This window comes from Sorex fumeus, unplaced genomic scaffold, assembly GCF_029834395.1.
Source record: "Sorex fumeus unplaced genomic scaffold, SorFum_2.1 ptg000063l, whole genome shotgun sequence".
Lineage (NCBI taxonomy): Eukaryota > Metazoa > Chordata > Mammalia > Eulipotyphla > Soricidae > Sorex > Sorex fumeus.
Genome location: NW_026606120.1, coordinates 46,814,069 through 47,098,515, shown reverse-complemented (window position 1 = coordinate 47,098,515; position 284,447 = coordinate 46,814,069). Strand labels below are relative to the sequence as shown.

General features: G+C 52.9%; 3 protein-coding genes across 8 annotated transcripts; 1 reads left to right on the top strand and 2 right to left on the bottom strand.

Annotated features, from left to right (window-relative positions):
• Positions 1-5,896: 5,896 nt before the first annotated feature.
• Positions 5,897-6,586, bottom strand: BHLHA9 (basic helix-loop-helix family member a9). The gene has a single exon (XM_056126505.1). The coding sequence runs from the start codon at positions 6,584-6,586 to the stop codon at positions 5,897-5,899; it is 690 nt and encodes a 229-aa protein (XP_055982480.1).
• A 68,521-nt stretch (positions 6,587-75,107) lies between these two features.
• ABR (ABR activator of RhoGEF and GTPase) lies at positions 75,108-274,617 on the top strand. 6 transcript variants are annotated; one of them, XM_056126884.1, is made up of 23 exons: positions 75,108-76,143; positions 182,085-182,269; positions 204,337-204,435; positions 210,538-210,723; positions 217,112-217,219; positions 220,980-221,040; positions 225,546-225,598; positions 226,110-226,250; positions 228,134-228,255; positions 231,092-231,257; positions 237,633-237,755; positions 237,942-238,017; positions 238,427-238,531; positions 239,264-239,338; positions 242,133-242,230; positions 242,318-242,449; positions 265,498-265,557; positions 265,782-265,891; positions 266,396-266,535; positions 267,946-268,080; positions 268,775-268,880; positions 271,702-271,849; positions 272,454-274,617. In XM_056126884.1, exons 1-23 carry the CDS (start codon positions 75,123-75,125, stop codon positions 272,541-272,543), a joined length of 3,540 nt encoding a protein of 1,179 aa, XP_055982859.1. In that variant the 5' UTR covers positions 75,108-75,122; the 3' UTR covers positions 272,544-274,617. The 6 variants fall into 6 exon arrangements, with proteins under 6 accessions (XP_055982859.1, XP_055982863.1, XP_055982860.1 ...); XM_056126888.1 differs by lacking the exon at positions 75,108-76,143 and adding an exon at positions 126,444-126,825; XM_056126885.1 differs by lacking the exon at positions 75,108-76,143 and adding an exon at positions 131,699-132,019.
• A 2,382-nt stretch (positions 274,618-276,999) lies between these two features.
• TIMM22 (translocase of inner mitochondrial membrane 22) lies at positions 277,000-282,354 on the bottom strand. The gene is made up of 4 exons (XM_056126898.1): positions 282,068-282,354; positions 280,970-281,166; positions 279,581-279,653; positions 277,000-277,413 (listed from the first exon to the last, which is right to left on the bottom strand). The coding sequence occupies exons 1-4, from the start codon at positions 282,297-282,299 to the stop codon at positions 277,337-277,339; spliced, it is 579 nt and encodes a 192-aa protein (XP_055982873.1). The 5' UTR covers positions 282,300-282,354; the 3' UTR covers positions 277,000-277,336.
• Positions 282,355-284,447: the final 2,093 nt, after the last annotated feature.

Sequence of the window (284,447 nt, the reverse complement as noted above, 5' to 3'; positions counted from 1 at the left end):
TAACGTCTCCATTGGAGACTTTGTTGTTACTGTGTTTGGCATATCGAATACTCTCGGTAGCTTGCCAGGCTCTCCGAGAGGGGCGGAGGAATCGAACTCGGGTCAACCATGTTGGCCGCTTGTAAGGCGAATGCCCTACCCGCTGTGCTATCGCTCCAGCGATATCGCTTTATAGTAAAATATGAAAAGTTAAAGGGGAAATACAAAAGTAAGTAATTCACTTCAAATACAAAGTCCAGAGCCACCTAAGAAACCAACCTGACTTGAGAAATTATGAAGCACAAAGGAAAGGTTAAAGATAAATTCGGGGGATTAGGAGTGCTCATAAGAGCACTGTAAGCGACTTAGCAGGGAGAAACAGGAGGAAGAGGGACAATTCATTGATGAAGTGTAAAACACTTAGGGTTAATATCCAACAGTACAGGAGGAAAGACACTCGCCTTATATACTGCTGCTTCTGCCATAACTTTGGATTCAATCACCGGCACCATACATGATCTCCAGAGCACAGAGTCAGGAGTGATCCTTGAACCCAGCTGTATGTGGCCCCCAAACAAAACAAAACTAAGATTTCTGGGACTGGAAAGTTGACTGAAAGAGTGGAGGAGCCCTCACGCTATGTAAATTGAGTCTGACCCATGGCCAAAAGTCCCTCAGGAGTACGTATCACAGCCCTTTTCACTCTCAGAGTCCAACTGGTGTCAGGAAACCCTTCAGGCTCACAGGCAGGAAAAATGAAGGCTCAGGAAACCTTTCTGGGCACGTACAGGTGCACACACACGCACACCTGCAAAGTGAATGGAAAGTAGCATCATCGTACACCATCAGCCAGCACAGCCAGGGAGGCAGCAGGGGAATACTGCTGGGATATTTGGTGAGAACAGACTTGTTGGAAACATTCCCCTACTGCCCTTCAGAAAGTACCCTAAGGAGACAAATCTTTTACCTTTTAAACACAATTACAAGGGGCTGGATAATTAGTACAACGGGTAGGACACTAACCTTTCAGGTAGTCAACCCAAGTTTGATCCTCAATATCCCATATGGTCCCCTGAGTGCTGCAAGGAGTGATCCCTGAGCACCGAGCCAGGAGTAAGCCCTAAGCACTGCTGAGCATGATTCAAGATTAAAATAAAAATTAAAACAATGACAAGGGACCAGGTAGATGACTCAGAGGACTGAGTTCATACTTGCATATTGGGTCCTGGATTTGATCCTTCCAGAAACAGGCCCATTTATCACCTGCTGTGATTCCCCAAAATTATCAGCAAGAGAAGAACAAAATGATAAGGTCTAGGGTAAGATATGGTAGCAAAGGGAACGTGTTTTTAAGAAGAGAGGCATATACTTTGCAAATGAGGGGCCATGAGTTTGAACAGCAGTGCTGCCCATATGCACCAAGTATGATCTCTGTGGTCCTGCTGTCTGGGTCCCCAGCAGGACAGGATGTACAATCTCCATGAGCACCACAACCAAATGGTGTCCAACTTCACAAGCAGGATCAAAAGCCTCAGAAAGCACCATAACCAAGCATGCTCGGCCCTCTGCTCACTGCAACAAGAACAACAGCAAGGGTGGCATAAAGAAACGAATAAGTAAATAAACACAAATCAAAAACAATGATGAAAAACCGAACGGATATTACCCCTGTCCCCATCCCTCCAAATTCTCTCACCTTCTGTTCCAGTATCAACATGTTTTTCCACAGTGCTAGCTCAAGTGCATGGGCCATTGAGGAGCTGCTTTTTATTTATTTATTTATTTATTCATTCATTCATTCATTCATTCATTTACTTATTTATTATTGCTTTTTTTGGTCACACTTGGTGATGCACTGGGGTTACTCCTGGCTCTGCACCTAGGAATTACTCTTTGCGGTGCTCAGGGGACAATATGGGATGCTGCGAATTGAAACTGGGTCAGCCACGAGCAGGGCAAATGCCCTACCCACTGTGCTATCACTCCAGCCCCGAGGAGCTGCTTTTTAAACTGACCATGATTTTCTGTTTGACAACCAGAGTGTGCCTGATGGTGGTGAGTACCTGTGTGGCTCTGAGATTTTCACTACTGTGCATGGTGCCACGGGGATTGCCCTTTTGTACATTTGCTTTTTGCTTTTGGATTACCTCTTGGAGTATTGGGGGGAGGGATCCACAGGACCCCTTCCAGTGACCCTTTGCGAACTGTCCAAGGTGAGGGCCTGAGGGAGCAATGCTGTCGTGGAGATTCTCCACCTTGGAGATTCTCAGTACCCAGGAGCCTCTCCGGTCACAGCCAGTAATATTTGGGGGCCTTTAGAGCTGCACCTTGCAATGCTTAAGGGACCAAACTGGGACTGGCCATTTGCAAGGCATGTTCCTTAGTACCCTGTACTATCTCAGCTCTCCAGGAACATTTTTATTGTGATTTTACAAAATTGCTGTCTACCCAGGACATAACAGCTAGGAATTTGTGACTAGGCCCCTTCTGGCCCAACCCTGATAATGCTGTTACCAGTGGTGTTCAGTTTTGAGGCAGTGTTGCTTTTCGAGATGAAACAAGACACTGCTCACTCTAATGAAAGCATGGAGCATCCTGCCAGATGCATCATTCTGGCCTTTAGAGATTAACTGTCTGTCCTTTCCATACCACTTGAGTATCTGGGTATCAACTGCATAGTATATCATTTCTACTTTTAGGTACAATGATCTTATGATCTTTGGGCCATAACTCTGGAGGTAGTATAGTGGTTATTACATCCTATAAGCCCAGTTCAATCTCTGGCAAGCATCACCAGGAGTATTCCGTGAGCCAGGAGTTGCCCTGAAGACCACCCAGTGTAGACTAGAAACAAAAAGCTCATTTAATGAAGACATACATACACATACAAATACTCCCACATGCACACTCTACATAAGCATTGGTGTGATGTGTCCCCAAAACTCAACGCTAGGCAAATATAAATCAACATACAAATATACAGAAACTACATTAAAATCCATAGCCTTGCTAAACCATTGTAAAAACTTGTTTGTTGTAGACTTTATGAAAGTTCATGAAGCCCCAACTTGGTGAATTGTTTGTCTCAATAGCTCCCACTCACTGAGACCCCCTGTGAACTTGGCATTAAACTAAGTGCTTTAAATGCACTATCTCACTTGTTCTGCCCAGTCACCTATGAGGCAAGCACTTACTTTATCCCATTATCAGGATGGGAAGACCAAGGCTCAGAGCATTGGATTCCAAGGTCACTTAGGCAGAAGGGAGAAGTCCCAGAAATGTTTTCACACCCTCCCACAGAACTCAACATACTGACTGCACACTCAGCCTCCACCTGCAGTGGGCGCCCTCCCCATCCCCCAAGTGAGAGCGCAACAAGGAGGGTGAAGCTCGGTCTCTTGTTTGTCCTGGAATTTAGGAGAGCAGGATCTGAGGCAGAAGGAAGGCAAAAACGTTGTCCTGGTTGGTCCGTCATCTGATTATAATAATGAACAACAGTAACCATCTGGGAGCCACCTTCTAATTGCCAGCAACCGTACATCCTGAAGAAACGTCAGTCCTCAATCACCCACAGGGAAAGCCCTGTGTGCGAGGGGCTCCACAGTCTCAGGGAGGCTGAGAGATGCCACGAGTCGCACGAACAGTGAGCGACAGAGCAGAGATTAGATCTCAGACTTGCCTGGCGCTCTTTTCCTTTTGCTCTTTTGCTGTTGTTGCTGCTGCTGTTGCTGCAATGACCAGGGTGGGCCTCCGGCTGCAGTGCTCACACACGCAGCACAGTGCTCGTGGGGGTGCACATTTTAAGCTCACACCCATCTGTGCACTGAAGATCACACCCTCTGCTGTGGTTAAAGCACAGGGATACTGGGACCACACTCCGTACCAGCTCTGGGGATAGAACTCACAGCCTCACTCTTGCAAGGCAGGTGCTTTTTACCAGTAAGTCAACCTGAAAGTCCTTCCCCCACCCCGGGCCCCGTAATAGCACTCTCTCTCTCGCTCTCTCTCTCTCTCTCTCTCTCTCTCTCTCTCTCTCTCTCTCTCTCGCTCTCGCTCTCGCTCGCTCGCTCTCGCTCTCGCTCTGTTTCACTTTCTTGTAGGGGCACACCCAGGGATGCTCAGTACTTACTCCTAGCAGGCTTGGGGGATCATATGGGGTGCCGGGGATCAACCCAAGTGGACAACGTGCAAGGCAAACACTACCTGCTGTATTATCATTCCCCTGTTAGTTTTTTCTTCCCACCACCAAGAGCATAGCACTATCTCTTCAGCAGAGGAATACTCCAGGAGCAGGCTGAACCCCACGATCCTTTAGAATCAACTGCTTCAGAATCCAAGCAAGTCTCTGGGATCAGTATCAGACACCTGCCCTGGGCAACTAGGAGCCCTCTTGGGCTGGAGGCCGGATAGCAAGGGGCCCAGGCAGCATGTCGCTTGCTGAGAGCAGACCCCGTATTTCCTTCTGCCAATGACCTCACTTTGACTGCTCTCAGGCAGCCCCACTCCCTGCTAAGGGTGTTCCTGGGGGCTGGGGCTCAGCAGTAGAGCACTGGCCTGCCATGAATGAGTTCCTGGTTCGATCCCTGGCATCTCTGATTTCTAGACTCTGCTAGTCTGAGCTAGTGGAAACTGAAATAATGGAAGGCAGTTCCCCACCCCCAGCTGGCAAGAACCCAGTTCCCCAAGGAGACTAGAAAGTCCTCAGCCCACAGAGCAGCAACTGCACCATCAGTGCCATCAGCCTGAGGGCAGCCACACAGAACTGTGCACTCACCTGAGACAGGGCAGCTCTGCAGGCTTAGGGTGGGGTTGGGGTGGGGAACCGCCTTCTACTTCCTCAGCCGCCTTGGCCCCAGGCCTCACTTTCAACTCTTCCCCATAATTTCTCCTGGATGCCAAATCTGGCCCTCATCAGAGGACCGCCCTGCACTTCCCTGAGTGCTCTAGCCACCCATCACTTGGGGCTACAGACAGGACTGACTGCCCCTCCAACCATTGGCCCTGCCCTCGGTTTCCTGGGTAAGACTGGCCCAAACACTGCTAACAGGCCCTATCTGGCTGTGGCTTCCTGGGACAGGCTCACTGCTGGGTTTCAGGAGCCAGAACATCCCTGGGCTGGTAGTCTCCAAACCTCTGCCTCTTCCCCAGTGCCCCTCACAGTGCCAACCACACCAGGGCCTTGCCATGAACCAGTGTCCCCAGCTACCTACCTGTGGACGTTAGGCCCAGAGCCAACATTCCAGAGCAAGCCCCAGACCTTCAGTCCCTGAGGCCTTCCAGCCCCCTTGATCCCCCAGGGGCCCAGTGGAGTCCTGTTAGCAGACAGAGAGGGTGGCTTTTCCTTTTTATTTGCTGCTTCTGAAAGCCTCTCACAGATCACAGACTAGGGAAATCAACACAGGCGGGGGAAGGGATCCCACACTGCACCATCAGATAACAGTGGTGCCACCCACAGATCCACTGACAAGTCCCCCTACCAACGCTTCAATTGTACTTTAAAATAAAAAAAGAAAAAGAAAGAAAAGGCAACATGCCCCAGCAACTGTCCAAGAGTGGAAGGATGAGCTCCGCAGTGTCCTGCGAGGGACTCAGAGCTCGTTTCTTGCCACCGGTAAGGTGTGCCCGGTTCCCCCTCAAGCCTCGGTCCCTGCAGTTTTGCTCCGTCCAACGCTATTGTTTTGTTGACAGTGGTGGAGGGTTGCTTTGTCCTTTTTAAAATTATTATTCTTTGCATACAAAGAAGTCACTAGCACGCAACAGGGACAAATGAAGACGTTACTGGCGCCTGGTCGAGCAAATGGATGAGTAACAGGATGTCAAGTGATCAAGTGAAGTGATTCTTTGCAGACATCCCTTTGCAGGCATCCAGCCACCAGCTCCTCCCAGGTGAACCCCGTCCAGGAGCGCGATGGTGGGATTAGAGGTGCTGATAGCCCAGCCCGGGCCCTGCGCGCAGGTAACCCCGCGGCCAGGGAAACCTCCCGGCAGAAGGAGCTCCGGGACATCGACGCCAGCTTCCCGCGGAGGACTGGCCCGCGCCCTGCCCCTCGGCCACCGCCCAGGGCCCCTCCAGGAGCGACAGCGGAGAGCACGAGGCGCAGCGGGGCGCCCAGAAGCCGGGGCCGACGGGCTGGGGTGGCGGGGCGGACAGCAGCGGCTCGGAGCCCGCGTCCCCAGTGCGCGCCGCCTGGCCGTGGCATTCCAGGTGCTCGCAGGGCCGGCGGGGCGCGGGGCTGGCGCGCAGAACGAGCGAGAGGGCGGTGATGCGGTGGATGGCCCGGCGCAGCGTGGCGATCTTGGAGAGCCTCTTGCCGCCGAGGTCGTGGCGCAACGCGCGGCGGAGCGCGTTGAAAGCCTCGTTGTAGTCCAGGATGCGTTTGCGCTCCCGCACGTTGGCAGCCATCCGCCGCGCCTTGGAGCGCACGGGCCGGGCGCGCTTCCTGCTGCCGGCCACCTCCTCCGGTTCGCCCAAACTGCGGGGGGCACCGTTCTCCCTTAGGACCCCGAAATCCCTCCCGGTCCCCAGGCCAGAGATCCCTAAATCCTGGGCAGAACCCTCGACCCCTTTCCGATCTCTGAGGCCTGGCCCTGGCCCGCCTTGGTGCATGGCCCTGCTGCTTTTGCTGCGGCTCCTCCCGGACTCAGGGTCCACCCTCTGAGCAAGCTGGACACTCCGGGACAGGCTCTCACTAGCTGGGCTTTATGGCACCACGTGGCTCCCCGCCCTCCTCATTCATCCCCCTCCTCCTGCCTATTACCTGCCTCCAGGTAGTTTGGCGAGGGAGGATCGGAGGAAGGAAGCGTGCAGATTCTTGTAGGAGAGGACCAGACAGTGGCAGGCGGCCACGCCTGGGGCAGTGTCCCCCGCCACTCTGGAGAACTTGTTCTGCTTCACTCTAGGGGTCCACATTCTTCTTCCAACCCCAGTGTCAAATTGAGTCTGCGAGCAGGTGAGCTGGTGGACTCAAGCCAGGGCTACCATGGCCACAGAGTGTTTTCAAAACCTTGCAGGTTCTTGTCAAATCCCATGGACATTCCAGAGTTGTCTCTAAAATAGAGGTGACCACCCCAGTGGACCAGAGAGCTGATGTAAGAGAGCCTGCAGGTAAGAGACACAGTGAAGGCTGGCTGGGATTCAGGCTCTTCCTAAGGACAGATGCATTCCAGCAGCTGCCGGGAATATATGTGAAATGAAGAAATTCCTGGAAATGGAATAGTGAGAGGCTGTTTTCTCAGCTGGTTCCCACCATCCCTACCACACATGTGCAGTCGTGAACATTTGCTCGCAAAGGCCTCCAGGCCAAGCAGGAGGCCACGAAGTTTGGCTACAGGTTTCTGAAAGTCTGTGTCCATACAACAAGCTCCAGTAGCAGGAGATCATTTTCACTGGCCTCTGAGTGGAAGGCAGGACTCAGGTCCAACCCACATTGCCTGATTCTGATTCCTAAGGGTCATGTTCCATGGCCCTCTCCGCTGCCAGCTCACCCTCCATCCTATACTCACCGGTCCCTCTAGGAAGAGTTGAGTACCGGCCAATTCACCGAGCTAAAAGTTGGGCAGACCAGGCAGTGCAGAAGGATCTTTCAGTCCCAAAAGGACAAGGGGGTTTGTTGGGCAGGAAACACCCGTGCCAGTGACTCTTCTTGAACCTCCCCATTCCGGGAACATTCAGACACACATATGATTCCAGAGAATTCTACTGGACAGAGATCCAAAGACCTAGTTCTAGTATTCCAGCAACTTGCAATGTAAACTTGAGCCAGTCCTGTTTCCCTCTGAGTTGCAAATTTGGCGAGGGAGGATCGGAAAAGAAAAGAAAATTTCCTTTTCTCTGCAAGGAAGACATCCTCTCTACAAAAGAGAATGGGCAGAACCAGCTCCATAGTTTGCAAGGTCTGTTGCAAAATGACAATGTGGAGTCACTTTCTCAAAATGATTAAGAATTTGGGGCCAGATGGGGGTATGGTGCCACCAGCAGGTCAATCTGTACCTGTGAGGCGAGTGCATTAGCAGCCTGATGGCGCCTTCAGACATCCAGATACCCCAAAATTGCTGCTGTGCCTTTGGCCAAACCCCAAAAACTTGGGGCAAAGTTTACCAAGAAAGTAAACAGCCAAAAGTTAGGTATGTGGGAAACACACCCACAAACCACCTCCAGCTCAGCTATATAATTGGAGGCATGGCCTCTCTGGTTCCTGATTGAACTGCTTAATGGCCATGATCCCAGAGACTCAGAAACAAATCTTGAAACCCAGCGGCTTTTGGCAGAAATGCGTCCAGTCCCTGCAGTAGGTTACCAGTACTGGGCCAACCCAGGTGGGAATAGGTTTCATGTCTTGGCCTGTTCCTCCCAGCGGCCCAGTGGCCACCATCCTCCAGAGGCCACTGGACAGTCAGGTTTGGGACCCCAGTGACGAGACACGCAGGGCCTCACGGGATGGGGGTGGAGCCGGTTCTGTCCTCCCTACTCCAACGAGACCCCAAGTCTTCGCCCACGAACGGCCTCTCTGGCTCCTGATCAAGCTGCTTAATGGCCATGATCCCAGAGACTCAGAAACAAATCTCGAAACTCAGTGGCTTTTGGCAGAAATGCGTCCGGACCCCACAGTATGTTACTGTCACCGGGGCCACCCCAGGGAGGAAAGGGTGTTGTCACTCCGCCTGCTCCCCTTTGGCGCTCGGTGGCCGTCATCCTCCAGAGGCCATTGGACAGTCAGGCTTGGGCCCGCAGTGACGATACTTGTTGGGCCTCACAGGATGGGGGGAGCCGGGCCCATCCTCCCCACCCCAACGAGACCCCAAGTCATCGCCCACGAACGGTCTCTCTGGCTCCTGATAAAGCTGCTTAATGGCCTTGATCCTAGAGACTCAGAAACAAACCTCGAAACCCAGTAGCTTTTGGCAGAAATGCGTCCGGACCACGCAGTAGGTTACTGTCGCTGGGCCACCCCAGGGGGGAAAGGGTGCTGTCGCTCCGCCTGCTTCCCCCTGGCTGCTCGGTGGCCATTATCCTCCAGAGGCCATTGGACAGTCAGGTTTGGGTCCTCAGTGACGAAACTTGTTGGGCCTCACAGGATGGAGGTGGAGCTGGTCCTGGTCTCCCTGTCCCAACGAGATCCTAAGTCATCGCCCACGAATGGCCTCTCTGGCTCCTGATCAAGCTGCTCAACGGCCATGATCTCAGAGACTCAGGAGCAAATCTCGAAACCCAGTGGCTTTTGGCAGAAATCCCTCCAGATTTAAGTGTTAAAATTTCAGAATTTCAAAATCACATGGCCCTACTGCAGCCACACAACATCATATGTTATTCATAACCAGCAATAGAACACAAATTGTCTACTGTTGCTTTTTCAGCAGATCTGAGTGTTAGGGTATCACTGTATCACTGTCCTCCCGTTGTTCATTGATTTGCTCGAGCAGGCCCAGTAACATCTCCATTTTGAGACTTGTTGTTACTGTGTTTGGCATATTGAATACATCATGGGTAGCTTGCCAGGCTTTTGCCGTGGGGGCAAGATACTCTCGGTAGCTTGTGTTGGGGTAAAATCTCAAATAATAATGGTGGGTCTGGTGTCGAAATATTGAATGTGATCAAAGTAGAGAGAGAGTAATGTGGAAATGATCTACCTACAGGTAGGGGGAGGGTGTGGGATGGGGGTATACTGGGGTTTTTGGTGGTGGAGAATGGGCATTGGTGAAGGTACAGGTTTCATTGTATGACCGAGACTTAGATCTGAAAGCTTTGTAACTGCTCTCATGGTGATTCAATAAATAAATTTATAAAAAATGAAAAAAAAGTAAGGTGGAGTTCATGCACAATTCAATCAGTTAATCAGTGGCTGAATAAATAGAAGTACTCCTACATAAAAAAAAAAAAGAATTTGGGGTCAGAGAGCACAGCAGGTAGAGCACTTGCCTGCTCGCGGTCAACCCAGATTCAATTTCTGGCACCACCTATGGTCTGCAGAGCTCCCAAGAGTGATCTTCAAGCACAAAGCCAAGATTAAGTCCTGAGCACTACTGGGTGTGGCAAAAAGAAAAAAAATCACAGTAAAAATTTTGAATGCATTAAGCATTAAACTGAATTTGAAACCCTTCTAAGTGGCTGCCCGCAACCCACACCCATGCAGCTGAGTGTTGAGTGTGGGGTAGAGCAACACAGGATAATGAGCACAAGCTTTAATCATGATGATCTTGGGGAAAGTTTAGGACCTCAGTCTTCTCCCTGAAAAATGGGAGTGACAGCAACCACAGAATACTCACTGAAATGGAATGCAGGCATCCAGAAACACTGCTTCTGGTTAGCTTAATTATAATCTCAGCAGAGCACGACCATTCCCAAACTTCCCCTGCCCTGTGGTGTTCCCAGGACACCCATGTGTGGCTACCAGAAAGTATTAGATGGTCAATCCCACAACACCACCCCCCTTCTTGCCATCTTCACAAAAGGTGGGTGATGACCCACCCAAGGAAGACTTCCTTTTGCAATATATCCCCAGCGTGGCCTCAGAGTCTGCCTGGAGCCCTGTAGGTGCTGAGGTGAGAGGCCAGTCCACTGATAAACAAACCTAAGCTCCTTCCAGTGTTACAGTTTCCTTGAGTGAGAAGTCAAGAGTCCACCGTGGACAGGATATGCTTGAAAACAATTATAATCTTTGCAATGTTGGTAGTGACTTCCATTGAGTGCTTATTATAGGACAGGCACGGGACTAAGTGCTTCATTATCTTGGCCTCAAAACAATCCTCTATGGAAAGCCCTATTATTATAATGCTCATTTTGCAGACTGGAAACTGAGACCTGGAGAGAGTTAAGAAACTTGCCCCAAGAAGGCTGAGCTATGGCTGAGCCAGGATTTCAAATTGGGCAGTGTGGTTCCTATCTAATGTCCAAGCTCGCAACCCTCCTGGCTGGGCCTGAGTTCCTGGCGTAGTGAGCACCCCAGGCAGTGCCAACAGCCTCCACTGATTGCCTGTAGATGACTGTCCTTTAAAACAAAGGTCAGTAAGGTATTCAAATAATTTCAACCAAGTGTGAACAATAAAAAAGAACTTGGATGATAAAAAAAAAAAAAAACCTGGGGCTGGAGCAATAGCACAGCAGGTAGGGCGTTTGCCTTGCACTCGGCCAACCTGAGTTCGATTCCCAGCACCGCCAGGAGAAATTCCTGAGTGCAGAGCCAGGAATAACCCCTGTGCATTGCCGGGTGTGACCCAAAAAAATAAAAAAAAATCTGGCAAGGGGTGCTGATGAGGGAGGCTCCCCCAAATGAAGAGAAAGCTTCAAGCAGGAGAAAATAGGGAAGATGAGTTGGAAGCCAGGAGAAAGTTGAGCAGAATCACTGCTTGCCTCCTGGGACTGGGATTTGCTGCATGAGTTACGCTAGGTTGATTCCAATCCATTCCTGCCTGTGACTGCTGGGACCAACAGAGCAAGAGAGCAGAACGTAAGGGCAAGGCCCTTACCCACTGCTAACCCTTCAGGTCTCTGTAATAGGGGGTTCCAGATTAGCCCTAGATTCCTGCATGCACATGTTAGGAATGCTCAGGCCTCAACCTTCTGCAGAGCTCAGGGGCCAGTCGTGGTCTCTGGGCTTTATGCACAACTTCCCAGCAGCTCAGCTTCCATCTAGGCTGGGGCCTGCTCTCTCCTGAAGATTTCCCCTCTGTGCTGCGTCTCCTATTTTATTTTTAAAGGGACCTCCCCACCAGTGACCCTGGGCCTTCTGGTAATACTCAAGCTGCCATACTAAGAAGGTCCCAGACATTCTGGAAACATCCAGAACCACTCCAGAGGTGTTCAAGGTCCAGCAGGGCTTCACCCTGAATTGTTGGGAGTGGAGGTGTGGGATGCAATGCTGGGGAGATGGCCTCATGGTTTTGCACATGCCAGGCTAGTGCTCCACCCCTGTGAACCATCCCCCTCTGCCACAACTATAAAGAAATTTAGCAAATCAAGGGTGGTGAAATGGCTCAAAGTTCTGGAGAGCATGCTATGCATGCTGGAAGCCTGGGTTTGAACCTCAACATCAATCAATTCCCCAAGCACTGCTGGAAATGGCCCCAAAGCACCATCAAGTGTGGGCCATAATCTTTTTTTAAAAATTTATTATTATTATTATTATTTGCTTTTTGGGTCACACCTGGCGATGCACAGGGGTTACTCCTGGCTCTGCACCCAGGAATTACTCCTGGTGGTGCTCAGAGGACCATATGGGATGCTGGGAATCAAACCCGGGTTGGCCACATGCAAGGCAAACTCCCTACCAGCTGTGCTATCGCTCCAGCCCTGGGCCATAACCTTTTTTAAAGAAAAGAATTTAAGAGATCATATTGTGCGTCTGTACATGCTGGGTCCACCTCAAGGTCACTTCGATATTTCCATTTCTTAGAACAGTGCCTGCTACATGTTTACTGAATATTGAGTAAATGGTACAATACTGGATATAAGATATTCATGAAATTTTGTAGACATAACACCAGTCTAACATAGAGTTTCTCTATTTAAATTCAACAGACATTATTGAGCATCTACTGTGGCTGGGATGTAGGTTGGGGCAGAGTGCATGTTTTGTCCATGTGAGGTCCAGAGTTGGGTCTGCAGCACCAAAAATAGCTACTAAATATCAGGTCCAGTGCTATAGGCTTTTACATATGTTGACAGCCACAAATTAACTCATTATTAAAACATTAGGAAGTAAATCTTGGGCTGGAAAGTTAGAGTAGATCAGGCACTTACCTATATAGCAGCTGACCCAGGCTCCATCCTCAGAACCCAAAATGGTCCCCTGAGTCCTGTCAAGAGTAAGTGCTGGGCACCATTGGGTGTGCAACCTCCCCCCCCCCAAAAAAAAATCTTGCCAACAGAAATATTTAGAATTCTGCACCCACCAATCACCTGGAAGAAATGTGATATGTGATAGCTGTTTTAAAGCCATGATTCTCAAGCAGGATTGTAGTGCATCTTAAAGTTTCCCAGGCCTGGGCCGGAGTGATAGCACAGTGGGTAGGGTATTTATCCTGCACTTGGCAGACCCAGGCTGTATTCCCAGCATCCCATATGGTCCCCCGAGCACTGCCAGGAGCGATTCTTGAGAGCAGAGCTGGTAGTAACTCCTGAGCATCGCTGGGTGTGACTCCCCCTCCCAAAAAAAAATTCTCAGGTCTCCCTCCCCCATATATAGAATTCAAAATTCTGCCTAAGTAAGCAAAGTGATTTAAATATTCAGAAAGATATAATTACTCTTCCAGAGTCTGGATCCCTGGTTATTAAAATTTTAGCTTGTATAAGAATGACTGTTCGGGTTATATACATAGTCTTTGGGCACTGAAGTTTAAGTGTTATTCATGAATAATTTTGTCTACACACAATTTTAATCTTGCACACAAACTTTGGGACACCCATGCATGTGCTGAATGGCAGGAGAATAAATCCAAAGCAACAGCCAAGTGTGAGGCGCAAAAAGAACCAAAAAGCCAAAGAAAATTAGTAAGTAGGGGTCCAGAGAGATAGTACAGCGGATCGGGCTCTTGCATGCAGTTGACCGGAGTTAGATCCCTGAAGCACCGCCAGGAGTGATTCCTGGGTGCAGAGCCAGGAGTAACCCCGTGAGCATAAAGCGAATACAAATTATTAAGGAAAAAATTAAGAGATTGAACCACGGATTAGCCTGCAGGTCCTGAGCACGCAAATCAGCATAAGGACGAGGAAGGCTACTGCAAAGAAAGAGAACGCGCCCGGCCCCCTCCCCCCAGAAGCCGTCCGGGCTTTTCTAGGCGTTTTCTGCCTTCCCAGGCCTGCAGCTGCCAGGACACGGCCCAGAGCGCCCACAGAATCATTCGGGGACCACTCCCGAGGGTGCCCGCGCCCCCACGCCCTTCGGCCCTGGGTGGCGATCGGGGAGCGCGCGCGCCGCGGGACTTCAAAGGCGGGGGGCTGCGCAAGCATTTCCGCGGCACCTGCAGCGGCCGCCCAGCGCGTCCCGGGCAGCCGCAGTGATTTAGGGCCCGGCCGCCCCGCCCGCCGCCGCCAAGGTGCCTATTAGCGCGCGGCGCCGCTGGATGTCACGGATTTCAGGAATTCCTGGGCGGCCCGGGGAGTTCCGGCGACGCACCCCCGGGGGCGCACGGCACGCCCCCCACTTTGCAGAGGACCCCTGGAGGGGGGCGGGGGGCCGGCCCGCGGGGTCCCGGGAATTGGTCTCCTCTCTCGGACTGAGACACCGTTAAAACCGAGGACACTTGAGTACTGGTAGATGGGGAGGCACTTTCAGATCCTGCCCCATCCGTGCGTCTGTCCACGGTTCCCCTTCTGGTGTAGGAAGGGAGTCAACTAGATGGAAACTTGTCCTCATGGAAGTGACGTTCTAGAGAGGAGGGCAATGATAACACGTAATCTTTCTAGTAGCTAAGTGCTATTTGAAGTAGATTAGAAGGGGATTCAGTGCTGCAGGGGTGTGGGGTGGGGGAACAGTAGCACCAGAAAAAAAGAAGAAGGGCAGAGGAGGGTCTGGAGCGATGGGAGAGCGGGGAGGGCGTTTGATTTGCACTCAGTCGAGTCGAGTTCAATCACCACATCCCATATGGTCCCGAGCACTTCCAGAAGTGATTCCTGAGCGCAGAGCCAGGAGTAAGCTCTGAGCACTGCCGGGTATGGCCCCACAAACGAACAGATAAAAAGGCAGTGGAGCAAGTCCGGAGGGGTCCTGAGGATGGAGGGCCAGGGAAATTCCATCTGGTGACAGAGATGGAGTTAAGGACTGGCTTTTTGTTTGCTTCGTTTTGTGGCCACACCCTGTGGTTGGTTGGATGTCTGTGCTCAGGGGTCGCTAGTGTCGGGCTTGGCGGCTGTGCTGGGGGACTGTGTCAGGCACCCAAAGCACTGCACTGAGACCTCACACAAGCAAAACTAGTGCTGAGTTATAGTCTGTCCTGCAAGTGTGGGGTGGATTGTTGTTGGTTTTTTGTTTGTTTTGATAGACCAGCGTATTGAAGTTGTTTTTTATTGGTTGACAAGTGGTATTTAATCTATTCAAGCTACCATTTAATTTTTTTTATGTTGCACTGAACAGAGGGTCACAGACATCCATGGGGTTTGCAGCTCTGGCTGTGGTGCCTGCTTTGTTGTGGCAGTGAGGGTCCCAAATGCAGAGCCACAGCATCTACACTGGGCACAGGTGGGCAGCCCTGGGAATTGAACTCGTGGCCTTCTGCTTCCCAGGTGAGGATCTTTAGCCACTGGGTCGTCCTGGGTCCCTTGAGTAAGGATTCTAACGAGACAGGCTACCTTGGAGATGAGGTTCCAGGCAGCAGAAACAAGTACAAAGACCTGAAGTATACAAAGAATAATGTGCAAGTTCCAGGAACTTGCAACTGGAGCTGGGGATGAGTAGAAATGAGCTTCGGCTGGTGACTCGGTCACAATGGCTACTGCAATATCTTCTGCTTTGACTTGGCATTTGATGGGAACCCATTAAATATTTATCTCCTCCTCTCACTCTAGGGATCTTTAAAAAGGAAAGCAAAGCCATTAGCTCTCTCTTCCTCTGAGTGCTGAATGAGGACTGCCTCCACCCTGGCTCTCTCCACGAACACCCATCATCTCTCTCCAGTGCCCACCTCCCTCCCTGTGCTCTGGGAGTGGGATCCCCATTTCTCTGTCCTTCCCCCCGTCTCCTGGGGGTGGGGTGGGATCAGGGGTCTTGTCTCATCAATCACCCCTCCTTTGTTTATATAGCTTTTTTGCTTTCTCTGAGATAGTCTTTCCTGGACATATTTCCGTATTGCTCTTAAAAGTTTTCTTCTCCTTTCCCTTGCCTCATCAACCAGGTCTGATTCTTTTTGTTTGTTTGTTTGTTTGTTTAGGAAGGAGGGTTTGGGGCCATACCTGATGGTGCTTAAGGGGCTACTGCCAGCTCTGATTGAAGGTTATTCTCCATGACGCTCAGGGACCATGCCGGGAGAGGGATTGAACCACAGTCAGCCACATGCCAGATAAGCCCCTGAGCTTTGTACGACCTCTGCAGCCCCCCAGGTCTGATTACTTCTCAACCACAATGTATCAAAACTCTTTTCTCTCATTTCCCACCTCACACACCGCCTGTAACCTCAGCAAATCTTCGCTGATCAATTAAGTTATACTTTTTTTTTTTGGTTTTTGGGTCACACCCGGCAATGCACGGGGGTTATTCCTGGCTCTGCGCTCAGGAATTACCCCTGGTGGTGCTCAGGGGACCATATGGGATGCTGGGAATCGAACTCAGGTCAGCCGCGTGCAAGGCAAACGCCCTACCAGCTGTGCTATCACTCCAGCCCCTAAGTTATACATTTATTGAGCATCTGCCATCTATCAGGTTGATTTAGGTACTGAAGATAAAGATAAAGATGAATAAAGCAGATATGGACCATCCTCAACTAAATTGCCATTTACAAAATAAGGGCAACTTATGAACTAGTTATTTTAAGAGAAAGAAACAGACAAACAAAACCACGTGATTTTGGGGAGTGGAAAGGATGGAATATCAACTTCTCTGAAGAATCAGGAAAGATTTTGCAAGGGACTGGGACAAGAGAAATAGTACAGCAGGTAGGGTGCTTGCCTTGAGTGCCATCAAACTGGGTTCAATCCCTGGTACCACATATGGTCCCCTGAGCACTGCCAGGAATCACCCTGAGCCAAGTATGACTCAAACACAGCCTGAACACAGCAAAGTATGGCCCTAACCCTGCTGTTCCTCCCAAAAACAGTTTTATAAGGGAGCTGTTGCCTGTACAGAATTTCAAAGGATGAAGAAGATGTTTGCCAAACAGGAAAGGAGTAGAAGAGCATCCAAGACAAAAGAAAAAGCATGTGCAAGCAAGGCCCTGGAAGTATAAGCCATTGCAGTGCAATGAGGAAAATAGAATATGATTCTGCCAAAGAATAAGATGCAAAACCAGGGCATTATGGGAGACGAGGCAGAGATGATTAGTTATAATGTCCAGGGGGTTTTATTTCTGTCCTAGAGATTATTTAGCATCACAAACAGGATAACGAGTTAAGGAGTTACACCGTCCTACTTGCATTGTTGCTACCATCCCTTGGACAATGTGGAGAATAAGTGTCACAAACTCCAGGTAGGGTCCAGGTAAGAGAGGAGGGTCCTGAGTTATGTGGGCGGCTGTGAGCAGGGAATGGGGCCCACACTTGTTTGGAAAGTACAATCAGCATGTTGTGGTGTAGTAGATGCCAAGGGGAGGTGTTACCTTCACCACCTCTTCCTTCAGAGTCCAAGGCCTGAGACTCCCGAGTAGCCTCTAACCGAGGTCTATGGTGGACATGGGATAGGCCAGGGAGAGCAGAGAGCTGCCTGCATACAGGTGCCTGGGATGCCCGGGGCACGGGATGGGAATGTCACTTGTCACTGTTGCTTACCTGCAGTTTTTATTTTGTTTTGGGGTCACGCCCTGTGATGCTCAGCGGTTACTTCTAGCTCTGCACTCAGGAACCACTCCTGGCAGTGCTGGGGGACCATATGAGATGCTGAAGATAGAACCTGGGTCAGCCTCAGGCAAGGCATTATCTTTCCTACTATACTGTTGCTCTGGCCCCTACCCTTCAGCTTTTGAATAGTCTTTTAAATAGTCACTGGGGGCAGGGGCGCCTAGATGGTGGGGCTCTGGGTAGGTGCAATTCCTGGCAACGAGGCCAGAAACCAGTAGGAACCTGATGTCAGGACAGGGGCCCTAAAGGGAAAAGCAGTAGCAGGAAGATGGCTGGGTCTGTCCTGAGCTCCCTTCCTCTGGTCCTGTGGTCTCACCACCCTGTTTCCTGTGGTTCCTAGTTTTCCAAACCTAATTTTCTTCCATTGATCTTGTGAGTTACCCGCCTGAGAAACAAAGTCAGCAGAGGGGAGGTAAGGAGTGGGGGAGAATCCTGACAACACTGGGCAGAAGAGTCTTATTTCCTCCCATGGGAAGTGGATTGAGAACTGCCCTTAAAGGAATAATGAAAATGAAATGGCACCGGGTATAGAGCTTAGCACACCAAAGTACCAAGTCCTTAGTATATCTCCCTGCAGACTACATCAGCACGGCCGGGGTTCTTTCTGCCAAGCTCCTGCAGCCATAAGGCCTTCTCTCACCACTAACCCAGCCCACGGGGCAACATCCCTCAGAGAAAACCCTCCCGAGAGCCTGTTCCTGCTTGGTCTACAACCAGAATATTCCTTGGTTCTTCACTTCCTCTCGCTTCTGCTGTGCCTTTCATGCGGAACAGTGCGCAGGTTGTTCGTCTCTGGAGTAAGACCGTCAGCTGTGAGCTGTGCAGTCTCAAGAAGCCTGCATAAACTCTGAGACTCTGCTCCCAGCGGGCGAGTCTGCCAGCAGCCACGGGGCTCATTCTCCATCTGATTTGTTGTGAAGGCTAAATAAGCAGCAAGTCACACCCAGCTCAGGCCCATGCTCCACACAGGGGCCCTCCACTACAAGCCTTCGCAGGCCCAGCCTGGCCACTGCAGCTGTAAATCATGCCTCTCTCCTACCCACTGCAGCTCCTTGCCACCTCCGCCCACTAATGACCCGGTGATTGGCTTCTCGTTAAAGAAATGACAGAGGCCTCTTCGGTTTGAGCAGGGGGTCAGCTGGGGTAAAGGAGGAATCCGGGATCTTGGGGCCCAGTTGGGTGTGGATGGAGGGCTCAGCTGGCCTTGCTGACTCCAGAGAGAGGCAGGGGCGGGCCCTGCTGTGATGCGAGGAAGGAAAGAAGCTACTGCCTAGTGGCCAGAGGCCATGGATTGTCCCAAGGAGCCATGCCCAGCCTTCTCATCTCCCTACCTAGCAGGGTTGATTGTGAGGGCAGGAAAAGGTCAATGAGATGTAATTTTCTGGAATGTTGTAGATGTCAGTCAAAAGCTATTATCATTAATTATTGCTGTATATTATTATTTGGATTTTAATTTTCATTGTCTTTGGAACCCAGGTGCTGATTTTTTCCCAACTCCATTTGGTTAATAATTTATTGTCTCCAATGATCTGTGATGCCACCTCTGGCTGCCTCTTCAATATCTGTCTGATCTGGCAAAATCTTTGGCCTCCTTGTTCATTTTCGCAGTTGTATTGGGGATTCCGACCTTTAACACTTTCCAAGGGGATCTTAGAATCCTTTTGTTCCATTTACCATGCTTATTTCTCTATGATGCCATCCTATCTTTTCTATATATGTTCCTTTTTTCCTCAAGGATATGTCCCTTAATAGTGGCAAAGGGCTGCAGGAGTTTTAGAAGCCACATGCATATTCCATCATGCACCAAGAACCTTACAAGTAGGCCCCTCCCCAAAACCAGGCCCACTAAAAATGACATAATGGATGTTTATGGTCTCCTTTCTTTCTCTCCCTCCCTCCCTCCTTCCTTGCTTGCTTCCCTCCCTCCCTCCCTCCCTCCATTCCTCCGTCCCTCCCTCCCTCCTTCCTTCCTTCCTTCCTTCCTTCTCTCCCTCCTTCCTTTCTTCATTCCTTCCTTCCTTTCCTCCTTCTGTCTTTCTCTCCCTCCCTCTTTCCTTCCATTTATAGGCCATACCCACTGATGGGTGAAATAGGAATATGTTGGGCCTGACCATGCTTGTGGGGACCATTAAAGGTGGGAATGGAACCCAGGACTCCACATACAAAGCATGCACTCCAGTGAGCTATCTCCCCTGCCCAAATGTCTTAAGTCTTTAAGTTTTGAGGTATTTCAATATACCACAGTAGGAAATAAATGCACCCATTACCCCATTTCCCAGTGTTTTCTGCAGCCTTGCCTGATTTCTCTTGGTAATACAGGAGGTAATGGTCTGCAGTCACTACCTGCTTGCCTCCTATGCAGCCTACTTACTTCTTCCCTTTTTTTCCTGGTTGGAAGATCTCAATCTCAGGCTACTCACAAAGGGAGCCACAAGATGAAAAATGGAAAGACTGGAGAAAGGGCTTTAAGGGATGGAGTGGAAATCCGAGTTTATCTTTGGCCATGTATGGAGCACGTTGCCTGCCAGGCCTGAAGAAGCTCTGCCCAGCAATAGGGCCTGAACAGAACATCCACAGTGAAAGGAGTCAGAAAGAAACTCCACTAATACCAGCCTAATTGATACAGAAAGCGAGTGGAGGATAGGATCACCCAAAACTGTGTCTAATACTGAGCTTTATATAGACTAGACTTTTTCTGATATACACATGCCCTATTAAGAAAATGTTTGATTTGGAGTGTAGCACGGCACAGAGGCCAGAGAGATAGTATAGCAAGTAAGACACTTGCCTTGCATGTGGCCAACCCAGGTTCAAATGCCAGCACAATGTATGGTCCACTCAGCCCCACTAGGTGTGATCCCTGAGCACCACCAGATATTGCTCAAAATAACAAAAAAGAAACAAAGAAAGTAGTACTAGAAGAATAATGCAAAAGAGAAAGAAGAATAACTATGCTTATGTCAATGCACGAATGATAAGTTTTATGAATGCAACCTCTTAAAATATCAGATTCTATGTAATATTTTTGGACAGTGGTTGACCACAGAAAGTAAAATCATGAACCAGAAGAGACCACTGTGTGCTTTCATATAGAGCTTTGAAAGTCTTTTAAAATACTACCAAGTTTAATTAATTTGGCATGTATAGGAGCCAGAGAGATAGTACAATGGGGAAGGTGCTTGCCTTGCATGCAGCTGACCCAGGTTTGATCCCTGGCACCCCAAGCTCTACCAGGAGTGATCCCTGCATGCAGGGCCAGGAGTAAGTCCTGAGTACAGCCGGTGTGGATTCCCCCAAAATTTTGCACATATACTTACTAATTCATTTTCTTTTCCTTATCCCCTAAATCTCAGTCCACCTGAGATCTTTTGTTTTATCCTGGCTGAATAATGTTCTTTAAACTTTCCTTTTGGGAAAGTCTGTTGGTGATAAGTATAACCTTTATTTCTCTTATTCAAGAAACACTTAATTGTTTTGATTTGTGTTTGTTTGGGGGGCCACACCCAGCATGCTCAGGGATTACTCCTGGCTCTGCACTCAGGAACTTCTTCAGACAGTGCTCAGGGAAACATGGGATTTCAGAAATCGAACCTGAGTCGGCTTTACACAAGGCAAATGCACTATCTGCTGTACTATCACTTTGGCTTTGATATTTATATTTTTAATGGGTTTGGAAATATGTGCATTTGGAAATAAATATACTCTCATTGCTATTGATGAGATGCTAGCCTCAGACCAACTATTTCTCCTTTTCAGGCATTTTTTTTCAAATCTATTTTGAAGGCTATAGTTTTTGTTTTAGATATTTCACTATAACACAGTTAAGTGTGTAGGTTTAGGGCCGGAGCAATAGTACAGTGGGGAGGACACTTGCCTTGCACATGGCCATCCAGTTTTGATCTCCAGCATCCCATATGGTTCCCCAAACACCATCAGGAGTAATTCCTGGGTGCAGAGCCAGGAGTAACTCCTGAGCATCACCAGTGTGACCAAAAATGGGGGGGGGAAGTGTGTGGGTTTAAAATTCATTTTCTAGAATTTGCTGGGTATCCTGAATTTGAGGTTTGATATCTCCACAAATTGATAAAAATCCCTCACCTGTATTATTATTTGGGGGAGGGGCATACCCAGTGGTGCTCAGGGCTTACTCCTGCCTCTGCGTTCAAGTATCACTCTTGATGGGGTTGGGGAATCATAAGCAGTGTCAATGATGGAACCTGGACATCAGCTGTATGCAAGGCAAGCACCTTACCTGCTACACTAGTATCTCTCGGACTCCTATTTTAAGTACTTTAATTTATTTTTAAGTTTATTTAATGTTTATTTCATTTTGTGTTTCGTTTCAATTGTTGTTGTTTTATTTTAAATTATTATTGATTATGTTTTATTTATTTTCTATTATTTTATGTTTTCTTGGGTTGGAAGCAGTTGAGTCACACCCAGTAGTGCTCAGGAGTGACCCCTGGCAGTGCCCAAAGGACCATATACAGTGCCAGAAATACAAACTCTCTTGATCTTCTGCAAGGCAAGTGCCTTACCCACTGTATTATCTCTCCAGACTCTGGGCATTATTATTTTTCCTACTATTAACGCTATTATTATTTTGCTTACACCCCTGGTACATCCTCCCTCCATCAGAGTCTCAAGATCCATCCACCATTATTCCAGAGTCTCTTTCCTCCTTAACATTCCAGTTCACAGTTCTTAGCGCCATTCCTTGGGGCTGTTTCCATTAGGTCTTTTCTAATCCCATGCTTTGTTCCTTTATACGCCACACATGAGCAAGATCATCTGGTACTTGTTGTTTTCTTTTTGATTATTTTGGTTTTCATCTTTCCTTTTATTAATGTGGTATATCATGTTAATTGATCTGCATGCTTTGATCCAGCCTCGCATCTCATCCCCAATTGATCATGGTGAATGATGTGCTTAATGTGCTCAGTTCACTAGGATTTCTGAGGACCTTTGATTTCACATTCACCAGTCTGGCATCTTTATTGGTGGGTGAGGTCTTTACTTTTGGCATTGACATACTCTTGATCTCATAGAAACTGTTCAGAAGAAAGCTTATTTCTTCTCCTTTTTGGAAGAACTTTAGAAGTGCACATCGTCTTCTGAGAAGGCCTGGAAGAACTCATTAGTGAACCCATCCTGCTGGAGAGAACACACTTCCATCAGCTTCAGATTTTTGAAAAATGTTTTGGTGTTTGTTTGGTTTGTTGTTTTCTGTTTGTTTTGTTTGGGGGCCACACCTGGCGGTACTCAGGGCTTACTCCTGGAGGCCTATATGTGGTGCCAGGATCCAAGCCTAGTTGGCCTCACAGGAGTCAAATGCCCTCCCCTCTGTACTATCTTGCTTGGGCCCCAGCTTCGGTGTCTGAGCCTCCTAACTCCTACAGGGAAGTAAGCCAGGCACTCCTGGAGCAGTAGGAACTGAGACTCAGGGAGACAAAGGCATTGGAAGGAGACCCCACACTCAGGTGGAGGGGGACGGAGTCAGAGACAGCAAAAAGGGAGATTCAAAAATCTGCAGTTTTAGTTTTAGTCAAAAATGCTGCAGTTCTGGGACGAACAGTCAGGATTTGAGTCACTCCCCATCATCCTAGACCCCTTGGACATGCCGCTTAAATCAATCTCTTTGGCTTGGATGACAGGGTCACTGTCACAGTCAGCTCGTGGAGTTGTTGGGGAGAAACAAGTGGAAAACGTCTGTCACCCAAAAGGAGCTCGAGTATTAGATGAATTCACAGCCTCGATGCTCAGAGTTCATGAATCGACTAGTTTGTGCCTAAGTATACAAGTTTCTAACCATCAGGCTGCTCCAGGCCAGGCTTGTTCCAGGCGGCGAACAGGGACCCCGCGGCAACCGGGCAGGTGCCCCTGGAACTAGCAGGCGCTTGGGGTCCGCGGCACCCCCTCAGGCAATGGCCGGGGTCCCACCACCGTCCCCCGATTTGGTGCACTCCGTGGAATGGGAGGTTTGGGGGCTAAGACTTCAAGTCCATCTGGGGTTGCACGGTGCTGGGGAAGGTTCTGGGGTTCTGGGACCCCAGATCCTGGCACTCCCTCAACCAGTCTGCCAGCACTGGCCTCTAACTGTGGGTATCAGGGTTTCCCGAGGCTTCCTTGTCATCGGTCCATGCCCAGTGACGTCCTGTGGGTGCATTGGTTTGGGGGTCACGTTCACCCCAGCTCAGTGCCCCGGGGTCTGGACTGTGGAGGATCCATTCCGGGGCTCCGTTGAGCTTCTTCCCTGGCCTTTGTGGGTCGATTCTATTCACCGAGTTTGCTCTCATCATTCCTCGCTAAGGGGACCAGCCCAGGCCCAGACTGGACACTGGACACCGGAAACCATCATGGGCTGGGCAGTGAGGGAGAGGGGGGTGCTGGGAGGAGGGGGAGGCCAATGGGAGAACCCGAAGACCCTGGCTTCAGTGAGAAAGGGGGTGTGGCTAAATGGGGTCCTCCAGCCAGGACACCTGGGCAGGTGTCACCAGGTCTCCCTCTCTGGGAAATGCCCCTGACAGCCTCAGGCAACATCCCAGCCACAGCTCATCCTCAAATAGGATGCCCCCTGTGTTGTGGGGTGGCTCCAGTGAGTCTGGATCTCCCCAGCCAGCAGTCCCAGTGTAACCCTCACCTCAGAGTCATCAGAACAAAGAAACCCAGGCAGGGTAGGGACAGCTCAGTGCTCCGAGCAGCTCCTGGGGGTATTCAGGGATCTGTGCTAGGGATGGACTGCATCTGCCCAGGGAGCTCTGCCTGGCTCACTTCAGTGGGTCCTGAAGCAGACAAAGGTTCCTATTCAGACTGCAAGTGTGATCAAGCTGGGCAACCTCAGGTAAGCTACACAACTTCTCTGAGCCTCAGTCTTCTCATTTGAAAAAAAAAAAAACGCAGGATCATTAAATCCCTTACCCTTATTTGGTTGGTTCACATACAATATAAAAGCATTTAAAATCCCTCGTGGTTCCCTGACAAAAAGGAGCTGTCCAGAAAAAACTTACTTCTAAGTACAATGTTTGAATTTTGGTTTTGTGAAAGTGACCAACATCATCTAGGACATAAGCATTCCTTCACTCCTTCATTCCTTGCTTCTGGGTCCCACCCAGCAATCTCAGGACTTCCCCCTGCTCTGTGCTCAGGAAATCACTCCTGGCAAGGTTCAGAGGACCAAATGGGGTGCTGATTAGCTATGCTATGCATTTGCATGTGCTAGTTATGACCATATGCATATGCCTGTGCTAGCTCTCTAGCTCAATCCCCAGAGCCATTGGTCCAATTCTGACCCACCAGAGGGGAAATAACTTTCCCCAAATTGGAGAACTTTGAATCAAAATCCCCCATGGCACCGTGTATCCCAGAGAATAACTGCACCACGGCCCCCAGACTCTTGCGCACCCAGTGGGCCCTGCCTACATCGGAGGCGCCACCTCAGAGCCAGAGCCCCAAAGCTCAGCCCGCACTCCCCCTGGGCAAGGTGCCACCCTCTGTAGCCAGAAAGTCATTTGGGGATGCCGGGTTTGAGGGGGGGCGGGAGGGGGTTCCTAGCTTTAGTTTCCTCCCCGCCCTTTTATACTTCTATGGCCAGACTCCTCTTTGCTGTTTCTGTTGGAGGAAAAAGTTATCTTTCCAGTGCTTCAGCCTCCTGGGTGGATGGAGCACCCCGTCAGTTATTCCTCTCTGTTTGCGTCATTCTTTGGCCTGGCTCCTTCCTTCCCCTCTGCCTGCAGGTCAGTGAGACTTTGAGGCTGCTTGGGATACTGTGCCCCCTGATGGATTAAGATACCAGTTTGCTCTTTCTCATGAATCTGTGGGTCCGTGCAGTGGTTCTTTAGCCTCCTGTGAAGCCAGTAAAAGTCACTCCTGGGGTTTCATTCTTCTGGAAGAAGCAGATGACCCCTCAGCTTCCCCAGGTGTCTTCTTCCGGGTCATCTCTAGGCAATGCTAGACAATTTGTTTTGTATTCCTTGTTATGAATAGCATAAGATGTCTCTTGCGGCATTCTTGTGGGCCTCTTGCAGTGCTCTTGCGGCTGCATGCTCCTGGAATTCCAAAATTTTACATAATTAGGGTCTGGAGAGATCTCTGCATCGAGCTGCTTAGTTCCAAGATTCTTTTGTGTGTCTCAGGATCCTGAACGTTATGGAGCTTAATCCCACTGGGGCAGGGGAAAGGAGAGGGACCAGCTCATGCGCTGTCCCTTGAGGCCTGGCGTTTGCTGTTACTGCTCCTGGGCGTAGCTGGGCTTCTCATTGGGTTCTGGAAGATGGCGGCCGCCAGGGTTCCTCCGGGGCAGGCAGAGGGACATCACCTGCCCCTGTCTGGAGTAGCCTGGCGAAAGTGGCCTGCTGCAAAGTCCAGAAGCATCTCTGCAGCGAGCTGCTCGGTTCCGAGATTCTTTTAGTGTGTCTCTTTTTCTCTTTAAAGTAGTCTGGGAGGAGTGAGGGTCACTGGCTCTGTGTTTAGGGGATTATACTCCGGGTGTCCCGTTTGCAAAGCAAGCGCTCCTACTATTAAGCTGTTCTCATTCTTCAAACTTGGCTCACTCAGAACAATTTATTCCTAGAGTCAACGGCAAGATTGAAGCATGGGGGGGGGGGGATAGAAAAAGCAAAGAAGTGGGTGGTGTTTTGGCGCACTCTGCTGGTTAAATGTGGAAGTGCAGGAAGCCGTCAAACTGGACCCGGGGCTCGTATTTGGTGATGCTCAGTCCTTGGAGATGTTTGGGGCCCCAGGTGGTGTCAGTCCAGCCTGGGCTACCACAGCTCCCACGTGTTCCGGTCCTTTGTGCTACCTCCCGTGCTCTTTTCTGGGACTCGCCAGTGTCCCCTCACTCTCCTCTCAGGGGTTATCCAAATTCTTACCACTATAACCAGGTATCTTTAATCCTTTCTCAGCTCCCTTCCCCCTCAACAGGAAGCAGAACAGGAAGCTCCCTCCGCAGGCCCACGGAGTGTCTGAACCCACCCGCGCCTGCACAACCGACCTCCTGCTGACCCTCCCCGGCAGTCTTCAGACTTTGTTCCACCCCTACACCTGGTTTCTCCGAGGTATTCTTGTATTTTATTTTTCCCAAGGCCACTGGCATTATTGATTTTTTAAAAACGTTTTTATTTTTTTATTTTTTGGTTTTGGGAGTCACACCCAGTGATCCTCAGGGATTCCTGGCTCTGTGTTCAGGCGTGACCCCTAACAGCGCTTATGTGTGCTTTTGGAGGGGGGCGTTGTTGCTTATTTGGGGGGCCACACACAGTAGTGCTCAGAGATGGCTTCTGGTGGGGCTTGTGGGAGCATATGAGGTGCTGGGGAATAGAGCCGGGTTGGCTGTATGCTGGGCAAGTGTCTTCTTACCCACTCACTATCTTTCTGGCCCTTGTATGTGTTTTTAATTTTTTTGATTTATTTATTTTGATTTGGGAGCCGCACCCAGAGATGGTGGGGGCTTACTCGGGGAAATCTGTGCTCAGACATCTCTCCTGGCTGTGCTTGAGGGAGCATTTGGGATGCCAGAGATCGAACCCCTGTTGGTCCCATGAAGGCAAGCACTTTAGCCGCTGTGCTGTCTCTCAAGTCCCTCTACATGGTTTTTAAATTTTTGAAAGAACAGTAAACTGCTCCAAAAGGAAGCAAATGTCACCAGACTAAAGGTGACAGAAAGTGCTGGACTCATTTAGAAAATCTGGTAATTGGGCTAGGGCAATAGTAGAGACATATCGCACAACAAAAAAGAAACAAAAAAACAAGCAAAGCTGGTAATTGTCTATATGGAACAGACAAGGTAAAGGGCAAGAGCAAGACCCTCCAAAGGAAGTGCAGGAGAGAATGCCCCACCCCACAGACCCTGGAGCACATCCAAGGACAACTGGTAGAGGGTGTGGGGAGGAGTCTGGAGACAGCGGGAGCTGGGACCACCCAGAGCATCACAAGGTGTCAGCTGCCAGGGCCTTCTGGGCCACTAGGTTCTTGGGGTCTGCTCTCATCTTCAGCCGGAAGCTCAGAAGGCTCAGCAGAGCCCCCTCTCCAGCTTCTCGGCCAGGACCCCTCACCCATCCGGCCAGGCACCCTCTGGCTCCCCTCCAGCTCAGCGAGCTCCAAGAGTTTGTCACCATAATCAGGCTTAACGACTATTCCCGGGGGGTGAATTTCTCACTAGTAGAGTTTACTGGTCTTTGTAGAGTTAAAAATTATTTAGATTTAGGACTGGAGCAATAGCACAGCGGGTAGGGCCTTGCACACAGCCAACCCGGGTTCAATTTCCAGCATCCCATATGGTCCCCTGAGCACCACCAGGGGTAATTCCTGAGTGCAGAGCCAGGAGTAACCCCTGTGCATCGCCAGGTGTGACCCCCCAAAAAATTATTTAGATTTACAGAAAATCGAGAGGCTAGTAGTAAGCATCCCATCTCATCCAAACCTAGTTTTCTTTATTATTCCTGGATAACTAACTAGTGAACCAATATTGATACATTATTTATTTATTTATTTATTATTATTATTATTAACTACATGCATCCTTTATTCAGATTTTCTTCACTTTTACCTAATGATCATTCTCTGTTCCAGGATCACATCTTAGTTATCACATCATATTATTTTTTGACATTTCTAACTATTTAAAATTCTTCTACATGGAGATTCTGTTTCTTCTTGAATCCCATTCATTTGTCCATTTAATGATTTATATCATTATGGATCTTGAATATTTATCTAATATCATGGGAGAGCACCCCCAGCAGAGTTCAGGGATTACTCCTGGTTCTGTGCTCAGGCATCACTCCTGGTAGTACTCCTTAGCCCCTATATATTTCTCCAGCCCCTAATAAACAGTTTATATGAGTTTAAGTTATGACCTAGTACTACTAATCTTATTGCTCAAAATGTTCTCTGTTCACTATTTTCAAATCCTTGCTTTTCTGCTTTGTCAGAGACAGAACCACATTGTCAAGGCTTGGTCAGTTACGTTTGATGCAGAGCTTTTTAAATAGCAAATATAGGAAATAGCCAAATGTCCATCATTTTATGGATAATATTGTATGGAAGAGGTAGTCTGTCCCTCCTCCAACACCCCCACACCCTGTGCTGTTTCCTTTCAGTGAAATGGATTATCATATAGTCACGTGGAAAAATTTATTGATTCAAGCCACAGACTCTAGAGACAGCTGAAGTTAAATTTTAAATGTTTCTTTTTCTTGGCAGTGTCAGGAATCGAACCCAGGACCTCACACAGTTAAGATAAGTGCTCTGCTGCTGAGTCACATCCCGGACTCTGAGATCAAATTTGGTATTGTGATCTCTAGCAAACCACTTAAACTTCTGAGTTTGTTTCCATAACATAAAATGTGAGTACAAGAGACTCCATTTCGGATAGTCCTGGAGAGTATCGTGCTGAGGAAAATGAGTCAGAAGGAGAGGGACAGAAAATATGAGACTGATATCCGCGACCAGGAAAAACAGGAGCTAGGATGACTGGTCCATGGTTGGAAGCTTGCCACAGATATGTGGGAGCGAAGGGCAGTGAGGACAGAGAAGGGAACAGTATGACAATAATAGAAATTATCGCTCTAGACTAGAACCGAGTGTAGAAAATAGGTAAAGGGAAATAAATGATAACCCTTCAGTATCTGTACTGGAAACCATAGTGCCCAAAAGGAGGAGAGAGAGAGAGAGAGAGAGAGAGAGAGAGAGAGAGAGAGAGAGAGAGAGAGAGAGAGAGAGAGAGAGAAGAAAAGCGTCTGCCATAGAGGCAGACAGAACTGGGTGGGTGGTCAGGAGGGACACTAGGGACACTGGTGTTGGGAAATGTGCATGTACACTGGTGAAGGGACTTATTGGAACATTGTATGACTGAAACCCAATCATGAACAACTTCGTAACGTATCTCACTGTGATTCAGTTACAAAAAGAGGAGAGATGCCCTTTCATTTGGAATGGTTGGGAGAATGAAACAATACACAGAAAGGGCCCAGTGCTTTCCCACCTGGTCCAGTCTGGGATGAGATCCTGTGTTCAGTTAAGATCACCTTCATTCAGAGGCCCCACCCTTGACCCATGTCTGCAAGGAGAAGCTTCCAGAGTGGGGATGGTGCCTTTGCCACTGAAGGTGCATCTTCAGAGCACTCACGATTTCCCTCCTGCCCCCAGAGGAGCCCAGGTCTGCAAGAGTCAGGCTGACTCTTGAACAGCATGAGGTGTGTGTGGGGGGGGGGGGGGGTGCTGGGGAGCTGGGGAGACGGCTGGGGTGAAGCACATGGTGTGCATGCAGGGACACGGGGTTCTATCCTATACTCTGCGTGTTCCCCCACCACCTCCAGGAGAGACCCCCCACCGCGGGCTCCAGTGAGCTGATGTAGTCCAAAAACAGAAACACTTAAACAGAAATAGAAAAATGTCCCTCAGATGTGATGTTGAGGCAAAGACATCTTGCCTGGGGAGTGAAACTGGAAAGTCCTGGGGGGTTCCTGCGAGCTGGATTGCTCAGGGTATGGCCACTGCCCACTCGCTCACCTGAGGCTAAGTGGAACCCAGTAGAGTGGGAAGAGGACAACACCCCCAAAGAGACCTTGGTCCAGCTGCCCTCCTCCTGCGCGAGGAAGGGATTGGTTAGCATCCTGTCTCAGTATCTCCTTGCTATCTGTTCCCCCTCCCTCTTGCCACGTTGATCTTAATTTTTTTTCTGTTTTGGGGCCACACCTGGAAGTGCTTGGGCATAACTCCTGGCTCTGCACTCAGGAATTACTCCTGGCAATGTTCGAGGAACCATATAGGATGCCAGGGATCAAACCCAGGTCAGCCATGTGCAAGGGAAGCGCCCTACCCGCTGTACTATCCCCCAACCCCTGATCTAAATTTCTGCCCTTCATCCTGGACATTCATTGATCCCAGTGCTCGGTGCCCTGGGCTGGAGCAGCACCCCCACCCCTTGTCCACGGCTCCCACCTGGCCAGTCAGAGTCCCCCATTGCCCATCTAAGCCAGGAAGATACCCAAACGTGTTTGCTTCTGGGACCAGAAAACCGCCCTCATCCTGCGTGGACAAGGCCTGCCTGGCTGATGAGCAGGCCAGAGAAGGACTCTTGCTTTCTCCAGCCCTCAGTCAGGAACAAGAGCAGGCCTGAGATCCCAGCCCCTAGGGAAAGCCAGGAGGACAGCGAGTCCCACTGCTAGGGACCAGAGCACATCCCGGCCACTGCAAGGTCCCCCAGCACAGAGATCCCCAGCACCCAAAGGTGTGTCTTTAAAACAAAAACAAGCAAAAAGATTTCTATATCTTCTTTCTATTATTTAAGCAGTGTAACGAGTTATGATTGTGGTCTGCAAAATAGAGTCCTAAAGAAAGCATTATAGGAGCGAGAGCATTAGTCTAGTGGGGAGGGCATTTGCCTTGCACGCGGCTGACCCAGGTTTAATCCCCAGCATCCCATAAGATCCCCAAGTACCACTAGGAGTAATTCCTGAGTACAGAGCCAAGAGTAACCCCTGAGCACTGCTGGGTGTGACCCCAAACCCAACGCGCCCCCCCCCATAAAAAAAAGAAAACACTATTCTTCACATACGACTATTCTTCACATACTCTTCTTCACATACACTATTCTTCACATACGACTATTCTTCACATACATACTCTTCTTTTTTTGTCTGTTTTTGTTTGGGGACCACACCCAGTGGTGCTCAGGACTTATTTTTACAACCCTTTACTTCCCTTGGCCTTTCCTTTCTGTTTTTTAATTTTATTTCAATTGGCTTTTGGGCCACACCCAGCAGTGCTCAGGGCTTACTCTTGGAGGGCTCAGGGGACTATGTGGGGTGCCAGGGATCAAACCTAGATTGGCTACATGCAAGGCAAGCTCCTTACCCACTGCACTATCTCTCTGGCCCTCATACCAGCTATTGTCTCTGGAATAATGAACTTTTGTGCCGTGCCTAACTAAGCCTGGGATTCGTAGTAGCACTTAGGTTGCAAAATCTGCTGTTATTACCGAGTAACACACTTGGTCTTTTCATTATTCATTATTCACGTATTTAGTTTTGTTCTTTGCCTCCTTCCTTCCCCTTCACTATTGCTGAGATGAGTGGGGGTCGGCATGGGCCTGGCTACAGATCACTTGCAGGGTTACGGTATGTAACAGCAGTGCTGGCCGAGGGCTAGACTCCTGCCCATGCTGCTGTAGCCCTGTGCCCCGGGGGTCTCACTCCAGTTGTGGTACCCACCAGGGCTCACACTTCCTGCTGTGGTGGTCCCACATCTTTTGTTTCTTTAAAAAAAAGTTGGGGGGCTGGAGTAATAGCACAGCAGGTAGGGCTTTTTCCTGGCACACGACCGACCCGGGTTCCATTTCCAGCATCCCATGTGGTCCCCTAAGCACCGCCAGGGGTAATTCCTGAGTGCAGAGCCAGGAGTAACCCCTGTGCATTGCCGGGTGTGACCCAAAAAGCAAAAAAAAAAAATTTCTGGACCAGAGCAATAATATAGCGTGTAGGGTGTGTGCTTTGCAGCGTGGCCGACCTGCCTGCCTTCGATCCCCAGCATCCCATCGACCCTGGGCCGACCTGGGGTCAACCCCAGGCATCCCATTGACACCCCCCACTCCCCCTCCCCCCCCACCCCCCCGCAGCAACCCCAGGAGTAATTCCTGAGCACAAAGCCAGTAGTAGTTTGTTTGGGGGCCACACCCAGCAGTGCTCAGGGCTTACTCCTGGCTCTGCACTCAGAGATCATACCTGGCGGTGTTCAGGGGACCATATGGGATGCAGGAGATCAAACTCAGTGAGCTGTGTGCAAAGCAAATGCCCTACCCACTGTGTTATTGCTCCGGCCACACAAACACTTCTTTATGGCAGCGTAAAGAGGAAAGGACAGACCAGGGGCCATCAAGAAGCTCAGCCTGGCCCTGGGTGTGAACTGCGGCTGCACGAGGCCGCCGTGCTCTGGGCACACTTAGCGCACACACCTGTGAGCAACTGTGTTCATTAGTGTGGCTGGGATCAAGTCAGCCCGTGTATCAAATACATTTTTTTTTTTTTTGCTTTTTGGGTCACACCTGGCAATGCACAGGGGTTACTCCTGGCTCTGCACTCAGGAATCACTCCTGGCGGTGCTCGGGGAACCATATGGGATGCTGGGAATCGAACCTGGGTCGGCCACGTGCAAGGCAAACGCCCTACCTGCTGTGCCATCTCTCCAGCCCTCAAATACATTTTAAGAGTGGACATGATTTATCAGAAATATATAAACAGCCAGGGCCGAAGCTCCAAGGTAGAGCACTTGGTTTGCATGTGTGAAGCCTTGGGTTTGACCCCCAACTTTGCATGGTCCCCCAAGCACTACAGCTGTGGTCCTGAAAAAAATAACACCCAACTGTATTCAGGGGTTACTCCTGACTCTGTGCTCAGGGATTGCTCCTAGCAGGCTTGAGGGACCAGATGTTGGTCGCGTGCAAGGCAAGTGCCCTACCTACTATAGCCCCACACCAGTCCCCAGAAGTGAGACATTTGGATGAAAAATGCCTCCATGCTTAACCTGCGGCATTAGCTCACTGACAGAGGACATAGGGATCTACCCCTGGCAACCAAAAAAAAAAAACCTTTTTTTTAGACTTAACTAAAACGTTGTTTTTCATAGTGTTATGTGTTAAATGTAGCCCCTCCTCCAAAGTTATGCCGGCGTTCTGACTCTGGTTGGTACCTCAGGTGGGAAGGGGTTTGGAAACAGCTCGCACCATAGGAAGTCAAGTCAAAACAAAGCCACCACGATGACCTGGAATTCGGTGTCCTTGTAAACAGGGACTCTGGACACAGTTTCTTTGGCTCCAGTGCCTCAGTTTGAACATCTATGTGGCTGGGACACTGGCAAGTTCACTCACTCACTCTTATGTCTTTTCTCTCCCTTGTGAGGTGACTGGCAGCCTGAGGAAGCCTGTGAACGATTCAGCACACAGCCAGGTGAGGCGGGCGTGGGGTTCTTGTCTGCCATCTTGTCATCTCTGTGGAAGGTTCCTGTCCTCAGTTGACAGTTCATGGGAGGACCCCATCGGTGGCTTGGGCACCCTACAACGCAGACGTCTTCCAAGGCACAGACCCACAGATGGTTCTGGACAAGGCAGAGTCATGGTGGACCGCGGCCCTCAGCCCTGAAGGGGGGGTCAGTGGGGGCCACTGACCCCAGGAAAATCATCCAGTCACATGGCACAGGTGTCCTAGACACTCCTCAGCCCCCAGCCACCCCACCAACACACACATTCTAGAATAAAAATCAGCCTCTGCTCAGAGCAGAACTTGGAGCCGAGATGCTCAGAACTTTACTCAGGGCCATTGATTCAGAAAGGAAAAGAGGCTGGAGATGGAACAGGGCTTGGGGTACCTGCCTCCCCAGCACCACTGCACATGAGTGGGGAGCAGCCCCAGAGCAGCCCCAGGTGTGGTCCCCCAAACCCCTTCTTCCCGCCCCGCCCCCCCCCCCCCCCCCACACACACACTCACTGGGAAAAGAATCCAGGAAAAGTCTGGAGGAAAATGTTGCCAGGGGTAGAGAGAGGCAGCTGCTCTGGACAAGCCCTAGCGGTCTAACCCTTTCCCTCTACCCAACTTGGGTAAATCTTGGACCGCTGAGAGTCTACCATCAGATCAGCATCTCCTTTGCCTGGATTCCAGTTGTTTAGCCCGGTGTGAGAAATGAGCCCCGTCACCAGAAACCTCCACAGGCAGCCAATGGAACTTAGGCTGGAGCAAAGAATTGCTCTTTGCAGAAAAGGAAAGTCAGTCTTAAATCTTACCTAGACTTTCCAACAGAATTTGGAAAGTCGCTTTTCCTCACAGAATTTCAGGAAAAGATGAAAAGTGAAGTAAACCAAATTGGGAAAATGTATTGGGGGAGATAAAAGTATTTCAGGAAATGGGCTGGAGCGATAGCACAGCGGTAGGGCATTTGTCTTGCCCGTGGCCGACCCAACCGACCCGGGTTCAATTCATCTGCCCCTCTCAGAGAGGCTGGCAGCTACCGAAAGTATCTCCCCACACGGCAAAGCCAGTCTCCAGGAATCCCTTTACAGCCGAGCTATCACCCCGGGGGGACAAAGGCTAAGAGAAGCTTCCTGGGGGCTTCCCTCAGCAGGGAGATTTGCAGTGGGCATGAGGCTGGAGGTCAGGTGGAAGTTATTGACTACAGCATCCAGGGAAGCAGGTAGGAGCAGGAGGGGGCTTTCATATCAGGAAGGAACATTCCTCACTGGACGGAAGGAAGTTTTACCAGATGGAGCGTCTGCTTAAAGAGAGTCTTGCCTGGCAAGCTACCCGTGACATATGATATGCCAACCACAGTAACAACAAGTCTCACAATGAAGACGTTACTGGGCCCGCTCGAGCAAATTGATGAACAACGGGAGGATAGTAACAGTGACAGGAAAAGGTGAATTTTAGTGATGTAAAATTTATTGGGGAAATAAAGGGAGAGAGAGAAAGAGTGCTCAAGAGAGAACCCTGGCTTCTCCAGAAGGGAAAAAGCAAGTACACAGATCTTCATGGGATGAGGGCCTTTGGCCCTTGGGGAAATGCACCTTAAAGTAAGAAAGTCAAATTTCAGGGAGCCATAAGAAAAAGAAGGGAAATAAACATATCAGGCAGAGATGTCCGCTAATATGATGTGCCTGCCCTCTTTCCTCTACCTAGTTTTTGTTTTGTTTCTTTTTTTTTTTTTTTGCTTTTTAGGTCACACCCAGAGATGCACAGGGGTTACTCCTGGCTCTGCACTCAGAAATTACCCCTGATGGTGCTCAGGGGGACCATATGGGATGCTGGGAATAGAACTCGGGTCGGCCGCGTGCAAGGCAAACACCCTACACACTGTGCTATCACTCCAGCCCCTACCTAGTTAGTTTATATGTCTTTTTCCCAAACTGCCCCCTCCAAAGTCTGTTGCTAGGGTGGTTACCAAGGGGGTGAGTATGGAGTTGTTGGTGGTCTTTTGATATTCTTAGCATGGACTTTGTTCCAGGGAGGACCATCTCTCCCCAGGTGGTCCAGCTCTGAGCTCTGAGCCCGGAATTCTGCATCTCAATGGTAATCCTGGCTGGGCTCCTCAGATGAGGAGTGTCTTAAAGGCCTTCTGTTTAGGGACTGTTTTAGGTTCTAGACAATGTTTTTCCTAATCTACATCACCAGAATCACCAGAATTCTCCAATCTCTCTGCTTATCTCTGCTTACAGCAAAAATTGAGGTGATAGGGCTGGAGCAATAGTACAGAAGGTAGGGCACTTACCTTGCATGAGGCCGACCCGGGTTGGATCCCTGACATCCCATATGATCCCCCAAGCCCAACAAGAGTAATTCCTGAGTGCAGAGGCAGGAGTAACCACTGAGCATAACTGGGTGATGCTCAAAATAAACAAAAACAAAAAAAAAACCCCAATAATAACAACAAAACTGTTGCTATTACTTTGGAGTTCTTGAGAAGATCAATGAATCCAATCCACATATACGGCATTAGCGAAGTACTAGACACACTTTGAGCACTCTGCATTTGGTGGCATTGAGGACAATAAGAGAGGCTGGAGCGATAGCACAGCGGGTAGGGCGTTTGCTTTGCACATGGCCTACCCGGGTTCGATTCCCGGCATCCACGTGGTCCCCTGAGCACCATCAGGAGTAATTCTTGAGTGCAGAGCAAGGAGTAACCCCTGATCATGGCGGGGTATGACCCAAAATGAGAGAGAGAGAAAAAAGAGGACGATGAGAATGACGGTGCTTGATACCAGGCTGTGTTATATGAGACTAAAACACAAGAGCAGGAAGAACAAGGGGCGAGGGAGACCAAGCACAGGAGCTGTGCTCCCAAGACGTTTTGGGTTCTGAAAGAAGAGCCACCCGCGGTAGGCAGCAGCCTGGGGTTGAACCCCAAAGCGGGTGCCACAGAAACCCAGCCAGCAGCACCTACCGCTGAGCCCACACACAGGGTCACAGTGTCCAAAGCTTTCATTCTCCCGGGGCTTTGCACAGCGCCCGTTTGTCCTGCCTCGGCAACATGAGGTGCCCTCTACCACTGTCAACTCTCTTTCAGAAGCGCCCACTGCTCCCCTCATCCCCGATGTCCAAGCAGAGATCAGCCAGCGTGCAGGGGGCCTCCTGCCAGGGGAGAAAGAGCGCTTCCGCGGAGTAGAGCAGCCGGGTGGCACACTTGGGCAACTAGTGCGAGCTCGGGCTGCGGGGGAGGTTCCAGAACACGGGGCTATTTTTAGTCTGGCACAGATGCCCAATTCTCCCCCGAGGAGAGGGGGCGTGGTAGGTGGGAAGCAATCTTGCCTCCATCGTCTATTATTCTATTAACCGCTTAGGATGCTGTGTGCAGTGAGCATCACCTGAATGCAGGTCCAGTTTTCCTTTCGCACCATTCCTTCCGGTGTGTGACTGCAGAAATGACATTCCTCCCTCGAGGCCAACGAGAGACGAGGGAGAAAATGAAATTGACCAAGTGACAATGAATGAGGGCAAGGAAGGGATAAATATTCCTCCTGTTCCATCAGCAGTGGGAGTGGGTCCAAAAAAACACTTAGCCTCACAAATTGCTCACTTATCCTCCCTGTCGTGAATTTGCTCCAAATGGTTTGGAAAACTATCGCTGCTAATCAAAGCCGTCAGCCCCCTGGCTGGAGGGGGGCCAACGTGTGCCCAGCAGGAGACTGAATGTCCCTGGCTTCATTATCTCCATCAAAGCCCACATTTCCGTGATCGGGTTGTGTTTGATTCTGAGTGAGATGGTTTAGGTCATTATTTGTTTAAATTATAGCTTTTAATTAGTGGATCTATTGAGACGAAAAACCCTGAAAGAGGCTCACAGGCTTCTGAGTTTTTGTTTGAAATTTGTAATTATCGCTGTTTGGTAAAGATTAGTTGGGGGTGTTAAAGTCTTTTCTTTTTCTTTTTTCCTTTTTTTTAAAGAAAACCCTTAAATTGCATGCAGTTGGCTGATAAGAGGAAGGGAGGAGCCAGTAAATCAGATAGAGACTTCACCAGTCCTGTCATTTGCATTATTATCTATGCACGGTATCCTTATATTTGCAGGAAAAGAAGGGAACTAATGTTTCATAAGAATTCGTATGCCTTTTTTCGCCAGGAGAAGCCGGAGCAGAAGCCCAGAGTGGGTAGTGCGTTGGTCAGACAAAAAGTGTATCCAAAGATCACGTGGAAAAATGAGGTTTTGTTTCTCACTTACCCATTTATCCCCCCAGAAGGCAGGGGGTGTGTTTCGGGGGGGGCATCCTAGGGGAGAGGGAAACTTATGGGTACTTGTTTACACCTTTGGGAAGAGAAAAAGGCTGATGTTTGTTGTCTGCTTAAATTGCCTTCCCGGCACTGGTTTCGCCACAGCTCTGCTCCTTGCAGAACGGTTCTGATTCCAGCAGGGGGCGCGCCACCGCCGAGTATACCGCCCTGGCCTCGGTCTCCTGAGGCGTGCGACCGTCCCGGGGCGCAGGTTCTGCACTGCAGACAGCACCACAGAGATGCTCCACACCCCTGGACACTATATTGAACCGCTGCCTGAATGGTTGAGCAGGAGTGATCCTGAGCACTACTTGGAAGTCATCCCCCCGCCTCAACCCCACATAAAATGGATTAGGTTGTTGATGAAATTTTCATCCTAAACCAGCAAAAATACCAAGCAGCACCCTCTGAGAAATGGGAGTGTGGTTTATTACGCTTGCGGGCCCAGCAGAGCCCGTGCTCTGCAAGAACTGGGTTCAGAACAAAGCCCAGAGTTCAGTTATACACAGCGGTAGGGCATTTGCCTTGTGCGCAGCCAGCCCGGCCGAGCCTGGTTCGATTCCTCCGCCCCTCTTGGAGAGCCCAGCAAGCTACTGAGAGTATCTTGCCCGCTCGGCAAAGCCTGGCAAGCCACCTGTGACGTATTCAATATGCCAAACATAGTAACAACAAGTCTCATGATGGAGACGTTACTGGGCCTGCTGGAGCAAATCGATGAACAACGGGAGGACAGTGTTTGACAGACGGGGTTGGGTCATCTGCAGGCAGCTGGCAGGAGAGTACAGAAGCAAGAACTCCAAAGCACTTTATTTTACAAAGCAGGGTCTGGACCACCTCAAGGACATGGGTACATTTGGCAAATGCTCCCAGGCTACTATGGTTATAAAGCGAGATTCTGGCCATCCATCACAAGGACATTCTGAAGGCATTCCGTGGTGTGTTCTGTCTCCCAGACTCAGCTCCCCTTGGCAGGTCACACTCTCCATGTTAGTGTCGCTGCAGTGGGCCTATTTGAAATGTGGGCAGGGGGTTCTTTTCCTCACGATGACATGGCTCTATGGCTCCTGGGTAGAGTGCCTGCCTATGAACCTGGATTCAAGTACTAGCACAACACTAATAAGTAATCAAAAATCATGGGGGGAGGGGGGATTTCATTCTTATCTTCAAAGAGTTTGCAAGCTGGTGATGGAGAAAGACCAGAATCTATCTTAACACTGTCAACCACTGAGGAAACCAGACCACCTGGGAGAATTCACTTCAGAGCAAGGCCTCGGGGTGGGGATCAGGGGCTCTAGAATAATTTATCCTTCCAAAGGTGAGATGACAGGGCCATTAATAAATAGCACTTCGGGATAGAGAGATAATCCAGGGAAGTAAGTCACTTGCCTTGCACAAGGAAGACCTAGTTTTGGTCCCTGTTTCCCCATTCCTGCCAGGAGTGATTCCCTCAGCCTAGAGCCAGAAATAAGTCCTGAGCACAGCAAGTTGTGGCTCAAAAATAAACCACACACACACACACACACACACTCACACACAAAATGCCTTTGTCCCAAGGAAGTTTGGGCTCTAGCTGTAATCAGGGTTTTTGTTTGTTTGTTTTGATTTTGCTTTAGGATGCGGATTTGCCCCTCCACCCCTTCTTGCTTTCATCATCATTCTTAATGATTACACTGACTTCCCATATGGGAGTAATCAAAGAGATGAAACCCTTCCCCGTGGGGGAGAGCCGCACATATAAGGAAGCCCAGACATAGGAATTATTTTCTGATGAGCAAATGTCAGATTTTATAGGAGATTAGCTTTGGGGATTGCAGGGCACATTCTCATTATGGCCTGAAGCAACTAGATGCATCTTTAGGTCTTGGCTGTCTGAAGTAGGTGGAATAAACGTTTGGGAAGTAGTTCAATGCCTCACAGACGTGTTTTGCTCTTTATAAAAGGTCAGAGGATAATAAAAGATTTTATAGCTGCTTGGTTCTCCCAACAATAAAACACCCAAAATTTTATCTTTGTAATTTCATGGTATTGAAAATGTATTAGAATTTTTTTTTTTAAATCACACCATTGCTCCAGTTCCAGCTGTGTGCATTGGTGTGAATCAAATACTGTCTGTCATTAGATTACTCTGCCTCCTCCTTGGCCCCCCAGCAAGAGTCCCAATGACTATAATTAAAACCACTGTACTGCATGGTTTCACAGGGGAATTCAACCAAACCTCCAAAGAGAAGATAATCCCATCACCATTTAAATTGTTACATAGAAAAAAGAAAGAAAATATCCATAATTGTTTTCAAGTATAAGTACAAATCAGTAAATCCTTCACCAATCATATAAACATTCATTACTATTAATACAAAAAATCCAAGACTGTTCTACATTAATCTAGAAAATGCAGCATATTAGAATGAATATTTTATGCCCATTATTTCAGGAACTTCAGAATAAATTTTCAGCTGGAAGTCTACTTCCATAATCCAGTAGTTATAGACTATATTATTTAGAACAACCCTCTCCATGAAGAAAAATTTAAAAGTCAGACAAGTATGACAAAACTTTTATAGATAATCAAAGAGTTAATCAGAGGAGAAGGATCAATTACTGAATGAAATCTGGGAGAAGCTGGGAAAGTCTATTGGGAAAAAAACACCTGGTGTTACTTCTTTTCTTTTTTAATTTTTTGGGGAAATTTGAGTCACTCGGGCAATGCTTATGAATTTTTTTTTTGCTTTTTGGGTCACACCCGGCGATGCACAGGGGTTCCTCCTGGTTCTGCACTCAGGAGTTACTCCTGGCAGTGCTCAGGGGACCATTTGGGATGCTGGGAATCAAACCCGGGTCAGCCGCGTGCAAGGCAAATTCCCTATCCACTGTGCTATCTCTCTAGCCCCCTCATGAATTTTATTTTTGTTTTCTATTGTTTATTTTAGGTCCAGACATTATATGTCTATTTTAAAATTAATAAGTCAAGAAGATTTAACAATTATTAACAGATATATACCTAATAAGGGACATCAAAATTTACGAAACAACTAAGAGAGCTGAAGACAGATATCTACAGCAACACAATTGTTGCAGCAACCTTAGTTCACTTTCATCAGGGATTACTTTTGGCTCTGCGCTAAAAAATCACTCCTGACAGTGTTTGGGAGGACCATATGGGTTGGCAATATGCAAGGTGAAAGTTCTAACCACAGTACTATTAGCCTACTCACTACACTATCAGCCTATCAACTGTACTATGACCCTATCCACCATGCTATCACCCTACCTACTATACTATAGTCCTACTGACTATACCATATCACTTTACCCATTGTACTATCGCCCTATTAACTGTACTGTATCACCCTACCCACTGTACTATTAGTCTATCCACTGTACTATCACCCTACCTACTATATTATCCTACTGACTGTACTATATCACCCTACTCACTAGACTATCGCCTACCCATTGTACCATCAGCCTACCCACTAAACTATCACCCTACCTACTGTACTATCAGCCTATCTACTGTACTATCACCTCCTCCATTGAACTATCACCCTATCCACTGTACTGTCGCTCTAATTAACAGTACTTTATCACCCTACTCACTGTACTATCAGCCTATTCATTGTACTATTGCCCTACCCACTATACTACTGCCCTACCCACTATACTATCGCCTAACTGACTGTACTATCACCCTACCTATTGTACAATCATCCTATTGAATGTACTATCGGCCTACCCAGTGTGGCCTCAAACAAGCAAAATAATAATAATAAAGAAACACGCATGCACCATAGCCAGGCATGTGTGTGATCCCAGTCCTCGCAACCACCATGGACGGAGGCTTGGGCCAGAGGCACAGTATAGCGGCTAGGATACTTGCCTTGCATGGGGACAGCCCAGATTCCATCCCCGACATCCCATATGATCCCAGAGCCCACCAGGAGTAATTCCTGGATGCAGAGCCAGGAGTAACCCCTGAGCATTGCAGGTGTGGCCCCACAAACAAACAAAAACAAACAACTGCCCTGGGGGAAGGGAAGGAGAGAAGACAGTGTGGCTGAAATGCAGTGCAGAGAGATAGTACATGGGCTTAGTGCTCGCCTTGGCACCGAGTCAGCCTCAGTTAGGTCCTCACACCTAGCACCATCAGGAGTGATCCCTGAGTGCAGAGCCAGGAGTAAGCCCAGAGCATGCCAGGCGTGGCCCCCCACAGGCAATTCAGAGTACTGTCTCCAGCCTCAGCCGGCGTCAACTCCTTGACCTCAAGTCTGTAGCAAGTCTGTAGACCCGCCTAGAAATCCACAGGAGCTCCCTGGCCAGCGGGCAGAAGGCACGTTCTCAGATGGTCTTCCTTAGGGCGCCCTTGTTTTTTCCCTGATTTCATTTTCCCTTTCAGTGGGTGTCGTGATCAGATATAGTATAATTTATTTATTTAGCTTGTTTGGTTTTTATTTTCTGTTTGGTTTGGTTGCTTTTTGGGTCACACCTGGTGATGCTCAGGGGTTACTCCTGGCTTTGAACTCAGGAATTACTCCTGGTGGTGCTTGTGGGACCATATGGGATGCCAGGGATTGAACCTGTGTCCACTACATGCAAGTCAAATGCCCTACCCACTGTACTGTCGTTCCAGTCCCTTTATTTAACGTTCTCCCCACCACATCCCATGTCCTTCCCCAGAATCTAAGGTCCACAAAGTTTGAGATTTTTCTTCTTTTTTCCTCTCACTACTCAATCCTCAGTGCCTAGAATAGTACCTGCCAGAAAAAACTACCATAAATAATTCCTGAGACATTGAGATTACATACATAAACAGATTGACCAATGGAAAAATTTAAAAATAAATAATGAAAGTATTTGATACAGATGGGATAAATGAGTAGAAACAAAAGAGGATAGATTTGACTGTCTCAAACATTTTGTAAGGCAAATGATAACATAAGCAAAGTCAAAAGACAAATGACAACTTGGAAAAATATTTTCAGCTCATATCAAAAAATGATAATTCCCTAATTTTCAAAGGACTCCTACAAAACAATAAGTAAAAATTAATAGCCCAAAATAAAAAAATAGGCAAAAGATTCCAACAGATGGTCCACAAAAGTGGAAAGGGAGAAAAAAGACTTACAGGAAAAATGCTCAACTTCAGTCATAAGATAAATGCAGATTTAACACACTGTGATGTAATTCTTCACCCGTTATACTGGTAACCCTTTCCCCAAATTTTATCTTAGACTGCATGGGTCAGCTACTCATCTATTGCTGGCAAAAAGGTACACTGGCTGCTCAGAGGGCAACTTTTTTTTTTTTTTTTTTTTTTTTTGCTTTTTGGGTCACATATGGTGTTGCACTCAGGAATTACTCCTGGAGGTGTTCAGGGGGACCATATGGGGTGTTAGAAATCAAACCCGGGTCGGCCGCATGCAAGGCAAATGCCCTACCCGCTGTGCTATCACTCCAGCCCCACAGAGGGCATCTTTTTGATGATTATTAAAACAGCAAATGCATATAATGTCTGATTTAGTAATAGCACTCCCAGAATTTTTCTACAGATATCTTGACATGTACAAAATAATATTTAGATAAGGTTGTCAGTTATAATCACACAATGACAAAAGATTAAGAGTAGCTATATGTTCAACAATGAAGGACTGTTTGAAAAAATTATGGTGCCTCCTTGTGTTGGAATATTTTATAGCCTTAAAAAAGAGTACAAGGAAGTTGTGTATGTGTTTATGAACACAAGACAAGGGAAAGAAGAGGAGGAGGAGGAGGAGGACTAGAGTTGTAGCTCAAAGGAGGGCTTTCGTATCTTCCATTAAAGACGCCCCAAGTTTGACCCTAGGCACTGCAAAGCCCAGGACACTGCTGGGAATTGAACCACCTGGTGGTCTGGTTGGTCAAGTTCTGGAGTGGCCCACAGAACACTGAGCACTAGTTGAAAGGCCCTGTTCCCAAAAATATAAAGGAGAGAAGGTGAACCACGTGTCGTGGTTGGGGACAAAATGAAAAGAGGAAAAATAACACCCATCATAACAACTTGCATGTGTATGTACTTAAACAGTTTGCTATTTTTCAGAAAGATAAACAGGAAGCTAGGGCTGGAGCGATAGCACAGCGGGGAGGGCGTTTGCCTTGTGCGCGGCCGACCCAGGTTCGATTCCCACCATCCCATATGGTCCCCCAAGCACTGCCAGGAGTGATTCCTGAGTGCAAAGCCAGGAGTAACCCCTGAGCATTGCTGGGTGTGACCCAAAAAGCAAAAAAAAATAAAAATAAAAATAAATTTATAAAAAAGATAGGAAGCTAAAAGCAAGAATCAGCCAATGAAGGAAGGTAGAAGCTGAGCAGATGGGGAAAGTGGTCGGAGGGACACTTTTTAATTAAATTTCTATGATGTTTTATTTATTTATTATTTATTTATTCCGGGGCCACGCCCAGTAGTGCTCAGGGATCACTCCTGTGAGAGGTCGAGGGACAGTATGGGGTGGCGGGGATAAAACCTGGGTCAGCCATGTGCAAGGCCAGTGCCTTAACCACTGTTCCACCGCAGGTGCATTTTTTTCTTGATATTTAAACAATATAGATCTCCCCTCTCAGGTATAACCTTCAGTGGTATGGTCAAGTCTCCTAGCTAAGCAGTAGATGACCCTTCTGAGTGGCCAGCGGGCAGCTTCTATCGGTGCACAGATAAAAAGAAAACAAAAAACAAAGCTGTGCCTCAACCTGTCGCAGGGATTTGAGAGGGACTCCGCGAAGCTGGCCTGTGGCAATGCTCAGGCAAGGCTTGCTAATGAGAACTCCAACAGAGGCTGCAAGCTGAGTACTTTTTTAATTGCCTCTGACCTCCATGGAGATGGCTGCCGGGCAGAAACACCTGAGGAGCAATGGAACTACGGAATCAGTTCTCTGCAGGGCCCACTTCTCCAGCATCTGTCTTGTCCTCACCCTGGTCAGTGTGTGAGTGACTGCAAGGACAGCTTCTGGCACCAAAACACACCTTAAGTCCCTGCAGAGAGCTCAGGGTGCCCAGCCCCGTGACCCTGCTTTCGCCAGGTGCTGTTAACTCATATTAACAACAGAGTTAATGTGAGCACTGGCCTGGGGCTCAGCCTATTTCAGTGAAGATAGCCCGGAAGTCCAGATGATACAGATACAGGCAAGAATCAGAAATGGGAAAAGCTCATTTCCTTCCAGAATAGACAGCTTGGTGAGCCAGCCCCTATCCTCCTGGGCTCAGCCCAGAGGTTTGACTTCATCCTCCTCCTGGGCTCTAGCTGAAGACACAGAGCCTCCAGCCCTGGATGCAATGAAGGTCCTAGAAGTGGATAGTTAACCTAACCCAGTGAGATGTGAGGAAATTTTTTTTTTTTTGCTTTTTGGGTCACACCCAGCTGATGCTCGGGGGTTACTCCTGGCTCTGCACTCAGGAACCACTGCTTGGGGGACCATATGGGATGCTGGGAATTGAACCCGGGTCGGCCGTGTGCAAGAAAAATGTCCTACCCGCTGTGCTATTGCTCCAGCCCCATTGCGAGTTGCGAGGAAATGTTTGCTGGGGTTTCTGGGAGAGGTACTGCTTTGGAGTGGGGTAAAGGGGGGTGAGCGGGGGCACTGAAAATCAGGAAGGAAGTCACCTGTGGAGTTTCTGAAGTTTCTGTTCAATTCTGAGCAAGGCAGAGATCCAAACCCATGCTGAGGAAGGTGAGATGCAGCAGAGAGAACTGAGGTCCTGGGAACATTGTTTGAGCCCAAAGACAAGCCCCGCCTGAATATGCCTCCCCTCAGAACTATTCGGTTATGTGAGCCAGTGAATGGCCTTGACGGATTGATTTTTATTTGAGGGGCACACTCAGCAGTGCTGGGAAGCTACTCCCAGCTCAGTACTCAGGAGTACTCCAGGCAGTGCTATGGGGGTCGGGGTGCATGGAGGGAACCATGTGGTGCCGAGGATCAAACCCAAGGCTCCTGAATGCAGAGCGCGTGTGCCAGCCCTCTGTGCTAGCTCACAGTTCCAGCCGGCTCTCAAAAGACAATGGTTTAATTTTTAAAGCCAATTGAAGTTGGATATCTGTTATTTGCAGCAATGCTTTCCAATTGATTCCAGCCTCTGATGCCACAATATCCAGATCTAGCAGTTAAGGGGCTGGTGGCCATTCCTGTGACATTTTTCTAGCTGTTCAGCTGGGGAAGCAAGTAAGGAGGGAGTAAGGGATCTGGAGGGAGAGAGATGCCTGCAGGCCACTTGCTCACGAGAGGAGCAGTTGCGTGCTGCGGGCTGCGTTAGGGCCATCCCTGCATGTGTCTCCATGTCATCTCTTCCCCACCAGTATCACTTCCTTTCCAGAAAGAGGATGTTGGGCTTGTTGGGTTCTGCGACTCCTCTAACGCTAGCACGCTGAATGTCTTGGTTTCAGAGGGAAGGGCACCAAGCTCTGACATGTCACAGATTTGAGCAGGAGTTTGTCAGCAATTGCTGAAAAACATTAATCAGATTGCTTCACCTCTCTGAGCCTCTGTTGTCTGCACTCTGAAATGGAGGTATTGATCGTACACTCTGCACAGTGATTTTGGTGAAGACTAAATGAATGACCGTGGATGGAGGTGCTAGCACAGTGTCCCGCAGGGGGGATGAGCTCTATAAATAGATCAGCTCACTCAACCTCCATCCTTCACCCTTCTCAGTAAATGCCCAAGAAGTGGTCAACAGCTTCCCTCCAGAAGCCCAAGTCTGATGCCAACTTTTGTACCGGAAACTTTGCTGGAACACAATCATGTTCTTTCATGCGTAACTTTATCTGTGAATACTTTTATTTTTCTTTTTGGGTCACACCCAGAGATGCACAGGGGTTACTCCTGGCTCTGCACTCAGGAATTACCCCTGGCGGTGCTCAGGGGACCATATGGGATGCTGGGAATCAAACCCGGTCGGCCACAGGCAAGGCAAACCCTACCCGCTCTGCTATTGCTCCAGCCCCTGTGACTACTTTCTAACTACAAAAGGAGAGCTGACTAGTGGGAACAGAGATTATATGGTCCACAAGGCTTTAATTATTTCCTGTCTGGGGTCAGAGCTACAGTACAGCAATTAAGACGCTTGTCTTGCATGCACCCGACCCAGTCCTGACCTCCGGCATCTCATAGGGTCCCCCGAGCCCTGCCAGGAGTGATGCCTGAGTGCAGAGCCAGGAATAAGCCTTGAGCATAGCTGGGTGTAGCCCCAAAACTAAGAGTAAATCAATAAATTTTTAAAAATTAAAAAATAAAATATTTCCTGTCTGGCTCTTTATAGAGCAAGCTTGCTGACTCTTAATGTAGGTTGGAAGGCCTGGGATGAATGAGAGACTTTTCCATCATTAGTCAGCAGGTTAGAGAAATGCTGGGGAGCACCTTCTAAGCCACACCCGGCAGTGTTCAGGGATTACTCTGGGTGGGGTTCAGGGGATCCTATATGGTGCTGGGGATTGAACCCAGGTAGGCGGCATGGAAGACAAGTGCCCTGCCTGCTGTACTATTCTCCAGTGTGAGTCTTTCATGCCAACTCTCAGGGAGAACGAGCTTTCATTCTGAGGGAGGCAGCGCCTTTATGCCACTGCAGGAAAATTCCCTGTGAAGCAGCAGAAGACAGGAGAGCACTGAAGCCTTCCCCAGCATGTCTGAAAAGGCGCTGAAAGGAAGACAGTCTCCAGATGTCACACGCATGCACACAGGCACACCTTCACAAAGTCATCAGACTCCTTCTTTGTTTTGTTTGTTTTTGGTTTTGTTTTTGCTTTTTGGGTCACACTCAGCGATGCTCAGCGGTTACTCCTGTACTCCTGGCTCTGTGCTAAAGAATTACTCCTGGTGGTGCTTGGGGGACCATATGGGATGCCGGAGATTGAACACGGGTCAGCTGCATGCAGACAAACGCCCTACCCACTGTACTATTGCTCAAGCCCAGAACTTCTTCTTTGAAGCGCAGAAGCAAAATAAGCCCAGGAAATGTGGGGAAGGAGCCTGGTCTGTTCTGCTGCCAGGACTTCCCTTGCTTGGGGTCAGTATTTTCAGTGGGTGTGGCATCCAGAAAGATGATGGAGGTGGGGGAAGGGTGCTAGCAAGCATTGGTTGATCCTGAGACTTGGGAGACCCCAACACACTTCATTGACACCTGAGCTCACCCCTCGCTTCTGCAGGTTCCCTGACCCACCACCCAACGCAATTCTTACTTTTTTCTGCACATGTCATGAAAGTAACTGAGCCAAAGCACAGAGTGGTACTTTGCTTTTTCTAGGTGGCTCAACCCAGGGAACTTGCTATGTGGTGCCTGAGCACAGGACCACAGTTGGCATCTCCCTGAACTGCCTGTTGGTCTATGTAGAAGACACCAGCCCTGGCGCTGAAGGAGACAGTACAGCAGGTAGGGTGCTTGCCTTGCACGTAGAGGATCTGGGCAATGCTAGTGGACCCCTGGGTAACTTATGTGAAGTGGAGAGGAGAGAGTCACTTTCTTCCCACCCAACTCCATCACCCCTGGTGTGACTGAAAAGGCTAGGACTGATAAAGTCTAAGATGAGCCCCTGCATGGTATGGACCTTGAGTCATGCCATCCCTACTAGGTCGCTGTCAAGTCACATCTGAATTCACTGGTTCTGCTTGACACAGGAGATCCTCACCACCCAATTTCTTGTGGAGCCGTGAACTCAGGCTGAATTGCTCTTTGCAGGAAAGCAAAGTGAGTCAGTTCCAGGCCTCCTTACCCAGGTTTGTTGGGTTTTTGTCCTTGTTACAAAGAAGAATTTCAGGAGATGAGCAGTGAAGCAAAAGCAGATTTTATTTGCGGGGGGCGGGGGAGGGTTGAGGAAAGGGAAGAAGGGAGAGAGAGAGAGAAAGAGAGAGAGAGAGAGAGAGAGAGAGAGAGAGAGAGAGAGAGAGAGAGAACATGGGTTTCTCCAAAGATGGAAGAAAGCCCCTGCCCACATCCCAGCTTTACATATGAAAGTATATCAAGAGGGGAGATGCGGGTGACACATGTGCTGAGACACTTGGCCACGACACATGGACACAAGAAGTACATGTGCTTGGGCAGTATATGCACACGCTTTCTTTGTTCAAGTTGGCTAGAGTCCTCCTTATCACCTGTCTGCCTCACAGGTTTGATCATCAGTACCCACATGGATGGTCTTCTGAGCCTCATCAGTAGTGATGCCTGAGAGCAGAGTCAGGAATAAGCCCTGAGCAGAGCTGGGTGGGTGCACCTCCCACCCCACACCCCCCAAAAAGGAGAAGATGCTAATGCTAGAGAGTGCTCAAAAAGGCAATATGAGGGACCCAGGCTCCTAAACACCAGGCCGGCATTTTGGCCAAATGCATCATGTGGTAGTCTGAGCTCTCCTCCTGGGCCCTGTCTGAGACAAAACCACCGGAGGTGACCTTTCCCCAGTGCGGTCCATCTGCTTTTAGCCTTTGCTCTGTGAGAGCTCGCGTCTGCATCTGCTTTCTTCCCAGAATCCAGGGCCGGACACACTGCCCGTCCCCCCACTGAGAGCAGCCTGGAAATTCATCTCTCCACAGTCCTTCCTCTCTCCCTCTCCAGCTCCTGTCAGTTGCTGCTTCAGGCCTCTCTGTTCTTCCTGGGGTCAGCTTTCAATCCTTACCACTATCTTAAGAGGCTGATAATATGATGATGCTTATATTTTTTAATGAAAAAATTGCTGGTTTGTTTTGGGGGGAGGGGGACATAGCAGGTGGTGCTCAGGGCTTACTGCTTGCTCTGTGCTCAGGGGTCACTCCTGGTGGAGTTCAGGGGACTAAGTGTGACGCCAAGGATGACTTGGCTGCATGCAAGGCAAGAGGCCTACCTGCTGTATTATCGCTCTGGTCCCTAATGAAGTTTGTTTTACAGATTTCTTCTTTGTTTTTTTGTTTTTGGGCCTAGGGGACCATGCAGTGCTGGGGCACCCACTGCAGAGCATGTGCTCCAGTCTGAGCTCTCTCCCCATCCCTTGCTCCTTGAAGGAGTTAGGAAACTGAGGCACAAATCACAAGTGACCCATACGAAGTCAGGTAACTCAGAGCTAGTAAGTGGCAAGGGTGCTAGTCAATTCCAGGCTCTCTGGCTTCCTGCTTCTATACACACACAGCACACTACCATACACACATACACCACACACAAGCACACACATAACTACACACAACCACACCACACACACCACACACATACTACACACATAGCACACAACCACATATCATATGCAAATGCACACCACACACAAACACACACCACACACTAGCACAACACACATAGCACACTACCATACACACATGCACCACACACACCGTACACCACATATACATCCCACATGCTATAACACTATACACACAACATACATATACCACACACCTTACACATACACCCCACCTACTACACACACCAAACATCATACATAGCACAGAACCACACATATACCACACACACACCATATACAAACACACATACCACACATACGCACACCACACAAACACACACACCACACAAATACACCCTCTCACACACACACCACACAAATACACCCCCTCACACACACACATTGCACACACCCCTCCACATTACCACCACCACCACCACTCCCCCACACACATACCACACCGTACTCAACAATCTGAACTAGAGCATCACTGGGATTCTGGGGTTGCTGAATTGCCCCTCTGAATGTCACTGTGTTCTTTCCTGCAACCCTTGTTCATTTGTTCCCTCCCCTTTAGCACTGGCCTCACTGGCCTTGCAGGCTCTGGTCCCCAGAACCACATCCCTAGCCAGCCTAGCCTGTCAGATCACACACTTGGCCCCCAAGCTTGCTCGCCTCCTCTCCTAGCTACTGGCTTTAGGAGCTGAAAAGTCCCTGGGTATGACAACGAATAGCCCCTCTGTAGGTGACACCAGAGCAGGCTTGCTGGTAGACCTGGGACCACCCCCACCACTGGGAGAACGGGGGTGGTAGAAGGACTTAAATGCTTGGCCAGCACACCTGGTGGGACCACCAATTTTGTACTCCAACTTCCCCATTTTGATTAAGGAAGGTTACACCTGATAGCGCTCAGGGCTTGTTCCTGGCTTTGTGCTCAGAGATCGTTCCTGCTGGGCTCATTGGACCATGTGGGATGCTGGGATCAAACCCAGGTTGACTACGTACAAACCCAGGTTGACTACGTACAAGGCAAACACCCTACCTGCTGTTCTACTGATCCAGCCCCAACTTCCCCATTTTCTAGATGCAGAAGCTGTGGCCAGAGAGGTGAGGGGGTTTCCTAGAGACTTCCAGCTGGCTCACAGCAGCATTACAAATCCTGTCCCAGGTCCTTTGCATGCCACATGGTAAAGCTCATCCTCATCCTCATGCAGCTGCCCAGCTGGCATCCTCAGAACAATATTTCTTTTCTCTCTTGCAGTGGTACACAGGGCTTCTCCCAGCTCTCTATTTGGGGATTGCTCCCAGCATCGCTGGGGAGCCATGCAGTGCCAGGAACACACAACCAGGAACACAGCCTCCTGCATATACTCAGCTGATATGTCTCCCTCCTGCCCCAGGACATTGTTCCATGAAAGTGATGTTGACACCGGGCAAAATCTGACAGCTCTCATCTATTTTCAGCCACAGAATACAAGGCCTGCGGGCAGGGGTGCAGATGGAGGTGGGGGGCTCACAACCACAGGTGGGGCATACCTACGTGAGATGGTTTTAGGTGGTTTCCACTTTTAAGGAGCTATTTAGGGTTACACAAGAAGTGTTCGGGGCTTACTCCTGACTTTGTGTTCAGGGGTCACTCCTAGGGGAGCCAGGGATGGGGTACTGAGAATTGAACCCAGGTTGGCTGCACGCGAGGAAAATGCTTTACCCACTATAATTTCTCTTAAGCCCTAACTTTTTAAAATAATTTATAGATTTGTTTTATAAATTTCATTTATAGAAGTATCCTGTACTCTCTCTCGTTAGGCCAGAGAGATAGTACAGGAGGTAAGGCACATGCCTTGCATGAGGCCAACCCCGGTTCAAATTCCAGCACCACTTATGGTTCCCCTGAGCACTTCCAGGATTCAATCCTGAGCACAGAGCCAGAAATAGTCCAGATCATCAGTGGGTGTGGCTTCTAAAATAAATAAACAAACATAAAGAGCTGTCAGAATGATAACCACTAGGGAAATAAGTAATTAGACATCAACTCTGTTAAAAAAATTTCTTACTTCTATGATTCACTGATTACAAACATCATGGAATTAAAAAGTTAGAATTTTCTATAGGTAATACTTTTCTAAAGATCATCTTGAGTTGACCTTATGTACCTAGTGTTCAAGTTATTATATAAATTCACTTAGTAACAGAATTTTAAAATATTTTTAGCTTTTGTGCTATAAGATCACCTTGTTTGGAACTTCTTGCTCACCAAGACTGACATCAAATCTTCTGTTTTGTTTTGGTTTTGTTTTGGGCCACATCCGGTGGGACTCAGAGGTCACTTCTGGCTCTGCACTCAAGAATTATGCCTGGCAGTGCTTGTGGGACCATATGGGATGCCAGGGATAAAACCCGGGCCAGCAGCATGCAAGGAAAATGCCCTACCTGCAGTACTATCCCTCTGGCCCCTGACATCAAATCAATTAATGATTGCATGTATCTGGCTGCTTGGGAGAGATCTCAGTAACTGAAAATATATTCAGTAAATAATAGCAAGACGGAAGTGTGGGTGATGCTGTGATGGAGAGTACCAACCACTCGGGAGAGAAGCTTAATCGAGAAACGTGCCTACGATGAGAAGACACAGCCTCTGCATCATCAGTTACCAGCAACATGCTGAAGGGAACTAGAATGAGATACAATTCACACTTTTCAGAGGAGGGAAGACTATAATGTTTGTTCTCACTTCCAAAGCATGCGCCCTAAATTTAGAACAGCCCAGAACTTATTGGCACTGGTCCCTGGCCACAGATGACACGCAGATTAATGATAGATTTTGTGAGGCTGCTGTGTGAGTTATCATATTGAGAACTGGGGCTGTGAGTGTGTGTGTGTGTGTGTACATGTGCACACACATGTGTCAAGTGTCGGGGATCAAGCCCATGGCCTCATGTGTGCAGCGCATGTGCTATTTCTACTTAGCTACTCTCTTGCACTGGAGAGGAAGGAAATGAGGGTTTTTTTTTTTTGAAGAGGTATTTAGCTATACATAGCAGTGCTTGGGGACCATCACACTTAGGGCACCTGCATGCAAAACATGTACCTGCATGCCTTTTGAGTCATCAATCCAGCCCAGAAATTGAGATCTTTAACGGTAAAAAAAATCAGTCATCTTGAATATTCATTGAAAAATTTAGTACAAACTCATGAAGTAGTTTAAATATGTATCTCTGTATGTGTACACTATCTGTCTGTATTATCAGAGTATTATGTATATACACAACTATTTCCTAGCTTTTTCAGCTAACAAGACCTATAATTGTCATCCAGTATAAAAAACATGTCTAATATCCTGACTGAGGTCTCCAAATACTATTTCCCACTAAAAGGAACCAAAACTCTTTAGAGAAATGACAGATTTTCTGTGTGGGACAGAAAGGTCTCAAATGCCAACTTGAAGAGTTTCCGGCTAGTCAAAGTTGAAACAATCTGGACATTGGTAAAATAATTTAAAAAAAAAAGTGCAACAAAATACATTGGTAGCTTTAAATCCCTGGCTTAATAGCCTTTATGCTAAAAACTGTTTTAAACCAAATAAAATCTTATTAGCTATCTCTAAAGAACATCAGTAAACAACTCATTATTATTAGATTTTTATTGGAAGTAAAGAAACTATAAAACCAAGCTCCTGGAAGAGAACAACACAGAGTGTCCTGCCCCCGCGCCTGGCTGTCCTCACTGGGGCCCCTTGGAGAAGGGCGGGCTGAGTTTCCCTCTCCGCCCTGAGCAGAGTCCCAGCAGCTGAAGACCTCTGGGACTCAGCCGCAGCCATGCGGAGACCACTCCCAGCCATGCGGAGACCACTCTCCACACGCTTAGACAATCCTCATGCATGAAGGAACCAGCAGAGGAACCCAGGTGTGCGGGACCCGGGACTGAGGTCTCCAAGCCTCCTCGGTTCAGGACTGGGCCTCCTCCACCCAGATCCCCCATCTACCAGTAGCTAGACAGTTACACCCACCAACTGCCATGTAACCCCATCAACAGCCAGGATCCAGAGACTATAAAACCAAGCTCCCGGAAGCACGCGGCCACAAATGCAGCCGTGCAACCTCTTATTCTCTAGTTCTCACTCTCAGAGAACCCAGCAGGCTACTGAGAGTATTCTGCCTGCATATATGCCTGACTGGGAACACCTGTAAAGGTGATTAGAGGCAGCCCCAAAAGCCTCCATCCCTCTCGGAGAGCCCGGTAAGCTACCAAGAGTATCCCGCCCGCACGGCAGAGCCTGGCAAGCTACCGTGGCATACTTGATATGCCAAAAACAGTAACAATGATGGTCCTCATTCCCCTGACCCTGAAAGAGTCCCCAATATGCCATCGGGCTACACTAGCATGTGACAGGAACGAATGGAGACATTACTGGTGCCCACGTGAGCAAATCGATGAACAACGGGTGATAGTGATAGTGGAAGTAAAGGTAAGGAACCAAGTACTCTTCATGGGTTTCCTACATCAACTGCCTCACATTGTTGGGGTGGGGAAGTTCCTCCTGACACACATTCCCAGGTACTAACTGAAGACGCCACTTCGTCAGGGTGACACCCTTGACACAGTTCACAATCACCAGTGAAGCTGATCTTGCAGGAAAAGGCATGATAACCTGACTTCAGAGGAAAGGAGATAATTGTTCTAGAGTCGAAGTCATTTTTGGCGCTGTGGAGGTGGGTGGATCACATCCAGTGAGGCTCAAGGCTTATTCTGGTTCCGAACTCAGGTATCCCTCCTGGCAGGCTCAAGGGACCACATGTGGTGCCAGGAATTCAACTGGGGGGGGCGGGGTGTTGATTGCATCTTAGGCAAATGCCTTAACCCCTGGATTATCTCTCTGGCCCCCTGGGCACCAATTTTGACTCATCCTCCAGAGATCCTCAAGCCATTAGATAAAAGTGTGAATTCACAGTACCATGGAACTGCAATCAATGGAATCCAAAAGTGTGGGGAAACTCCAGGACAAACTCATTCCTTCAACAAATATATTTCAAAGGCACATGGAGGTGGGGCTGAGGTGGAGGGAAGGAGACATGGGAAGAGAACCTATAAAATAGGTCAGAAAGACACTCTACTTTGTACAGTTTTACTCACAAAATTATTTAAGACAAATGGGGGATTCAAGATAGAGTAGGCAACAGTAAGGATATTTTTTAAAAAATTGTTTTTAATTAAACAATTAAAAAGGCATGGTTTGGCGCATGCCTCAGGCAACCGCAAGCGAACATCCGAGCTCGCAAAGCAGTGCAGAGATGCAATCAAGGAAGACCTCAAAGAGAGAAGAGCAGAAGTGCTGGTAGATGCGGCAGAAGCCGGGAAAAGTATTCGTAACGCCTGCCTGTCCTTCGCCAACTACAAGACCAAGATGACTGCCCTCCGACGTCCTGATGGATCCATCACATCCTCCAGAATGGCAATGGAGAGGATTATCCATGACTTCTACTCAAATCTCTTCGATAGCCATGTCCATCTGCCGACATACCAAATTCCACAGGATGGATATGTCATTCCCAATGTTCTCCCTTCCGAAATTCGACACGCCATTTTGTCAGTAAAGAAACGAACAGCAGAAGCCTTAAGCATAAGAGAAAGAACACATGGAGGGTGCGGGATCCCGGAGGAAAAAAAAAAAAGAAAAAACAGGTTCCAAAAAGAGCCGAGTTCACCCGCAAGTTCCAGATGGAGTAGGTGCCGCATCCCGCCTCCCCCAGATGGAACCCCGGTGACCAGAAGCCTCTACAAACACAGCTCGAGTATGCGGGAACGAGGACTTTTTCTCAAAACCGCGCGGCCGCGAGCGGCCGCGCGACATCTCTCTATATACAAAGTGATCAATGAGAAGTAAACCACCCAATCTTTCTCCCTGAAAGTCAGAGTTAAGTTTGGAGCACGGCCACAGCCCCAGAAACACAAGGACTTAATGCAGAACCCAGCAGCTTAGAGCAGAAAAGTGAAAGGACTATGCGTTAATCCAGGCCATCAAGTCTGCCGGAGGGGAAAGGGTGTTGCCCCATTCGCCCTCTCTTCTCTGGAAAGAAGGATGGCGGCCACATGGGAGCCTTGTGGACGGCAGGTATGAGCCGGGGGTGTGGGGGCGACTAAAACCTCATGGGAAGGGGGGCATTCCGGTCCGTCCTTCACGCCCTACCGAGGTCACCAGTTGCCCCCCATGAGCGGCTCTCCAGCACGGCCACAGCCCCAGAAGCACAAGGGCTTAATGCAGAACCCAGCAGCTTGGAGCAGAAAAGTGAAAGGACTATGCGTTAATCCAGGCAATCACTTCTGCCCAGAGGGGAAAGGGTGTTGCTCCCTTCCGCCCTCCTCCCTCTGGAAAGAAAGATGGCGGCCACATGGGAGCCTTGTGGACAGCAGGTATGAGCCGGGGGTGTGGGGGCGACTAAAACCTCATGGGAAGGGGGGCGTTCCGGTCCGTCCTTCACGCCCTACCGAGGTCACCAGTCACCCCCCACGAGTGGCTCCCCAGCACAGCCACGGCCCCAGAAGCACAAGGACTTAATGCAGAACCCAGCAGCTTGGAGCAGAAAAGTGAACGGACTATGCATTGATCCAGGCCATCAAGTCTGCCGGAGGGGAAAGGGTGTTGCCCCATTTGCCCTCTCCTCTCTGGAAGGAAAGATGGCGGCCACATGGGAGCCTTGTGGACAGCAGGTATGAGCCGGGGGAGTGGGGGCGGCTAAAACCTCATGGGTCGGGGGGCGTTCCGGTCCGTCCTTCACGCCCTACCGAGGTCACAAGTCGCCCCCCGCGAGCGGCTCTCCAGCACGGCCATGGCCCCAGAAGCACAAGGACTTAATGCAGAACCCAGCAGCTTGGAGCAGAAAAGTGAACGGACTATGCGTTGATCCAGCCCATCAAGTCTGCCGGAGGGGAAAGGGTGTTGCCCCATTCGCCCTCTCCTCTCTGGAAAGAAAGATGGCGGCCACATGGGAGCCTTGTGGACAGCAGGTATGAGCTGGGAGTGTGGAGGCGGCTAAAACCTCATGGGAAGGGGGGCGTTTCGCTCCGCCCTTCACGCCCTACCGAGGCCACCAGTTGCCCCCCACGAGCGGCTCTCCAGCACGGCCACAACTCCAGAACACAGAAACCAATTTCTTAACTATCTGACTTTCAGTAGAAATACTTCCAGGGTCAATAGGTAAAATAGCAGAAATCCAAAACCAACATTTAATTCTTGAACCCAGCTGTAGAAAGCAAATCACTTCACAATGCTTTTTCAGCATGTCTGATTTGGGGGGGGGGGTAAACTCTAAATAATAGTGGTGAATCTTTTATTGAAACAATCTAATCAAAGCGGATAGAGTGTTAGCTGGAGTTCATCTGCCTCACAGGGACGGGGAGGGGTGGGGGGTGGGGGGTGGGGTTTTGTTGGGGTTCTTCGTGGGAAAAAATAAGTATTGGTAAGGGGAAATGTGTTTGATATTTGCATGACTGAGACATAAACCTGAAAGCTTTGTAACCTTTCCCACAGTGATTCAATAAATAAATAAAAAAAAAAAAAAAGAAAAAAAGAAACGAACAGCACCCGGCCCAGACAAGGTCAGACCTGAACACCTGAAGAACCTGCCGTCAGTACTCATCAATACACTGGCTCGGCTCTTCACATGTTACCTGTCTGAATGCAAGGTTCCGTCCCAATGGAAAACCAGCAGGACTGTACTACTGTACAAGAAGGGAGACATCCAAAAAAAAAATTAAAAATAAATAAATAAATAAATAAATAAAAAAGGGAGACATCCACGACATTGGCAACTATCACCCGATCTGCCTATTGTCTGTCATCTACAAGTTGTTCACTCGAGTCATCCTGAATAGGATCAGCAGAACACTAGATGAAGGACAACCATGCAAGCAATCCAAGTTCTGCAAAGGATTCAGCACCATCGACCATATCCACACAATAACCAAGCTCATCGAGGTTTCTCGGGAGTTCAAGATGCCGCTCTGTCTAACGTTCATTGATTTAAAGAAGGCCTTTGATTCTGTTGAGACGGAAGTGGTCATTGAAGCCCTAGCCAATCAGGGCATTCAAACTCAATACATCAGGATCCTCCATGAGCTGTATTACGGATTCACTACCAGGATCTCACCATTCTACAAAGAAGTAATCATTGATGTCAAGAGAGGGGTTCTGCAGGGTGATACCATTTCACCAAAACTCTTTAGTGCCACCCTCGAGAACATCGTGTAACGACTGGAATGGGAAGGAATGGGAGTGAAGATAGATCGTCGGCAACTAAACCATCTCCGCTTTGCTGATGACATTGTTTTAATAACACCAAACATTAGCCATGCGGCACAAATGCTGGCCGACTTCGACCATGAGTGAGGAAAGGTAGGACTACAGCTGAATCTTACGAAGACAATGTTTATGAGAAACAGCCTCATTCCTGATGCTCCATTCGCTCTCAATGGAACGACCATCTCCGAATGCAACAGTTATGTGTACCTAAGTCGAGAAGTCAACATGACAAATGACCTGGCACCTGAACTGCGCAGGAGGAAAAGAGCGACTTGGAGCACCTTCAAGAGCTTCGAAGAAATAGCTAAGAGGACAAAGAACCTCCGGCTCCGGGCACATCTCTTTGATTCCACTGTTCTTCCTGCATTAACATACACCTCAGAGACCTGGGTCCTACGAAAACAGGATGAGAATGCTATTCAGGTCTCCCAAAGAGGAATTGAAAGAGCTATGCTTGGAATATCACGTTTCACTCAAATAAGAGAAAGAATCCGGAGTTCTGACATCCGTCGACGATCAAGAATCAGGGATGCTGTCTTATTTGCCAAGGCGTCAAAAATCAGATGGGCTGGTCACGTAATGAGATTTAGAGACAACCGCTGGACTAGAGCTGTTACCGACTGGATTCCACGGGATGTCAAAAGACCACGTGGCCGCCCACCTACCAGATGGTCAGACTTCTTCATCAAGACCATGAACGATCGGTTTGAGGCTCTTCGTGTTCCTAGAACAAACAGACGCCATTGGTCTACACTAGCAGGTGACAGGGACAAATGGAGACATTACTGGTGCCCGCTCGAGCAAATCAACAATTAACGGGAAATCAAGTGATCAAGTGATCAAAAAAATTTTTTTTAATTAAAAGAGGCCTGAAACCAGCCACACATGCTCGGGGAAAAGGGAGCTCAGGTAGAGAAGGGAGCATCAAATAAAGGGTGTTAGGAGGATCCTCCCAGGATGGGAGAAGCATGCTAAAAGTAGACTATAGGCCAAACATGATTGCCACTCAATGCCTCTTTTGCAAACCACAACACCCAAAAGGAGAGAGAGAACAAAAGGGAATGCCCTGCCACAGAGGCAGGGTGGGATTGGGGGAATGGGGGATGGGAGGGATACTGGGACCCGTGATGGTGGAAAATGGGCACTGGTGGAGGGATGAGTATTTGATTATTGTATAATTGAAATCCAAGCACAAAAATTTGTAAGTCTACAATTGTACCTTATGGTGTTTCACTAATAAAAATTTTTTAAAAAAAAGAGAGAGAGGCCTGAAAGATGGTTCATGCTTCAAGCTCCTACTCTGCCAGTGTGAAGTCACAAGCTCAAATCCTGGTGATTTTTTTTTTTTTTTTTTTGCTTTTTGGGTCACACCCGGCAATACACAGGGGTTACTCCTGGTTCATGCATTCAGGAACCACCCCGGGCAGTGTTCAGGGGACCATATGGGATGCTGGGAATCGAACCCTGGTCGGGCTGCGTGCAAGGCAAACGCCCTACCTGTTGTGTTATCACTCCAGCCCCCAAAATCCTGGTGATTTTGCCTGCACTGACATGATCCTCATAACGAGGAACATGTCTTTGTTAGAAATACATACTGATGGGGCCAGAGAGGGAGTACAGCAGGCTAGGCGCTTGCCTTGCATGCCGCTGATCCTGGTCCGATATCCAGCACCCCATTTGGTCCCCCTAGCACCACTAGAGTGATCCTTGAGCTCAGATCCATGAGTAAGCTTTTGGAGTATGGTCCCAAAACCCAAAAAAGTGGGGGGGGGGGTTTCTGAAAATGAAAAAAAGAAAAAAGAAATACATATTGAGGGGACAGAGAGTTATACAGGAGTTAAGGTTCTTGCCTTGCATGTGGCTGATCCTGATTCCGATCCCCAGCACCCCTTATGGTTCCCTGAGCAGCAAAAGGGGTCACCCCTATATACCAAGACGGGCACAGCCTCAGAGCAATACTAGGTGTGGCACCCTCTCAATCCTCGCCCACCCGCAGAAATAAAAAAGAAAAAAAAACATACACTGAGATAGTTGCAGAGGTCTTTTATCTGGGGTTTGCTTCAACATACTCTTGTGGGAAACAGGAGATAAATAGAGAGTTTAATGGGTAAGATGCTTGCCCTGCATTCCACACAGTTCAATCCCCAGCACCACATATGGTCTCTTGAGCACTGCCAGGGGTCTCTCCTGAGCACAGAGCCAGGAATAGTTTATGAGCACTTCCAAGTGTAGCCCTAAGTGAAAAATAACCACCACAACAAAAACAAAAACAAAAAGCCCAAACCCAAATACTTCATGGAAGGAGGGGAGGTTGGGAATACAGATAAAGTACTGAATACTGATCATTTTCACTTCAGCATATGAAATTGAGCACATGCCCTTCCCTTTGCTCTTGCTTGCTGATGGCATCACAGACATTGGCTGTCATGTTGGCACATACCTGGTTGTGTGCAGGGACGAGACTCTCCCACCGCTCCAACAAGGGGGGATGCTCTGTCGTGAGCTATCCCTGTCCCTTCAGCAATACTTCACTTTTACCGTTTGCCGGTGGCATACTCAGTAGTGCTTAGGGATTATGAAACACCCATTTTTATAAAGGGTCTGAAGAAAAGGCCTTGTTCATAAACTACAGCTATGACATCATATGACAACAACAAAAATAAACTCTTTTTGTTTTGTTCTGTTTTGTTTTGTTTTGTTTTGGGAGACAATGAAGCAGAACCTAGCCTAATGTCAAGGGTATGTATGCTTTGGCCCAGGAACTCCAGTTTGGAAACTAGAACCTAGAGAAATGTGGTACCAGGGATTGAACGGGAGTCGGAGGCTTACAGAAATTCTTACAGGATCAGGGAGATAGATCCAAGAGCTGGAGCACATCTCTGCATGGCAGAAACCTGGACAGATCTCTGGCAGCCCACAAAGCAGTACAGCACTGACCTCTGAGCAGTGAATCAGGAGTAGCCACCCAGAACCCCCACCAGAAAGAGGTGGGGGGAATGCGTCCAGGATGTTTCCTGCTGCATTGTTAGTGATAAGCTCAATGTCTGGCAATAGAGAGTGTTTCAGTAAATCACTGAGTGACAGTGGTTACTATTAGGACAGATAAACTTCTAGAGTCTGTCAGTAGGGCATGTTTGACTAAGTCGTGGCACGTGACTTACTAAGGGACTGCCTGTCGAGCAATGAAATGCACCTATACCCCTAGTAAAATGAAAAATCAATAATGAGTTTGTGTCCTTGTTCCTTGGCACTAGCTCCTAAAACCCCTGGAATTTACAATCTATTGTATAAGAAGATTCACATGGGCCTCGAGAATTTCAGGATAGGAACTAGTGACCAGAAAAAGCAACTCCAAGAATGAAAGGTCAGAACTTTCCGTCTCCAACCCCAAATCCGGGAAGGAGAGAGGGCTGGAGGTTGAATTTATTTAGTTAGTTTGTGGGCCACACTTGGTGGTGCTCAGGGCTATCTCCTGGTCTCTGCATTCAAGAATCACTCCTGGAGGTTCTCTGGGGAACATATGGGGTGCCGGGGATTAAACCTGGGTCAGCCTCACTGCAAGGTAAACATCTTGCAGTGCTGGTAACCACTGTCCCTCAGTGATTTACTGAAACACACTCTATTGACAGACATTGAGCTAATCACTAACAATCAGCAGGAAACATCCTGTATTATCCTCTCTCTGGTCCCCGGATATTGACTTTAATCACTAGTGACCAGTGATCGAATTAGTTGAGTGTACTTTATGTACCTTTCCTAGAACCCCTTAAATGGAAATTCTAAGAGTTTCTGAGTGGTAAACACATCCATTAGCTAAGGAAGGGGGTCATACACCTCAAATCTACAGGAACAGAGACTGCTATGCTTCGAACTCTTCTGAGTCTATGGCCCTCTCCATCTGCCTAGTCATCTGTATTTTGTTGTTGTTGCTTTTGTTTTTAAGCCACACCCAGCCGTGCTCAGGGGACCATATATGATGCCATAATTTACTACATATGGTCAAATTCAGTTTGGCCACGTGCAAGGCAAGAGCCCTACTCACTTTACTGTTGCTCCAGTCCATCATTTGTATTCTTGATAATAAACTATGTCTTGTGAGTTTTATGGGTCATTCTATATCTTGCCTAATCCTCAAATTTAGGCAGACGCACAGGTAAACTTTGTACCTGCGTGTGGTTTAGTGTCTGAAGTGGGGACTCTTCATGGGACTGAGCCTTTTATGGTGTTGAGAATTTTATGAATGAGTTGAGAGAACTGAAGAAGTCATCACTATTAGGAAAAACCCCATACCATGTGCCTTGTCATAGAAATATCTGGGACTCAATCTAAAAAAAAAAAAATTTATTTATTCTTTTTTATATATAGAGGCCACAGCCAGGTACCCAGGATCTGGGGCCACTGTAAATGTGGACCTGACGATTCAGTTTAGGTTCTAATTCTCTGCTGCTTGGTGGACAGTGGTGCTGGGGGCCAGCAGGGCCATCTCTGGAAGCGCTGGAGGAATGGGCACATGCGGTCATGGGGATCAAACTCAGGACCTCATTCACGCCAGGCATGTGCTCCACTGCTTTGTGTCGCATCTCGGGCCCTTTTTTTTTTTTTTAAGAGAGACAAGTTCAGCTTGCCCTTCAAGCCCGAGTTCTCCCTTGCACATGGATTTCGCTTGCTAGTCTCTGTGTTTCTTTGCTGGCCTATTTCCACTCTGGAGTGGCCTGTGCTCTCCTGTGAATACCCACTTTTTCCTTTCTCTCCCCTCACCTTTTTTTTCTACTTTGGGGCCACACCCAGTGGTGCTCAGGGATAACTCCTGGCTGCACTCAGAGCATGGGAGTGCTACAGAGACCATATGGGATGCTGGTTTGATCCTTGGCATCCTATATGGTCCTCCTAGTACCACCAGGACTAATTCCTGAATGAAGAGCCAGGAGTCACCCCTGAACACTGCCAAAACTTAAAAAACTTAATTCCAAAACTTAAAAAAACAAAAAGGTAGCAGAGTCTTTACAGTTTCAAGATGAAGTGGTCAGCATTTGCAATTTATCTTCAAGGACCTAGGAGGGGCTGGACAGTAGGAGGGACGAACACCAATCCTGTTCTGAGGGATGGTAGGGCTATGGATATTGGGGGCTCTATTTGTCCTCCTTCCTTTCGAGATCCTTCTGTTCCACATGTTGACATGCACAGAGTTCAGGCTCTGAAATCACATGCTGGGAAAGATGCTTGGGCCCAAAACCATAGCAGCAAGGAAGGAACTGCTTTAGCCTCATCCAGAAGTAGCAGGAGAAAAGCTTCAGATCCACACTCCTCTTGGGGAAATTTCCAGGGTTGAAATCATCTCATCCACCTTGCCTCACCGTGTTTCCTGGAAGTTTCCAGGAAGGGTTGAAGAACTGGTAACACAGGAAAAAGACAATTAATTGACTGCACAGTTTGGTCACAGAGCTTAGCAAAATGTCTAGAGAAAGCTTATAATGCCCTGATAAATGCCAAGATATTTGATAAATTGAATCAAATATGGGAATTAAAAGATAATAAGTTGGAGTTGGAGAGATAGTACAGTGGATAAGGTGCTTGCCTTGCATGTGACCAATCTAGGTTTGATCTCAAGCATTCCATGTAGTTCCCCAAATCCTGCCAGGAATAATCCCTGAGCACAGAGCCAGAAGAGAGTTCTGAAAACAGCCTGGTTTAGCCCAAAAACCAAAAAAAGAAAGGGGGTGGAGTCAGGCTGGGAGCATAGCACATAGAACTGAGTTCATGTGTGGCATGTGGGAGGCTTGGGTTTAATCCCCAGAACCACATGGAACCCTTAGCACCACTGGACAACTCCTGAGCACCAAGTGGAAAATACTACTTGAGCACCACCAGATGTAATCCCAAACACTCACATACAGAGAGGAGAAACAGGGTTTTTGTTGTTTGGAAGGGTCATACCTAGAAATGTTTGGGGGATCTTGTGGTGTCAGGTTTTGAACCCAACTGCCTCACACATACAAGGAAAATGCTTTACCACTGAACCATAGAGCAGTCTGGATTATTGTTTTTGTTTATTATATTTTTCCGTGTGGGGGGGCACTGGAGTCATTGCACAGCGGGAAGGGCGTTTGCCTTGCACACGTCTGACCTAAGTTCGATTCCTCCACCCCTCTCGAAGAGCCCAGTAAGCTACTGAGAGTATCTTGCCCACACTGCAAAGCCTGGCAAGCTCCCCGTGACATGTTCAATATGCCAAAAACAGTAACAAGTCTCACAATTTGTTTTTGAGCCATTACTGGTGCCCGCTCGAGCAAATCGATTAACAATGGGAGGACAGTGCTACATTGCTACAGTGCTACTGTGTGTGTGTGTGTGTGTGTGTGTGTGTGTGTGTGTGATAGGATCAATATCTAGGTAATGTGGTGTTGAGGATCAAACTTGGGGTGTCACATTCTAGGCAACCTTGAGCTTGCCAATGATTTCTTGAATAGAACACCAAAAGTACAGACAACAGAAGTAAAAATAGACAAAGAGAAATACATTAAACTTAAAAACATGTGGGGCTAGAACAATAGCACAGCGGTAGGGCGTTTGCCTTGCACGCAGCTGACCCAGGTTTGATTCCCAGCATCCCATATGGTCCCCCGAGCACCGCCAGGAGTAATTCCTGAGTGCATGAACTAGAAGTAACTCCTGTGCATCGCCGGGTGTGACCCAAAAAGCAAAAACAAAACAAAACAAAAAAAATATGTGCATCAGATCCAGAGAGATTATTCAATGAGCAGGGTGCTTGCCTTGCACATGGCCAACCCGAGTTCGATCTCCAGCATCCTGTATGGTCCCTGAAACCCATCAGGAGTGATTCCTGAGCACAGAGTCAGGAATTAGCCGTGAGTACTACCAGGTGTGGCCTAAAACCAAAACAAAACACATCATCAAGCATATAAAAAATTGTTCAGCATTGCTAATCATCAATAAAATGCAAATTAAATCATACTAAGGACTAGAGAGAGAGAGAAAGAGAGTTCAAAGATCCTGCTTTGCATGCAGAGGCCCAGATTTGACTCCTGGCTCCTCATGGTATCCTGAGCACCACAGGGAGGGTCCCTGAACACCTTTGGGTGTGGCCAATAAGCAAAAAAAAAAAACAAAACAAAACCCATATTTACATATTACTTCACTTCCCTTAGGATAGCCACTATCAGAATCAGAAAACATCAAGGGTTGCTATGGATGCACAGAATAAAAGACTGTGTTCATGCTGGTTGAAAGGTCAAATGGTACCACCACTATGGAAACTATTAAGGGAGGTTCCACCACTAAAAATCTAAAAATAGATACTGAAGCTCCTGTTTTGCATGCTGGAGCCCTTGGTTCAATACTCAGCACCACATGGTTCTTTGATAATCACTGGGTGTAGCCAAAACAGAAAGCAATCAAATAAAAAGAAAGGGTATGTTTTAAAAGCCCAAAACTTGGGGCTGACAAGATAGTATAGTGGGTAGGGCGTCTGCCTTACACACGGCCCTTGTTCTATCCCCGGCATCCCACATGGTCCTTTGGGCACTGCTAGGAGTAATTCCTGAGAACAGAGTCATTTCAGAGTGTGATCCAAAAAACAAACAAACAAAAACATTTTTATAAAAATAGAGAAATTAAAATCCCAAAATTGAAAATAGAAGTAACAAATAACCCAGCAACCCCCTTCTGGATAATTCAAAATCATGATCACGATCATGACCATCCTGTTATTCGTCGATTGCCTCGAGCAGGCCCCAGTAATGTCTCCTTCGTTCTAGCCCTGAGATTTTTTAAAAAGTGCCATATTCAAGGCTCTTTCAGAGTTAGGAGAATGAGACCCATCATTGTTACTGGTATTTGGCATATTGGGTATGCCACGGGGAGTTTGCCAGACTCTGCCGTGTGGGCAGGTTACATTCGGTTGCCTGCCAGTTTGTCCAAAGCAAGAATGAGATAATAAGAATGTGGCCGCGCGCTTCCGGGAGCTGTGTTTTATAGTCTCTGAGTCTTGGCCGTTGATGGGATTACACGGCGCCAGGGGGCCAGTTGGTGGGTGTGACCCCCGCCTACTGGAATTTGGAGGATCTGGGTGAAGGATGCTCAGTCCTGATCCTAGTAGGCTGGGAGATCTCAGTCCCAGGACCCTCATGCTCGGGTCGGGGCTGAGCATCCTCCACCCAGATCCTCCAAATTCCAGTAGGCGGGGGTCACACCCACCAACTGGCCCCCTGGCGCCGTGTAGTTCAAAATAACCCCCCAAAATTAAGACTAGAATCTCAAAGGGGCATTTGTACATCCATGTTCATTGCCACCTTATTCACAAAGTGAATGAATGTGTCAGATACATACAAAATGACATAAACTACAGTGCACTGTTATTAAGCATTGCAAAAGCTAGGAAATCCTGAGGCAGGAAGATGGAAAAAACTTGGAGCTCATACTTTGAATGTGGTTTTGATCCCCAGCAACACACAGTTCCCGGAGCACTGCCAGGTGTGGTCCCCACAGCAAAGAAAAAAACCTATTCCAGTCGACAACGTGGCTGAACCTTGAAGACATTATCCTGAATGAAAAACCACTGGCAGCAAGGGGCCAAGGAGAGAGCTCAAGTGGTAGAGCACATGCCTAGCACATCAGAGGACTGAATTCCATCCCCAGTACCATGATCCCAGAGCACCACCTCGGTAGCCCCAACCCCAGGCACCACTGGGACACCAGGGACTGAACTCAGGATTATCAACTATTTAAAAAAAATCAGATGGGGCCAGAGTGACAGCGCATTTGCTTTGCACATGGCTGACCCGGTTTTGATCCCTGGCATCCCATATGGTCTCCCGAGAGTGACTCCTAAGCACAAAGCCAGGAGTAACCCCTCAGCATCACTGGGCGTAACCCAAAAGAACCAAAAAAAAAACCCCAAAAAACATTAGGGTTGAAGAGATAGTGCAGCAGGTAGGACACTTGCCTCATATGCTGCCAGTCGAAGTTCAGCCCTCGGCACCACATACTGTCCTCTGAGCCCCACCAGGAATAATCCCTAAGCACAGAGCCAGGAGTAAGCCCTGAGCACAGCCAAGTGTGGCTACTCCTTGCCCCCTCCACACCACCCCCCCCCCCACACACACACAAAATTTAAACAAAAAGGCTGATCACAAAACAACAGTCACTGTGTGATTTCACTCTGTGAACTATCGAGCAGTCACAGCAGTAGAGACAGAAAGTCCCATGGCAGCTGCACAGGCTGTGGAAGGGGAACCCAGAGCTGTGCTGTTGGGTTGAGTTAAAGAATATCAGTTCTGTAAGAGGAAGTGCTGCCAAGCGAGACACTTAAAATGGCAAACAAGAGGAGACTATTGTTTATTATGCAATTATATGTAGCACTGTCCTCTCCTTGTTCATCGATTTGCTCAAGTGGGCAGCAGAAACATCTCCATTGTGAGACTTGTTGTTACTGTTTTTTGGCATATTGAATACTCCACAGGGAGCTTGCCAGGCTCTGCCGTGCGGGCGGGATACTCTTGGTAGCTTGCTGGGCTCTCCGAGAAGAACAGTGGAATTGAACCTGGGTTGGCCGCGTGCAAGGCAAATGCCCTACCCACTGTGCTATCACTCCAGCCAAATTTTATGTATCCTATGTTTATTACATAGTTTCCCCCGCCCCTGGCATTTCAGAGCTGTTGCTGTGGTGGCCTGGGGTGAGCATAACTGGGATCACACACTTTGTTGTGGCTTGGGCAATCCCACATGGCAGTGTTGTCAAAATCTCACTTGGCACATGGAGTTGAATTGGGGATCAAATTGGCCACCCAAAATCTGCACGGTAAGTGCTCTAACACTGAGTCATGCCCCCAAGTCCTGTAGCACAGCTTAAAAAAAAAGAATAAAATACTGAATCTACACTTCAGGCTCAATTTTCCTGACCTTGGACTAGGCAATGAGTGCCAAGACAGGACACCAAAAAATGGAAGCCAAAGTAAAATTCAGTAGACTGGGCTTCATACATGGAGCATTTCAGTGTATCCAAGATTATTGAGAAAGTGGAAAGTCCTAGGGTTGGCTCTGTGGCTTAAAGTGCCTAACTGCAAGTGTGATGCCATGAGTTGCATCCCCAGTGCTGCCCACGTGTTTTAAGCACAGACTCCTGGGACCATAACACAGTATACAAATCTCTGTCCTCAGCAAAGTGTGTGTGGACACTGGAACTCAAAGTGCAAGACCCACAGAAAGATATGTGAGCACTGTGGTCAAGAGTGTGAACTCCACAGAGACCCCAGCCAAGCATGTCAGTGATGCCTGAGCAAGGGTGATGCCTTGTCATTGCAATAGCAGCCATAAAAGATGAGATTCCTATAAGACACAACAAAATATTTACAAATCTCAACTTTGATAAGGGCCTAATATCCAGAATATACAAAGAAATCAACAATAAAATGACACTGCCCTGCACTGTAGCACTGTCCTCCTGTTGTTCATCAATTTGCTCCAGCGGGGCACCAGTAACATCTCCATTGTGAGACCTGTTGTTACTGTTTTTGGCATATTGAGTACACCACAGGGAGCTTGCCAGGCTCTATTGTGTGGGCGGGATACTCTTGGTAGCTTGCTGGGCTCTCTGAGAGGGATGGAAGAATCGAACCCGGGTCGGCCACATGCAAGGCAAATGCCCTACCCGCTATGCTGCTACTCCAGTCCATAAAATAACAATCCAATTAAAATGTGAAGTAAAGATTTAAGTAGATTTTTTTTTCAGGGTGGTCAACAAGCGCATGAAAGTCTCAACATCAAAGTCATAGGGGAACACAATAAACCAAAGCCATTTCGAGTTGCCACTTCATAGTAGTAGCATGCCATATTGCACTAGATTAATAGAAAAAAACCTGTTTGAGGAAACGGAGCCACACCTGGCAGTACTCTGGGGCTACTCTCAGCTCTGTGTTCCAAGAATTGGGGCACCATATGACATGTGAAGAATAAAACCAGGGTCCTCATATGCAGGGCAAGTGCCCTAACTCTGTACTATTTCTCTGGTCCCAATGATTATTTTTGAGATAATAAAGGGAGAATGTGGTGAGATTTGGAGCCCTCCTACATTGCTGGAGGAAATGTAAAAAAGCAGTCACTTTGGGGAACTGGCATTTCCTCAACCAGTGAAGCAGAGAGCAACCATATGATCCCCACCCCAAGAAGTATTAGCGAACGGAAAACATATGTCCACACAAAAACTTGTGCTTGAATGTTCATTATAGCATTATTCATAACAGCCAAAAAGCGGAAATAGCTCAAATGACTATCAACTGATGAACAAAATGAGTGGATAAGCACAATATCTTCCTTTCCATTCTCTGTCTCAGCCCAGACTCCCAGCGCTTTCTTACCAGCCAAAAGAAAAGAAAGTGAGGCACAAGCAGCTCTTAGCGGTGTGCGCGACAGAGCACTAAAGGTCACTAGGTAGTCCCAAGGAAGTTTTGGAAAAGCAGAGCTCCAAGCAGCATGGCCTTCCGAGGTGCCTTCTGCTCTTCCTTTGGCTAAGGGCGGTTCTGCTTCAAGTCAAAGGGTCCATGTGATCAACCACTCACTTGTCATTTGTCCACTCAGCAGACGTGGGGCAGGCACGAACTTAGGCTCCATATTGGGTGTTGTGGCGCTGAGAGGAGGGCCAGGGTTTCTCAGTGAGTGGGGCGGGGTTGATTACACTGTGGTGAAACCAGTACTCAAATCAAGGCAAATTCCTCTGCGGTGAATGTGCCTAACTGGACCTAGAGATGAAAAGGCATTAGAAAGAAAGGTACAGGTGGGAAAAGGGCCTACCAGAAAAGGAGGAAGTAACATGGGAGAGGAAGACATAAGAAATCAAAGAATAAGGGTGCTGGGGAAGATAATAGAGCAGGTTGGGTGCTTACCTTCCATGCGACCAACCTGGGTTTGATCCCCAGTACTTTAGATGATTTCCCAAAGCCCTGCCAGGAGAGAAAACTGAGTGAAAAACCATGAGTAAACCCTGAGCACTGCCAGCTGTCACTGTCACTGTCCTCCTGTTGTTCATCGATTTGCTTGAGTGGGCCCAGTAACATTGTGAGATTTGTTACTGTGTTTGGCATATCGAATACGTTACATGTAGCTTGCCAGGCTTTGCCGTGCAGGCGAGATACTCTCGGTCACTTGCTGGGCTCTCCGAGAGGTGCAGAGGAATTGAACTCGGGTCAGCCATGTTGGCTGCATGCAAGGCAAACGCCCTACCCACTGTGCTATCGCTCCAGCCCAAGCACTGCCAAATGTGGCCCAAATACCAAAAATATTAGAGGGAATGTTGAAGCATATTTGGATAGCGGCATCAGCAACGGTATGCAGTACCTGGAGGGCAACCTAGTGGGAGGGGGCAGAAAGGAAAGTGGGTTATGAGTTATGATGGTACAAACATATTAGTAGAGACAGGAGTTAGTGGGGAAGAGAGAGATGGGAAGGGAACACCAGGGTCAGAGTGATAGCACAGCAGGCAAGGCACTTGCCTTGAACACAGCGTACCCAGATTCAATCCCTGGCATCCTGTTTGGTTCCCCGAGCACTACCGGAGCAGGAGTAGTTACTGAGTGTAGAGCTAGGAGTGACCCCTGAGTATCAGCAGGTGTGACCACCAGAAAATTAAAAAGAAGGGACTGCCAATTAAGAATTCATTATGGATTGATTGCCGAGCCATGATTGACACCCCTGGGAACAACCAGGGCTCATTGCTGCTGAAACCACTAAGTAGCCATGCATGGTGCCCAGAAATACCCTCCAAAGACAGGCATCTGAGGCGTTATTGACTGGCTTCCGTTCCCTGGGATGCTCCTACCAATGTTCACATCTCCAGAACCACATGGTCCCCTGAGTACCACTGGACAACTCCTGAGCACCAAGTGGGAAATAATCCTTGAGCACCACCAGATGTGTGGTGGAAGCTCCCTGGACAGGCTTGCTTTTCATGAGAAAAGCCCTAGGGCAGAATAGTGGAGCATAGTCTGGGTGGGCACTCGGATAGACACGTAGGAATAGGAACTGTCCACTGTAGCGGCCACAGTAAGCAGAGATTTGCTTCCAAAGGGAAAGGGTGTGCAACACAGAAGACATCTGCTCAGAGGGTGGCTTAGATTGGGTGGGGGTGGGGGAGGGTGCTGAGTGGATGCAGGAAGCACAGAGAATTTAGGAATGGAGTTGATAAGAAGGCTAGGTTGGAGGATCCATTGTGAGGGGTCTGATATACCATATTACAATGTTTATTTTGTTTTTGTTTGTTTGTTTTGTCATTGATATTTAGGCCACACTTGTGATGCTAGGTGGCATTATGCTTGGGGTCATTTGTCCAGGTGCTTGGGGCATCAAACCCTGGTCTCTTACATGCACAGAATGTGCCCCAGTCCACTGAGAATTCTCTAGCCCAAAAGTTTACACTTTAGGGATTGGAGCAATAGTATAGCAGGTAAGGCACTTGCCTTGCATGAAGCCAATCTGGGTTTGATCCCATATGGTCCCCCAAGTGCCACCAGGAGTAATTCCTGAGTGCAGAGCCGGAAGTAAGCTTTGAGCATTTGTAGGTGTGACCCCAAAACGAAACAAAACCCTAAAGTTTACACTGTGTGTGTGTGTATGTGTGTGTGTGACAGCTGGTGGGATTCAGACATCACTCCTGGCTTGGCACTCAGGGATTACTCCTGCCTGTGCTCACTATACCTACTATACTACCTCTCTAGCCCCCTATATTCGCCATTCTTGACACCTAATAGGTGCATAATGACATCTAATAGGTGCATAAAAATATTTATCAAATGAATAAGTGAATTAATGCTAAAAGACACACCCAAGCCAGACCTGTGCAAAGCTTATTGGACTTTAGAATCTAGCAATTCGTGACCTCTAACCTCTTTAATTTCTCTCTCTCTCACACATACACATACACACACACACACACACACACACACACACACTAACTTTTAACCCTGCCCTCTTTTTTTTTTTCCTGGGCCACACTGGCTGTGCTCAGGACTAACTCCTGGCTCTGTGCTTAAGGGTCATGCCTGGTGGGGCTTAGGGGGACCATGTGAGTGACAGAGATGGAACCAGGGTCAGCTTGTTAAGGGAAGCACCTTACCCCTGTACTATTTCTCCAGCCCAATAATACCTTCTTTACAGGGTTGTTGTAATGAATCAGATGAGATCAAAGATATATGGCAACTAACATAGCAAACTCAGTAAATGTCAGTCACTCTATCCCTGCCCCCATCATGACCCAAAGCCAAGTAATAAAGCTAAATTCCCCACCAGCTAAGGACAAGGAAGCTTGCCCCTGGGATCTGTTTACAGAAGATGTATACTGGCATTTCTGGCTATATTGGTCCTAGTGGAAAAAATTAGTGTTATTGGTAACAACTTCTCTGGACCTAAAGGGAACCATATTGCTACTTTAATTAAAGGACAGAGTTGAAATTATCCTCTCAGGGAATGTACATATGCAGGCAAGAATGCTTTTCTCTGTACATTAAAATATACATATTGAAACATCTTCCAATCAATATGCTGCTGACTGGGGTCATATATCCCTGCTGTGTGCATTTCTCTCTCTCTTCTGAAGTCTTAATGGAGGCCACGATGCTGTGGACCCCACTTGATGGAATACCCCCACAGAGACTTGCGCTGGCGCTGGGCTTCTCAGTCTCCCCGCCCCCAGGAGGAAAAGGAGATTGTGGCAAGCCCCCAACTGGGAGGCAGAACAGTCAATTCCAGACACAATGCTCCTGTGGGAGAAAAATCATGCAAAGTGGGAATACTCAATGAATTTTAACACAGACCCATTCCCCCAGAGCAGTCAGGCACAAAGACAAACACTGAAATGATTCATTCCTGTGGCACACCAAATCAGAAGAAGGAAAGAGAAAGAGAAAAAAAGGAGGAGGAAGAGGAAAGAGGAAGGAATGGGGATACAGGGAAAGTGAGTAAATACAGACTTTGTCAAGAAAGGAAATTCCTGAGTTGAGAAGCCACTGTGGGAAGCACATGGGCCCCCATCTGGAGTGATACACAACTGAATTCACTGATTTGTTCAGAGCCTCTAGGTGGGGACCACCTCTCTGTGGAGTTGGTTCACTCATTTGCTAATTTTTTTCCTTCAGCAATGCCCAGTGATCCCTCTACCAAACTCTGCAAGAAATAGCAGAAACGCAAACATGGAAAAGACATAGTCCTGCCAATGAAGGGTCTGGCAGATAAAGAAAACACCAACACTGATAATCTGAATACAGAGAAACTGGACACAGATAAGGATGCTTGCAAGATGGAGAGATGAGGGGGGAGGGGGCTGGGGTGGAAGGGGCTTTTGAGAGATGAGGATGCTTGGGCTGCCTTTGAACTCCAGCCGTTCCCCAGCCTGCGGGGACTGGTGCTCCAAGAAAGAGGAAGCAGCACTCACAAAGACCAACGCATCTTCCTTTCTGGTGTGGAGTCCATAAAGCATAGGGTGGGGAGGCAGAGATGTAGGATGACACGGAATGAGGAAGAACCCCTAGTCAAGGGATACCCCTAGACCCCTGCCCTCCAACCTGGAACGACTTAAGACTTGAGCCCAAAGCACAGTCCCACCTGGTTTGTGAGCAAGGAGCATCTTCCTGCCACCCATTCACAAGTGGATTGAGAGGGACTGAAAGGGAACTGAAGGTCTGGTCAAGTGACTGGCAGGGGGCAGGGACAAAGGAAAGCAGTTTGGTTCCCCCACCCCCACCCCCACCCCAAAGGCATGCGGTGTGTGTACGGTGTGTGTACGTGTGTGGTGGGGGAAGTGGGTATTCCCAGAATCTGCCCCTCAGTAAGGGATTATCAGTGTCCTCATCCTTAACACAAAGGCTTGTGAGCCACCAGAAAGGTTTCCCACTTGTGGCAAGTACCAGACTGTGTGGCAGAACTCGGGACCTGTCCCAGGACTCTGGAAATGCGGGGAGCCCCGTGACCACGATGCAAGTACCAGCCAGCCTCCCTGGCTTCTCCTCTCTTGACGTCCCGGAGCGGAGATGCGCGGGGGTCCTCTTAGCCGTCCAGGTCTGATTCAGCCTCTGACACCACGAGCCCTTAGCGCTATCGCCCTTTTAATCTAAGCCCGGCAAAAAAACAAAACCAAAACCAAAAATAAAAATAAAAACTCTCATGAGCCGTGGAGAGAAAGGGGAGAGAAAAGACCCTCACCCCCATCTCAAACTCCCAATTTTAGGATTAAGCCGCTCTATGGTCTTGGAACGGGGTAGAGAAGAGTCCTCGGCAGCAGCCGGCTTCCCAGCCACCTTGCCGTGCCCCCACCCCCGCGTTTGCATCTTGGCCGGGGCCGCGCCGCCCGAACCCAGCGCGCGTGGCCGCCGCGAACCGCCTGCAGAGCGCTGGCTGGAGGCCGGCGGAGCCCCCGCGCGCGCCCTCCCCGCGCCCGCCGCCTCCCGGGCCGCGCGGCCCCGCGCCCACTGCAGGGAGCTCGCACGATCGCGCGCGGCGCCGGGAGCTGCGCAGCCACTGGCCGCCCAGGTGCGAGCCGGCGGCGCGGGCACCTCGCGCTGCGCGGCCCCGCGACCGTCCGCCGCTGCTCTCCTCCCCCAGCCTTTCGGCTGCGAACGCAGCTGCGGGGCCGCCAGCCCGGCCAGGCCCGCAGCCCCCCGGCCGCTCCGCGCCGCCCCAGCGGGCGAGCGCCGGGCCCGGCCACCCGGCTGCAGAGTGCGGCGCGTCCTGCCCGGGGCGGGCCCTGGTCCCCGGGCGCCCGCCTCCGCCGCGGGTGACCGCTTACGTCAGGGAGGCGAAACCCTGAAGAAAGGGGGGAAAGGCACGAGGGCGGAAGGGGAAAACTTTTATTATTATCGTTTTTTTTTTCTCTCGTGTTCTCCTCCGGGGCTGCCGCGAAGGATCCCCCGTCGGGCCGCGCGCGAAGGAGCTGGGCCTCCCCAGGGGCGCCCGGCATGTGGGACCCGCAGGAGTTCGAGCGCCACTGGCAGGCCGAGTTCCCCGGGGCCGAGGCGCCCGTGATGAAGCTGGACTCGGTGCTGGACATGGAGCGGGAGCTGGAGCGCTGCAAACTCAACCTGAAGCGGCTGCAACAGGTGCTGGCGGAGGAGAAGTTCAAAGTCGTCCACCTGCAGGCGGCCCTGGCCGGGGAGCCGCGACAGTCGGGCTGCGCGCGCCTCCGGGGCGGAGACGACGGCCACCCCCTAGCCTCGGCCGAGCAGCCCGAAACGCAGCAGCCCCCGCGCGGGGAGGAGGGCACCACGGTCAGCGGCGGGGAGCCCCCAGCGGCCGAGGTGGCGGCCCGGGCCGAGACGCCCCCCTGGGGGGCCCTGGACCTTCTCCCGCCCTGGCCCGTGACGCCGGGGGCCGGGGGCGCGGTGCGCAGCCTGACCGCCGCCATCCACCAGCAGCTGGTGCAGCCGCGCCTCCTCTTCAGAGCCCGGCAGGACGGCGGGCCCCCGGGTCCCCAGGGCACCGCGCCCCGAGCCCCAGGAGACCAGCCGCCCGCCGGGACCCGCGCGGGGCGGGGCTCCGACGACTGCGAGCCCGACGCCTCGGGCGCCGACGATGGGGGCGACGGCAGTGACCAGGACTTCGAGATGGTGGATCTGAACGAGAAATGCGTCCTCGGCCACTTGCTCGTGGGCCCCTGCCGGCTGGGGCCCCGCGATGAGGCGGAAAAGCCCGCCCGGGCGTGCAGCCCCCATCGCCTACTGCACCTGATCCCGCGGGGTCGGCGGCAGCGGCGCCGGAGCCGTGACCCGGAGCCGCCGGAGGCGGAGGCCAAGGACGGGCGGGCCTCGCCCCGGGGGATGGAGGAGCCTCCCCGGCGCGGGGCGCGCGAGCACCTCCGGGAGTGGCGCCGCAAGCGGTTCCTGCGCGTGCCGGAGCGGGACTCGCCTGGCCACAGCTCTCCGGAGAGGGGTAGCGACTGCAGCCGCAACAGCTCGGACCACGAGGACGGCTTCTCTACAGGTAGGGACCCTCACCCCACCCCTCAGCCCTGCCTCGCCCCTTGGCGGGAGCTGCTGCTCTTCCTGGAGCATCTTGCTTCTCTCTATGAACCTCGGGGGCACCTTGGAAGAAGGGAAATGATTTCATGATTTACCTGTTTCGTTCGTTTGAAGTCACTTGTGGAACACACACACACACACACACACACACACACATATATATATATATATATATATATATATATATATATATATATATCGTGGTGTGTGTGGGGGGGAGTGGGGAGATGGACCCGGCTAAGTGACTTAGACTTTGGCGACTTTAGGAAAATAAGCATGACTGGGAGAAGGTGATGGAACGATGCTGGTGATGGAGGAGATGTATGGGCAGACCGAGGCAAGAATACTTCATGCTGGCCTTAGCCTCTCTGCTCCGTTGATTTCAACACAGCAGCCTTCTGCCCTCCTCCTTCTTCTCCTTCCCAGGTCAGTCAGATGCCAGTGCACCACACTGACACTTAAGTTTATCCTCTGGGCACAGACTCCCTGAGGCTCTTCATTACCTCCCAGATTTTGTGATTCCAAAGTCTCAATCTTCCACTTAATTTCCAGAACTTCTCTCCCTACTTCAACCTGTATCTGTATTTGGAGAGATGGGAAGAGCTTTGCACCCCCCGGGGAAAGTGCATAATCTCAGACACTACCACACCCTACACTCTCACCTCCACCCTGCCTCCCCAGCTTCCTAGAAGGCTGTACCTGAGCTGCAAGCTCCTCAGGAGTCTGCTGGGAAGGGGACGGCTTAGGGTGATAGTTTGCAGGCTGGCTGGGTGCCCAGAGATCCTGTCACACAGGCAGTATATATATTGGATGGAGGAGGAAATTGAAGATTAAGTGCTTGCTGATGTGAGCCAAGCCCCCTGCCCTGTTGGTTCCCCTGCTGTCTGCCTTCTCTTCTGAGGATCAGCCTTGGTCTTAGTCATCTTTGAGTGCCCTGGTGGTCATCAGCACCGTGCCTTGATCATTGGACATGCTCTGCACATACTTCTTGAATAAATGGATGATTGCATTGAACTGAATGTCACCCTGTCACATGGCTCCGCGGAGATTGGGGAATGGGAGTGGGGCTGAGGAGGAAAGGACAGATGGGCAGTGGAGTGGCCTGTGGGTGCTTCTTTGCTGCATGCAAGCCCTGTCAGTGTCTCTACAGTTCTGGTGTTTGACTGGGTCAAACGGGTGACCAGAAGCTTCAAATGTCTTGGTGCTCAGAGAAGAAGGAGAAGAAGAAATCATGGTGCTGGGATGGTTCCAAGGTCTCCATTATTTGATCTTATCTGGGTGAGCTTGCATTTGAATGAAAAACTGTCCACTTTGCTAAAAGCACATTTGGAAGGTCCACCAAGTCATCTGTTGTGATCAATTACACTTATTCATTAGCTGAGATTGGCTGCTTTTCCCATAGGTAATGCTTTTGCTGTCCATATTGGTATCATTTTTTTTGTGCTCCTATAATTTAAACGATGATTCTGAAGATTTTGTTCATGTGCCAAGTTCCAAATGTCCTCAGTAGAAGCTGCCCAAGTGACTCCAGTTGCTTCAGAATTGGCTCTTATTCCAGTTCCTCCAAGGCTCACACCAGTCCAAAGTGTAACCAGTGCTCTGGATTTTCCCCAGGAAGTGACTTTTATTTCTGTACACCATCTCCTTTCTTCTAACACCTCTAACACCTTGTTGAGGATCAGGAATCTGCATTTCCTCTGGTCTGATGAATGAACAAAGATGCCACCTGGGCAGGACCATGATAAAAAGATTCTTCTTCCTCAGGATTGAAGACGCGAGCCATGGCACATGTCAGGCTCTCATAGCTTTGGGAAAGCATCTCCTGGGCTGTATTTCAGATTCAGTTCCTGGTCCCTTCAGTAGGACAAACATGCACCTCATTAGTAGGAACCCGTCTACCCCATCTCTAAGGAGACTGCTATCTCTAAAACCTCCCCAGTGATGGGGCTTTAGAGATAGTAGAGTGGGTGGGGTATTCACCTTGCTCAAAACTGAACCAGGAATGATTCCCAGTGCTCCTTAAGGTCCCCTGAGAACTACCAGGAGAGATCTCTGATTGCAGAGCCAGGATCATAGGGGGTTCAATAACCCTCTCCCCAAATGAGGTTAACATTATTGAAATAAAACAAATGAGATATTGTTTTGAAAGGATTTGGGGCAGATCTAGGCATATAACAAGTGATCTGACTTAAGATCTTTAGGGAGACCAAGGGGCACAACCAGCAGTGCTCAGGGCTTACTCCTAGCTCTGCACTCAGGGATCACTCCTGGTGGGACTTGGGGAAACATATGGGGTGATTAGGATCGAACCCAGGTCATGCTATCTCTCCAGCTCCACCATTTTTTGGGGGGGGGCGGGGCTTTGGTCTAAGCTGGTGGTGCTCCCAGTGTTATTCAGCAAACTATACAGTGCCAGGGAACAAACATGCGGCACCCACATGTGAAGCATGCACTCCAGACCTTGGAGACATGAACCCAGCCCCTGAAGTATGTGCTTTTACTACCTCAAGGCTCTTTTTAGAAACTTTTAGGCAGCAGGGCAGGACCGGGTAGAATGGTTATCTTGGTAATTAGGCTCAAGAGGTTCTTTTGCTGAATTGGCCCTGATATTGTTTCTCCCTCTCTACCTGCAATCTCATCAGTTAATTGTGGTTCAAAATCCTGAGCTGGGTCTGGAGGGAGAGCTCAAGCTTAGAATGTCTGCCTTGCAAGCATCCTCTCTTGAGTTCAATCTCCTGGTACTGCTATATGAGCCAAAGACAATGCGGGCAGCACAGCTGTCTTTGATGCCCAACACCAAGAGTCATTTCTGGCCACACTAAGCCAGGTGTATATGAGCATCACAACAAAGGGGTGTGGCCCCCTACACAACTAACCTACAGGTAAACACCAGGGCCAACCAGTTTATGTGTCAGCACAGCAACTAAAGAAACACAAGCCTTAGCCAGTCCCAAAGCTGAGTGTGCAGCAACGCAACCCAGCATAACCTCCCCGTGTGTGTGCAGTTGTGTGTGTAGCCTCATGACATCACACACGGGACTGGAGAGATACCACAGTGGGTCAAGCGCTTGTGTTGCATGCAGTCGATCCTGCTTCAATTCCTGCTACTGCATATGGTGCTGGGGCATCACCAGCCGTGATCCCTGAGTGTAGAGCTAGGAGTAAACCCTGAGCACAGCCAAAATCACCAATAAAGGAAAGGGCAAGAGATGGAGTGGGAGGGGACTTTTAAAAGAAAGACAAAAGAAAATCCTCAACTGGAGAATGGATTTTGTTGAACAATCTAGACTTTACCCTGTCTCCAGATTTCATGGAAAGAGAGCTCAGAGACCTCATATAAATACCCAGGAACTGGGAAGACAGCTCAGCTGTCAGGGGATTGCCAGAATGTGAATTTGAGTCCTAGCACCTTCATGGACCCCCGAACTCTGCTGGAGTTGCCTGGTAGACACCAGCACCACAGAGTCGAGCACTGAACCCTGCACCCAGTTGGCCCAGGTGGCCCCCAAGTTCTCCGAGTACTGCTCCAGAAACCCCCCACCAAAAGATGCCCAGAGGAGACAGTGATCTCCTTTTAGAAAAGGAATCTTCTCTCTTAGCCGACGGACAGGTATGCCCATACCGACATCCATTAGATTTTATCTTATTGATGTTTTATTATTTATTTCGTTTGTTATTTTTATTTTAATTTTATTTATTTTTATTGTTTTTATTTTTTTTTTCTACACATGATAGCCAGATCAAGCTCAAGTAAGTTTCAAAGTTTAGTGTTTTTAGGATCCTGGACTGGTATGAGAAAAGCTGGCCATCTCAACAGGATTCAGAGTCGAGGCTAGGGCTGGAAGCTGCACACTGGGATGGGACGGGCATCATCGTGACGGGTCCTGTGTGGTATGCAGATGACCTGGTTATATCCTGGCTCTGACCCTCATGGGCGTGAGGCATTGGTCCAGCCACCGTCCATCCCAGTGGGGTGAGAAGATAAGAACAGCAAACATATACTGTGGGATGATGTGATAGTTTTGGTTTGGGGCCACATTCAGTAGTACTTGGGGCTACTCCTAACCCTGAGCTTAGGTGATCATGTAGTGTTGGGGAAGGAACCCAGGTCCCCTGCATGCAAAGCCTGGGTTCAGCCCATTGAGCTCTCTCCTGCCTGGAAGGCTTCTTCTTTGATAAATCCTGTCTAATCCATTCCTACAGCGTAAGTCACTTGCATGTCACAACAGGTCCATTAGATAGCACTCATACTATTTTTCCACTTTACATCTGAGACTCTCCAGATCAAAGAGCTTAAATGATCCTGTCCAAGGCCACCCAGCTGATAAACAATACTTAGAATGTGAACTCAGGCCGACTGACTCCTGGGTCTCTGGATTCAAATACCAAACTAAATTGCCTCAAATAATAGCGCCTCCCTCTCAACATAGTTAAGTTTAAAGATGACATAAAAGTATTTAAAGAATTTAGCAAAGTATCTAGTTCCCGGTGCAGTAAGTGCACACGTGTGGATGACTATATGTGTGTGTCATTTTCTTTATCATATCACGTTATCACTTTCTTTGCTTGTTTTGGGGCCACACCCAGTGATGCTCGGGTTACTCCTGGCTCTGAACTCAGGAATTACTCCTAGAGGTGCTTGGGGGACCATGTAGGATGCCAGGAATCAAACCCAGGTAGGCCTCATGCAAGGTGAGCACCCTACCTGCTAATTTTATCTCACTTGCCCCCTTTTGTCCCCTGCCACCCAATCCAGCTGCTACCACTTGGGAACTCCTGAGTAACTGAGCCTCAAGCAAGTAGAGCGTCAACAGCTGATATTGGTCACCCACCCTCAAACTTTTCTTTGACTCTTAGAAGAGACTGTATTTTGGGGTAGGGAGTGTTATTTTGAGGAAGCCAAATTTTGAGGGGACATCTCAAGGTGATGGAGACCTCTGGTCCCAGAGTCTCTTCAGCCATCTCCCCAGCCTGGGACCTTTAAGTTTTAGATGAAGAAATAACTTTCCTGTGGGTTATCTGATTTTTTTTTCTATTTTGTTTTTTTTGTTTTGTTTTGTTTTGTTTGGGGGCCACACTGGAGGTTCATGGGTTACTCCTGACTCTGCACTTAGGGATCACTCCTGGAAGAGCTTGGGAAACCATATGAGATGCTGGGGAATCAAACCTGAATCGGCTGCCTGCAAGGCAAGCGCCCTACCTGCTGAACTATCTCTTCCATCCTTCCTGTAGGTTATTGTTGAATCCTAAAATGTATGAGTGGGGACTCTTAGTGGAACCTCATCAACACTCAAGAGCCTGGACTAGGAAGAGCTCCTAGGATAAAGTGCTCCTGCCTCTCTCCAGATAAGTGCCTTTGGAATTCAGACAGTCACCTCAGGGTCAGCCACTCCTGATATTCTTGGAGGTCTTCAAACCAAATCTCAGCTTTTCCCACTGTGTGCTGTGCCCCTTACTTGCCTGGAATTTGAAAGGACCTGAGAAAGATGTGGCCTGCCAGAGTCTCATTTAGTCCTCAGCCTTTCCAAGGGGAAGGAATTCCACCTTCTGGGTGAAGGAACTGAGGCCAGGAGAGGTCAAGAAAAATGTCCAGGGTCAGACAGATGGCCCCACTGGCTTGTTCTCTGCAGGTAGGAGGCCCAGGGCCCATCTCTGCACCACAAGGCCCATCCTCCAGCACCACCGGGAGTGACCGAGATGAGGAGTGGAAGGGAAAGCAGGGAGGAGAGCACAGAGTCACACTGCTTGCACTTAGTCCCAGTTACCCAGTGGCCGCACTAACTTGCAGCCAGATTTCTCCCCTCCATGAGGTGCTGCCCTAAACTGCCACTGAGACCTTTAATTATCAGTCTGCATGCAAAATGCATTTCCTACCAGCTACTTGTGCCACTTGTGATAGCTTTCTGTCCCTTCCTATTAGTGATTAATGAGTTTTTTTTTTGGGGGGGGGGGCAGAGAGGGGTTGGCTCTAAGAATTCCTTCTAGTTAGTGGATGTGCCTGAATAACTCAATTCAAAATATTAAAGTTTCAGCCTCAGCTGTGATGGAGACACTTCCTGGTTCCCTGTTACAGAGAGATATTAAAAAACCATTTGGGACACATGAGCTGGCATTTGGCTGTGATTAATTTATAATGAGCTGGCATTACATCCCAAGTCACTGTGTTTGGTTCTTCAATGCTTGCCTTCTCCAACCACTTGCCACCCCACCCCCACCCCCGCCTTGCCCCACCACACTTTTTCTATACCTTATAAACCCTTTACCTGAGGGCCAGAAATGGTTGGGCTTCTTTAATAAGTCCTTCCTCCACTACCAGGATAAGCACAACCATGCCTGAAAGTTTTTCCATTCTTTTTTTTTTTCACTTCTGTTAAGAGACTATTCACAAAGCAATTGACTTTGTGTATTTTTCAAGTGAGAGTCTTCCCACATTTTCTTGAGTCTAAAATAAAATTGCAAACACTTCCTGTGTCTGGAAAAATAAACCGGTGTTACCCAACTGGTAGAGTTGGGAAGCTTCAGTGCAGGTTTCTTGTCTGCCCAGTGGGGGTTGTTGATGATGGGGTGATGCCATAGACTTGTGATGCTTCAGCAAGGTAATATGTCTCTGTGCCTGGCAGAGCACTGGGCCCTGCATATCAGAGTTAAATCAATCGTTCATGGTGTCATTGTTACTAGTCACAGGCCAAGAATTTCCTGTCTCTTCAGGTCATGAAATTCCCAAGCCTCTTAATCTCTTTCTTCCTCTCCTTACTCACCTGTTCTCCAGGGCCAGAAGTATTGTGCTCATTTGGAGGGAGACAAGATTTCTTGGTCCTCTTTGGCCCCTGGAAGCTCCGGGTCAAGCCTTGTCTCATCATTTGACATCAGTTGACATCATCTGACTGTTCTTGCCCCCCACTTTCTAACCACTTGCTTTCAGCCAGTGCTCATTCCTGCAACTGTACTCTGTGTGTGTGTGTGTGTGTGTGTGTGTGTGTGTGTAGTAAGTCGGGCTGGGAAGAGGGGTGTCAGCTTCTCAGCCAAGGTAGTGGGGCATGCAGTGTTGGGGATCAAAGTGGGGTGGTCTCAAGTAAAAGATGCTTGGAGGGCTCATTTGGGATGGGAGATGCGTGCTGAAAGTAGACTATAGACCGAACATGATGGCCACTTAATACCTGCATTGCAAACCACAACACCATAAAGGAGAGAGAGAGAGTAAATGGGAATGTGCCTGCCACAGAGGTGGGGGGGGCAGGGAATGGGAGGGATACTGGGAACGTTGGTGGTAGAGAATGGGCACTGATGGAGGGATGGGTACTCAATCATTGTATGACTGAAACGTGAGAATGAAAGTTTGTAAGTCTGTAACTGTACCTCACAGTGATTTATTTAAAAAAAAATTAAAAACACAAAGTGGGGTGGTCTCATGAATGCAAGTAGGTGTTTCACCCCTTTGCTTATCTTCCTGATCCCTGCCAGGGTTTTTCCTATGTTCTTTGTCGCATATAAGAAGTCTTGCCATCTTCTTAAAACCCAATTGCAGAGCTGACCTTTCCTATAGACGTGGCTTTTTCACTTAGATATTAATTAAGATATGAATTGGCTGCATCTGACAAAACCAGCAATTACATGGCATAAACAATATATGTGATTATTTGTCTCTCATCTAAAATCATTTTATGCGTCCGGACCCCACAGTAGGTTACTGTCGCCGGGCCACCCCAGGGGGGAAAGGGTGCTGTCCCTCTGCCTGATCGCCCTTGGCGGTTCTGTGGCCGCCATCCTCCAGAGGCCATTGGGCAGTCAGATTTGGGCCCTCAGTGATGAGACACGAGGGGTCTAGTGGGATGGGGGTGTAGCTGGCCCTTTCCTCCCCGCCCCAATGAGACCCCGAGTTGCCGCCACGAACGGCTTCTCTGGCTCCTGATCAAGCTGTTTAACGGCCATGATCCCAGAAACTCAGAAATCTCAGAACCCAGCGGCTTTTGGCAGAAATGCATTCGGTCCCTGCAGTAGGTTCCCAGCACCGGGCCACCTCAGGTGGGAATAGGTTTTGTGCCTTGGCCTGCTCCCCCTGGCAGCTCAGTGGCCGCCATCCTCCAGAGGCTACTGGACGGTCAGGTTTGGGCCAACAGTGACAAGATATGCAGGGCGTTGCGGGTGGGGATAGAGCTGGCCCTTTCTTCCCCGCCCCAACGAGACACAGAGTTGCTGCCCACGAACGGCCTCTCTGACTCCTGATCAAGCTGCTTACTAGCCATGATCCAAGAGAATCAGGAACAAATCTCAGAACCCAGCAGGTTTTGGCAGACATCCCTCCAGATTTAATTGTTAAAATTTCAGAATTCCAAAATTGCATGGCCACTACTGCAGCCGCACGACCTCATATGTTATTCATAACCAGCAATAGAAAGAAATTGTCTACTGTTGCCTTTTCGGCAGATCTGAGTGTTGGGGTAAGATCCCAAATAATAATGGTGGGTCTGGTATCGAAATATTAAATGTAATCAAAGTCGAGAGAGAGTAACGTGAAAATCATCTGCCCCACAGGTAGGGGGAGGGTGTGGGATGGGGGGGCATACTGGGGTTTTTGGTGGTGGAAAATGAGCACTGGTGAAGGTACAGGTGTTTCATTGTATGACCGAGACTTAAACCTGAAAGCTTTGTAACTGCTCTCAAAGTGATTCAATAAATAAAATTATAAAAAAGGAAAAAAGAAACAAAAAAATCATTTTAGATGGGCTGGGAATATGGTTTAAAGATAAAGCGCATGCTTGTATGTTCATTGCAGCACTGTTCACAATAGCCAGATAAAGGTAAAGGCCCTCCCGTTGATCGTCGATTTGCTCGAGCGGGCCCAGTAACGTCTCCATTGGAGACTTTGTTGTTACTGTGTCTGGCATATCGAATACTCTCGGTAGCTTGCCGGGCTCTCCGAGAGGGGCGGAGGAATCGAACTCGGGTCGGCCATGTTGGCCGCTTGTAAGGCGAACGCCCTACCCGCTGTGCTATCGCTGCAGCCCAGTAACAATAGCCAGAATCTGGAAAAAACCCCGAGTGCCTGAGAACAGATGACTGGTTAAAGAAATGCTGGTACATCTACACAATGGAATACTATGCAGCTGTTAGAAGAGATGAAGTCATGAAATTTGCATATAAGTGGGTGGACATGGAGAGTATTTTGCTAAGTGAAATTAGTCAGAAAGAGAGGGACAGATGTAGAATAACTGCACTCTTTTATGGAATATAAAGTAGCATAATATAAGATTAATACCTAAGGACAGTAGAGATAAGGGCCAGGAGGATCACACCATGGTTTGGAAGCTGGCCCCACATGCTGGGGGAAAAGGCGGTTGGAATGGAGAAGGAACCACTAAGTAAATGATGATTGGAGGGATCACCCGGAATGGGAGATGTGTGCTGAAAGCAGACCAAGGACCAAAGACGATGACCTCTTAGTATCTGTATTTCAAATCATCACGATCACGATCACAACCATCCTGTTGTTCGTCAATTGCCTCGAGCAGGCCCCAGTAACGTCTCCTTCGTCCTAGCCCTGAATTTTTTTTTTTTAAGTGCCATATTCAAAGCTCTTTCAGGGTTAGGAGAATGAGACTCATCATTGTTACTGGTATTTGGCATATTGGGTACACCACGGGGAGTCTGCCAGACTCTGCCGTGTGGGCAGGCTACATTCGGTAGCCTGCCAGTTTATCCAAAGTAAGAATGAGATAATAAGGTGTCGCGCGGCCGCGGATGCGGCAGCACATATACTAAAAAATTGCAAATCATAATGCCCCCAAATTAGAGAGAGAGTAAGAAGAATTGTACCTGCCACAGAGGCAGGGAGTGGGGTGGGGTGGGGGTGGCGGACGGGACACTGGGAACAATGGTGGTGAAAAATGTGTACTGGTGGAGGGATGGGTACTCGAGCATGAAACGTAATCATGCAAGTTTGTACCTGTATCTCACGGTGATCCAATAAAACTTCTTAAAAAAAATAAAGATAAAGTGCATGTTTTGCATGTATAAGACCTGGGTTTAGTCCCTCCATACAGCAAAAATTATAAGAGGATTCCAGAGAAAATCAGTCCAAGGAGAATATGGTGAATCCAGAATCATCAGGAGTTCCAGCTCCTTTTCTGTTTGCATTAGTCTCTCAAAGTTGCCTCATGGTCCAAACTAGCTGCTGGAAATCCAGCCCTCACATTCAATTTTCGAGCAACAATTAAACGTAAATGAAGAAGGACATAAAGTGAGTGGGCAGTTCGTGGTCTGCCTTTTAAGGTACTTTCCTGGAAGCCTCTCTTGACACTGTCTGTCTAGATCTCATTAGCTATCTCTAAGCTCCAGGGGAGGCTGGGAAATATAGTATTTTCTCTGGGCATATGGCCACCTCAAATAAAATAGGGGCTCTGTTACAAGGGAAAATGGAAGAATTGATATTGAGCAGGCCACGAGCAGCCTCTGGCACAAGCCGTGTCCAACTACGACAGCCCATCTTGTGGTTCTGAGAGCAAGCCCCATACTCACACAATCGGCTTCTTGTTGTGCCTTTTATTAATTCATTGACCAGATGAACAAATAATGGCTGAACCACTGCTCTGTGCAAGGCACGATGCCTTTCAGATGCTGGCTGTCAAGTGCTGCTCTCCAGCCGAGAGCTTAGCTGACTCCTCAGCCTGGCTCATGACTGACGCCACGTTTCTCCCTAGCAACACTGCTTTCCCCAGGCCTCACAAATTTGGTCTGTTTGTTTGTTTGTGGACCACACCCAGCTGTGCTCAGGGTTCACTTCTGGCTCTGCGCTCAGGAATCACTCCTGACGGTGCTCAGAGGATCAGGTGGGTTGCCAGAGATTGTACCCAGTCTGCTGCATGCAAGGCAAGTTCCCGCTATATTATCATTCTGGTCCCCTGGTTGATATTTGGAATCACTACCAAGATAACAGCTGAAAACACTGTATTCCAGATCTGGAGCTATAGCACAGCGGGTAGGGCGTTTGCCTTGCACGCGGCCAATCCGGGTTCGTATTCCCAGCATCCCATATGGTCCACTGAGCACCGCCAGGAGTAATTCTTGAGTGCATGAGCCAGGAGTAACCCCTGAGCATCACCGGGTATGACCCAAAAAGGAGAAAAAAAACACTATACTTCCTGTGCTAGAAAAGTTCTAATTGTAGAATACTGGGTCTGGGCATCGTCTGATTTGGGGGAACCAAAGCAAGGAGAATGGGGTACGAGTATCTCTAAACATCAAAGGCTGCCTTTGTCTAGGTGTTGGGGGTGGAACTGACTGTTTTGGAAATGGGACTGTTTGCACATCAAACTAGAAGCGGGTGTGCACCTGACTTCCCACTGCTGTCTGCGGAGCATGTTTGCACCACGTGACTCTCCTGCTGTTTCTGCGGGGCACCGGGGCTGTTCTCTCTGCAGTGCGCATCAGCCTCGCTTCAGGATTCTGGCTTCCTGTTTGATCCGGGCTGGAGTCTGCCGGAGACAAGCCTGTCTGAAGGGGGGTTGCCTAGAGCTTATGTCACATCTGCTGAGAAAATGATTGTTTTAAAAATTCTTATTGACACTTAGGAGGAAAGGAGCTGGAGTATACTTAGCATCTACCACCTGCAAGGCGCTGTGTTAAGCGCTTAACTTACATTACCATCGTTTAATGCTGGGAGTAGCCTCCGGTTCTGTTCTCACAGTAAAGTGCTGCCTGCTCTTACGGTGTGGCTGAGAAAACCGAGGTTCTGAATAGTTAACAACCCCAGTTTCTCTTAAGACAAAGTACAGGCATTTTTTCTTCATGTGATTGTTAAACCATTTATGCCCTATTAAAGTCATCCCTTTAATGTGAACGGGGTGTTGGTGGGGGGGGTCACACCTGGCAGTGCTCAGGGGATCATACATGGTACCTCCGGAGATATGAACCATTGCTGTGGCCGCAGCTGCATACAAGGCAAATGCGTTTACCTCTCTGCCGTCTCTCGAGTCCTATGGAAATGGGTGTTTCTTAATCACAAAGTTGTGTGACAGTCCCCAATCTCTAATCAGATCGTTTTCACTGAGGTGGTGGTGGGGGTGGGGGGGGGCTCTATTTTTTTTTATTCTAGGCTTCTCCTATGACCACACAATTTCCTTTTCTGATTTGCCACATGCCGAGGTTTAAGATAACTAGAGCAGATTATGGTGACTGTCAGGGCTGGCTTGGGTGAAGTATGTACATGAGAGGGCCACCTGCTTCTGTGCTGGGCCCAGGGACCCTTTGAGCCAGGGCTCTCCTTCAGTTCTTCAGACTCAACTCCCAACCCACCCTGCTTGTTTCTTAGACCTGGGGTGGAGGCAGAATATCTCAAACTCAAGATTCCTGCCCTGGGTTGGGGGTTGGCATGGTGAGAAGGCCCCTTGTTCTGACCTGTGTCTTTTTGTATTTGGTGCCTAACATGAAGAAGGTGCTCAATATTTGTTCATGAAGACCTAGGTAATCATCAGCCCTGATCTAAAACCATTATAGCAATTTCTGCGGTAACTACAGTAAATTCTCCACTTCTTCCTGGAACCCTGTTCTTCTATACCCTGGTTCTCTTCCTCAGTAAAGCCCAAGCGATTGCTTCTAGCCCCTAAATCTAATTATTCACACCCCCAGCCTACATTCTTGAGTGAGTCTCTGCCACCTGCAAAACCAAATTTGATCCTGAAATGCAAATATACCTAGCCCTCCACCATCTCTCCCCATCTCCTCCTTGCCATACCCCATAAATACAAGCTCTTTGTGCTCTGGCAACTCTGAGCTACTGGTGGTTTTCAGATGTACCCTGAGCACTTACTCTTTGTACACATGACTCTCATCCCCTGCAATGCCCTTTCCACACCTGTCTATATGAGAAATCTTGGCTGTCTGTAAAGTTTCCTTCCCTTTCCTAGGTAAACGCTGGTTTCAGGAGTGCATTTGACAGCAAAACCACAAAACAAACAAACAAAACAAATAAAACCCAGAAAACTCTGCCAAGAGGGCAGTGGTATGCAGAGTAATGGCCCCTGAAGGTGTCCGTGTCTTAGTCACTGGAACCTATGAGTGTGTTATCTTACAGGGCAAAAGGCACTTCGCAGAAGTGATTAAATTAAGAGCCTTGACCTTGGGGAGATTTCCCTGGAGCATCTGGTTGGGACTAAGACTAACCTAATTATTAAGGTCTAAAAGTGGAAGTAGGGCGGGAAAGAGAACTTAACAGGCTGAGCATATGCTTTGCATGCAGGAATGATGGGTTTGATCCCTGTGTCACATGACCCCCCAAGTAATTCCAGGAAGAACCCCCAAGTATTTGGGGGTTTCCCCTCCAAAAAATAGTAGGAAGAGTTAAAAAAGAAAGAGAATGTGAGAAAAACTCACTTCAAATACAAATGAAGGGGCTTCGAATAAGAAGGAGGCGCTGGACCAGGGAAGAGGGCTGTTTGCTCCTGATCTTCAGGGAGGACCTGAGTCCTCTCAGCTTGGTTTTTCAACTGACTACCAGATTATTCAGTAAGAAACTGGGCATTTGGTTTCTTTGTTTCCCTCTTTCCCTCTTGCTGTGATGCCTAGAGTCACTCATGATTGGCTGTGGTGCTTGAACAGCCTCTGGGCCCGCAGCATTGCACACTGTTGATCGCAGTGACTGTACTCGCTCACGTACCCATGCTCGGACACATGCTTGCACATATGCTCACACATACTCACACACACACTGCACGTATATATGCTTGGACACAGATTCTTGCACACACACTCTTACATACTTGTATACACACACGCACATACTCAGGTACATGCTCGCACACAGGCACAAACACACACACACAAATACACACAACTTGCACATAGTCTCGCGCACATGCTTGCCAGGGCCGTGCTCCTTTGTTGTGCTGCTCATGTATATTCCCTTGTCACTGCACTCCCTGGGGGGTGTGATGGTCACATACCTGCCATAGGACTTGAACTACAACACTTTTAATTTATTCCCTTTCATTTTTTTTTTTTTTCAGTAGAAATGTTATTTGGAAAAAAAAAGGAAGGGTAAGGCAGCTGGGGAGTGGGGTACCCTGAAGGAGGAAGCCCTTTGACAACATGTTTTAGATGTGGCGCTTGCACACGACTGGCTGTGGCGGTCCACAAATCACACCCTTGACTCTGGTGCCAGAGGCTGCAAACCGCAGCTGCCAGGACCATCCCTCCACTGTGAGATGTATCAGGGATCAAACTCTTGGCCTCGTGCTTGCAAGGTAGATGAATTTTGCTGCTGGACCATAACCCCCTCCTCCTAGGGTTTTTTTGGTTTACTTTTGAAGGGGGTACCGGTATTGAACCAGGGCCTCAGATGTGTGAAGTACGAGCTTTGCCATTGAGCACTACCGCTGAGCTGCATCTCTAACCAGACTGGAGCTCATTTTCCTCCTATACCAGGAAGTGCAGAGGAAGGCTTTCTGGGGTGACTCAGTTGTGGCTTTAGGAACTCAGAGTCCCCTTTATTCCCTATCATTTCTCCTCCCCCGCCCCACTTTCTTGTGGTGGGCCACACGACTCCATGTGATACCAGGAATTGAACCTATGGATCCCTCATTCTAAGTAGGCACTCCAGCCCTTTGAGCCATTGCCCCAGTTCTGTTCCTTCCATTGTTTAGCAAAAAAGATGTTTGTCCTCTATCTAAATTTGTGCTTAACACAATAAATCTGCCATATCATCACATGTTTTCTGGTGTTTCAAGGAGAAGGGATAGAAAGGACTGAAATTATTTTACTGGGTGGCTGTCCCTTTAAAAGGCTTTCCGGAAAAGCCCAGCCTAGCAACTGCTGCTTTCACATTATTGGCCAGCACCTTAGGGTCACGTGGCTCACTTTGGCTGCAAATTGCTGGGGACTCAAGACCTTTAGCACAACTGCTTGTCCATCAAGACTATTCAAGGAGAGGGGGACTAGGAATAGCTTTGAGAAAACCAGCCTAGTGTTAACTCTGCTTCCCTTCCCTGAACTTTGTGTATTCGTTCGCTTGAACAGATATGAAAATATTTAAGGTGGTTTTTACCTCTATGTTCACTCCCCACCCCAACTTGGCTTCTAAGCCCTTCAGGTATATGAGTCAGAAAAAAACAACAACATTTCTTTCATTTCTAATATTCTGCTCTAGGATGATGCTGGCATGTTGTATTTATTGAACAAATCAAAGAATATGCCTTTCAAGTAAAACTTTTGTGGGACTTGGAATCAATTTGTGGACAGACTATTTGGGATTAGTAAGTATTTTCTTTCTTCTTTTCTTTTTGGCCTTCATCTTCATCTATTCCCTCCCTCCCTCCCTCCCTCCCTCCCTTCCTTCCTTCCTTCCTTCCTTCTTCCTTCCTTGCTTCCATCCTCCCTCCTTCTCTCCCTTCCTTCCTCTGTCCCTTCCTCCCTCCCTCCCTTCCTTCCTTCCTTCCTTCCTTCCTTCCTTCCTTCCTTCCTTCCTTTTCTCCCTCCCTCCCTTCTTTCCTTCTTTCCCTCCCTCCCTCCCTTCCTCTCTCCCTTCTTTCCATTTTTTCTTTCTTTATTCCCACCACCTTTTTCCAGAACTATTGGTACTAATGAGCAAGCTGTTAGGATAGTAAGATACATATTCCCATTCTTTCTCGCTTTCCAGGGACTTGGAAGGTAGGATTCATTTCTGGTCCCCTTGGAATTGGGTAGGGCCATTTGCTTAGTTCTGATCAGTGGGTTTTTTTTTTTCGCTTTTTGGGTCACACCTGGTGATGTACAGGGGTTACTCCTGGCTCTGCACTCAGGAGTTACTCCTCGCGGTGCTCAGGGGACCATATGGGATTCTGGGAATCGAACCCGGGTTGGCCACGTGCAAGGCAAACACCCTATCCGCTGTGCTATCTCTCCAGCCTCTGATCAGTGGGTTTTAATGGAAGTCATGGGAGCAACTTTTGGACCTGAGCCTTTATTTATTTTTATTTTTTTAGTTTTGGGGCCACACCTTGTGGTACTGAGGAATTATTTCTGACTCTGCACTCAGGAATTTCTCTTGGCAGTGCTTAGAGGTGTGTGGAATCTAACTGTTGTTGACCATGTACAAGGCAAGCTCATTAAACCCTGTACTATCTCTCCACTCAGTTATTAACCTTATTTATGAAGGTGGAAAACCTGAATGTCTCATTGCTCAGAGCTCTAATAAAATGTGATTTCCTTGGAAATGTTGCATGTTTGGAATAAGTGTGATGCTCAGAGATGTTCCAGAAGTACAAGTACAGAAGTACCCTTTTCCAAAGGTCTCTGGGTTCCAGGATCTCCCTTTCATCCTACTCAACCTTGACAGCACATACAGCAAATCAAGAACAAAAGCTTCTAAACTGTCCATCTGTAATTTACAGATACCTCACGATGACGTGGTTTTGCTATGCCGAAGGCTTAGTGAAGAAGATACTAAACCATACATTAATCAATGTAGTCTCTTGAGACTAATCCTATTATTTCCGTCCTATGCTCATCAACCAAGAGATATGGAGTCACTGCCCCAGTCAAGAAGCTAATGAAGGATGGAGCTAGGACTAACCCCAGATCTCTTTGTTCTCATCACCACTAACTGTTAATTTTTTTCCTGCCCCCTCCTCTTCTCTCTAAGGATTTGGGTTGGGGTGGTGGGGGGCTCACACACACTTGGTTTTAGTGCTCACTGGATGTTCACGCACACATGCTCTCCAGGGCCCCATACTCCCTGCTGTGGTACTCACACAGCTTTGCAGTTGCCATCCTCACCCTCACCTGCCTGTCGTGAGGCTGGAAACTGCTTGTGGCACTGAAGATCCCAGACAGCAGAGCAGCCAGATGCAAACAGCAAATCTGCCAGGATCATGTCTCACACGTGTGCAGTCCCTGGGTTCAAACTCAGGGCCTCATGTTTGGTAGGCAGAAGCTTTAGCCACTAAGTCATCACCCCTCTTGCTCACCACTTTTGTTTCTTTCCACTGAGACACACTAATTTACAGAAACATTAATATTAGCGTTTGAGAATATAATGTCGCTGTTCTACATCACATCCATCACCAGAGCACCAGCATCCACCACAGTCCCTAGGACCCCCTCTAACTCTTAAGCTCTACAGACCCTATATCCTTACCTCTATTTTAGTTTTGGTTTTGGAACCATACCCTGTGTTTGGGGCTTACTCCTAGCTCTGTACTCAGGGATCAGTCCTGGTAAGGCTCCTGGGGACTATATGGGTTGCTAGGGATCAAACCTAGGTCTACATATAGGGCCAGGAATATTGCCTGATAGTTGGAAGCCTTTTTCATGAGCTGGGGGAGATGGCAGCTGGAATAGAGAGGGATCACTAAGACAACAATGGTTGGAGGAATCATTCAGGATGGGAGATGTATGCTGGAAGTAGAAAAAGGACCAAACATGATAACCGCTCAGTATCTATATTGCAAACCATAATGCCCCAAAGTAGACAGAGAGTATGGGGGAAATTGTCTGCTCTGAAGGCAAGGGAGGGTGGGAAAATGGGGGCATACTGGGGACATCGATGGTGGGGAATGTGCACTGGTGGAGGGATGGGTGTATGATCATCGTATGACTGTAACTCAAACATGAAAGCTTGTAATTGTATCTAACAATGATTCAATTAAAATAAACAATGATGGATCTCATTTTCCTAACCCTGAAAGAACCTTGAATATGGCACTTTTTAAAATCTCAGGGCTAGGACAAAGGAGACATTGCTGGTGCCTGCTCAAGGCAATCGACGAACAACAGGATGATCGTGACTGTGATCATGAAATAAACTAGGTCTACTGCATACAAGGCAAGTGGCACACCTGCTATATATCATTCCGGTCCCTAGACCTTCACCTTTAAAATAAAATGAGAGGGTTAGATAGATAACATGGGGGTTAAGATGATGTCTTGAAGGTGGCTGACCCCAATTCGATCCCCAGCACTACTTATGGTCGCCTGAGCACTGTCAGACATGATCCCTGAGCACAGAGTCAGGAGTAAGCCTTAAGTATAGCAGGGTATGACCCAAGCCCTCTGCCCCCCCAGATAAAATGAAAGAAGGTGAGAGCTGGGGAGACAGCTCAGGAGTCAAAGATGCATGCTCTAAAAGGGCAAGGACGTGGGTGCGATCCGTGGTACTTTATGCCTCGCCCAAGCACCGCCTCGTGTAAACCTGGAGACCTCCAAGCACCACTGGACCCAGACAGACCTTTGCAAATAACCACTGAGCCTCATGGGCTAAGTATCATTGGCCAAGTGTCACCTGGAATGGAGCCCAGAACCCTGAGAACTGCTTGGGGAGTAGAGTCAGAAAAAAAAAAAAAGATGATTGGGCTAGAAGGCTTTCTAGACCCTGAGTTTTGTGAATACCAGTGTGTTTGATCAGCAGGGAAAGAAATGGTTAAAAATCTGGCTTTGAATCAGAGGCGCTTGGGGTTGAATCCTGGCTGTCAGCCACGGGTTAGTTTTGTGCCCTTAACCAAGTCTCTTTATTGTTTCCTATTTCCCTTTTTTGCTCAGTGGACAAGATTAGATCTCGCCTAGGCTGTACTAATTACCAGCTAATGCACAGAAAAGCACAGCACAAGCCCGGCACAGAGTAAGCTCTGTGTACATGGGCAGCGGTTGGCATGAGGATCCAAGGACTTGCTGGCGGGGTCCATATGGCCCCTATTTACAGCCTAGCTCTTCCCCTTAACTGCCCTGTGAACCTGAATATTTTACTTACGCTTGTGCCTCCGTTTCCATCTTGATAGACTGAGGGTGACCACACTAGAGCATCAATAACTCAGGAAGTGGATATGAAGATGAAAGAAATCAATAGGTGCCTTTGTACTCTGAGCAGCCCTGGCACATAGGAAATGGCATGTTGGTTAATTTTATTATTAATATTAACCACACTCATTCCTAGTTGGGTCATGCATCTTGCTGAAATAAACTATGAGGAAAAAAATGGTATCAGGCTCATCTTGTTCCCTGGTTCTATTCTTCCTTGAAACCGGAGGCTTCTGGGAATCCTGCAGTTTGAATAATCCAAGAGCCCAAGCAGTGTCGCATCCAATTACGTAGGCCTCAGCGTGGCACCTGGGGAGGAAGGTGAGGCCCCGGCTGGCCTGGGGCTGGTCTGGCTGAGGCTGGAATCCTATTATGGAGAAAGTCCTCCTTTTTATGCAGCCGCCTCCTTTGGGGGGTTGGCTGCATAATTGTGCCTTTTTGTTTCACTTAAAAGCTGTTTGAGAAATTCAGAGTTCTCTCCCGCTGACAGCAGCGGAAAGTCCTGGTGTCACATCTCTCTAAGTGTGCAGATGTTCTGAGGGCCCGTCAAGGCACCAGCCAGGGAGCGAGCACATAGGCCTACTCTGCCACCAAGCCAGACTTCATTAGGGAGCGCCCGAGCACCCCAGCACCCCCCCACGGCTGTCTTTGTTGTCTCTGAGAGCATGAGTTGTTTCCTGAATGCCTGACTTGTTGGTAACCTTTGAAGACTGGCAGTGAGAACAGAATTAATTATTCATATCAGCCAGCCTAAAGACACTGCTGTTTGCCAGACGGCTCCCCTCCACCCAGCCCCAGAATTCCCCAGCGTCTTTGGATAAGCTGGAGACTGCATGATCCTCAGAGATAGCTGCTGGAAATCAGGGGTGTCCCACACCACCCCGACCACCGCTCCCAACCCTTCCTGTTACATATAGTCTGTGGATACTCTTGATTTGGGCTACAGAGAGTTAAGACAAATGGAAAGAGTTTAAAATCAAAAGATTTTCTTTTCCTATACTAGGGACAAAACCCTCAGACATTCAAGGCACGTGAACTGTGTTCCCAACCCTTTACAAGCAGGAGATTTTTACATAAACATCTGGATTTCTGGCTTTTCCTGAAAGTCAGAAAGCGCCCTAACATCTGTAGACAAGATCCCGTAAAGCTGACTAGACTGGATATGATTTTCCTGTTTGCTTCGCCTCTGGCCCTCGCCTGCACATCTGTGAGACTTTGGACAGCCCCCGACAGCCTCGGGCAGCCAGACACAGGCTGGGCCCCACCTCTGCAGCGGACTTGGGACCGTAGGCAGATTGCTTGACCTTTGTGGGCTCCAATGTTCTCATTTGGAAAATGGGGTTAGAATAGTTTACCTCACCAAGCTGTGAGAGTGAAATAATGTAAGTGCTTCGAAGAGAGCTTACCACAAAGTAAATGCCAGTTAAAGGCTGCTAGTATTGCAGCAGTCATTGAGTCTAAGGCATGGGAGGCCACAATTCTTGTGTTTTCCAGGGAGGAAAATTATATACTTTATATATTTTTGGTATATATGTGTATATATGTGTGTGTATATGGGTGACATGGCTACAATAGTGTCAACGTTTGTTGTACCATGTTACTGGACCCCACCACCACCACAGTGCCTAAGACTATATCCCTATGTCACTTCTAGTTCACTTCTTTCTTCCCTCCCCCAACCCCTCTCCCCATTGTTTGGTACGCCAGGCTTGTAATCCCAGGCCAGCAGCTGACCATTCTTCCATGCTGTCTTTCCCCTGCTTTGTTTCTCTATAGATTACATTGAATGAAATTACACACTATTTGTCCTTTTTTTCCTCTTGCTTAACATGATGCCCTCCAGTTCCATTCAATCTGCAATTTTAAAAAATGTACTTTGGGGGCTGGAGTGATAGTGGGTAAGGCCCTGCATGTGGCCAATCCAGGGTCGACCAACCCCCAGCATCACGTACGGTCCCCACAAGCCCTACCAGGAGTGATTCCTGAGCACAGAGCCAAAAGAAAGCCCTGAGCATCGCTTACTCAGTTGTTGCCTCCAAACAAAAATAAAATTTTAAATGTACTCCCCCCCACTACTGTGCTATGAGACAACATAGCTCTCCAATATAGGTTGTCTCACTCTTCCCACCCCAAGTCTCAGGGTTCTGGGGTGCAGCAGTGCCAGCCTCTGTCACCAGCCAACGCCAATGACGACATAACAGCTGACATATCCTCTGGTTCATCTCGCAGGGAATGTCCATGTTCCTGCTGAGGGAATTTGCTTCCCCAGCCACTGAGAAGCTGTCCCCTGCTCCCTTGTGACTCTGTTTCTCTTCAGGCACTGCATGTGCTCCATCCCTCAGCCTTTAAAGAGGCTGGGGGAAGAAAAGAGCAAAGACACTTTCTTCTGAATTCTTCAAACCTAAATTTAGGTACCTGTTTTTTTTCCTGCCCTACTTCAGTGGCAAAGACTAGGCAAGGCATATGTTTGGTTTCTCTTAAACCAGGGGATCCTGGCAGATGTAGCCCCTGCCCAGACACCACAAAATGTGTTTTTAGAAACTGAAAGTAGAAGCTCAGGGGATAGCTTAGCAGCAAAACTCCTGCCTTGTAAGCCAGACACTAAGAGTTTGATCCCCAGTACTGCCCACATGCGCTGAGCATGATCCTGTGACTCTACCGTCTGGTATCCTGGGTGGCCACAGCCAGGTATGTACAAGCTCTGTAACTAATAGATGTGTACCCGCCCGGGTTGGGAGTGGGCCCAGTCAAGCACATGTGTGACCTCTGTTCATTGCAACAAGGGCTAAGGGAAATGAAGGGGAATGGAAAAGCTATTGAAACTGAAAAGTGAAAGCAGCCAGTTCCGTTTCTCCATCCTTGGGTGGCAACTTGTTTGGTGCCACGTCTTTTGTCTAGTGTGTGAAGACAAAATCTATGAATCTCTATTTGTGATCAGAAAGGTTGATGTTTGCTGATTCCTGACAGCCACGTGCAAAGATTGACTGGGGGCATTCCACAACTCTTTAGCTGTGTGGCAAAGGGTGAAAAAACTCTGGAGCCCCGAGCTAGAGAGAGAGATTAAAGACTGGACCCCAAGCTGGCATTTGGTAGACCAGAGTTTGATCCTTAGCAGCATATGGTCCATGAGCATCATCTGGAATAGTCCCTGAGCACTGGGTTTGTATCACCCCAAATAAACAAACAAACAAAATCTCTAGAACCCAAACCCTCACCCAGATATGGTTCCTCCACAAGTGTTTGGCATCCAATTTTTTTTTCTTTTTGGGTCACACCCGGCAATGCTCAGGGGTTACTCCTGGCTTTGCACTCAGGAATCACTCCTGGTGGTGCTTGAGGGACCATATAGGATGCTGGGAATCGAATCTGGGTCGGCCGTGTGCAAGGCAAACGCCCTACCCGCTGTGCTATTGCTCCAGCCCCTTTGGCATCCAAATTTAAGCCTAGTTTTGTTCAGCCTCTTAAGGTAATGTTGACAGTTGCCCCTTTCAAGTCTTACTGAGGCAGAAACTGGATTATGGTAAAAAAGGGTGTAGGCTCAAGAGCCAGTATGACCAGCTATGAGGACTTTTAAAAGTAATTTCAGGGGCCAGAAACATAATACAGTGGGTAGAGTGTTTGCATTGCATGCAGTCAACCTGGGTTCAATCCCTGGCATCCTGTATGGTCCCCCGAGCACCACCAGGAGTAATTCCTTAGTGCAGAGCCAGGAGTAATTCCTGAGCATCACTGGGTGTGACCCAAAAAGCAAAAAAATAATAATAATAATTTTAGCTGAGGCAAGTAAAATTGATACAAGCCTGACCTTTGTAGTTACTCAATAAGAACATGGTGTGATGGGAAGAGGGACAGAATGGCCTTAAATGCCAGTTCCTCAGGCATCCGCAGATAGACCTCTGATGTTCCCATTTCTGGAGACTTCTGAGAATTTAAGAATTCTACACACACATTACAAAAACAAGAGTTGAGAACCTTATTTCCCACACATGATGCAAAAAATTTTTCTTTGTGTATGGGGGCTTGGGGACTCGGGGTGGGAAGGGCTCGGCATACGCAGCTATGCTCAAGGCTTACTCCTGGTTCTGGGCTCAGAGATCACTTCTGGGGATCAAGGGACCACATAAGATGCCGGGAATTGAACCCAGGCTGACTGCATGCAAGGTAAGCAATCTATTCACTGTGCTATTGCTCTAGCCCCCAGAAAATTCTTTTTGTTAAATCAGGCATGGTACTAAAATGGTCTCTGTCTGCTACATAAATTACTGGACACTTAATCAGGATTTCTTTAATTCAATCCCCGAGACCATGCAATGCCTCCTCGAGAAGATATTTTTATTGTACCATTTTATTCATTGTTCTCAAGATAAAAAAAAATGGAAAAGTAAATAACAATGTCATTTTACAGAAAAAAAAAAGTTAGTTTCCTTCTCTGTGCCCTTTCTCATCTGTAAAGTGGATGGTGTAATAGAATTAATTCACCTCCAGGAATACAGCACAGAGCAAGCGAGACCAACTCTTGGTAAACACTCAGCCCAGGGCCTGCACACAGTGAATGCCCATCAAATGAGAGTTATTCCTATTGTTGTTATTGTTATTATTGTTATTAGCTGGGGGGGGGGGGCGCACACCCAGCAGTGCTCAGGGCCATACCCAGCTCTCTGCTTGGAGTCCCTCCTTGTTGTGCTCGGACCATGCTGCACTGGGGTTGGCCATATGCAGGACAAGTGCTTTAACCCCTGTACCGTCCCTGTGGCCTTCACTACTATTCTTGCGAATCCTCAGAGTTTTGTGAGTCGTCATTTTTCTTGTTGAAAAAGAAATTTCATTACAATTGCCATTGAATATGGAATCATGTACATTATATCTCATTATAAATAAGACCACGTACATTATATTCCATGTTTCTAAATAGGGGTAGTACTCAGAACCAGCAACACTCAGAATCTAATAAGACTTTATCTGATGATACTTTGAGGACTATATGGTGATGGGGATCAAAACCAAGGCCTTGCATATGCTTTGCCTCCCCAGAATCCCATAGGGTCTCCTGAGCCCCACCAAGAGTGATCCTTGAGCACAGAGCACAGGAGTCTGTCCTGAGCATTGCCAGGTGTGGCCCCCAAACCAAAAAACCAAAACAAACTAACAAACAAAACAAACAAATACATGCATACATAAAGCCCAGTTTACTTTAGGTTGGGCCATTTGAAACACATGGTGTGTGTGCAGTGGGGGGGGGGGGGGGGGGGGGTGCGGGAATTCGCTTTGAGTTTGCTGTGGGTTGATAAAGCTTGGCCAGAGATGATTAAGCATAAAGCAATCCTTCTATATTCCCAGCCAGCAGCAGTACTGGGAGGAGTCAGGCCAAGGTGACCTTTGGCCCTAGAGTAAATACACTGCCAAAGGCTGAGTGACACTTGGCTTGATTAGAGAGGAGGCCACTGCACTTTGCTATTGTGTAATGCTTGATTGGTTTGTGGTTTAAATCTGATGGGTGCAAGACCACCACCCCCTTCCGGCACCCCAGAGTGTGATCACAGTTTTGGATGTACATGCTCACCCCCATCCGTCTCCCCTGCTGAACACTGGGGAAGGCTGGCCTTGGGGATAGGATGACAACTTTTCACCCAGGTGGCAAGGGACAGCCCAGCCTTCAAGTCCAACAGCATGAAACCCAGCTTCCACCTCTCGGACTCCCATTACCTTCACTTTCTCCCTCTCTTGGAGAGCTCACCCTCACTAACTTTGTTTCAGTGCCTGGACGCTGGTGTGTGTGCTGGGAACAGAAATCACTGTGCAGGGCAACAGCTCCGCTGCCACCTGCACACTGGCAGTGTGGAAATGGTTAGGCAACCCTGCTAGACTTTGATCAACAGAACTTTCCCCCAATCTGTTTTAAAAAGCACCTCTGGAGCGTGTGGAACCCCCAAATCCATCTATGAAAATAAGATCGATGCCTTTCCTGTAATTCTCAGTGTCTATGGAGTGTGAGAGGGTTGAGAGAGGGAGACTTAGATAGTAAAACATGTGTTTGATCATTGTGTGATTGTAACCCAAACATGAAAGCTTGTATCTATCTCACAGTGATTCAATAAAATTTAAAAAAAAAAGCATCACCCACTTTGTTTTGTTTGGGAGACCACACCCATTAGAGCTGGGGCTGGTGGGTTGCTCCCCATGTGGGGTTTAAACCTGGGGCAAGAGTCAGAGCTCAAGCCCTTTGGGCAGTCTCCTTGCTCTCAGACATCACCCGCTTCAGAGCAAGTTTGGGATAGTAAAATAAAACATTGTCTAATTTTAGGGCTATAGAAATCAATTTTGGGCTGCCCATAAATTTCTCCTATCTTAGGAATAAATGGTGTGTAGACACCATTAAAACAGCCTTTATTGACACCAGAATTAAACCAAGCAGAGTTCTTGGTCTAATTCTGGAGAAATTGAAAAAATACAGGAGAAAGGGTTCAAACCTCCATTTCCAGTGTGGTCAGTCTCACTGTGGGAGCAGGTTTTGACTGTGTGAAGGTGTTTGTACAAGAGTCCCATGCTCGGGACTTGTCATCTTTAACTGGCTCTCAAAACCCAAACTCTGAGGCCATGGAGATAGTACAGTGGGTAAGGTGCTTGACTTTCAGCTGACCCAGGTTTGATCCTTGTCACCATATATGATCCTTTGAGCCCTCCCAGGAGTGATCCCTGAGCACAGAGCCAGGAGTGATCACTGAACACAGCTGGGTGCTCTCATCTACGCTTAGCATGGAGGAATGGGGTTGGCCTCACTCCAAGGTAAAGGGGCAAGGCTGGGGATCAAACCAGGGTCAGTCACAGGCAATGCAAGCACCTCAACCCTACACTCTGTCTATTCCCACCTTTTTTATTTGTTTGTTTGGAGGTCAGTGCTTTTGGATTGGCTCTCAGGGGTCATACCTGCAGGGCTCGGGGGGTCATGTGGTGCTGAAACAACCCAGAACTCCTGAGGGCAAAGTCTGTGCTCAGCCCTCTGAGCTACCCCTGGACCTCTTAATGCTGCCCCTTCACTCCCCATCATGATGTTGGCATCAACCCTGTCCTGGCTAGATCGTGACCTGCCGTGTCCTCACTCAATCTGACACTTTCTCCCCTTCTTTCAGGGATTGTTTGGCATTCCTGGTCCTGGAGAGTATCTTGGGTTATTTTTCTGAACTCTCACACATTTTGTTTAATACCTGATTTATATCATGACTAAAGATTTGGATTAAGAGGAAGAGGCATATGCTAAATTGATTGTAACAGCATAAAACCCACATAAGGCGGCCTTTAATCAACTGCTCCAAAGGAACATCGATGTATTTTCATTATCAAAGATGCAAACAGCCCTGAAGTTTTCGCAATAAAACATCCAGGTTTCTATTCCATTTCTCCCCCTGGCCACTATCATTCCTCTCTTCTGATCCAAACTGCAGTTCACACTCTGGTGTTGCTTATCTACCTCTTCAGTCTTTTAATATTACACAAGTATTTGCATTTGATTTGTGCCTTGTTCCCTTTTTTTTTTTCTCACAAAATCCATAAGCATGTAGCAGTATCATTTTCATTTCATAGATGAGGCCTGGAGTGATAGCACAGTGGTAGGGCATTTGCCTTGCATGGAGCCGGCCCAGCTGAGTCAGGTTCGATTCCTCTGCCCCTCTCTGAGAGCTCGGCAAGCTACCAAGAGTAACTCGCCCGCACGGCAAAGCCTGGCAAGCTACCCATGATGTATTCAATATGCCAAACACAGTAACAAAAAGTCTCAGGATGGAGACGTTACTGGATCCACTGGAGCAAATCAACAACGGGAGGACAGTGCTACAATGCTACAGATGAGGCCTAAGAAAGTTGGTCAGTGTATTGGGCCCACAGCAAACTAGTTTGAACCCAAGTTTCTCGTTTTGAAAAGTCTATGCTTGTTTTTCAAGGGATCTAGGTACCATTCTTGACAAATATAATTGAATGACCATTGCTGGATGGTCTTTGTCATCAATATCATCATCATCATCATCATCATCATCATCATCATCATCATTATTAGGGGTGAGAAGGGGCCAGAGCAATAATACAGCAGATTGGGCACTTGCCTTCACGCAGCCAACCTAGGTTCAGGTCCCGGTATCCAGTTTGGTCCCCTGAGCCTGCCAAGAATGATTCTGAGCACAGAGGCAAAAGTAACCCCTCATCATCGCTGGGTGTGACCCCTCCAAAATAAAACAAAAACTAAGGGGTGGGGGAAGAGACTCCCGAATGATGTAGAAAGTGCTAAGGCCACTCCCCAAAATTTTGAGGTGCAAGGCTGAGGGGAGGGGTGATTGAACCAGGTGAGCTGCATCCTATACACCTGAGGTCCAAAAAATTCAGTGGATTGACGGTGATTCTGAAATCTCTCAGCTCAGCGCCCCTCTTCACAGCCATTCTTTTAAATACCTGGATTTCAAATCTCCCTGTTCCTTGAACCTCTTATTTGACTTTTTAATTTTTAGGGTTTGGGGGCACACCTGGCAGTGCTCAGGGCTTACTCTTGGCTCTGTGCTCAGGGATCATTCCTGGAAGTTCCCTAAGGACCATATTCAGTACCAGGGATCAAATCGGGGCTCACCCTATGCACAGCAGTTGCCTTTTAAAACTCTCTGGCCCATTCCTAGGATCTTTTAATCCCTGTGAAAAAGTCCTCCTTGACATGACTTCCAGAAACTCTTTTAGGTGCTAGGGACCCTAACAGTTCCCTGAAATCTGGCATCAACTTCAGTGAGGGCCAACTGGGAAAGAACCAGGAGAAAGTGGGCTGGTTGGTGCCTGGTGGACAGGGCTCATTCTCCTCCCACTGCAGGGTTTCCCCATCGACCCAGCACTAAGGTGTAGAAGCAGAAACTATTTGATTCATTTATTTAATTTAAAGCCAGGATGAAAGGGCCTAAGTCAACTAGCTTCTTCCTGCTAGCTGATCTCTACATCTTGACTGATGCACACAAATAAGCCACACTCAGTTCTGGTCCTTCCTTTGGGCATTAGGGAGAGCCAGATCCCCCAAAGGGTTACTTACTTCACGTGGCTATTTGCAAGTAGAATCTGAGGTGCCAGGCCCCAGGCTTTGAATGTATTTGCATGCCACAACGGGCTGCGTAAACCTCAGAACCCGAGGTCCCCCACTCTGCACAGCTACTGGTGCATCAGGCCACATGGGGCTTCGGGTTTGATGTTGGATTAGTCATGCGTACATGCATGCAAGCAGAGACAGCTTGGGCAGCCTGTGCGGTTTCACATTTAAATGTAACCCCCACCGTGTCCTGGCCAAGAACCCCACCCCACTCCACCAGCCCCCCAGAGTGGTTTGGAGCCTGGAGCAGAGCCCAGAGCTGGGGGGGGGATGGGAGGTGGAGGGGGGCCAGCGGTGTGGAGGTAGGGGGGTTGTGCCCCTGACCCCCATCGGATCACATAGACCTAGAATCACACAGATGAGAATCTAGTGGGGATCAAGGAGAGTTGATAGTTTTGGCAACTGGGGCCAAATTGAGAGATTAGGTAGGTTTCTCCGGGTTTGCTCATGAGAAATAAACTAGGAATCACCTTGCCTTCCTGAACAGGACCTGCAATTTCAGGCAATGTTACCAAGGGAGAATTTGTGAAAAGGACACTCACTATCCTCAGTAGCAGGAGAGGGTGGCAGCCTCCTTGTCTGCAACTGAACTTTCCTGAAACAATGACTTCATCAAGTGTGTGTGTGTGTGTGTGTGTGTGTGTGTGTGTGTGTGGTGGGTGGGTGGAATGGAGCCCTTTGCCACACTGCCCTTTATGATAAGCTGTATCCCTGGATCAAAGTTAGCAATTTTGACACAAAATTACCCACATAGCACTTTTTTAGGGTGGAGTGTGGGAAGAGGGGCTGGCGACTCCAGTAATACTTAGGGGTTACTCCTGGCTCTGCACTCAGGAATCACTCCCAGCAGTGCTCTGGGGAACATATGGGATGCTGGGGATGGAACCAGGGTGAGCCACGTGCAAGGCAAACTCGTATCCACTGTGCTGTGTCTATCTCTCTGCCCTTTCTTCTTTGAACGCATTTAGACACCTCAGTTTCCCTTTTGCTCAGGAGTGTCTCTACCCTAGAAAAAATCCAGTGTTAGAATACTTAGTTTTTCAGCTTCCGTGGTCCTTGAAATCTTTCTTTCTTTCTTTCTTTTTTTCCCCTTTTGGGTCTGGGAAACCCGGTGTTGCACAGGGGTTACTCCGGGCTCACACACTCAGGAATTACTCCTGGCAGTGCTTGGGGGACCATAAGGGATGCTGGGAATCGAACCCCGGGTCGGCTGTGTGCAAGGCACCTTACCCACCGTGCTATTGCTCCAGCCCCCTTAAAATCTTTCAAGGGTGGTGAGCAATCTAGACTCTCCTGCCTGGGGTCTGTGAGGTAGTGCAGTGGGGAAGGTGCCTACTTGCACCCCCCAAACTGAGTTCAGTTCCCACAAAATATGGTTCCAGAAGCCCTACCAGGAGTGATCTCTGAGAGCAGAGAGAGGAGAAAGCCCTGAGCACCACTGGGTGTGTCCCCAAACAAAAATAAAACAAGAAATATCTCTCAGGCATGAGAATGTGTTCTTTCTTCTTTCACTTCCTCCAGCTGCTTTTCAATTGCAAAGGAAGGAGTCTGCACACTAGGAGGAAGAAGACTGCTTTGCCTCTTAAAATGCTTATGAGGTTTTTTGTTATTTGGTGGTTGCTCAGGGGTTACTCATGACTCTGAACTCAGAAATCACTCCTGGTGGTGCTTGGGGGACCGCCAAGTATGGTATGGTATGCGGGGTATTGAACTTGAGTCAACTGCATGCGAGACAAGTGCCTTACCCACTGTACCTTGGTGGTGGAAAATGTACACTGGTGAAGGGACTGGTGTTGGAACATTGTATGACTGAAACCTAATTATGACAACTTAGTAACTGTGTATCTCACAGTGATTTAATTGAAAAATTTAAAAAGTGCTTATGAAGGCCAAAGGATAGTACAGTGAGTAGGGCACTTGCCTTGCACACGGCCTACCTGGGTTCAATCCCCAGCATCCTATAGGATCTTCGAGCACCACCAGAAGTAATTCCTGAGTGCAGACCCAGGAGTAACCCCTGAGCATCGCTGGGTGTGGAGTAAAATTCAAACACACAAACAAAAAACTTATGAACACATGGGCCAGAGAGATCGCCAAATGCACTGATACATACTTTGCACATAGGAGGCCCTCTCGAGTGCCACATGGTCCCCTGAGCACCAATGGTCGACTCCCATCCCTGTCCCCCAAGAATAGAACCTGGGCTAGTCCCTGAATGTTGCCAGGTGTATCCCCAAACAAACATAATTATAAGTAAATTCCTCAGTGGTGATGAGACCCCTACAGAAAACAAAAGGCAGCTTGGCTCTGGTGACTCAGAAACAGAATCTCCTGACTAGACTTAAGATCTTATGGGGGTGGGGCTGTTTCATTTTGGAGTTGGGGGCTTTTTTGCTTTTGGTTTTTGGGTCAGACCCAGTGGTGCTCAGGGCAAGCCTCTGGCCCACTGTACTAACTTTCCAACCCCCCTGTTTCACTTCTGATATCAGTTTTCACCACCAGGAAAGAAGTAGGGGGCTGTATGTGTGTGTTTGTGTGTTTAAGTGACAGTGTGTATGAGTATGCGTGAGGGTAAGTAAAGTTCAGCCAACACAGTGACAATGGCTAACATTCCTTGGGTGCCTGTGATGAAGCTGGCTCCTGTCTTCCATCCCTTCAGTGTCTCATTCAATCCCTTTGACAGCTCAGCGGAGCCAGTGTTCATCTCAACTTCTTATACAGCTAAAAAAATGGAGCAATAGAGTAACTGAAGTACTTAAGCACCCAGGTCTGTTCTGTCACCAGGACTCACACCCTGCTCTGGGCCACTCAGCTCTTCCCCAGAGCCACAGCAGCCCAGCCCCAGACTTCCAGCTCTTAGGGGCTGCTGCTGCTGGGTGTAGCTCTGGAGCTGTGCCGAGGTCCCTTCCAGAAGATGGAGCAGGCGTTCCTTCCCAGAGGCGGGCACAGACCCAGGGCTGTGGGCTGGAGAAGTGCTACCATGGGAGTGGGCAGTTCAGCTTTGGTCGACATCAAGAGCTTCCTCATGACTTGGCCATCAGGCCCCTGAGCTGGGAGCTGGGAGTGTGTTACAAGCCTGACCAAGGCCCAGCAAGAGCCTCAACATCTCCTGCAGGCCTGGGTGTGAGACCTCAGCCCACTGAGTGTGCAGTGAAGTTGCCTGGACACTGTCTCCTTTTCTTTGCTCTGAGGGGAAGCGGATGCTTCCTCAAGTGGTGCAGCGGGTTGGGGTCTGGTGCTTTTGTCTTGGCAGTGTGGGGGTTCTTCTGAAAATCAGTGACACTCCTGCAGCCCGCGCATGCTTGGCAGAGTTTGGGGGAGCAGGACTCCGGCTGTCCCCACTCTCCTCCTGGAGTTTGCCCGTCAGTGTGCAGAGAGCTTTAGCAGTGGGGCCAGATGCTGATGTCTCAGCCTGAGGGAGGCCGTGTAAGTCGAGGGGCAGTGGGATGGTCCCCCACCCTGCCTCGCCCTGCCCTGACCACATACAGCTCACCCCACTCTGCTATGCAGACATGGTGGTTTCCTGTGTGGGCCATGCCGTGCTGGAGCTTGGACGCACCTTTCTCTCCTCTCCTGAGATGGGGACCACAAACCTGCCACCCACACTGTCCCTGTCAGGGGCACAGAGACACACGTAACTTTCTCTTTACAATTTTCCCAGTGCCTCTTCTGGATCAAGGCTGGGGGTGGGGTGGGGGTGGGGGACTAATAAACTCCACTCCCTCCCAGGGCAGGTGGGTAGACCCAGCTGGGGAACCCTGAGACTTCCTTCTTGTTGTAACACCTGCCATCAAACAGCCCCAAGGAAGGGTGAGGTGCAGTTCACAGCGTCCTACTAAAGCTGCCCCCAAAGAAATGACTGATAGTTCCTGTGGTGAGGCCCTGAGTTCTCTTCCTGGCACTGCATGCCCTTTACCCTCCACTCCACTCCCCCCCCCCACACACACATACAACATGGAGTGTAGCCCTGGGGGACCCTGAGTACTTCAGGGTGTGGCTCTGGTGTCTGGGAGTGAGCCTTCACAAAACAAAACAAAAGTCAAAACTGGCAAACTCCTCTAGCTGTTGAGAATGTAAAGAATGTTCCATCTTCCCTTATCTTCCCTTTCTCTGAAAGTCTTTACGAGGAAGACAGCACGTAAGCAGAGTCCTCAGTAAGGACTAACAGTTGAGGGAGAGAGAGAGAGAGAGAGAGAGAGAGAGAGAGAGAGAGAGAGAGAGAGAGAGAGATTGAAGTAAGCATCAGAGGACCAGGAAGCAACCAAATTGATGGTGTCCTTGGCACCCACTCGTCCACATCATGTCTCACCTGAACATACAACTCCCAGGAATCCTGGAGACATTTCAGAGGGCATGGAGCACGCAGTTTGCATGCTTTGCATGTAGGTTCAATCTCCAACACTGTGTGGTCCTCCAAATAGAGCTGGCCAGTATCCCCTGAGCACTGCCAGGGGTAGCCCCAAACCCAGCAAAAAAAAAAAAAAGAATCCGAGAATTCTTCTGGCACAGAGAGCCAACCTGGTTGGTGAGCTATTTCTATATAGGGCTCATTTTATATATGGAGTCAAGGAGGCCGTGAGCAAGATGAAACCATAGTTCCTCTGGTTAGAATTTGCCTTGCAATTGAACAGGACTGAGGCTGGACAACAGGAACAGAAGCTGGACAAACCAAGCATCTGTGACTGAGAACTAGCTGAGCACAGGCTGAAGAGCTGCTTTGATTATGGATAAATAAAGATGTACATTGTAGGCATATCAAAAAGGACTGGGAAACTCTCGGTTTAATTTTTATTTTATTTTATTTTGGGAAGGAGGGCTAGGCTTGGGGCTAGGGTGCTCAGGGCTTGCTCCCAGCTCTGAACTCAGGAATCACTCCTGGTGGGCTTAAGGGACCATATAGGGTACCAGGAATCAAACCTGGGTCAGCCCTGTGCAAGGTAAGCGCCTTGCCTATTAAACTATCTTTCCCAAGCCCACATCTTATTTTTAAGGGACTACTCATGAATCATCAGATTTTGCTTTTTCATTGTCTGTGTTATATATCTATATATATTTTTTGTCTTTCTTCATTTTGGCAGCCTAGTTCGGCCTTGAGATTTTATTAGCCTCTCCTTCCTCATCCTTCTTAACGCTGCCGTATTGGTGGCTCTTTCAGGGTCAGGGGAATGAGACCCATTGTATTTACTGGTTTGGGCATATCAAATATGCCATGGATAGCTTGCCAGGCTCTGCCGTGTGGGCGGGATATTCTCGGGAGCTTGCCAGGCTCTCCGAGAGGTATAGAGGCTTTGAGGGCAGCCTCTAATCCCCCTTGCAGGTGTTCCCATGGTTCAAACCATATTTGAACCCTATCATGCATGGTGCAGCAATCCAGGAAGATGGGTATTAAGTGTCTTATGATGTGTCGAGCGGCCGCAAAGTGTCCTGGAGCATGGTGGTACCTGTAGGGTGGGTCTTCTGTGTGTAATCCCTGGGTCGCCGGGCGGGCGGTTGATGGAAGCAGACAGAGCAGGGTAGAGTACGGCTCCTGGTTTTACTCCCTTGGTCACCAGAAATTGGTGGGAGCAGGCAGAGGATCTCTGTTCCCGGGTCCATTGAGCCTGGAGTACAAGTTCACAGAGTTCCACTTACCTGGTTCTGTGGGGCTTCACTCATACATGAGTCTCAGCCCGAGCGTCCGGAAAGCGTCCTGAAGCATGGTGGCAGCTGAGTAGTGGAGGTAGTATCTGTACTTTCAATACACATACGCTGGCATCAGATGCATCCATTGAGGACCTGATGGTACAAGTGCGAAAAATCAAGTACGATATCATTGGTCTGACCGAGACGAGAAGGCATCAATCACATCACGACATTTTCAACACTGGAGAAGAACTGTTCCTCAGAACATGAGACAAAAGAGGCATCAGTGGTGTCGGCGTCCTTGTCAATACGAACTTGGCCATAAGCATTGATTCATTCTAGTGCCTAACAACCCGAATTGGATGATTATACTTGAATAGATGTCACTCACTGCCGGCAGTTTCTATCTTCGTTGTCTATGCACCAACATCCAATTATGATGAAGGAGAAATTGAGAAGTTCTGCATGGAACTGGAGAAGTTCTATAAAGAAGACCACACCTTTCACAAGATCATTGTCAGTGATTTTAATGCCAAGATAGGACCAAGAAGATCAGCCGAAGAACTCCACATCGGGACCCATGGCCTAGAATGAAACGAACAGGGTGAGAAACTGTCTGAGTTCATCATGTCGACCAAGACCATTCATGGTCACTCACAGTTCCAGAAGGCAGAATCTAAACGCTGGACATGGGAGTCTCCCAGTGGACGGTTCCACAACAAAACTGACCACATCATATTCAATCAATGGTTTTGCCTGACCAATGTCGCTGTTGTCCCAAAATTCCAAATGGAATTTGGACCACCATCTCCTTCGTGCAAAATTCTACTTCACAGAGCGGAGAGAAAGGGCTGCAAAGTTTAAGAAGAGAACTCCCAGAACAACCACCAACTATTTGGCACTACTGCGGCAACATGGGATGATGCCATCGTTGACAACATTGATAAGGAATACAATCGACTGGTTGAGCACCTCCATAATTGTGCGAGGAACACCAAGAGAGAGATAGCCACAAAAAAATGCCTGTCTTCGAAAACTCTTGAGCTTATTCGCCAACGTGGCTTGGCGCAAGCCTCAGGCAACCACAAGCAAACGTTCGAGCTCGAAAAGCAGTGCAGAGAAGCAATAAAGGAAGACCTCAAAGAGAGAAGAGCAGCAATGCTGGCAGATGTGGCAGTTGCCAGGAAAAGCATTCAAAATGCCCGCCTGTCCTTCGCCAACTACGAGATCAAGATGACTGCCCTCCGATGTCCTGATGGATCTATCACATCTTCCAGAAGGGCAATGGAGAAGATTATCTATGACTTCTACTCAGATCTCTTTGATAGCCATGTCAACCTGCTCACATACCAATTTCCACAGGATGGATATGTCGTTCCCAACATTCTCCCTCCCAAAGTCTGACACACCATTTCATTGGTAAAGACGCGAACAGCACCTGGCCCAGACAAGGTCAGACCTGAACACCTGAAGAACCTGCTGTCAGTACTCATCAATACACTGGCTGGACTGTTCACATGCTACCTGTCTGAATGCAAGGTTCCATCCCAATGGAAAACCAGCAGGACCATACTACTGTACAAGAAGGGAGACATCCACGACATTGGCAACTATCGCCCAGTCTGTCTGTCTTCTACAAGCTGTTCACTCGAGTCATCCTGAATAGGTTTGGCAGAACACTAGATGAAGGACAACCATGTGAGCAAGCCGGGTTCCACAAAGGATTCAGCACAATCGACCATATCCACACAATAACCAAGCTCATTGAGGTTTCTCGGGAGGTCAAGATGCTGCTCTGTCTAATGTTCATTGATTTAAAGAAGGCGTTTGATTCTGTTGAGACTGGAGTGGTCATTGAAGCCCTAGCCAAACAGGGCTCAAACTCAATACATCAGGATCCTCCATGAGCTGTATTATGGATTCACTACCAGGATCTCACCATTCTACAAAGAAGTGATCATCCATGTCAAGAGAGGGGTTTGGCAGGGGGATACCATTTCACCGAAACTCTTCAGTGCCATCGTCGAGAACGTCATGCAATGACTGGAATGGGAAGGAATGGGAGTGAAGATAGATGGTCGGCAACTATACCACCTTCGCTTTGCTAATGACATTGTTCTAATAACACCAAACATTAGCCAAGCAGCACAAATGCTGGCCGACTTTGACCATGAGTGTGGAAAGGTTGGACTACAGGTGAATCTCACAAAGACAATGCTTATGAGAAACGGTCTCGTTCCTGGCGCTCCATTCGCTCTCAATGGAACAAACATCTCTGAATGCAACAGGGATGTGTACCTAGGTCAAGAAGTCAACATGAGGGGCTGGAGAGATAGCACAGCAGGTAGGGCATTTGCCTTGTATGCGGCTGACCAGGGTTCGATTCCCAGCATCCCATATGGTCCCCTGAGCCAACCGCCAGAAGTGATTCCTGAGTAAAAAGCCAGGAGTAACCCCCGAGCATTGCTGGATGTGACTCAAAAAGCAAAAAAAAAAAAAAAAAAAAGAAGAAGAAGTCAACATGATGATGATCTGGCACCTGAGTTGCGCAGGAGGAAGAGAGTGGTTTGGAACGCCTTCAAGAGCATCAAAGAAATAGTTAAGAGGATGAAGAACCTCTGGCTCCAGGTACATCTCTTTGATTCCACTGTTCTTCCTGCATTAACATACGCCTCAGAGACCTGGGACCTAAGAAAACAGAATGAGAGCGGTATTTGGGTCTCCCAAAGAGGAATCGAAAGAGCTATGCTTGGAGTATCATGCTTCATTCAAATGAGAGAAAGAATCTGGAGTTCCAACCTCCATCAACGGTCAAGAATCAGGGATGCTGTCTTGTTTGCCAAGGCGTTGAAAATCAGATGGGCTGGACACATAATGAGATTTGGAGATGACTGCTGGACTAGAGCTGTTACTGACTGGATTCCACAGGACATCAAAAGATTGTGTGGCTGCCCACCTACAAGATGGCCAGACTTCTTCGTCAAGACCCTGAATGATCAGTTTGAGGCTTTCTGTGTTCCTAGAATGAGCAGAGGCCATTGGGCTACACTAGCACACAACAGGGATGAATGGAGATATTACTGGTGCCCACTCGAGCAAATCGATGAGTAATGGGATGTCAAGTGATCAAGTGATATATCTGTATTTTATATAAACATATATTTGGATTTGGGGCCACCTTTGGCGATGCTCAGTGGTTATTCCTGTGGTTCAGGGGTTCTGTGCTCAGGAATTACTCCTGGTGGGCTGAGGGATAATATGGGGTTTGGGGACTTGAACCTGGGTCAAGGCAAGTGCCCTACCTGCCATACTATCTCTCCAGCCTCCTATCTAAAAAAAATTATTTATGTGACTCTATTACTTCTACCACATAAAGCAATAAGCTTATAGTGAAAAAACAAAACCAAACCAAAAGACCCAACATGACAACCCACAGTCTGTATGCTTCCCACCTTTGGTGCAGGGCCTTTTGATGATATACATGTAAAATGCACAAATGAGCAGGAGACAGGGTGTTACTTGCAATGTGGTTTCTGAACCAGCACCTTGAGCACTCATGGCAGGACCTTGGCATAGTTCCGCTCTCAGCTGCAGAGCTAGAGAGAGCGTTTGCTGTCCAGAGCCAGGTGTCTGTGGCCCTGCCCACTCCTGAGCCAACTCGCTGCTGCTGTCCCCCACTGGGTAACCTGCTGGCATTCCCCCTCGGAGGGAAGTGAGTCTGCATGGGAGTGGGTGTTCTATCCTCAGAACCGGTACCTTTGTAGAATCAGGCGGCTGGCTGGGAGGTCAGCTTCTGCGGCTGCCTCAAGCCGTGCTCTCTTCGGAAGATACAACCTCTTCCTTCTGAGCTGTGAAAACCACATGAGAGCCGGGCGGAAGTGCTGTCATGGGTAGGTGTACCCATGTGAGCTGGTGCTGGGCTTCATGATCTTTATAGGAAATCAAGGTTCCCTGTGAGCCTGGAAGAACATTGGCCTGTGGCCACGTACAGCAACAAATGAGGCTCCGAGAGTGTGTCAGGGCCCAGGAACCCTGGGTGTGAGTTCACAAAGCAGCATGCAGGTGCTGAGATGATTTGCATGTGTGTCGGTGGCTGAGAGCCGCTTCACATCCTCCCCAGGCCTCCCTAGCAGAGAGACAGAGAAACGGGGACCACTGCCTGATGGTGAAAATGGCCCGTTTAGTGCAGAACTGCTAGCATACTTAAAGAACATCTCAAGGGGTCAGAGGTATAGGACTGCATGTCCCAGTGATTTACAGAGGTAAAAATATGCCAGCAGAGGCAATTCTCTGGGAGGAGATAAACTCAAGGAGACGCTCTGTCTCCCAGAGATATCTATATTGCTATATTGCTTTTCTCTTTTTTTCTAATCGTATATATCAAACAATTAAGTCAAACAGTTAGTCAAACAATTAATTCTACTTCTTACCAATACTTGCAGTCATTTGGATAAACACAGTAAGAGATAAAGATCCCAAAACTTAGTTCTCTGGGCTCTGAGAGCAAGTCTTTTGCCATAAATCCCAGACTAAATCCTCAGGCCAGTTCAGTTTGTCCTTCCCTATGGGGGGGTCCTGTCTCTTAAGTCATAAAAGCTTGCATCAAGACCATGCATTTCTTTCTTTCTTTCTTTCTTTCTTTATTTCTTTTTTTCTTTTTGGGTCACACCCAGTGATGCACAGGGATTACTCCTGGCTCATGCACTCAGGAATTAGTCCTGGCGGTGCTCAGGGATTATGTCCCATTTTAATGCTTGGGTCGCTTTGTCACTTCGCCCAGGGTCCATCCCAGTACCACAGTGGGACCTCCCTTCTTGGGGTGTTAGGAACTATAGCAACTGAAATCTGAGTCAAGTAATTATGACAAAGTAATTATGCCCAAGAGTAGATATATTTTAGAGTCAATCATCTCTCAAATATTAGGAGCATAGCATTAAGGTCTTTCTGTGTTTAAGCAAAGAATATTGCTCTATAGTAAAATATGTTTCTCATAAACATTGTCTTCGTAAGATTCAGCTCTAGTCCGACCTTTCCACATTCACGGTCAAAGTCGTTCAGCATTTGTGCCGCTTGGCTGATGTTTGGTGTTATTAGAACGATGTCATCAGCAAAGCGGAGGTGGTGTAGTTGCCGACCATCTATCTTCACTCCCATTCCTTCCCATTCCAGTCATCGCATGATGTTCTCGAGGGTGGCACTGAAGAGTTTTGGTGAAATGGTATCACCCTGCCGCACCCCTCTCTTGACATCAACAATCACTTCTTTGTAGAATGGTGAGATCTTGGTAGTGAATCCGCAATAGAGCTCACGAAGGATCCTGATGGATTTGGATTCCACGGGACATCAAAAGATCACGTGGACGCCCACCTACAAGATGGACAGACTTCTTCGTCAAGACCCTGAATGATCGGTTTGAGGCTCTGCATGTTCCTAGAATGAACAGATACCATTGGGCTACGCTAGCACGCAACCAGGATGAATGGAGACGTTACTGGCACCTGCTCGAGTAAATCGATGAATAACGGGGATTAAGTGATTAAGTGATAAGTGAAGTGAAGTAAAATATGAAAAGGCTATAGGGGAAATAGAACTGCAAGTAATTCACTACAAATGCAAAATCCGGAATTATCAGAAAGTTTTGGCTTATAAGTAACCAAGATTGACTTGGGAAACTGTGACAATGACATGTAAAACACAAAGGAAAGGTTAAAGATAAACTCGGGAAATTAGGGATGCTCACAAGAGCATGTGAGCTTCTCTGAGAGGAGGAAAGGGGACAGTTCACTGATGAAACCTAAAACAATTAGGGTTACTATCCAACCCAGAGACCAAAGGTTCTCTGCACTGCTTCCTCCTCTGTGGTTAGAGGTGGTAGGAGGCATAAGGGGTCTCTTACAAATGCAGTTCTTTAGGGCTGGAGTGATAGCACAGATGGTAAGATGATTGCCTTGTGTGCAGCTGACCCAGGATCGATCCCTGGCATCTCATATGGTTCCCTGAGCACCACCAGGTGTAATTTCTGAGCACAGAGCCAGGAGTAACCTTGAGCATTGTCAGGTGGGTGACCCCCAATTTTTTTTTTGGAAAAAAAATTTCACCTCCAGAAAAAAAAAAACCGTTCAGCTCCCAAAGAGACTACTAATAACTAAGGGGAGACTGAGAAGCTAGCAGGACAGGTGCCTCAGTGGCGAAGGTTCTGGTCTCAGTGTCCTCGGCATCACTTGTATGAATGGGCTTGCCTCAAGATCAGGGATCTGAGGGCAGAGTAGGTGAGTACCAGGTCCAGCTGGGCCCCCAACGATGCCCCCAGTTCTTTTAAGCTGATGTGGATCAGTCCCCACTATCTTCTGCTCCCAGATGCCTAGCCTTGAGCCCACAGAACTCTGTAGTCTGGGAAAGTGAAAGTTGAGTCATAATCTCATTTGGGTATGCACTACCCTCTTCAGCCCCTGCGGGAGCCTCAACCAAGTCTGAGTTCCAGACAGAGCAACTTCCCGGTATTCTCCTCCTTCAGTGACCTGTGACTACCCTGGTGTGATATGCACATGGTATGCCAAGGCGAGAAACTTGCAAAACCAGATAGAAATAGAAACCTGGAGAGGGGCTCCTATTCGTGCAAGGGATTGGGCAATGAGTTGTCCAGAAGACGCTGGGCCACGAGAGGGGGTGAGGGCCAGGATCCAGTTTCATCTGACTCATGGCTAAACTTTAAGGAAGTCTTGGGCTTAAAACTTCGAGGTCAGGACCAATGATAATAGTACAGAGGTTAAAATGCTTGCCTTGCACGTGGTTGACCCTGATTTGATCCCCAGCATCCCATAGGGTCCCCTGAGCACCATCAGAAATGATCCCAGAGCACAGGGCCAAGAGTAAGTCCTGAGCACAGCCCATGTGTGGCCCCAAAACTGTCACTGTCACTGTCACCATCTTCCCGTTGTTCATCGATTTGCTTGAGCGGGCCCAGTAATGTCTCCATTGTGACAATTATTACTGTGTTTGTCATATCAAATACGTCATGGGTAAATTGCCAGGCTTTGCCATGTGGGCAAGATACTCTCGGTAGCTTGCCAGGCTCTCCGAGAGGGGTGGAGGAATCAAACTCAGGTTGGTCATGTTGGCCGCTTGCAAGGCAAATGCCCTACCCACTGTGCTATCGCTCCAGCCCCAAAACTATAAAAGCAAAAACCAAAACAAAATAAAAGAACAACTCTGAAGTAAAGGAGGCAGAGAGACAGAGACTTCCTGTCTCGATTCTGTCTGCTAGAAGCCAGGCAGGGGTTATCCTGGTAGACTGGGGCAGAAGTTTGAGTTGATTCAGCAAGAAGCTCAGGTATCTGCAGCTCTGAGCTCCGAGCCCCAACTCTTCTCCAACCTACGAGAAGGTCAAACTGTTTCCTGGTCGCTCCAGCAGAGGAATTTGTTTGTTTCTGGGCTGGAGCAATAGCACAGCGGGTAAGCACACGGCCGACCCGGGTTCAATTCCACTGTCCCTCTCGGAGAGCCCAGCAAGCTACGGATAATGTCCCACCCACATGGCAGAGCCTGACAAGCTCTGCATGGTGTATTCGATATGCCAAAAACAGTAACAACAAGTCTCATAATGGAGACGTTACTAGTGCCCATTCAAGCAAATCGATGAACAACGGGAGGACAGTGCTACAGTTTCTGGGACTCTCTGGGACTCCCGCACACAAAACATGACCTTCAGCTCGTTGGGCAGCCTCTCTGGCTCAGGAGTGATTCTCTTTAAAACGTTCTTGAAGGGGCCTGAGAGATAGTGCAGTGGAAAAGGGGCACTAACTTTGCATCTGGCCAACCCGGGTTCAATCCCTGGCATCCTATATGGTCCCTGGAGCCTGCCAGGAGTAATTTCCAAGTTCAGAACAGGAGTAACCACAGAACATCGCCAGGCATGGCCCAAAAACCTAAATTTTAAATAAATTAAATTAAATGCTCTTAATAACACTTAGCTGATTCAGGGCCAGGGGAACTGGGGTATGGGAAACTGAAGTGGGAGCTGCCTTTGTGGAAGACATTAGCCTACACACATATACATGTACACACACATACATGCACGTACACACATGCATATGCATGTGCACACACACGCACACACATGCATGCACACACAGCCTTTGAAAATGCTCTGTTCAGGTGGCACTGCAGAGGGTCTGGGGGAAGGGTTCTCAGAAGTTCAGAAGTATAGGCTTTCCTGGTTGGAGCTATAGCACAGTGGGTAGGGCGTTTGCCTTGCACACGGCTGATGTGGGTTCGATTTCCAGCATCCCATGTGGTTCCCCCAAGCACCACCAGGAGTAATTCCTGAGTGCAGAGCCAGGAGTAATCCCTGTGCATTGCCAGTGTGACCCAAAAAGAAAAAAAAAAGTACAGACTTTCCTTAGGAAAGTGAAACTTTTCCTCTGGGACTTCTAGCTCTGTTTGGAGCACAGAGAATTTTCAAGAACATTCTGCCTGTGCTGAGCCTCTTCTTTAGGACCAGGAAACCAATGATGGGAACATTTGGAGGAGGCCCGATATACAGCGGATGCCCCAGTTTTCTCGGCCTTCCCCTGAGAGCTTAGTTCAGCATTGCTTCTCCTTACGTTGCTCTTTCCAGTACTCAGCTAAATCTGGACCAGGCAGGCCTTGGGTCACTTCTGTGCGTGACATCTCTCTGAGACTACGTAACTCCTGCCACAGTGAGGAGCTCTCTACATCAGGTCTCTGCCCAGGGAGCAGAGGAAAGACCCAAACACTTCCAGATGAGGAGAAAGAGGGTGGAGATGAATCCTTCTGTCCTCTTTGCCCTGATGTCCCCTAGAAAGCAGCTTTAAGAACTTCCCCTCTGGGCTGGAGAGATCGCACCGAAGGTAAAACATTTGCCTTACATGCAGCCACTTCGAGCTGCCAGATGTTCGAACCTGGATACCACCGATGGTCCCCGGAGCATACCCAGGAGTCACTCCTGAGCACAGAACCAGGAATAACTCCTGAGAACTGCTGAGTATGGTTCTAAAACTCCAAAAATAATTCTGCTACTGCATTCATATTCTGTCACATGCCAGAGTGGCCTGGTGTGACTGGAAACTCACTCCCCAGCACCTAATGATAAGGACCTGATGGTATTGAAGATGTGTTGGCTTTAGCATGGAAAACAGTAGATGGGCAGTCCCTTTCAGGGGGCTCAGGCCACTCCAGAGCCAGAATGACAAGCCATGGACTGGGTGACTCAAAGGACAATGCCTATTGTCACAAGTTTGGAGGGTGTGGATTCCAAGATCCAGGTGCTAGCCTGGCTGGGCTCCTGGTCTGTGATTGGCTGCCTCTGCCCAAATGCTCAGCTGGGTGAGAATGAGAGAGAGGGAGGGAGCTGTATGTGCTTTGTCCCTTCCTCTGCTTTTAAGGAGTCCAATCTTGGAGGGGGGTGGACATTCTCATCACCTCAGTGAAACCTAACTTTTTTCCCCAAGGTTTCATCTCCTGAAACCAACACATTGAAGATTAAAGCTTCAACCTCTGACTTGGCAAGGGGGACACAAACATTCTGCCCATAAAAGTAGTTGGGGGGCTGGAGTGATAGCACAGCCGGTAGGGCGTTTGCCTTGCATGCGGCCGACCCGGGTTCGATTCCCAGCATCCCATATGGTCCCCCGAGCACTGCCAGGAGTGATTCCTGAGTGCATGAGCCAAGAGTAAACCCTGTGCATCGCTGGGTGTGACCCAAAAAGAAAAAACAAAAGTGGTTGGACGCTTGGACCTAGTTCCATCTCAGTGTGAATTTGGTTCTAACACTTTCTGGAGCTTCTTCTCTCAGGAAGAATGTCTGTATGTCTGTCCTCCATATTGAGGTATTGTCAGAGTGGCAGGGCTAGGGAGACACTGCAGAACACAAACCTGAATTCATGTTCCCCTTCACTAAGTGGCCCTAGTCCCCCACCTCAGGCCTCCTGGAATGGCCCTGATAGAAGAAGTTAGGGGGAGGGAGGGGGAGGGGAATGGCTCAGTGCAGGCTCTGTGTGCAGGGGGTCTGGGCTTGGTTCCCAGGATCCCACATGGGCCCCTGAGCACTGCCAGGAGTAAGTGCGTGGGCCCCTGAGCACCACTGAGAGTGACCACCTGCCTGCGCAGGAGTAGCCCCGCAGCACTGCTGGGTATATCTCCCAAACAAAACAAACAAAGGGTAGCTTTGAGGTCATGGATGTGTTACCTGACTTTACTGTGGTAATCATCCCCATACATACTGATACCAGATCAGCACATTGTACACTTTAAACTTGCACAGCGCTATTGATTGAGTCTAATTCAACTGAACTACAAAGAGCAAAGTTAGCGTGAAAGTAATGTGTATTACTGTGATCAGACTGTGCACAGGATTGACAACTGGAAAAGCAAGGCCTGTGCAAGTCTGCGGGTGAATATTGCAACTAGAAAACTGTGCAACTGGGAGATAGCCCAGTGGTTAGGGCACTTGCCTTGTATGCGGCTGACCCCCGTTTAAACCTAGACACCGCACATGGTCCTCTGAGTACAGCCTGGAGTGATCCTGAGCGCAGAGCCAGAACTAAGCCCAGAGCACCATTAGGTGATAGCTCCCCCAATAAAGAAACAAAAATGCACAGCCAGGGGCGGGAAGATAGCTCAGGGGGCAGTGCTCATGCCTGCTAGCATGAAGCTCGAGTTCAGTGCTGCATCTGTGGTTCCCCACCCCTAGCACCACCGGCCCAGCAGCTGCTCATGGCTAGACCTCGTGATTGAGCCATTTGGATGCACAGGCTGCACAGTTGGACTCAAATCGCACCAGGAGTGGCCCCCAGATCCTCTGAGCACCGCTGGGGAGGCCAGATTAAAAAGTGTGACCCTGAGGCCAGAGCAATAGTACAGTGAGTAGGGTGCTTTCCTGGCACACGGCTGACCTGGGTTCAACTCCCAGCACCTTGGATGGTCCCCTGCACCCACCAGGAATGACTCCTGAAAGCAGAGCTAGGAGTTACCCCTGAGCATCGCCAGGTGTGGTCCAAAAACAAAGAAAGAAACAAACAAACAAAAAGGGAGACCCTGACATGTACCACCCCAGCCAGCGTTTGTGACCCTGGTCATCACAGTGACGGCAAAAAGGGGAAAGGAATGGGGAGAGAATCCTGTGTTTCACACAGAGTCTAAAGCATCCTAAAAAGAGGGATACACTGCCTCAAGGCTACAGAATCTAGGCAGCTCTGCCCACATACTCCTTGGGAAGGAGTGAGCGCTGTGGGGGCGGAGGCATCCTCACAAGGCCTCCGGATAAAGACAGGACTGAGGAAAGCTGAAATCAAGCTGAACCAAAACCCTAAGTCACAATATGTGACCGAACCCTATGTGACCATACCTTACTAACAGCCCCTTCTCCTCCAGGTCCCCAAAGAAGCTTCTCTACCCATCACCCCTTCAGACCTATTTTCCAGCCCCATTTTTCTGGTTCTTATTTTGTTGTTGTTGTTGTTGTTGTTGTTTTTCCTTTTGGGTCACACCCAGTGATTCTGCTCAGGGATTACTCCTGGCTCTGCACTCAGAAATTACTCCTCACGGTGCTGGGGGGACCTTATGGGATGCTGGGGATCGAACCCCGGTCGGCCACGTGCAAGGCTAACGCCCTACCCACTGTACTATCGCTCTGGCCCCCTTATTTTTGTTTTATTTTTAAATGTCTTATAGTTTAGGTATCATGACTAGAAGAATGTTAACTTTTTAAAAAAACATGTTTGGGTTTCGGTCATACAATGTTCAGGATCGCCAACTCTCCACCCGTGTACATTTCCCACCACCAATGTCCCCAGTTTCCCTCTGGCCACGCCTACCCCTTCACCCCAGCCTACCTCTATGTCAGACACTTTTCTTTTTTCTCTCTCCCCTTTTTGTCAGCCTCATTTTTGTCTCCTGAAAATTGCTGGCCCTTCTTATCCCCTCTTATCTACACACACACACACACACACACACACACACACACACACACAGTGCCCTGACTCTCACCCACCATTTTTGCTAGTGAAACATCATGTTTTTCCATGTATTTTCTCTAAAAGGCACTTTATCATCAAATCAACTTGAAACAGGTGATGCATCCCGCTTCCACGTGCAGACTCCCCTATAACAACCCCCCTCCTGCCTCTCCCCAGGTCTTGCCCTGCCTTTTTCAGTGACTGTCACTTCTGGGCTTGTCTGATGAATCTACCATCATCAGCATTCAGAAGAAAGGACCTCTGTTTTTTTTCAATCCCATTAGGGCTCAAGAACAGTGAATGAGGGACTGGAGCACAGAGCACAGTGGGTAGGACTTTTCCCTTGCATGCGGCCGACCCTGGTTCAATTCCCAGCATCCCATATGGTCCCCTGAGCACCGCCAGGGGTAATTATTGGGTGCAAAGCCAAGAGTAACCCCTGTGCCTGGCCGGGTGTGACCCAAAAAGCAACAACAACAAAAAAAGATTAAATCCTGAGCCTGTACAGCTGGGCTGATAGAGGAGTTGCTCTCGCTTTCATCACTATGCTTTTACTCTCGACTCTCCCCTTCTGCCAGCCCCCTCCATTATGGTGAGAGAGGAGCCATGAGAGTTGTAATGATTCCAGAACATTCTTTTTCTAGTTTACATTTGGGGGAGGGTTTGAGCCACCCCTGTTGGTGTTCAGGATTTGCTTCTGGCTCTTTGCTTAAGGATCACTCTTGGTGGGGTTCAGGGAACATTATGGGGTCCCAGGGATTAAACCCGTATCAACCACACGCTGAACTATCTCTCCAGTTCCAATAGCAGAATCTTCTAGTAGGAAGCAGGTGGGCAGTTGGCAGGGATCTAAAGAACTGTCTGGGTTACAGACAATAACCCAGTAACAGTGACCACCCAAAGATCTAAGGTGATTTTTTTCTAGCTCAAGCTCCAACAAACTTGACTATAAATTGGGTGTGTTTGTCCCTTTGCTTCAGTGAAGAGAAACTAAGAAGAAGCCTTCTTCCCGTTTTTGCAGGTGCCTGGCTGTCTGGGTGAGTCTGATGCAGCATAGTCAGAGCTCACGGGCCTGCCCCGTGGTTACATGACTCAGTGCAACCAGCGGCCATGAGGGTTCCCATGGTCTGCAGCCAAACAAGCTGAAGACTTTCCACATAGAACTTGGGGGAGACAAGGACCCAGAATCTGTATCCATCCTGTTTCTCTGTCACCAAGCTGAGGGGCCATCAAAGCAACAGCTCCAGGGCAGAGACAGTGCAGGAGAGGCACTTCCTTGCCTTGGATGCCACTGAGCCGGATGTAACCCTGGCTCCAATCCTTGGCACCACATATGGTCCCCTGAATACAGCCAGGTGTCAGTCCTGAGCGCAGAGCCAGGAATTGCCCCTGATGACTGCTAGGTATGGCCCCAATCCACAACACTCACCCCCACCCTTGTCACTGTCACTGTCACTGTCCTCCCGTTGTTCATCGATTTGCTCGAGCGGACCCAGTAACGTCTCCATTGGAGACTTTGTTGTTACTGTTTGGCATATTGAATACGTCACGGGTAGCTTGCCCGGCTTTGCCATGCGGGCGAGATACTCTCGGTAGCTTGCCCGGCTCTCCGAGAGGGGCGGAGGAATCAAACTCGGGACCCCCACCCCAACACACAAAAAAGCCACAAGAGTGACCTATAGGCAGTGAGGTGGGGATGGGGTGAAGTGGGGGAGCAAGGTGGGAACAACATTGCTTCAGAGCAGGAGAACCTTTTCCTGCGACATCCACCCATTCCCCTGGGGTGCCTCAGTGGGGGCAGACCTAGGAGAAGGAATCTGGGAATTGAGACCAAAGTTCTCTTAGCAGCTGGACCATTTCTGGGTCTCTGTTCCATTTCCTGCTGGCGTTTGATTGGGCCGAGCAGAGCGCAGCATCCAATGCCAGCTGCCTAAGAAGGGAGCTATGCACGGGGGAGCTTTTAGTTACAATTTCATGAGAGCATTGAGAGGATTAATTGGAGCAGCAACTCTGCTGCCCTGAATCGGGTTCTAGGATCCGGGTGTCTTTTTCCTGTCTTTTCAGAGCTGGACTATTCTGGACTCATCGCAACCAGGCCAGACTGTTCTTTTCCAGCGGCTGGGGCGGGACTGACTAAGGGCATCTGTCCTCCCTCCCTCACTCCCTCTAGTTTCTTTGTCACTCTGAACATATTTAGTCATTCATTCATTTTTTGAAAACATTTTTTCTAGGGTCTGAAGCACAGTGCAAGGGGCTTCAGGGTACCGTGGTTGTCACTATCTTGATGTCTCACTCTAGCCAAAGAGACAGCCATCACGTGATATCCAAGAGCAGGAGAATTCTGAACACAGAATTGTCCTTGGTCTGTGGTTGGGAAAAACTTCCTGGAAGTCTTATGTTGGTTAAGAACAGAGGCATGAGGGGCTGGCACAATAGCACAGTGGGCATGGGACTTGCCTTGTACACAGCAACTTGGATTTGACCACCAGTACCCCTAAGCACTGTCAGGAGTGATCCCTGAGCTCAGAGAGCCAGGAGTAAGCCCTGAGTATCTCCAGGTGTGGCTCCAACACCCCTCTGCCAAAGTAAGACCAGTGGGATGAGAGATTGAAGCATTATCGGTAACAATCTAGGCAAAAATCCTGAAAGAGATTTCCAAAGAGCAAAGAAGTAGAAATGTGCCAGATCAAGATAAAAAAAAAAAAGACGGCAAGCGCAGCAGCCAGGCTTTGTAGGTGCAGAAGGGTGAGGGTCTTTATTCTACCTGCGAGGGGAAGCCTTCCGTGAAGAAGTGGTCAGCCAGATGAGTTCTAGAAAACACTCCTTCCCCATTTGACTGCGGTAGCTCTGCCTTGGGAGCTAGGGCTACTCCAACCAACTGTCCCGCCCTGAGGTGCCACGGAGCAGCTGCCACAGTCACTGCGGCTAGTGTCATGCCCGCCCCCTTCCCCACTTCCTGAGAGCAAGCATCCCTGTGTCGGTTGCTCATGACAGTCCCTGACACCGGGCTGCTTCTAAAGCTGAACAGGGGGCCCCAACTTAGGAAGGAGAATGGGGAAGTTAAAAGTCACAAGTTTTCAGGCAGGTCCTGGGACAGTGGTGGGTCAAGATAGAGTAGAGTCATCCTGGTGGGAAGCAGGCAGGAATGTTCCCTGAGGAGCAGGGGGGAGGGGAAGCGGGTAGCTGGTTTTCTATGATTGTTACTCCATGGAGACCACCCACTGCCTTCTCTCCGATGCTTGTCCTTCTCCTCTGCCCAGTCCTCCTAGACCAGTGAGACAAGTATCCCTAGGAAGGAAGCTGGAGCCAGGCCAAACCCTCTCTCCACATCTAAGACGATCAAAGTGAGACTTATGGAAGATATTAAAGGTGGAATGATGGAGTAAAGAGAACAAGGGTAGAGTGTGTCCAAAACAAGTTGCATTTGTCTCACATTTGGACATTTTTTTATGTAAAGTAAAAAGTAAAGGCCCTCCCGTTGATCATCGATTTGCTCAAGCGGGCCCAGTGACGTCTCCATTGGAGACTTTGTTGTTACTGTGTTTGGCATATCGAATACGTCACAGGGAGCTTGCCAGGCTCTGCCGTGCGGGCGAGGGGGTATTATTTTTTTTGCCCCATCCAGTGATGCTCAGGACTTACTCCTGACTCTGTGCTCAGGGAGCATTTCTGGTAGTGCTTGGGGCGATTGAACTGAGGTCTGCCACCTGCAAGGCAAGTGCCCTACCTGCTGTACTATCACTCCAGCCCCTGGTTGTGACATTTTATGCACTCTCTAGATTTAAAATGCTTCTGATGGACAGATAAATAACTTTAGGTATGCTTTTTGCATATATAAGATCATGGGTTGATCACTAAGCACATGCAAAATAAGAATAAAACCATAAACTCAGATGCATTTTGCACATTTGGTTACTCCTGGCTCTGCACTCAGGAATTACTCCTGGAGGTGCTTGGGGGACCATATGGGATACCAGGGATTAAACCCGGGTCGGCCGTGTGCAAGGCAAATGCCCTAAGCACTGTACTATCACTTTGCCCCCCCCCCCAAATATTTCCTAGTGGTGCAATGCTAACAACTTCCCTCCGCCAGTTGAGAACCACTTGTTCCTGTGTTTTCAGGGCCAGGATATGTACAGGTATGCCTCAGGTCCCAAAAGTTGCAAGTGGGATGACTGGGGAAATATTACACCCTTATTTTTAGGGTTGGGGACACACTCCATCGTGCACAGGGTTTATTCCTGGCTCTGCACTCAGAGTTCACTCCTGTTGGGACGTGGGGAACCATATGTGGCTCCAGGGATCAAATCTAGGTTGGCTGCATGCGAGGCAAGTGTCTTTACTCCTGGACTATCTTTCTGGTCTCCACACCCCATTTTGAGACCATACTGGGGAAGCTTTCGTCCAATTGCGGTTTTCCTTCCCAGGTGACTCATAGGGGTTCCTGCTATCTCCTGACCCCAAATGGAGTTCCTCCTGACTTCCTTTACCTTAGAGCCCTGGAGAGAACCTGGTGGGAGGGCTGCGGGTTAGCACTGGCATTTATTCCCAAGGCTCTGGGCTGGAGCCAAGCTAGGACGGCCAGGCAATGCATCTGATGGCCAAGGTGGTGCTCTGTTAGGCCACCAGATGGCGATCGAGAGCCCCTCGTTGTCTGCGGCAGTCTAGGTGGCTGGAGGGACTGCAGAGGGAAGTTGCCTTAAGGAGAGGCCTGATCCTTAAAGAGACATAGCCCCACACCTGCAAACTTGCCCGGTAACCCCAACGCCAGACTCCACTGATGATAAGTGGTAGCTGAGCTCTGAAGCTCCTTTGTCCTTGCACAGTGCATCTCCGCCTCTCTGAGTGTCTCCTTGAGGGCTGGTCCTCAGCTTCTGCGACCACTTCTAGGCCTGACTGAGGACAGGGATCTCTGGGCTGGTGGCATCACGGCTGCTGGCAGAGCAATGCGGAGCTGGGCTGCATCTGTAGAAATCTGACTGAGAGAGCCTGGAGGACACACAGCTGGGGTGCCGAAAGGAAGGCAAGGGACAGCCTGTGATCTGATCCCAGCTGGACATGACCCCACTGTCCACTTACAGCTGATAAGATTGGAGCCAGTGAACTTTGGGGCTTGGGGATTTAGACTCCTTCCATCGCTTCTGCTGACCTCTTTCCGGATCCTGATGGGGACACGGCGGTAAGTGAATTAGGGAGGGGACTCCAGTCACCCTCACCCCTCCGCCTGATGGCCCCTGGGAAGAGAAGGGTGCAGGCACCCATACGGGTGCAGGCTACGGCGACTGTGCTCACTAAAATGGTCCTTTATTTGCTTCATACTATCTACTCTGCCAGGGACCCTGGACTTAATTATGGCTCGGGGAGTGGGGCTTCAGCGGAAGGTGGGGTGCTGGGAGGTGTCTGAGCATGTGTGGAGTTCTTCAGCACCTGGAGGTGACCCTGCTTTCTCCTGGATAGAGCTTGCTTTGGGGATGTTTCTGGATCCATGCTCAGGAGTCATTCCTGGTGGTGCTCAGGGACCATGCGGTGCCAGGAATCGAACCCGGGCTTCGTGCACACAGAGCATCTACTTTGGCCCTGAAAGCAGTTCTTGGGCAACCTCTTGCCAGGGCTACAGCTCTTTCTCGTGACTGTCACTGACACAAAGCTCTGGCAGGGAAATGACTGAGAGGGAAGCTTGGAGGTCAGCTCCAGGGGCTGCCTGCAGCATCCCTGCTGGGAAGGAAGGAGGTGAGGAGGAGGCAGGAAGAAGGGCAGGACGGATTATCAGGCGAGGCTACTGTGGCAAGAGGTAACGCAGTGGAGGTTTGAGGGATTTTCTTCCTTCCAGGTCTGAAGGTGGAGGATTGCTCCTCACTGAGGAAATAGATATGGAGCTGAGAGGAAGGAAGCGCCACCTCAGGGTGTCCTAAGAAGCTAATCTCACGGTGCATGAGGGCTGCTCTGAAGTCTAGAATAGTGTTTTCAACTACTGGGCCACAGACCACTGCTGGTACACAGGAGTAGAAAGGTGGAAAACCACTAGACTAGAGGTCATCTCCCTGATTCCCCACACACACCTGTGGAAACTTGGTGAGATTGGAGTCTGGCTCCAGCCTCCAAAGCACAGAAGAGAAGGCTTGGCAGGGGCCACCACTGAGGGGCTATGGCTGTGGTGTCCAGCTTGTCTCTGGGACTCTCTGCCCTGTAAGTCAAGGCCATTTTCCTCGGGGAACACTTCTGTTTCTGCTTCATCGGTGGCAGCCCTGGCGGGTTCTGGAATCGCACCGCCTCACATTCCTCCCGGGATCCTGATTTCTTCCTCCCAGAATTTGGCTTCATTCTGGGTGTTTGTTCATTCACTGCAGTCCAACACCCAGATGACACGTGTGGACTCTGGATGCGGAATCTCAGTTCCTTGCCAAGTGTCACACCCTGTGGAGCTGGCCAGCGGCTTCAGCTCTCGGCTCTATGGAACAGACAGTGTGCGCAAGTCCCAATAGCTTCTTACTGGGAGGGTGAGCGGGATCATCTATGCAGAGCCCACCACTGACGAGGCACTCATGAATGTTAGCTGGCATCCACTACCTTCTTTTACCTGTGTTTACTATTATTATTTTGGTCGGGAGCCACACCCGGCAGTGTTCAGTCAGGGCTTATGTCTGGCTCTTGTGCTCAGGGAACTTCATGACTGTACTTAGAGGGAAGCAAATAGGGTGCCGGGATTGAACCCAGATCGGCTGTTTGCAGGGCAAGTCCCCTACCCGTGGCACTATCTCTCCAACCCTTCTCCCACATTGGGCTTTGGGTGGAAAGCTGGCCTCGGGGCACAGTGTGGTCACTTTTCTGCAGGTCAAGCTGAGCCTTATCCATCCTGTGGGCTGAGCGCCAGTGAAAAAAGTGGCAGTTCCAGTTCCAGCATTTACAGAGCATTTATGTGCCAGGGAGGGTGTGGACTCAGTGTTTTGAGAATTGATGGCTGTTTATTCATTTGTAGAGGGCTACCTTTATCCCACGCCCCACCCCAGCTCCCTGTTTCTCTCTGCTTGGTCCCCACTTGCAGAGGGGAGAGAGATGACTCCAGCAGTGAAGGTGGGGGGTTGAAGAAGCAGGAATCCCAGCGCCTTCCTGCTTCCTGCTGTGGGCAGAAAAGCAGGGAAGGAGAGTCCTGATTTTGGTTCTGAACACAGTTCCCCTTTGCCCATTCTGGCCAAGCCGCTGGTAGAAAGATTCGACTATCAGGGAGTAACAGAAGACAGAGGGGAGGAGGGCAGAGCCACAGCTTTCACACCTGGCTACGTGTCCTTCCCCACAGCCCCTCATCAGCCGCCCACAATCCAGGCCATGTGACAAGGCAGGCTGGCCACCATGGCCGCTGGTGGGGACAGGCAGAACAGGTCAGGAGCAGGGCTGGGGGAGGCGAAGGGTATTGCCAGAGAATTGCAGGGTGAGCTGTTACTGCTGATGCAGTGCCTGGGGCTGCAGGTCCTACAGAGCTGAATCAGGGCAGTTTGTCCCTGTCCCTGTTCCTGTCCCTGTCACAGGAACACCCCGCTGCTGCTGCTTGGGGGTTGCTGAGGAGCACTCACCTTTGGCCAACTGCAGATGCAAAGGACTCTTTAACTCCTTCCTTCCCGGGATGTGGTATTGGATCTCCCTGGCCTCAGTGCCAGGAGTCTGGAGGTTTTCGGTCAGTTCTGTCTCCTACTGGCCTCTGTGGCCAAGGTGAGCGTGAGACTGTGCAGAGCTAACATTGCTGGGAATCATCTAATAAAGACGCCGAGGGAGTCTGGAATGACTGCCCTTTCCCTGGACACCGATACCCAAGCCCAGTGCATGGAGCTGGAGGAGGCTGGCCATGGTGAAGTCTCTGATCCGTGGCCAGCAGCTCCCAGGGACCTTTGCTGAGCATGAGTAGACGGTGAAGGTTCGAGTACCAGCACCTTATTTTCTGTCTGTACAGAGAACTTAGCTGCTCAGTGCCTGGGTTTTCTTATCGGGAAAACAGGGATAATTGAGAATGAAGTGGGGTACTTGGGGAGCCAGTCCTTGTAAACAACTCACAGAGAGCCACATCTGAAGCTCTCTATCCCTGTTCCCTGTTCCACTAGTTATTAAAAGGATCATTCTCAGCGCATCCTCTCTCTCTCTCTCTATCCTGTAAGTGCCTGGGAGGGGGAGGGCCAAGACAGGATTGGCTAGAAAGTTAGAAAAAGCACACTGTGGCAGGCTTAGAAGAGCAACTGCAACATTTCAGCTTGGAAAACACTGAAAATAGCTGCTTCAGCCTTTGCAGACAAAAATGTAAAAATGTATGCAAATGTATGTGACTCATGCAAAACATGCATCCATGGCCTCCTGGCAGGCAGTGCCCGGATGTGGAATCAGGAAAATTCCCATGGGTGCAGAGGGTCCGGCTGCCTTGGTGGTCCCGGATGCTGGGGAGAGGACAGCCATGTTGCTGGCTTGGAGGGTGCCCCTTTCTCCCTCGCTTCCCAGTGCTGTGTCTTCTGTGTGGAAAGAGGAGGGCCCCTGGGCCCCCTCAGCTCCTTCCTTCTCCCTGGCCTCATCCTCCCTCAGGTTCCTCTGAGAGCCCAACTGCTCCCTCTCCCATCCTGTCTCTATTTCTGGAGCCTCTCAGTGGCGATGCACCCGCCCTCCCTGCCAAGCTGCAGGTGCCACTTGGCCGTCTCAGTGTGCCTGGGAGTGGGGCTCTGGGGGAGGGTGGCAGCTGAAGGGGGGTGTCAGAGCCCAAGCCTGGCAGGAGCCTAGGGGGCTGGAGTGGGGGTGCCCCGCCAACCCAGAAGGGGTGCCTGTCACCACTGCAGCCACTTGGGGCAGTTACCCATACCCCCAAATCTTCCCCTGCACCTCCCATTACTCTCGGCTGTTGGCCAGAGCTCTCCTGGGGCAGCCCTGGACGCCACTCCCCAAAGAATGGTAGGTGCTCCCCTGGCACGGGCCTGGCCCCTCTCTGCACCTGGTGGGGGTGTTCTCTCCCCCTTCAGGGGAGTCATAAGCAGTGTCCCACAGTGTGCCAGAGACAGGAATAGGGACGTCTCACTTGTCTTCAGAGCCTCGAGGGGAGGGGCAGGGTACAGCTCCAGCCTCAGGAAAGCGGCTCCCCCAGATAAAGCCCTAGGGACCCTGGTGGGCCCAGCTGTCTCCCTGCCCTTGGGTCCACCCCCTCTGCCCTGGAACACCCAGTCCAGCTTCTCTCCCTCCCACCCCAGCTCTATGGCCAAATCCCAAGCCAACTTGGATGGCGTGGAACCAGCCACCATGAAGCCTCCCTGAACCTTCTCCCGGCTCTTTGGGGGCTTACAAGAGATTGTGTTTCTAAAGTGTCTGTTCCTGGAGGTCATCTGGACCCCAACTTCTTCCAATTGTGCGGACGCGGTTTGCTTCCTGGGCTGAGCTGCGGTGCCCCTTCGAAAGTCCCTGGAGGGGACCCCGTGGAGACGCTGGAGCATCTCCCGCACTCTGCACGAAAGGGCAGGTATAGAATTTTCCTGCCCTCACAGACCGACCCCCACAACTGACGTGCAGTTTCCCCCACCCCGACAGGGCAGGGCAGGACCTGCGCCCCTCGAGGTGGGCGTGTGGAACACGACGGCTCCCGCAGGGCTGGGAAGTAGCGGCCTGTGGCCACCCGGGCTTCGCGCGGGCGCCAGGACTTTAACCCCGTCGGCGCCGCCCCCGCCGAGGGAGGGGCCTGGTCCCCGAAACTGCGCTTGGAGATCCTGGGTGGCAGGTGATGTCACCCCTGCGGTCCCGTAGGTCTCCCCGAAGCACCTCGTCTGCGGGTGGCCCGGGTTTTGCGGAGCCCGGGGACAGGGCGGCAGAGGAGCCCGGGCCTGCGTGCATCTCCCGCAGAGCCCCCCAGGACCCCCTTCTCCGCGCCGCCTGGGAGCCCGCCTCGCCCAGGCGTCGGTGGGGTCCGGGGCTGCTCCCCACAGCCCTCGCCCGGGGAGGAGGCGTGCTGCGGCGGGGGGTGGGGGGACGCAGGAGCCCGGCGCCGATTGGTCGCGGTCCCGCGCCCCCCCGCCCCGCCCGCCCCGGGCACCGCGCAGCCCCCGGGAAGTTGCTAGTTGGCGGGCGGGCTGCGGGGCCGCCGCTCGGAGATCCGCAGCGGCCCGAGGGGCTGCGGGGGGGCGCTCGCCCGCCGGCCCGGGTCCCCGGCGGCGACCCGTGCTCGCTCCGCCCTGCTACCTGTTTCCCCGCCGCCCGCGCCCGGCCAGTCGGAGCCCCCGGCCGGCCGCCCCCGCCGCCCGCAACCTGCCTCCTTTGTTGTGCGATGAGGCTGGGCTTTCCGAGCTGAGCCAGCGCGGGCATGGAGCCGCTCAGCCACCGCGGCCTGCCGCGCCTCTCCTGGATCGACACGCTCTACAGCAGTACGTGCGGGCCGGCCGGGGCGCGGGGGCCGCGGGGCGAGGGGCGCGGGGCGCGGGTGCACGGCCGGGGCGCGGGACCGGGGCGCGGGGCGCGGGAGCGCGGGCGCGCGGCCGGGACGCGGGCGCGGGGCGCGGGGGACGTGGGGGACGTGGGGGACGCGGGGCCGGGGCGCGGGGCGCGGGGATCGCGGGAGATGGACCCTCCATCGCCGCGCCGGGGGTCCCCGGGATGGGCCGGGCCGCGCGGCGCTGTGTCACCCCTCGCCCACCTGTTGTGTCCCCGAGCACTCCCCGGCCCTCGCCGAGAGGGGCGGCCGGGAGCGTGCTGCCCGCCTGGGCGCGCGGGCGGCCCGGCGCTTCGGTCCACGCCGAGGCGGAAAGGCCATTTTGGGAAGGTCCTTGGCGCCCGAGTGGCTCCCTCAGGGACGCGCCGGGGCCGTCGTGTGTTCGGGGTGGCGGTGGTGTCGCTGGGGAGGGGGACTGCAGGTGCAAGTCTCCGCGGGGGGCAACCTGAGCGAGGTGCGGCTGGGGGGGGTCGCCCCGCCCCGCAGCGTCCTTTCCTGCAGCCTCATCGCCGCCTCCACCGGCACATCCCCCCCCCCCCAACCCCGGAGGGAGGGGGCGGACGACAAACCTCCGGGGCTCTCCACCCCCTCGCTCCCAAATCTGCTGGATCACGTGACTGTTCTAGCGCTGCCTCTGAGAATGTGTAGGGATCACGGGTCTATTCTGGGGGCCTGCCCACGGCTGGGAGGACCCCACCCCCAGACCCTCCCCGCCCTTCTCTGCACCCCGCCTGGGTACACCTGCCCTTAGAGGGGTCCTGGTGGCCTCCAGAGAAGTGTGGATTCGCCCTCCTGTGTCACCTGGGGTGACCCTCCCACTCTTTTGCGCTGCGTGTGTGTGTGTGTGTGTGTGTGTGTGTGTGTGTGTGTTGGGGGAAGAGGGGGCGGCTGAGGTGGGTCTGGTTCTGGTTCCCGACTTGAATTATATTGTCATCTTGGGGAGCGGTGGAAAAGGAGGAGGCCTGCACCTCAGAATCTTACCCTGAGGCTCCTGAATGCTGACCTCTTCATCCCCTAGAGTCCCTAAACCCTCTCTGCCTCTTCTCCAGCCCCCACCCCACCCCCTTGCTCTTTCCCCTCTCTTCCCAGGGAGCTGGTCTGCTCCGCTTCATTCTCTTAGGCTTCTCAGCATCAAAGGGCAAGGCAGGCTCCAGCACCAGCCCTGCCGCCACATCTGCTCCTTTCCTGGCAGGGCCAGCACGGTGGGGTGAAGGTCAGGGCGCGTGCCCATGTGGGGAGGGCTGCGGGAACGGGGACCCACATCTGTTCTGAGGTGAGCTGGCTGCAGATGGGGGCCCCGGGAGGATTAGTGACCTCTCCCCAGCTCCGCTTTTGTTGAGAGTAGATGCCTCAGATTCACATGCCACTGCTGTCCCTGAAGATTTCCGACTCTGTGGGACTCAGTACCAGTTCCCCTTTTTCTTATCTCAGCACAGAATCTTCTGGAAACCTTTCGCTCCATTTCCCTGAAAGAGTTACCCCAAGCTGGTCATCTGTCCTCCCCACCTCCTCTTGGGCACCAGGATGCAAAACTGCCCAAGGCAATACTGGACAGTTTCTGACCTTGAGAGACAGGCTTGGAGATGGGAATTTGGCCCAGGGCCTCTTTCGTGGGTGGGGAAGGGGTGCCTGTGACAGTTTGGCTGTGAGCTGCTGGCCCTGCCACTGTGACTCTAGCCTCTAGGCCCGCTGGTCAGCCTGGGTGGGTGCTGACGTGGAGTCCCGCCGCTGCTCTGGGAACCCAGCCGAGGCTTTCTGGGGAGGCGCCTGCAGTCAGGTTTGGGCTGCTCACCATGAAGTTTCCTCCTGACAAGAGCCTAAATTAAAACAAATACCCAGGCTGTCATTTGCCTGTCAGCAGGGTTTGTGGCTCCCCCGCCTCTCGGGAAGCATACAAGACTCGCCACCCTCCGAGGTGGAAAGTCCTCAGCAAGCCACACTAGCCAGGAATTGCAAGGCAGCCAGGACACAGGGTGAGACACGGGGGGGACCCTCATGCACCCTGAAACTGTGACCATGGCATCCTGGAGAACTGGCTGTTGGCCAGGCACTGAGCAGGCACCCACCCTCCTCCCCTCCGGGCCCACTGCCCTGCTTGACAGGGACCTTCACTCCATCCCGCAGAGACGTGGTAAGCTGGAATCCTTACCCAAGGCCACACCCCTGAGAAGCATCAGCTCCTTCTCCCCTCTGTCTTCAGCCTCTGTGCCAGTGTGCCCGCTTCCCTCATGGAGAAAGGGCCGTCTGGGAGGGAGGCAGCACCCCCCCACACACACTACATCTACATATGGGAGATCCCGTGGGATGATAGAGATGATGACAAGGAGGTGACAAGGGGGCTAGAGAGGTATTTTAGCAGGCAGGGCACTTGCCTTGCTCAAATTTGGTCCCCTGCATCCCATATGGTCTCCTGAGCACTGTGAGGAGTGAGCCCTGAGTGCAGAGCCAGGAGTAATTCCTGAGCACAGCTGGGCGTGGCCCCAAAAAAACAACGCAAAAATAGGAGATGGCTTGGCTCCCAGCAGCTGTTGAGATGGGATCTGAGAGGAGAGGGGTCCTTTGTCCTGGTGCCCCGGAGTGGCCAGCGAGGGTGCCCCTCACCCCACTGCCCCGTGCTTTCCGATAGGAATGGACTCCACTTGGCTTCGCCCTCTCGTCCTGCTGCACTCGCTCCTGGAAGCTGGCGAGAGTCCCTCTGGAGCAGGATCTTCATTTTCTTTTCCTTGCTTTCCTCTCCCCTTCCTCCCCACCAAGCACATCACTTTCTCGTGGGTTTCTTCTCTGCCAAGGGATTTGGTTGGATTCAATTCAGTTTTGTGGAAAACCCCCAAATGGCGGGTGGGTGGTGCTCTGAAACTTTCTGTGTTCCTATGAGCGAAGACTGTTCTCCAAATAGATCTGAATGGTGGCCCCCAAATACAGGCTGGCCAGTCACTTGACACCTCATCAAATGAGAAGTCTTCAAACTTCATTTGCAAGAGAGCCCGGCAAGCTACCGAGAGTATTCAATATGCCAACCACAGTAACAACAAAGTCTCCAATGGAGACGTTACTGGGCCCACTCGAGCAAATCGATGATCAACGGGAGGGCCTTTACCTTTACCTTTGTGTCAGCTTGCAGACTGCTCCTGACTTGGGGGGTGGGGAGGGCGAGGTCACTCCCAACAGTGCTCTGGGGACGAGTTGATGCTGGGTATCAAACCCAGGGAGGGCCTCATACAGGCTAGGCAAGTGTTCTGCCACTGAACCACACCCCAGACCCTCTTCAAAATTTCTTTATAAGAGAGCTGAGAACTACTTGAAAGCCTCTTCTCTTCTTTTGTCTCAAGTAATGCAGCTCTGGCCCCAAATGTACCTGCTTTATTGGAGAAGCTTGTTGGTCGCATGTGGGAGCCCTGGATTCAATCTCTGGCACCACATGGTTCTCCTTACCACCAACACTGCTGGGTGTGGCCCCCAAATAAAACAAGTTTTAAAAGTCTACTATTACTTGGACTTTGTGGAAGGTTGCCGTGAGCACTAGCTGTAACCAGAACCTGCCGTGACACCACGTCTTTCACCCCAAACTGCATTTCCAAGGAACATTTTGGTCTCTTGTGATAGGTTTATGCCCCTTGTAGACTCGGTGTCCTAGCAGCGGGCCAGGGAAGCATTCAGGGCCTGGGGATATAACCCATCTCCACCTGGTCGTGGGTTTACCTGCTTCCCGTCTGATTCCTCTGAGCTGTACCAGGTCGAAGCCACCAAGACACTGTCCCAGGTCAAGCGCAGGAGTCCATGACCTACCCTAGGATGTTTCTTGTCTAGGCCCCGGTCATTTGGTCCTTCTCATTGGTCCTGCCATCTGCAGGAGCCTGGTGGGATGAAGTCTTCTGTTCAGAGAAATGTCATTTGTGGTTGTGAGTGTGAAAGCGGTGGTTCTTCAGAAAAAGGAAGAAGTGACAGGGGTGTGAACTCAGAGAAACTGTCAGCAGGGCAGAAAGGTGTGGGGCAGGGGGGCAGCATCGATTATTCTGGGCCCAGGCTTGTGGTCGGAGAACCCGTACTGGCTGTTCATTGAGACATAATTTGCTTCTTGGGGTGTGATTCTGGTACCTTCCTTGTGAGTGCCTCTAAGAAGCGAAGCCCTGATGTCTCTCAGGGGTGTCATGTGGGTTAATTAGACAATGTTTATAGAGTGCTTTAAAGATGAGTGATGAGATGGAACCCGCCCCTTCCCCATCCAGCTCACTGGGGTCCTCGCCCTTGAATAGCCCCTCGTGGAAGGTCTTCAGAGGAATCTGGAAGGATCTGGGTTGAAGATGCAAAGGGAGGGTGGGCATAAAGGGTCGGGCTAGGCTCTCTGACAGTACCGAGCTCAGTGCGCCTCAGACATGTTTATAGTCGGTTATAGTCATTTCTGGTTGCATGAATAAGCCCTGGAGGAAAAAGGAAAGTTGTTTGTACTTGGCTCATTGCTATCCTAACCCCACCAGCAATCCCAGAATCCCTCTTGCTGGCCCATTCACAAGTTTCCAGCTGTGTGAATTTGGTAATTGGAGTAGCTTGTAGTGAAACTGAGACCCCCAGGGGAGCCCCGTCCCACACCGAGCGCTGGTGCGTGTGTGAAGACTGGATGGAGAACTTCACTGCAGCCTGGGCGCTGCAGCATCTGTTTGACTTGGCGTGGGCCTTTGGTGGGGAGGCCAGGCAGGAACCAGGCGGCTTTAGGAAGACAAGAGCACTCCACCTCTGGCCACGGAGTCAGAGGCATTCCCATGGAGAATATGGTGGAGCGTGGAGCACCCACCATATTCCTTTTTACCGGGTCTTGGTCCTCGGTTGGCACAGGAACTTCTTGTCAGCACACCTGTCTTTGAGACTAGATATGGGGCAGATTTTTTTTTTTTTTTTTTTGCTTTTTGCGTCACACCTGGTGATGCACAAGGGTTACTCCTGGCTTTGCACTCAGGAATTTCTCCTGGAGGTGCTCAGGGGACCATATAGGATGCTGGGAATTGAACCCAGGTCGGCCGCGTGCAAGGCAAATGCCCTACCCACTGTGCTATCGCTCTGGCTCCAAGAGGCAGATTTTTGACCTGCGGCCTTGGTCTGCTTAGCTTGCATATTTTTCGGGCAAGATATGTCAATTTGGAGGCCTGAGCGTCCTTGAATAGCCATGGGAATTTCCCCTTGGTCCCTGAAACTTGGGGAGAGCTTGTCTAGACCCTGAGAATGGTCAGAAGAAAGAAATGAGGGCCACAGGCAGACTACAAGGGTGCACCCCTATGAGGCCAGAGATCGATGCTCTTCTGCCCCCAGGAGTTTGGCAAACGGACCAGAGAGATAGTTCAGCAGGGAGGGCACTTGCCTTACATGTGGCCAACCCAAGTTTGATCCTGGCATTCCATGTGGCACCCTGAGACTCACCAGGAGTGATCCCTGAGCACCGAATCAAGAGTGAGCCCTGAGCACAGTTTGGTGCGCCCCCTCCTCAAGAATAAAAGGAATTTGGCCAAGGGCATGTGATGTGGAGCCAGCTGGCCACCTGCCCAACTTTGCATGGGGCAGCCAGTTCTCTGTTCCCAGATTCAGGGACTCTGGCTCAGTTTTCTGCTCCCCAAGCTTTGTGCCTGTCTTCCTCCCCCCTCCCCCAAACCCCATAAAAGGCGAAGATGAGTTTACTGTCCAACTAGAAACTGACCAAGGCAGTTTGGTCTCCAGGAGGTGGGTCCAGAGAGGGTAGCCTAAGTGATAGGTGTCAGACCTGCCCCTCTCTTCCCCACCCTCCCCTCTTGGGTGTCCCTGGGCCTCTAGACCAGGGATGGACATGACAGTGAGCGAGTCTCCAAAAGGGCTGGTGATGGCAGTACCTGGGTGCACCAGTGCCAGGGGAGCTCTTGGGCCCTGCCTGTGTCTGTGTCTTGGGCCCCTGAGTGCCTGGGATGTCAGTGGAGCTGGCGCTGCCCTGTGCCAACTTGGTATCTGCTGGTTAGTGTGGGGCTATTGGGGGAAGATGTGTGGCCATAATTACCTTCATGGGATTGGAGGGTTCATCCTATTAGTGTGCTGGGCTTCCTCCTGGGCATTTCCTCCTGGCCAGCAGCAAGGATTTAATGGATCAAGATTACAGCGACCAAAGATGTGTAATTAAACCCAGTTATTTCCCTAGTTGAAGGGGGCGGGGGGGGGGGGTGGTGGTGGTGGTGTGTGTGGGGGGAGGATCATCTGCCCCAGAGCAGTTATTGATTTCCTCATTTGTGGTCACCCTTTAAGCTGCATGCTGCCCTGGATTGTTTGTTTTGTTTTATTTGAGGACCACACTCAGTGGTGCCCAGGACTTACTCCTGAACCTGCACTCCGGAATCACTCCTGGCGGTGCTCGGGGGCACATATGAAATGCCAGGAATCAAACTCAGGTCGATCAAGTGCAAGGCAAATGCCCGACCTGCTGTACTATCACTCAGGCCTCTTCTGTGGATTTAGTCTTTAGGTACTTTTTTTTTAATGTGCACTTTTCCTTTATAATTTTCATGAGAAAAATCCCTTTCTGAAAGGTTTGGGGTCCAAGTGACCTTGAGTGGTGTGGGGCGGCGCCCCCTGGAGGTGTGCAATGCCATTGCCTTTGAGAAGTATGTCTGTGAAGTACAGAGACCTCATCCTTGGGTCTCTCAAAACCACTGGGCTTGATGGAAAGTAAGCTCATCAATCCTGCTGGGCTCATAGAAATTAGATTTTTTTCATTTGCCCTTAGAAGAAAAACATAACATTAGCCAGTGCCAGATGCTGTGCTAAGTAATTTTCGTACACGATCTTTATTTACTTATTTATTTATTTATTTTTACAGTGCTCGGATCAAACCTAGAGCCTTACACATGCAAGAGAGTTATATACAAGTTGCTCTGCCACTAAGTTACCTCCCCAGCTGCTTCCACTTTCTTAATCACTACTATCTTTTAAGGCTATTGTGGGTGCTTGGGATCATCCCCCTGTTTATAGGCGAGGAAATGGAGGCCCTGGGAGGTTCAGGTACTGCTGAAGGCCCCCACTTTGAGCTGGATTCAAATCTTAGCTCCCACTGGATCCCATTCGGCTTTTACCAGCAGCAATGTCAGCCAGTGCTGATGGGCACCTCCTGTGTATCCAGCCCTCTGCAATGCTAGTCTCTGAGGCAGGAGTTATGTCTGTTTTCTAGGGAGGACACCCGGGTTCCCATGCTAGAAAATAAGCCAGAAATTGAACTCAAGGGGCTAGAGCGATAGCACAGTGAGTAGGGCGTTTGCCTTGCATGCAGCCAACCCGGGTTCAATTCCCAGCATCCCAAGCATGCCCGAGCACCGCCAGGGGTAATTCCTGAGTGCAGAGCCAGGAGTAACCCCTGTGCGTGGCCGGGTGTCACCCAAAAAGCAAAAAGGAAAAAAAGAAATTGAACTCAATAGCGGCCGGCCTGTAACTGTGATTTCTCCCACACTCCTTCACCTTCCCAGTGGTGCCAGGGCCGGCCCGTCCTCAGTGGGCCTTTCAAGGCCAGCGCTTTCTCTGGTTCATCCCTTTAGCTATGAAGACTGTCCTGGCGCCTCCAGGGCATTCAGGCAGCTTTGTGCCCACCACTTGGGCTGCCTCTTTCTACTGGAGGATCGTCAGAGACACCCGCTGTCTCGGGAACTTGTTGCCCGCTTTGCTAAGATTCCCTGTCCCTGGAAACATAGACAAGAGGTGCTGATTGTTGAGCCGAGGAAAGGAGGAAGGAGGAGATAGACATGGAGGGGCCAGGATGGGGTACACGTGATGCCTCATTTCCAGAGCGGGGCAGGGCCCGGGCAAAGAAGCAGGGGGTGGAGGAAGAGAGAACTTGGCAGAGCCCCTGCCAGCCCGCCCTGCTCTCAGGCCTTTTGATATTCACCTCCACAGTTTCCACAGGAAAGTAAAGGGAGCCTCGGCCGGCCGTAAATCAGGCCACTGAGCCCCAGGGTCCTGGGCCGAGGCCCAGGGCCGGTTGGACGGCAGATCCGGCCCCTGTGTTGAAGGCCCCGTGCATGGCATGCTAATGATGGGGTGCTGGGTGCAGGCCCTCTAGTCCCACTGTCCAATCTTCGTCCTCCACACATTCAAAGGGGCAAGACCAGAGAGTTCCCTGCAGAGGGGCCTGTTTCCTGAAGGAGGACTATGCCTCAGGGGGCGGGGGGTGGGCTTCTGCTCAGAAGACCCCAACCCCCCCTTACACGCTGCTCATCTTTGTGTGGCAAGGAGAGTGGAATTCAGTTGCCTCTGGGGCCTTGACCTTCCTCCCCTTCCACCAGCTGCCTTCTCCCTGCCCAGGGGGCTCAGGAGACAGCCAGACCTGGCCCTGACTGCCCACCCCTCCAGAAGGACAGATCTTCAATCTGCTTCCCCCCCATGACCTGTCTAACCTTGAGCTGCTTAAACCCCCAGCCCCCGGAAAGGCGGGGGAGACCCCCCTATTTAATAACAAGCAGCAGTAGCCACTGTTATCCTGTTCCGAGTCAGAGGCTGGAGTAGGGACCTCCAGGGCGTCACATGCAGATTTGTGCATCATTGATTATTTGGGGATCAAAGGGACATTTGCTTGTGGGTGTCTGAGACAAGGTGCCCGTGGCCAGCAGTGACAGGTGGGCAGTCTGGGACACTCCCACAGGGGATGGGAACAGGCTAGTGACTTACCGACACTTTGGATGCCCATAGGTTACATGTATGTTTTACACACACACACACACACACACACACACGCACGCACACAACCTGAAATAGAAGTCGCAAGGCACAGGATGTGGACTGTCTACCACATTTGCACTCATAATTCTATGCCTGTGTATTCTATTCCACTCCATTTAAAAAAAAAAAAAAGGACCGGGCATGGTGGCCCAGAGGTAGAGCCCATGCCTAGCATGTGTGAGGCCCTGAGTCCAGTCCCCAGAGGCAGTAGGTGCCCTTCCCAGCACTTAAGGATGAGACTGCCTGGTACGCCCTTGTGGAGGTAGAGGGGGCTGGGAAGAGAAATTCTGCTAAGAAGGGGCTACAGTAAAATAGACACAAGCTTTAAAAAAATGCTGGCCACGGTCTACTACATTTACTTCATCACTCACTATGTGAAAGTAGAGGAGGAACCAAATGAAATAATCATTTGCCGACCAGCAGCCACTTATCTGGGCCCCCTGCTGTGATATTTGCCAGACTCATACATTTCTATGATTGTGGACTTACTGTTTTTCTTCAGTTTGATTCATGATTTGAGGTGGGACGTATCTGGAACGGAAAGGCCTGGGAAATCTGTTCTCTTGCAGTGACTCTTCAGTTATCTTACACTGGGAGGAAGCAGTGTCATTAATCTAGCACCACATTGTTGCTGTGGGAGGGATATAGGTGTGGGCCTTCTGTTTCTTTGTTTCAAGGGAGGGTACAGGAGAAGGGCTGGGAGGAAGCGCTAATCCCAGTCTCTCTTCTTCAGTAACAGGAGAGATGAGAAGGAATTGAGAGGGGAGTAATTTTCTTAACACGAGTCCAAGTGTGCTTTAATGCAATGTGTGGAGGACTCGGAGGCACGAATCGAAGGGTCCTTGTGCAGCGGAAACCTCAGTTTCTATGTAGGAGTCTTGGGCTCAGATTTTCAGGGATGAGGTGGGGCGGCTCAGATGCTTGTCTCCCAGAGCTAACTGGAGGCTAGCAGGCCTCTAACCCGAGTGCGCTTTTGAACTGTCTAAGGGATCTTATTACGGTGCAGATTTTCCTTTCCTGGTTTTGGCAGGAGATTTGAGGTTCTGCATTCTAGCAAGTTCCTGAGTGCAGCCAGGGCTGTGGCGGACAATCTAGAGCCTGCGTGCGATTTGGATCACATAGCTCCAGATTCCTTTGTCCTCCGTGGCAAAGGGGGTAGGGGGGGTGGAGGGGGAGAAGGGGGGGAAGGGACTGCCGGCGTGGGCTGGGTCAGACCCTTCTCTGACTTGGATTCTGGCCAGATGAAGAGCAGCCTATAAGCCGTCTCTCTTTTGATTGGAGTTTCCCAATCAAAATTAAAATAGCAAAGCCGTTGATGAGATGCATCCCGGGGACCCTGCTGGAGGTTGTGTTCTCAAGCACATTCATGAGCTCCTTTAATCCTTAGTGTACATGAAAAGCGCTGGTCCTCTCAACTTCAGAGAAGAGAAGGAGGCCAGGGAGTGGCCACTGGGATTGCCTAGGGGCAGGGGGCACACATCACTTCTCCTCTGCCCACCCCCCTTCCTGAGGTGCCAGGAGCCAGGCATCTGGGCTTGAAGTGTGCATCTGTCTAGACAAAACCCTGCTCCCTGCCCCCACCCCCCAAGGGCCAAAGACTGTGTTAATGGAGCAGAACTGGTTGGCTGTTAACTTTCTAATGCATCATTGCAAGGGCTAATGAGAGACCAGCTGGTGTGCGTGCTGCCGCGGGGAAGGGTCGTTTCCCCTTGATTTAAGCTGGCACTTTGCAAACCCCAGCGTAGATCCTGACCAGTGTCTTAGCCCCTCTGAAAGCCTGGACATTGCTAATCCGGATAGATCAGTGGGTACCATGTGCATCTCCGGGCACAGAACTTTTAGAGAAACCCCTCCAAAAAGAAAGCAGGACTGGTTCTATCTCCTGCTCTGGGGGAAAGAAGGACGAGGCTCATGTTTGATGGCAGGGAGAGAGTTCTGGCCTGGGGATTTGGTGGCGACTATTTAACTGTCACTGGAGCGAGGCCCCAGTGGTCAATGTCCCTCTGACTTGAGTCACTCCACTGCTCCATTTCCTGGGGCTGCCATTGCCTCCCCAGTGCCCAGAAATCTTCAGTGGGAGTTTTCTTTCCCACCGTTCAGTATCCAGACTGCCTTCCACCTTACCCATCGCACTTCCCAGCACGCCCGCACACTGCCCCTGCTCTGACCACAACCAGCCTCTGCCCTGGGGAGCTCCCAGTCAGCTTCAAGTCTCAGCTTGACTGCCACCCTCTCCAGGAAGTCCCCTGGGCCTGGGACCCAGCAAGGAACCCTTTCTTCTCTGCTGTACATGTTTTACCTGTCTAGTGTTTTGGGCCTGTGGTCATTTCTTCTCTGCAGGCTCTCAGCTCCTGAGAGGCATAAAGAGGCACAAGGCTCCGTTCTAGGGTGCCCGACACTGTCCTTAAGCACCTACAATGCCCCATTTAATCTGCAGTCTCCCCGCCCTGTCTCCTCCGTCCTGTTTATTTTTATCCTGTTCTATGGGTGTAGAGACACCACCCCCAAGATTCTTAAAGGTTTAAGCAGCTTTCTTAAGGTCGCACAGCCCAAAGGGAGGCGGGCTGGGCACGGAGCACAGATCTGTGGGTGTCTGGGCCCCCGTGCCTTCCCAGAGGTGCTGTGTGCCAGGGCCTCTGAAGGAAAACTGGGAGGGGGGGCGGGTATCGCTTAGAAAAGCTGCAATTTGAGGCCTGACTCTTTGTAGGGAAGTAGGTCTCCCCAGCAGTCCTGGGGGGCCAGAGGACCTCTCCCAATTCTTGGCCCGGCGGGGCTGGCCTGACAGTTCTATGCAGGGACCTGGCCATATGTTAGTGTCTGGGCCATCCCTGCGGTGCCACAGGGCCACAATTGTGCTGAGCCCTCCGAGCTGACTCTTCACCATCCACACTCCCTTCTACCTCAGTGGGCATTGGCTGAGATGGTGCTTTGTGACTGGCAGGGGTTGAAGAACGGGAAGGTTCTCTGAGGCTGACGGGTGCCACATATCAGCCCCAAGGTTCCTTCCCAGATTCCGGGAACTTGCTAGCCCCCTACTTTCTACAGCCGGGCATCCTTTTCAGGCACCCCCAGCCTCCTGTACCCCTCCTCACCCTCCTGCAACCACCCTGGATTCTCCCCAGGCCCCAGACTCACCTGGGGGCACCCTCTGAACCTCTCACACACATGCCTTTGCTCAGGAACCCCCTTTGGTTTTCTGGACAGGCTGCAGGGCACCTCCTTGGGAACACCGCTCCTGGAGGGGACTCCAGATGACACTGTTGGCCTTGGAGAAGGAAAAAACCACTATAAATCTTAGGAAGCCCCCCCATCCTTGCCCCGCCCTCCCCCCCACCCCGTCCCCACTCCCGTCAACATCAACTGTGGTCCTTGGCCAAATGAGGATGGGGTGGGAGGGGGAATCAAGTGACTTCGTTGTCCTGCTTTGACCCTTTGTGTTTCTTGCCACCTTGGAGTAAAAATAGAGTTGAGAATGACTGAAGTGAAACCCCACATTGGTGTCAGGGAGAGCAGAGCTGTGGGCCCTGCACGCTGAGGCCTGATGAGCTCAGCTTCAGGGTAGACAGGGGCCGATGCTAGACTCTTGCGCGCCCCCCTTCCCCTTCCCCCCCCACCCCGCCTTCCTGCCGGAGTTTCTTCTCGGGCTGTGGAGGGATTTCAGTGCTTCTGGGGGCCTCTGAGGTGCTCTCCTGGGCTGTGGGCCTCTGATTGCTGCCCTCTGTCCACTCCCACCGGCTCTTTCCCACAGCGGCTCCCCAGTGTGGGCTCCCCAGGGCTTCTGGGAGTGGGGGGGCTGTTGTGACTTCCTCTCACTCTGGGTGGGGGCGGGGCATGGCTCTTCCTGTGCACAGGCTCCCAGGCAGGGCCTTAGGTGCTCAGCTTCTCCTCATTTCTCCAGCTGTAGGGTTGGACCTCTCCTGAGAGGGGAGGGCAGCTGGTGGCGTAGCGAGCGGCCCCCCGCAAGCTTTGACTACTTGCTCCCTCAGACAGCTGACTTTACGCACTGACATTGGCAGACATGTACCACTGGTGGTTCACACTTGGAAGAAGCCTGATTATCACAAATTTCAGCACTTTGATTTTTTTCTTTTAAACCTCAAGTTTCTTATTTACTTATTTATTGGTTTGGGGGCCACATCCGGCGATACTCACAACTTATTCCCGGCTCTGTGCTCAGGGGCCACTCCTAGCAGGGCGTAGAACCATATTCAGTGCTGGGGATTAAACTCGGGTCAGCCGCTTGCAAGGCAGGCACCCTGTCCACTGTAACTATCTCTCCAGGGCTGCTAAGTATTTTAGTAAATGAAAGTGCAGAAAAGTGGGAATAAACTATAATACTGTTTGAGGGCTGGAGAGAGATACAGCGGATCAGGCACTTGCCTGTGTGACTGACCTGGGTTCAATTCCTGGCGTTCCATATACAAATCCTCCCCCCCCCCCCCCAGACACACACACACACCCAGCGCTACAAGGAGTAATTCCTGACACAGATCCAGGAGTACGACTTTTTAAAAAAATTGCTTTAATTGAATATCCATGAGATAGACCATTACAAAGCTGTTCATAATTGGGTTTCAGTCATACAAAGATCCAGCACCCGTCCCTCCACCAGTGTACATTTCCCACCACCAGTGTCCCCTGTTTCCCTCCACTATCCCCAAACACCCCACCCCCCTCAGCCTTCCTCTGTGGGATACACTTTCCTTCTTGCTCTCTCACTCCTTTTCCTTTTGTGCATTATGGTTTGCAGTACAGGTGCTAAGAGGTCATGGTGTTTGTTCAGGGCATTCAGTGTTTTTATTGGGATGGTAAGGCAGGAGTAGCTTTTTAACCGGGTGGCAGCTTTGGGTTGTGAATGTGTGTGCCGAGGCTTCTGGAGTACAGGGAGGTGTGGGGAGGCAGCCAATCCTGATCCCGAGGAAGCTTGGAGATTTCAGTCACAAAACCTGCACACCAGAATTTTCAGCAGATTATGTCTCAGTGAGATCTGTCCTGAGACAGTGGAGTCAGGCCGAGGGTATGGTGGTGGTTTTTGATTGTGGGAACAAGTGGCTCACAGGGGCTCTGCTTGAGCAGGCACTAGGCTAATCCCTCCCATTCTCCGATTTACCCCGATCTGTTCAGCCATGCTCGAGTCTGAGATTAACTGCGACATTTGATCTCTTTTTAGATTTATTTATGGGTCTCTGAAGCAAGGCTGATGGTTGCGCTTACAAGGTGGCACTGGAGTTAGTTCATGGGGGTGACTGCCAGTGCTTCCAGCAGTATTGGGAAGTGGGGAGAGGTAGCCCATCCCAACTCCAAGAAAGCCTAGAGATTTCAGTCACAAAACCCACATACCCGAGTTATCAGCAGATTATATTTCTCTGTAAGCTTCCTCCTGAGATGGTAGAGTCAGGCAGAGGGCATGGCAACAATTTGGGATTATGGAAGCAAGCAGCTGCGGGGGCGTCTCCTTGGGTGGGTTCCAGGCTGACCCACCCCCCTTCAGTTTACCCCAGTCTGTTCAGCCATACGTAGGTCCACGATTAACTGTGGCTTTTGATCTCTTTCGAGATTTATCTATGGGTTTCTGAAATAAGGCTGATAAATGAACTTGTATAGCTGAGCTGGAGGTGGTTTGTGGGCGTGGCTCCCCCATACATAACTTTTGGCCATTTAGTTTTTTGGTTAAGTTGGTCCCAAGTTGTTGGGGTCTGGCCAAAGGCACAGCAATTTTGGAATTTTGGAAGCCTGAAGGCACCATCAAGCTGCTGATGCACTTGCCCCATAGGTACCGGTTGACCAGCTGGTGGCACCACACCCCTGCAGGGGTCAGTCTTGAGCACCTGTGAGTGTGGTCCCAAAACAAACCAGAAACCCCCATTAAGTATAATTTCCAAAGAATTATTTTTTAGCATAAATATATCCCATGTAATATTTGGGGCATCCACATACAAAAAGTCTTTACAATGCTTATTTCAAATTCACATTTCTGGGTATCTGGTGTTCTGTCTCGTATCCCTAATCCCAGGTGAAAGGTTCTGCATGTGACACTTTGCAAGGGACCCAACTCAGTGCCTGTGGCCTGTTTGTGTCGTTGCTTCTCTGCTCCTACTGCCACCAGCCCCGTGCTGAGCTTTCTCTGATGGCTTTAGAGCAGACAGCAAAAATAAGGACCTGGTGACTGGACTCTGGTTCTGCATGCTGCTCTGTCCTGGTGTCTCTGTGTCCTGTTCCCTTATTATTCAAACTATCCACAGAGACAACGCCCCACTTTACAGCTGAGAACACAGAGGCACAGGTTTGGCAAGAAGCTCGTACAAGAACACATGGCGTAGGGATCCAAGAAATCTTGCGCCTGTGGTCTTGCTCTAAAGCAGGCCACTCGGCTAGGTCATGCCTGTGATGGTCAGTGGAACATTTCACTAAGGCCACAGACTTGGAACCTTACAGGGGTGGTTTTGGGGTACACAAGTTGTATTGCCCGTTCCTGAGGGAGGAAGCACTTCCTGGGCTCCCTGAGATTCATGCTTGAAGAGAGGCATGAGGAACTCACACAGTGGGGGGTGGGGGCATCTTCTCTTCTGCCTCTGTCTCCCAGACCCTGGCTGAGGTCCCCGCCTGCAAACCCAATTCAGGCCCTCTTCTGATAGATGCATTCACCATTCTGCCCCCCTATGATGGCTTCCTTCTCTGAGAAACTTCTTGCTTCTTTAGGAAAGAGGGTTTCCCTTCATCAAGAAAATGCCTGTGTTGGGGGCTGGAGATATCTTGGTACAGCAGGTAAAAGCCTTGCACATGGCCGACCCAGGTTCGATCCCCCACATTCCATGTGGTCCCTCAAGCACCACCAGGAGTAATTCCTGAGTGCAGAGCCAGGAGGAACCCTTGAGCATCACCGGATGTGGCCCAAAACCAAAATTTAAAAACAAAGCAAAACAAAACAAAACAAAAAGCATGTGGTCAAGGAGCAGAGTCCCTCCACATGAAGGGACACGCACACAGGCCCAGGGTTGGCTTGAGAACTGAAGTTCAAGTGCCTTGGGTTCAACCCCCAGCACTGCCTGCATCCCCCCCCCCCCACACACACACCTCTTTGGAGATGGCCCGCACAATACTTAATAAAGCACTGAGGGCCTGGAGAGATCATAGAGTAGGTAAGCAGCTTGCTTTATAGGTGGCTGACCCAGGTTCAATTGCTGTACCGCAAGGGTGACCCCTGAGTGCTGAGCCAGAAGTGAGCCCTGAGCACTGCTGCGTGTGTCCTCCCAAACCAAAAATAAATAAATAAAGCAACCAAATCATACCACAGACCCTGAGAAGAGCCTTCTTCGCCCTTGTCTGTCTCTGGAGGCCAGGCCAGAGACCAGAGCATGAGGGTGTACTTGCTTGTACTAAGGAGGGATGGGGGGGGATTGGCAAAGAGGATCTGGAAGCTGCTACAGCCCGCCTCTTCCTTGGAGTCTCAGCTCTTTATGATGGTGTGTGTGTGTTGGGCAGCGGGGGGTCAGGTAGCTCCCCTTGTCCTCACCCCAGAGCAGCAGGATGAATTGTCCACTGTGATGGGGGTGCCCCGGCTCCAGCCCAGCTTGTGACCGGAGATTAGCTTCTAGGAGGTGCTTGTGGGTTATGCTAATGGCTCTGCTGGGCCTGAAGCCCAGACTTCAAGTGTCCCCCCCCCCTGCCCCCCGTCTCTTCCCACCACCCGCCTCCCCCAGCCCGCAGCACTGTGGTCTTTCCCTGTTTGTTGAAGGTGAACTCGAGGCCAGGCCAAGAGATGGCTGCTGAGAGCCAGGGTTCTCTCTGCCTGTCGTCTCTGCCCTCTGCTCTGTCCTCTGCCCTCTTCCTTTCTCCCCATGCCCCCCGCCCACTTCCTACGGGTCACTCAGTAGCTGCTTGTTGCGGCTCAGAGAGACCCTGGTTCCTCCCTCAGGAGACCAGAGCGCCGGACCCATGACTTACTGCAGCATCCTCAGCCTCCAGCTGGCACAGAGATTGGGGGCATAGGGAGTGCATGTAGAAGGAGTGTGCCCAGGGCTGGGCGCTATGGGGAGGGTCTGGCTCAGGACCTGGGGTGATCTGGCAGCCACCTCTGCTTTCCGTGGAACACATGGTCTGGGTGGCCCTGGGAGCCCTTAGGGGTAGTGGGAAGGTCGGGTGGGGGCAGGAAATACCCCAGCCTCATGAGCCCCCCCTGCTCTCCATCTCCCCCTGCCCAGATAGCAGAGAGGAGGAATCCGGAGCGACACACGGAGAAAGCCGGCCCATCCTCCCTGCATCTGCAGAGGGAGTGTGGTAAACACCTGGCCTGTGTCTGCCCTGCGGTGGTTGTAAAAATCAGCAAAGATGATAAAGATGATGAATGACAAGGAGTGCCCCCTCACACTGTTTTATGCCAGAATAAAGGCTAATTGTTATTATTGATATGTGCTAGCAGGATACTCAGCATAGAATGAGTCTCCTAGGCCCTCATTTCTGCTGGGAAGTCTTCAGTCTCCAAATGATATGTGGGTAGGGGGAAAAAAATGCAAAAGCCTGGATTTGAATTCCAGAACCCCCACTTAATATTCATGTGGCTTTGGGTGGGGGAGGGGCACTAGGGAATTTAAGAGGTAAATACAGCCCAATTCTCTCTCTCTCTTTCTTTCTTTCTTTCTTTCTTTCTTTCTTTCTTTCTTTTTCTCTTTCTTTCTTTCATTCTTTCTTTTTCTCTTTCTTTCTTCTTTCTTTCCTTTTTTAGGGGGTGGGGGTCACACCTGGCAGTGCTCAGGGCTTACTCCTGGTTCTGTTTTCAGGAATCACTCCTGGCAGGGCTTATGGAATGCCAGGGATTGAATCAGTGTTAGTGGCCTGCAAGGCAAGCCCCCTACCTGCTGTACTATTGTCTGCCCCTACTAGCTCAGCTCTAAGTCATAGCATGGCCCTGGCTTTCTGAAGAGCTCAGCATCAGTACTGTGGAGGAGGTGAGAGGTGAGGGCCCCCAGGCTCTGTGCCTGAGGAGGGGAGGTGTATTGAACTGGGGATGACACTCAGGGGACCAGTCAATCTGACCCTTTCTCAGCCAAGGCACTTCTCACCAGCGCCCCCTGGAGGCGGAGTGATAATGAGCTCCTCTATCAAGGATCAGTGTCTCCCCAAAGTGTTCCTCTGGGGACAAGACCTTATAACGGAAGATTTGTTGAATGAGTTAATTAATGTTTTTCAGTCTAAATTAAATGTTCTTTGAATCAGAAATATTTGTAATGTGAATGTTGATTCTTTCAGCCATTACATTTTGAGCCTTGATATATTAATTTGTAAAGTCGGTATAATTTGTATGTATAGGGTTGAGAGTTCAATGGGCTAAGATTAGCATACTTTTTGGGGGGTGGGGGGTTTGGGTGATGCTCAGGGGTTACTCCTGGCTCTGCACTCAGGAATTACTCCTGGCTTTACTCAAGGGACTCTATGTGATTGTGGGGATCAAACCATGGTTAGCTGCATGCAAGGCAAGTGCCCAATCCACTGTACTATTTCGCCAGCCCCTGAGAAAGTGCTTTGCATGTGGGAGGTCCAGGTTCAATCCCCAGAACTGTGCAGTGCTCTGCGGGAGCAACACCAGAGCACAATTGCCCACAAGCTCTGCTGACTGTGGCTGCAAAGCAAAATAGTAATAATAGTAGTAGTAGTATAGTAGTAGTAGTAGTAGTAGTAGTAGTAGTGGTGGTGGTGTAGTAATAATAATAATAATTCCATTGTGGCTGGAAAGCCAATGTTTGACTTGGTTCAGTTGGATAATGGGGATGAGTGCTCGGCCCTTAGAGGCACACCCAGCCCTGTTGCAGTGCACCTGGGCAGGAGATCAGCAGATGCAGTGCCCCCCAGGGCTGCCTTTCTGCCTCTGGGTCCGCCTCTTCTCAGGCAAGGCCAGCGGTGGGGCTCTCTCTTGGTCTGGGGGGGATTTTCTCTGGCAGCGCCCCCTTCTGGGCGGTACCCCTTGCAGGGACCCCAAAGGGCAGTTGGCCTTCCTCGGCCCATAGCTGAGCAGACACTGCAGCGGCGCCCAGGATGAGGATGTGTGTCTAGCTGAGCAGGCCTGATCCTGGCCCTCAGAACTGGCGCCTCCTGGTACTGGCACAGCTCAAGGAATTCTCTGGAATGGCCCTGAGCCCCCAGAGAACATTTCAGTCAGGACTTCCTTTGTAATCCTCTCCATTGACTTTCTGTGCGTTTCAGAACATTCTTCAGACAAGGAGCCAGGGGCCTCCCTAGGCAGACTGCCCGGGTCTGTGTGTGGCGCAGAGAGAAGGGCCCTGCTTGTCCTCAAAGGATGAGCTGCAGGCTGCAGGCGGCAGCCCCCCCCCCCCCCCCAGCCCCCCGTGGCTTTGCTGGGTGAGGATGCACAACCCCTGGGTTCTTCTAGCCTGTCGCCTTCCTGTCACCAGCAGTCCTTGACCTTTCAACTGTCAGGTGCAAGGTCTGGGTTACCATAGGTGGCTTTAGTTTCTATTTGACATACGGAGTTTGGTACAAAAGAACGTAATGTCCGGCTTTGGTGTAATGCAGGCATATGAGACAGACACCCATTCACTCTGCACTAGCCACAGTGCTTCTCAGTGAACGGTCTGCTGACACGGTTCCGCAGCACTGCCTTAGCCAGCAGCTCTGACGCCACCGTCTCCGCAGCTGGAGGCCAGCAGCCAGGGTCAGGCTGTCAGCTGTGTTGCTTCCTCCTGAGGCTGGGGGTAAATCTGCTCGCTGTCTCTCTCCTGGTTTCTGAGGTGTACGGGCAGCTGGAGAGCGGTGCCTCCCACATGTGAGGCCCTGAGTTCAATTCCTGACAGCACTATATATATATATATATATATATATATATATATATTCAAATAAGGTCATATTTAAAGCTATGAGGGTTTCCTTTGATGTTTTGTTGGGGGTTGTGACCAGACACTGGGGCTTACCCTGGCTCTGTGCTCAGGGATTACTCCTGGTAGGGCTCCTGGGACCATATGGGGTACCAGCAATCCAACCTGGATTGGCTATGTGCACGGCAAGCACTTTATCCCCTGTGCTTTTTCTCTGACCCGCCAGCATTTTTTATTGGGGAGGGCCACTCTTAGGGGTGTTTGAGGGACCCTTGGTCACTCCTTGCAGTGCTCTATAGGAAATACAGTGCCAGGGGTCAAACTCAGGACCTTGCAGTTGCTCAGCACATACTCAACTACCTGAATTATCTCCCTAGTCCCCTGAAATTTCTCCTTGGGGCGGGACACAGTTGAACCCAGCACACTCCCATTCACTGCCTGGCATCGTGGATTGCGTGTTAATACACTTCTCCTCTTTAGGGCTTTATTACATGGGTTCCCAGGTGGCATAGCCATGTAGTTTGCAAATTGTATAAATCGCATCATAGGAGAAATGGCTTTCTGTGACTTGCCCTTTTCTCCTTTAATTATGTTTTGAGTTTTCTCTTTGTTCTTGCCTAGATTATTCATTGTCAAAGCGGCATAGAATTCCTTGATGGGAATAAGCTACAATTTATTTAGTCATGATTTTATTCTCCTATGTTTTGGACAGATTCTAAGTAAGAAAATTACTTCATACTGTAGCATAGCACATATACTCAGGTTAAATATATATACTTAATATATATTTAGTACTTGGATATTTAAATACATTAGCACAGCAGGTAGGGCGTTTGTCTTGCACGCGGCCAACATGGCCGACCCGAGTTCGATTCCTCCGCCCCTCTCGGAGAGCCCGGCAAGCTACCGAGAGTATTCGATATGCCAGACACAGTAACAACAAAGTCTCCAATGGAGACGTTACTGGGCCCGCTCGAGCAAATCGATGATCAACGGGAGCGCCTTTACCTTTACCTTTTAAATTAAATATGAGAGAGAGAGAGAGAGAGAGAGAGAGAGAGAGAGAGAGAGAGAGAGAAACTTAAAAAATGACCCCTGTGAGGCTGGAGCCATAGCACAGTGGGGAGGGCATTTGGCTTGCATGCGGCCAACCTGGATTCAATTCCCAGCATCCCATATGGTCCCCCGAGCACCACCAAGACTGATTCCTGAGTGCAGAGTCAGGAGCAACCCCTGAGCATCCCCGGGTGTGACCCCCCAAAATTTTAAAAAAGCCCACAAAAACAAAAAAACCAAAAATGACCCCGGGGCCAGGTAGATAATGCATGATTAGGGCATTTACCTCGAATGTACTGATCCTAGCACCCCATATGGTCCCCTGAGCAGTGCCAAGAATCATCTCTGAGCACAGAGCCAGAAATAAGCCCTGAGAACACCACTGGGTGTGGCCCCAAACAAAACAAAAAAGCCAAACCAAAAATTCGAAAGTGATACCTGTACATTTAGTAGGTTAGATACTCTTTTGGGGGGCTGGGGGTCACACAGCCTGACTCTGCCTATGGACCATTCCTGGCGGGGTTTATGGAATCACAAATGGTTCCAGAAATGGAACATGGGTCAAGCACCTTTACGCTATACTCTCTCTGACCTGGGAAGCTCCTTCCAATCCAGGCTAGGGGCCGAGTTCATCAGCCTCTGGTGAGTGGGTCCTCCTGCAGTTGGAGATAATGGAGCACCAATGCACTCCATCATGTACCCAGCCCAGTGTCCAGCAGTGGGCTGGGACATGGCTCTGCTCCTCTCTCTCGAGAGCTACTCCCATCACTTATGGCCCGAGGTCAACATGCCCTGTGGACTCATCCTTCCAGCTTCTCCTGGCCAGGGTCTGGCTTTGCTCTTCTCCTGATGAATCCCCTGGAGTATAACCTTCAAGGCCAGACTCCTGGGGGTGTTAAAATCATGGTAACTGGGTTGGAGCAGTAGCACAGTGGGTAGGGCGTTTGCCTTGCACGCGGCCGATCCAGGTTTGATTCCCAGCATCCCATATGGTCCCCCGAGCACCACCAGGAGTAATTCCTGAGTGCAGAGCCAGGATTAACTCCTATGCACCGCCGGGTGTGACCCAAAAAAAGCAAAAAAAAAAAAAAAAATCATGGCCACTCTTTCTTTATGAACTTAAGCAATGAGAGAGGACAGTAACTTCGACACCCAACCTGGCCACTCAGCAGCTGTGACCCGGGGCAGGACACGTGACCTCTCTCTGCCTCATTTTCCTCTTCTATGAAACGTGGATACAAGCATTCCCACTTCCTGGGAGGTCTGCGTGTGCAGTGAATTAATTTCTTATTGCAGTGTGGGCTGTTGTGACCACGCCCTGGGGTCCCTGCCTGGAATCCTTCTGTTCTCTGCTAGTTTCTCAGCACTGCAAGTAAAGGCAGCCTGGAAGGTCCAGTCACCGCCATGAAGAGGGAGGTGGAGGCAGGTGAGCTGGTCTGGACTCAGCTGCCTGTGTTCAGATCCCAGCTTCTCCTCAGCCAGTCAGCAAATTGATTTATCTTTTTTTTTTTTTAACCTGGGTCTCTTCACCTATGAAGTGAGGACAGTTGTGATGCTCATGATGTAAATTCAGGAAATGCCCCTCTGTGTGTGTGTGTGTGTGTGATGTGTGTGTCTATCTGTCTGTGTGTGTCTTTGTGTTTGCAGCGCAAGAAATCAAACCTAGGACCTCATCCATGCTAAGCATGTTTTCAGGATGGGTCTCTGCCCCCCCTTTATTTATTTTTTTTATTGAGTCACATGGGGGGCTGGAGCGATAGCACAGTGGGTAAGGCATTTGCCTTGCAAGCGGCCAGTATTGCCGATCCGAGTTTGATTCCTCCGCCCCTCTCGGAGAGCCCGGCAAGCTATTGAGAGTATCTCGCCCGCACGGCAGGGCCTGGCAAGCTCCCTGTGATGTATTCGATATGCCAAACGCAGTAACAAGTCTCACGATGGAGATGTTACTGGGCCCGCTCGAGCAAATCGATGAATAACGGGAGGACCGTGACCGTGAGTCACATGGGGGGCTGGAGCAATAGCACAGCGGTAGGGCGTTTGCCTTGCATGCGGCCCGCCAGGCCGAACTGGGTTTGATTCCTCCGATCCTCTCGGAGAGCCCGGTGAGCTACCGAGAGTATCTTGCCCACATGGCAAAGCCTGGCAAGCTCTCTGTGATGTATTTGATGTGCCAAACACAGTAAAAACAAGTCTCATGATGGAGATGTTACGGGGCCAGCAAGCAAATTGATGAACCACAGGAGGACAGTGTTACAGTGCTACTGTTGCATTACTGTTGATGCTGTTGATTGAGTCACATATATAGTTACAAAGTTGTTCATGATTGGGTTTCAGTCATACATTGTTCCAACACCAATCCCTTTACCAGTGTACGTTTCCCACCATCAATGTCCCCAGTTTCCTCCCGCTGCCATCCTCCCCCCAGCCAATTACTCCTTCTCTCTCTCTCTCTCTCTCTCTCTCTCTCTCTCTCTCTCTCTCTCTCTCTCTCTCCTCTCTTCTCTCTTTCTTCTTGGGCACTATGGTTTCCAATACAGGTACTGAAAGGTTATCTTGTTTGTCCCTTTACTTCAAAAAATGGGGAGAAGAAATGAACAGAAATTTCCTCAGAGAAAAAATAAAATGGCCAAAAGGCACATAAAAAAATTGCTCTACATTGCTTATCATCAGGGAAATGCAAATCAAAACAACAAGATATCATCTCACACCACAGAGACTGGCACATATCAAAAAGAACAAGAACAACCAGTGCTGGCTTGGATGCCGGGAGAAAGGGACTCTCATTCATTATTGGTGGGAATACCGACTGATCCACCCTTTTTTGGGAAACAATATGGACATTCTGCAGAAAACTAGAGCCTCTCTATGACCCAACAATACCACTTCTGGGAGTGTACTCCTGGGGCCCAAAAACACATTGCAGAAAAAACACCTTCGTGTCTGTGTTCATTGCAGGACTATTCACAATAGCTGGATTCTGTGTTCATTGCAGCTCTATTCACAGAACCTGGAAACAACACGAGTGCCTGAGAACAAACAACGGGGTGAAGAAACTGTGATACATCTACACAGTGGAATATCCCCTCCCCCACACACACACTTTTTTTTTTAAATGTAAAGAGATTTCTTTCCTCACAATGCACAGTGACCTCTGTGATGAGGAGGTTCCTGGCTCCGGTGTTCCTGCTCGAAGAGGCTCAATCCTCAGAGCTGACCCCCAGGGGACACCTTCCCTCTGGTTCCTCCTCCCAGCCCCATGGGACTCTCTGTGTCACCAGCTGCCTGGGCTCTGCATGCGGGGTACCACCACGGGCACCTTTGTGTCTGGCCCTTGGTGGACAGTCGCCCACGCTGCCCACCCTGTGCTTGTTCAGAGTGTTTTCATGAAGAAGGTGTGAGCTATGCCTCAGCATCCTGCTCTCCCTTTCACTCCTCCCACCCCACCCTGGCTGGCAGGCAGATCCTGCTCTCTTCCTCTGGCACCCCCACCCGCCCATGATGAGGCCTCCCCTTTGCCCTCCGGAAATGTCCAGCATGGCACCAGAGCAGCACCCCGAGTGCGTCGAAGCCCTGCTGCTTTGCTTTCTAACTTTGTGCTCTGTGGCCCGTTTTCTCACCTCTCTGTGCCTCAGTTTCCTTGTCTGTGAGATGGAGGCTCTCTTCCCATGAGGACTCAGGAGTTTGGCCGTTGGTGTGACTGTCCTGAGGCAGAGGCTGTGTCTGCTCTGCCCCAGTACTCCAGTCCCACACTGCACAGTGTGCGCATGAGGTGGGGGGGGCGAGGGCATATTGGAGCGTTGTCAGCAGATAACTCTTTCCTTCCATGGAGAAATCCTTTTCCTAGTTTTCAGCTGAGTCATGGATCTTTATTTTTTTTTTGGGGGGGGGAGGTCACACCCAGCGATGCTTAGGGGTTACTCTTGGCTTTGCACTCAGGACTTAGTCCTGGCGGTGCTCAGGGAACCATATGGGATGCCGAGGATCGAACCCAGGTTGGCTGCGTGCAAGGCAAACATCCTCTCCACTGTGCTATCTCTCCGGCCCTGTGTCATGGATCTTTTGATTTAAAGTTTTACTTTTTATTGTAACACTATGATTTACCAAGTTGTTCATAATACAGTCATTCCAGGCACTGGTAATCCAACACCAATGTTCCAACAGTGTTCCAACACCAATTCAATGTTCCAACACCAATCCCACCACCAGTGTGACCTTCCCTCCACCAGGGTCACCAGTTTCCCACCTACCACCCCAGCCTTCCCCCTTGTAGGCATAAACAAATTTACTTCATATTGTTTGTTATAACACAAAGGCAACTGGAATTATTCTTAAAAAATAGATCAATAAGAGTCAATTTGTGCTATTGTTACATCTCACAATGGTTTACTGAAGTCATTGTCTGAGGATTTACTGTGCTGGTTAATGCTAGTTGAGTCTTCTGTGTTGTGGTTTAGGTTCATGGAGTGTGGTGGGCTTCTAGAAACTTTCCCATCAGATTTGCTGTGGTCCTACAGGACTGACAGTACTATAAAATTCACAGGTGCTGTGCACAGCCAGGTGGTCCAGTGACAATTCGGTGACTTGGCAACTGCTCAGTTGTGGAGCTGGGCAGTTTCTTGTGTCTGGGTCGGAGGGTGTGAAGGGGGGTCTGCTGTCCCTTTAGATAGAAAGGAGAATCTGCTCATCCCCATTTTGAGAAGGCCCCAGAGTTTTCGGCACTTACACTGGTCCCTCCTGGGAAGATTTGGGGCATCATGTTCTTTTTGAGATTAGTTGTGTTTGTTTGTTTTACTTTGTTTCCGGGTCACACCTGGTGGTTCTCGAGGCTTGCTCCTGGCTCTGCACTCAGGAATCACTGGTGGCGGTGCTCGTGGGACCATATGTGATGCTGGGAATCGAACCTGGGTTGTCTGCATGCAAGATAAGTGCCCTACCCGATGCACTATCTCTCCAGCTCCTTCGAGATTAGTTGTGATGGCGTGTGAACATAAACTGTATGTTCTTTGTACAGTTTAGTGACAACTCTCTAATCATCTGTGTTGTTTGCAAATATTTTCTCCCATTGTGAGTTTCCTTTCACTTTCTTTTTAAAATTAAAACAAAATTTTGTTGTGGTGGTGGTGCTGGGGATCAAACCCCGGGCCCTCTCACAAGGAAGGTCAGTGCTCTGCTGCCGAGCCACATCCCAGTCCTACTTTTCTTTCCCTTTCTTGTTTTTCGCACCCTACCCAGCAGAGCTCAGGAGTCACTCCTGATAGTGCTGAGGGAACCATCTGGGGTCCCAGGGCTCGAACTTGTGTCACTGCACGCAAGGCTTGACCTGCGAAACCTACATTTCACTTTCTTGATGGTGATTAAAGTTTTATTTTTTTTTTTAAATAGCACCCAATTAACCTTTATTGTCTTTTGTGCCTTTGGTGTCTTTTTTTGGGGGGGGGTCACACATGATGATGCACAGGGGTTACTCCTGGCTCTGCACTCAGGAATTACCCCTAGTGGTGCTCAGGGGACCATATGGGATGCTGGGACTCGAACTCGGGTTGGCCACAAGCAAGGCAAACACCCTACCCACTGTGCTATTGCTCCAGCCCCGTTTGGTGTCATTTTCTGAGAATTCTTTGCGAAACCCAAAATCATGAGCTTCACCTGCATGATTTTAGGTTTCTCTTGAAGAATTTAATAGTTATGTAGAACTTTTTTGGCCTTGTAGTTGAATAGGCTTGCACTGAATCCTCTGACCCATTGTGGGTTGAATGTTGGGGGATGATGTGAAGGGCAGTGCAGCTTTGTCCTTGTGTTTGTCCTTACCCAGTTCTTTCACACCCTTGGCTGGAAACACCATTGAGTGATCTTGGCAGTGCTGTGGAAAATCAGTTGGGAGGGCTGCAGAGATAGCACTGTGAGTAGGGCGCCTAACTCATATGTGGTGGACCTGGGTTCAATCCCCAGCACCCCATAGGGTCCCCTAAGGCCTACCAGGAGTGACCCCTGAGCACAGAGCTAGGAGTAAGCCCTGAGCAGAGCTGAGTGTGGCCCAATCTCCCCCCCCACCAAAAAAAAAAAAAACTAAACTAAAACAAAAAAAAAAAAAAGAAAGAAAAGGAAAAAGAAAAGAAAAAAAATCATTTGGGGGCCAGAGTAGTAGTATAGCGGGTAGGGTGCTTGTCTTGTATGCGGCTGACCTGGGTTGTTTTTTTTTTTTGTGTGTGTGTGTGTGTGTGTGTGTGTGTGTGTGTGTGTGACATGCGTCACACCCGGCGATGCTCAGGGGTTACTTCTAGCTCATGCACTCAGGAATTACTCCTGGCGGTGCTTGGGGGACCATATGGGATGCTGGGAATCGAACCCGGGTCGGCCGCGTGCAAGGCAAACACCCTACCCGATGTGCTATCGCTCCAGCCCCCTGACCTGGGTTCAATCCCTGGCATCCCATATGGTCCTCCAAGCACTGCCAGGAGTGATTCCTGAGTGCAGAGCCAGAAGTAACCCCTGAGCATCGCCAGATGTGAAAGAAGGAAAGAAAAAAAAAAGAAAAGAAAGAATGAAGGAAAGAGAGAGAAAGAAGGAGGAAAGGAAGGAAGGAAAGAAGGGAGGGAGGGAGGGAGGGAGGGAGGAAGGAAGGAAGGAAGGAAGGAAGGAAGGAAGGAAGGAAGGAAGGAAGGAAATCTGTTGAGCATTGATAGATTGGGTATTGATGAACTCTGCAGTCTTCCCCTTGACTGTGGCTCTGAACACCCAGTGCCCACGCTTCCTCTCTGCCCAGCTGCCCATCCTGGAGGCCTCCATGGGAGAGGTTCCCAGGACATTCCACAGCCCGGCACCTTCTTGACAGGTGCCCTGGGGTCATCACTGCAATCTGGCCTGGTGACCTAGGCTTCCCTCCCGGGCCCTGGGGCCCAGAGTGGGGTGTTTGTGCACAGCTCAGCTCCTGATTGGGCACTGGTCCCCGCGGGACAAGGAGGCGGGATCCCAGGGCGCAGGTGGCAGTGGGGATGGAGAAGGCTGGGCCTGCAGGAAGGAGGCATTCCTGGCACTGGAGGCATCTCCGCCAGCACCGCCGCTCGGGGAGGGAGAGCCTGCAACCATGGGTAGGCACAGGGAAGCGCGGGCACTGTCCGGCTCTCACCTAGCCCCAGCTTCCTTCCCGGTGTCCTGCCTGGGGCGTGGGGGTTGTGAGCGGGTCGCCTGAGCCCCCTGCTTCTGAGTGCATGCGGTGGAGACCTGGATGCTCTAAGGAGAGGCTGCAGGTGGCTCTTGGCGGGTGCGTCTCCAGGGCAGACCTGCTGTCTTGCCCCACAGCTGAGCAAGACTCCACCAGGGCAGCCCCAGCTAAGGACAGGGCCGGGTCCTGTCAGGGGACATTTGGTCTTGCAGGAGTTCCAGGACACGTGGGCGCATTCATGCACCGCTGAGCAGACAGCTGGCAGGGCCACCTGTGGAATCCTGAAGGGCAGGGTGCCTGGGAAGCAGGATGCAGAGCTGCCGGGGCGCTGGCCCCACAGCAGGGAAGGGCCCATGTGGGAATGGAGTGGCCCCTTGTGCAGTCTCTCTCCCCTCCTCCCCAGGGTGTCCAAGGTCTTGTGGATGAATCTTCGAAAGTGGCTGCAGCCACTGTGGGCTTGTTAGGGACACAGAGGGGACACCCCCGGCTCACTCCAAGGCCCACAGCCCTCAGATCCAGCCCCCGGAGGAGAAGAAATGTGTGTGTGTGTGTTGAGGGGAGGGATGTGAGGTGGGGGGGGGGACACAGATTTCTGTAGGGTGCATGCCTATCCCCTTCATTTGTTCTCTCGCCCACTACCCGGGAGCAGAGCTGAGCGGGAGCGGCTCCTGCCTGTGGTGGCATCGGCCCCGCCCTTGCAGGCTGGAGCGGGAGCCTGTTGCTATGGTGACCACCAGGCTGAGTTCCTGTTGCAGGGTGTGGCTCCTCACACCCCGTGATGCTGTCATGTGAGAGACACAGGGGCTGTATGCCCGGCCCTGCGGACATGCCATCTGCTCTGGTGGGTTGCTCTTGAGGCTGTGTGGGCACTGCCCAGGGTGGTGTGTGCAGCTGGGGGGCTTGAACCCCTCTCTTGGCCCTTCTGCCTAGTTCTAGGGGAAGGGGGAGATTTGTAAACCAGATTCTGGGGAAGCCAGGGTTCAGGGATGCAACCGTTACCCACCCTCTTACCCACCCTCTTACACACACACACACACACACACACACACACACACACAGAAGACTGCTCTGAATCCCTGCCCATTCCACCTGGCAGGCGTGCTGTGTGGAGTTTATTCTAAACCAACCACCTGACAGAGCTCTTCATCCTACTGCTCACACAGCACATCACCTGCTCTGTTCTGTGCTCTGGTCCTCATATCTCCTCTCATATTTTGCAGGGTGGAGGGACAAGGTAAACGGTGTGTGTCTAGGGGATGCCTGCTCTGTGCAGGCCACAGCATGCTGCTCACTGCCACCTTATTAAAAAAAAATTGGTTTTTGGTACCACACCTGGTGGCGCTCAGATCATGCAGGTGGAATCCAGGTTCCAGGAATGGAACCCGAGCCTCCCTCGTACAAAACTTGTGAATCCCTTTGGATCCTCCTTTTCTTGTCTCCTCCTGCTCCCTGGGGAGTAGACCATGCTGCGTTTGTGCAGAGGTGGGGCTCAGGGGCTCCAAGAGTTTCAGTGACAGAGTTAAAGCACAAGTTTTTGGCTTTGTGTTGTCACATCCTTTTTTGGGGGGTGAGGGGGTACACCCAGTGATGCTTAGGGCTCACTCCTGGGTCTGCGCTCAAGAATTACTTCTGGCAGTGCTCAGAGGACCTTACAGGATGCTGGGGCTCCAGCCCTACCTGCTGGACAATCGTTCTGGCCCTGTCACATCTTCTTTTGGACCCCATGTGCTCCTAGGGTTCGGGAGTCTTGGGATGTTCACTAAAGAAATGCACTATCTGTCTTATGACGGGGGAAAAAAAAAAAGAACCTGGGCCGGCTCCACTCAGAGAACCATGCAGGGGCTCTGCAGCACAGCTGTCAGGAGCTGCTTCCGAGGAAGAGGCCAGTCATTGAGCAGGGAGCCCCAGACAGGCCCAGGGCATGCCAAGGAGGGCAGGGCAGGGTGTTGGCAGAGCTCAGACTCCATCTGTAGATGGAACTTTCGGTTCCTGCTCAGGCCCCCTAGGGATTAAAAGTCATTATTTTTTTGGGGGGGTGAGGGGTGGCTTTTGGGTCACACCTAGAGTTGCACAGGGGTTACTCCTGGCTTATGCATCATATGGGATGCTGGGAATCAAATCCGTGATGGCCACGTGCAAGGCCCTACCCTCTGTGCTATCGCTCCAGCCCCTGGATTAAAAGTCAATGTTGGAGACTGTCCCGCAGGGGCGGGTCTGATCCTACCCAGCAGGAGCTATAGGAGCAGAGGAGTACTAAGGTCTTCTTGCAGGCTCAAGCGCCAACATGCCAAGCTTGTCATTTGCCTTGGTGGTTAGTATTTAGGTGGTGCTTGTACTTCTCTAAAGGCGTCCCAGCGGCACTTACTCATCCTCGTAGTTCCCGGGCCTTTGGGGACTGTTTTCTATTTCCAGATGAAATGAGGCCCAGAGAGGTTAAATAACTGTCCAAGGGCACACAGCTGGTAAACAGGGCAACGGGGGCTCAAGCCCAGTCTGACCCCAGAGCCAGTTTCCCCCACCCCCGCCCTATTCTGCTGTCTCTACTCTTCCCTCCCAGTGACCTGTGCCTTAACTCTCGACGTCCCCCTGCAGTGGGCTGTCCGTGGGAGCTGCCTGGAGCGCACTGAGAGCCCCATGCCTGCATGTGCCTTCCTGGAGAGGAGGCCCATGCTCTGCCGCTTCTGGTGTGGAGACGCCAAGGCTAATGACTGAGCCAGTCCTGGGCCCCCAGGGATGAGCTCAGGGGTGAGCTCAGGTCTCCATCTGAGCATGCGCAGGGGCCTCAGGAGGGGCAGGGCCAGAGACAGAGCAGGTTGTCAGGTGCGTCATGGGCCGTTGTCTTGTGCCCAGAGAAGTCCCCAAGGAGATCCCACACACCGGGCATCCTCTTGGTGTCTGTCTCAGAGTGGGGACCGCCGGGAGAGAGAATAATGATCGAGCATGAACCCGAACTACCACTAATATCTCTTACTTCCAGCCAGGCACTCTTCTCTATACTTTACTTGCAACAAGCTGTTTAACTGGCACAGGACCTATAGAAGACAAGACCACTTTTATGTTTATTTTATAAACGAGGAAACTGAGGCACAGAGGAGTTAAGTAAGTCACTCAAGCTCACACAGCCAAAATTCTGCGTTGGATTCGCCTGCTTGGCTACAGAGTCTGTGCTCCCAACGCACGATCAACTGGGGGCAGAGAGCTAGCACAGCGGTTAGGGAGTTTGCCTTACACATGGCCAAGTTGGGTTTGGTCCCCAGCATCCCCATATGCCCTCCCCACCCCCCGAAGCACTGGCAGTAGTGATTCCTGAGTGCAGAGCCAGGAGTAACCCCTGAGCTCTGCCAGGTGTGGCCCCACAACAAAAACAGGAAATAAATAATCTCACTGTCAACTGCTCTGTCTCTTCGTGGCCCTGAGAGGAAGCCCGGCTCTTGGCTGCCATTCAGAATCTTGCCTTCATTTTCCTGGGAGATTGGGATATGCCATTCACGTGCCCAAACACCCTCTCCCCCAGGAGGGCTGGCCCCTGGCGTCAGCTCCGCCCTGGTTTTCCTGGTAGATGAAGGCCCCGTTTCTTCCCCTCCTGTCTGCCCCTGGGCTGTGTCGAGTCCTGAGCTTGATTCTGAGCTGAGGTTGCCTGGTGTGGAGGCTGGCGTCCCCCACTGAAGGGGCTTGAGCAGAGGACTTGGGGGGTGGCTGAGGGGTAGGAGCAGAGTCAGGGACAGAGGCCACCCCAAGGGAGCCCCATTTCCATCCTTGACCCCTGGACGGTTCCACGTGCTTCCCCACAAGGTTGTAAGTTGAACTCTGGTGCGGCCTGATGGAAGAGGCGGTGCTAGAATGGGAGCTGATAGATGCTTGGCTGTCCCTGCCCAGGGCAGAGCCAGGCTTGTCTTGTGCCAGGAAATTGGGAGCCAGACTAAGGGGGTGGAGCCTGTCTTTGGAGCCCAGAAGGTGACTCTCGAGCTCTCTCTGCGCGATGAGCTGGTCCTCGACCTGGGCCTGTCCCCTCGCCCCCTGCCCAGCCCCCATGAAAGAGTTTCTGTCTCTGAGGCCACACCTCCCCTCTCTGCTTTTTGTCGTTGTTGTATCTTAGTTTATTTTTCAAATTGTGTTTCAGTGTGTGACTGTAAAACCTACTCTTGTGAGCGTGCACTTCGATGGCATTTGGGGACATTCGTGGGCACACAAGGACTCTTGTTGCCTTGCAGGTCAGAAACTGCACCCCTGTAACACCTGCCCTCCCCCAGCCCCGCAGCCATCCTTCTGCTTCCTGTCTGTGGACGGGACTCTCAGAGGAGTGCGTCACCCTACTTGTCACCTTGTGGCCGGCGGGTTTCACTTAGCCCACGCGGGTCCAGGTCTCCTTCCCCCCCATCGATGCAATCGCCCTACCTTGAACACGGGGGTGCCGCTGTCTTTTGCTGTCCTGCACGAAGCTGCAACCAACATGGGACTTTCCCTTGTCTACCTCCGGGCTCACATCACACATTACCTCTGGGGCTTAGTTACGTATGGATGGCTCACTGCCCCACCCTGGTAGGGTGTGTGGGTGGGTCCCCCAGTCTGGCAGGGAAGGCCCCGCCCCCTGGTGCCCGCTCCTATCAAACCCTGAGCTCGGGAATTTGAGGGTCCCTTCCCCTCTCCCGCCAGAAGAGGGCGCTCGGCATTCCTGGCTCTGCTGAACCAGGAGGCTGGGGGGGGCGGGGGGGTGGGGGCGCGGAGAGCAGAGGATTGCAGAGCACTGAGGAGCCGACCGGGAGCTTCTCAGAGGCTGGGACGGGCAGGCGGGCCGCACCTGGACGCAGTGGGGTTGATGCCAAGGAGCCACCCCGTCCTGAGACAGCCTTGACTCACACGAACTGGCCTGTTGCTTGCTCCTGCCCCTCTGTGTCGGTCGGGACCGGACACTGCTGGACGTGGCTGCTTATAGACTCAGCCCGCCCGCCCATGGCTGCCCCCAGCGAGACTTAGAGCCCCCAGAAGCAGAGGGAGCACAGAGAGGGAGCACGGAGGATCATGCATGGGTAGTGCCAGCCTCTGCTAGGAAATGACCCTTCACATTCATTCTCACTGGGGGGGGGGGGGCGGGGGGGGGGGGCTGCAGTGATAGCAAGAGGCTAGAGCACATTCTTTCTCGCTGTGCTAGCCAGCAGACTCAGGGCCCTGCCCACCCCACGTGAAGGTGAAGAAAGTGGATCCTCAGAAGCTGCCCTGGAACCAAGGGACTGGAAATGGGGAGGTGGGAAGGGCAAGTGACTGGTGGTATCCTGGGGTGGGAGTGGGGGGCGGCAGAAGGGATTTGTGTGTTACTGCCTTCTAGGACAAGTAGCAGTCATTATTAGACTCAGGTGCAAGGCACTGGACTTCTTGGGGTATGTTGGCCACTCCTGGAGGTGCTCAGGGATCACTCCTCGCAGGACTTGGGAGGCCATCTGTGGTTCTGGGAATCCAGCCCTGATCGGCCACATGCAAGGCAAGCCTCTGGGCAGAGCCTGTGATCCGGCTGGTCTCCTGATGCCTCAGTTCACTGTTTCCATCCCACGTTCCTCTGAAGTCATCCCAGGGCTTCAGGTATGTGTACAAGACCGGGCTCCCTGGAGTGAAGGGAGAGGAGTGCCCGGCTGGAGGTGGGTCTGTGTGTGTGCGTGTACCCGCAGGCCTGTGGCAAGGTGTGCGGGCAGGTAAGGAGCAGAAATGAGCAGCTCAGCATCACCTGGCTTTTCACGACCCAAAGAAAGGTGAGGTTGGCGTTTCAGAAAGAGGTAGTGAGTTGTGTGTGTGTGTGGCAGGAATTCTTTTATCTCCTTGGTGAGTGACAAAAGGAACTGGAACAGCAAAACAATTGATCACAGGGGAATAGGGACAGGGGAGATGATAAATTAGTGGTGCGGGGAGGGGGGGCACCCTGTGATGCTCAGGGTTACTCCTGGTAGGCTCAGGGGACCATTTGGGATGCGGGGCAGAGGGTGGAATCTGGGTTGGCTGCATGCAATGCAAACACCCTAACCACTGTACTATGAGATGATGAATTTCGAGCCACCTTTTCGTGGCCCCATTGAATATTAGGACCATTTTTGGGGGTGGGAGGGTCTCCTAATGACTCTTGGCCAACTGGGTCAGTGCATCAGCAGAGGAAGCCATGGTTGCTACTTGGGCCCAGCAGTGCTTGGGGGTCTTGTGGCATAGGATTGAGCTAGGTTAGGTGCATGCGAGGCGAGTGCCCTGAGCCCCACCTCACTCTCTCTAGCCCAGCAGAATCATTGGTTTGGTTTCTTTTGGGGTGAGGGGTGAGCAGGGGAGGAAGTATTTTTTTTTGTTTTTTTTTTTTCGGACACACCTGGTGATGCTCAGGGGTTACTCCTAGCTCTGCATTCAGGAATTACTCTCAGTAATGCTCGGGGGACCCTATGGGATTCAAGGATTGAACCTGGGCCGTCGTGTGCAAGGCTAGCACCATACCCACTATGCTATCTCTCTGGCTCTCCAGCAGAATCACTGTAAGGCCCAGGGAGACCCTGGGTGCCGCTTGAGCTGAAAACCTATAGTGATGGACTCCGGACAGCCTGAGCAGGACTGTGGGGTGTTCTGGGGGGTGGGATGAGAGGCTGTGCATGTTGGAAACAACATGGCTGATCTCTGCAGAGGCTGGACTATGGGGCTCTGACGTGAAAGGGCACCGTGGCCATGAAGGTAGGGCGCATAGACTCTGATACTCGCTGCAGCTCCTGGGCAAGGCTTTCTGGACCTTACTATATGCATCTGTTCTCTGCAGAGGCCCTGCCCACCTCTCGGCACTAGATTGAGAGTCATTTAATTTTTCATAAATCCCCTAAGGACTCATAAAACCTTATATGGGAGAGGGGCCGGGAGGAGGCCAGGCCAGGCAGGTGATAAGGGGGCTTGGCGTCCAAGGTCAGCACCACAGTGGCCCTTTGATTCTTTCTCCCTTCTGCCTCCTGGGGGCCCAGCGACACGCCCCAGGAGGGCAGAGCCCAGCCTCCATTCACCTCAGGCCAGTGTCAGTGCTGGATATTTCTCCACATCTCAAGAGGGGGAGCAGAAGGCGAGTTAGAGTTGCTCACTCGAAGGACTGGAAGTCCTGCAGGGTTTGTCAGCGGGACCACCAGACCCCAGACCCTAAATGATAAAATTATTTGTTATTGTTGTTTTGGTTTTGTTTTGGAGTCACATCCGGAGCTGTCAGGGCTTATTTCCTGGCTCTGTGCTCAGGGATCGATCCCACCTGGTGGGATTTAGGAAACCATAGGGAGTGGCCAGGGATCAAACCTGGGTTAGCTCCCTGCAAAGCAAGTGCTGGACCTACTGGACTTTCTCTCTGCCCCCTTGAAATGGTTGTTAAGGGAAGAGACGGGGAGTTGTCTTCAGGATGGGATCGGCCAGTGGGCAGTTTATCAGGCATCTGTTCATGTGAGTATGGCCTGAGTGCCCCGGGGATATGTAAAGAAGGCCGTCCTGGGCCCGGGAAGATTGCTCAAAGAGGGGCCAGGAAGAGAACTGCCTTGCACGTGGCCAAGCCCTGTTTGAACCCCATCACCACGAGTGATCCCTGAGCACTGAGCCAGAAGTAACCTCTGAGCACTACTGGGTGGCCCAATCTTCCCCAAAAAGTGCAGCTGGCTGGTCTGGAGCTTGGTACCGCATTGTTCCCTGAGTACAGCAGAGCACTGATTTGGGAGTAACCGCAGGCACCAGCAGGCGTCTGAACATGCTCACCCTGCAGAAGGACCGCCTTGACTCGTCCTACTCCTGCCACCTAGTGGGGGAATTGGAATATGCCGGTGCGAGTGCATTCCTGCTGAGGAATGCTTTATTTTGGTCTTGTTTTGGTGGGATTTGGGCTGCTGTTGTTTTGGTTCAGTTTTGGTTTTGGTCTGCTTAATCCAAGGCTGGCTTTGGGAAACAGCCTCTCTGCGCGACGTCTGCCTGCCCGTCAGAGCACTCCCGTGGGCTCAGCGAGCAGCCGTGTCTGTGTATTCCCGAGACCTGCAGGCTAGAGCATGAGTGCCTGGCTGGGGTGGTGGCAGGAGCAGGGATGGATGGGGCAGAGGTGCTGTGTCCCCGGCTGGTCACAGGCTGCCGGCTGCAGAGCCTGTTTGGAAGGTCTGATCTGCGGCTGGGTCTGTCAGTGTTTATGCTGGACTGTTGCTTGGCGGGGGGGGGGTGGGGGGGGTGGGGGGGACATAGTGAAGTGGACTTTGCTCCGTGCTGGCAGGCTGTTAGCCCATTCTCTCTGTCTCTGTCTCTCTGTCTCTCTGTCTCTGTCTCTCTAGTGTGTGTCTCTGTCTCTGTCTGTGTGTCTATATCTGTCTCTCTCTGTCTCTCTGTTTGTCTCTCTCTGTGTCTGTCTGTGTGTCTATCTGCCTGTCTCTCTCTTTCTCTCCCTGTCTCTCTATCTCTGTCTCTCCGTCTCTCTCTCTGTGTGTCTCTGTCTGTCTCTCTGTCTCCCTCTGTCTTCTCTGTCTCTCTCTCTGTCTCTCTCTGTCTCTCTCTCTGTGTCTCTGTCAGTTTCCCTCTCTCTCTCTCTCTCTCTCTCTCTCTCTCTCTCGCACCCGTCGCATGTAGGAGCAGGGCCAGAAGGTCCTCTTTCTGGGTGGACAAAGATGTGGGAAGACAGAAAAGCAGTAAGTGGAGACCGGAGAATGAGCTTGCTGCTGTGGACAGGAACCTCTCTCAGCCTCAGTTTCCCTCTGTGTGGAAGAGGGGGTGGTACTTAGGTACTTACCAGCAGTCTTCCTCTCCTCGGGCTTGTGAGGTCGAAGCAGGCCCTGGCTGCGGGCTTGCTGTGGACACTGGCCAGTAGTGGCTAGCTTCTCTCTGAGCAGGGCCACTGATGTGGCCTTCTCTGCTCTGCCCAGCTCGTGGGCTGACCCCCACCACTCACCTGGTCCTCTGCCCAGACCCAAGGAGCCCTTTGTCTCTGACATTGGAGCCCTGGGCTTCTCCAGTAGGCCACAGGCACTGCTGGCCTCCCAGAGGGAGGCTGGAGGAGGAGGATCAGATCTGGTCTCCATGGCAACCAGAGGGGCTGCGCTGCACCCTACCAGGGGCCTGGAGTCTGTTCCCGGGCACGGGGGTGGAGCCGCTGCCGGGAGCCCCCAGCACACGCTGCCCGGTCCTCAGCAGCCTCCCTCCTTTCCCTTCCCCTCCTTTCTTTTCTTGTTGCAGTGCCCAGGATGTAACCCGGGGCCTCACACATGCAAGGCAACTGCTGTGCTGCAGAGTCACACCCCCTAAGGCTTCCCTAGCTCTGGGCGGGCTGAGTGTCCCTGCTCTGTCCTCCCCAAGGGCCTCCTGTGTGGGGTCCAGGGCCCTCTGTGAATGGGACAGGGCTGCCCTGCCTGCCAGCTCTGCCCTTTCTTCACAGCTAACAGCCCCATCCTTCTAGCCGCCATCACGCCTGCCCTGTGCAGGAAGGTTCCGTCCTTCCCCTCCCACCTGGCCGATGACCACTGAGGGCAGTGTCCCAGCCTCGGGCCTGGCCTGAAGGGCCATATGGGACCTTGGGGGGTCTTCCGTGGATGGTTCTCAGCCTCTCGGGACTCACCGGGAAGCCATGTCCACCCCACCCCCAGTCCTGAGCCCCTGCTTGTGGGCATCTTCAGAGTGGGAGTCAGCAGGCGCTTGTTTGCCAGACAGCCCCCACCTGGGGGTGCCAGTGTACAGTGAAGTGGGGAGCAGGCCTCTCAGGGTGAAGTTTCCCACAGTGTCACAGACCCGTGGTGTCAGCTGGGCGCTGAGCACACATTCAGAATGGCAGATAAACTGCTCGGTCAGGGGACCAAGGATACCTGCATGTGTTAGGCCAGTGGTAACTTGCCAAAGTCCAGTTTGGGTTCTGGCTGCTTTTTCAGGTCCAGTAGATGGACTCTCGAGGGCACAGGGTGCCCAGGAAGGAGACTGAGGTGTATTGGTCACGGCTTTGTTCACCACGTGGCCTCGGGCAGCATTGCCACCCCACAGAATCTTCCTGAAAAATGGCCATTTTCTTTGCTTGTTTGTTTGTTTTGTTTGGGGGCCCGACCCAGCATTGCTCAGAGCTTACTCCTGGCTTTGTGCACGGGGTCACTCCTAGCAGAGCTCAGGGGACCCTAAGGGGTGCCAAGAATAGAGGGGTGGCCGTGTGCAAGGCATGTGCCCTACCTGTTGTACTATCTCTCCAGTTCTGAACTTTCCATCCTTAGCCCTACGGAACAGAAGAGGAAACTGGGGCTGAGGAAGGTGAAGGGTCTTGGCCGGGTCACAGGCTCTTTACTGTGATACTGAGACCAGAACCTGGTCCACTTACCACAGCCTATGCCTTAACCTACCTCTCCCCCACCCCCCACCAATCACAGAGAAGGGAGTGCTGAGAGGAAGACTAATCCCATGGGAGAGACGCTGGTCCCAGAAAGCCCTCTATGGAGGGGCTCCTGGCGTTAATGGGGGTCATGGAACCCTGAGGGTGTCTAGCCGACTCTCCTGAGCCTTTATCCAGCCTCTTTTTCTTCTTTGGAAGGAGGGAGGCTGGGGACAGAAAGTTTGGACTCAGGGATCACTCCTGGCGGGCTTGCGGCACCATATGGGATGCTGGGAATTGAACCCGGGTCGGCCACATGCAAGGCAAATGCCCTACCTGCTGTGCTATCACTCCAGCCCCTCTCCTGAGCCTTTAGCCAGCCTCTTTTTCTTTTTGGGGGGAAGAGGGGCTGTGGACAGGGGTTTTGAACTCAGGGATCACTCCTGACAGGCTCTGTAGACCATATGGGAGGCTGGGGATTGAACCTGGGTCGGCCGCGTGCAAGGCAAGTGCCCTCCCTGCTAGCCTCACTTGAGACCTGTCCTCTCACATCCTGTCCAGGCCCTTCAACCATGGAATTATTGCCATGGTCACCAGCCCCCTGTGACCTGGTCATCTCACTCACTGATGGTGAAGTGACACTCCAAGAGACCCAGCTGGCTGGTATCCCCAGAGCCCCAGCTCGGTCGGGCCCGGACGCAGAGTCCCTGGCTGCTGAGTCTGGGTGGGGTCCTGGTTTCCAGTGGGTCATGGGGAGACCCAGCTCCACAGCCTCTGTGCCCTTAGCTGGAGGAGGTGACAGTCCCTGCAGTCATCACCTCCAAACTGGCCCCAGCAGTTTTTTTGTTTTTGTTTTGGGGCCACACCCTGCAGTGCTCAGGACTTCTGGCTCTGCACTCAGGAATTACTCCTGGCTTGCTTGGGGGACCATATGAGATGCCGAGGATCAAATCCAGATCTTGCTGCGTACAAGGGAAACGCCCTACCTGCTGTAATGTCGTCCCAGCTTCCTGGTCCCAAATGTTTAATGTAACAAACCTTTGGGGTGCGGGGGAAGCTCGGTTTAGTGGCGGAGTAATTTGGGGGGAATGGCAGAGAAGGAGGGGTGATGTGGGAAGTGATGCATACAGGTCCTCAGCAGTCCGGGGACGGGCCTGGCCTCTAGGTGACCTGAGCAGGAGCTGCCCCAGCCGGGCCCAGCAGGCAGCCCCCGCAGGTAGCAAGTGGACGAGCCCCTGATCCTGGGGCGAGGGCTGTGGGGGTCTGGCTTCAGCTTTCCTGTCCTTCCTGGGCCCTGAGCCCTAGGAGCACCCCTTGCTAGCCCGGCTAGCCCTGCAGACCCGGCCCTGTTTCTCCTCACACTGCATGAAAGCAGCCGCCTCGTGGGTTTTCTGTTTGAGGGGCTCAGGTAGGGTCCAGACTTCCTTGCTTGGTGTCCACTTAACCGAGAGCTTAGGCAAGTGGCCTGACCCCAGCTGCCTGTGAGAACCGGGACGGCACTACTGATCTGGACATGTTTGCAGCTTTTCTTTGACGGGGACCACCCTCCGGGAGCTGGGGCCGCCGCTCCAGAGAGGCTCTGCCTGGTCATGCAGGTCTGACGCCTGGTGGTGCTTGGGAGGGATCAACTCAGCACCTGAGGTGTTACCTCAGGGTCAGAGGTAATACAGCTGGCCTACGGCCCCGCAAGTCTCAGCAGAAGTACCTTCCTGAGCATAGAGCCAGGAGTAAGCCCTGAGCACCGCTGGGTAGGACCAGAATAAATCCCAAAGGAGCCCCAGTGAATGCAAGCACTAATATACACTAGATGAGCTGCCACTCCTGAGCTATTTCCTCACCCCTTGAGCTTTTGAGATGAGGGAGGCCTCCCAGGCAGTGCTTGGGGGTTGCTCAGGAGGCCTGTGATGCTGGGGTTGAAAACATTAGTCCACGCCCACTCCCTGGTCTGCCTTGAAGCTTTCCTTTTGTTGTTGTTCCTTTTGGGGGGGGCGGCAGGGGCACACTGGGCAGTGCCCAGGACTTACTCCTGGCTCTGTACTCGGGTCACTCCTGGTGATGCTTGAGGGGAGCATATGAGGTGCAGGGGATCGAACCCAGGTCAGCTGTGTACAAGGCAAGGGCCTTCCCCGCTGGACTATCGCTCTGGCCCCCACCGCCTTGAAATTTCCAAAGAGCAGGAAGGTCTGGCACTGGGCAGAACAAAGACCTCCTGGTTCTGCGTGTTTGCCGGCACCCCAGCAGAGCGGGGACCATTTCTCCCAGCCTGGAAAGTTCCCTCTTGACCCTGTGGGAAACGTCTGTCACCTTGCCCACGACTGCCTGTTCTTAAACTTCCTGTGAAGGGACTCGAACTGCCTGTGCTTCTCCGTGTCTACTTTTGCCAAATACGGTGATCGCCAGATCTCTCCGGCATGGGGTTGCTCTGTGGTGGGCATCCGGTTCCCAGCCCTCTCAGTCACACAGGGCAGTGAGCTGGAACAGCCCTGGGGGCAGGGGGCTCCTTTGTCCGTCCTCACCTGTGGCACACAGAGCCTGTGACACTGAAGACTTTTGATGCCTCTATTTTGTTGGGTTTGTTTTGTTTTAGAATCACATCTCGGGGCTCAGGGGACTGTGTGCAGTGATGAGGATGAAATCCCTATTTGGGGCTCCCAGGGGCTCAGTCTGTGTTTCAGCCCCCCACCCCTTTTTTATTGAATCACCATGAGCTACACTTACAAAGCTTTCATGTTTGAGTTTCAGTCATACAATGATCAAACACCCATCCCTCCACCAGTGCACATTCTCCACCACCTATGTCCCCAGTATACCTCCACTCATCCGCTCCTCCATCTCTAAGGCAGGCAATTTCCTTCTTACTCATTCTCTACTTTGGGGCATTACAGTTTGCAGTACAGATACTGCAAAGCCATCATGTTTGGTCCTTTCCCCACTTTCAGCACACATCTCCCATCCCAAGCTTTCCCTCCAACCATTATTGACTCAGTGATCCCTTCTCTGTCCCAGCTGCCTTGTGCTCCAGCCCTCTGAGCATCTCCCTGGTTCGACTTTTGATGCACTTGAGAGGAATGGTGTCCACGCCTGGGCTGGGCTCCCCAAGGTCCTCCACCCCATCACTGACGTTAGAGCAGGAAATGTATTCTCACCTGCTACCAGCCTCAACACCGGGAGGGCAGGACCACACCTGGCATCTCGCGTTTTCTGTTTTTTGTCTTGGTTGTTGGGCTGCAGCGACCGGGTCATACACATGCCTGGCCATGGTGCTGACATATTTGGTTGTGGTGCTCGCCAAGGGTCCCCATCAGGGCTGTGGAGCTTTTAGGTTCCACCATGCACACATGAGGCTCACTCTCTCCTTTAGCTCGGTGCTTGCTTCTGTGTTGGCCCAGGTTCACACTCTTTTTCCTTCACGTACGTGTTCTGGTTGTGAGTTTGGGGCAGGGGGGAAGGGGTCTCTGTGTCCACCAGGGGTTATGCTGCCTGATCATGGTGTGCAATGCTCTTTCATTGCAGGGGTCCCCAGGGATTGCATCCTGCAGTTGGGGTGTCCCCACACACCTGGCTGGACCTCACAGGCAGCAGAGCTATTGGGGCTACGCCCAGGACATGCAGGGGCTCCAGGGATCAAACTCATGACCTCATGCTTGCAAGGTGTCCTGTTGTTTTTTGTTTTTGTTCATTTGGGTTTGTGTGTGTGTGTGTGTGTGTGTGTGTGTGTGTGTGTGTGTGCCACACCTGATGATGCTCAGGGGTCACTCCTGGCTCTTCACTCGGGATCACTCCTGGTGGTGCTAGGGGACCATATGGGATGCTGGGGATCAAACTCAGGTCAGCCGCTTGCAAGGCTGAACTGTTGCTCCAGCCCCTGCAAGGCAGGTGTTCTTACCCCCCCAAACCAGCACCTGGCCTCTAGAACTTTCCTTTATCTTGCACCCACAGATTCTTTGAGGGACCAAAAGTGTCTGGAGCTCCCCCACTGCCTTAACAATCTTTGACATCTTTGGGGGTTTTGGGCTCCAAGGACATTCCTAACCGTGTCCATCAGTCACTGATGCCAGCCTCAGGGGAGGGGTGTGACTGCTTCAGCCTCTGGCGGTTTGGGCTCCTCGTCCTGCCCCTGTAGGACAGCAGAAGGGGTGACTGATCACCTGGCCTGCCTTTCGCAGGCAAACCCTCTCTCTAGTGTCTGAGGTCCAACTGGTCTCTCCAGGCTTGGCTCAGAACCCAGTACTGGACTCCATGCCAGGACTGGACCCAGTGTCCCTCATCACATGTGGTCATTGTTCCGGTAACACCTGGAGTCTGGAGATCTTGGGACTCTGCCTGCAGTGCAGCTCCACTGAGGGCCACAGGCCAGGGGGTTCTCAAGACTGAGTGGAATTTGGCCTCTGGGGGCTGGCAAGAACCCCACGGTGGGTGACGGCCAGGGTCATTGGTCTCCCTGAGTCCTGCTCCATACTTCACTTGGTGCCCAGCCCCTGGGTGCTGTGTGCGCCCACTGCTCCCTCACGCTCTCTTCCTCACCCTCCTGCACGCTCCGTGTTCCAGCCAGACCCGGCTATTTATAGCTCCCTTCAGGGACCCTGCTGTTTCACACTTTGTGCTTTTGCCAAGCCTCTTCTCTTTGCCTAGAACTCTGCTCCCGTCCCCCATCTGCCTGGCAGGCTCCCACACATCTTTCAAAAGTCAATTAATATTATTAATAATAGCGGCTGAGATTTATTGGGTGCTTACTATGTACTAAGTGCTGCGCGTGCTGATCTAGCTTAGTCCTTGCCACAAGCCCTCTGCAAGCAGCCCCCTCTCCTCTCTCACACCTATCCCTCCAACTAATCCCTGTTTCTAAGGGACTGCCTTGAGCAGGGAGGTGGGGCAGGGAGAGAGCCAGGATTGGATATGAGTCATGTGACCCCAGGCCTTTGCTCTTAGCCACGCTGATAAACCTTCCTTCCTGCCATTCATTTACCCCCACTATTGCCTGCTTCCTTGTTTCTTCTCTTACTTGTTATACCTGGAGATGCACCTGTCATAACATCTAGAGTTTGTGGTAGGTTGCTTTTGTGGTGCCGGGGATGGAATCCAGGGGCTCACACATGCAAGGCATGGGCTTTATGGCTGAACTACCTTCCCAGACTCCAGAATGTTTCGCTGCTGATTGGATTACCTCCCTCTAAGGATATCACTGAGGAATGTGGCAGGGAATTCAAAATATCACCTAACGAGAAATGGGGGGGAGAGGGGGCTATTTTTAGCATGATTCAACAACTCCACAGCATCAGGGAAAAACCTCTCTTCTTCTTGATCATTTCCTCAAGGCAGTAGTGTGGCTACTGGCACTCTGGCCATCACATCTAAGTTCAAGGAAACATCCCCCTTTTTTGGGGGGGGTCACACCCGGTGTTGCACAGGGGTCACTCCTGGTTCATGCACTCAGGAATTACCCCTGGTGGTGCTCAGGGGACCATATGGGGTGCTAGGAATTGAACCCGGGTCGCCGCGTGCAAGGCAAACGCCCTACCTGCTGTGCTATCGCTCCAGCCCAACATTCCCCTTTTCGTGTGTGGAATTGATTTCACCTCTTGCAGGCATGTGCTGTACCACTGAGCCTCATCTCCAGCTGCCAAGGCATCTCATTGACCAGAACAATGTCCAGGCCAGAGGGTCAATGTGAGTGGGAGGGGAGGCAGAGAAAGTCAGTATCTTGCCCAGACAAGGTCCATTGGCACTTCATACAAAATCAGGAATGGGGAAAGGAACAGGAAAGCAGGGGGAGAGAGCAGCTAGGAGACAGGAGCATCTGCGGGTCCCCTGGGTGTGAGACTGTATCCATTTCTCCAAGATTCCTGGGTGCCGGATGCTGGAGAACTCTCTGTGTTCTGCCTTGCACGCTTTCTTCTCTGTACATGCGAACATCTGGATTTTATCATAGTTGCATACGGTTCAAGTTATTAGTAATTTCCCTTAATAAAATGATGCATCTATATAATGTTCGTAACTATGTCGTCATCCATCTTAGAGAAATACTGTAGTTGGCTTGGCCGATCCCCTATAGTTAATTATGCAGATTGTTTTTAATATTTCACAATCATAAATAGTCCTGGGATTGATCACATGTAACTTTATTTATGTACACTTGTAATTGTTTTCTTAAGAAACAGTGTTGGATAATCCTTGGCTGAAAGCTGTACCAACTGGGGCTGGAGAGTTAGCATAGGGAGTAAGGTACTTGTCTGACCCATGGCTGACCTGTGGCTGACCTGGGTTTGATCCGTGGCACCACATATGGTCACCAGAGTCCCTCACCCCTCATGTATCCCTGAATATAGAGCATGGAGTAAGTTCTGAGCATGGCTGGAAACTCACCCCAACAGAAAAATGAATAAAACACATACATACACAGAAATGTATTGAATCTTTCAATACTAGCTGACAAACCAAGAAAAGTGTCAGTTACCTATTTTGTCCAAGAATTTTTTTATTATGCTTATCCTCTGACCATTTTGGCTCTTTCATTTAAAAAAAGTCTCACTGATTTGACAGGAAAATTGAAAAAAATTTTAAAAAGTAGAACATGCAGGTGAATTTAACATTTACATCTAACAGATGAGGTTAACACCTACGATCTACATTGTCTAGGTGTGAGGTTAACATCTCCTTAATGAGCATACCAAGACATTTGTTGTTATTTGGAATTTTCTGTTCTCTTAGAAACTGAGGCGTTCATCCTTGCTATCATTTTGGGGGCACACCTATTGGTGCTCAGGGCTTACTTCTAGCTCCGCACTCAGGAATTACTCCTGGCAGGTACAGGGGACCATGTGGGATGCCGGGGATCAACCTGGGTCAGCAGCATGAAAGGCAAAGGCCCCACCTGCTATACTTTCCCTCTGGCCTGAGGCATTCATTTTTTTCTCATTGGTTTGCAGAAATGTTTTATAAATCCAGGAAAGGATGAGGCCGTGCTAGATTTCAATGCTAAGTAGAATTTAACTCGAGGGATCGAGCGAGGAAGGAGCTTAGGTGTGAGAATAGCGTGTGCAAGGCGCAGAGGTGGAAAACAGCGATGTGTGTTTGTGGAACATACTCATTTCCATAAGACTGTCACGGAAGAAAATTTATCACGAATTTGGTGATTGGAAAAATTTAGGGCCCAAGCTGTGGCTCAGCAGTAGAGCACTTGATTTGCATGTGTGAGGCCCCAGGTTTGATCCCTGACATTGGGAGAAAGGGTGTGGGGGGGGGAGACTTTATTCAGAACTGTATTTACTCATCAAAAAATTAGAGTTTTAAACCAAAACATTGGTGGGGCACATCTGTTCCAAGGCTCGAAGAGGGGAAGAATTGTTTGTTTTGTTTTGCTTGGGGGCCACATCCGGCCTGCATTGGGGTCACTCCTAGCGTGGAGGGCCACGCAGTGCTGCGGCTCTTACAGGAGCTGCGGAGCGGCAGGAGACTTACTCGCCTTTTGCCGTTTGTAGGGTTCAAACTCTCCTTGGCTCGGGCTGCATGAACACAGTCTGGCGCTCATCCTCATGTGGTCTGACTCAGTGTTTCCTCCCCTTTGTTTCCTGTAATGACACAGCATCGGTGGCGTTAGGACCTCAAGGGTTAATCTAAGATGATCTCACTTCAAAATCCTTCGCTAAACGACATCCGGAAGACTGTTTTCCCAAATACAGTCACATTTAGATGCCACGGTTTTAGGATCTGGACATCTCTTTTGCGGGAGACAGAAGCCGCTCTTTCACCCTTTGGGGGACCTAAAAAAAATCTCTGGTGCTCTAGGGCAGAAGACTGTGGCCCTGTGAAAAGGCCTTGAGCAGAAGGGTTGGGACTGTGCCTCAAAGGACATGAAGAACGATTGAACCCAGGTCCGGGCCCCTGTGGAGAGGAAGTGGTAGGACTGATGGGCAGGAGCTGGTGAGGGTGGAGGTGGAGCCCGGGGTGAGCGGGAGGAGCAGAGAGAGTCCAGACAGGCTGGAGTGGAGATTTCTGAGCCAGGACATCCAGGAAGTCATCAGAGAGCTACGTCCACAGCCCCGACCTCTCCCGAGTATGAAAGAAAGTGGGGAGAGCAAGCAAAGAAGGGGTGGCAGAAGCCTGAGGAACCCCAGTTTCCCTCCCCATGAGGAAGGAATCCAGACAGACATCCAAGTGTCAGAACCCCGTGTCCCCACAGGGGCGTCTCCCCTCACTCACCCCTGCTTCCTGCCTGCCTAGACCCCACCTGTTGAACTTGGCCTCTGTCCCAGAATGAGCTGTAGACACCAGGGCATCTCGTGTCACCAAGCCAGCACGTGGGTCACTCAAAAGAGGAGTTTTAATGTATTTCCTTATTTTATTTTTGGTTTTGGGGCCACACCCGGCAACACTGAGGGCTTATTCCTGGCTCTGGGCTCAGGGATCGCTCCTGCAGGGGGTCAGGGGACCATGTATGGTGCTGAAGTTTGAACCTGGGTTGGCTGAGAGCAAAACTAAACACCCTGCCCTGCTTACTATACTCTCCAGCCCGAGAGGAAGGGGTTTTCGGTCCCAAACAGAAACCCCTGTTTGTGATGACGCATCCTCCTGGGTACCTCAGTGTCTGTCAAGGCACAGAACATTCCCCTTCCCCTCCCCAGAGTGTGCTCTGAGTCCCTTCTGGTCAACTCCTGCCCCCCACCCCCAAGGCAGCCGCTCATTTTTGCTGACCAGGGAGAAACGTCGTCTGTTCTAGAACTCCTTGTGAGTGCGTCCCCGGGATGCGCCGCGTGGCTGGCTTCTCCCACTTACGTAACGCCTGTGAGCCGTGTTCCTGTTGTACATATCAGCAGTTCGTCCCTTTGATTTCCTGAGCAGTGTTCTGTTGACAGGATGGATAAGGAATACTAATGTTTGAAGGGGTAGGCGAAGAGAAAGGAATCCACTGAAGGGATTTAGAAGGAACAGTTACAGCAGGAGGAAAAGTACCGGGACAGAATGTCAACGAAAGCCATCTGGATCCGTCACATTTAGGTTTGACTTCATATAACATAAGAATCAAATGACAGTGATTTAAATGAACAAGCTCTTTTCTTGGGGGGAGGGGGGTGCAGTTGTCTCACTGTGTGCTATGTGGTTCGGCAGTGCTTGGGACCACCAGGGCTACCTCAGCTGTGTTCAGGGGAGCCAGGCGTTGCCAGAGATCAAACTCGGGGCCTGACATGTGCTAGGTATGTGCTCTCCCCCTTAAGTCATTCACCGGCCAACCTGTTTCTCTCTTTTCTTATTTGAAAGCGGCAGAGGTAGGCACTTCTGGGGTGGGATGAGGTGTGGTAGCTTGTTGTGCGGACCCAGCCTTGCTTACTGTTCAGAACGTCTCTAAGGTCACCTCATGATTCAGTAGAGCTGCAGGAGCTCCAGCCCTCTCACTGCTGTCCGCATGGACAGTGGAGGGAGGAACCTGGAGAACTCCTAACACATTGACTGTCCTCCCAAAATAAACCTTCCAGCCAAAGCAATCTCTCCGAGCGGCCTTCCTCGAAAGTTCCACACTTACCCACCTAACATCTCATTAGCCAGAACTTCATCCTATGGACCATGCCTCTCCGAGAAGCTGTCTTTCAGCTGGCCGCTGGACACATGTCGTTCCGCACAGAGAACACTGCCTGTTCCCAGCAGGAAAATGCCTGCAAAAATGCTGAGGAAAGCTATGCAGAGAAGTAGCTTTCAACTTCAAAGCCGTCTCCCATTGATATTTTGGTTTTTTTTTTATTTTTCCTAGTGCTGGTTCTAGTTCATGGTGCTTGCCTGAGTGAGGCTCTAGCCCAGCTCCCATGGCATAACCCGGCTTCCTGGGCCCTTGCAGCATAGCCAAAGTGTCAAGGTGCAGGCCAAGCTCAGGGGCTTTAAAACCACAGCAGTCATGGCCAAGAAGCCGGCCTTCATGGGCAAAGTCACATTTAACCTGAAACAGTGTGTGCGTGTGTGTGTGTGTGTGTGTGTGTGTGTGTGTGTTTATTTTGGGGTGGGGAGTGGGAGAAGGCCAAGCAGCAAGAGGAAATACTGGGAGAAAAGTCTCTGGCATGTTTGCATTGCAGCCCAGCTTCTGTGTTCTCTCTCTCTCTCTCTCTCTCTCTCTCTCTCTTTCTCTCTCCCTCTCCCTCTCCCTCTTCCTCTCTGTCCTGTCTCTCTCTTTCTCTCTCTCTCTTTCCCTCTCCCTCTCTCTCCCTCTCTCTCTCTTTCTCTCTCTCATCATCATCATCATCATCATCATCATCTTTCCATCCTCCCGCCCAGCCAGGCTGCTTCCTGCAGGGGACTTTTCTCCAGTGTTCTCTGCTTCCTCGTCTCAGGAGAATCGCCTGGTCTCTGACTGACTTCTCGAGCTGCCCGGCTATCTGGGGACCAGGAAAGGGAATGTGCCTAGGAATGCATGGAGCAAACTCGAGGGGGCCCTTTTCTGCACTTCTGGCCCTCTAGGGGTAACATCTCACCCCCCATGCCACCCCCCCCCACTCTTCTCCAGCCCACCCTTCGGGAGCACCATCCTGGTTTCTCCCAGAGCTGATGAGATCCAGAGAGGGAGAAATGCCATTTGGCTGGGGCTGGGTTCCGATCCTTCCTGTGCTAAGCTCTCTGAAGGGGGGTGACAGAGAAGCAGGTGGTAGAGGACCTGGCGAACCCCTCCCCGCCACCTGCCACCTCCATGGGCAGTGCCCTGGTGCCCTGGGTGCTGGCTACCCCTGCTGCTCAGGGGCTGGCGCCCTGGGTCCAGGGGGATCTCCACATGCACATGTCCACGTCCCCCGACATCGCCAAGGACCGTCTGCACAGGGCCGGGAGAGGAAGGCAGCGGGAGCAGGTGCAGGGAGCCGGGACACTCCGGCTGCCAAAGGCCAGGCGGCCTGGTGACCGGGTGACCGCATTCCCCGGCTGCCGCAGGGCCGGTGTGTGTGACAGCTGAGGAGGAGGAGCCCGGGCTCTGTGGAGAGCTTGGCAGAGGCCCTTGGACCTGCATAGGGCAGGGCCTTCCTCGGCTCCCGCAAACTCTCTGGCCACCACCCCTGGCCCCAACGTCCCTGCAGCCGGTGCTCAGGGACCGAGCGGCACAAAGCGGTGGACCCTGAGTTGGGCACATGTGATGGGAACCCTGAGCTGGAGGGGCTCTGGGAGATCCCCTGGCTGCGAGGGTGACCCGGGCCTGAACAGGTGCTGTCCTGAGCTCCCACCAGCTGGCCAGCCAGGCCCGAGGACGGGTGTCTGTGCCTGGGCTCTGGCAGCAGCGCCGAGGGGGTTAACTCCAACTTCCTTGCGGCCTTTTCTCCCCTCCTTCTCCCAAGGAAGCCTCCATGGGAATGATTAGAAATCAGGGCCGCCTTCTGCCCACCCGCCCCCGGCCCCCTCAGGGGCCTTGTGTGAGGAGTGAGAGCTCCTTCGGGGCCAGCCCCTCAACCCCCACCCCGAAACCTCCTTTGCTCCCCGCCCCTGTTTCCCAGGGCTGGGGCTCAGTGTTCAAATGGTACCCAGGAGGAGGGGCTCAGGAAGTGACATCGCCCGGGCCCGCCCCCCCTCCCTACTCCCTATAAAAAGCAAAATGGTGACTCAGAGAGGAGAGTTGGAAGAGCCCTGCCTCCTGCTCCCCCGTTAATTTTCAGGCTGGGAACTGGGCAGGAGGCAGAGACGCTGCAGCTCCAGCCAGGACGCGGCTGACGTGCGATTAAACGGGTGGCAGCCGCGGTGTGGCTCCCCCCCCGCCCCCCAGCTCCCAGCAGCCTCTGACGCGCAGAGACCCATCAGCGCCTGCTGCTCTGACCGGGCCCCCTCGAGGCTTGGGGCCCCCACCCAGCCCCTGGCCGGTGGGCACCCCTGGATGGTGCGGCTGGGGTCATGGCAGCTGGGGGCCGACGCCGGCGCCCTCTGCGCTACCAGTCGCTGGCAGCCCTGGTGGAGGACTCTCAGTGGCCCTTCTTGTTCCTTGTCTCAGACTTCAGCTACGCGACCGACGACTACGACGGCGAGGGCCATGAGGAGCAGAAGGGGCCCCCGGAGGGCTCGGAGACCATGCCCTACATCGACGAGTCGCCTACCATGTCGCCCCAGCTCAGCGCCCGCAACCAGGGCAGTGGGGAGAGCGTCTCCCCCACCCCACCGGAGGGACTGGCACCTGGGGTAGGTCCCCCCGCTTTTCCTTCTGGGTTTGTAAGGGTAGGGGGCCTGGGAGTGAGGGAGGGATACTGACGGAGGAGAGGGTGGGTCCCGGCTCGATGGGGGCCCGACTCCGGGAGCTGGTGGTTCTCGGTTCCTCCAGCCCTGGTCCTGCACAGACAGCCCCCACCTGCGGCTCTGTCCCCTGCTCCTGCCTGCCTGCCTCCCCCCCCCCACCCCGCACACTCTCCTCTCTGCTCCTCTGCTACAGTTGAGGGCTTGGGTTTGGGGGGGATGGTCAGGCTCACAACCCCAGGGGCTGTGAAGACACCAGGCTGGCCTCCCTCTGGGCTCACTGGAGGTGGGGACAGCTGCCTGTAACATTCCCCGAGGGTCCCAGACCCTATATCCTCTCTCCTCTGTGGAGTCTGCAGGGAACTCAGCTGACGGTGCCCCCGAGCCCCGTTCCAGGGAGAAGCATTTTCCACAGACTCGGGAACCTGCTCGATTGCAGTTCTGCTCCCCAAGAGCAGTTCCCGACCCCAGGGCGCTCACTGCCTGTACTAGTGTGCACCCCAGACAAAAATCCCTCGGGCCTTTCTTAGAAAGGGGCATGCGCGGGTGGGGGGGGGGGGAATGAAGCTGCCCCTGCCCTATCCCAGGGGTGGGGGTATGCAAATACCTGGTCCTGCTTGGCAGAGGGCCCATCCAGCTGTGTTCCGGGGCCTCCCCCCTTTCTTTCTACTGATCCCCGCTGAGGAGCAACAGAAAAGCTGAGCGATGCTTATTTTTCCTCCAACAGGGGCTGGGGGAAGTGGGGGGACGAGGGGGGGGGCCACAGAAAGGTGACTGTGGGACTCTACCATTTGCTGAGAACCCCTGCCCCCTTCCCTCCCCACCCAATACCCCATTCTCAGAGCTCACCCCCCTCTTCACAGGCCCGGTGGCTGTTATAGCCTTTGGCAACAGGGGCCTTGACAACAGCTTCCCACTTGGGGGAAGCCACACTGTTGCCATAGCAACAGAGATGGAGGCAGAGCTCCGGATCGCCAGGCAGCGAGCTGAGTTTGGGAGAGGACAGTGGGGGCAGGTGGGAGGTGGAGGGCACGGATGAGGGTGTGGGTCAGACTCAGTGCCCCCACAGCCAGGGTTCTTGTCCTAAGAAAGGGGGGCTCAAAGGCAAGCTGGTCCCCCTTGGAAGGCAGGAGTCTTGCTTCAGAGAGGGGAGCGTGCATTCTGGAACCTGAATTGAGGGCCAGCAGGGGACAGGAGAGGAAGTCAGGGATGAGTTCCTGCGGGTCTCTGGTCACGCTGGGCTCAGGGAAGCCCTGGAGGACTCACCTGCTATTCCGCAGTGCTCAGGCTCCGGAAGGTCCTCCGTGGCACCGCACAGCCCAGACCGGCTGGGCACTGAGAGTGCTGCCTGCCCGAGCGGCCTGCTGCAGGAAAGGGCGCCTGCCTTCTCTCTGCCTCACGGCGTGCGAGCTCCCTGTCCCTGACCCGTTCACATGACTCCCTGGCTGGTCTGCTCATCCATCGATGCTGGGGTTCCCGGTAATAGATGTTGCCTGTGTTTTTTCCAGTGAAGTAGGTGACGAGCATAAAGGAGAGAGACCCCCCTCCCCCCCTGGAGTCCTGAGGCTCCAGGCACTAACAGGTCCCTTAGCAGAGCTGCAGCCCAAGCCGGGAACCACTAGGAAATAACTTGATCTGAGATCTGGGGCTTGGAAAAGCGCAGCATTGATGCCTTTGGCTAGAGGTCATGCAAAATAAGGGCGGGGAGTGTTTGTTCAGCTCCCGTCCCAGCAATTCGGCACCTGCATCCATCCCCTGTCGGCCTGGCCTTCCCCTGCTCCAGTGGCAAGGCTGCCTGCCCTTCTGCGGTGGCACACGGGCCCCACCTAGCGCCCAGTGCCGGCATTGCTGTGTACTCTGGGGCGCCTCGCAGGGCGTGGACCCACCTTTTCCTGAGTGTGTCAGGGCTGTTTCGGTTCCAGAGGAAAGAAAAGAAAGCCAAGAGTTCTGATTCTGGGTTCTGCTCCTTTGAACCGGCAGGTCCCCTCCCTGCCAGGTTTCCGGTGTGGTGACTGAGAAGATTTTGGGACCAATTCAGATGATTGTTTTCGATATTCCGGGCTCCTAGCCTTGGGCTTTCCACTCCAAATATGCAGCCAACTTGTACCTAGAAGCTGAAGGGTGGGTCTTTGTATTATTCAGTGTTCCCCAGGGAAAGGAGAGAGAGAGAGAGAGAGAGAGAGAGAGAGAGAGAGAGAGAGAGAGAGAGGAGAGAGAGAGGAGAGAAAGGGAGAGAGGGAAAGGGAGGGAAGGAGGGGAGGAGAGAGAGAGAGAGGGAGGGAGAGAGAGGGCGAGAGAGGGAAGGAGGGAGGGAGGGAGAGGGAGAGAGAGGGAGAGAGGGAGAGGAGAGAAGGGGTAGAGGGAGGGGGAAGAGGGGAGGGAGGGAGAAAAGTGACTAGCTCAGTATTGGAGGCTGAGAAACTGCAGCAGACACCCAGGCAGCAGATGTATGTATGGTTCCAGCCTGGGTTCTGGGGGGGTCTAAGAACCAGGAGAGTCACTGGGATACAGGTTCCAGGCTGAACGCCAGCAGGCTTGACGCCCAAGAAAGGGGGCCATTCCAGCTCAGGTGTGAGGCCACAGAGGCTGCCTGGGTCAGGCCTGGCGCCGTTTCCTCTGCCTCTCTGCCCCGTCCTGAAGTGCAGAGGGAGGGGTGGCTCACTGTCTGCCTTACTCAGCGCCGAGGACAGTGTCAGTCTCACCCAGACACGTCTTCAATGACACACCCAGACTAATGCCTGGCCAGAGACCTGGGCATCCCGTGGCCCAGTCAGGTGGACTCATGAAAGTGACCGGCACATCGCGCTCTCCCAGCCACACAGAGAAGGGGCATGTGAGCACTGGGCAGTGAGCATTTACTGCTCCGTAGCTGGGACACGGCAGGCGAGTGGCATTACCCCTCTGACCCCGGTGAGGTGGGGGGCTGCCACCCTGGCCTGGCTCACTGCTGGGGCTCAGGTCGTGCTGCCTGAGGCCCAGGGCCTGCAAGGAGCCAGTCATGAATACCTGCTGGGCAGTTGCTGAGTTGGCTTTTGTGCACTGCACCCCACCCCCGTCTGTGCTGGCCTCAGTCCTGGACGGACACCCTCTGGGTGGTGTTAGCAGCTTACCCACCCCGTGCCGCCTTGCTTTGTGCCTGCCCCAAGAAAGGTTTCTTGTAGGCGGGCAGCCCTGCCCTGCCAACACCCCCTCCCCCAGCTCAGGCGGCCCCAGGGCCGTCCTCTGTGCTGCCGGCGGCTGAGTGTACCACAGCACAGGACAAGGGTCCCACACACCTGCCACAAGGCTCCCAGGAACGTGGGTGCACCGTGGCCCGTGTGTGTCGGTGCCGACCGCACAATCCCGACCTCCTGCCTCCAGGAGCGCCTCATTTCAGGTCTTCCCCAGCAGGGATCCCCTCATCACGCCTCCAGCCGCTGCATCACCCCACTGGGCTGATGACATGGAGGCTCAGCGGGTTCCTGGCTTAAATGGGGAGCAAACTGAGCTCAGAGAGGGGGAGCCACTTGCCCGAGACCATGCGATTAGGGCCAGCAGGACAGAGATGCGTGCCTGTGGAAAGGGGGCTTTGTTTCTATTTATGTATGTATTTATTTATTTTTCTTTTTGGGTCACACCCAGCGATGCTCAGGGGTTACTCTTGGCTCTGTACTCAAGAATCACTCCTGGCGGTGCTTGGGGGGACCATACGGGATGCTGGGGATCGAACCCGGGTCAGCCGCATGCAAGGCAAACGCCCTACCCGCTGTACTATCGCTCCAGCCCCTGTTTCTCTTTATGTATTGAATTACAAAGTTACAGAGATGTTTATGATTGATTTTCAGGCGTATGTTGCTCCAACACCTGTCCCCCTCCCCAGAGCCCCCGAAGCTCCCTCACTGCCCTAGTGTTCCCTAACACCCCCTCACCCCTAGAACTGCCAAGCTTCCTGCTGAAGGAGGAGTTCTCCTCCTCCTTGTTTCTGTCGGGCTGGGGGGTGAGGGGCTTCCGACCCAGGCTTTCGGGCCAGGTGTGTGCCTGCACCACCTCCCTCGAGTGTTGTTTGTGGGCAGCTGCTGTGTGAGCCCTTTGTTGTTCGGGAAGATTACAGTTACTTGTGGGGTCCATCAGCCCTGGGGGTCAGGGAGCCTTGATCCCTGCTATTTATTCATCTTTAGCCCCCGTCCCGCAGCTCCCTGACACCTAAGGATGCTCACTGGGTGTTTGTAAAATCAAACCAAGTAGCGTTGGATGACCGGGGGGAGGACTGGCGGGGGCACAACCTCAGGTGACTGACCCCTCCACTCTGTGCTCCGCTTCTCTGGGGGCCTGGGTCTGGGATTGGAGGCTGAAAAACTCAGGGGTTGGAGAGATGGTGCAGGGGGTAAGGCACTCACCTTGCACATGGCTGACCTGGGTTCGATCCCTGGCACCCCATAGGGTCCATCGAACCCTGCCACCCGTGATCCCTGGGACTGGAGAGAGTACAGCAGATAAGGCAAGGCTTGGCTAGTGTTTGGTCCCCGACATGCAGACGGTCCCCTAAATCTGCCAGGAACGCAGAGTCGAGTGGGCCCTGAGCAGCCTGGGGTGTGGCCCCCAAACCAACAAAGCAAACCCCAGAGTGGCTTCTAGGTGAAGGAAGTGCTGGCATGGAGTCCCACTGGCCCCTTCTGGAGGGGTACTTCTGTGCCCGCGGTCTGTCTGTCTCTGGGACGGCCTTGGCAGTGGCAAAGGGTCCTGAGCCTAGGACCCTCCACAGCTCCAGCCCCATCTGCCTTTGTTCTGGGACTTAGGTCTCACAGCAAAGAGGAAGAAATAAAATGGGCTCACACCCTCCACACACCTCCAGCCGCTGCATCACCCCACTGGGCTGATGACATGGAGGCTCAGTGGGTTCCTGGCTGAAATGAGGAGACGGACCAGATGCAGTGGGCACCATGTTCCAATTGGGCCCCCGTCCACGGTTGACCATCCCTGACCACTCTGTGTCCCCCCTTCCACATGTCTGGGCTCTGTTGTCCCTGACCAGTGGGGCCTCCTGTCTGCTCAGACCCTGCCCGGGGTGCTGACGCCCCGTACCATGGGGCTTCCCCCAGATTCCACGGCTCAGTGCCGGCACGGGCGCCCAGACAGGTGAGCCCTCCCGCACCTTCCTCGCCCTCGAGTTCTCCAAGCCTCAGGAGGAACAGGGGAGGGAGTGCATGGAGTCGCCCCCATAATCATACCAGCAGGGGGAGAATTGCCCCCCACCAGCGTCAAGAAAGCTCCTCACTACCCAGTGCTCCCATTGCCTTGAGGGCTGGGGCCACAGATTCGAACCCCAGGGGCAGAGGCTGACTCTCCCTGTGCTCCTTCATAGATTCACATTCACACCCCCCAGTGAGGGAACAGCGAGGTTCTTGTCACTCTGCCCAGAAACGTGTGCCTTTGTCTCCTGGAGAGTCTGTCCCTCAGCTAGAAAGGACCATATGTGCGGACTGGAACGATAGCACAGCAGGTAGGGCATTTGCTTTGCACATGGCAGACCCGGATTCGATTCCCAACATCCCATATGGTCCTCTGAGCACCACCAGGAGTGATTCTTGAGTGCAGAGTCAGGAGTAACCCCTGTGCATTGCCAGGTGTGACCCGAAAAGACAAAAAAAAAAAAAAGAAGAAAGAAAGAAAGAGAAAGAAAGAAAGAAAGAAAGAAAGAAAGAGAAATAAAGAAAGAAAGGAGCAAACGTGTCCTGAAGGGATGCGGTGTCCTGAACCACAGCAAAAAGGCGCCCTTCTCTGGCACCCACCCGGGGGAAGGCTGACTTCCTGTCTCCCGGCATTTCCAGTTCCTGCTGGTGAAGCCCCTGCTTGTCAGGTCACCGTGGGAAGCTTAGGGGGAAGGGGAGGGCAAAGAGGAGTGCCCGCTTGGTGGGACAGATCAGGTGGCTCCCTTCTGCCCTGCTTTTTCCTCAGGCCCCTGCAGCTGGTGCCCCTTCCTACTCAAAGCCCACCTTGTTGGATACCAACTATTGGTGGGTTTCATGGGCTGAGCGGGAGGGGGATGGCTAACCACAGTGAATACTGGGGAGTGGTCTCACACACACACACCCGAACAGACACCCCACACCCATCTCACACCACATACCTCACACCATATGCAACTCCCCCCCACACACCCATCACACCACACATACAACCACAGCCTGAACACACATCCCACACACCTCACACCATATACAACACACAACACACATACACCACACCCTGAACACATCCCCCACACACCTTACACCATACACACACTTTAGCTCACACCATATACAACCACACACACACACATACACACGCGCACACACACACACACACACACAAACCTCAACCACAGACACAATACACCTCAGTGATGTGTGGAAGAACCTGGGGTGGAACTCGTGGCCTGGAGCCTGCACGGCGAGCACTCTGTCTCTGAGTTCTCAGAGAGATGCACAGAGTCATATCCATAGGCCCTGAGAAGAATGGGTCAAGTGTTTGAATTGTTCACTGGGGATCAGAAAGACAGTGCAGGGGTTTAGTTGTCTGCTTTGCACCCCACTAACCCCACGTGATCCCCGGCACTGCATATGGTCCCCTGAGCACTACCGGGGTGCCTCCTGGGAACAGAGCCAGAATAGCCCCTAAGTACTGCTGGGGGTGGCCCCAATCTTCCTTCCCAAAATAAAAGAACAAAATATATATAAACGTTCACTAGTAAGATAGATAATGATCTTCCTGTCCTTGGCAGGACATGAGCAGAGGGTGGTGAGGAAGGAGACAGAAAAATTGTTCATTAGACACAGTAACAATAAAGTCTCCAATGGAGACGTTACTGGGCCCGCTCGAGCAAATCGACGATCAACGGGAGGGCCTTTACTTTTACCTTTTAGTAGAACTGAGTTCCCAAAGCCCTCAAGTAGCCAACATCTTATGACTAGTTTTCTTTTTTCTTTTTCCCTGTGGTTTTTAGGCCATATCCTGCGATGCTCAGGGGTCACTCCTGACTCAGAAATTAGTTCTGGTGGTGCTTGGGGGACCATACAGAATACTGGGGGGTTGGATTTGGGTCAGTCAGGTCCAAATCAAGTGCCCTACCTGCTATACTATCGCTGTAGCCCCATTATGGCCAGTTTTCATAGGAACCATTCACTGAGCCTGATCCTTTATCTTGGGAAATGTCTTGTAAACTTTCAGGAGTCATTTTCATTCCCCGGGTATTTTCTGTATACCCACTTTTCCACCTTTTACTACATACTGTTTGGGTGGTGTGAGGAATTAGCATGAGTTACTTCTTCCACATACCCTACACTCTATTTTGAGGTTACTTATGACTTGTGTGATGTCCAGTACACCAAGAGTGTGTATGTTCTGTGAGAGAGAGAGGGAGGGGGGAGGGAGGGCGAGAGAGAGAGGGAGGGAGGGAGGAACGGAGGGTAGGAGGGAGGGAGGGAGGTAGAGAGAGGAGAGCACTAAAGTGGAGAACTCAAGAAGATCATGGACAGGGTAAGTCTCAGAAAGTAAGGAGTATTCTGCCTGAGTAGCAACCAGAGAATATTCTAGAACAGGGTAATTCTGCCCCCCGGGGGATTGTGCTGAAAAGTTCAGGGAGTGTAGTAACCTCAGGTGCATCTGGGGAACACTTTCTGTTGTTTTGTTTAAAGAAACTGCTTTCTTTATATAGAAGTGGGTACACTGAGTGATTTTTTACTTTTTTCTAAAAAACGGGAAGTAGGTCAAAGAAGTTTGGGAATTGCTGCTCTAGATAAAGGGGGCAGTATAAGTTTGACAATGGGGGGAAAATATCTGGAGGTTTGAGAAAAGAATGGTCTGGGATGGCTGGGGCATTGGGCTACTTGGAAGAGGTTGGCGGGGGGGGGGGGTGGCGGGATGCAGGCTGGGCTCTGCCATATCTATTCCCAGTGTCCACTGCCACCACCAACGAGAAAGTGTCTGCCAAGGGCTTAACATATGGCAGACACTGCGCACTATACTGACTGCCAGAGACCCAGGACTGGTGTTCTAATTCTTCCCATTTTACAGATGAGCAAACTGAGACTCAGGGACTCTAAATCCCTTGCCTAAGGTCACACAGCCTGCAAGAAGCAGAGCTGAGTTCACACCTAGAATTCAGGGAACTTTTGTTTTTAATCTCTTTCACTGTATAGATAAATGCCATGTGCTGGCTTATAGATTTGCTTTGCATAATTAAACCTTGTGGAGAGTTTCTACTGTGACTTCTGCTCTAGAAAAAGGAAAGGCAGTGATGGAGAGGGACGGCCATTAGGAAAATGATGAACCTGATTCTATCTGCATCTGGAATGACCTGCCCTCCACACTGGCTTTTTAGGGTCAGTTCTCACTGGCCACAGTCCGCTGAGCTCCAGAAAAATCTGGAAGTGGGGTAAAATTTTCTACCAATCAGGGCCTGAGAAATAGCACAGCAATTAGGGTGTTTGCCTTTGACCAGCCATTAGGTCTTTTTAAAAGTAATATCAGTGGCCAGAACCATAATATACTGGGTAGGGTGTTTGCCTTGCATGTGGCCAACCTAGGTTCGACCCTCAGTATCCCATATGGTCCCCAGTGCACCACCTGGAGTAATTCCTGAGTGCAGAGCCAGGGGTAATCCCTGAGCATCGCGGGGTGTGGCCCACAAACAACAATCACAGAAGTTTTGCCAATCAATCTGGGGGACCAGGGATAGGCAGCAAAGAGGGAGAGGAGGCTTTAAACTGAGGACAAAGCCTGGAGGTGAGTGCGTGCCTGGCCTTTTTGTGAGGGGATGATGAGCAGCAGAGACGGCTCTGGACTGTCTGATCTGGTTGTGTCATCTGCAAGGACGCCACTCTCAGAGTTTGGGCCAACTGGTGACTTCCTGGTGGGCACCAGTGAGCATATTTTTGGGGAATCTGGAGTCAGAGAGAGTGATGAGCTGTGGAATGATCCAGTGTATCACTGCAAGTTCTTCCCTTTGTCCTGACAGTAAAGCTGCCCTGGGCACCCCCATCCCTCCAGCCTGATCTTCCCACCCCCCCTCCTCCTAATCTTCCCACTTCACCCCTGCCCACCTCATTGGCATTCGCATGGCCAGCCCTTCCCCCAAGGAGAGTGTCAGCTCCAGCAGGGGGCGTTGGTCGGGTTCATTGGCCAGTTTGTAACATTGTTTTCCCATGGCAAACTCTGATGCCTCTCTCAGTGCTGGCACCAAAGAGGTGCTGGTTAGGGCCGGTTGAATGAATAAACAGCCACCACCCAGGTTTATGTACTTTGTTACGCCTCACATAGACCTGTCTGTTCCCCAGCGCCCAGGGGCATGTTCTTAGCTAGGAGTTAGATTCTCACCTCTTCCAGGATCCCCTCCCCCCACCCCCAGTCTCCAAGGCGTCTCCCAGTGCTGCAGAGCTGGCAGGACTTTCCCAATCTCTGCACTGACCACACTTCTTCCTTCAACTTCTTTGTTTTTGCTGATTGCATCACCAGAAACATTTAACATCACAGAAATACATAACCTCCAACGAGAACTTCTGTTCAGAACTGGCATATGTTTCACCTTCTCTTTCCATGTGATTACATTTAAGTGAGCCTACTCTTGGTACTGTTAGTACCAAGAGTGTCGGTATACTCTTGTGCCGGGTGTGCTGGTACTGTGACTGTTGGTATGTTGGTGTTGGTACTCTGTTGGCACGGTTAGGCTCTTTGTTCCTGTTATTTTACTTTAGTAAGTCTTGGACACCATCCATATCAGTGATTGAAGAGCACTCTCACTCTTCTTCATGACTGTATGTGGCGGTGGGTGGCTAATGACCAATCATCTTCTCTTCTTTGTTTGTTTTTTGGGGCCACACCCAAGGGTGCTCAGGAATCACTCCTGCTGGGGCTCAAGGGACAATATAGGATGCCTTAACCCTTGTCTATTTCTCTGGCCCTCAACATCCCACTTTTTCTCTCTGGTTTTTGGACTATACCTTATAATGCTCAGATGCTACTACTCTTGGCTTGTAAATCTTATGTGTTGCCAGGGTTTTTTTGTTGTTGTTGTTGTTAATTGATACATTTGGTACACAGTTACAAAGTTGCTTATGATTGGGTTTCAGTTATACAATGTCCCAACAAGATGCCAGGGATTTGAACCTGGGTCAGGTGCATGCAAGGCAAGCATCTCCTGCCCACCCCTCCCCCCTCCTGCCTATCCCTTCTTAAATATATTTTGGGGCTGGGGCTATAGCCAAGACTTGCATGCCTGAGACCCTGGCTTCAATCCCAGGGGGGCAGCGGCGGGGGACCTTCAGGCTGGTTCTAGAGTTGCTGAGACAGGATGTGGACATTTAAGTTCACAATTGATGTTTCTGTGTTGTCCTTTCCGAAAGAATTGTACCTCTGCCCGGTGACCCTGCCCTTGTGCGCAGCCCCACCACTGTTTGGGCTCACAATGGACCCGAGGCTGAAACGGTTGGTGGCTGCGTTCTGGGTGTGCCCGTTCTGGCAAGAGTAAGGACTTGTTGATTGAGTAGGCAAAGGAAGGAGGTGAGTATGAGGCAGCCAGTGGAGAGAGCCAAGCCTGGTTAAGCCACAGGACCCAGCCACTGCGGGGAGGTAGCCCTGCTGCTGTCTTGGAGAGCGTGGGTGTGATGATGAGTGTCAGAAATCTCAGTTCACACCTCTTGCCGGTGGGGGAGTCTGTTCCCCTCCACAGGGGCAGCTCCAGCCCACGTCTCCAAACCCACCCCCTGCCTCCTTTCCCTTCTGCCCTCCAACTGGGCTCCCCGGGCTCCTTACAGACCGTTCCCTTTCTGCCCTTCCTCTCCTACCTGGAAAGTCTTTCCCTTTTCAATAAGCTGCTGAGAGACCTCTCTCTCCCATGACAGGTTTCCTTTCATGCCAGTGAGGGCCTTTATCCTGTGTTGATCTCTGTGTTGATCTAGGGGCCTGAGTCCCCTGTAGGTGGAGAATGCTCTAGGTTTCCTGGGTTTCCATCTCAGGGTATGAATGAACCAAGTGCCCAACAGTCCAGTGGGCAGGCCCAGGCAGGAGTCAATGGAATTTTACCCCACAGGGGCGTTCCCCAGGTGCCGCAAAGCTTGGTGAGGGTGGTGGGTTCGGAAGAAGAAAGGAAGGAAGAAGTTGGTAAAGGGATGTGGGGCCTGAGGTACAAGTCACAGGCCTGCCAAGAGAAGTGGAGGCACCCGAAGGGGAAACTGGGCTGGGGGAGAGTGAGGGACCACTGGGGCCTGAGTGTGCAGAGCTCAGGGGCTGTGCGTGAGACTTCCCCGCAGGTGGTCTTACGGCGAGGGAGATAGTGCAGAGGGTTGGAGTGCTTGCATGGCCTGTGTGCCCAAAGCCATTCCTGCTACCACATGACCTCCTGAGAAACCACTGGGTATAGTGGTGGCCCCTAGCATTGCTGGGGAGCCCACTCCCCCCAAAAATAGGTTAAAAAAGAGAAGAGGCCTAGCTGGCAGCACCACTTGGAGCTCAGCAAAGATGCTGGCATCGCCTTTGGTGATGAGATTCCGTGGCCTAGGAGTGAGACAGGAAGAGTTCTCTGAGGATCCTGGGTGGGGGCCTGCATGTGGAGGAGGAAGAAGGGTGGTCAGCGTGGTCAGTGGCCACATTGGTATGGTCCTGGGAGCCAGTGGATGGGAGGAAGCCCAGCTCTTGAAGGCCAAGGAGGAGAGGGAGGCCTCTTGCCTGGGTGACGGGCTGCTGCTCTGGTGAGGAGGCGGAGAAGAGGGGCTGGTTTAGGGCGGGTGCAGGCCACAGGGAGGAAGCTCAGGACCAGCTCTGACTGGGGGCGTTGGGAGGGGGAAGGGGATGAGCACTGTGGGATGTGTGAATCACTTCCCCTCCAGGGGGAAGAGCCAGAGCCTCTGAGTGGCGACTCTGTGTCTGGTGGCGATAGAAGGGCATTCTGGTTACTCACTGGGATTTCCAGCCAGCAGTGCTGGCTGGGGCTAGGGTAGGCAGGCCTTGGAGCCTCAGAGAGCAGTTTTGTGATAGGGTTCAGGGTTTGTGGGAAAAGTGGCACCTCAGGAGACTTTGGGTGGGGGGGGGGAAGGGGCATCCTTCGGTGTCCATGCTGCCAGCTTATCTGACCGGGTGCAGGTGGTCCATGCCATGCTGCAGAGCAAGAGATGGAAACTGGTGGCACTGAGCCCTGGGCTGGCAAACTTATACCCTGGGGAATGCCAGGCCTGGTTGTTCCCAAGCCCTGGAAACAGCCTCTCCCACCCAAACCAAATGAGGAATTGTGGCTGAAAGGGCCCTTCAGATGTGCCAGCCTATTTATAGCTCAGCCAGGGCGGGAGAGGGGAAAAACCGGGAGCCCAGGGAGAGGGTGGGTATGGCATGGGGAGGGACTCTGGGATCTGGTCGGGGAAGTCCCTGATCATGGCCCATTTGCCCTGGGACCCCAGATGACTCACTGCAGTGGTGACAGGTCACTGATAGCTGCACTGACAGGAAAGCCAGGGACCCCATTACAAGCTCAGAGCCTCCACAGACTTAGGGTGGGGGACAGGCAGGTTGGGATCAGAAGGTTGGGATCCGTTCTCCTTTAACTTACTGCCTCATCCTCAACACTCCTCACACCTGACGGGAAGTGACACATGGCTGGCACCAGCCAGGCCACTCCAAGTTGTGTCTTCAAGAGACACAACGGTTGACCCCAGGGAGAGAGAGAAGAGAGAGAATAGATACTAGAGAGAATAGAGAGAGAGAGAGAGAATAGAGAGAATATAAAGAGAAAATAGGAAGCTTCTGGAATATTGGGGGGCTGGAAGAGATGATTCCTGGCCAGGGGTTGGGGTGTGTTCATGGGGATTTGCTTGAGGGGGACTCAGGCTTTGGGACTCACCCGGCAGATTCTCATTTTCACTTGATCTGCCTGGTTGCTGCACCGAGTACCATCTGAGTGGTGAGTTGGGGGGGAGGATGTGAATCTGATATTGACTCCAAGGTGTCCCCATGAAGCAGTAGGATAAAGGGGGCACTCAAGGACAATGCCCCTCTAACTCCCCAAGTTCCCAGAGGCAGAGTCCGGCAACAGCTCATCTGGGCTTCTGGGCCCAGCTCATCACTGTGAGGACTCACTTGCCGTGTTTGTTTTGCTTGTTAATGGAAGGCCTTTGCCGGCCCTTTCACACCGAGAGATTTCGCTGAAGAATCGAATCCCGGCTTCTCCTTGAGATGGGGCTACTGGAAGTCCTCCGGGAGCCGGGAGGCGTTTCTTCAGTTCATCCAGCCCTATGGGGTTTACTTCACCGATGTCACCTGCAGTGGCCACTTTACCCCTGGTGTTGTATGGCCGCTGTTGTGGGGCGCTGCCCCTAACTCCCTTCCCGGGAGTACATTTCCATCTACGCACATCTCGGGGGTCAGGACTGGGGTGGGGGCCGTCAGGTGAGGCTGGGGTGAATTAGTCTCAGGCACCTTGAAGAAATCCAGAACGAGCCGGAGGGGACTGGGCAGGGTCAACGTGGCCCCGGCTCTGGGAAAGGCTGGGCCGCATGGGGCCCAGGTCCCCTTGTTAGGAGAAGGCGGCCTGGCGGCACCCGGAGAGTGCGAGGGGGCTTTTGGGGGCCCTGGCCGTCCCCCGGGGCTGGTGCTGGCCGCGGCCGCCAATGCACCCGGCGCCGTGGGGCCGAGAGGCGGTTTCTCCCCAGTCCCCCCGGGGCACCCCGGTGCCCAGGTGTCAGCGCCCGCGGGCCGGGCCGAGCAGGGGCGCGGGCGGCGGCGGCGGCTCCGCCCCCTGCGGCGGGCGCGCGGGGTCTCGGGCTGTAAATAAGGCGGCGTGGCGGGGGCCGACCCCCCTGCGCCCGGCCGCCTGGCCCCTCCCCGCGCCGCACGCGCCGCCGCCGGCCGGTGACCGCACGGCACAGGGCTCGGCTCCACCTCGCCCGTCCTGGCGCGCATTTCCTGCCTGCGCGGCCGACGCGAGCGGCCGAGGGGCGCGCGGGTGCGGCGGCGCGCTCGGCCGGGCCGGGCATGGGGCGCTCCCCCGCGCGCGCGGGGCCCGGGGAGGCCGGCGTGCGGGTGTAGGCCTGCCCGGCGCGCCCTCCCCGCCGCCCGCCGCCCGGCTTCCTGTTTGCCCTGCGCCGCCCGCTGCCATGGAGGAGGAAGAGGAGGCCATAGGCTTTCTGGACAAGGTGCTGGAGGATGAAGATGTGTTTCTCCTGGAGGAGTGCGAGCTGGGAACCCCGACCAGCCCCGGCTCAGGGTCCCCCTTCTTGGTGGCCGTGAAGGTGGGACGGTGACACGCCCTGGGTGCCGGGCGGGGGCGGGGGCCGTGCGCGTGCGCGCGCGCGCGCGCGGGCGGACCCCCAGCGCAGGGGCGCCGCGGGAGGGGGCCGGGTGGGGAGAGGTGCGGGCGGGCAGCGGGCCGCCTGCCCCGGCACCAGCTGGCCGTGGGGGGAGTGGCTGCCGCCTCGTCCCCGGCCAGCTGTGCCCGCCCGGGGCTCGCTCGCTCTCTCGGGCAGGGACATGAGTCACCCGGTGGGCACGGAGTGGTGGGAGCCTGCGGCCCCCGGGGGGAAGCTGGCTGACTCGAACCGGGAGGCAATAATTCATTGTTTCCATGGCAACGGCCGGGCTAAGTGCTCTCCTGAAGTTGGGGCCCAGGGGGCCGCCTCCCTAGCCGGAGAGTGAGGAAGGACTGCATGAATCTGGGCTGGGAGGGGGCGGGGAGCCCGGGGCCACTGAGGCTCCCGGCAGGAGAAATGAACCAGCCCCTCCCCCCACCAGGGTCCCGTAACCGTTTGGAGGTTGCACCCTGTGATGAGGGGCTTGTCCCAAAGTGGGCACAGGCAGGATGTGGCTGCTGACAACACCCTCCCCCCCCACCAGCTCTTGGCCTCAGTGTCCCCCCTCCTCCTGCCCCAGAACTTGCCTTGAAAGTAGAGCAGGAGGAGAATGGGGACACGGAGCCCCTTTCCCAGGGCAGGGCTCCCCCTTACACTGTTCCTCCCCACCCCCCCTGAGCTGCCTGGCACAGCACCCTGCTTCTTGCTTTCCCCGCAGCCCTCTGACCTCCGCTTTTTGCCGGCCTCATCCCTGGTGTACAGGTGGAGGGCGAGCCGGAGGGGGAGCAGAGCCCACAGCCCACTGCATCCCAGGAGAGGGGTCCCGAGCAGGCTGTAGTCAGGGCCTGTCCCCAAGCTGCTAAGAGCCCCTCGGCTCCTCCCATGAGGTGCATCACAGCCCTGCCCCCTCACTACACCGGTCCTGAGGAGGCGCTAATGGAGTAAAAATAGACTGCAGACCCACGGAGCTGACTGGCGCTGGCGATGTGTGTGGAGTCTGGGTGGAGCAGTAGCTGGAGGCCTGGGGTGGAGCTGCAGAGGGAGGCTGGTGCAGCTGGCATGACCCCCTGGCGCTCTCTTTTGATGCGACTTGGAGCCCAGGGCCCAAGTCATGTGTCTCACTGGGCCCGTGAGGCGCTTTTACCAGGTCTCCTTCCCAGCCTAGCGCCCCAGTTGTGAGCTGTGCGGGGTGTTGGGTGGAGTGCGTGGATCTTTGAGAAGTCTCCCCATAGTGCGTTCAATGGCTCTGCCCTGAGTCTGGAAACTTCCTCGTGGGTCTTAGCCCGCGCTGTATTCTGCTCAGAACTCCAGATCTACCCCTCCTCTGGTGTGTCCTGAGGGCAGGGCCCGTGTGGTCCCCATGCTGTTCACAGCTCCATGTTTGGTGCATGGCAGGTGTTCGGTGAATTCAGGGGTGAGGGCCGTTCTGTGGGATCTACGATGGGGCTACCAGGCCCCGGCCAGGCCCCTTCTCAGAGGTGTTCTAAGAACGCCCAGACTTAAGTCGCTTCTGAAAAGTCAGCTTGTCCCGGCTCTTTCTGAGTTTCTCCCTTTCTCTCTGCCTTGTCACCTTGGTGTTCTGGGTTGTCCTGAGCTTGGGGCAAGAGGGCCTTTCCCAGAATGTTGCTGAATTCCTCAACCCTGTTTTCGCCTCAGCACCGGGAGACTGCCTCCCTCGAGGGGGCAGGCTTAAGGTCTGGAGGGGAGGAAGAGAAGCAGGTGTCTGCAGAGAGGGGACATGAGAGCATTTATTGATTCAGCAAACGCCGTGTGCGTGTTCGCATTCTTCAGCACGTTCTGCCCAGCACTGGGGAGGAGTGGTCCTTTCACAAAGTTTCAAGTTCTGGACAAGAGTGCGAGTGCACAGGAGTCGGAATATCCAGAGAAAGTCTTCGGGGCCATGAGAAGCATTCTCATAAGAGGCACCAAATTTGAAGGAAAAGCCATTACTCACCGAGGCAGGGCTAGACTGGGTGTGTGGCCACACATGTGGTCCAGGGGCCTTTCTGGAGGCTGAGCTGTCCGGGACTGTCCGCTGTCTTGGCACCCTCCCATGTGCTAAGACCGTTCCTGGCAGCTGGTCGGAATCCAAGGCAGTTCTCTCTGTGCTATTACTTTACTTCAGGAGTACTTACCTTAAACGGCAGTTGTGTTTCCTGCGCGTGTGTCCAAATGCCTGTTCTATAAATCAATCCAGTTTTCAGGGTAATTTCCAAGCTGCTTCATCTTCCTAGGAGGCAGCTGTGAAGATGGTCGTGGTGCTCTCGAGAGCTAGTACGGGAGCATCTTCCCACCCAGACTCTCTTTTGAGGAGTCAGTGATGTATAAGCGAGTGATGCTGCAGAGAACTCATAGCAACATCACCTCCCATCTGCGAAGTATTGTACACTTTCCAAAAATCTTTCACGCAGTTCTATTTAAAGGTAGGTAGGGCTGATAAGGGCTCTGCTATATAAAAGCGTCTATTTAAAGGAACTCAATGTCAGAAATAAAGATCCTTTTGTAATGCAGATGAACCCTTCAGGTGTGACTCTGTGCCAGGTTTTAATGGTTTGTCTGGAGCGCCTTTGTTTCTGCTTCACCTGCCCAGGTCTCTGCTCCTTCACTAGCTTATGACACTGCCATCTGGGACCCTTGGTGTTTCCTGAAGTATGGGCCGCAAATGTGATGATCTGAGAGACAGTTTAAGTGGCACCTGGAGAGGGCTTTTGAACTTTAGTAGATTAACATGTATCAGAAAAAAATAGAACTTGCACACATCTCGCCTCTGTGATTTCAGACATGCTTGGGGTAAGACTTAGAAAACCTACTTGTAGAAACTGGAGAGATAATACAGTGGGTAGGATGCTTGCCTGGCACGTGGCCAACCTGGGCTCGATCCCCAATACCCCATATGGCCCCCTGCACCCCGTCAGGTGTGATCCCTGAATTTAGAGCAGGAGTAAACCCAAAGCACCACCGGGTATGGCTCAAAAACAAAAAAGGAAAACCTAATTGTAGAGCCAGGGAGATGCTCAATGAGCTGGAGCACATATTTTGCTGTTAGAGGCCTGGGTTTGATCCCTGATACTGCACAGTCCTGTCACTACCCTCAGAGAATGACCCCTGAGTACCACCAGGTGTGACCTCCAAAAAAAATGGAAAAAAAAAAAGGCTTGTTGTCAATCACAGTGCTCAGGAGATAATCGCGCAGGTGGTATGTATGAGAAAGCCACAGAGGTGGGGCATGGACCCCTGGAGTCAGCACTGTCTGCTGGTCCCTGGGGATCTGTGTAGAGCCTCGGTGTGTGCAGGGAGCCTGGGCCATCCCTCCCTGTGTGCCCTGGACAGGAGAGCATGGTGCATGTCCCTGCCCTGTCTGCACTCAGACAGCAGCTGGTTGTCGTGGAGTTGGCATGGGCAAGCCGCCACCCCAGTGGAGCTTCTCCGAGCAGATCCTGCTGGAGCTTTTTTTGCCCGTCAGCTGAATCCTGCTGTCTGCGGAGTCCCTTGGCTCGGGCTTGGCGTTGCAGCTGGCCCTGCCTGTTCTGTCCCTGCTGCTGTCTCGGAGGAGGTGGAGATTCATAGAGATTGAGTCTTGGCTTGACCTCAGCTCAAACCTTTGGCGGCTTTATTTAGCTCTGGACTCCACAGCATACCCGACCAGAGCTGGTCAAGCCTTGCTTGGAGATACCGGTTCCTGTCAGAGTGATTTGACCCCTGTGGATTTGGGGGCCACTTCGTGCTGCTCCTGTGAGCCCAGCAGCTCCTGTGAGATGCTGGAGCTGAAGGAGCCCCACAGCTGTGTTTCATAAGCCCCACTCAGAGAGGAAGTGGGGATAGCGTCTTTCAGAAAACTGCTTTCCTGCTGGGGGGCCTGCCAGGAGCACGGTGCTGGCAGTGGGCACCCTTGAACTCTTTGGAGATCTTGTTCTGGAGATGTGGGGCATCTGGACACCCGGCTGAGATGTTCTTCCCCATCTTCGAATCCCAGTGCCAGGTTTCCCAGCGTGGGAAACGATGAGTCAGTGAATGTGGAGACCTGGCTTTAAAGCGATAAGGGCCTTGAGAGGAGGGAACAAGCCACTGCAAATTTCCAGATAATTCTAAAGCAGGAGCACGTGGGGTCAGAGGGAAGCAGAGAAAAGGTGGAAGAGGGCATTGGTGGTAACTGAGCAACAGGCCTCCCTCCCCTTACTGAAATCCACGGAATTTGTCTTCCTACCTCCTCCCCCGCTGCCACTGTCCAGACAGTGGCAGTGAATGTGTCCACAGTTGGGACTCTTTGGGGGCACATTTGAGTACCTTTTGGAGAGCACTTTCAAGATTGGACTGTGAGGGATGGGCATGCAGCTGAGTGAGACAGTGTGTGCTTTGCACATATGCCCCCCCCAAAGGAAAAAAAGATTGGGTTCTTTGAGGTAGGGGGCATTTCTTGGAGTTAGGATCTTGCTGAAATGGGGGGTCAAGGAGACTCTGAGGGTGCTGTGAAACCCCAAATCTCCCCCCAGGCCTCGTTCAACCAGCTCTGCAGTAGTTTCACAGGTGTGAGCCAAGCCACTTCCTTTAATAGATATTTGCCAAGTCCTCAGGCAAATCCATGACTGGCCATAGGCTGGAGGGGAGCAGGGCCTAGTCGGAAGGGCGGCACTAGCCTGATGGAGAGTTCCCATTTGTCCCACTTGGAGGCAGCTGTTTTATGTGATGTGCAGGGACGCCAGCAGGGCCCTGGTCCTGAGCCAAGGCTGGGGTCACGGCTCCAGCTGGGATCTGGTTCCGGGGAGGGAGCCGCCTGCCGGCAGTGCCCCAGCTCCAGGCAGCCCCAGCCTCTAGAGGGAGGGCGGCAGGAACACCTTCCAGATCATGGGATTCCAGTGAGTTAATCTGTGGAAAGAGCTTAGAACAGTGCCTGGTACCCGTGACGCCATCAATAAATAGTTTCCTCCCTCCTTCCCCAAAGCTCAGCACTCGTGCTGGCTTGCTAACATTGCTAAAACAAATCACACCAGGTTTATTATCCTAACACAACATGAAATTATTCTCTGAAGTTGGAAAGGAGCAGCAGGGCTGTGTTCCTTTTAGACATTCTAAAGGAAAGAATCCCTTCCTTGTCGTTTCTGGCAGTCCTGTATTCCTTGGCTCGTGGCCCCGGCCTCGGCCCGCAGAGCTGGTCGTGTAGCATCTTGCGACATTGCAGTTAGTCTCTGTCCCCTGTCCCCTATCCCCATGGGTGGTCGTGTTGATCATCACTGTGGCCCATTGGCTTCCTTCTATGGGCCCTCCTGCTGCCTTGTGATCCAGGTTCTCCTGAATCAGCCAGGAAAATCTCCTGTCTGAGACTCCTAACTCTGTCCATTCTGAAGTTTCTTTTACCATGTAAGGTAGCATGTCCTACATTTCACTGGTGGACATGGACATCTTTTGCTGGAGGTTGTGCTTCTGCCTCGGCATCAGATAACATTTCTGAGGCCTCCAGCACAAATCTGCTAAATGGGTCACTGATAAAAGGCCAATGATTCAGTCCCTCCCTGGGGGAAAGGGTGGGAACTCCCTCCTGAACTTGCCAGGCAGGCAGGTATACAGCTGCGGAGAGCAGTTAAGCTCTGGACTTTCAGATTGTGAGATGGCAGAGTGTGTGTGTATGTGTGTGTGTGTGGGGGGGATGTTCCCCTGGTGTGTGAATGACCTGGGTTCTATCCCTGTACCCCGTATGGTCCTTCGAGGCCTAGCAAGGAGCAGTTCCCGAGTACAGAGTCAGGAGTAACCCCTGATCACTGCTGGGTGTGGCCCCTAACCGAACAAAAAGGAATCAAAGTTCAGAGACCATAATACTCCTGACTGTTGGAAAGGAGCCCCGGTGCATGGGGGATTGAAAGGGTCAGGAAGGGCACTGGGGACTTACTGAAGTGAAGAAAAAGCTAGGCTCCATATCAAAGTTTGTCCTCAGATGTTTATATTGACATGTTTGTTATTGGGGGTGGGAGTCTCTATCTGGTGTTGCCAAGGACAGAAGCCTGGACCTTGTGCGTGCTCTGCATGTGCCCTGGTGTTTGACAATACCTGGCAGTGCTCAGGGGAGCATATGTGGTACTGGGGATCAAACCTAGGTCTGCTCTTGCTAGTGCCCTCCCTGCTGTACTCTCTCTGGCCGAAGCCGGTTTTACTTTATTTTCCTGCTCTCCAGTGTCTTTCTGCCCCGCTCGAAGAGCCACAGGAGAGCTGGGGCTGTGGTGTGCTTGTTTCCCGTTGTACCTATGGGAATTCTGTGTATGTTTGTAGGACACATAAGTAAGGGGTCAATGACGTGGTTGAATTCCTACAGGATCCCATGTGGTGGTAGGGGTAGTCAGTCCTTCAGTGGCGCTGGGCCTTAAGTGGCGTTCTCGGAGGGTTACCCTGATGCGGATGTGGACAGGAGGGAGGTGAGGGGAAGAGATGAGCCAGAGGAATCGGACAGCTGCAGAGGATGCTGTGAGCCTCAGCCACACCAGAAGGAAGAGAGAGACCAGCAAGAACGCTGCCACAGCTGTGAAAGGCTTGGGGGCCGAGTGTGGGACGGGCATGGGGGGGGAGGGAAAGAGAGGGGCCAGGGGGCCACTAGTGACCTTAGGGGATGCTGAGTGACAAGAGGACATGTGCGTTTGGGCAGTTAGAAGACGTGCTCCTTTCTGGCTCTTGCTCTGCATCAGGCACGAATGAGTGGGCATTGTAGGTCCACTGAGGCAGGACTCTGCAGAGAGGCAGGGATTCTGCAGCAGCTGTAGGAGCTAGCCGTGCCTTACATATGGATGTGGCTGTCAGGAGCAGCTGCACAGGCAGGCCTGTCTGTGGTGGGCCTGAGCCCCGGACACAGCAGGATTCCACTTGAGACACAGCCAGAGGCCACAAGATGGGTGCTCCCGTGGCTCTTCCATCCAACTCCCCTGCTCCTCCAAGCTGCTAGGAGGCTTCTTCTGGCCATGTGCTGGCCCTGCAGTGTCCTCCTGGTTGGTAGGCCCGGCCTCAACATGACTGATTTCTCTTCTGGACTGCCAACAGTTGCCTCCAGCCATTGGGCTGAGTCTTCTTTGTTTTTTGCTGTGTCTTTGATGCCCCACGAATGAGGCCAGAGCCTGTGATCTCTTGTCCTCTATTAAAGGCCTGAATAAGAGTCAAGAGAGGTCATACAGCAGGTCAGGTGTGCTTGCCATGCATGCTTACCTTGTATGCAGCCAACCCAGGTTCATTCCCTGGCACCATATATGGTGCCCGGAGCACTACCATTATGGCCCCCAAACAAAGAAGAGACAATCTATTTCCAGTCTGGGGGTTGGAGAGAGTACAGCAGTAAGGTGCATGGCAGATCTGGCGTTGATCCCTGGCATCACATACGGTTGGTCTCCGAGCACCCCCAGCAGTGATCCCTCAGTAGAGAGTTAAGAGTAAGCCCTGAGCGCAGCCAGGTGTCACCCCCAAGTGCATAACAAGAAAGCAAAGACTGAACAGGTAGGAGGACGAGTGGAAAGATACCAAATCTTACCGGGCAAAGGTGGGCAAGAAAAAGAACAAAAAGTTGGCAGTAGGAATATGCCTGGCTGCTTTTCCTTTGACATTTCTGGGTTGTCCAAAATTTCGGGGGTCAGCTTATCTGGCTTTCATCCTCTAGGAAAGTATTTGTTGAAGTAGATGGAATTGGCTGGTTAACGGCCCCGATCCCAAGATTTGGCCTCCTCTCATGAGCTCTGGCTTTTGTTTGCTTTTGCACAGGTGGAAGCTGGGAAGGGCCTGGAGATGAGGAAGCTGGTCCTCTCGGGGTTTCTGGCCAGTGAAGAGATCTATATCAACCAGTTGGAGGCCTTGTTGCTGGTGAGTACGCCATCTGGGGCCTTCTGGGCTCCTGTGGGACAGTGTCACTCTCCGGGGTGGTGTTTGGAGCTAGAGAGGCAGAGGACCATTCCTTTGCCTCGGGATGAGCCTGTAATTTTTCTGTGCTCGCAGCACTGGGCAGCTGTGGTCATTGGCAGAGTGACCCTGCGTCTCTGAGTCCGGCTCTCCCTTTCCTGCTCTGGGACGGGCAGGGACCACAGCACAGCCAGCCTCCCACCTGGGCAACCTCCCATGGCTCAGTGGGCTGGGCATTCCTCATTGGCTTCAGTGCTCTGTCCAGGTAGGGGACACACTGTCCCCCAAGCCTTGTCTCCTGGCATTAGGTGAGACCTCTGTGTCATGGTTGGACCATGTTTGTTTTCCCAGAGGGGTGGGGGTGGTGGGAATCAACTCCCGAGGCTCTAGGCCAGGGCCCGTGGGTAGAAGCTCTTCGTGTTGTTTTGAGAGGTGCCATAACTCCACAGCAGGAGACCCACCCGCAAAGGTGCCTCAGTTTCCTTTCCCAGATAAAGGCTTCACTCGGGGATCTGGCCCAGGAGGGGCGTGTTCAGATGTTTTCCAAACATAAAAAGGACTATACCAATGCAAGATATTTTTGCCTTTGAAGAAAGTGCTTATTAAATGTGTCTGGATATTATGCAGAGTGATTCTGGCATGTGAAACTCCTCTCCCTTGGGTGTCGCATAGTCTGACATAAGATTGTATCAGAAAAATGAGGAATTGGGCGTGTAGATCAGTAGAAAGCCATTCTTACCAGAATCATGAGATGCATATATATTCTCGCTGTGATCTGAGGAGCTTGTCACTTACTGCCCCAGGAGTGATTATCTGAGCACACAGATAGGTCGCCACGTGTGGGCAGCTTGTGATGCAGCTCATCAGAAGCTGATGGTACACCCTGTCTTGTTTTTCAAGCGAGGGACAATATGGCAGGTAGACCAGGATTCTGGTCTGGGATCAGAACTAGAACAAGACTTTGACTGCCATTCCTAGTCTATTTATGACTCTGTTTTTAGACCATGAGCAGGTTGTGAAATCAGCACAGTCGGTTGAACGAGAACTTGGAAATGAGGAGAAAGAAAATACGGTTAAAATAAGCCCTGTATCTTGAAATGATATATTTCATTTTGGGGGGTTTGGCTGGTTTGTTTTGGGGCCACACCTGGTGGTACTCAGGGCTTACTCCTGGCTCTGCACTCAGGGGTCACTACTGGCAGTGCTCGGGGGACCATATAGGGTGCCGGGATCAAACCCAGGTTGACTGTGTGCAAGGCAAACCCCTTACCAGCTGTACTATTGCTGTGGCCCCTTGAAATGATTTTTGTTGATTAACTCTGGCTGTGTGCTTCTGGATCTCTCGTCGTAGAGGAGCTTGGGGAAATCATATGGTTACTAGGGAACAAACCTGGGTTGCCACGTGCAAGGCAACTGCTCTACCTGATGTACTTGAATTATTTTTTGTTTTGTTTTGGGCCACTCTCAGCCTGGGGACTACTCCCCGCGGAGGGACCAGGTGGTGTCAGGGATGGAGCGTAGGATTCTCACGTGCAAAGCATCTGCTCCAGCCCTTTGAACTATCTTCCTGGCTCCTGTTTCTTAAAAGCTTTGAATGGTGTGCATCTGGGTATGGATGGATGTGTATTCTTGTCCAGGCTATTTCTTATGTGTAATGTGGATTTAAAACTCTGGCTTTGGGCAAGCTCACATAAAGTCATGAGTTCTAGTTTGTTTATCTGAAGATGAGAGATTGTGCCAGGACCTTTCCTCCCTTGGGTTGGAACACCCGGAGATCCCTTTGGGGACCAAATACCAGTGCCAGGTGCCCGGGCACTTAAATATTCGCTGACAGAAGGAGGCCAGTCAAGCAAATGGTTAGTCAGATTCACGTGAAATAGAAACTGTGAGTTGCTGGCCCCATTCCAGGGCGTAGATGAAATGACTGCCGAGATGCAGAGTGACATGCAGAGTGACGGTAGTTCAGACAGAGGAAGCAAGCTTTGCGACATCACTTGGTGGCTCTCGACCAGACCCGCAGACTCGCCACTTTTTCTACATCTGCAAGCCTTCCTTCCGGGGTCCGGGGACGGCCATGAGGGTTGCGTGCGTGAATCAGGCCCAGAGCTCTCCTGGAGCGTTGCTGAGCGGGAATTGGTACCGTGCTGGGTGGAGGTGCAGGTTCAGGCCTGCTCCCGGATGTCGCTACTCCCTTTCCCTGAAGGCAGGAGAGGCTCTTGGACTCTCAGATGTTGCGCTAGATTCCAGCTAGATTTCTCGTCTGCCATTGGACCAAACGTGCGTTTCCGTTTGTCCTGGCATAGATAACTGATCTGTAGGGCAAAGACTCCTCTCTGACGTCCTTTGGCAGCTCCTGCCACAGAGGCATGAACTGTGAGATGGGGGATCCAGTCCTAAAGTGACCCAGGGCAGGCCCGGCCTCCCTGCACCCCTCGAAGGCCTGGTCTATGGCTGGAAGGTCTCAGGACAGCGCTCCCCCCCCCCCTTCAGATGATAAGCCTTGGTGATAAGGAATCTAGCCCTCACCCTCCTCTCCACACTGGCTGACAGAGAGGGGCGTGCCTTCCTGCCACCCTCAGGCTCAGTTTCTTCTCCGGGCTGTGATCTGACAAGGGGCTGTAGAGGAAAACAAAATCTCTCCTGTCCTGCTCATCCCTCCTCCCACACGCCCAGCTTCTCACACCCCACCCCCATTCCCACAGCTCTGTGGTGCCTTACTGCTCCCTCTTCTCAGCTTAACACTTCCTGATACACAGCCGCCTGGGGTGTGTGTGCCCAAGATTGTGTACACATGCCGGTTCAGACTGGGACTGCAAGTGGCCTGGTCCTGCCCCCGGCAGAGTTTAGTTTTCTGGAATGGGCTCAGATTACAAGTGGAGGGCCTGGGAGCCTGGGGTTGAGGTGGGGGCAGGAGCAAGAGAGGCCAGTCCCAGGGCTTGTGATGTGGCCTCACTCCAAGTGCCCGTGGTTCTTTCTCTCCTTGCCTGGGCCCTGTCCGACCTTCTGCCATACTCCTCTGGCAGTTTGCTCTGAGTTCTTCATCCCAGCCTTTTTATCTGGAACATCTGAGACGGGTTCTTCCTCTGGGGTTCCCCAGAGGACTCTTTGGGCTGGGAGAAAGCTCCAGCCTCCTGGAATGGGAGGTGGAGGAAGTGGGTGGATTTCTTTCCCTTGTTTCCAAAGGCAAGTTGCTGGAGGACCAGGCAGACAAATGCTCAGAATCGCCCAGGCTCTTCTTCCTGAGAACCGGGAGTGACCTTGAGTTCACTTAAGGAGCCTCTGTAAAAATCTGTCCCTCTGATTTCAGGGAGCACCAAGGTATCCCCTGGGCCCTCTGCAGCAGGATTCTGTGGGGAGATGGGGCAGCCAGCACCCAGCACTGGGACAGAGGAGTAGGTTGGGGGGAGGGGGGTTCAGACCCAGATCAAAGCTGGTGTTGTCAGTCCCCACCATACGCCTGTACTCTGACCTCCCAGGTCCAAGCAACAGGGTCTGTGACCGGTCAGGGACACTCACCCAGCACTGGCCTTCCCCCAACTGAAACCAGGGGTGAACCAGAGGTCCCGGCCTTGTCGTGAGAACTTTCTGACGCCAAGCACAGGCCCTGCCCCCCTGACCTTCTGCGGGTGTGCGTGCTTGCCTTCCTCTTTTGGGGACTGAGTGGGAAGTTGAGAAGGAGAGAGCTGTGTGTCTGTCCCTGCGTGGGCAGTGGACCGGGGCCGCCCTTCACTGTCCCCTCCCTACTGGCTTTTTTCCCACCTCAGTGCCCATCACAAAGGCAGAGATAGGGATGAGTTGGTTCTGGGGTTCTGGACAGCTTGGACCCCCCCCCGATCTTGGCCATATCTGAAGCATCAGCTCTGACAGTGGTCCCCGGGCAGCTCTGTCCCCTCCCCGGAGAACCAGGAACCCCATGAGTGTGGCTGCTCACTCAGCATCCATGTCCCGAGGGAGACCAGGTTCCTTCCTGCCCTGTCCTGGCTTCCCTGCCCGACTCTCCCGGCCCCAGGTCTCCCCCTTCCACACCCTACCCCCGCCCCCCCTTCTGAAGCCCTTCGCGCCGTGGGGTCCTGTCCTTCCCATCTCTCCTCATCTGCTAGTTGCCTTTGTCTCGTCCATTTTAGCCAAGTAGCTTATGTCCCAGAGCAGTGATGATCATGAGTCATGAAAATAATCTTCCAAAAAGAAAATTGGAAAAATCGCTCTCCTGCTTAAACCCCTCCCGGGAATGCTGTGCCCTGGCACGGAATTCAAAGCCTCATTCCCGGCCTGCCTGCCCACCCCCCATCTCTCTCTCTCCTGTTCCCTCTTTCCTCCCGAGCCCTGCCAGCGGGCATGCTGCTTTCTCCCAGCTCCTCCTGTACCAAGCCTGTTCCCGCCCAGGGCTGGCACTGAGGAAGCTGCCTGGAATAGTGTCCCAGCTCCTGTTTCCGGCAGCTCCCTTCCTAGGAAACTGGCCCCCCCATACCCCCCACCACCCACCAGCTCCCTCCAGTTCAGGCCTCCCTTTGGCCTTGCAGGGAGGGGATGGGTTTTGTGGATCAGTTAATGCCAGCTTCTGGCCACACCTTAGGTCCTTGAAACATTCTTTGTGAATAGTGATAACGGTTCCTTCAAAGCTCTATTGATTCCCTTCTATGTGCCAGACACATACTAGACACTTGACATAAATGATGACTGTTCTTCTCAGTGTTTTTGAGAAGGGAATATGATCCCGGTTTTACAAAGAAGGATGCTGAGTAGCCTGCCTGCTCTTCTGTGTGGGGAGGTAGGACTCCCCAGAGGTGCTCAGCAGCACGCTACCAGGGCCACGTTGTGCCAGGGAAACAACTTGGCACCCCCTGCTCCAGCCCTGTGAACCATCTCCGCAGCAGCTAGCCTGCAGCTATTCAGTGGCAGAATTGGGGGCTAGACCCATATGCACTCAGGCTGTGCAAGTCGGGTGGACAGACCCTACTTCCCCTGTCTCCTCTGTGGTAGGTTCTACACCCTCTGTGGGTAGCCTTGAGGACTGTAGGTGGACCACCAGGAGACCCAGGGAAGGTCTCAGCCAAAGGGACGCCCTTTCTCCTTCAGTCTTTCTTTCTTTACACTTGGAGATATGGTGGTTATTATTGTTGTTTGTTTATGGGCCACTCCTGGCAGTGCTCAGGACTTACTCCTGGCTCTGTACTCAGGAATCACTCCTGGGGGACTCAGAGGACCATATGGGGTGCTGGGGATTGAACCTGGGTCACTCGCATGCAAGGCAAACGCCCTGCCTGCTGTGAATTGTGAATGGCATCTCTCTTCTGGATTCTGAAATCCACACTACGTTCAGGTGATTTGAAGAGCGGCAGTCCCACTACAGGAAGAGATCCCAAGCCCTGTCACCCCCTGTCCTCTGTGGGGTTCCTGGGGATGGTGTCAGCTCCCAGCCAGTGTTGGGGCCTGTCCCCTCTTCTCCCACTCAGGGCCCCAGTGTCCTGATGTAGACCAACAGAGAGATAGGTCCGTTTTATCTCTCATGCCAGCCCTAGCATTGAGAGACACTCAGATTGCCCAGGCTTGGTGCAGATGGTTCTGATCGTGGGGCCGGCTGCTGCCTGCTTGTGCGCCCACTCTCAGGCTGGAAATTGACCATCATCAGGACAGGAGAGGTCAGTCTGGATCTCTGAGATGCCCTCTGCAGGTGCTAGCCTCCTGTTCTCTGTCTCAGAAGAAGTAGCTTAGGGCTGGAGTAGCCAGATCAGGCTTCCATCCACAGCCCAGCGTCTAGGGCACCCGGCTTAGAGCACGAGCTCTTGTGAAGAGAGATCTTGCATCCTCTTGTGTCCACATGCAGCCTGGCATCAGGGTACTGTGGGCCCTTGGGAAGGGGGGAGTCAGGGAAGAGTGTCGAGGAGCTTCCACTCAGGTCAGGCTGTTTGGGGAGGGTAGTGCTTGGGTCCCAAGCACAGCCCAGGCGCCCTGTGCTTGGAGCACTGTCTGGGCAGGACTCAGGGGCGGCTGGATGGGCTCTGGTGCCCGGCTCACTGATGCTGGTTATTGGCTCTCACGTCTGCCCTCGCTTCCTCCCTCTCCCAGCCTATGAAGCCCCTGAAGGCCACGGCCACCACCTCCCAGCCCGTGCTCACCATCCAGCAGATCGAGACCATCTTCTACAAGATCCAGGACATTTATGAGATCCACAAGGAGTTCTATGACAACCTCTGCCCCAAGGTGCAGCAGTGGGACAGCCAGGTCACCATGGGCCACCTCTTCCAGAAGCTGGTAAGTCTTGGTTTGGGGCTGGAGCGAGAGGACCTGGCCTGGCTGCAGTGCGGCTCCTCCGCTGCGCCCCTCTCTACCTCCCCAGACACCTCGAGCGCCCTGAGGAGGCCTGAGGAGGGCCTAGTGGGGGCAGGTCCAAGACTGGAGCGGAGGTCCCTGATCTCAGCTGAGGAGGGTGGATACCCGGCAGACTGGCATTCCCCACCCTGTGCTGCCTCTTCACGCACGCAGTTGGGGGAGACCATGCCAGTGACCCCAAATCTGTGGGGTCCCTGGGGTGCAGCCTCCTGCTACGGGAGGGACAGCGAGGAGGTGGGATCCGGGAGCCGACTGAAGCTGGGGAAGCCGCCCAGGGGCTGCTGCTTCCAAGGACTTCCCTGCCATCTTGCCCCCTCACTCGGTGTCTGTCCCCTAAAACTTCTGCCAGTGCAGCTTGCAAGAAGGACACCGGAAGCCAGAACCACTGTGCTTAGGCTGCAAAGGACTACTTTAATGCCTACCCTGGAGCCCACTTCTTTTTTCTTTTTCTTTTTTTTTTAACTTTATTGAATTACCATGAGATAGTTACAAGCTTTCATGTTTGGGTTACAATCACACAATGATCAAACACCCATCCCTCCACCGATGCACATTCCCACCACCAATGTCCCCGATATACCCCGCCTTTCCCACCCTCCCCCTGCCTCCATGGCAGACAATATTCCCCATTCTCTCTCTCCTCTCTCTCTCTCTCTCTCTCTCTCTCTCTCTCTCTCTCTCTCTCTACGTTTGGGCATTATGGTCTGCAATACAGACATGGACAGGCCATCATGTTTGGTCCTTTATCTACTTTCAGCACACCTCTCCCATCCCGACCAATTCTTCCAGCCATCATTTTCTTAGTGATTCCTTCTCTATTCCAGCTGCCTTCTCCCCTTCGTTCCAGAGGCAGGCTTCCAGCTATGGAGCAATCTTCCTGTCCCGTGTATCTACCATCCTTAGGGAGCCCACTTCTTTAATGCTCACTTCCACCCCCAGCACCCTGTTGGCACCCATGACCTCAGCCTCCTCTGCCCATCACCTGGACCCTTGCCACAGAGCATGAGTGGCTCCTCCCGCTGGACATACCTGCCCCTGCCCAGCAGCAGGAGAGAGGTCTCCTAACTCCTAATGCATTTGCTTCTCCTCTGCTTCTGTCTCTCCAGAGGCCTCCCTGCCCGTGGAGTAAGAGCCAAACCCTGGGGAATGGTGTAGGCAGCTCTTCACAGGTGCTGCTTTGGCTGCTGCCACCTTACCTAACAAGCGGCTTTCATTCTCAGTTCATACTGCAGCCCTCTTGGCCTCTCTGAATTTGTTGAAACGTCCTTCCCCATCTTACCTGGTTTCTACTGGTCAATTCCCAGCTTAGAATTGATGTCCCTAGGAAGTCTTTCACAGTTCTTTGCTTATCCCTTCCATGAATACTTACAACTGCCTAAGACATACAACACTGGAGCGATAGCACAGCGGTAGGGTGTTTGCCTTGCACGCAGCCAACATGTCCGACGTGAGTTCGATTCCTCCGCCCCTCTCAGAGAGCCCGGCAAGCTACCGAGAGTATCTCGCCCACATGGCAGAGCCTGGCAAGCTCCCCGTGATGTATTCGATATGCCAGACACAGTAACAACAAAGTCTCCAATGGAGACGTTACTGGGCCCGCTCGAGCAAATCCATGAACAACGGGAGGGCCTTTAGCTTTAGCCTTAGCCTAAGACATAGGAGGACAGCCTGCATTTTCTTCATTAGACCTCTGAAAGTTCAGATCTCATTGCTCAGACACATGGGTGGATGGATGGATGGGTGGATTAATGGATGGAGGGAGGGATGGATGGATGGACGGATGGATGGATGTGTGGGTCAATGGCTGAGTGAGTGGAGGTGAATGGATGGGTGGATATGGGGGTGGATGGGTGAGTGGATAGGTAGGTGGATGGATGAATGGTCAGATGGATGGATGAATGAATAGATGTGTGGACCATTGTGGATCGGTTGGTGGGTGAGTGGCTGTATGCATGCATATGTGAATGTGTGGATGGATGGGTGTTGAGTGGAGAGATGGATAGGTGAGTAGGTATATGGTTTATACACCATGATGTTGACCTTGGGGACAAAGAAAAACTTGGAAAGGGCACTGAGGGGGACATCACAGAGTCTGAAGCCTGTGCCCCAAGATATCAGTATTGTAAGAATAAATGCAGCTTCCAGAGCCATGTCACTGCTGTTAGAATCTCAGTTTTGCCAGAGATTAAACCTGTGATTTTGGGTGACTTACCCAGTCTCTTTGTGACTCTGAAAAGTGATAACAGTGACATTTACCTCATTGGATTGGTGTGAATTGGCTTGCTGTGAAGACTGAGTTAAGACCTATGAATCAGATTGCTCTAAAGACCGAGTTAAGACCTGAACAATGTGCATTAGAGGAGGTGCTCCAGAAGGCAATATGACAAGGAAAGGCCATACTTAGGTCCTGGTAGAGCCAGAAAGCTGGCCCCCAAGTTCAGGGCATTGAACTCCCCCCATACACACACACACTAGCCATCACCCTCGCTTGGTCCCAGGAGCCTGAGCTAATTGGGTAGGGGAGGGAACCCCTCTTAGCCCTCAGGACAGCTGAAGAGAGCAGATGGGGGAGGGGGTGTTGGGGGGGTCCAGACCATAGTCAAAGAGGTTCCTCCCTCCTTTATACTGTGGACCCTGAAGTCAGTCCCCAGGGTTCCCTATTCTGATCCCAGCTCTGAGAGGACCTCGTCAGGAACTGGCCCCCCCCCCCCCCGCGCCCCAGCAAGGCCCCATGGCTTGCAGGCTCGGGCCGGGGTGGAGTAGGGCGGGCCGGGCATCTGGAGGCAGTTTCCTTTCAGCTGGTCTCTGGGTATTTGATTATCCATTACCCAGAGAAGGGAATTAGCATCTCTGTTGTTTGTTTTATGAGATCACCCCAGTGCCAAGCTGCTGTTTCCAAGCAACCTCTACTTCCTAGTTAATAACCCTGGCAGGCCAGCCCCGACAAGGGCACACATTGGGGAGGCCGGGCTGGCCCTGCCAGGTGGCTCACACCCTGATCCTGCTCAGAGAGCCAGACCGCCCATGGCGGGCTCTCCTGGAAAGGGACCCTAGCTCTCTCCTCCAAGGCTGATCATTCAGATGGTCTCTCGCTGACCTGGGCTTCTCCATGGTCATCCCGGTTCTCATTTCCTTTCTGGTTCTCCTGCCCTCATCCCCACCTCACCGCCTTCCTCGGAGGTCCGTCTCTGCCCTGGGGGAGTTCAGATCCTCACCCTCACCTCAGAAGAGTTTCCCAAGAATCCTCAGTATTTTGCAGAGAGCGGAATGGTCTGAGATACTCACTCCCCGCGTTGAGCACGTGTGACACCCTACATGCAGGTAGCCAGAAAGTCTAGAAGAGAAATCGTGTCAGATGGAGAGAAGAATCTCCTTTCCACCTTCCTCTCACCCCTCCGCTCAGCCAAGAAGCAGCTCCTGGCCTCAGCAGGCTGCATTTTGAATTTCAGTACATGTCTGTGTGTTTTGTGGCACTGCACGTTCCGTTACTCTGTACTCATGGCTTCCAAGTGTTCAACCATTCGCAGATGTAGTTAGGCCTATGATGGCAACATCTGTCCAGAACATGCTAGGCTTTTATTCCTTCTTCTTATTCCCAACACAGTACAGTCAAACGGCTATTTACATGGCATTTCCATTCTATCAGGCATTGTAAGTAAATCTAGAGGAGATTTAAAGCATTGGGAAGGTTACCTAGGTTATATGCAAATACTCTTGACATTTGATAAAAGGAACATTTTACTCTGCTGGGTCCTGGGATAAATAAAACTATGAAATGACTATTTAAGCATTTTATATCATCTGTGTAATAGGGGCTGGAGCAATAGCACAGCAGGTAGGGCATTTACATTGCACATGGCCGACCCGGGTTCGATTCCTCTGTCCTTCTCAGAGAGCCCGGCAAGCTACCGAGAGTATCCCGCCCACACGGCAGAGCCTAGCAAGCTCCCTGTGGCGTATTCGATATGCCAAAAACAGTGACAAACAAGTCTCACAATGGAGATGTTACTGGAACCACTGGAACAACAGAAGGACAGTGCTATAGGACAGTGCTACCGTGCTATGTATAATAGATGTGTATATATATGTATGTATGTATGTATACATGTATATATAATACATATACACATATATGTTTGCATACATACATATATATACAGAGATACATAGATATATGGTTTTGACCTACACCTGGCTCTGTGCTCAAGGATCACTCCTGTGCTTGGAGGAGCATATGGATATGGGATATGGGATGCTGGGCATTGAACCCAGGATAGCCGTATGCAAGGCAAGTGCCCTACTGTACTATCTCTCCAGCCCTCATGTGTATTTTGTAATTAACCATGAGTTCATAATTTACTCATTTTGAAATGTTGTGTCATTGGATCTACTCATAGAACCCGTTTGCTTTTTTTGGGGGGGAGGGGTGTCATACCCAGTGATGCACAGGGTTGACTCCTAGCTCATGCACTCAGGAATTGCTTCCGGTGGTGCTCGGGGGACTATATGGGATGCTAGGAATCGAACCTGGTTTGGCCCCATGCAAGGCAAACGCTGTACCCTCTGTACTATCACTCCAGTCCCTATATTTTAATTTTTATTGTTTTATATCCAGTGGTGCTTGAGGACCCAGGATGACTCCTAAAGGTCTCAGGGGCCCATGCAGTACCAGAGATTAAACCAGAGCACTGCATATGCCAGGCACTTGACTCAACCACTTGAGTCAATCTCTGGGCCCAGTGAAATACATTCTTAACATTAATTTTTTGCACATCACTGGGTGTGACCCAAAAAGCAGGAAAAAAAAGAAATTAAAATATGTTTTATTTAACCTATAACATCATTTAACATAATCATTATTTTAAAATCAAGCTCATTACATTTTTTTTTCTTTTTGACTTTTTGGGTCATATCTAGGGTTACTCCTGGCTCTGAACTTAGGAATTATTCCTAGCAGTGTTCAGGGGACCATATGGGGTGCCAAGGATCGGACCCAGGTTGGCTACATGCAATGCAGATGTCCTACCTGCTGTACTGTTACTCTGGTCCTTTAATTCCTTTTTTACATCTTTGGCCTTTAAGATAGGGGTGGAATTTATACAGTTCAGGAACCATAGGCAGTTAGTGGCCTCTGCACTGGCCAGCTAAGTGCTGGGCTTTGAATGTAGAAGGGGTTTGATGATTTGTTATCAACTCAACAACTTACTCTCCAAACAATTATACTCTTGTACACTTCACCCCACCACCCCTAGAAGAGTGGAAAAGTTGCCACTTCCTCATGTTTCTTTTTATTTTATTGATTGATTAGCTGATTTGGGGTTTTAAGTCACAACCAGTGATGCTCAGGGGACCATGTGGTAGTGGACATTGGACCCAGACCTCCTGCATGCAGGGCACGTGCTCAGCCCCTGCTGTCTTCCCCAGTCCCCTCCTCCCCCACATTCTTGCAAGTGCTTAATATCATTAGACTTTTAAATTTTAGTCAGATTGATGGGTATGAAACAGTATCTCATGGTTTTAATTAGAATTTCCACCCTTTGCTCCCTTAAGAGGAAATGCATATGCAGGGCCCGGAGAAAGCGTTTGTGAATATTTGAGGGACTGAATTAACAAGTCTCAGTTTCTCCCTTTGGAAAAAGGGATGTGGCATCTGTTGCCTCCCAGAGGAGGTGAGGCTTATGTCGCCATAAAATCATGGAAGATTCTGCCATGTTCAGACGGACATGCAAATGCGTAGTGAGACAGGTCCCTCGAGTCCCCCTCTCCTGGCCCCCGGCACTCGGCACTCGTGGGAGGCTGGGGAAGGGGGAACATCCCTGCCCCTTTAAATGCTGCCCACACACTCAGCCTGGGGAGCCCTGGGGAGCGGGGCGGGCGCTGAGCACCTTCCCTTGCTCCAACTATGTCCAGCCTGTGGAGGAGGTGTGAGGCATTACCCGAGGCATTACCCTGCTGTAAACCCTGTGAGACCTTGCTGGTGCTAAATATAGCTCAGTGCTGTGATGAGTTGAATTTCTGGCGTGCCAACAAAGGCCCTGCCCTGTTCCCCATCCCCCAGCACCTCCTCTAGTAACCACCTAGATTGGCTGAACTGGTTTCCATGGAAACTGCCCAGTTCAAAGGGATGCGGTAGTAAGGCGCATCCTGCCTCCTCCCAGCCAGCCCTTTGGAGCCGTGTCAGAGGTTGCAAGTGCCAAGGGTTTAGGGCAGGTGCGGGGGGGAGGGGGCAATAGGGGGGGTTACCGTGCATCCATTCATTAATCCTCTCTCCCCATCCCGCGCCTGCCCTCCACCCCTCTCTCCCCTGCAGGCCAGCCAGCTCGGTGTGTACAAAGCGTTTGTGGATAACTACAAGGTCGCTCTGGAGACAGCCGAGAAGTGCAGTCAATCCAACAACCAGTTCCAGAAGATCTCAGAGGTGGGCGCCCCCCGACACTTCTCCCCGGGTGCCGGGCCTTGGGAGCTGCTCCCTGACCTCTCTCCCCGGGTGCTAGGCCCTGGGGGCTGCTCCCAGACATCTCTCCCTGGGTGCTGGGCCTTGGGGGCTGCCCCTGGATACTTCTCCCCTGGCACTGGGCCTTGGGGGGCCACTCCGAGCCCTCGCGCCTTTGGCCTCTCCTGCCCTGCTTCTCAGTTCAGGAACTGCTTTTCCTGATGGTGAACAGCACTTCGCCTGACATTTGCTTACTTGGACTTGACATTTTTCTCTCAACATAAGAATATCAATTTGTTTGCTTTTGTTATTGTTTTAGGTTAGAGAAAGGAATAAGGGAGACCAAAAAAAAAAAAAGAGAAAAAGGCAGTCTGCTCCCACTATGGGCACTCCCTTCGCCTTTGTCGAATCTTTGGTGGGTGGGGCCACACTCTGCAGTGCTCGGGGCTCATGGCCGTCTCTGTGCTCAGGGTGTGCTCCCGGCCCAGGGGACCACCTGAGGTGCCGGGGATCAAACCTGACCCACTGTACTGTGCTCCCTTTGCCTCTGTTTCTTTTTCTGTGGAACGAGGTCTGGATTCCTTCAGATCTTCACAAATTTGTCCATAAAACTACCGGGGGGGGGGGGGGGAGAGCAATAGTACAGCGGATAGTACAGCTTGCATGCAGCTGACCCAGGTTCAATCCCCGGCATCCCATATCATCCCCCAAGTACTGCAGGGAGTAACCCCTGAACATCGCTGGGTGTGACCCCCCAAGAAGCAAAAAGAACTACCTGGGGAAGGGACCAGAGTGATAGTACAGTGGGTGGGGTGCTGGCTGACACTCAGCCCGCTTGGGTTCAATCAATCCCCGGCTTCCCATATGGCCCTTTGAGCCCCACCAGAAGAGAATAAACCCTAACCATTGCCGACTGTGGCCCATAAACAAAAAGAACCAAACCGTTTAAAAATTCAGAGAGGCAATACAGAGTACAGGGTCCTTGCCTTGCACATGGCAAACCTATGTTCAATCCCCAGCGCCCCATAGGATTCCCTGAGCCCCATCAGAAGTGAGTCCTGAGTGCAGAGCAAGAATAAGCCCTAAGTACACCCAGGTGTGGCTCGGGGGTGCCTCCCCCATTTTCCCTCCTCCCTCCGCCAGTTCTCAGGTGTTGCGCCAAGATGTTCCTCTCGTGGGCAAGCACAGTCCTTCCTCACCCGAGCCCCCACACGGCTGCCTGTTGCCCTTAGGAGAAATATTTAAAATTAAATGCTTAGGATTGGAGCGATAGTACATAGGGCATTTACTTTGCACTCAGCCGACCCAGGTTCGATTTCCAGCATCCCAGATGGTCCCCTGAGCACTGCCAGGAGTGACTCCTGAGTGCAGAGCCAGGAGTAACCCTTGTGCATTGCCAGGTGTGACCTAGAAAGCCAAAAAAAAAAAAATTTTAAATGCTGATCTGTAGGGACCTTTCCTGGAATTTCAGGAGGTTTGGGATAGAGGTGCCCCAACATCTTAATTCTTTCATTTAACTTTATTTGGGCTGGAGCGATAGCACAATGGGTAGGGCATTTGCCTTGCACACAGCTGACCCAAGTTCAATTCCTCCGCCCCTCTTGCGCGCCCGGCAAGCTACCGAGAGTATCTTGCCCGCATGGCAAAGCCTGGCAAGCTACCCATATTCAATATGCCAAGCACAGTAATAAGTCTCACAATGTTACTGGGCCCGCTCAAGCAAATCGATGAACAACAGGAGGACAGTGCTGCAGTGCTAACTTTATTTAAGCTCTCATGCTGCCAGAACTTCCGAAGGGCAGCCCCGGAGAGTTTGTGTGCTTAAGTTCGGTCCCCGGTAAAGTCTTTGTTGTTTGTCTTTGTTTGGGGTGGTGCTGGGAGGATACCCGCCCCGAGCTGGAGGACCATGTGATGCCGGGGATAGAACCAGGGGCTCCTGGATGCTGAGCCCACGCCCTGGCTTTCGGTGCCTCCATGGCCTTGCGCAGGCAACTGTCTGCTCAGGAGTCTTGAGGGAGCCTGGGCAGGTGACCATTTAGGGGTCTCGCAGTCGCAGCCCCTCTGGCTGACAGATGCCTGTCCCTGCTGCCACCATCCCTCCAGACTCCCCCGCAGAGCAGAAATGGCCTTGCTATCTGTGGACGGTTCTGTACCACAGCCCAGTGGTCACGTCTTTAGCCAAAAACATCTGTCTCACCCCACGCTGCTGGCCTGGCCGTAGCTGAGGGGCCGGGAGCCCCTGTTTGGGGGTGGGGGTTCCTCCTGAGCTTTCTGAGGTCCCTCTTCTCAGCCCTGCCACGACCCTTGGCTTTCCCTTAGCTCTGATGCTCACAGGGTCATTTTTGTGAAACGTCTTGCTTATGAGTTATACAGTTTGCAGTCGGCTGAGAGGCAGCACAGGAGTTGGGTGGGATTGACAGGTGGGTTTCTAGAACAGTCAGACTGAAAGCATGGCCTCTGGGCCCCCTCGCCACCTGCTCCGGGTCCATGGAGCCCAGAGCACAGAGAGGGGGCTGGGCTCTTTCTTCTCCCAAACTCTGGAGTCAGGTCGGGAGGATGGACCGAGGGGTGAAGCCCCCCAGGGGGTGAACTCACCAGGCCAGAGGGGCTGTTTCCCCTCGAGGGAACAGCTGAGTGCCCTGCCCTGCTCACAGTGGCTCTGCAGAGCTGCCCTGCCGGAGCTGAGACGGGGGTGGAGGGGGGGTCTCTCCTGAGCTCTGAGTTTGGCAGAAGCCCCTGCCCTCCTTAGAGCCACCTGCCAGGACCTGGAGGGCAGAGCCAGGCCCTCGGCCTGCTGCCAAGTGGCTTCTCACCCTGATTCCTGCCGGCACTGCCACTTAATTACTGCAATTAGACCCTGCTCTGCAGCTCCCAGCTCATACCTCTGGGCAGCCCCGGAGGGGGCATGTGGAGACAGATTTTGCGAAACTGGGACTTCAGAGCCCAGCAAGAGACACGGCCTGGAGGATCCGAGTAACACCCCCTTCTCCCCATCATGACCCCAGCTCTAGGGTCTTTCTCTCTGTCTAGGACTGGCCTGAGGCAGAAGGGAAATAAGGTGCTCCCGGGAGGAGCAGTGGCACCTGGGAGCCTGACCTTGACCTCACCTTCCCCCTCCCGACAGCATCCCCCTGCAGGTGCCCTCCCGCAATCAGCCTTCCTAGCGGGGATTGTGTTACAGCTCCAGTTACAGGCCGCACCGTCCGCAGTCTGCTGTCCGCTGGCCAGTGCTTCCTCTGTGTCCCCCACACCATCGGCTAGGGGTCCCCCACCCCCATATCGACAGGCCCTGGGTGGGATGTCCTGAATGCTCAGCCTCTCTGTCCTGGGTACACCCCCACCTGCCACTGTCCACAAGTGCGTGGACTCGTGGCCCGAGGGCCTCCCGTGCGCCGTCCTGGGCCCTGGCTGATGCGTTGGGGGAAGCAGCTCTCGGGAGCGGGTGGGGACTCGCGGGAGGGGCTCCTGTCTCTGCAGGACCCTCCGAGTCTCCAGAAGGAGTTTTTGGGGATTGGTCTGAGGAACCCTGTGATCAGACCCTCTCTGGGACCCCAAGTCCTAGGCTTCAGCCTCGTGTCCGGTGCTGGCCTGCACAGAGCTCGGGGTGGTCTCATGGGGGGTGCCTAGACCTGCTGCTCCTTGTTCCTCTTGTCCTGATTGTACCCTGGGCTTCAGGACCCTCCTCCCTGCCCGGACAGAGGGGAGGGGACGGGCCGGGGCCTGATGCCTCTCCTCTGTTCGGCAGGAGCTCAAAGTGAAAGGCCCCAAGGATTCCAAGGACAGCCACACGTCGGTCACCATGGAAGGTACTTGGGGAGCGGGCGGTGGACAGTCCCCTTCCTTTGTCTGCTCCGTGGACGCGGCCTGCGGCTGGGAGCGCGCGCACGAGGTCCCCAGGCAGCCGGCCAGCTCCAAACGTGCTTTTCCTCAGGATGCCAGCAGGCGGCTCTCCCCTCCCGCCCCCTCCTCCCGCCTCTCCACGCGCCTCCCCTCCCCCTTGCCGGTGGAGCTCTCCAAAGCAGCGGCGGGCTGGGCTGGCGGGCGGGCGTGGGCACTTGGTTCTGGAGGCTGTGCGGAGGCAGCTGGCAAGGTGGCCAGGGGCCGGGCTGCTGGTGGGACCGGAGCTGGGAGCGATGGCCGCGTGCTCCTGCCGCGGGGACCGAGACGGCCATGGAAATCCTCCTTATCATTCGCTTCTGCTGTAACTGCACCTACGGTAACCCAGGCCCCCTCCCTCCGGGGCGCGGAGGGGCTCCCCGCTGCCAGGGACACCCCAGTGGGCTCGAATGTGGGGCTTGAATGTGGAATTTCTCCAGAGCGGAGAAAGGAGGGGGGCAAGTGCCCGGTCTCCCAACCGCCCTCCTCCCCGCCCCCTGAGTCTGGACTTGAAGTCTCGGGGTGGCTTTTGGAATGAATGGGAGGGCCTGGCTGGAGGGGGCCGGGCACCCCGAGAGAGGATGGGTGGGAGAGGGCCTGGCTGCAGAGGCTGTGGGCAACTTCCCGGAGCGGCCACGGGGGTCAGTGGCCAGACTACACCTGCGGGTATGACCACCTGGGGCTCTGAGGGTGGGCAGGGTCCAGCAGAGGGTGACCCGGGGTCTGGAGCACCGGCTGGGCTGGGGGGCTCGGCTGGAGGGAGAAGTTGGGAGTTTCTTTGTCTCGGGAGCCGTGGGGGTATTGTGTGCTGGGAGGGCACATGCTGCCGGCACCTCGCCTGCTCACTCGCTCCGTCCGGACAAGGATGCTGCCGAGGTCTGTGCCAATACCAGGGGCCCCCCAGGGGTCATGGCTCTGGGCGGGGAAGGTGGGCTGGGCGCTGGTGGGAGAGGGGGCGTGGCAGGCGCTGCTTTGTGAAGGTCACGGGGGTGCTGGCCCAGCGCCGCGTTGTCCACCAGGAAGTCCCGGGACAGCATCTGTCCACGGGACTCCTGCTCTGCCCTGGCTGGTGCTGGGAAGCTGTTCTCAGAGACTGGAAGTGCCCTGGGCTTGGCCCCAGCTGCCATGGGCGGGTGGGCAGGGACAGGGTGGGGGACTGGGGCGGAGGGCTGCTTCAGGGAGTGTGTCCCTGGCAGGTGGGGGCCTTTCCTCTCCCCTCCTGCCAGGCATCCTTTGTCACTTTTGCTGTTGCCTTTTGTGGTAAGCAAGAGAGATGCTGAGGTCTCCCGGGCGCCTCCCAGAGGCCTCTGTGCTGGCTCGACACCCCCCGCCCCCCATGGAGGACCCCTCCCAGAGGAGCAGCCCCAAGGAGCCCCACCCAGGGCAGCCACCACACAGGCAGGAAGCCAGCACTGCCCTCCTGCATCCCAGCTCTTGGCTCTGACTTAGGCCGGCCAGGGTCCGGGAGAGCTGCCCTTGAGCAGAGCTGTTTGAAGACCTGAGGGGGAATCTGGTTTGGTTGGTTTCTTCTTTTCTTTCTTTTTTTTTTTTTTTTGCTTTTAGTTTTTGGGGTCACACCCAGCCCCGTGTTCAGGGATTTACTCCTGGCCGTGCTCGGTGTACCATATGGAATGCTGGGGATCAAACCCAGGTTGGCGTGCAGGGCCGCCGGCGTGGTCGACGCCCTCCCTGCCGTACTATCGCTCTAGCCCTTGTTTCTGTACTAACTTCCGTGGTGTGTCAACTCTGCTCCCTGGGGAGGAAACGTGCCTTTTGCTTCCCCTGCCTCTGTGAAAGGCAGCTCAGGGTCGCTGTCCAGCAGGGTGTCCGTGAGCTCAGTTCTGGTGGGGAGTGAGGTACTGACCATGAGTGTGGGTCCGCTGTCCCATCTCTGAAGGGTGCTGGTATCAAGGCCCCACAGAGATGGTGCTGCCTGGGACCCGGACCTACCTGTAGTGCCGTCTGTTGACTGCCCGCTCCATGGAGCTGGGGGTGGGGTGCGGACGGAAGGCACAGGGGCCCGGGCAGAGGAGAGGCCAGCTCCCCACTCCATGGTGCATCTGTCCAGGCTCCCAGGACTCAGTGAGTTCTAGGGGGTGCTGTTCTTCCCTGTGGGTGAAGAGGGCCTCAAGGTGAGGGTGTGGGGAGGCCTGGAAGCAGAGCACCCCTGTCGCCAAGCTTTTGAGAACTTTGCTCATCTGTAGAATGGGGTGAAGTGATAACTGCTCAGCTTCTTCTATCAAGAGAAACAATCCATAGTACAGCGGGGAGGGTGGTTTCCTTGGGTTCAATCCCCAGCATCCCATATGGTCCCCCCAAGCACCGCCAGGAGTGATCCCTGAGCACAGAGCCAAGGATAAGACCTGAGCAAACCGCTCAGTGTGCCCCCCACATCACCCCCCCCCAAAAAAAAACAGTTCATGAAAGTGCTTAGCCTGATGCCACTGGACGCAGAGTCAGTGCCCAGCAAAGCAGAAGAGACCAGCTTGCCTGTGTTCTCACTTTGAGGCACTGAGGCACTATGGGTGTTGTTTGCAAAAGTCCTGATAAGGAAAGGCTTCCTGGAGGAAGGGGCAGTGGCCCTACATCTTATGCAACTGTGTGTGTTGCAGGAGCAGGAACTGCGTGATGAAGAGGTGGGAGGTGGGGGGAAATCGACTGACCTGTGGTGGCCACAGAACAGCCCTCTCTGGGCTCCCCACCCACCTCTCAGGTGCAGGTGCTGGGGGTGCCCTTCCTCCCCCCTTCCCTCCCAGCTCTCCTCCCCATGCTGCACCCCAGGCTGAGGCTGCAGGTATCACCCTACAGCCCCCGTGAGAGGGATGGAGTGGCCCTCTGACTCCCACGCTGCAGGTTGAGCCTGACCATGTCCCCTCTCCCAGGCACCTTCTCAGACCCCTCGGGGGGCTCCCTACGCACGGTGCTTACCCTTGGAGGTGGGCTGGGCCCTGTGTGGGTCCCCTTAGTAGCCCTTGTCCCCCTGGGGGCCGACAGGTGACCCTAGCCTGGTCTTGTCCATTCCAGCTTCCAGAGCCCAGGGGGAGGGACTCTAGAAGTTGCTCAGTTACGGAGGACTCGAAGTCAGTCTCGGGCAGTATGTCAGCATAAAGCAGTGGTTTCCATCTGTCACTGCAGCTCAGGACAAGCCAAGGCGTTGCTGGTCGTGGGTTCCACCCGGCAGAGACTAGGGCTGAGCTGATGGGGTGGGACGGGAGGGGGGCCCTGCAGCTGTGTCTTTTTATGGGTTTGTTTTGGTGTTTGGGTCACTCCCAGCTGTGCTCTGGGGACAGAGCAATGCTGGGGATCGTATCCGGGCCTCTCTGGTGCTCAGCATGTGCTCGGCCCTTTGAGCTGTGGACCAGGCCCCCAGCTGTGACCTCTCAGAGCTCCCCCAGGGATGCTGATGGGCAGCTGTTCAGAGCCTGCGGACAAGGCAGGCCAGCAGCATCGCTCAGTGGGATGCCTTGTCTGTCCACGGCAGATTGCCTCCTGGAGTCTGCGTGCAGAGCTGTGCCCAGGAGTTTCCTGCAAGGCTTCTAGAGATTCTGGTTTGCAGCCAAGCTGGCCCTGGGGCCCCGCCACAGCCTGGCCCCGGGGGAGTCCCAGTTTAGGATCCTCCTTCCAGAACCTGTTTCCCACAGAGGTCGTGACCCCATGAAGCCAGTTTGCAGGTGTAGGGCCAGCGCCGGGGGTCAGGTGCAGCTGTCCGCCAAAGGCTTTGCTGGTTGACCAGCTGCCACTGCCCATCCCTGCTGCATCTCAGCAGTCCCATGTGGCATCTCTGGGTGTTGCCTGGGCACCCTGCTAAGCTAGCATTCGCTCCACCTCTCTGGGCTCCCAGTCCTGAGGTGGCCCCTGAAAGCCAAGAGTGCAGCTGTTGAGAGCAGACCAGTGGCGCTGGCTGTCTCCCGAGCCCCCCGCCCTATCTCATCCCAGAGAGGGCTGAGGCGTGTGAAGGGGTCTCCTCATGGACCGGAGGGGGGCTGGGTGGGTCAGAGGGGGCTGGGAGTTCTCTGCTGGAGCACCTTGGACCCGAGGAGTGTGAGAAGGACCTGGTAGTTGCCGCCCCCCCCACCTCCGCCCAACAAAGCCGTCACCTCCCCACCTCTAGGCTCCTGGGTGTGACCCAGAGCGAGCTGGAACTTTGCAGGGTATGTCTGGGTGCTTTGGGCCCCTGCTTCTGCTCTGAGTCTGGTGTGACCGGGAGAGGCTTTGGGGGACAGCCTTGAGCAAACCCCCTGATGTTGGAGATGGTGGCCAGGCGGCCAGGGCTATGTGTCAGGCTGCCTGTCATGTGATGTGGTCTGGCCTGCCCTGGGCGGGGGGTGGGGCGCATGGGGGGCGGAGGAAGCAGTGGCCCCAGGAGCCAGTTTGGCCCACTGTGGGTGCCGGGGCCGCATCCCTGACCTCCCCTGGCCCGTCTCCTTTCCAACAGCGCTGCTCTACAAGCCCATTGACCGGGTCACCAGGAGCACCCTGGTCCTGCATGTAAGTGACAGTCCCAAGTGAGGGTGGGCTCAGGCTGGGCTGGGCGGGTGCTGGTCCCTGGAAAGGGTCTGGGGGGCAGTTAGGCGGAGGGCCTCTCACTGGCCAGGAGTGCGCCTGCCCGGCCGCGTGCTGACAAGGCCAGGGCCTAAATATAGCGAGGCTGCTGAACTTGACATTTGGCCAAATGTTCCCTAGGAGGCGGCCACTTCCTGCCTCCTCTTCTCTTGCCTGATGGTTTCCAGTGTCCTTGGAGCAGCTGTGGTAGGGGGCAGGGGTGGGTGGGGTCTCTCCCAGCTGCCTGCAGAGCTGGAACTCCACCTGGCTTCCTCCCTCCACAGGGAGCAGCAGAGACGCAGCGCCCTGGGCCCCTCACCTGCAGCTCGGACGGACCCTAACGTTTAGTTTGGGTTTTGCAGGTTGGGGTGTGGGTCCCTGAGCGCCCCCTTAGGAAGTCCTCTGGGGAGGACTGAGCGTCCCACTGTCTCCCACACACCACCCCGTCCCTCCCCAGGACCTGCTGAAGCACACGCCTGTCGACCACCCTGACTACCCGCTGCTGCAGGACGCCCTCCGCATCTCCCAGAACTTCCTGTCCAGTATCAATGAGGACATTGACCCTCGCCGGACAGCGGTCACGACCCCCAAGGGGGAGGTGAGCTCCCTGCGCCCCACCCTGTTCCTCACTAACCCCGAGCCCCCTGCCACACAGCCTTCCGGTTCTCGGCTGAACGCTTAAATCCAGGCCAGTGTCCCCTCGATTCTAGTCACCCAGGGAGGCCACAGAGGAGACCCCGTCCAGGTCTGGCAGAGGGTCTTAGCCCACAGTTTGGGAAGCAGAGTCTTTTTTCTTTTATAGGAGTACTGCTATTTATTCAGCCACTGATTAGCTGATTAAATTGGGCATGAACTCCACCCTGCTTTTTTTTTTTTTATAATTTTATTTATTGAATCACCATGAGAGCAGTTACAAAGCTTTCGGGTCTAAGTCTCGGTCATACAATGAAACACCTGTACCTTCACCAGTGCCCGTTCTCCACCCCCCAAAACTCCCACCCCACACCCTCCTCCTACCTGTGGGGCAGATGATTTCTACATTACTCTCTCTCTACTTTGATTGCATTCAATATTTCGACACCAGACCCACCATTATTATCTGGGATTTTACCCCACACTCAGATCTGCTGAAAAGGCAACAGTAGACAATTTATTTTCTATTGCTGGTTATGAATAACATATGATGTCGTGTGGTTGCAATAGTGGCCACCCGATTTTGAAATTCCAAAATTTTAACAATTAAATCTGGAGGGGGGAAGCAGAGTCTTTGAGCTGGGTTCCTGCAAGCCCCACGCTCTGCCCTTCAACCAGGGACTCGGGCAGGCTCGTCCTCCAGTGCTGAATCCTGCCCTTGGCAGAAGGCAGCCCTTGGGCTCCTCTGGAAGATCGTTGCTCAGTTGGATGGGTTTAGGGGCTGGGGTGGGGGGCGGGTGAGCAGCTCTGTTCAGCCCGCAGGAGCCCCCCCCCCCAAGGTGGAAGCTGGGGAGGGAGCCTGGACGTAGGTCCAGCAGGGACACGAGGTGCCTACTATCTGGAATGTCCCGGTCAGCACCTTGATGCGGTCCAGTAGCTCTGGTTTCTTGGAAGCCCTTCTTGGAAGAAGGGTGGGGAACCCCAGAGAGGGAAGCGAGTTGAAGAATGAGAGGGACACTAAAGACTTAGTACATGCCTTGCACACAGCCGATCCAGGTGTGAGCCCCGGCAGCCCCTAAAGCCTGCTCAGCCCCACTGGGAGTGATCCCTGAGTGCGGAACCAGGAGTCAGGCCCAAGCTTTGGCCAGGTGTTGCCCAATAACCCACACTGAGAGGGACTGTTTCTGGTGTGGGTCAGCAGCCTGGACACATGCTTTCCCCCTGGCTCCTAGGGAAGTGGGGGTAGTGAGACTTGGAGTCGGCCCGGAGACCCCCCAGGACGCAGAGAGCTGCCCCTCCATGTAGCTCCCAGCATTGGCTCCTAAACCCAGATAACCCGCGTCTCACTTGTCTGCTTGACTCTGAGGATCTCAGGGAGATGACCGGGTCCTTGGCGCCTGGTCATTGCCTGCTCTGAATGTGGTCGCTCTGAATGTGGTCACTCGCTGCTGCCACGTGTGTGTGTCACATGGTGTGTGATGTGCACAGGAAAGCAGAAGTGCCTGAGGGACTGCCGACTCTCAGGGTGGGGGCTGCTCTCAGGGCCCTTCTGGGAAAGGGAATAGGGTCTCTTTCTACCCCAGGGTGGAGAACCAAGTTGTCCTAGTCTGGGGTCCATCCCCACCCCCACCCCCCGAGTGGGCGCTGTCGAGAGCCGTGGGAAAGCGTGAAGCACCTTGGTTGGTCCCAGCTAGGGGGTATCAGGGCTTGGGCTTCAGAGGGTGCCCCAGTGACCCCAAGTCAGGCGGCGTCACCTCCAGGTCCTCGGGCCTTCCCCGCTGGATGGGGCTCCAGTGCCGGCTGGGCTCTGGGTGCCCCGCCCCTGAGCAGGTGGGCTGTCGCCCTCAGACCCGGCAGCTGGTGAAGGACGGCTTCCTGGTGGAGGTGTCGGAGAGCTCCCGGAAGCTGCGCCACGTCTTCCTCTTCACAGACGTCCTGCTGTGCGCAAAGCTGAAGAAGGCCTCGGCGGGGTGAGTGTGCTTGGCCAGCGCATGGCTCCTGGCTTCATGGCAGCCGGGTGCCACCTGTGCATGGTTTCCCTTAAAAATGCTCATTACTAGGCCAGAGCGATAGTACAGCGGGGAGGGTGTTTGCCTTGTAAGCGGCCGACCCAGGTTGAATCCCTGGCATCGCATATGGTCCCCCAAGCATCGCCAGGAGTAATTCCTGATGCTCTAGCTAGCATCACCGGCTGTTACCCAAAAAGCAAAAAAATATTAATAATTATAATTACTGACTGCCGGGCATGTGGCTGAAGCAGCAGGGCACAGTTGGGGGTCCTGGGTTCCATCCCTGACACCACCTGGCTCCCCAAGCATCACCAGAATTCTTGCAGCCATGAAGCATATATAACTGGAAAATTTATTGGAAAACAAAACAAAAAAATTAACTTATACTCAAGTAAGCTAATTTTTTTTGTTTGTTTGTTTTTGGGGGGGGCCACATCTGGTCATGATGCTCAGGGGTTACTCCTGACTCTGCACTCAGAAATTATTCTAGGCAGTGCTCCGGAACCAGAAGGGATGCCAGGGATCAAACCATGATCGGCCACTTGTGAGGCAAGCAACTGCCCTACCCAGTGTACAATCTCTCCATCTCCTTAATTTTGCTGCTTAGCCTTTTCTAAAAATAAATTATGTTTTTAATTATAAAGATGATATAATTGTGTTATAGAAAAAAAATCTCACCCACACAAACATAAGCATCAGTCTCCTGCTGCTGTGGTTCTTCCCGTTTCTTTAATGCTTTCACACCCCTCCCCACCCCCCATATACTTGTAGTGGAGCTGGAGCGATAGCACAGACGGTAGGGTGTTTGCCTTGCACGCGTCCGACCTGGGTTCGATTCCTCCATCCCTCTCGGAGAGCCCGGCAAACTACCGAGAGTATCCCGCCTGCATGGCAAAGCCTGGCAAGCTCCCCACGGCGTATTCGATATGCCAAAACCAGTAACAACAAGTCTCACAATGGAGACGTTACTGATCAAATCGATGACAATGGGAGGACATACAACGGGAGGACTACGATGCAGTGCATACTGGCAGTCAGTGAAGACCCAATTTGGAGCTCTGCTCTTTTCATTTCACGTCATACGCGTTTTCCTTGTTGCTGCCTACTCTTCATAATCATCTTGTAAACATCGTGTACCTCCCTACACGATCTTGCCAGTAGCTCTGCCATCGTTTACTCACGCATTCTTCTTTTATTAGACATCTCTGAATCCTTGCTAGCTGCAACCCAGTGAATATTCATTGACTACCACTTACTGAGTGCTTCTGCCTTGCCAAATGCTCTGAATATGCTCTTTCACATCTTCCCAGGAACTCCACAGCGTAGGTATTAATTATCCCCGTCTCACTGGAGAGAGAGACACTTAAAAATGTTAAATAAGGGGCCAGAGTGATAGTCCAGCGTGGGGGGTGCCTGCACACAGCCCACCTAAGTTTCATCGCCAGCACCCCAGTGTGGTCCTCCGAGCCCTGCCAGGAGTGATCCCTGAGCGCAGAGCCAGAGTAAGCGCTGAGCTCTGCTGGGTGTGCTCCCTTCCTCCACCCCTAAAAAACCAAGAAAGTTAAATAAGATGCAGAAGGCTTTACAGCCCGAAGTAGAAGGACATGGAACCTGACCCCTAATTTGACTCCTAAGCTTCTCCCCGCCTTTATCCCTGTACCCCGTTACAGGGGCTTGCTCTGTGCCACCAGAAAGAAAGGCCACTCAGTGTCATTCCCACAGCCTCCTCACTGCCTTCCCTTATCACTGTGTGCCAGGACCAACGTGAGCCCAGTCCAGGGGAGACAGGCCATAGATTCACTGCCCGTGGTGACCAGAATGAGCTGTGCAAAGCCATGTCCCCTCAGGGTGAGGCAGCAAAAGTCAGACTGAGCTTCAGCAGAGGCAGTGATTGTCTGGAAGCAGCACCCATTGCAGATCCCCGGTGCCAAGGGCAGTCTTACACCTGCAGACCTGCCTCCAGCCTTCTGCACTGGCACACAGTGATGAACGGCAGTGCCACTGTCTCCCACTGGGCTCTCGGTCCTTCAGCCCCGCCCCTCAGGTGACATATATTGATGAGATGGCATTCTGGGGCCGGAGTGATAGCACAGTGGGTAAGGAGCTGGCCTGTATGCCACTGACCTGGGTTTGATCCTCAGCACCCCATAAGGTCCCCTGAGCCCGCTAGGTGTGATCCTTGAGTGCAGAGCCAGAAGGCAGCCCTGAGCTCCACCAGATATGGCCCCCAAAACAAAGAGATGTGTGTGTAGTCCACCTACAGCCTGCCAGGCATGGCGGTGAGCTCAGGGGGCACAGGGTAGAGCGGGGGGGGGGGGAGGGGCGAGTGCAATGGGGAGCAGGAGGGTGGGACCTCTCTCTGCTCACAGCCCTGAGGTTTGGGGGGGTTTGTACGGGGCTGCCAGACAGGTGAGGCTCAGGCCAGCGCCTTGCTACTCCTGGTCCAGAGTATCAACTCCCGTCACCCTGGGGGTACATTTCCAGTCCTTGCCTGTGACCAGTTCCCACAATCTCTTCTGGATTTTTTTCTTTTTGCTTTTGCTTTTTGGGTGACACCCGGCAATGCACAGGGGTCACTCCTGGCTCTACACTCAGGAGTTACTCCTGGCGATGCTCAGGGGACCATATGGGCTGCTGGGAATCGAACCCGGATCGTCCGTGTGCAAGGGAAATGCCCTACCCTCTGTGCTATCGCTCCAGGCCCTCTTCTGGGTGGTTTTGGAGGGTCTGGGCCCAGCAGTTGTGGTGTGGCGAGCCAGGCTCCTTCGCCTCTCACCTCCTGCTGGCCTGTTTGCAGGAAGCACCAGCAGTACGACTGCAAATGGTACATCCCTCTGGCCGACCTGGTGTTCCCGTCCCCTGAGGAGTCCGAGGCCAGTCCCCAGGTCCACCCCTTCCCGGACCACGAGCTGGAGGACATGAAGATGAAAATCTCAGCCCTCAAGAGTGAAATCCAGAAGGAGGTGAGCGGGGGTTGGCAACGAGGTAGGGTTGGGGAGGGTGACCCTTTGAACTGTGCGCGCATCAGAAAAAGGAAATGAAGTTGGGAGTCCAGGAAGAGTGGCAGGGCGCAGAATGGGAGGCCTTCTGATTTCCTAACTTTTTGTGGGGGAAAGCATATTGGGTGGTGCTTGGAGGATGGTCGCCTGCAGTGCTCTGGGAGCTGAGGGATGCTGGGAGTCAGAGCCCAGCTCGTGCATGTAGAGTGCTGCTCCGGGCCCGGGTGCTGTCTCCTGGATTGCCTGTTTTTTTCAATTCCATTGGGAAGGTCCCACTTCGCAGTGCTGGGAGGCCGTGAGGTGCCCAGGAGACAGCCAGGAAGTCAGGCACACTCGGCATGTGCCCAACTCCCGAGCCACCTCCCTGACCCCATAGAGTAGGCCGTCAGGAGCCTCAAGGTACCTGGGGAAAGACCGACCACAGTAGGAGAACACTGAGTTGACAGAGGGAGGCCAATGAGATCCCTTTTATGGCGTCACTTATGGGAAGTTTTGAGCTGGAGAGAGAGCACGGCAAGTCGGGCACTTGCCCTACCCGTGGCCAGCCCGGGTTCAGTCACCTGCACCCCCAGGAGGTCCATGAGTCCCTCCAGGGTGATCCCTGAGTGCAGAGTCAGGAGTAACCCAAGAGCTGCCAGGTGTGGCCCAGACCCTCTTCCTCACTATAGGTAAGGGCGGGGAGTCCAGAGAAAAGTAATGAAGACTCTGGAAGGAAACGGAAAAGCAGGTCGCGCACAGTAGAAAGGACCCGGGAGCCACAGGGGTCAGGCAGGTGAGGAAAAGGGGCACTGGTGGTCGCAGGGAGCAGACGATGTCAGACGCACAAGAGCTTGTAACAGAAGGAGGACATTGTTTTTCAAAAAAAATACTTGTTTATTTTGGTTTTGGGGTCACACCCAGTGATGCTCAGGGGTTACTCCTGGCTCTGCACTCTGGGATCATCCCTGGCAGTGCTCAGCGGACCCAGATGGGATGCCAGGGATCGAGCCCGCGTTGGCTTTGTGCAAGGCAAGTGCCCTCCCCCGCTGTACTATCTCTCCGTTATACTATCTCTCCTGCCCCCACAGCTGACATTCTTGTCACATGAACTCTCATGGACATTTATCATCGAGAGTCAGACTGCAAAGAAAATCTCAAATTAAGAACAAACAACTGCTACAGCCAGGAGGGTCCCCTGTGCCCCCTGAGCACTGCTTGGGAGGTCTCCTTCCCGCAAAATATTATCATGTTGAGGGTTTGGTCACACGAATTACCCTCTGGTCATGCTCAGAGACCACAGCATGGTGAAATTAGAAACCAACAGTTAGAATACAGAATTACAGTTAGTCAGGCACAATCCTGGAAAGTGAAATTGCTTTTGTTTTGTTTGGGGCCACACCCAGCAGTGCCCAGGGCTTCCTCTTGGCTCTGCATTCAGGGATCTCTCCTAGGGGGGGCTGAGGGACCATATGGGATACCAGGATGCCAGAGATCAAGCCCCGGTCAGCAGCGTGCAAGGCAAGCGCCCTGCCCATTGTACTATCTATCCTCTGCCACACCCTCCTCCAAATGAAAACTTCGAAGGCAAAGAGGAAATCAGAGTGGAAAGTGCTTGGCACTGCTTGAGAATGAGAGCTTCATGTCCTGGAACCCTGGGAGGAGGCCAGAGTAGCCCAGAGTGTCTCAGCAGAACCCGGAGAGCCTTCACTTCCTGTCAGAAAGGGACCCCCGCCCCCAGCTCCCCAGGGGAAGGGCCAGCATCAGTGAGCAGGTTGGATGGACTCTTCCTCCTGCACTGCATTGGGGCTACCCCCCCGGCCACTCACCAGGCTGCTGGGCACCTGCTCCCACCTCCCGACGTAGGCCTTGCTGCAGTTTGTGCCGTCCTGGATCGTGACTGCTCAGTTCTCTCCGTCCTTCCCTCCCTGGGCTCCCGGCACTGTCTCTAGCTCTGTGTCCAGTATCCATCCCCGCCCCGTAGTCCTTACAGGATGAACAGGCTTAGGAAATGACTGTGAGATGCAGGTCGCCATAGGACCTGTGTGGGTCTTTTTTGCTCTCTCCTTGATTCTGCACTCAAGGCTCACTCCCGTCTGTGGTACTGGGGCTCAAACCCGGGTCAGCCGTGTTTGTGCCTGGCGAGTGCCTGTCCCTCCACTGTCCCTCCAGCCCCCTATGGGTCTTCCTAGCTCCGATCCTTCTCCTGACCCGCTGGTCACCTCACAGTGTCTGGGAGTGTCTGAGTGGGGGCCAGACCGCACCTGGCACTGCCCATCACACCCCACCCAGGGCCGTGCTGTGGGGGTGTTCTCACTGGCAATGGGCCTCCCTCCTGCCCAGTGCACCCCGCGGTCTCCTGTGCTCCATTCTGCTGCGTGGACCTGTGTGATCGGCCACTGGAGGACCGGTGACAGTCCAGGTCTGTCTAGAAGCCACTAGGAAGCTATGAACTATTTCTATAGGGTTTTTTTTTTAATTTTGTTTTTGTTTGGGGGCCTCACTTGGTCATGTTCAGGGCTTATTCCTGGCTCTGCATCCAGGAATCACTCCTGGCAGTGCTCAGGGGACCATATGTGATGCCGGGTGTCAAACCCACATCGGCCACATGCAAGGCAAGTGCCTTATCTGCTGTACTGTCTCTCTGTCCCTCTTCCCCCCATTTTAATGACAGTACCCTGGTTACCAGTATTCTTTTTTATTTGCTTGTTTGCTTTTGGGTCACACCATGATGCTCAGGGATCACTCCTGGTGGAGCTTGGAAGACCATATGGGATATTGGGGATTGAACCTGGGTTGGTTGCGTGGAAGGCAAGTGCTCTACCCACTGTACTATCTCTTCAATCCCTGAAACATGTTTCTTAGTCACACTGCCAACATATGTTCAGTGTCTGGCATTCCATGGGTCCCCAAAGCACCGCCAGGACTAATTTCTGAGTGCAGAGCCAGAATTAACACCTATTATAACAAGAAGTGCTCTGAGGGGCTGGAGTGATAGTACAGTGACTAGGCCTATGCCTTGCACATGGCCAAACTGGGTTCGACCCCTGGCATCTCTTATGGTCCCCCGAGCTTTGTGTATTCAATAAATGAATAAGAAGCCCATGACTCTGTCTCGCCGCCTACGTTCAGTGGTCTCTCGCAGCTTCCCCCACCCAGGATGGCCAATGGCAACAGGTGGATGAAGAAGGAAACGAGGGCCAGGCTGGTTGGTATCAGTTGCAGTTTATTCCATTCTCATCTCCATTCTCTTCGGATTCTCCTTCCCCCAATTCTCCTTCATTCCCCTCTGATCCCTTAGATCCTGCTCCCTCCTTCTTTCCCCTTGCCTACTCTTACAGCCTTAGTTATCTCCCAAATTATGAGGGGCTTGGGGTAGCAATTACACCTAAGTGTGGTCATACAATCAACAGATGTAAGGTCCGTCCCTCAGGGGAAGCTTCTTCCAGGACAAGCTTTCATTCAGCAAGAAGACCCACCTAAGGGTGAAATACCATCTGTGGGTGCATTTCTCCTTAGTCCAACAACCATTTAAACATTCTTCTTAATTCTACTCCTTAATAATATTAGTCATCTTATGGGGCTGGAGCGATAGTACAGTGGGTAGGGCATTTGCCTTGCATGTGGCCGACTCAGGTTCGATTCCCAGCATCCCATATGGTCCCCGAGCACCGCCAGGAGTAATTCCTGAGTGCAGAGCCAGGAGTAATCCCTGAGCATAGCCAGGTGTGACCCCAAAAAAAAATAATAATATAATAATATTAGTCATTTTGTATGGACAGAATAAGAGATATATTAAGCTTATCGGATGGCTGTCCTGGGGACATCTCGCTGTAGATCTCAGACTACAGTATCAGGTCAGATTAATCTTTCTTAACCCTAGCAGGGTCCTAATGCAGTTGTTACGTTTTGGATTATGACAGAATTTGTCCATGACCGTGCTCTTAACTTATAGTTAAGTATTATGGCGCTTTAGCCTGACCCGTTTCAGTGCCAATGTAGCTCACAGCTTGCCCTGGGTTTATCCAGTCCCTCATCAAGACCCTGCATTTGGGGTACGAGGAACTAAGGGCAGTTGAAGCTTAAGTCAAGAAAACAAATGCCCAGGAGTAAATATTATTCGGAGTCAATTAACTCCCAAGTTACAAAAGCATAGCATTCATTAACTTCCTGTGTCTATACAAAAAGTTCATTGCCCTAAAGTAACTATGCAAAGGACATTTTAAGGAGAAGAGAAAAGCAATATTTAACTTACAAATACAACTCCAGAGTCCTTCAAAGGCTCTGACCTTACAAGAGTCTGATTAGGAGATAGAGGTGATTGACCGGTTGGGGAAGCAAAGCACAGAGAAGGGGTTACAGATAAACACAGACGAATGGGAGTGCCTCAGGAGCACTGTGATGGGTGCAACCCAATAAACCTATGCTCCCTGTGGCAGGGGAGAAAGCACCTATCTTACAGAGCCCCACCAGGAGTGATTCCTGAGTGCAGAGCCAGGAGTGACCTCTGAGCAACACCTCTTATTTTTACCCAAGAGGCAAAAAAAGAAAAAAAAGAGAAGGAATGCTCTGAATAGCCAAGTGTATCAAGTAAAACTGACCACTACCCGCATCCCACTGGTAGCAGCCTGGAATCTATTCCAGCCTCTCTGGGTTTGTTGCACTGGCTGGTATACACAAGAATAGGTACGTGTATTTTTACTGAATGAGATCAGAGCCCCATGTGCTGTTTGGTGGCTCACACCTATGCTCAATGAGCACTACACACCACTCTGGTCCATCACATTTTTTTCTGGCAGCTGCTCAACCATACAGGGACCTATTCAGATTGTTTCTGGATCTTATTCTTTTTTTTTTAATTTTTTCTTTTGGTTTTGGGATCATACCTGGCAGTGCCTTTGCACTCAGGGATCACTCCTGGTAAGGCTCAGGGGGACCACATGACGTGCCGGGATTGAACCCAGGTTGGCCACTTGCAAGGCCAATGCCCTCACTCGCTGTCCCACCCAATTCTGGTTCTGGTTCTTTTCACTGAACACTCAATCTGCCATCAGCGTCCCCACGTTCTCAGCTCTCTCCGGTAAATTCTGTACGGTGGGCGGGCTGGGGCAAAGGTCTTGTGCATTTCCTTGCCAGGACTGCCTCTGCGCAGGTCGCCTCTGATCCCCGTCTGTGGCACGCCTGAGTCACGTCTCCCCATGCTCCAGTGCCTTGTGCAGTTGCTAGGATTTTTGCCAGCCTAGTGGTTAAAAAAAAAAAGTGCTGTGGTATTAGAACTGATTCTTGCCACACCCTGAGTGGCAGGCGATAACAGAGGAGCGCCTCTTTATAACCATGCTGGAGGGTGGGATGGTGCTCCAGGGGAGACTAGTGCCTTGCTTGCATGAGGTGCTGGATTCAATCCCTGGCATGGGGGCGGGGGGCAGGTGAAAAGACAAACTTGGAAAATTGGAGAAGGTCATCTTCTCCAGAGGGAATATCTTATTTCTGCAGGGGACTGACCGTGGGAGGCTGAGTGCGGGAGGGCATAGTGGGCTGTCTGCTGAGTGCGCAGGCTGGCGCCTTTCGTGCTCGGGAGTCAGGGCTGTATGTGGGAAAGTGAGATGTTCAAGCCAGTGTCACAGCTGGTACCCAGGATCTAGTTGGTTGCTTTTGTTTTCGGCCACACCTGTCTGTCTCAGAGCTTATTCCTCACCCTGCTTGGGGATCACCTCTGGCAGGACTTGGGACAACCAGATGGGATGCCGGGGATTGAACCAGGGCCAGCCACATGTAAGCCAAGCGCCCTGCCCACTGTTCTGTCACTCCAGCCCCGGAAACTGGTGTGTAGACGTGACTAAGAGATTGCACAGAGAGGCCCATGGCGCTGAAAGTTTTCACTGAGGGAAGAGGGCATCACCCACACACCACGGGGCACCTTGCAGGGAGGTGCCGAGCCCCCCAGGGCAGGCAGGACGGCACACCTGCCCCGGAGGCAGCACTGCCCCTTCCAGGGAGAGCTGGCACGGGGCTGGCACCTGTGGACAGAGCAAGTGGGCTCTGGCCTGTCAGGTTGGCCCGTGTCTCGCCCTGGCCCCGGTGAGGGAGGACAGGGGAAATATTGGCAGGGAGTGAAGAGTAGAAGAATGAGGGCTGGGTGTGGGCGCGTGGCTCTGCATTGGCCGGCATGAGAGGTGCACCTGGCAGGGATCATTGAACAGTCTCGGAAATCAGCTTGGCCCCCAGGCTGCAGGAAAAGAGAGAGAAACCGTGTTGAGCACACGGGGCGGGGGTAGGGTAGGATGGGGGAGTACCAGGAACCGCCAGGTGAGCCGGGCGGGCAGGGGAGGGAAGGGGACCCAACAGAACCCTCCCTCCCCACAGAAAGCCAACAAGGGGCAGAGCCGGGCCATCGAGCGCCTGAAGAAGAAGATGTTTGAGAACGAGTTCCTGCTGCTGCTCAACTCCCCCACCATCCCCTTCCGGATCCACAATCGGAACGGAAAGGTCAGCGGGCGGGGAGGGCGCAGTCAGGGTCCCCGCTCCCACCTGAACTGTCCGCACACTGCGGGGGGTGCCATGCCCTCCCGGGAAGGTCCCCTCGCTGGCAGTTGCCCGAGTAAGGAGTCCTGCTGTGGACACCTCGGGAACCCGGCGATGTGCTGGCGTGACCGGACCCTCATGTCTCCTCAGAGCTACCTGTTCCTACTGTCGTCGGACTACGAGCGCGCTGAGTGGCGAGAGGCGATTCAGAAGCTTCAGAAGAAGGGTAACGGCCTACCCGCTCCACGCTGCCCACGGTGCCCCTAGCACTTCCGAGCCCCTTTCACATGCTGGCAGCTCTTCTTTGCCCCTGAGCACCTTGGGAGGTGCCAGGACAGGTGCCACTTAACTGGCATGACTGTTGGAGGCAGAGGAAAGTGGGGGATCTGCTCCAGGCGTTGGGAGGATTCATGGCAGGATCCGGCATGGTCACCTGCGTGCCCCTGCTGCTCCAGAAATGCATCAGTAAACATGGCCAGCGCCCGCCCCTGGGTGAGAGGCTCCATACCCTTCCCTCCTCGCAGTGACCGACACAGCCTGCGGAGCCATGCTCTCGCCACCACCCCCGGGGATGGACGAACCACTGGTGCTGGTGGACTTGGGGTGACCATCCCCTCCCTTGGCTTCTCCCGCAGATCTCCAGGCATTTGTCTTGAGCTCAGTGGAGCTCCAGGTGCTCACGGGATCCTGCTTCAAACTCCGGACTGTGCACAACATCCCCGTCACCAGCAATAAAGACGGTAAGGTCTGGCGTCCAGTGTCCCCAGCAGTGACCTGGCTAGACCCCCAGCAGCAGGGGCTCCTTCTGTGCTCTGCACAGTTCAGTGGCTAGGGACTTGCACAGGGATTGCTGAGCCCCCAAGTGACCCCTCCTGCCCGCCTGGCTCCCTCCGGCATGATGGTTCAATCCGGCCACCTGTGTTTGGGGTGGTCAGATGATGGTGTGGAGGTTGGAGCATGGGCACGGCTGGGGAGTTGAGGCGGAGTGATGGGTTAAAACTGTGTGGGTGGCCATGAGTGCCCAGTCAGCACCCGGGGAGTCTATTGCTGCAGTGGGAGGGGTGGATTCCGGATGCCCCGGGGGTGCTGGGACAGGGCCTGCCCCGTGGCAGGAGGCTTCAGACAAGCTCTTTGCACTGAATGAAGCCGTCTGCCCCGAGCCCCACACAGGGTCAGTGCTGAGCATCTCTGTCTTCCCCTTAGCACAGAGGCACCGCTCTTACTGGTTCATTTCCACTTTGAAAGGTTAGACTAGAGGAGGGCAGCCCGGGCCCAGCAGGGCTCAGGGGGACAGGGACAGTGCCCTGTGTCATACAGGGACGCCCTCACCCAGGAGGCTAGTGGGGACCAGCTTCCTGTTCCACGCACGGAGTGTGGGTGCCGGGAGTGCCTTCTTCTGGCCACCAGGGGGCGCCGGGACTCTGCTGCCCTGCCGAGAACCTGGCATGGACTTGCGCCCTTTTCTCTTGCAGACGATGAGTCGCCAGGACTCTACGGCTTCCTCCATGTCATCGTCCACTCAGCCAAGGGGTTTAAGCAGTCAGCCAGTAAGTGCCTGTCTCAGGAGTGCTTGCCCAGAACGCCCCTCTGCACCCACTCCCTGGGCCTGCTCTGTTTCGGTCTCAGTCTGCCAGCTGCCTTGAGGAGTGGGGCATCCCCCGGGACGAGGAACCCACTCCCCTTGGCAGGTTTCTGGAGTTGCGGCCTCCAACCCACTATCTGCTGTGTGACCCTGGGCAAGTCTCTTAACCCCTCTGAGCCTGACTGGCTTCTCACAGTAGTACCAGTTCTCAAGAATTCATGCTGGAGTCATCACTCAGGCCTTCACTTGACCCATAAACTTCTAAAAAATCACGCAAATCAAGAGATTCAAATCTTCGTGTTCACTTTAAGAACCTGTGTGAAACTTCTAGGCCCCACGCAGGGTATGTCTGTCCAGAAGCCCAGTGGCCCAGGGCTGTCCCTCACGGAAGCCGTGCGTCCCGTTCCATCCTTCCCAAGGGGGCCTGAGTCTGGCCCGACAGAGCCCCTGCTTAAACACGTGGGGAGCAATGCTGACCTTAGGTGTTGAGTCTCTGACATTGAGTGAATCCAGCTGGACATAGGACCCAGGCACGCCATGGAGCCGCTAGGACTCACCAAGGGACACCCCGCCCCAAGTCCTCCCTGCCACGCTGACCTAGTCCTTGCTGGGAGAGAGCTGGTTAGCTGGTTGTCCCTAAACCAGAGCCGAGGTTCGAGGAAGAAAAGGTGATCCAGCAGAAACGGAAGAAGCACAAACTGATCTGGGAATACATAGGGCGTGAAGAAGTGCAAACAAAAGTCTGTTCGGAGGCGTTTGCCTCTCCCACACAGGGCAGGTGAAGCAGAACTGTGAGTGGGCTGGGCCACCCCTTCCTCCCTTACCTCCAGCCACTGTGTTGCTGTCATTCGCCCGTTTTATGGATGAGAAAACTGAGTTTCAGAGAGACGATAGGAAATTGAATGGGACAGGAAATCTGAAACCCAGGGCTGGGGCAGTCTAGGGCTCTGCAGTACTGACTTGATTTGCACGTGTGAAGTGCCTGGTTCCATCCCAGATACCACAAAACAGAACACACACAGGCTGGAGTGAAGGGCATTTGCCTCGCACTCGGGCAACACGGGTTTGAACCCCAGCATCCCTTATGGTCCCCCAAGCATTGCCAGGAGCGATTCCTGAGTGCAGAGCTAGGAGAAACCCCTGCTCATTGCCAGGCGTGATCCAGAAAAACCCAAGATTCTGACTCCCGCTCCCATCCCTTCCCGTCCTCCCTGGTAGTGGGGGTTGCCCCTCGCCCCTCCCTGAGGGCACCCACAGAGGTTGTCTTTGCCTACAAACAGCCCCTCGGAGACATTCAGGTGAATCGTGAGTTCCTCAGTAGTCAGCCTCTCCTCCGTGTCCCCAACTCTCCAGGGCAAACCACACACATGCTTTGTCACTCAGTCTGCCTCTGCCAGGTGCCTGCTCTGCCTGCTGGAAGCCCAGCACTGACCAGTTCCTGAGTCCCAGGAATGACTCAGGTGCCGCCCCTGAGTCTAGCGCTCTCCCCCAGCTGCCTGTCCCCGTGAGGTCTCTGGGCCGGTCCTTGCTAGGTCTGGGTACCGCCCACTGCTGCTCAAAGCCCACGGGGCCCGAGCTCTCAGTGCCGCCCACTCCTGACTCGGGCTGCTGAGTCCCACTCTCATTCCCCATGGACACACACCAAGAAGCAAGACACGAACCCCGAGGTCACCAAACCTTGGTGTCCCCAGGCAGAAACTTGAGGGGCCCTGCAGGCTGAGCTTGGGGCCCCTGGGGTCAGTCCCTGGGACCTGCCTCCCCCACAGTGCCAGCAGGGAGATCTGGTCTGTTGGAGGAAGTGCTATGAGCCATGGGGGTATTTGGTTGCCCCACAAACACTGACTTCCATGTATGAGGCCCCTGGGCAGCATTGGGACTCAGGGTCAGTGTGATCAGGGGGCTGGGGTCAGTGTGGTCAGGGCACCTGAGGGGTCAATGTGGTCAGGGGACTGGGGTCAGTGTGGTCAGGGCACCTGGGGGTCAGTGTGGTCGGGGGGCTGGGGTCCAGCGTGGTCAGAGGGTTGGGAGTCAGTGTGGTCAGGGGCTAGGGTCAGCATGATCAGGGACTAGGGTCAGTGTGGTCAGAGGACTGGGGGTCAGTGTGGTAAGGGGCTGGGGTCAGCATACTCGGACCTGGGGTCAGTTTGGTCAGGGGAGCTTGGGGGTCAGCATGGTCAAGGGCTGTGGTCAGCGCGGTTGGGGGGTTGGGGTCAGCGTGGTCAGGGGTGCCTGGGGGTGCACGATCAGGAGCCTGAGGGTCAGTCTGGTCAGGGGTGCCTGGGGATCAGCATGATCAGGGGGTCAGTGTGGTCAGGTGGGCTGGGGTCAGCATAGTCAGGGTACCTGGAGGTCAGTGTGGTCGGGGTGCTGGAGTCAGCATGGTCAGGGGCTGGGGTCAGTGTGGTCAAGGGCTGGGGTCAGCATACTCAGGAGCCTGGGAGTTTGGTCAGGGGGGTCTGGAAGTCAGCGTGGTAACGGGCTGAGGGTCAACACGGTCAGTGGCTATGGTCAGGGGCTGGGGTCAGTGTGGTCAGGGCCTGGGGTCAGTAGGATCAGTGTGGTCAGGGAGGTGCTGGCGGAGGCCTCACTGGTGAATGACAGCAGCTGGGCTGAGACTGGGACCAGAGGGAGGTTCCAGCCAGAGTGTTTGGGACTGCACACAGAGCACACAGGGGCCCCAGGGTATTGAGAGGGACAGATTCCTGCCTCTACCTCCCCTGCCCTGCCCCCACCTGACGGCCATCTCTGCCTTTCTGCAGACCTCTACTGCACGCTGGAGGTGGACTCTTTCGGCTACTTCGTCAGCAAAGCCAAGACCAGGGTGTTCCGGGACACGATGGAGCCCAAGTGGGATGAGGTGAGTGGGTGCCCCCCACCCCACACTCCCCTCTCCTCGGCCGGCTCCCCACTGTGGACTTCAGAGCCTGCTCCCATTTCTCCCCAGGAGTTCGAGATCGAGCTGGAGGGCTCCCAGTCCCTGCGGATCCTGTGCTACGAGAAGTGCTACGACAAGACCAAGGTCAACAAGGACAACAACGAGATCGTGGACAAGATCATGGGGAAAGGGCAGATCCAGGTGAGGGGCCAGGGGGCCGTGCGCTCGACCTTTGGGCTGCAGCTGGACATTCTCCAGTCCCAGAGCCTGTGCGTGTCAATCCTTGGGCTTCCACGCCCACTCTAGGAACACCCCATGTACCCGCAGCTGGGGTCCACACCCACTGCAGTCAGTGGTGGCTTCTGTGCTGGCATCAGTCGTTCAGTGCTGTGGGCCTAAGGCATTGGCCCGGGAGGGTTGGACTCGGGGGTCCCAGACCCTCAGATTCCGCTGTCTGTTGCCCTAGTGGCATAGTGGGCACTGCCCAGGGTGCTGCACCCACTGCAGGGGTTCTGAGCGGGAGCCGAGATGCTGTGTAATATCGGCCATCTGGCTCCGGAGAGGCTGGCACTGACCCTTGATGGAGGGTCTGGGGAAGCCGGAGTCTAGCTGTGGTCCTCACTGCCCTGTGCAGTTTGCTGACGCTGGCAGGTCTGTGTGTCTCTGTGGAGTTGGGTCTGTTGTGGTCGGAGTCTGGACAGGGCCAGGCTCCTGGGGGTGTGTGCCCGTCTGCGGCCTGCATCTCTGCAGATAGCGCCCATGGCAGCAAGACAGCGGCCTTCCCTCTCCCATGAGTGGACCCCGGCACCCTCCTCTGGACACGTATGTGGCCCCACTGCATCACCAGACCAGCCTGGTTTCGGGGGGAGTCTGTGCCCAGGAGCCCCAGTAACTGCGTGCGCTGGACGTGGGCCATGGTCAGAGGCCTCTGGCTTCGTGGCTGCTGGTCTCTGGCTCTTGGCGGAACCCAGTGTGGTGGTCCATAGGGCCTGCTTGTGGATTTGTCTGTCCTGCTGCCCGCCTCCTATCCCCGGCTCCAACAAGGGACTTGTGCCGTTACCAGGGTGACAGTGTTGCTAGGCAACCACAAGCCACATCTTCCCTGCTGAGGCAGTCAGGGCTGAGGAGGGCACGCGCTCAACCCAGACCTGGCCCCGCTTTCCAGAGATGAGGGGAAGGAGCCCCATCTGCACAGCCCTGGGCTGGCTTAGTGGGCAGCTGGGGTTCGTGGCTGGCCCCGAAGGCCCCGCGAGAGACCCGGCTGTGGGGCGGCTGCAGGTGCAATGCAGGGATCATCGTGCAGCGGGGACAGTTGGCAGAACCGTCCCGGGTTCCTTCGCCAGCCTCGTCCATGCCCACCTGGACTCCCTGCCCTCAGTCCCCCTCCTTCCTGCTGTGTCAGCATTCAGGCCCTTGGGGCGCATGCCATAAATCACTGCGTCTCGGAGACAGGAGCAGATGGAGGCGGGGGAGCGGGGGAAGCCAGGTTATGTTTGGCAAGGCAGAAAAGCAGTCTGGGAAGGCGAGTGTCTCTGTGTTTAAGCTTCGAGGAATGCTAAATGCCCGGGCGTTGGTATGAAAAGAAACACAAACTGTTAGGCTGCCAACTGGCCCAGGCCTGCGAGTGGGCAGGGACAGAGCTGCGGCCCTGCACCACCCCTCCCCCCGGCTGGGCCTGTCCCATTGAGCAGAGACAGCCGTGGGCATCGGGGAGGGCCACACCTTGGATCCCACGTGCTGGGACCACCCTCAGAGCCACCAGGATGTCCAGGCTGAATGGCCAGGCCCTGCAGCGCCACGGTGTTCGCCCCCCTCCCCCCGCCCCTACAAGGGACAGGTAGGGCTCTGTTGCACAAGGGTGGGGGAGAACAGGAAGGTCTGAGTCTTTGGGGGTAGCCTGGAGGAAAGGCAGGGAGGGGCCTAGGACCCCCATACCTCTCCCCACCCCCCCTCACTCAGCATAACCAGGGCACCATGGGGAAGCCTGTTTCCTAGGTTCCAGGCCTTGGCTCCAGAGATGAGTCTCCTTGTCTGCGTCTGTCTGGCGTGGTAGTGGGGGGGAAAGGGTGGCCTCCAGCACCAGAACAACCACTGAATAATCCCTGGGGGTCATCCCCAGATGGGACCTCACCGCTCCTCACCCTGCCCAGCATAACAGTGACTGTGTCGGCCAGTCAGAGTCAGGAGCCCGTGTGCGGACGCCCTGCTCCCTCCTCTGAGGGTGACCCTGCTTCCAGGCCTGCAGTTTGTGGCGGCTTCCTTCCAGCCCAGTTCTCTCCCCTGGACAGGGGGTTCCTACGGGGGCTGCCTCCGGGGGTCCACTGCCAGGTGGGGAAGACAAGTCTCAGTGTCCGCCAGGGTCCTGGAGCGCAAAGCAAGAGGCTCAAGGCTGGTGGTATCAGGAGCTCCCTGGGAGCCCCACAAGGCCAGTGCAGACTCTAGGGCCGGGAATGTCCTCACTGAGAAATGCGGACAGTGGGGCAGGCACTATGGGGCAGGAGTCTCCCCTGCCTTGTACGTGGCCACACCCGGAGGAAGCCCCAGGGGCCCGGACCAGCAAGTCAATAAACAGATCAGTAACCAGGTAGTATAGGTGCAGGTCCAGAGCAGCGGCACCAGGGGCTCTGCACGGCGGGTCAGACCCCAGCCTGGCACCACGTGACCCAGGGGCTCTGCACGGTGGGCTCCGGCCCCAGTTCGGCACCATGTGACCCACAGGCTCAGCATGCTGGGCTAAGGCCCCAGCCTGACACCATGTGACCCACGGGTGCGCTCTGCGCACTGACTCAGACCCCAGCCCGGGGCCACGTGACCCACAGGCTCTACACACAAGGCTCAGGCCCCAGCCTGGCACCACGTGGCCGGTGAGCACCGACAGAAGTGACCCCCGGGTCCCGTGGACAGGAATGTTCCCTGAGCATCGCAGGGTGCCTGTGTCCCCTGCCAGGGAAGGAAGCCAGACTGGACGGCTGGCACCAGGGCCCACCATGCTTGCTCTAGGTTCTCTCTCTGGGAGCTGCAGGAAGCCAGAGGAGGGACGGACACTGAGGCTGCCATGCGGCTCCCGGGAGGGGTGGAGAGAGCATCAGGGGGCTTGGGTGCGGGGGGAGTTGTTTTTTTTATGTGACGCAAGATTGTTTTTATTGAAGAAAACTGAGTTATGGGGCCAGAGCGATAGTACAGCGGAGAGGGTGTTTGCCTTGCAGGCGGCCAACCTGGGTTCAATTCCCAGTATCCCATATGGTCCCCAGAGCACCACCGGATGTGACCTAAAGGATCAAAAAAAAAAAAAGCTGAGTGAAAAAGATGTGGAGGGGCCTGAAAACATGAGATCTAAGCTAGAAATCACCAAACTGAAATGTGCCTGTCAAGACGGCAGGTGGGCCGGGACGAAGGGAAGCTGGCATTGGTGGTGGGGTTGGTGTTGAAATAGTACATGCCTAAAATGCAACTATCAATAACTTTGTAAATCACGCTCCTTTAAATTTAAAAGTATTTTAAAAAAGAAAGACAGGAGGGTGAGGAAGAGAGGAAGCGTGCATTCGAGAGAGAACATAGGCTTCTCGAGAGTGGAAAAAGCAAGCAGAGACGAGACAAGCAAGCGAGATAGTAATCACGGGAGCACACAGCTTGAAGAGCGAGTGAAGTATCAGCTTTTTAAAATTCCAAAAGCAGTGTTTCTAGTTAACATCGCAGTCCGAGAAAAGGACCTGACAAGAGTCGCAGACCGAGTTGCAGACCGCCCTTTCACCTCTCCGAAAACAGCTTCCAGACCTTATGCTCCGTGTCTATTTTTGTTTTGGGGGGGAGGGATGATGTGTGGGGGGTGTCATCCCTCGGCGGTGCTCAGGCATCACTTCTGATAGGATTCACGGGACCATATGGGGTGCCGGAGATCAACCCCATGTCTTCTGTGTGCAAGGCAAGTGCCCTGCTCGGAGTCCTGTATCTGTATCCCCTTGTCATTTGATCAGGGCGCCGAGTTTGCTTCTCCCTACATTCTTGTGATGTTATTATAAACCTTTTTTTCCCTCTAGGTCTGTATGTATTCTTTATAATGGCCTGTTTCTGGATACATTGTCAGAATTCCTTCATATAGTTTATTTTTAAAAAAAGACATTTTCTGGGGTCAGAGAGAAAGCAGAGGTTAGGGCACTTGCCTTACATGTGACTGAACGGGCCCCCCACATACAGTCCCCTGAGCAGCGCCAGGAGTGATCCCTGTGACACAGCCAGGAGTGAGCCCAGAGCACCCATGGTTGTGGCCCCCAAATCAAAATAAACCAAAGACAAAACCGAATCACTTTATTTTTTTTAATTTTTTTCACAATATTTAATTACATTTAATATTCGAACACCAATCCCACCACCATATTCGTATCCCAAACCCCAAACCCTGCCCCCAGAGTAGAACTGCAACAATTTATTTTGTATTGCTTGTTTCGAATAATCTACTAAAATAGAGACCAAGAAAAGGTGTCCTGGAGGAACCGTGTGTGAAGATCGCTGTATTTCACCCAGGAGCCATCAAGACCTTCTTCTATAAGAGATTAGTAACACATTGTTAAAGGTTGAGCCTTGTGTGCTTATATACAAAAACCAAATGACTTCAAAGACAAAACCAACCAATCATTTTGCATAACGGCCAGCACATTGGTGGCCACTTTAAGGCTTGGTCCTTGGGCCTTGACTGCAGTGGATAGGTAGAGAGGAGCGGGTGGGCCCTGGGCTGGCCAGGCCAGTCCAGGGCTTCAGGAGTGTGTGTGGTGGTGTCCAGGCCCCTGCAGGCCAGGAATTCTGAGGGCACCCACAGACCTGGTTGGGGTTGGGTTTTGTTTTGTTCTTGAGGGGCCAGGAAGGGGGAGAGACGGCCACAGGCACCGCTCATGGGGCGCTGCATGCAGCGCAGTCTCGGAGGCAGGTGGGGGCAAGTGGGGGTGGACACTCAGTGCAGCCGCTGCCCCGGGGCACCCCTCCTCTCCCTGCTCGGGGCCCTCCCTCCCCCACAGCTGCCAGGGGGGGTTTGGCCCCAGGTTCTCCAGCTGGACACCCCCTGCCGCCTCCCCCACCCGCATGCACACACTCCCCCTAAGTTTGCCGTGGCCTCCTGGGCCCTGGGGACTCCAGAATGTTTATCCCGGACTATTTCCAGCCCGGCCCTCCAGCTCCAGATGTGCCGTCCCCAGCTGGGACCTGCCCTTGGGCTGCTGAGCACATTCCCAGGGTCCAGCCCTGTGGGGAAGGACCGAGCCCCTGAGGGCCCCACGGCTCAGTTCCTGCCTGACCCCAGCCCTGGGGCAGCCCCTTGCCTCAGCTTGGTTCCCCACCACTGACTGCCCCATTGGCAGGCAGAGCCCGGGAGCCTGCTGGGCTGGCAGCACTGGGAGCTCGGGCATGGGGCGGGGGGACTGGGCTCCGGGCCAGGGGGACATTCGAGCTGCCCGCCAGCCTGTCCAGAGCTCAGAGCCAGGCTGCCTCCCCCTCCCCATTCTCCTCTCCTCACCCCTCACTTCTCCTTCCTCCCCTTTCCTCCTCCCCTTACTCCTCCCCCTCCGCCTTCCACCTCCTCCCTCTCCTCTCCCTCATCCTCCCCACTCCTCCCTCCATCATCCCCACCCTCTCTCTTCTCCCCTCTTCACCATCTCCCATCCTTTCTCCTCCCCCCTCCTCTCTATCTAGTCTTAGGGGTGACTTTGCTGACAGCCCCATGATCCCCTTCTCTCCTCAGACCCTGCCCACCTAGGGGGGTGCCTGGTTGGACACAGCTGGAGCATGGCGGGGTCCCCTTTCACCCAGCTCAGTCTCTAGCCTCTCCCGAGCTCCTCCTCCCCCCAGTCCCCTCTTCTCCCCCCTTCGCACCCAGTGTGAATGCTGAGCTGCTGCCCCACTCAGGGAAGGGTCTGCCTTAGTCCCTGACCCTTTGACCCTTCAACCCTCGGTCACCTCTGAGCCTGCCCAGACAAGGGGTGAGGTTGAGCACTGGACAGCCCTCCAGGAACCTGGGGCCTGGTATCTGGAACCCTGTCCTGTCCTGCCTGCTGGGGGGATAAGGGGAGTGGTGAGGGGGAGGGGGGCTGTGGGGTGGCTGTGCTCCCTAGCGCCCCCTTCTGTCTTCCAAGCAGGCCCCATTTACTGGGAGCAGCAGTGATGGGGACACTGGAGTAGTGGAGCCAGACCCCAGGGAGAACCACCCCGCTTGCCAAACGCCTCCACAGACCCCAGTACCCACTCTGGCTCCCACTCCCCAGTGCTCCTGATTTGGGGGAGCCTGGAGACAGAAGCAGGTGGAGGCTGAAGTCACCCTCTCTCCCGTCCCCTGCATTGGGCAGCCCCCCTGGGGCCAGCAGGCGGGCAGGCAGGCTAGTGCCCTCTGGTCTGCCTCTGAGGGACCTGAGACAAGCAGAGTAACCGGTCCAGAGGGGCCAGAGCCCCGATTCATCTGGGCCAAGGAGGCCGATGCTGCCGCCTCTGACCCCGGGTGACCGCAGCGCGGCAGCTGCTAAGTGTCCTCCTGTTAATGTGGCTACTGAGGGGAACCAGGCCAACAAGCAGAGACCCAGAGAGTTTTCCCAAAGAGAGTGGAGATAAGACAAGAGTTTCACATCCAGGACACTGGCCTGGAAGTTTCCTTAAAAGGTCTTCCTTGCTACACACACACACATACACACGCACGCACGTACCTGCTGCCCCTCTGGTAGAACGAGGCCCAGTTCCCAGCCTTCTTGTCACACACACACACACACACACACACACACACACACACACACATTTGCTGCCCCTCTCTGGTAGAGTGAGGCCCAGTTCCTGGCCTGAGTGCCAGTGCTGTCACGAGAATGGTCCTGGAGCAGCACCGTCCCGCCCAGCAGCACACACACAGCTGGAGGGCTGAGCCATCCTCTTACGACAGGACCAGAGGCTTTCAGTTCTGCCTGGGGGTAACTGTGCAGAGTTGAGAGGAGGTGTGAGCAGGTCGGGCGGCCGCCAACTTTCTTTTATTCTCCCCAACCCTGGCTTGCTTCCCAGCACTACATGGTCTCCCGAGCATGGAGACCCCTGAGCACCGTGCTGGTGACCTGGCGATCCCCGCAGGGCCATGCATGGCTTATGGTCTTCCTTTCCGGGGCCCCCACGGGGCTCCCCACATCTCCCAGGCCTGCTGCTGCCCACTGCAGCCTCACTCACCCCCGACCCTGGCCCCATTTGACTCTGGCTCCGGCACTAGGGACTCCCTGGCTGGCCAGGGGGCACACTCCCCTGCCTTCTTGCTCCTCGCTGGGGTGTCTGTCAGGCTGCTCAGAACCCCCTTTCCTGGCTGACCAGAGGATGAAATTGGGGTTCTCTTTTGGGCTTGGGGGGTGGGAAGTTGTTCCGATGGGGGGGGGAGAAGTGGCAACCTCATCTCTAGATTTTTTGTTTTTTTTTTTTTAATTTTAGGCCACACCCAGCAATGCTCAGGGGTTTTTCCTGGCTCTGCACTCAGGAATCACTCCTGGCGGTGCTCGGGAGAGCATGTGGGGTGCCAGGCCACGTGCAAGGAAAACACTCTCCCTGCTGTACTATTGATCTGGCCTCTCTTTTCTAGTTTCTAAGAAAGCACCATCTTCTTGGGTCCCCAGGCCAGAGGGTCTGCCTGGAAGTGCCCTCCCCACCCCCATCTCAGGCTGCAGGTGTTGCCTGCCACCCTCTTGTCCTCCCGTTACCGTCTGAACCCAGCCCACTTCCATCCCAGCCATGTACGTGGCGCCAAGTGGCACCTCCTCCCGCAGGGTCCTCCCGGCGCCCTGGAGAGCGGCCTGCTCCGCGTGCCCAGGGAGCATGGGGCGGCCCCCTCGGAATGTTTTCAATTCCACAGGCAGCAACATCTGCTGGCGTGAGACTCGCCGCCCAGGCTCTGTTTACCCAGACAGGCTCCCCGAGCTCCCCGAGGGTCCTCCGAGGCGGGTCTGGCCAGGTGTGGCTGGATGGACACCAAGGCGGGGGTGAGGGGTGGGAGCGTGAGATGGGGCCACCTCCTGGGTGGCCAGGACGGCCTGATCTTAGCCCCTGCAGAGCTGTGAGAAGGGCCCCTGGAAGCTGCAGGAACCTAAATTCATGCCGCTGCTTTTGAGGAACTTGCTAAGAACATTTGTCTTGCACACGGAGGCCCCCTCCTGTCGCTGCCCCTGGACCATTTGCTTCTCGGAGGGAAGATTCCGTGGGGGCCGGAGGTGGGGGGGTGAGCCTGCTGTCCCCAGAGAGCCCCCCACCCCTCCATCCTGCCCTGGAAGGGGGAGGAGGGTAAGATGAGCATCTCAGAGAGCCCACGAGCCTCCCGAGTGGCCGCCCATCTGCTTGTGGCTACGCTGCCATGGAGACTCTGTGTGGGTCCTGCAGCCCGTCGGAGGCGGCTTCCCCCAGACAGTGTTGAGCCTGGAACTGCTAAGACAGACGAGCAGAGAGCTTTGGGCACAGCACCCACGCAGCCCCTGGCGGGGAGGCAGGGGCCCCGCATGGCACGGCCTTCTCGTCCGTAAGAACAGCACCCGGTGACTGGCACAGTCGAAGGGGAGAGCCATGGTGCTCCCACGAAGGGGCCAGCTCTGCGCCTGCCCTGCGGCTGCCAAGGGCTCTTCGGTCGTCTGCAGCAGGTGAATGCAGTCAGCAGTCACTGCTGCACCTTCCTGGCTGCTTACATAAGTGCCACTGCAGCTGCATGGGAGCCTGGGGAGCAGAGACTGGGGCCCGTGACTTTGTGTTCCTTAGCTCTTAGCTCCAAAGGTCGTGGGCTAACCTTCCTCCTCCAGGAAGCTGCCTCTGATTGCCTCTGGCTAGACATTTTTCCCTCCATTCCCTCATACTTTGATCTGTGCTGATACTGTAGCCTTTGTATGTGTGTGGTGGGGGGAGGGAGAGGGATGCAATCCCCATTGGTGCTCAGGGCTTACTCCTATCTCTGTGCTCTAGCAGGACTTGGGCAGGGGGGACCCTATATAGTGCTGGGGATCAAACTCAGGTCAGCCGTGTGCAAGGCAAAGGCCCAACGTGCTATACTATCACCCCAGCCCTTTTTGGTTTTGGGAGACCATACCCAGCAGTGCTCAGGGCAGAGATCACTTCTGGTGGGGCTTGGGGGGCTCTCGGGGTGGGGGGGAGATCCTGGGGAATTGAACTGGAGTTTTCTATGTGTAAGGCAAGGGCCTTAAGCCTGTATTCTGTCCGTACCCCTCTTTTTTAATTTTTCTTAATTCCAGACAGCTTTCTCGAAGAGAAAGGCCTTGCTGGGTTCCCTTTCGCCTGGCGCAGGGAGGGTGGGGGTTGGTATATGCTGACTGCAAGGAGTGCTCCCAGGGTGCTCCCAGGGCCTTCAGCCCCCGCCCCTCCCCCTGCAGCTTCGTCTCTGGACAGGATTTGCTTTCTGGTTTGTTTCTTGGAGGATGGGCATGGGGGGCTCCTCCCCAGTGGTTCTCAGGAAGCCCCGACAGCCCCTCAGCCACCCGCAGCCAGCCAGGAGTGGCTCAGCGTGAGGCCTGGTGATGCAGTGCTCTTCGGGGTCCACAGTGTCAAAGGGTCTTCGTGTCTGGTCCTGCAGCCTTGCCCGAGGCCCATGCACACAGCACATCCTCCGTTGGTGTCTCTGCAGTGAGTCTGATGGTAGTCAGGGCTGCAGGAGGCTCAGAGTCTTCCCGGAGGAAAGGGGGTTCTGGGCTGCGGGGGCTGAGGAAGCTGCCTGACCCTTTCCCGGGCTGGCCGGTGCCACTAGCTCAGAGGACAGCTGAGGCCTCAACTGCTCAGGCTGGGAGTCACTCCCCCGCTCCCTCAGGACTTTGAGCATTGTTGACCCAGAGGCAGGGAGGCTGCTTCTGACCCTAATATGCCCTGCAGAGGGGGGTGTGGAGCGTGGCACCGGAGCACTGATCCCTGGACCCTGCCTCCCCCCGGCAGGCTGAGCTGGGCACTCAGCCAGACATCTACATCCTGGCCTGTGTCCTCACAGGCAAAGTGGGAGTGTTGGTTCTGGGGAGCACTTGAAGAGTTGTTTCCGCACACGGAGTTTAGCGCGGTGCCTTTGGCACACCCGGCAGTGGGCAGCTTGTGACCCTGACCAGCTCGGAGGCGAGGCCATCCGTGTTCCCCAGGAAACACAGGGGGCTCTGATGTTTGCTGGGACAGCCAGCAGGATCCTTGCCAGTGTCCAGGGCTTCTTTTTTTTTTTTTTAAGTTTTATTAATGAGAAATGAAAATAGGTGAGGAGGGCTGGTAATCTTTATGTTTTCCTTTCCCATATGGCTCAGGTAGGTTTTATTTTATTTTTTTTGGGGGGGGGTCATACCCGGCAATGCACAGGAGTTACTCCTGGCTCTGCACTCAGGAATTACTCCTGGCGGTGCTCAGGGAACCATATGGGATGCTGGGAATAGAACCCAGATCGGCCACATGCAAGGCAAACGCCCTACCCGCTGTGCTGTCGCTCCAGCCCCAGTCCAGGGCTTCTGTGCCCTGACCCACCTGCCCTGTGGGCAGCCTCAAAACTTCCTTTTTTTTTAAATTTTGGTTTTGGGGCCACCTTTCACAGTGCTCCAGGGTTGCTCCTGGCTTTGAACCCAGGAATTACCCCTGGTGGGCTTGGGAAACCATATGGGTTGCCGGGGTAATCAAACCCATGTCCGCCGCCGCGTACAAGGCAAGTGCCCTACCTGCTGTACTATCACTCTGGCTCCAACCCACAAAACTTCCTGACTGTCAAATACCAGCCACACTTCAGGGAGGCCTGAGGCTGTTAGTGGGGCCTTTGGTTTGAGGGTAGGGGTTGAGTGTTGGGGGGGGGGGGATGGCTGGGAACTGCTCCCAGCTGTGCTAGGGGTCACTCCCAGTGGTGCCTGGGGACCATGGGGGCCTAGGGATTGAACCCAAACCCAGGCTTCCCATATGTGAACCTCAGTGTGGGAAGCCCAGACCCCCCCATCCTGGCGCAGTGGACCCCAACCTTGTGTTCCTCTCGTCTCCGGATACCAGGTGGTGTTGTGTCATCGCAAAATGGTTCCACTTCTCAGGCTGACCAGAGGTGTCACTAACTTGCAGGTCAGAACAAGTTCTTCTGGCTGGGAGAGGGCTCAGCAGGCTCCTTCACATACTGGGAAACCCTCCCCCCACCCGAGAGTTCCCCAGCACTGCCCAGGGAGCAGTTCTGGAGCACTACTGAGTGTGACCCAAAAAGAAGGAAAGAAATTAAGTTCTTGTAGCTTGCCTTGGTACCCGTCAGGCCTGCCGGAAGTGGGCGCTGGTCCCTCCGCCTCCCGGAGCACCAGCTTCCAGAGGGGCCTTTCTGGTGAGGCGTGAGTCTCGCTGGACCCCCGTGTCCGCTGCTGCCCTGCCTTCTGTGTGTGTGTGCGGCCGGCAGGCATCTGTGTCACTGTGCGGGGCCACACCCTGCAGTGTTCAGGGGCTCCCAGAGAGATGGGGGTGGGGATGGATCAATGTAGGACATATGCTCTGCCACTGGCGCCCCGGCCCAGCCCCAGGGGACTCTCCAGCAGAGGATGTTTGTGTCTCCCACACTTCTGCCCCTGTCACCAGGCTGGCCTGGGGGCGGGCCTTGAGAGTGGGAGGGAGTGGAACTCCAGGGCGGGTGCTGGAGAGGGGCGGAGGTTTGCCAGGGAGGTGGGCTTCTGTGATGGCCAAAATACAGCTCCTGTGCTGAGCCGGGTCCCTGCAGACCCTCTCTGGCAGTCCCCTAAGACCTCCGGGAGCAGCCTGGTGGTGATGGGGTTAAGGGGATCCCCCCACCCCCCAGGGGACGTGCTTGGATGTGTTTAGCTGCGAGTCAAACTTTCTTTCCTGGGGGCTGGAGGGACGGCCCAGGGCTGCCAGGAGTTAAACCCGGAGGCTGGATTTTTGGAGGGGGCAGCCTCCAGCGCCTCCTTTGAGTCACTTCCTCTGGTGGGGGCGGGCGCTCCCCGCGTCTGTGGCGCAGGCACGGGCAGTCCTGCTGGCCAGCGCTGGGAGTTGCGGGGCTGCTCTCCTGGGGGTGCGGCAGTCTCCTGGGAGACAGAGAGGAGGGGAAAGCCAAGCCTGAATGCTTTGGACCGCGTGCGCCGCCCCGCGTGCCCCGCACCTCCCCACCGCACGCGCCCCTCCGCACCGCCCCAGCGACTCTCCGGAGCTGACCCGCGAGCCCCGGGCGCCGCGGCCAGCATGACCGACGTCCTGCCCCAGCCTGACTGCAGCCTGACGGCGGTGTGCGAGTCCCTGGAGCAGCTCGAGGAGCCAGGGAGCAAGCGAGCCCTCAACACCGGAGCCCGGCTCTGGGGCCGCGTGCGCAGCAAACTGCTCCGACAAAAGGTGCTGGCAGGGTCCGCAGCAGGGGTGGAGGGAGCCCAGGAGCCTGCGGGGGGTCCCCGGGCTCTGCCTCTTTCCTTTCTACCTCTGGACGGGATGGTTCCTACCTGACCCGGCAGGGCATGCGGGATCAGGCATGGTAAATTGGGGGTTGCTCCGTGCTTGTAGCAGTTACTCCCCCATCCCTGCCCAAGCTGCATCCCCGCATCTGTCCCTGCCTCCGTGTCTCTCCAGGGAGAGGAGTCTGCCTGGCTCCTTCTCAGCTGGCAGCGGCACAGTCAGACCAAGCAGGGGGCTGCTTGATCCATTGGGCGTCCCTGGTCCCTGTCTGGGCCTTTGGAGTGGAGGTGGGGGTGCGGGTGGGCCCACTTGCCTTGGGCTTGTGAGGTCTCTTTGTGCTGGTGTGTGTCTGTGTGTCTGTGTGTGTGTGTCTGTGTGTGTAGGAGTTATGCTGAATCTGGGGGCTGCCGGCTGCTTCTTCAAGGACCACCCAGGTCCCCCAGTACTCCAGAGATCCCTCACCCAGCAGGCACAGAGCCTGGGCGGCTGCCTGCAACCCCCCCACCCCATGTCCCCTCCCTCGGCTGGAGAGGGGCTGAGAATCCCTATGTCCTGCACAGGAGCAGAGCCCGAGGAGTCACTGTTGAATGAATGCACAGGGTGACCACACAGGGTGACCGGAGCTGCACTGCCAGGGAGGAAGGGAGATGAAAGGCACCTCCGGGCTGGTCTGTGTGGCAGACGGGGCTCTCTGGGGCCTAGTGCGGCTCAGGGTGTCTCTCCATGCCGGTTTTCTGTGCCAGCAAGCACAGGGATCCCAGGTACTGGCTCAGGGAACATGTCCTTGCTCTCCCCATTACAGACCCTGTGTGACCTCCCTGAGGGGACAGTAGTCCTGGAAAGTGCTGGGCCGGGCAGCAACCTGAGCTGCCCTGCTGGGCCCTGCGCCTCCCGCAGCCTCTCGGGACGACAGTCTGTGCTGAGGCAGCGGTTTGGGGCCGCCGGCAGCGTGGAGCCGCCATGCCCCCCTGCCCAGGCCCCGCTGAGACTGGCACTCAGCAGCCCAGATCTCCCGGCACTGCAGACCTATAGGCGGGTGCAGCGTCCCTGGCCCGGGGCCAGCCTGGCAGGGAACGGCACCTGGCACACCGACAGAGAGGGCAAGTTGTCAGCCCTGAACTCTGGACCCTTGGTTTTCCCTGGACATTCGTGGTCGGCACTACCAAGAAGCCCCTGGAGTGGGTCTTTTGTGTGTGTGGCCACTGTGCTGCCCCGTGTGGCGGCCAGTGAGTCTGTGCCCCATCCCTGGCTGTGGGACGGAGAGTGTCAGCATCCCGGACACCAGGACCTGCACCGTGGGTGGCAGAAGGACAGTGCCTCACCCCGCTGTGTCCAGGCTGGGTGGGAGGTGGTGGGCCTGCAGAGCGGCCTCCAGCCCTCGACCCTTCTCCCCCCCCCCTTTGCATTAACCCACTTTTCAATGCCACAGGCTCACTGCCAGGCAGGGGTGAGGATCAGGAGCGTTTCGGGAGATGGTGAGGGGAAGGTGCCAGGTACCGGTCTCCCGAGTGCCTTATTGGCTTTTCCCTAAGGCTCCTGTGGGCCTCCTGCTCCCCTGTAAGTCAGGAGTCCAGCGTGGGGGCAGGGAGACTCATGGGGACCCCATGCTGGGGCTGATGAGTCTCTTCAGATAGAGCAGCTGCGGCATTTACCCGCAGGGCCTCAGGGCCAGGAGACAGGGAGCACCCTGGGACTCTTCCGGACTCCAGGGGGCAACATGCTCTGTTCTGTTCCTGAGGAGAGTTGGGGGCCCCTTCCCACTGGGCTGGGTGGTACTGGTGTGCCGGCGTCCGCGGGGTACATGGCTCTGCCAGTGCTCTCCCTGTGAGCCTCACATTCGCACTCCTTGTCCTCTTTCTCCTTTTCCTTTTTATCACACCCAGCAGTGCTCAGATTGGGCCCCTCTTAGCTTTATGTGGGCACTGGAGAAGTGGACAGTGACTAGGGGAACTGCCCCAAGGATCCTTCCCCCTTGCTGTGACCAGGGCTTCAATCCCTCGCACCACCTATGGTCCCCCGAGCCCACCCGGAGAGAGCCCCGAGCATAGCTGGGAGCGGCTCCAAACCACCAGACAAACCAACAAAAACACACGGATGTTCCCTCCTGACTCCCATCCTAGGCTTCAGGGATTCCCCTTCTAAGCCCCCTAGAGGGAACAGATCTTCTCACAGGTACCCTCTGGGGTTCAGTAGCAAACACCCTCCCCCTCACCCGCAGTGTGTGCCCCGCTGACCTCCAGCATCTTGGGGCCACTCCCTTGAGACCAGGAATTACCAGGCCTTCCTGTGGCCTCATTGCCTCTGTGGATTTATGCACACTGACCCATGGCACTCTGGGGAGGACACGCTTGATGGTGGTACCCTGTGCCCCAGGTGGCAAAGCCACTGGGATTGCACTCTGCACATGGGGGTAGCCTCTGACTCGCCAGGCAGGCTCTGGTCACTGAGCCACCCTATACCTCTGGGGATCCTTCTACAGAGGCTGGGAGGGCCTGGCCCTCCACAGTGACACCCCAGGTCTGCACTGGCTGAGACTTGAGACCAGCCTTCCCAGCAGAGCACTCACCAGTGCAGCTCCCCTTTCCACCAGCTGCCCAAACGCCTCCTCCAGGGAGCCCTCCCACACTGCTCAGGATGCAAGAGAAGGGAGGGCACCAGGCTGGCAGGAAGGGCCGGCGCCTTGTTTTCCTAATGCTGCATCTGCTGTTTCACCTTCGCTGGGGCAAATCTCTTCACGGGGCGGGTCTGGAAGGAGGACGCAGAACAGGATGACCCTCTAGATCCAGCTCATGTGGGGACTTTGGCAGCGTCTCAAGATTCTTTCCCTAAGCCTTAAACCCTCAGCACGCTGGGAAGGTCTGGGAGAGGTCGCCCGGCTGCCCTTGGGCCCAGGCCAGCCTTTCCCTGGCCGCGGGAGCAAAGGAGTTCATGGCACTTCCTCCAGCCACGCCATCCCGTTCATTCACCGTGTCCCGGTTTGCTGACGGGACCCTGCCAGTGCCCCGGGCGGAGAGCCCCAGCTCTCATGGAACTTTCTGTCCCTTAGAAGAATTGGGCAATCAATAAGATCATTCTCGGCTGGACAAGGGCGATGAGGAAAATCCAATTGGGTAACAGATTAGAGGCCAGGAGGGAGAGGCCTTGCTCACAGATCATCACGGTGGGGCTGGTTCAGGGGCCTTGGAGATGGGGCTCAGTGAAGCCCCAGGTTTGATCCCCAGCAGCCCCCAAGGACAGAAACCAAAGAGCCATCCAGTCTTGAGATTCCTAAGGAGCCGCCGGGGGCCCAATGACCACAGCAGGGTTGACTGTGGCCTAGTCAGAGGCAGATAGAGGTCCCCTGGCACGGACCAGTCTCAGCCTAGCAGTCAGCCCAGCGCACTGTGAGTTCTTGGTACCGGTCACTCGCCGGTGCTGTTAGGGTCATGTGGCCGTGGGGGCCAGGCCATCAGCCAGGCCCAGTGCAGGCGCTAGCTAGGGAGCTGCACAGGCCCTCATGGCCTGGGGTGGTCTCTGCAGCACCCAGGAGCTCGTGTGGCCCATTAGGGCTGGAGCTGTACAGCCAGCTGGGGGCTCTGGGGACTCGGGGTCCCTGTCCGTCCCTCTCTGTCGCTCCCCTAGTGCCAGTGTGCGGTGTGTAGCTTGTGGTGCTGTGTGGAGGTGTGGGGGTGTCCCAGGTGGGTGGGCAGGCCAGTGGTCTGCAGAGAAGGACTTACTTGCACGGTTACCTCCAGACATCCCAGTTGGCACCAGGGGACAGCTCACTCTTCCTGGTTTCTTTAAGAGAACATGGCTTGCTTGGGGGCCCCCATCCAGGAGAAGTCTCCAGGTCATCTAGGGGTAGGGGGTTAGGGGCACAGTAGGCGGGCCAGCTCCAGGAAGACAGGGCCCGATGTGGGGAGAGGCAAAGCTGTGGCAGACTGGACGTGTGGCGGGCACATGGCAGGCTGAGCCCCTTCAGGAATGCAGCGGGCCAGGGAAGGCAGGTCGTCCGGGTGCGAGGAGGCGACCTGGCTTCCTTCAAAGGCTCGTTCAGGGGGGCTAAACCCTTTCCATATGTGTCTCAGCAGCTTCAAAGCTGCAGGCGGGAGGGGAGGGGCGCGCCGAGCAGCCTGCCTGTGGCCGGGGCCGGGGAGCTGGCCTGCTGGGGGGTTGGTGGAGCCACCCTGGCCTCTGGGGGCCAGGAGGTCGCCGTGGCCTGTCTGTGTTTCTCTCTGAGGCCACGTTGACAGAGGAGAGCCACACTTTGGCTCCTGTTCCCCGCCGGGCCGCTGCCAGCCCCGCTGTGCCTTTCACGCCTGTGGTTAGTCCCAATGACAGACTTGTTGGGGTGTCCCAGGGGGACGCTCTTGAGCGAGGGCAGGGGAACAGCAGCCTGGGGGTGCCACGTGGCTGCTTGCTGGGCACTGCAGGGAGCCTGGCCACGGTGGGACAGACACCTGGTCTCACAGCTCCTGGCGGACATCACCGTCCGTCCCGTCCTCCTTCCTCTTTGGATGACCAGACTTAAGTGTCCTTGTTGCAAAGAAGCTCGGGCTCGGGAGGACAGGGCACCCCACTTCTAAGCACAAGCATGGATGCAGAACAGTGCGGGGGTGCCAGAGAAGGTGCACCCAGACATCTGACCCCCTTAAAGAATGGGGTCGGGGTGCATTCCTGGGGGCTGGCCCCAGGGCCATCTGGTTCCATGTCTGTGAACATGATGGAGGAGGTGTTCCTAAGGCAGCGGTGCAGACCCCAGGGGCTGTGCGGAGGTGGGGGGAGGGAGGCTTGGGGGGCCATGTGAGTGCTTAGTGACAGTGATACCCTCCCTCCTCATTCTCACCGCTCTGGCCTGGCTACCCCTCCCCTCGCCTGAGTGGCCATTGCTAAACAGGTGCTTCCCCAACCCTGCTTGAACACGGCGGGTGCCCAGACATGAGGGAGGGTGGGAAGCAGCATAACCCCCCCCCCCCCCAAAGACTCTGCAGTGAGCTGCATGATGGAGGATGTGGGACAGCAGGAAGCTTCTGTCATCTGTGAAGCTGGAATGGGGACCCCAGACTCGGGTGTCCTCTGAACCCTCTGAACCCCAACACTGGCAGGTGGCCACCCACGGGCTCGAGCAGAGGCCCGGAGTTGGGGCGGGGAGGGGAGACCCTCACCTGCATCGGGGGTGCCGTGTCTCAGACAGAGAACCCCTCTCCCACCTCTCAGCCCCCCCAAGGTGGGGGGAGTCCCCCGTCCCAGAATGGGAAGCTGCTGCTGCCCCCAAACCCTGGGCCATCTCTGCTGGGGGCGCAGGGCCCACAGTCATCCCACAGAGGGGCCATGTGGGACCCACCCTGCAGCTCTCCCCCTGCCTGCTCTGTCCCCTCCAGGGTGGCCCCAAGAGTGGGCAGGTGCCCGTCGGGGCTCCCCCCCCCCCACTACTCTGCTCAGGAAGTAGCAGAGTCCACGTTTCCCAGGGTTATAAATAGCCCCGGCCACTCTGAGAAATGCACCAGGGCCGCTCCACGCCGCGCCCTCCCTCTCGGTATGCAAATGCCGTCCTGAAATAGACTCGGTTTCTGGGAGCTGCCCGCCTCCAGGAGACAGAGCCTCATTGTTGGGGTGCCGGGGAACTGGGCAGACCTCCCTGGGGGGACCACGGCCTCACCTGCAGGGGATCCTGGCCGTGGCAGGGTCGGGGACCCACAGGGAAACCCCAGAGTGCTACCTCATGTTGACCTGGTCTTGGACAGGCCAGCAGGGTGAAGCAACAGCAAAGGGTGCAGGAGACACATCCAGCAGGAAGGCGGGGGACTGACCCTCCACAAGGTCTGGGGTTATCTTGGAAGGCTTCCTGGAAGAGGCGGAGGCTGGACCGAGGCCGAGCAGCAAGAGCAGCTTTTCCTGTCTTCGAGTCTCCCAGGCAAACGTGGGGTCACTTCTTGGCAGCCAGAGCAGAAGTGATGGGGACGGAGGAGGGGAGCAGGGGTGGAGGGGGCCTGAGTTGCTTCCTGATGGGGAGCTGCCTGGTGGCAGCTTCCGGGAGCAGCACTGCCCTGGTGGCCCCCAGGGGTGTGGGCAGTGATCAGGCCCAGTACTCCCTTGCTAGGCGTGTGGCACCAGGTGAGTCCCTGACCCTCTGTTGGCCTCACGCTGCCTGTCTGTGAGGTGGGAGCAGCTGTCAGAACTTCGACACCCCAGGCTTGTTGGGGTGGTGATGGGCGCATGTGGGGCGGGGTCCGGGAGCCAGACTCACCCTCGATAAGGCTCCACACTCCACAGCTAGTTCACCTTTGAAAATTCCCCTTCCTGGGGCTGGAGCCATAGCATGGCAGGTTGGGCGTTTGCCTTGCACGCGTCCGACCCGGGTTTGATTCCCAGCATCCCATATGGTCCCCCTGAGTGCATGAGCCAGGAATAACCGCTGTGCATCGCTGGGTATGACCCAAAAAGCAAAAAAAAAAGAAAGAAAAGAAAGAAAGAAAGAAAGAAAGAAAGAAAGAAAGAAAGAAAGAAAGAGAAAGAAAGAAAGAAAGAAAGAAAGAAAGAAAAAGAAAGAAAATTTCTCTTCCTGGTGCCATAATATGGCAGGGAGGGCATTTGCCTTGCATGTCGCCAACCCAGGTTCAATCCCGGGCACCCCCTTCTGTCTCCTGAGTCCCACCATGAGTAGTTCCTCCTGAGTGTAGAGCCAGGAGTAAGCCTAGAGCACTGCTGCGTGTGTCCCAAAATGCCCGAATTTTTAAAAAATTCCCCCTTCCCTGGGGCTAGAGATAGAACAGAAGAGAGGCCTTGCATGCGGCAGGCTCAGAATTGGTCCCCAGCACTCCAGAGTCCCCAAGCCCATCAGCAGTGATCCTTGAGGGGGTGCTGGAGCAATAGCACAGCGGGTAGGGTGTTTGCCTTGCATGCGGCCCAACCCGGGTTCGATTCCCAGCATCCCATATGGTCCCCCGAGCACTGCCAGGAGTAATTCCTGAGTGCAGAGCCAGGAGTAACCCCTGTGCATCGCCGGGTGTGACCCAAAAGGAGGAAAATAAATTAAAAAAAAAAATAAAAAGAATGATCCTTAAGTGCAGAGCCAGGAGTAAGCCTTGAGTGCTTATGGAAAGAGTGGGAAGAGCTAGACACCGTTCCCCCGCCCCAAGAAAGAGATTCTCCCTCCCTTCTCAGTGCTGTAATGACCAAGGGTCACATGCTTGGTGGTATTGCTGAGGATCCCAAATGGCTGTGCCACCTGGATCTGTATGTGTGGGCTTAGGGGGGTTGGGGGGGATGTCAAACAGGAGGACTCCTCCAGCAGTGCTCCCCATGAAGCTAGCCCCTGGCTCCCATGAACTGCCAGTATTTTCCCTTACAGCCCTCCCAGGAAGGTACAGAGCTCCTGAGAGGAAAGAGAGTCCTGGGGACTAGGTGATTGGTTAGAAGGATGAGCAGCAGGGGCACACCCGGCATGGGGGCAGGGACTCATAGCCCCTGCAGCCGCCCCAGGAGAGAGCTGTGTTTGAGGGGGTGGGGGAGGGGGGCTCCAGACTCTGGCACATAGGGATGTTACTTCTGGTGACAGAGAGCAGTTGAGAGTCCCTTGCTCTGGGTGGCCGCTGCAGTGGGGGCTGGGGACAGATCTGGGCCCTGAGTCCATCCAAGCCCAGCATCTGGATGGACAAGCGGAGGCCTGAGGGCAGTCTCCAGGCATATGAGGATCTGGGACAAGAAGCTGAGCACTGGGGGGGGGGGGGGCTGTGAGGTGGGGTGAGGCCCTGGTTCTCAGCACACCCCCAGGATGATGAGAGGGAGGTGTCAGACTTCCCTGGGGACCCACTGGGACCCTGGCTCAGGCCCTCTGGAACAGGCTGGGCAGTAGCCATGCTGGGGAGCCTGCATGCTGCCCCCGTGTTTGAGAAAGGCTGGGGGCATGGTGCGCCCCTCTTCCCATACTGCTCCCCCTCTCTCCTGTCCCCCATCCCTTCCCCTCTGCAGGCGGCAGCTGATTCAGGAGGCGGGGTCTGGGCCAGAGTGGCCCACAAACAGGCCCCCGGATCCCGTCACAGGTCCCCACTGCTCTGGGGGCATAGAAGGGACGGAAGGACCGGTGGCCTGTGAAACCCCCCGGCTGGCCCAGGTCAATTTCTTCCAGGTGGTCTGTGCCCCTCATGCCTCTGTAGTGCAGAATCCCCAAGGGCTGAAGCGAGCCCCATCCATGCCAGGCTGCCATAGCTGTTGGTCTGGTGGCCAGTTTTCAGCCCTTGGTTTCGGGCTGGAGAGACAGCACAGGGGTTTCGGCACTGACCTTACATGCAAGCCTTGCAGTCGAGCCTGGTTCTGTCCCCAGCACCGAATATGGCTCCCTGAGCCCCAAGCCAGGAATAGTCCCTGAGCACAGCAGGGTGTGGCCCCCACACCAAAATAATTAAATAAAAAGCTCTTTGCTTTCCACAAAATGGATGAAGGCTGACAGCTGACAGCTTTGAAAATAAACGCTGACGATAGCTGTGTATACAATTTAGGGCACATAATGAGGAAGAGGTTAAAGAATTTCATAACATTGTTATCATAAAGCTATTTTCAGGCCTATTTACTTATTGATGTGAACAAGATGTTTTTTTTTTCCTTTACATCTTTAAAAATAAAGCCAAGAGAGTGAACAGAATTGATGCAGAACCCGTTTTGGCCTAGCAGAAAATAGTGCTCGTGTATATCCATGAACTAAAACAATGTTCTGTCTTATTAAGAGACACAGTTCTGGGCTGGGGTCCTGGCACATGGGTTGGGGGCTTGCTTAGCATGTAGGAGCCCCTGAATCTGTCACCAGCTTTGTGTGGTCCGCTGAGCTGCAGGGAGTGACCCCCCCCCCAACATGAGCACTCAGCTGGGAGTAATCTCCCCAGCACCTTCTTCGGGTGTGGCCTAGACAGAAGGATAGCCAAAGTAATGTAGTTCCACCCAAATAGCACTTTGTTGCTGAAAATTTAGTAAAACGTGTAATGGATTAACAGTTTTGTTATCTCTTACTCATCATCATAATAACCAACCCAGGATGTACTTTGAGTATTTGGGAACTGGTGATCTCCAGAAATCACTCATTTTGATTCATATAGATGTTTTTGTTGAAACAGAACACGACTGGGGAATGAATTAAAGACTTTGAGAGAGAAAAAATAAATAAAATAGGACAGAATTCTGAAGTAGAATAGAAACACAAATCCAGGAAGAAAAAGAAACAGTGCCGTGTTCCTGCCGAGAAAAAGCTTGTTCATGTGTTTTTAACTGGATGGTGGCGGGTATCAGGTCCCCGTGGCATTTGGATTCCAGAGAATACATTGAAAGGAATGGAGTAACAGCTTCAAGATGTAAATATTTTCATGAAAATTAGATTCTTTTCTTTTTCAAAAAAAAAGATTATATTCTCTGCAACTATTTAAGCTTACCATGGAAATATTCAGATGTTGACTTAAGAATGTAACAGGAATGGGCCAGAGCGATAGTACAGCGGATAGAGCGGTTTGCTTTGCGCATGGCCAGCCTGGGTTTAATGCCCAGCACCCCATATGGTCCCCTGAGTGCAGAGCCAGAACTAAGCCCTGAGCACTGCCTGGTGTGTGTGTGTGTGGGGGGGGGAGAATGTGACAAATCATGATGCCCAAATATAGAGAGAGAGTAGGAAGGAAGGTGCCTGCCACAGGAGGAAGGGGTAGGATAGGGTGGGGGGTGGCGGGAGAGGTACGGGGACATTGCTGCTGGAAAATACGCACTGGTAGAGGCATGGGTGCCCCATCATTGTTTGACTGAAACTCAATCATGAAAGCTTTGACACTACCTCACGGTGATTCAATTTTTTTAATTGTTTTTTAAATGTGACAAGGAGGGTTAGAGAGAGAGCAGAGATTGGACAGGGGATAAAGCACTTGCCTTGTACACAGCCAACCCCAGTTCTACCCCTGGCAACTCATTTGGTCCCCAAGCCCTGCTCGGAGTGATCCCTGAGCACAGAGCCTGATCACTGTCAGGTGTGGCCCACTGCAAAAGAAAAAGAAATGTGCCGGGGAGCATCCGGTTATTCAAAATGAACTTTGGGGGCATACAAGAAAAAACCAGGTGAAGGCTGCTGAGGGCGGGACGGAGGGGAGAAGAGGTGCCTACCTCCAGAGGGTCCTATAGTGGTCCTACGGGTGCCGCTCCCCAATGCTCCCATCAGGCAGCACCCGACTTTGTGCCACAGGGAGCAGGAACACCTCTCTGTACTATGCCACAGGGAGCTGACGCCATGTCCTGCCCCAGCGCTGTCCCATGCAACCAAATGCCATCCCTGCTCTTGTGCCCTGACCCTGGCCAAAGCCACAGGGTAAAGGGAAAGAAGGGCAAAGCCCACAACCAGCCTCCCAAGGTCTCACAGCGATGGCCGAGCTGGGAGCAAAGCCAGATGCCTGCCCCCCACACCCCCCACTCAGTGCCCGCTCCCACCTCCCCAGCCTTGGGGCCATGACCCTCAGCGTCTGTGCGTGCAAGCCGGTGATGAGCCCCACTCTCAGGATGGGGTTGGGACTGAATGGTGGGCAAAGGTCTCACAGGGGCGAGGGAGGCGGGGGTGGGGCGGGGGGCTGCATTTCCAGACAGGCATCTTTGGGCTGGAGCCATGTACAGCGGGGGGGGGGGGGGGGGGTTTCCTTGCACACAGCCAACCCAGGTTGATCCGTGGCATCCTGTAGGGTCCCCCAAACCTCGCCGGGAGTGATCCCCTGAGTGCAGAGCCAGAAGTAAGCCCTGAGCATTGCCAGGTGTGGCCCCCAAGCAGACCTACAGAGTGGCATCAGGCCTGCGTCTCTGACCACCTGTGAGTTATGGCGCAGCGCCCGGGCTGTCATCCCTCCTGCGCCCCCTCACGGTCCTTCTTTCTTCCTCCACAGTTGGATCCACAAACTGTTGAGACCAAGAACTGGCACACGGATGTGATCGAGATGAATGGGGTGAGGCTGGAGAGACGGGAGCGCCTGGGTGGGGTGAGGGGGAGGGCGCTGACTGGCAGCTGACCCCGCAGCCCCGTCCCTGTCCTCTGTCTCCATCCTTCCCACTCCCACCTGCCAGGGGGCCTGGTTGTTAGAGGTCGCCCTTATTTCCGGGGGAGGGGTCCCGGGGGCTGGCCCCTGGCACACAGGTGCTGGAGACCTTCTGCCTGCCTCACCCCCACCAGATCAAAGTGGAATTCTCCATGAAATTCACCAGCCGGGACATGAGCCTGAAGAGGACCCCCTCCAAAAAGCAGACGGGCGTCTTCGGCGTCAAGATCAGTGTGGTGACCAAGTAGGTGCTGCCAGATCCTGCCAGCCACCCCCTGCCCTGACTTAATCAATCGCCAGTGGCTCGGGGGTCAGCCTGGCCAGTTTGGTATGGCTCAGGGTGGGGTGTTCTCCCACTCCGCAATGCCGGGGTGGGCTGTAAGCAGCCCCGCTGTGAGGTGTTGGCACCCGGCAGTGAGCTTGACCATGCAAAACTGTCCCATTCCCCCTTCCCCACCCTGGTGGCACCTTTCAGCTCCCTGCACCCTCCACTGCCTGCTGGGCCCCCCATGAGCCCCTGGCTCTGAGCCCTCTTTCCTCAGGATGTGGTTTCCCCAGAGGCTTTGGGACCCCCGGCCCTCGCTCCCACCTTTGCCCGTCGCTCTCGCATCCCCCAGCAGCCTCGAGCAGGTCCCTTCCTTGCCGCATCCTTGGCGGAGGCCAGCGGTGAGGGGTCTCCGAGGCCAGGGTGCAGGGGGAGGAGCCCCGCAGCTCCCCTGAGGTGCCTCCCCCGCCCCCCCCACCCCAGGCGGGAGCGCTCCAAGGTCCCGTACATCGTGCGGCAGTGTGTGGAGGAGGTGGAAAAGCGGGGCATCGAGGAGGTGGGCATCTACCGGATCTCGGGCGTGGCCACGGACATCCAGGCACTGAAGGCCGTCTTTGACGCCAGTGAGTAGGGTCAAGGGTGGCCTGGGCCGTGGGGGGGACGGGCTTGGGCGGGCAGGAGGTGGGCACTGCAGGACTGAGCGGTCGCCAGTGCAGAGACCCTGACTCTTGGCGGAGAGGAACCCAGTCTGTGGCCTACTGCCTTGAGGCCTGGGCCTTTTCCAAGTCTCTGCATTTTCCCACATAAACCCCTTCCCCTCATTCTTTTTTTTTTTTTTTTTGCTTTTTGGGTCATACCCGGCGATACACAGGTGTTACTCCTGGCTCATGCACTCAGGAATCACTCCTGGCTGTGCTCGGGGGACCATAGGCGATGCTGGGAATCGAACCCAGGTTGGCCGCATGCAAGGCAAATACCCTCCCCACTGTGCTATCGCTCCAGCCCCACACTCATTCATTTTTATAGCGGGCTGGGGGCCACACCCAGCAGTGCTCAGGGAACCATGCAGGGCTGGGAACCAAATCTGAGGCCCGTGCATGCAGACCCAGCCCTTTGCGCCGTCTGCGCCTCCCCTCCCCTCCCCGAGCCCCTGCTGCAGCTGAGGAAACTGGGGCGCAGAGGCTGCTCGCTTGCCCAGGATCCGCCCTGCAGGCTCTGAGCCTGGCTCCAGTCAGCCTTCCTGGCGTGTGTGCTGGCTCCTGGGTGCCAGGTGGCAGTGAGCGTGGAGCGCAGCTGGCTGGCCTTGACCGACCGCCCCTGAGTGTTATGTGAGTCCTGACTGTCTCCCTGGCTGCTGAGGACCTGCCTTTCTGGTTCTCCACTCCTGTCTCGCGGGCTCAGCACTTACAGGAAACCAGAACTGAGTGTCTAGTGTGATTCCGTGGGAACCTGGGAGGGGGCCAGGAGTGCCCTGAACAGTAGCTGAGCAGACGTGATAGGGGAGCCCCGGGCACCCGACAGAAGGGGAGACTTACTATAATGTCCCCAGCTTCTCTGTGCCCCTGGAAGCCGGGGCTCTGTCAGAACACGATTTTAGGTGTTAAAAATGCATAGTGCTGTCCAGGTAGGGGCTTTGGGGGCTGGAACTATTGATAGCATAGCGGGAAGGGCATTTGCCTTGCATGCGGCCGACCCAGGTTCAATTTCCAGCATCTCATATGGTTCCCCGAGCACCACCAGGAGTAATTCCTGAGTGCACAAGCCAGGAGTAACCCTGAGCATCGCCGGGTGTGACCTAAAAAGCAAAAAAGCAAAAAAACAAACTAGAAAGGGGCTTCGATGTGCATCAGTTCTGTTCCAGTGGGACAGGGGTGTCACACGTGCTCTGTGTGATGTACTCTGCACCCCTGTCTCCCACATGGAGGCACGGGCCACCTGCAGGCCTGATCGCACCCTTCTCGGGGAGCAGAGAGTGGGCTTGGCATGTCCTGGGACTCCAGCCGGCAAGGCCCTGACTGCAGCCTCTCACACAGATAACAAGGACATCCTGCTGATGCTGAGCGACATGGACATCAACGCCATCGCCGGCACCCTCAAGCTCTACTTCCGGGAGCTGCCCGAGCCCCTCCTCACTGACCGGCTTTACCCCGCCTTTATGGAGGGCATCGGTGAGGCTCCTGGGCCAGAGGGGTGGGCTAGCAGAACCTAGAGCCAGGCGAGAGCCACTCAGGCACTCCAGGGTCACAGGACGGTATGCATGGCCCCTCCCCCACACCCCTGTGAGACGCTTCCCCCCCACACCCTTCAACACCCCCGCCTTGGGTGCTGACCTCCCTACTCGGAAATTCAGACATCCAACAACGTCTACCCTGAGTGGGAGGTCAGGGCCGGCACCCAGGAGCCATGGAGAAACCTGGGGAGAGCTGGAGTGCTGGCGTGGAACCTTCCAGAAGGAGTGTTCACCTCCAGTACCTTTGCCGAGGGTGGGCAGGAGCCAAGGCCCATGGTCACACACGGTGTTTGCTTGTTCCAGCAAGGCCAGATCCGGCCCAGGCTCCCCGGTCCCCCTTCCTGCCCCCCACTGCTTTTCACCCTGGGGCCAGCACTACAACAACGAAGAAGCCCCAAGAGGCTGCCCACAGCGCCCTCCTTGTGCCCAGTGGTCCTGGCCCACTGCAGTGAGGGACCACCACCCAACCTGACTTTGGGCCAGAGGACCAGTCCTGTTGGAGCCGGCCTGTCCCAGCCCCCAGTCACCCCTACTTCTCCTCAGGGAGCCCCAGCCCCAGAGCCCTGGAGCACCAGGCTAGGTGCCCCCCGGCCTGGGAGGGCTGAGCCCACTTCCGCCCTGTCTCCCCACAGCCCTGTCGGATCCCGCTGCCAAGGAGAACTGCATGAGGCACCTGCTGCGCTCCCTGCCCGACCCCAACCTCATCACCTTCCTCTTCCTGCTAGAGCACTTGAAAAGGTAACAGCAGGGCTGGCCAAGGTGGGGGCTCTGCACCTGGAGCCCCTCCTGGAAGAGCTTGGAGTAGCATGGGGGCAGGGGGCAGACTCGGCCCCCCACGCACTCCCCTGCTCCCCCTAGTTCCACATTCTTTCATGGAAAGGATGACCTGGGGCGTGCTGCAGACACGAGTGGGTGCTGTTTCATTCCTTCATGCACCTCCGGGAGCATCCCCTGAGCACTGCGTGGTGTGACCCCAGAACCAGCAAAACTGTCTTGAAACCCCTGGTCTAGATCTAACATCTCATCTAATTGGGCTGTTGAGTCCCCAGCTGATCAGGGGTTCACTGAGGTCCATGACGGCTCTATCCAGGGAACCCCAGATCCTAAACCAGCCCTGCCTTGGTCCGTCAGAGCAAGGGCTGCGGAAGCTGGCACTGCAGTGGGTTCACGCAAGCCCCCTGAAACCTGAAGGTATACCCTGGACAGCCCTTTTCCATCGCCTCTGGGCCCCTGCATCATGGCTGATGCCATGACAGTGGGCCCTACACACGTGACCCGGTGCTCACTGCACTCAGCCTCAGTGGCCAAGGTGCCGGCAGCTCTCCAAAGGCTGCAGTCTCTGCTTGTTTGTTTTGGGGCCACACCAGCGATGCGCAGGGCTTACTTCTGGTTCTGCACTCAGGAATTACTCCTGGCAGTGCTCAGGGGATCATATGAGATGCTGGGGATCGAATCCTTGTTGGCCTCATGCAAGACCTTGCTCTACCCACTGTGCTATCTCTCTGGCTCCCAAAGGCCACAATCTTGGAGGCACACAGTGGTGCTCATTGAGGGTTGCTGAGGTGCTCACATACCTTTTAGTTGCCATGTTTGCGGGGGGTGGCACCCCTTTCTGGTGTGGTGCTAGGAATCAGGTGGCAGAGCTACCCAGGCTCACGTGGAACTTGGTGCCAATGGGCACCCAGGATTTAAACTTATGAACAGATGCCGGCAGGGCGGGCACTCCCGGCCTCAGGCCCATTCCCTTCGGAGCTCAGGACTAGTCCGTGGCATGAGTGGAGAGGAATCGCAGGGGTCTCTGCAGCCCCCCGCTCTCTGGCTGCCGGGAGACACAGGGAGGGCGCTGCCCTTTCTCCCCCCAGGCTTGCCCTCCCCCTGCCGCCCCCCAGGCCAGTTGGAGCACTGGGAAGCCTGGGCCTGCTGCCTTGTTTTTTCCAGGATGAGACATTTTCCCCTTTGGTTTGGCCAGAACTGAAGTCCCAACCAATACCCAAATCCTCTGGCACATGCCAGGGGATGACACAGAGGAGGGGTAGGAAGGGGAAAGGGAAAATTCATTAGGATTCCATCCTGGGAACTAGCTCAGCCTGTTTCCACATCTGGGTGTGTGTGTGCTGCGTCTGGAGTATGTGTGTGAGTGTGGGGATGCATGTGTGTGTGTGCTCATGGTATGGGGTACGTGTGTCTGTGATGTGGCTCAGGGTTGTGTAGATGAATGTATGGGGGGGTGTGAGTATATGTATTCATGTGCATAGTGTCGGGTGTGGGGAGATACATGTGTCTGGGGTGGGTCTGTATCAGTTTGGTACGTGGGGAAATTGTAAGGGTATGTGCCTGTGTGGTGTGAAGTGTGTGTGTGTGTGTGTGTGTGTATGGTGTCTGGAGGACACCATAGGCTGGGCAGCGCACACGTTTGGTACGTGGGGAAATTGTAAGGGTATGTGCCTGTGTATATCTGGGTATATGTATATCTGGGTATATGTATCCGTGCATGTGTGTGTGTGTCTTTGTGTGCGTTTGTGTGCATGTATGTGTGTGTGCCTATGTGGCATGGGGGTAATGTCTGAGTAATGTCTGAATTTATGTATCTGTGTGTGCATATGTTGTGTGCATGCATGTGTATGTTTGGTGTGAGCATATATACACACATACATCTGGGTATATGTATCTGTGCATGTGTGTGTGTAGTGTATGTGTGTGTGTGTCCCCTAAGTGGTGTGTGTAGTGTGGGGTATGTAGGTGTATCTCTGTGTGATGGTGTGTGTGGGCTGTGTGTGTGTGGGGGGGGTGTATGTGTGTCCCCATGTGTGTGGTATGTGTGATGTATGTGTCTGTGTGTGTGTCCCCCACACCGCTGCTGGCATGGCTGTGTTGGTCTGTGCATTTCTAGGGCAGTGAGCCAGTCTGGCCCCTGCAGGAGGGTGGGTGTGGAGTGCTCAGGAGTGAGGGGCTGCAGCAGGGGGGCCTTGTCCCAGAAACTTCCCAGGCCTGGGGGGCCAGGCCTTCTCTTGCCTCTGGAGCCCCACACAGGGGAGCTCCCCTGTGTCTCTGACTGCCGTGTAGAGGTCCTGGGGCACCCAAAAGGAGACTCTGGGGTCCTCCGAGTACACCCTTGGGCAGAGGCATGGGGTCTTTGCCTCCACCCTGCCCCAGGCCTCAGAACCAGTAAGCAGGCTCAGTGTTGGGGCTCCCGCTGACCACTGTTTGTCCCCCCAGTCGCCCCTCAAGACCACTCTCTACCGGCCACCAGAGCATGGCCACAGCGCTTATGCTCTGGAGCGTGCAGTGCTCAGCCAGTTGCACCTTCACGGGAGGACGATGAAATGGTGCTCACCCCCAAGGGCGATGCTGGGTGTGACTGCGGGGAACAGTGTGGGGCCAGCGGGGTACACCAGAGCCCAGCATCTGCTTGCCAGGGACGAGCCTGGCCATGTCCTTCCCAGTGCAGGAGAGGCCACTCACCCGCTTCCTGAACTAGAGTCTCTCTAGTTCCTGGTGCTCAGCCATGGCTATGGCACTCTGAGGAGCCGCTAAGAGCAGCCGCTTCCCTCCCTTCCAGGGTCGCCGAGAAGGAGCCCATCAACAAAATGTCCCTGCACAACCTGGCCACGGTGTTCGGGCCCACGTTACTGAGGCCCTCCGAGGTGGAGAGCAAAACGCACCTCACGTCCGCCGCTGACATCTGGTCCCAGGACGTCATGGCACAGGTGCGGCGCTGCCCAGCCTGCGGCTGGTGAGGGGGGCACACACAGGGCCCTGGCAGAGGAGCGAGCACAGCTCCGGGCTCCCCGTGAAGCCCCCCAAACAGGGATGAGCCACGGCGGGAGGGATTTCTGGAAGGAAGGGAAAGGCTCCTGCCCTTCCAGGCCCAAACCAGAAGTCTGAGCTGAAGCAGAGTGGGAGGACAGTCCCATCCCCGGCACCCCATAGGGAGCCCGGAGCCCCACCTGGAGTGACCCAAACCGAGCCTGCAAAAGTCTGAGCCCAGACCAGTGTGGCCCAGGAGCGCCTACAGGACAGTCCAAGGGTGCAGGAAATAGCTGCGGCCTTGTCTGGGGGAGAGAGGGGGACCCGGGAGGGTCTCACTGGGGCGGACAGCTGGGAACTCCCCTGGGTTTCCTACCAGACCTTGGTCAGGTACCAGCCCCAAAGCCAAATTCTATGTGCCATGAGAGCTGAGCTGCCCCCATCCTACAGCGCCCCCTGCTGCCGCCAGTGACCATGACATGACTTTCCAGGACCTCTCCACAGGTGGGATCAAGGAATCCTGCAAAGACCAGGACCCCTTCTCAGTTCCCTGTCCCTCCACAGGTCCAGGTCCTCCTCTACTACCTGCAGCACCCCCCCATTTCCTTCGCGGAACTGAAGCGGAACACACTGTACTTCTCCACCGACGTGTAGCCCGGGGGGCTGCAGCCACCCCAGCCAGGGACCAACACAGGCTCGGTCACGACGCGCGATCACTCCCCAGCCCAGCACTCCAGACTCCGAGGACGCAGGCTTCCAAGAACTGGAACTCGTGCATCTTTTGTGCCACTTGTACAGAGCAGCCGCCCCAGCCCCGACGCCTGGCCGCCCCCCGGCTCCTGCCTCTGTCCCTCCCGTCGTCTCCCGCTGTTCCATGCCCTTTGGGACCATTGTCTCGTGTCTCTTTCTCACCAGAAAAGGTAGTGACCAACCCGCTGTGGGCACGCAGCTGGCCCACGTGGTTCTTCCTTTTCCTCCTCCACTTTCTTTCCTCCGGAGTCTAGTCCAGCGCCTTGAATTGGTGCAGTCACAGTGGCCAGCTTCGTTCTTGGCCCCTCTCCCAGGGTGTCGTGTCCTGGTGGCCCTGCAGCCCCCCGCGCTGCCCCTGCATGCAGCCTTGGTCTGTGCTCAGCGCTCGGAGGGCAGCGGCGCTGCCCCCAGCCCTCCACTCACCCCACCACGGGCACACACCCACTTTGCCTTGCTGCTGTGCTGATGTTGGATAGGAGACTCACACTCACCCCCCTCCGCCCAGCACAGAGCAAGGGTCCCCCCAGCGGGGGTTCCCATCGGACAATCTCCCTTCCTGGGGTGCATCTGCAGTCTCCTGCCAACCAGCGAGGCATCTTTTGACTGTTTCTTCTACTGCTTTGCGGTTCTTTTTCCCCCTGGTGTTCTGCTTCCTCACAAGTGACCTACCAAGCTAACCGGAGGGTCGGGAAGAGTGGGGGAGATGGGAGTTGGGTGCTCACAGGTGAAGGGCATTCGAGGGGTGCCATGGAGCACGGGGTGTCTGAATTGGGGACTCGGAAGGAGTGGGGCAGGCTTTACTGGGGCGCCTGCCATTGGCCGGCTCTGTCCTCTCCTGGCACCTTGTGGGCCTGGCGGCACCATTGCCTTAGACCCTCCACACACCGTCCACAGCCCCCACTGCCACGCATGCTCAGGGCCCGGGCAGCAAGCAGGGGCCAGTCACCACGGAGCTGCCTCTGCTCTGGCTTCCGGTGCCAGCCTGCGGGGGATGCTGGGATGTTCCAGGAAGTGGGGGGAGTTGGGGGGTTATGGGCACCTCTCTTGGGACTGGGCTCTGTAGGCAGCCCCTCACAGTGAACACTGCAGAGTGGGGGAGTGGGGGGCCCATTCCCAGCCTGGAAGCCTGTGGCTTGGCACTGGAAAGGCGGCTCAGTGGGCAGTGCCCAGCGCCCCCTCTACACCCCCCTCCCCCGCCCACACAGCACCTGCAGCCTGTGAGGACAGACACTCCCCATCCTGGACACCCACTTCCTGCCTCTTCTGTGGCAGAGAAGACCCTTGGGATGGGCGAACGTCACTGCAGCCAGTGCCCAGAACTCGACTGGAAGGGGGAGCGACCAGGGCCTTTCGGGCTCCTTCACCCGTTGCCTCACCTTGGTCCAGCCTGTACACAGGAGGAAAGTGCCTCAGGGTGTCCAGAGGTGGCACCGTGGGCAGTCGGGAGTGGGCATGTGGCCAGAAGGTTCTGGCTTCCAAAGCCATTGCTGGGAATGGACTGGGCCCATCAGCACTGCAGCTCGGCCCAGGCCTCCTGCTTCTCCCATGCCAGGGCCGGCTGGGAGCAGGATGGCAGGGAGGGCCGGACATGTAAAAGGCTCCTCATTGGTCAGCCCCACTCCTGAGGTGCCCAGGCAGGAATGGGGGCTCCCAGATCTGGACGGTGCTGTGTGGCGGGGAACTTCTCATCGGGCCTCCTGGTAGAGGCTATGCCACCCTCAGCACTGTCCAGTGAGACGTCTGTGCCACTGGGACCCCCGCCCCCTCCCCACTGTATGCCCCTTGGCGTGGGCAGTGGCTGAGGGCAGTTGGGTTTCGCTGGTACAGGCAGGATGAGACCCTTCGTTAATATCTGACTTTAATAAGTTGGTAAGGATATATTTTTTGTCTATGTTCTGTTTCAACTTATGTAGATTATTATAAATTGATGTAAACCAAGTGAGAAGAAAATGTTAATAAAAAACATGCAAAGCCCCAACATTTGCACACAACTCAGCCCTGCGGTGTGGCCGTCCATGTTCTCAGTAGTTCAGGGACGAGCACCAACCTAAATATTTAACTTCCAGCTGCGCGCAGATGTTCCCAGGGCTCTACTTACCTAGTCATCTCCCTCACGTTTCTCCCCCTGCTGGGACCGGCAGTTGGGGGGGAGGTGAAGCCAGATCCTCCCCATGTCCTTCACACAGGACAGCCTCCAGCCACTTCCCTGGGCCCATCTCTGCCTTGTGGGATGGCAGGTGGTACCTGTTCAAGCATTTCATGTCAGCATTTGTCCATTTGCTTTCGTTGAGGCCACCCAATGGTGCCCAGGGCTTAGTCCTTGCTCTGCACTCAGCGGTCACTCCTGACCAGCTTGGGGAACCACATGTCAGCTTATTTTATGTCAACTTCTCACCATATTCCCTGGGAAATGGCGATGCTTTGGAGCTGCTCTTTTTGTTTTGCTTTGGGGGGACTACACCCTGCAGTGTTCAGGGCTTGCTCCTGGCTCTGTGCCCAGGAATCACTCCTGGCGGGGCTTGCTCAGGGAAATACACAGGGAGCCAGCCAGGGTTGGCCACATGCAAGGCAAGTGCCTTGCCCGTTGTACTCTCTCCAACCCCTGGAGCTGTTCTTTGACTTCGAGTGCTCATCGAAAAGCTGATTCCATAGACCAGCAGTTCTCAACCTTTTCCCGGCCATGGTCCCCTCCAACCTTGTTCCTTCCTGTGCCTCCCCATCCTACTGTTGGTCCCCCCATTGATGCGATTTTTCACCTGTGGCGCCCTTGGGACATTCTGGGGGCGCCACAGGGGCCATGCCCCGGGCTGAGAGCACTACCCTGGAAGACTCGCCCTCCCTCAGGAGAGCCGGTGGGGTTAATGCGGCTCCCACCAGCCTAAGCCAGTGTTTATTCTGGAGATCAAGAACAGATGTCTTTGAAAATTGGTGTTTGGTTTATGAGCTCATACTAACTCCTTTAGCCATCTAAAACAGGAAACGATTCATCTCTCCTTGATTGAATAGTCAGCATGGACAATGCTTGGCTTGTTGAACGGACAACTACTGACAGCCTCGGCCGCATCTTTTCCGAAGCAGCAGTGAGCGGCCACTCTGCGCGGGGCTGGTGGGGAGAAGTGGCCGGGGACCCACGGGAGCAGCTGCCCCCATGTCAGCAACTGAAGGCAAATGCTACCCCACTTGTTCTCAGATTAGAGGTGCCCTTGCCTGCTGGGCAGTGCAAAGTCGGGTATGCTGGAATGGGCACTGTGCACTCGCTATTGTTCATCCCACAGGGCCGAGAAAGGTCTTGCCAGCTGGCCTGCCACTGTAACGCACGCCCAGACGTGCACGCGGTATGTGCATTCTCAATGGAGTGGGCAGAGGAGAAGGCAAGCACAGGGACGGAGGGAGGGGCATTCCACCGGCGGGCATCTGCCCAGCAGGAGCAAACGCCTGTTTATCCACTTCATCATACCTCCAAAGCACCCATGGCAGACACCCTCGGCAGAGCCCGACCGTCTAAGGTTTGGGACCTGGTTTTTGGCCTTTGGCACACAATTAGGCTGAGCAGCTAAGGCTCAGAAAAAGGCCACTAGGTCATGTCAAAAGACGTGGAAGGTAGGAGGGTGCCCCCTCACCTGCTGGGGCCTCAGTTTTGGCCCCCACCACACACACTGACCAGCATCACTGGACGTGGCCTAAAATAAAAATCCCAAACCCTAATATGATCAACAATAAAATCTGAGGCTAGGTGGTGGTGCACTGCCGCTCGGTCACATCAGACCCAAGGGGTCTGTGCCCCCACATGTGAGGCGCGGGGGCCATCCCAGGCACTGCTGGGTGGAGTCACCAGAATGACCACAGTAGCCAGTGGTCAGAACATGAACCACCATGGGTGGGGGGGATCTGGAAGAACCTGACACAGGAATTCCAGTGTGGCCTAAGGCAGGTTTGGGCTGGGCTGCTGGGAAGAGCGGGTGCAGGGAGCACTGGCCGACGCGGCCATCTCGGGTGGATACACAGGATGTGAGAGCACCTAAAGCCCCTCACTGCTCCAGAGCGTGCGCTCCTTCCTCAGCCCCGTCCACATTTGGGAACTGCAAAGTTGGAAAACAAACCCACCTTCGGCTGGGGAGCGAGAGTGGTCAGGGACCCAAGATCAATCAATCCCCAGCACGGCGGAGGTGGCCCAGGTGGCACTGGCGCTCAACACTCCAGCCAGTGGGCAAAGTACTGCCTGAATGGCCCGAGAACCTCTGAGCACTTGGGAGGCTGACCCCCCCTGTGTCATATCACCCCCCCTCAAATTTAAACCTAAAGGTAAGTGTGTGTGTGTGCATTTGCATCTGACGAGGAAAAAACACAAGTAACATTCTGGCTGGCCCACATCATTTACTTCACTCACCTGCCCTACCACATGGGAGGGCCAACGACAGAGCTGCCAGGTGGAAGCAACGTCACCTGTTCCCACCCGTGGCCAGCTGCGGAGCTCAGTTCCTTCAGGGAAGTGGGAGAGCCCCCTCCAGACCCACCCCGCCGCCAAGGCACAAAGAGAAGGGGGTTCTCCGAGGCTGGAGGACCCCCTCACCACACCAACACCAGAAAGAAATGTCCACAGAACCCAAAGGAGTACAGGAGTGGTGCAGAAACTGCCCCCCACATCCACACTCCAGCTCCAGGGTCTGAGCAGGGGGTCTTCTTGGGGAGAATGACTCTCACCGGAGGTAATAATCGATGGCAGCAGAGAAAGCAGAGAAACCGCCACAGCCGATGACACCCGCCTTGAGGCCAGCTGTAAAGCAGAAAGAGGAAGTGACAGCGCTGTCAGATGCTGGTCACGCTTCCTGCCCAGGAAAAGATGCGAAGAACCTAGCGCGGGCATGAAGTCTATCTAAGGTCGCTAAGACTTCACTGCAGGTCAGCACCCAGCCTGCTTTCTCTAAGGGACAGCCATCTGACCTCATCTCATCCCAAAGAATCACTATCTCCAGTCTCAGGACCAGTTCCTCCCTCTGGGACCGCAGCGATAGGACAGTGGGTAGCGCGCTTGCCTTGCACATGGCTGGCCTGGGCTTGATCCCTGGCATCCCATATGTTACACCTGAGCACTGCCAGGAGTAACTCCTGAACGTTGCTGGCCGTGGATACTTCACCACCACCACCACCCCTCCCCCCATGAAAGAAAGAGAGAGAGGGAGGGAGGGAGGGAGGGAAAGGAAGAAGAGAAAGAAAGAAAAAGAAAAGAAAAGAAAAGAAAGAGAAAAGAGTGCCTCCTTCACAGCAGGGGAACGAGTTAGGAGAAAGGGCTTTTGAAACCAAAGGGAAGCATATGGTCTGTTAGCCTGATTTGTTTGTGGCATGAATTCCTGGGAAGGTGATCAAAGCCGCCTCAGAGGAAACTGAGCGTTTCAAAGAGGTCCCGGCAAAAGCTGTGCAACGGGAAGACCAAAGGAGAAGTTACTCTATAAACCACAAACGACTGCCGGTCAGCAAGAGCCGGGGTGTTGTTATTCTTTGACGGAGCCAGGGATGGGACCCAGGGCCTCAAACACACAAGGCAAGTGCTCTACTGCTCAGCCACAGCCCGGCTTCAGAAGCAGCTTTTATTTATTGGTTTTTGGGTCACACCCGGTTATGTTCAGGGGTTACTCCTGGCTCTGAGCTCAGGACTTATTCCTGGAGGTGCTCAGTGGACAAGATGGGATGCCGGGGATCGAACCCGATCAGCTTCATGCAAGGTACCGCATGCAGACACCCTACCCGCTATACTGTTTCTCCAGGCCCCAGAAGTGGCTCTTAGTGACCACAAAATCTTCCTGCCTCTTCGAAAATGTGGAAGCAGACATTCTGCTTTGGAAAAGTGAGAGTCCAGCAGAGTGGCCCTGCAAGGCTGCCCCGTTGGGAAAGCCAACCATTGACAGCCCCCATCCTGCTGGGTGTCCCCACAGCAGGAGACAGGGACATGGTCACTGCTTGCAGGTGATCACCCATCATCTCCTGAACACCTCTATTTGGCTTTCTACAGTTCTACCTTAGAGGCTAATACCCTTCAAGTGCAAAAAGATACTGTGATAACCTATGCAAAATGTGGGAAGAAAATGATACAAAATTAGACAATTAGAAATATCCTAGGGCAGTGCAAAGAGATACTCTGTGATAACTTACATGCAAAATGTGGCAAGAAAATGATACAAAATTAAGACAATTAGAAATATCCTAGGGTGCAGGGGTGCTGGGGATGGAAGCCTGATATCCTGCACACAGGCAAACAGGTTCCTACCAAGCTACATCCCCAGTCCCAAGAAAAATGCCTGCTTGAAATGTGTGGAGCTGCGTTCAGTAGTGACTGCCACATGGGCTTCTGGGCGACAGGGACACAGCTCCACCCCACTCTCTACCCCTCGTGTCTTTATGTCACATGTACATACTTGGCCACATCTTCAGCTATTGTCACAACTGAAAGGTGCTTCTAACACCCAGTAGGTGGAGGCCAAGGGTGCTAGTGAACATCCTGCAATGCACAGGACACCCTCTCAGCCACCCTTACCCCAGCAGGAAAAGATATAGCTGGTCCAAAAATGTCAAAGTGCCAAGGAGGAGAAACACTCTTTTAGATAGCAAGAGTTTCTGAGTTCACACAGAAGCAAATGGCAAATGTGACCAATTTGTCCAAAAAAGAAAAAAATAGGTTTTTTTTTTGCTCGTTGAGTCACATCCAGCAATGCTCGGAGGATCATATGGGATGCCAGGAATTGAACCTAATCAGCTGTGTGCAAGGCAAACGCCCTACCCATTGTACTACCGCTCTAGCCTCCTCCAAAAACAACAAATGTTGACATCTGTCTTGGGCTGTCCCACATCTGTCTTGGGCTATCCCGGGGCACGCCCCTCTATCTGGAACAGTCCACTTGGATACACTGTCCAAGGCCACAAGGAAACCAGGGGAGCTGTTTACTGACCTCTAAAACCAATGGCCCCGCCAGTGATGCAGCCACTAATGACACTGTTCTTCCAGTCCGACTTCCCCCGATACTGTGGGTGCAAAAGTGAGGTTCAGAGCCAAAGAAACAAGCTGGACAAAATGGCGAGTGGGAGTAAAGGGGCATCTAGCTGGCGAACTCTGTCCCACAACTGAAATCTAACCTTTATCTCAAAGCATAGTTCCGACAATTGGAGTATGTTCCTACATGCTTCTGGCAGCTGGTAGCAGAGAACAGAAGCCAAGTGCAGCCTTTGAGAAATACTCAACGGTCTCCTCGAGGGTTCCCCAATGAACCTTTTGCTTAAAACCATTAGTCAGGGGCAGGAAAGACCGTACAGCGGGGAAGGTGCCTGCCGTTCAGGTAGCAACCTGGGCTCTATCCTGAACACCAAATACGGTCACTCGGGCCCTGCCAGGGGTGATTCTTGAGTTCAGACCCAGAAACAAGCGCTGAGCACAGCCAGGTATGGCTGTAAAAAAACAAACCAAAACTTAAAAAGTTAAAGTAGAATCATTAGTCAATTCCCAATGTAGAAAAAGTGAAAAACAGTGCAAGCTCAATTACAATGTAGAAATCCAATGGAGAAAAAGTGAAAAACAGTGCAAGCTCAATTCATAAAAACAAAAAGTTAGAATTAGGGACCACTTAGCAGATATTCAATCTAACAAGTATTGGACCTTTCTGATCTTAGGAGTTTTTCTGATAAATTAGGAGTGTTTCTTGGGGAACAAAGCACTAGTACAGTTGGTGGGGCACTTGCCTTGCACCTGTTCAACCCAGGTTCAATCAAACCCCAGTACCATATATGGTTCCCCTGAGCACTGTCAGAGGTAATCCCTGAGCATTGCCGGGTGTGGCCCAAAAACCAAATAAACAAAAAAGGGTATTTCTTAGGGCTGGAGAGAGCACTCAACAGGTTGACATGAGCACACGGTTTGTGAGCAGGAAGACCAGGTTTGATTCTCAGCACTGCGTGGCCCTCTGAGCACCACTGGGTAGTGCCGCCCCACCCCCCAATACAGAACGGGACATAGCCTTAGTTACCGTGATCTCCTTGGCCCCCAACCCCTGTCAAAAGAGCATTTTGGGGGCTTAGGAGACAGCTTTTAGAGTTGGAGCATATGTCTAACGGGCACACTGAGCACTGCAGGGTGTCCTCCACTGCCTTGGAGGACAAGTACTGCTGGGTGTGACCCTGGGGTCCTCAACAGGCTGGGCTTGAGTGTCTTTGCACTGCTGGGCCTAAGCACTGAGCCATCCAGCCTAACTCGATGAAGTCTCCCCAGGAGTGGTGCCAAACACCCACAAGGTTATGTAGGAGTGCTCCCGGCCCCCAGTCCCCCCCAGAAGGACAGAGACACTTACAGATTCTACCAAACACTCAGTGCAAGAGAACATGGCCCCCACGATGGCGAAATTCTTGGCGTAGGACACGCCTCTCTGTCCCATGTCTTTAAGGACTTCCTTTGCTGTTGGCGTCCGGTAAGGGTCCTTGGGGTCAAAGCCCACGTTGGTATCAATGCCGGCAGTGAACACCCCAAATGCACCTCCCAAGACAAATCCTAAAACCAAACAGAGGAAGAAAGATGTCTTGCATTGGTTTTCTGACTTGCTGCTGTGGGGTCGTGTTCCTATAGCCACTCTTGGGCAAAGGGAAGCCCTCTCCCCACTGCAACACATACACCCCACCCCGCCTACTTTCACAGATGGGCAGGCTGAGTTCCTTGTTCCTTTTGGATTTGGCCCTCCCTTCACTTCCGGTATCACTGGAACCTGCTGCTCGTCCCCCCCCCCCCACCTCCTCTGACCCTCCATTTGTCCCGAGGGTGGCCTCTAGGAAGACGAGTTGATGACAGTCACTTACAAGGGCCCCAGACAGTTCCCAAAGATGGAGGTGGGCCTCACTTACTCTACCATAAGGCTGGGGGCAGGCACCCCAATCCCCTTTCTGTGGCTGAAGAGACCCCGGCAAGTGATGGCCATCCCCCAGATGGCAAAGGTAATGGCAAGGCCTGCCCTGTGGGCACTTCCGTCCAAGGGTCCTCCCATCACCCCAAGGTCAAAATGATCACTGAAACCAGGGGGCCTGCCGTCCTCCCTGGCTCCTTGGGGCTCCCTCCAAATCCCAGGGGCCGGGTCTCCCCGTCTTGCCCTGCAGCCGCGCTTACTCGCACCGGACTCTGCGGCCTGTGTCACTTCCATAGGGGACACCGCGAGGACCCCTCTGGAACCCAGCCTGGCTCCCCACGCCCTGGGACCCCTGTCCTTCCCGGGACCCCGCCACCTCCGGGCCCAGGCCCGTGTCGGAACCCCCTTGGCTCGGAAAACGCTCCCTTCCAGGTGACACGGGGCGTGACCGCACGGAGCACCCCCGCGTGCCCCGCACGCGCCGGGCGGTCCCGGGGGCGCGGGCCGGGCGCGAGCGCGTGCAGGAGGGCGCGGGCAGCGCGGGCCCCGCCTCACCTCCCACACAGGCCAGCGCGGCCTTGAAGGCGCAGCTCTCCATGGCCCTCTCCACCATCTTCTGCTCCTCGCTCTTGACCGGGCTGGGGATGCCGCCCAGGCGGCCGGGCTCCAGCAGCCGCGGCTGCCGCTGGTCGCCCACCAGGTGCTGCAGGAGCACGCTGTACTGCAGCGGCGCCTCGGGCACGGGCTCCGGCGCCGAGCGCGCGGCGCCGGCGCCTCCGGCCGCCATGACCGCGGCTGCCCGGCCCCGCGCGTCCCCCGCGCCCGCCCGGCAGTGGCCACGCGCCCCACGTGGCCGCCGCAGCACCGAGCCTCCCTTCGGCAGACGCAGATTCGTCACGGCGAGGACGCTACCGCAACGGGACCGCTCGTGCACCCAGGCGGACAGTGCTCACGCTCCCCTCCTCCCCACGGCCCCCAGGCCTCGGGGGGCACCGACCCGCGGCGGACCGCGCCCCCCAACCCGCCCGCACGCGCGAGCCGCCGGCACCCGCCAGGACCCGCTGCGCCGCCGCGCGGTGCCCGTCGGGAGTTGTAGTTCTGCGCGCAGGCCTGGTCCCAGAAGGCCTTGCGCGGACACACGCTTTCCAGGTAGGCTCAGGAGCGCCTCCAAGGGTCGGAGCCGGGGCAGCCTTAACGCGCACCCCGGCAGGCGGGCTGCCGGCAGGGGGCGGGCGTCCTTCACCGCTGCCCGTGCAGCCGAGTAATTTCTTGCAGGCGTTGTGAGAGGTCAGTGATGGAAGGTGCTTTGTACATAAAGGTGAGATGGCTTTTAAAAAATGCAGAGAATAAATGTTTTGTTCACTAACTAAACCTTTGAGGCCAGAGTGATAATGTCGTGGCTAGGACCTGCGCCTTTCTTGCACTGGATTCTCAATTCAGCACCTCCCACAGGGTTCCCCCAGAGCCTGCCAGGAGTGATCGCTGAGCGCAGAGTGGAGTAGCACTGAGCACAGCTGGGTGTGGCAAAAAAGCAAATAAACAAAGCATCTGAACCTTTGAGGAGAGAGAATGAGCCAATACGTAAATGAAGCCAACAAAGAAACTCGAGAAAGCCTTAGGAAGTGGAAAGGCCCCGCCTGCTGGAGAGCTCAAGGAAGGATGCTGGATGCTGGATGCTCTGCCCATCCGTTTATGCCAGTGCGGCTAGTGATAGCATTGCCGTTTAAAAAATAAATAAATTTCAGGACCAGAGAGACAATACAGCAGATAAGGCACTTGTCTTGCATGGAGCTGATCTGACTTCAGTCCCCAGCACCCCATAAGGTCCCCCAAGCCCACCAGGAGTGATCCCTGAGCACTGCTGGGTGTACCTTTATCAGCTTAAAACAAGTAAAAAGTACACTAGTTTGCAAACCCAGAATCTGGAGATTACTGTGATATAATACTATAGCAATTTTTTCCCTTTTTTTTTATGAGTCACTCAGGAGTTACTTCTGGGTTGGTGCTGAGAATCACGGCACTGCTCCTGGTGGTACTCAGGGGACTGTGGTGTTGGGGCTGGAACCCAGAGCTCCCATGTGCAGCATGTGCACTCCCCACCGGGGCCAGGGTGATAGTGTAGGAGCTAAGGTGTTTGCCTTGCCAGAGACTTCCTGGTTAGAATTGCCTCTGAGCATCACAGGGTATGGTCCCCAAACAACAGAAAATGATGAAGGCAACAGTAATAGGCAGGGATACTTGAGTATTCAGAGTTTTCTGAAAGCAAATGATTCACTCTACCTCTTATTATTTGTTTGTTTGGGGACATACTCAGTAGTGTTCAGGGATCACTCTTGATGATGCTCCAGGAACCATACGTGGTACCAGGGATCAAATTGGGGTTGGTTGCATATAAGACAAAGTACTTACCCCACCTCCCACCCCTACCCTGGTTCTCTTCTCTCTCTCTCTCTCTCTCTCTCTCTCTCTCTCTCTCTCTCTCTCTCTCTCTCTCTCTCCCCCTCTCCCTCTCCTCAGATTCCTGCTTCTGTTTTTGTTGCTGCTGTATTGTGGGAGGTCACACCTATAGGTGCATAGAGACCACACGACACCAGGGATCAAACCCAGGGCCCCACATACCGAGGTCTGAGCTCTACCACTTGAGCCACATCCCTGGCCCTGCTCGTATTTCTGTCCCTACCAGGCTACTGCATAACTTAGTTCCAATGTCTCAAGTGATCTCCCAGTTGCTGAATCTAAATTGGACCTTCTTTGATTCCATTTCTCCACTGCATTGGACACCTCCCTCAAAGGCATTAATGGCTCCCCAGTATTTTTGCAGGGCACATCCTTCTCCATGAGCTGTATTATGGATTCACTACCAGGATCTCACCATTCTATAAAGAAGTAATCATTGATATCAAGAGAGGGGTTTGCAGGGTGCTACTATTTCACC

Bases quoted from the DNA above. Each gene is read 5' to 3' on its own strand.
- ABR (XM_056126884.1), top strand. From the start codon at position 75,123: ATGTGGGACCCGCAGGAGTTCGAGCGCCACTGGCAGGCCGAGTTCCCC. The intron at 242,450-265,497 runs GTGAGGGGCCAG...CTTCCTCCACAG, and splicing joins TGGGGAAAGGGCAGATCCAG to TTGGATCCACAAACTGTTGA. The intron at 268,081-268,774 runs GTGAGGCTCCTG...GTCTCCCCACAG, and splicing joins CGCCTTTATGGAGGGCATCG to CCCTGTCGGATCCCGCTGCC.
- TIMM22 (XM_056126898.1), bottom strand. From the start codon at position 282,299: ATGGCGGCCGGAGGCGCCGGCGCCGCGCGCTCGGCGCCGGAGCCCGTG. The intron at 279,654-280,969 runs GTAAGTGTCTCT...TTGCACCCACAG, and splicing joins CTGAGTGTTTGGTAGAATCT to TATCGGGGGAAGTCGGACTG. The intron at 277,414-279,580 runs GTCAGTAAACAG...TCTGCTTTACAG, and splicing joins CGGGGCCATTGGTTTTAGAG to CTGGCCTCAAGGCGGGTGTC.
- BHLHA9 (XM_056126505.1), bottom strand. From the start codon at position 6,586: ATGCACCAAGGCGGGCCAGGGCCAGGCCTCAGAGATCGGAAAGGGGTC.